We start from the raw sequence: 288,358 nt of genomic DNA on the forward strand, positions 1-288,358 counted from the left end.
GCACTACGATCTGTACATAACATACACGTATGAAATGAACAAGCAAAAAACCCCAAGACTTGACAAGATCTTGTCTGTATGACGAAGTTTTACAGAGACATGAACCCTCTAAGGATTGAAGAGAGTGCTTAGAAATGGAAAGTTACCCAACAACCAACAACTTCTTAAACATTAGGCAATCTGATGCATTCATGAAGAACCAGGTTCCACCATCCTTTCGTTCACTGATTGAGCAAGTATTGTAGGGCTTCTCACACAGCACTGCTGGCAGTATTGAGGAGTGAACTAAAGAGATGGCCTCGAGGAGCTTTTTATTCTGGTTGATGGGAGTGAAATGCTTAACATTCAACCATATCTCAATCTAAGAATAAATCACATGCTGGCAAAATATTCTCTAGATCTTCATGATAGATTGAGTTCAAGAACACCTATGGAAGGGCGACTGGAGGGCCCAGTTGGTTAAATGTCCAACTCTTGGTTTTGGCTCAAGTCATGATCTCAGGGTTGTGGGATCGAGCCCTGTGCCAGACTTCTGGCTCAGGGGGAGTCTGCTTGAGATTCTCTCTCCCTCTCCTTCTAACCCATCCCTCTCCCACTCACACATTCTCTGTCCTCAAAATAAATAGATAGATCTTTAAAAAAATATGAACACCTATGGAATAAATATATCATGATATATTATTTTTCTTGATTTAAAAAAGTATGAAACTTCATCATGCTACCTCAGAATTTACCATATATAAGTGATTGCTTTCTCTGTGATTAAATTTGTATACATCTCCTTAGAAAATTATGTTTTTATCTGTGTTTTACAAAGGACCCAAAGTTTAAGATCATTGAGTTAGTTAGTGGCAGAGCTGTTAATAGATTTTGACATTTTATTTGTTACCTTTTGATCTTATTAGTCCCTTTATCTTAAACTTAGAACCTTGTCAGTGATGTGTTCTGAATCAGAGAATAAGAACTGACTGTACATTTAGATTGCCTTTTGAATCCAAAATATAGATAATAATCAACACTTAAATTAGGGTCTGACAGGTTCTAATGATAAGTAACATAACTAATGAAGCACTTACCGTGCTTGGTATTTTCCATGGAATGTATCATTTAATATTCACAACAACAATTACTAACCCTGTCTCACAGCTGAGGACATGAAGGTTTAGAGAAATCCAATGGCCCATGGTCACAGTTGGTAGATCAGGATTCAAACTTGAGAGTGTTGTGTGCTAGAGCCCAGACTTCTAGCCCATTTCTTCAATAAATGTCATCAAAAGGAAGTGGTAAGGGGTGTCGGGGGAGAAGGGCAAAAGAGGGAGCCTGGTTTAATCCAGGACATCACAGATGCTAAGACAACGTCTTCCCTACCAGCAAAGTCCCCAGTAGGATGCCCCCTGAAGTGGGCCGCCTGCCCCCCCTTTCGCCCCTTGGATTCACTGATCTAACTCAAGGGGACCTAAAGAAGGAAATGTCAACTTCAGTCTCGCTATTGTAAGTTGGGATGGTGGGGTGAGGGTCTGCAGTGGGTTTTTCCAGAAGGAAACAGAAAGCAGTGGTTCTCTGTTTGAGCCATGAGCATTTCCTAAATGCACCCGTGAAAGAACAAAGCATGGTTTCCTCACACTTGTTCAGCAAGATGGAAGTTGGCCACATAAATGCTGGCTAAAAATACTGGTTGGGAACTGTATCTTCACTTTTCAGGGATTTTTAGTCATTCATTTGAGGAATACTTTCTGAACATCTGGTGTATAAATGGCTCTATGCTGGACAAAGCGGGGGACACGAAGTCATACTTTGCAGGAAAGTGGAAGTGAAAAGAGAAGGCTACAACAGTATGAATCTTAATCCAAATCTAAGTGGATTTAAAAATCTAAATAGGGGCTCCTGGATGGCTCAGTTGGTTAACCTTCAGACTCGTGATTTCTGCTCAGGTCATGATCTCGGGGTCGTGAGATGGAGCTCAGCAACTGGGCTTCGTGCTCAGCAGGAATCTGCTTGGAATTCTCTCACTCCTCTCCCTCTGTGCATTCCCCCTTCGCTCTCTCTTTCTCAAATAAATAAATCTTTTTTAAAAAATCTAAATAAAAAATGAAAGGGAATTTACAATGAAATTAGAATGTTAAGAGAAGAAACTCCACGATTTAAACATAAATCTAACATAGAATTATACACATTAAAATAAATATCCATCTTAGTTGTATTATGACTGTATTATTTATTTTCATATCTGGTTGTATAGACATCATCACTAAAGGTTGGTAAGGTTACATCATACAATATTTTGGTAAATTGGGGTGGTACAGGTAAGGTACTGAAACTCTCATGGTAGAACTTAGTAAATGTTTTGAGAATAATAGAGGAAAAATGAGATTTTCTTAAAGTGAAACTGGTTACTTACCATGTTTGATAGGGCATACAACATCCACTCTCCTTCAAAAGAGCTCTGGAGATATAACCAAAAAAAAGTCTTAATGTTCAAATCATGAGTTGCAAAAGCTTTCCTCATTGCAATATTTCATTTCTAATGTACCAGTTTTTATATATATGTTGATGTTTAAGGTGATGCCTTCCAGATGAGGTTTTTTTTCATGTGCTATCCTGATGGTTTAAGAAGACACTCTAGGGGCGCCTGGGTGGCTCAGTGGGTTAAGCCGCTGCCTTCGGCTCAGGTCATGATCTCGGGGTCCTGGGATCGATTCCCGCATTGGGCTCTCTGCTCAACAGGGAGCCTGCTTCCCTCTCTCTCTCTCTCTCTGCCTGCCTCTCTATCTACTTGTGATCTCTCTTTGTCAAATAAATAAATAAAAATCTTAAAAAAAAAAAGACACTCTACATTAGATTGATAATAAGGTGTGAAATTTGGGGCATGTCATTCTTGGGAGGGTATCTTTAGATGGCTCATCTCATTCTTTTTCGTGTTTCCATTGCAAAGGGTGACTGCTTTTTTCTAACTTCTTCCCCATACTCTGTGACTATTCCCTGTTTGGATTGTATCAGAGACTTTATATATATAGTGTGGATCTCTCTTTCTGATTTTTAAAAAAGTTGTATTATGGGGCTTATGTAAATATTTTCCTTTTCTTCCTCCCTGATCGTAAACTTGCCCTCACTCCTGGATTTGGAACATAACCAAGCTGAAAGATGAGATCATGTTTGCAGAGCAAAGTGAGGTCTCAGCAAGAATCTTCTAACTTGAGAGGCATCAGTATTTTATGAACTTGTGTACCAAAATTTTGGAGAATGAAATCAGGAGTTTGAAAGTTATTTTCACCATAGAGGCTAAACAAAGAAAATAGACTTTTCCTTCTTGCATTTTTTTGTGTGTGTGTTCAGAATGACTTATTGTCCCTTGAAAATAAAATCATTTCACTTGGAAAAATGGACTCAATAGTCATTTGCTCAGGCAAGTAATGCTAATGTCTTCCTTTTGTTTTATTTTTGGCATTATGTAAATTGGTTATAGAATGTTAACTCGTTTGTTTCTATTTTGTTGGCTAAATTTTAGACTATTATTTATTAATTGCCCAATGTGATTTTTTAATACGGGGAAATTTTTTCTTTTGTTTCTTTTTCATGCAATTGTACATGATTATTATTTATTAATAGTCTTATTTGCTTTTGCAATATGGAAAAATAATTTCCTATTTTTTCATGTAATTACATACATACTATATTGCTTAGGATGCAGAACATATGAGGATAACAAATTCTTTTTTTTTTTGTGCAGATGTTTACCACATGTGGAGCTTAGCATGAAGAAGAAGCATGAGTCAAGAATATCCCACCCCAAAGCCCTTTGAAACATTTTTGTGTGGTTCCATGAAATAGTGTATGTTTTAATAAATGCCATGATGGCCTTGTTGAGGTCCTTGTTTTCAGACAATCCAACTGAAACTATCTGCTGTGGGCCTCTCTGTTCTTTACCTACTCACTCAACCATCCTTCTTTGTCAGAAATGAGATCTTGGGGCACCTGGGGGGCTTAGCCACTAAGCGTCTGCCTTGGGCTCAGATCATGATCCCAGGGTCCTGGGATGGGGACCAGCATCAGGCTCCCTGCTCAGCAGGAAGCCTGCTTCTCCCTCTGCCTCTCCTCTGCTTGTGTTCCTTCTCTCTCTGTGTCTCTCTATATAGCAAATAAATAAATAAAAATCTTAAAAAAAAAAAAAAAGGAATCAGATCTTGATTTTCATTTGAAAATCTATCCCCAGGCCATGTGGTCCTAGTAAGATGACCATAGTGCCCCACCTACTCTGAACTAATAAGCATCTTTTCTAAGATTTATTTCTCTAAAATTTATAGCTGCTAGGAGAGAGAGGAGCGCCTCTTCTCTGTGCTGTCAAGCTGAAAGAATCACATAAGCCTTTAGATTATGGTCTTACCCCAGGCTTCATAGAGGAGGCTCTCTGCAGAGGGAGGCCAGCAAATGGAGGGAACCAGAGCTCTGGCAACATTTATCACCATCTGAAGCTAAATCAACCCTTAAACTTTCCACTTGCTGGAGCCAATGCATTCCCTGTTTCTTAAGCTAATTTGAGTTGCATTTCTATAACTTTTAACCAAAAGAGATTTGGATATTGCTGTCCATCCAGAGGTGAGAATGATCAACTCCGTACAAGCAAAAGTAACTCACCAACAGTTCTGACTAATAGGAAATCTTATCAAAATTTCCTTTGGATAAGTAGTAAGTTTCTGTTGGTTCGGAATACTAAATTTAGAAAGCTCAAATAACTAACATTTTCCTGTACCCTAGAGACAAGTGTTAAATAAACTAACTGATCCTAAGGATTATTCAAATATGTAATTCCAAGTTATGTCAGAGTGTCATTATAGATTCAACTTAATCACCTCCATTTTCAACATTAATAGGATTATCCTATAGGAATCGATGCCAAGAGCAATGATCCAAAGGCTCTGTGCTAATAATAGTTACAATGTATTGCACATTCTATCGGCCAGGAAGTGTGCAAAGCCTATCATTATTCTATATTGAATTCTCACAGGAATTCTAAAAGGTAGGTGTTATTATTTCTCTCTAACAGATAAGGCATCTTAGGTTCACCAGTATGCTCAAGTTCACCACTCAAGCTAGCAAATAGTAGAACCAAAATATAAGCCCACATCATTCTGGTTTCAAAGCCTGGGCTTTTAACCACTGTTCTCATTTTATGTTTCCAAAGTTCATAAGAATTCTCAAGTTTTTCAACATATTTTGGAGACATTCCTAGCTCCTAGCGGATATATCTATATCTATATGTAATTGTGTAATGTATAATATGTGTACTTTATAGCAGACATTTATATGTTGTCACAAAATTATAAATAAATATAGATGTATATACATACATGTATATTTTTTATATCTACTATGAACCAGGTATAAGAATTGATAACTCCCATGGGAGTCTTATTTCAAAATTGTACAGCTAAATCACGATTTGCCATCAGCAACTCAACATCTGAATTTTATTTATTTATTTATTTGTTTATTTACATAATATCTAAATTTTAGATTCTTTCTCTTATGAGAGAAAAAGGCCTAGGCTGGCATAGAAAAACACCACCCACCAACAACAACAACTAAGAATCAATCCAGCAGACTGCTAGCAGAACCTGTGGTCGCTGCTTTTTCTAAAAATGCACAAACCCTCAGTAATTCTGGAAGACTTGGAAGGCACCTCTGCTGATCTAATGAGATCCTAGGCATAGCAGGCAGGAAGGAAGTGGAGAGAGCCTGGCTGTGGTCCTCATCGACAACCTTCTTCTTTTATGAGCCAAGTCTCTCGTGTGGATGCGCGCTGCTGACCCCATCGTCTGCAGGTTTGGCAATAACTTGTTTTTGTGTCGACTCTTCGTATCGAGGAGCTATATTGGCATTGCATGTTTGTTTTAACTTCCCACACAGAGACTAAGTCCAAAAGGTAATTAATTGGGCCCTTACTTGAAAAAAAAAAAAGGCATTCTGTGTATTTAGTGGCCCCAAAAAGATGTGAAAAAATATTTTCAAAATCCAAATAGAACCATGTTTTCTAATGGAGGAGTGAAAAGAGGTAGGGATTTAGAGAGGGCTTGCTTGGCTGAGAGTTTCAGCTAACCACTTAGTACATATGTTTTTGATGTTCTTTTTTTTTAAGATTTTATTTATTTATTTGTCAGACAGAGACCACAAGTTGGCAGAGATGCAGGCAGAGAGAGAGGAGGAAGCAGGCTCCCTGCTGAACAGAGAGCCCGATGTGGGGCTCGATCCCGAGACCATGACCTGAGCTGAAGGCAGAGGCTTTAACCCACTGAGCCACCCAGGTGCCCAGTATATATGTTTTTGGACAGATAATTTGTACCACAGTTTTTCAGTAATTATATTTAGCCCAAGAGGATGTTGGGAAGACTAAATAAAATAACATGCTTGCTGGTACTTTGTAAGTTTTAAAGCACTAGTATTATTATTATAGACCCTCCTAATATTGATAGGAAAACTTCCCAGAAATCTCTTGCATATTAGGAAAACACATACTATTCATTCTAATATGGTTATTTCTATAAAATTTCAAAAACAGTTGAAAATCTCTGCTTAATATCATTTAAACAGAATACAGTGTACAATAGTGTTCGTAATGTTCAAATGTCTACCATGCTATTATTTAAACAAATAGCTGAGTAAAAGCAGATTCAAATCCTTGTCATTTTAATCATATAAAAGATCAAACAGGGGCTCCTGGGTGACTCAGTCATTAAGCATCTGCCTTCGGCTCAGGTCATGATCCCAGGGTCCTGGGATCGAGCCCTGAATCAGGCTCCCTGCTTGGGGGGAAGCCTGCTCTCCCTCTCCCACTCCCCCTGCTTGTGTTCCCTCCCTCACTGTGTCTCTCTCTGTCAAATAAATAAATAAAATCTTAAAAAAAGAGAGAGATCAAACAACTGCAAAAATGACTCACTTGTTTCATTTGGGGGCAGCGTCTCAGGTCAGAGAGCTTCTTACCATTTTGTAAGGACTAAATAGAAGGCCATTTGTTGGGCAGACAGGGGAGGAAAGGTCCTGAATTTTGGTCTAGAACTCTTTCTCTGACATTCTGGGACCTCATTCTGGTAGGTTATCAGTCACCAGTAGAGGAAATATTTGTTGATGAAATACACTGATGAAATGTATAACTGTTTAGATCAAATAATAAATTGTGTTTTTTATATCAGAATTTCCCAGTGTTCTGCAGAACATTAGTTGTATGGATATTACATTTTAAAAAGAACTCTGGGGTCAAAAAGTTTGGAAAATGTGGAGTTAAAAATAGTTAAAAATGGGAGGGTGCCTCCATGGCTTAGTCGGGTAAGCCTCTGACTTGATCTCAGCTCAGGTCTTGATCTCAGGATTGTGAGTTTAAGTCCTGTGGAGCTTACTTAAAAAAAAAAAAAAAAAAGTAAAAATGGGATTTTTTTTTTTTTTTACTCTAGAACTCCTGAGAGGCTTTATTAAGATCATATTAAGGTAACTGTGCCATCAGTAAATATTTGATGTAGTATTTAATGGTTATTATGCTGACATTAACGTTAATGCATTAATTAATATCCATGTTAATATATTAATATGTTTCTCCTAATCCCATTTGACCAAGAAAGCAGTCCTTGGCATACCAGTGTGAGAATGCAGCCCTATATCATAAAAGGCATGATATTTTTGTCAGCTGCTTTCCTTAAGAGAATAACTTTCTTTCATTTCTCCTGAGTTTGCTGTGAAGCCCATCTCTTTCACCATGAGAACCACTGAGGAACTATACAGAAGCTGTTTTAGTATTTATTATTTTGCGATACTGTAAAACTATATGATGATTCAGCTTTCCTGTAACCCCAACTATTTTCTTTTTTTTTTTTTAAAGATTTTGTTTATTTATTTGACAGACAGAGATCACAAGCAGGCAGAGAGGCAGGCAGAGAGAGAGAGAGGAGGAAGCAAGCTCCCTGCTAAGCAGAGAGCCCGATGCGGGACTCGATCCCAGGACTCTGGGATCATGACCTGAGCTGAAGGCAGAGGCTTTAACCCACTGAGCCACCCAGGTGCCCCCCAACTATTTTCTAAATAGAGAGGTTTAATACTGGACCACCTTGATGATTTTGCAAGGATGTCAACATAAAAGAGCGAGTCAAGAACACACATTGCAAGACAAAAATGGTCAAGGTGTGGAGTTTCTTATCCGGGATACTTCACTGTTTTGTTCTTATAAGAAAAAAGTTAAAAATAGAACTAGCCTACAATCCACCAATTCCATTACTGGGTATTTTCCCAAAGAACACAAAAATCCTAATTCAAAGGGGTACATACACCCCTATGTTTATATCAGCATTATTTATAATAACCAAGCTCTGGGGGCGCCTGGGTGGCTCAGTGGGTTAAGCCTCTGGCTTCAGCTCAGGTCATGATCTCAGGGTCCTGGGATCGAGCCCCATATCAGGCTCTCTGCTGAGCGGGGAGCCTGCTTCCCCCTCTCTCTTTGCCTGTCTCTCTGCCTACTTGTGATCTCTCTCTGTCAAATAAATAAATAAAATCTTAAAAAAAAAATAACCAAACTCTGGAAACAGCCCAAGTGTCCATCAATAGATTAATGGATAAAGAAGACGTGCTGTGGGGCACCTGAGTAGCTCAGATGGTTGGGCGTCTGCCTTGGACTCAGGTCGTGAACTTCAGGTCCTGGGATCAAGCCCCACATCAGGCTCCTAGCTCAGTGGGGAGTCTGCTTCTCCATCTCCTCCTGCTTGTGCTCTCTCTGTCTCTCTCTCTCAAATGAATAAATAAAATCTTAAAAAAAAAAGACATGCTGTATGCAATAGAATATTATTCGTCCATAAAACAGAATGAAATCTTGCCATTTGGAACAACACTGACGGAGCTAAAGACTGTAATGGTAAGTTAAATAAGTTAGAGAAAGACAAATATCATAGGATTGCACTCATGTATGGAATTTAAGAAACAAAGCACAAGCAAAGGGGAAAAGGAGAGAGAGACAAACCAAATAAGAGACTCAACTGTAGAGAACAAGGTGATGGTTACCAGACAGGAGGTGGGTGGGGGGAGGTGAGGACAGGAGGAGGGGGGATGGGTGAAATGGGTGAAAGGAGTACACTTGCTGTGATGAGCACCAGGTGATTAAACTATAAACTTTTTTAAAAAATCCTATTACAAGAAGTATCTTTGCACAAAATTCAAATCAACTGAGAAAGAGAGTCAGGGCAGTTTCTTGATATTTTAAGAATACTTATGTGTTACTTTCTCAGTGAAAACTCAGGTTGCTTATTTGTAGTCAAAGCCAGGACACATCAGAGGAAAGACACGAAAGCTTCTGTGTTGACTTTTCGTGGTGAGTCCCTGATAAAAATCCCCTTGGTTAGGAAATATAGTTAGTGTAATGTGTTGTCTGGTGACAGATGGGAGCTACACTCGTGGTGAGCACAGCATAACACAGACTTGTCAAATCACTGTGTTGTACACCTGACACTAATATAACCTTGCATGTCCACAACATTTGAATTCTGAAAAAAGACACTTTGCCTAAAACATTAGTATTAGAAGCATTTGATTTCGAACCTAAAAAGTGGAGCCACCAAGTCTTTACAAGAAACAACGTGATTAGGAGAGAGAAGTGTGGACTGTGTATTTTTAATGGTTTTTTTTTGTTTGTTCGTTTTTAGTATATAGTTTTATCTTTAGCAGAGCACTGCTTCTGAAATTCTTCTTCTATAATTACCTGTTACCTTACTCCAGAACAAATAAAGTTCATCCTGCAGGTATTTATTGAACACACCTTTACTTGCCAGACATTGGGTTGAACACTGATGATCAAGAAGCATATTTTATTTACATTAAGAAAAATTAAAACAGGTTATTCCATCTGAGGCACAAAATGAAAAAGTACATTTTTAAAAAAGATTTTATTTATTTGACAGACAGATCATAAGTAGGCGGAGAGGCAGGCAGAGAGAGAGAGAGAGAGAAGGAAGCAGGCTCCCTGCTGAGCAGAGAGCCTGATTCGAGGCTCGATCCTAGGACCCTGAGAACATGACCTGAGCCGCAGGCAGAGACTAACCCATTGAGCCACCCAGCGCCCTGAAAAAGTACATTTTAAAATATATATATAGGGGCGCCTGGGTGGCTGTGGGTTAAGCCGCTGCCTTCAGCTCAGGTCATGATCTCAGGGTCCTGGGATCGAGTCTGACATCGGGCTCTCTGCTCAGCAGGGAGACTGCTTCCCTCTCTCTCTCTCTCTCTGCCTGCCTCTCTGCCTACTTGTGAGCTCTCTTTGTCAAATAAATAAATAAAATATTAAAAAAAATAAAAATATATATATATTTATATTTTAAGGGACACCTGGGTGGCTCAGTAAGTTAAGCGTCTGCCTTGGGCTCAGGTCATGATCCCAAGGTCCTGGGATGGAGTCCCGCATCCGGTTCCTTGCTCAGTGGGGAGCCTGCTTCTCCCTCTGTCTGCCATTGCCCCTGCTTGTGCCCTCTCTCTCCAACAAATAAATAAGTAAGCAAATAAAATCTTAAAAAAATATTTTAAGATACCAGTTTAAACATTAGCTACTTGCGTCAAAATTTTAGTATGATTGCTTTTTTGGTAAACTAGTTTTTAAATTTCTTTTAAGATTTGCTCAGTCTAGGAATTGAACATATATCACAGAGAGGAAAATTGAATGACTAATAAATTAAATCATGTTTGACTTTACTAGGAGTCAAGGCAAAGCAAATCACTTTTTATTTTTTTTTTGTTTTGTTTTTTAAAGATTTTTTGTTTATTTGACAGAGAGAAATCACAAGAGAGGCAGGCAGAGAGAGAGGAAGGGAAGCAGGCTCTCCGCCGAGCAGAGAGCCCGATGCGGGACTCGATCCCAGGATCCTGAGATCATGACGCGAGCGGAAGGCAGCGGCCCAACCCATGAGTCACCCAGGCGCCCCAGAAATCACTTTTTAAATAAAAAAAAAATTAGAAATCAGACAGTATCAATTCTTGTTGAGAATGTGGATGAGTAGAATAGTTCATTCCAAAAGAGGGAATCTAAATTAATGTAATCCCTATGGAGTACATGTTGAAAATACCTATTAAATTTTCATTGTTACACCTTTCAACTCAACCATTCCACTTCTAGTTATACATCACAGGCTAGAGAAATTGTTGCACATGTGAACAGAGAGATAGGTATGAGAATCTCTCAGGGCACCTGGGTGTTGTAGTAGATTAAGTGTCCTAACTCTAGGTTTTGGCTCAGGTGGTGATCTCAGGGTTGTGAGATCGAACCCCATGTTGGGCTCTGTGCTCAGCATGGAGTCTGCTTGAGACTCTCCCTCCATTCCCCCCAACCCCACACTCTCTCTCTCTAAAATAAATAAATAAATCTTTTAAAAAATACTCTAGAATATTATCTAGCAGCTGAGAAAAATGAACTGTCCTCATACACAACACAGAAGGATTTAAAAATCAGAGCTTTGAATGAAAAGTAAGTTTAGATTATATGCTATTTAGGTAACGTAAGATAGACACATTCATATTATAAAGCATAGCTCTCTCTATATAAACATATGCATATATATTATATACAAACACACACATATGTATATGTAAGAGTATAACAAAACACTCTAGAAGGATACACAGTAAATGCATGAAAGTGGTTTCCTCTGAATCAGTCTGGACTGGATTTGAGGGGGAGATCTAGGAGACTTTAACTTCATCTGCAGTGTTTTATTTCTTAAATGGAAAGACAAAGAATTTGTTAAAATTAACAATGATCAGTTCTGGGTGTTGATACATGGGTGTTCATTAGAATCTTTGCATTTTTCTGTATTTTGAAAATCTCTTATAAATAAGAACTGTTCTTTTTTTTTTTTTTTTTAATCAGTCACCTACTTTGTGCCTAGGTTTGGTAACTTGTGCACATTTCAGCCCATACAACAGTCATAAATGGGTCTTGGAACAAAACATTCATAATCCCTGCATAGCTGCACAGCACATTCTCACCAAGCCAACCTAAAAATAACTGAAGAGTAAAAAGTATTATTGGATAGAAGGCCCCTCAGTTGACCTTCAGGACTTTCGGATTGTCCATCCAGTTAATCTTGTCACAATCACATAATTATGAGGTTGGTTTGAGCTTAATGGACCAGTATATACAAGGAAAACACGCTGTAACCAGAACAGTGCCACATCTAAGCCCTTGGGACGTGATGCTTTTCTAGTGTTTCTACATGAGGTTTTCCTAAAGATAACAAAGATTTTCCAAATATGCTTTTCAGGCATATCACCCTTCCCAACTAATATACCTCTTCCCCACATCAAGTTGTATACTCCCCCCGAATATGCTGATGCTACGAGGCCACCACGTAAATACCCACATGCTGTACCATACCTTAGTGGGCTACAGTAGTTTGTCAGAACAACACCTATAAAAGCTATAGAGCTGCAGAACGCTGTGGAAAAAAAAACAAAAAACCAAAAACCAAAACATTATATCCTACTCTGAAAGACAATCTTATAAGCTGAAATACCAGTTAGTTCAAAAATACAGGAAAGAAAAAGCAACCAGGCAAGGATACAAGTACACTCAAGTGTCGCTTGAAATTCCAACTGAGTTGAAGTCAGAGTTATTTAAGAAAAGTCAAATATCTGAAGAACCAGTTTGGGAGCCTCAGTCTATCTTTTTTTTTTTTTTTTTTTTTTAAAGATACATACCACTTTGCCCTCTGGAAAAAAATGTTGAAAGAGATTTCTATCCAATGGGCTGAAATCTGAGACTATCCCAGGTCAAATGCAAAGTTCTAGTTTCGCATTCCCAGGGAAGTTTTCTTCCCTCCAATCTTCATATTTTGAAAAATTTCAGGCCCTGAGAAAAGTTGAAAGAATACCCGGTGAAGTTTTGAAGACACTTGGCACAAGCAAAGACTGTAAAAATAATTCATATGAGGAAAGAAAAAATCTATAAAATTTAGTGACTTGCATATTGGTTTTACAAATGTGCATGAACGCCACAAATGTATATACTTTGCTTATGTGTTTAAATTTAGTAAAATTACATTCAAGGAAAAGCAAGAGAAAATTTGGTGAAGAAAAAGAGAAAAGAAGAGGAACAAAAAACCTTGCAGAATGCACAAAACCCTCTGAAGCTTTTGAGTTTTAAACAGGGCCTGAACAATTAGTTCGCTTCTTTTTTTCTTTTTCTTTTTTTTAGTTCACTTGATTTTTAAAACAGAGTTAAAGCTGTTTCAGCATTCCATAGAGAGAGCCGAAGGGGTACTAGTGGGACTGTGTAGTGTAGGGGACCAGAGGCAAAGAAGAAAGTATGTTGTCCTTTCTCTGAGGGAAAAGGTGAGTGGGAAGGAAGGAGACTTGAAGTTAATGAATGCTTCCTTCCTTTCTCTCACACTGGGGGAATAGCCAAAGACCCATTAAATTCTGCTTTTTCTCTGTTAGTTTAGCATTTCAAGATGGCTAGCATTTTCCAGCAAGGACGATAGTAGTATGATAATTTTTATCTCTGACTCTAAGATTTTTTTTTTTAATTTTATTTATTTGACAGAGAGAAATCACAACTAGGCAGAGAGGCAGGCAGAGAGAGAGGAGGAAGCAGGCTCCCCGAGGATCAGAGAGCCCGATGTAGGGCTCCATCCCAGGACCCTGGGATCATGACCTGAGCCGAAGGCAGAGGCTTTAACTCACTGAGCCACCCAGGTGCCCCTGACTCTAAGATTTTTATCTCTAGCTCTCTAAGAATGATATGCTAAGGCATTACCTATTGTTTCTACTTCTCATGGCAGTTGACTCTTTCTCTCCTTTTCAGCTGACTTTAGTCAGTATGCTTACTTGCTGCGGTCTGGGACTTTGGTTTATCTGCTCGGTGTTAACGTGTCTGACTGAGATCAGAAAGCCCCTTCCTCGTGCTAGAACCTCTGGCTTCCAGGTCAAGCTTCATTCATGTTTATATCATGTGTTTGCTTCCTGTCTGAACAAAATGATGCCAGTTCTTCTGGATTAAATGTTTTCTGCTGTCTCTCAACCCTGGTCTGCATCACCCCCCAAAGCCCTTGAGTCAGTCTCTTATTGAACCTTTAGAGATGCACTCTCTCAATGGTCATTGTAAAATCTCACTGTTCCTTCAGCTGTGGGTTTCTGTCTCTGGAATGAAGTCATTCATTATTTTGGTTATGTTTATTGGATACCTGTTAGATGCAAGACATGCCAGGAGCAGGGAATAGAGGGTTGATTAGATAGCCGTGGTTCCTGTCTCATGATGCCTGTAGTCTGATGTGATCTTACACAGGAAGCCTGCTCTCAAGATGGGCCAGATTATTCACTAATGTGAACTGTACACAGAAAGTACTGAGTAGGGTCACCTGGGTGGCTCATTCGGTTAAGCGTCTGCCTTCGGCTCAGGCCATGATCTTGGGATCTTGGGATCAAGTCCCACATCAGGCTCCCTGTTGAGGGGGGAGCCTTCTTCTCCCGCTCCCTCTGCCTGCTTGTACTCTCTCTCTGTCACATAAATAAATAAAACCATTAAAAAAAAAAAAAGAACACTGAGTAAGTATGTGTATGGTGTATGTGCGTGTGTGTGTATGTTAATGGGTGGGAAGCAAAATTAGAAGCGGGAGACTAGGGTGATCACAATTGTATCGTCAAAAAATGGTATAGTTTACAGATTATGATATTTTAATTGCAATAGAAATAGTGGGAAGTAATCATGTGAAGGAAGAGCAAATGTTTGATTTTTTCTACTGAGCGCATTGAGGGGAGATGTTGAAATGTCAACTGTATACTTGAGTCTGGAGTTCAGGAAAGAGGTCTAGACCAGAGATAAAATTTGGAAAATCAACACTGTGTAGATACACTCAAAGAGATGGTTCTAGATGATAATCTAGATGATAATCTAGAACAATCTCTCTTTGAGAGAGAGTCTCAACAGAAGAAAAGGAGATCAAAGACCATACCCTTGGACAAGCCAACATTTAGGTTCTGGGAGCAAGACAAGGAGGCAGCATAGAAGGACCAGCCAGTGGATTAAGAGAGAAACCACTAATGCTCCATGTCCCTGCCGCCAAACAAAATGTCTCTAGGAAGAGAAAGGGAGCTCCTGGGTCATAAGTTATCGAGTGGTTAAATAAGATGAAAAGTGAGAATTTGCCATTGGTCTGGCCACAGGGTGACCTTGACAAGGGTGATATGATTGGACCTAGTTGAGGAGGAAATGGTGGGTAAAGAAGCATGGGCAACAAATGTAGACACCCCTCTTGAGGAGTTTTATTATAAGAGGAGTAGAGAAATAGGGATGAGATGCATATGAGGGGTTGAGTAAGATTTTCTAAAATCAGAAAATTATAGTATGTTTGAAAGTTTAAGTTGATGAGAATGACATGAGAGAGAGAAATCTGAGGATTCGGGTGAGAGAGGAATTACTATAGGATTCCTTAAGGAGTTGAAGGAATGGAATCGAGGGAGAAGGATGAATTTATGCAATTACAGAAAGAAAGCAGGGCAGAAAAGAATAGACACAGATAAATTGGCAGATGTTGTGATTGGAAGGTGAGGATATTTTCTTCTGAGGGCTTCAATATTCATCAGTATTCTTAGTAAAATATGAAGAAAGGTCATCAATTGAGTTCAAGTAGAGGGGGAAGGTATGAAGATTTGAGGAAAGAGGAGGAGAAATAAAATAACCTCTTGGAGAATAAGAGAGTGAGCTAAGAAGGAAAATATAGTAGGATTGCTGAGCACCATTAAGAGCCCGTTGAGGACTGTGGTCTTAAATTTAAAGTGAGATCACTCATGGTTGTGGACGGTGAAAGAGTGGTAGGGATAATGGGTTACAGATCCTGGTGGGGATCATTAGAATTGTCAGAGCCATCATACTAGAGGTCATGAGTTGGAACAATAAAGATCAGGGGTCAGAGAGGACTACTTGAAACTGAGATTCAGGGCAGGGGCACACCTGGGTGGCTCAGTTGGTTAAATGTCTGCCTTCCGGTAGGGTCATGATCTCAGGTTCCTGGAATCCAGCCCCACATGGGGCTCCCTGCCCAGTGGGGAATCTGTTTCTCCCCCCACCTTTGCTGCTCCCCCTACTTGTGCTCTCTCTCTTAACTAAATAAATAAAACTTAGAAAAAAAAAAAAAAGAAAGAAAGAAAAAAAAGAGAAGAAACTGAGATTCAGGAGGTGGAGCAGTTACTTCTGATGAAAAGACCCGGACATTATCATGGTACTACAGTAGGGTGGAAGAGCAGGTCACTGGAAAGGGGAAAGTCAAAGAACTGAGGGCCCAAGAGTTTTCCAGAGGTAAAAATACAAGGGATTTTACTGTTAATTTGTCATAAATTTCAGACAGCAAACTGGAGGTTGAGAAAGGGAGAAAGACTGAATGAAGTTAGGGGATGTTGAGTGCCACATGATGCTAAGAATCCGGGTAAAAAGCAATGACCTAGAAGCCTTGGATTTCTTCCTTTTTTTTAAGATTTACTTATTTATTTTAGAGAGAGAGAGACCATGAGCGGGGTAAGGGGCTTGTGGTGGGGGGATAGGTGTAGAGGGAGAGGGAGAGAGAATCTCCAGCAGACTCCCCACTTGAGGGCAGAGCCATTATGGGGCTGAACGTGAGCCCCAATATGGGGCCTGATCCCATGACCCCAAGAACATGACCTGAGCCAAAACCAAGTGGTGTTTGCTCAATCAACTGAGCCACCCAGAGGCCCCAGAGGCCTTGGATTTCTTATGGACACTGATGGAAACAGGAAAGTAAGGCCCCTATAATCTTTTACAAGAGAGTGAAGAATTCATTCTTTTTTTTTTTTTTTTTTTTTTGAGAGAGAGAAAGCAGGGAGGAGGGTCAGAGAGAAAGGGAGAAGCCGACTCTCTGCTGAGCAGAGAGCCCCATGTGGGGCTTAATCCCAGAACCCTGAGATCATGACCGGAGCTTAACTGACTGAGCCACCTAGGTCCAGAAGAGTCCATTCTTATTCATTATCCATTCTTATTCTAGCTTCTTTCTTAGGACCAGTCTCTGGGGCACTCCTGCTTTATAGTCTTAGCATTCCTTTGTCATTGTTCAGAGTGTTTTTTCCATTGTCTGCATCCACTGAATCCTCAGCTTACTTCTTGCCTTGCTCTGATCATCTCAATTTTCCTAGCACTCACAGCCACATTTGATAGTTAACATGTGATATATTTTTTCTTAGTTATCTTTTTATTATAGTTCCTGTCACCTCTATATGCATCTTTTACCACTTAATTTGGCTTAGCAAATTTCAATGAATATTGGTTGGTTTTTGGAACATAAAAGAAACTAACGTCTTCCAGAAAGCAGCATAAATTGTAAGAGTAAGCTGGGGAAACTTTAAAGGAAATTTTAATTAAAAATTTTATAGCACATTTCTCAAATGTTAACAATGTAAGGACTCATTTTAAAGAAAAAATTCGCAGAGACCTCTGGGAATAAGTTCCCCACTTTGAAAAACACTGACTTAAGAAAACTAAAGTCATTATCGGTAAAACAAAAATGCAAAATAAAAACAAACTTCTTATTGAACTCATTACTGAAATCAAAAGAACGTGTCTGCAGGACCCAGTTGGGAACCTCTCCTGCTTAGATTACGTATTAAAAGAACAGTGAATGACCTAAAGAAATATTATAACAGGTAATTTTGTAATGAATACGTGGAAATCTCCATTTTCAAAATATGTTTGGAAATGAATTTTATAAGGCCAAACTTAAAACAAGGCCTTTGGCAGAGTAAGAGCTCAGTAATAACAACAGTAATTACAGAAGATCAATAACAATAGCAATAATAATTTTTAAATTGGAGTATTTGAAAAATTGGGGGTATTTTTTTTTTAAGATTTATTTATTTATTTGTTTGATAGAGAGAGATCACAAGTAGATAGAGAGGCAGGCAGAGAGAGAGAGAGAGAGAGGGAAGCAGGCTCCCTGCCGAGCAGAGAGCCCAATGCGGGACTCGATCCCAGGACCCTGAGATCATGACCTGAGCCGAAGGCAGCGGCTTAACCCACTGAGCCACCCAGGCGCCCGAAAAATTGGGGGTATTTTTAGTAGAGTTTCTTGTATTTGTTAAACTGAAGGCGATGAGATTTGTAATACTCACTGATAATAATACATGTCCTGGGTACTCCTTGTCTTTTTTTGGTGTCCCACATAAAATAACATGTCCTAGTTTGTCTTTTTTTTTTTTTTTTTTTTCTTCTCCAGACCAAAAGTTTTCTGCAGAGCGGCTATGGGGGTGGGAGCCAGGGTGAAGTCTGAGAGGGGGCAGCAGGCACTTTGCCACATCCCCTACAGAGCGAAGACCACAGCAATCAGGGGTTTTTGCTGTTACTTTGAAATGGTGTGAGGCTTCCTGCTTTGTCAGGAGCCCTACCGAGGGGGAAATTGAAGGTGCATTGTGGAATCTTCCAATGGAGGTTCCTGCACCGGCACAGGAAATGACAAGTTTGCAGGAACTCTGTGGTTACTGTAAGGGAATTTGCTTTGGATTTTTATTTCTAGATTCTCTGAGGCATCCCCCAGGCCTGAATCAGGTGTCTGTTTTGGGCTCTGCTCTGCATACAGATTTATCTGACAGTACTTTTTTCTCATTAATCTGAAATGGGCCAGCCGCAAATTTCATCAGCGAGAACCAAACTCTAACCTTGGGTATAGATATAGAAAATGTAGCTTTAGATTATGGCCTTAGATGATGTCGATACAGAAAACACCTTCGGGTATGAATTGGAATCTTTATAGGTGATTTTTAGAAACAAGGTAGTAAAGCTGTCTGTAGTAATAGGTCAACCAAGCAGAAAGTAGGAGCACACATTGTAGTTTGTAGACCAGTGTCCTGTCACAACACTTACAGAACATATGGTTCTTGTTCTGTCACACATTCTTAAGAATACTTACGCAATTGCCTCCAAGATGTTGGCTGTTTCAGACAACCTTTAGAATTAGGGTCCCTTCTCCCCTCTTTACTGCGTGAAAGCAATCTGTTTTTACGTCGTGGTAGTGGGTAATATTTCTCCTATGCTAACTTTTGTTTTTATCTTTTGAAACTTTTAAAGAATTGAGCCTAAAGAAATAAGACTCTCTATGCATGGAAGGGGGCTCTCTTTCACCTGCTGCAGCCCAAAGTGCACGTTCAGAGCAGACTCAGGGACCAGGGGACCTGGCTCTGCCACTTGCTGGTCATGTGACTTTGGACAAGTTACTTAAACTCTTTGTGCATGTCTTCTCATCTGTGAAATGAGGATACTAGAGCTATTATAAGGATTTAGTAAGTTAGAATTTGCCATGTGCAAAGCATATGCAAAGCATGAGGATCTTATAAAAAAGAAAAACCAAATGATTTTTTAACGATTTTCAGAAATTTGAGGTGTTTGCTTCTATAAGGAACATAAACAGGTTAGTACGAATTTGTTCAGTTGTCTGCTAATCAGCAGTATATGGAGATAAGTCACTAAATATATGAGTCCTCTTAAAATGAGTGGTTCTGCACCTGTAGGTGGGGTGGTTCCTTGTGAGAAACACAGCCTCAGTAAATTAGTGTGATTCTGGCTGTCACACTTTTTTTTTTTTTTTTTTGGCTGTCACACATTTTAATCCAAGTGTGATAAAGTGCATCTCTTTATTTCGGGCCTCTGCTTATAATTCTTTCTGAAAGTGTTCAGAACAAATGACCAGGATACCACATTGGATCAAAGCAATTTTGTATATTATGGTGACAAATACTATAACTTGGTTGCAGTCCTGATTTGTAACCAATGAAAGGAGTGGATTTATTCCCCCCAAATCAGTTAATATTGTCATTAATAAAAGGTAGGGGAATCTTTTTTTTAGAACTTTGCCGGGGAACCAAAAATGTAAGTTTATTTTAAAGTTTTGCTCAATGCTTTAGGTTTCTGGATTTATGAAAATAATATCACATTATTAGTGTAAAAACTTAAAGAGAAAATACCTAGACATTGTCAGTTTCGTAACTACCTATGTGATTTCTTGTGTTTTTCTACATCATCTATTTAAACTGCTGAACTAATTAAATAACCTTGAATTTTAAAGATGTTTTGCCAAAAAGCCCCAAAACCCAAAACAAACAAACCAAGAAACAGCACACACACACACACACACAGAGACCCTAACCAGCCCCAAATCCCTCAAACCTTTCATTTTGTCAATATGTAAAGCTTTTGGGGGCAGTATGCTTGGGAGTTGAAGACTTGGGCTCAGAACTAGATAGATGTAGGTTTGAATCCTGGACCTCGCACTTATTAGCTATGCTATCGTGACAAGTTATAAGGCCTCAGTATATAGGTAGGTTTGTACCTGGGCCTCGGTTTGTATATAGCCTTATAGATCTGTGATGAGTAAATATATTCATGTGTATAGAACGTTTTGGACTCTGCTTGGCACAGAGCAGTAGTTCAATAGATGTTGATGGTTACATTATTGAGAATCTGGCTCCATGGCGAACGGTCACTTCACTCTCTAAATACAAGACACTCCTAAAAATTAAATTACTTAGGACTTGGTTTTTCTCTCTCTTCTTCTACCATGCCATTTTCTTGAGAAATTAGAAAGCCTTGGGGTGCCTGGCTGACTCAGTCAGTAGAGTATGTGACTCTTGATCTCAAAGTTGTGTAGAGTTAGAGTAGAATTTACTTAAAAAATAAACAAGCAAACAGAAAACTTAAAAAAAAAAGAAATTAAAGGGATGCCTAGAAATTAAATTAGAAGGTGGCTCAGTGTGTTAAGCCTCTGCCTTTGGCTCAGCTCATGATCCCAGGGTCCTGGGATGAGACCTGCATCAGGCTCCCTGCTCAGCTGGGAGCCTGCTTCTCCCTCTGCTTGTGTTCTCTCTCCCTCTCTCTCTGACAAATAAGTGAATGAAATCTTAAAAAAAAAAAAAAAAGAAGGAAAGAAAGGAAGAAGGAAAGAATGAAAGAAATTAGAAAACTGTAACATGATTGATGCATTTAAATGTAGGATTAGATATTCACACCCAATTCAAGTGTTCATGTCTGCACTTGAAACAAAAACATGACAACGTAAAGCATGAATACTATGTAATTTGAGTCTGTGGGAAATCTAAGGCCTTAAATCTAGAGAGACTGTATCAAAGCTGAGGCTAACTTCACCAGGCTGTTTTTACCTTAAGGGTTTTATGACTATGTATATCTCCAAGGCCTGGTTCAACCCTCTCAAGCGGTAGGTGCTCAATAAATATTGGTAAGGAAGGAATGGTTTATGGAGGAGGTTTAAAGTAAGCCAGGTAATCAAAGATGATTTGACCTTTATGAAAGTATCTCCTGGATTCCCTATGTATAGGTACAGGAGAAAGAGGGTTGGGTATACTTCCTCTTCTTTCAAAGTGGAGAAATCGAGTAACTTTCCAAATAATAATATAAGCGATAGTACAAGAAACTTCTCTGTTCCATTGCAGTATATTAAAGGCCTGGGACCAGAGGACTTTAAAGCTGGGAGAGGTCTCCTGGGCCAAGATCCTCGTTCTGCAGAGGAGAAAACAGCCTTGGAGAGTTTTAAGTAATTTGTCCAAGTGGAAGTCCAGTCTCAGAAACCTCTCGAACATGTCTTGTCTTTTAATAGGAAAACGAGGTGTAAGCAAGAGTATCAAAGTGGGGTTCTGCTTACTGCAATCATCTCTCTTGCAGTACACAATTCACAGGCGCAGGTAGGGACGCAGAAGTTGCATCTTTGTTTCCGTCGTGCCCATGTTAGGATAGCAGGCAAAGCTGACCTAGCTCCTTTGTATTCATTTATTTAGCGAGCAGGGAGAAGAGCTGGGTAAGGCTCTCTCCCGCTGTTAGAGGTGGAGGCAAGACCTCACTGGCGCCCAGCCTCAGAGCGCATCTTGAGATAACAAGCAGGATTAGAGGTGGGAAAGACAAACAGGGACAGAATGAATGTGTGTGTGTGTGTGTGTGTGTGTGTGTGTGTGTGGTGGCGGGCATTGCTAAGCAGTGGGCAAGACGGTGTTATCAGTTTACTGGAAGATTTAGAATTTTTATTATCAAGACTGAAGTAAACCAAATAACCCAACGCCTCCAGAGACGTGGAAAGTTTGAAGGACGTAGTTTGAGGGAGCGGATCCCTGCCTCTGGCGTCCGCGTTCCCCTATCTCCACCCACCGCCCCCAGGACTGAGACACCCACTCGCCGCCCCACCTCGGGCGCGCAGCAGCCCGCGCGTTCCTGGTGCTCCTTCCCTCCCTCCCTCCTCAGCCCGAGGGGAAACGCTGGCTCCAGCAGCGCTCGGGACTCATCCATCAGCCTGGGAGGAAAAGGGGGAGGAGAGAGGAGGCGGGCGGCGGGAGGAGGAGTCTCCGGGCCGCGCGGAGCCCTCGGTGGGGCGGCGGCGGAGGAGTGCCCTTCCCCCCGCGCGCTGATTGCTGTGGCGTCCTGCCCGTCCCCGCCCGCGCGTGTGTGTGAGGCAGAGCGAGCGCGTAGGGTCGGCCCGATGGGGGTAATCGAGGGTTTCGGGGACGCAGAGCGGTGCTTTCCTCTCCCCAGTGAGTGAGGGAGGGACGTCGGCGGCTCTCGTGCCCGGTCGCTTTCCCTGGGCGATTCCCGGAGCGCCCTGCAGGAGGTGAAAGTCCCGGCGGGTCCGGATGGCGTAGTTGTGCCGCGGCGCAGCAGCTGCCGAAGCTCGCGGCCGCCGAGCGCTGGGCGGGGAAACTTTCTTCTGCTCTTTTCCAACTTGCGGCGGGTGGATCTCCGCCTGACACGCCGCCTCCGAGGTACGTGCGGGCCCGGCCCCGCGGCGCTGCAGCCCGCGCCAGGTCGCCCCTGGCCGCGCCACTAGCCCTGCGCCCGTTCCGGCAGCGGGCTCTGCAGGCTGCGCGGTGCTTGTCGGCGCTGCGCGAGGCTCCGTGCCTGTTCGCGGCCGGGGTCGCACCGGCCGCCCGGACCCCCGGGCTCGGGAGGGCGGTGTTGGTCCGGCAATGTTTACGCTCGGAAGAGCCGGGACCCGTGGCCCGCGGTGCGTGGGGAGCGGCCGTCCTGGATCGGGTGGGCAGCGCTCGCGGCGATGCGCTGTCCTGGGGGAAGACTCCTGTCCTCGCTCTTCCTCTCCGCGATTTCTTCCGACCCCTGCCGGGCGCGGACCACTTCCACTTGGGCGCGTGACAGCGTGGTGGGAGAGGTTTGTTGTGGGTTTGCACTCATTTGCGGTTGCGTAGGCTGCGCCTTGGGACTAGCGCACCGACGTGAGCGGCGCTCCCCGCAGCAGGCGCCCTCCCGGTGTGGTGCGGGCGGCGCGGAGAGCAGCGTTGTGGCGCGGAGAGCAGCGTTGTGGCGCGGAGAGCAGCGCTGCAGCCCGGAGCCCCGCACAGAACTCTCCCCCTGCTAACAGATTAGCCCATTACCCAGTTCATTTTTAAGGGTTCTCTTAGCATGTTCATTTGATTAGAACAAACTGGAAGTCTTTGGGCCGTTGCTAGAAGAATCTGCTTGCAGACTTGTTATTAGGGCATTTGCCCACTTTGCAGAAACACGTAGTGTAGTTACCCGGCATTGTCAAACGTGGATTACCGTGGTATAGTGGAGCCTAATGGATTTAGTGTGTTCTAAAAGAGCTGAGAGAAGAAAATCGCTCATTTCCTTAGCTGGGAAATGGGGATAATAATGGGTCTCATAAAGTCACTGTGAGGATTGAATGATTTAATATATGTAAAGTACTAGCGCCGAGCAAGTGTTAAGAACTGCTTGTCCTGAGCCCAGAGGTGATGGGAAACGAGCAAAGAGGGTAAAGGATGGTAGCAGTGACAGCCTGCGATGGGGGAACCATGGGTTTTCTGAACATCTCCCTTAGAAGAAAAGTGAGCGGTTTGGATGGAAAGAAGTCTCTATAAGGAACGAAGCACGGGTCAAGACTTTTTAATTATCCTGAAATGGTACTGTAAGGCGCAGTTACTCCCTGTGAAATCAGATATTTCTCTTGAATAATGATAACTGACGTTCATTGAGCCCAAACTGTGTGTCACTCTCCTGTATGCCTTGCGGACCACTTAAACCTCACACTCGCTCTGTGGTTAAAACACTATCAGCCCCATTTCTCAGATGAGACTGTAGAGGTTAGTTACTTGCTCCAGCTAACCCATTATTTTCTGTTCTGACTCCAGAGCTAGTTGAGTCACGGAGTGCAGCAAGTGCAGTCAGGTTTGTGTGCGGTGAGCCCAGGCGTCTTCCCACGTTGTTCAGCTTTCCATTTTAGTTGGACATATCCCTTGAAACAGTAGTAAGGTATCTGTGATTAATTTAGGTGATGTGCTTACTGGAGTGCCGCATTGCAGCTTGGAAACTGGATCCAAGTAATTAAAAACAGAACCCTGATTAGTATTAATATGAATCTTTATTCTTAATTTCTTTTATTCTCTACACATTGTCAGAGTTACTTGGCTTCCTTAGGAAACAGCTTGGGGTTGGCACAGAAGGCAGGGAAATAATTCTTACCCCCTTAAGGGCTATTAAAATGAAATGGATTTCATGCCATTGTGTCAGTTAAAGGATGTTGCTCTGTTTCTTGGTGTTCTCTGCTTTTGGCTTTAATTCTGCATTGTTTAGTGTTTCAAGCTTCAGCATATTTTCAGCCCTTCAGTTTGTCTTTGTCATTTGTCAACTTTAATTTTTCCTGTTTTGATGGAATCGGACCATTACATGGCAGCTTTGCTTAACAACTGTTGATCCAGCTCATGTTTTTAAATATAAAAATCTCCAACTTACTTTTGAATCCCAGCACTTCAAAGGCAACCCCTGGGGAATTCATTGTTATTTTGAGTATTAGCCAATAGGGGGAGTATAACACACCATTGATGTCTATTAGGCACTTAAACCAGTTTTTAGGGTGTTAAACATACATTTCAGAAATGGAAAATGTTGTGGCTTTATCTAGCAAAATCACCAAGTTGCTTTCTGAGTTTACAGTGGAAAGCTCGTTTAATTTCAACTGATTACAATAAGAATGACCTTGAGGACCAGGCATATATGTTGGACATATGTCAAGAACGCTGGTGGCTGGACAGACATTAAATACACTTGAATGTGGTTTTTGCCGTTTGTTTTCCTTAAGAAGTGTCTGTAAGATGATTTTGTGCACTTTGAATAATATTTCAAGTTATCTAGGAGAACTGGGAGTCCGAAGAGATCCATTGTGAATCTTTTAATGATCCTCATTTGTCTTTTGTAGAAAATTGGGTGTAGTCAATTTGTTCTCAGGGAGGTTGGTGCACTTAGAATCCTGTCATTATCATTCTTGATCAACATCTTCCACGTGCAATAACAGTCCTGAATAACAGCAATTCTAGGCATTCTTCAGAGGCTTATATTTTAGTAAACAGTAATAGTTCAGAAGTATCCTGTTTGTCTAGTAGAGCTGTGATGTGTCCGTAGACACTCATTCTTATAAATATAATATAAATATTTTTAAGAATTAACATGCTTGGAAAAACAGTAAAACTGTTTTATTTATTTATTTATTTGTTTTTAAAGACTTTATTTATTTGACAGAGAAAACGGGTGCACACGCACAAACCAGGGGAGAGGCAGGGAGAGGGAGAAGCAGGTTCCTGGCTGAGCAGGGAGCCTGATGTAGTAGGGCTGGATCCCAAGACCCTGGGATCATGACCTGAGCCAAAGGCAGACGCTTAACTGACTGAACCACTCAGGTGCCCCTAAAACTGAGTTTTGAAAAAGGTTTTCAGTCTTTGCCTGCAGTTTTGTAGGCCGGTTTCCTTTCTTGTTTCTAGTGTATCAGGTAGTTTTGGCTTTATTTCATTTAGCTAGCTAAGGTCATGTGGATCCTTTGAAAAAAAATAACTTTCAAAAAAGTAAAATAAAAAATAACTTTCAAATTTAGTCCCTTCTTTATAAATCTCAGCATTGCAATAGTTCCTTCAGGGTAGCATCTTAGTCTTCCATGCTCTGATGTACTGCGCTCTTCAGCAACATTTTTCAGCACCCTACCCTTAATAGGCTTTTGGTTCCTGGTCTTGGAGTATGGCAACTTAGCTGTCCTCTTTCAAGCCTCTTAAAGCTGGGGGCCAAGATGCCTTAAGGCTTCCTAAGGCTTCCTAAGGCTTTGTCTTGGAAAGCCTTTATAGATTGACAGAATGGATTTGCTTAAAAGAAGGTATTGTCCTATTCTTTTTAAGTCTCAAAAGAATTAATCTTTCCCTTTTGCATGCAAATCGAGTTGCTTCTTGTAAAAGTCAGGTGACTTTGCTGGAGGGCAGACTCTGGACCTAAGCGGCCTAGGAATTCAATTGTTGTCTTGAGTGTGGCACTGCGAAGGTGGTCACCACTGATTTCCTGGGATGATAAATCTGGAAAGTCCTGACTTTACATTTCAGACTAATGGAACAGTTAGAATTTGAGGATGACTGGTAAGTATTGATATTGCTGTAATATTTTTTTCTGGGTGAATTTACTGTCATCTTTTTTTTTTTTTTTTTTTTTTACTGTCATCTTTTTGAATTACCTCTGTTCTGGATAATCCATCTTGAAAATATTTTTTTTCTTTGATGGCTGTTGGACAAAAACTAATTATAATTGTCAGGTTCATTAATTAATGAGGACAGTTATCCCCCTTTTCTTCTTTAATTGCTCTTCACAGCTGAAAATGATTTTATCACTTTTGTACATTGGGGCATTTTCCTGGTGATTTTTTTTTTAAAGATTTTATTTATTTGACAGACAGAGATCACAAGTAGGCAGAGAGGCAGGCAGAGAGAGAGAGGAGGAAGCAGGCTCCCTGCCGAGCAGAGAGCCCAATGTGGGGCTGGATCCCAAGACCTTGGGATCATGACCTGAGCCGAAGGCAGAGGCTTAACCCACTGAGCCACCCAGGTGTCCCTTTCCTGGTGATTTTTAACTTCTGAAATTTTCAAACTTAATATTAAGTACCTTTTGAAATTTGCATAACTCAAGTAAATGCTTTTAAGGGTCTTTATCTTGTAAGTAATCTTGTATCACCTCTAGAAATATGGACAGTTTGGAATGTAAACGAGCAAATCCAGGTGTTAGGAAAAGCTAGCCTTCCACAAATAACAGCCTTTAACTGTTTCAGTAAGAGCTTTTGTGGCTTTTAAAGAAAATTACTGCACCAAGATCTGTGGCAGTAATTTCTCTGGTTCCACATCTTCAGAGTTAACACTTGGAATGACAGCATTGTCTCTTTGTAGCATTTCATAAAATATAAGCTATTGCTAATTTGGTTGGTTTCCAGTCAAGCTGAAATAAATCAACACAGCTTGGAAGGACTTTATAAAAAAAAATGATCTAGGTCCATTTCCTGGGCTCTGTCCATTTCTAGATTTGTTTTATATCTTTTGAAATAAAACATTTGTTTGTTAACCGACATTGAGCCTTATTTTCTCTTTGCAAAGCCCTTGCTTAAGATTTAGCACAGATTTCTGAATATTTTTCCTTCTTTTAGAGGGAGAGTAATGATTTTTATCTCTCAACCAAGATGTGTGCCAATATTTAGTTTTTGAAACAACATTTGTAAACATTCTTTTGAGGCCACTCTGATTTGGACCTTGTGCATTTTTTATTCTTTGGTTTTCTAGGCCAACCTTCAAGACTTCGTAAGAGGATAACTAAGGGCATACTTACGAGGCATGATATCTTTTAAAAATTGAGATTATTTCTGAAGGTCTGAAATAAGAGCCCTAGAGTCAGGTCCTTAGGCCATCTTGGTATCTCCTGCTTAAACGTATTCATAGGGGAAAAAAAGATTAATACTGATGTTGGTGCTGAAATCTTCAAGTCTGGCAAGAGGACTCTGATTTAGAGGGGAGTGTAGCAAAGTTCATTTTTAGGATTTAATGTTAAATTGTTGCCATAGTAATAATTTAGAATTAAATCTAAAATGTTATCTCTCTTTACTTTATGAAAAAGGATGGTAATACAGAAGCATATACTCTCCCTATCTCTTGGATGCTGGACTCCAAGGGAAAGAGGGTCAGAATGGGGTGCTGTTTGTAGAGAAAGAAGCGTTTGCTTGTTTGTCCTTCCAAGTACATAATTCATTTCCTTGGTACATGCTGAAGGTCACGATTTTGTGTGAAATTGCAGATGGAACATTTGTAAAAACACATTTAAGTTAATTAGTCCTTCAGAAAGTGATCTTTAGAAAACAGTTTTATAGATAACTAGTCCTTGGGCTTTCCTGTTGATTGGATTGCCCTGGGAGAAGGTCCACAGCTTTATAGGTCTGATGACTAACCACCACCGATGGGTAAGAACACCAAGGACTAGGTGGATGGCCTAGCAGAACTTTGGATTTGTTTTTTTAATTCTTATTTACTCTTTTATTAATGGGAAGTTGATGAATGCTTAATTCAGTTTATTATGTGAAAAGATTTCCTTTTGGGAGTATAATTCTGTTAGCTTTTTTAGTGATTTATGTGTTTTGACAGTGTGAAATTGGTCATTGGATGCAAAAATACACTGTTGCCTATTTGCAAACTTCATTTCATAATTAACTGTATGATGATTGCTGGAGGAGAATGTGGCTTTTTTTTTTTTTTAAATAATTGGAAGGTTATTTTAAGTGAAATCCTTAGATTCCAATCTCAAAGCCCTGTGTCTTCTGTGTGGTACTGCCTGTGTTGTTATGAGGATCTCTTTCTATTTTTCCTTTAGAACAAAACATACTCAAACACAAAACTCTCTTCTGAGTGTCCATAAAGAATAAATGTCTCATTTTGTTGTATTAGACTGTGCAATTGGCTGGCGAATTAACTTCAGCTTTGAGGGAAAGCACCGTTGACTCATTACATACATTTTGCATTATTACATTGTAAGGTGTTCCCTATGTGTGTGGGAGAAGTTTCTGATCTTCTAAATGGGCATCTTTACTACTGCTGGTCTCTTTCTGTCAAAGCCTTTTTGAGCAGACATTCCTTAGTTTTCTTATTCTTTTGTCTTTATAGAGATTGTTACCTGTTGTGTATTCATCAAATACCACATGAATCATGAAAAAATTACTTAGGATAAGAGCCAACTTTGTGAATATCCACCAGTCTTTTCTTTTGTATCTGTCATATTCATCCATTAAAATCGTTCCCCAACCATTGGATGCATCATGTTTTTGGAGCCAGGGCAAGGATGACCTACTTGATACTTTTCACTTTTTTTTTTCTCTTGGAGTTGTGCCTTTCTCAGTTTGTGGCGTCTTTATTTCATTATTAAGAGTTTTGCTTTCTAAGATATTCAAGATTTTAATTTCACTCAGTGTGGGCTAATAAAGTTTCATATAGAATCAGTCCTACTAAATTCTTCAAAATAGTTCCAGAAAGCATCCCATTTAGGTACCTTGTGGAGTGTAGGGCTTTTGGTAATGTTCAGATGGGAGATAACTGAACTCAGAGCAGCATTCTGTTAAGCTCAACCAGCTGGAATAGGGAGGGTAGCATCTAATTCATTAGGACAAAATGAACTTTTGTATAATAATGAGGGATTTAAGTGTTTTCTTTGGAATTGAGATACATTTTAAGTAGGTATATAGGTACAAGGTTTGCAAAAGAAAGTTTGCAAAGGCTGAGGTTCTGTAGTTGGCAACTCCTATAACCCCAAAGATCCTGGTCTCTGAAGCCAGGAAAAAGCAGTCTGTTTCCAATTATATATCACAAAAATAGGGAAATTAAGCCAAGGAAAATGATCATTTGGGGGTTGGGTTGCTTTTTTGTAGAGGGTAAAGGAGAAAGGACTGTAGATGCACATTAAAAAAGAAATCTGTTAGTCTTTCTGGTTGGCTCTCATTTCTCATGTGTTCTGTATCGGAAGTCACGAATAAATGTGGGATTAAAAACTTCTCCTTCAGCTCCTTTTTGTTTCTCAGAGTAGTCAGGCAGATTGTGCTGACACTGGCTGGTGTTTTTTGGGAGAGGCTTTTCCAGTCGGAATGGTATCAGGTCACGGACGCCGGCATCATACCAGGTAGTCAGTGCAGTGGGGTTTTTGCTAACACTTTTTACCAGGCTCCAATGCTGCTGAGCATTACTCTGCTGGTGAAGAAAGGCTAAGGATGTTGGGGTGAGACGCCTAATTGGAATTTGGGTGATGTGTGGGTGCAGATAGTGTCCTCAGTCCTTGTCAGAAGCACCTAGGCTTTCTGAATGTCTGTGGCTAGTTTCAGGATTAGTGGTCCTACAATACCCAGGTGTTAACTAAGAAATCTCCTTTGTGCTACCAGAAGATCACCCCCAGCAGGTCTTAGTTCCTGTTTCTCACATCTTACACCTCCACAGAGTATTGAATAAAACTTTCCTAATGGTACAGAATCTTTGGTAACAAGGCAGTCTGTTGGGGCTCGTAGTGTTTGGCTGTTGGCTCATTTCTTCTCACCTTCTGCTGAAGACCTCAGCCCGCTGCAGGCAGGCTCCCACACCCACCATACCAAGGCGTACCAAGGTGCTAGAAAAGGTGCAAGGTGCAAAATTCGTGCTTGCTTTCAGTCAGCATCTCCACTGACCTCTCTCAGGGACCTTTGCTGCTTAACTCTTTCCCCGAGTTTTATCATCTTAATTTACCTAGAGCTACTTCTTCTGGTTTTCCCCTTTCCTTCCCCATCTCTCTTCAGGTTTCTTTTCCAGTGCTTAATCCCTACGTGTTGGCATTCTCCAAGGTTCTCTCTTTTCCTTTTCCCTTCTCTTCTCAGTTTACATTTTGTCGTTCATATTTCCATGCCTCAATGGCCACGTCTCTGCCAGTACCTTCCAGTTTTATATTTCATACGCTTATTTCCAGCAGCTACCTGGTGGTTCTGTAGGTCTTTCTGTTTAAACCAAGTCCCAGACCCAACACGCTATTTCTCTGTGGTCCCCAGTCTCACTCTTTCATTTCCTCTGTCAGTAAATGGCACCAGTTACCAGGCGAGGAGCCTCAGGCACACTAAACTGCCTTCTGCTTACTTCTCTGAGCTGAGTAAGACCAGTCACAAGCCGCTTACCTTTTTAGCAGATCTCAGGGGACCTTTTCTTCTCCCTTCCCAGATCATCTCATCTGCACTATTGGGCAGGTCCTTCAGTTTGTTTTCCTGGCTTCGACATCTCTGTTTCCAACAATTCATCCTTTTCGGTTGGTACCTTTTAAAACACAAATCTGTGTTCTCATTTCTTATATTTTAAAAATCACTGCTGTTCCATCATCCTTGGCATAAGATGTCCACTTACTAACAACATAGCCTCAGCCTACTTTTTCAGGCCATTTCTCTTTCCACTTCTTCCTGAACCTCACTATGCTCATACCAGAGTCCTTATAGTTTCCAGAGCGTGCCATATGCTCTCATGCTCCGAAGCCTTTGAACTTGTCTCTCCTGTAGCGTCCCTTCCCTTCGCTGGTGGTCTCTTGCTTACTCATCCAGGCTTTCTCTCTCTGCTGTCAGTGTGGTGAAGCTACACATGGCTCCTCCTGGCAGGTGGGTTAGTTGTTTCTTCCTTAATTTCTCTCACAGGACTTCTGCTACCTCCCAAGAACTTTTTTTCTTTCTCTGCCAGATTGTGGACTTCGTAGAGCAGGATCGAGTCTCATCATCTCTGTACCTTGAAAGTGTGACATGGGCTTGGCATATAACAAATTGTGAGATTGAATTCTTCATCTCAGTTCCACTTCATCTAAAGGTTTGGGGAGAGATGAGGCTTACAGTGGATATAAACTGTAACTGTATAGAAAATGCAAAGGAAATAAACTCAGAATCATAGAGTTTAGGGTTAGAGTGGCTGTTAGAAATAATCCCAAGTCCCTCTGAAGATGAGAACAGCCGGGTACTTGGGTCACACAGCTGGGGAGTAGTTCTTCCTTTCTTATTTCTCTGCGATATATTCCACCCAATAGCCAGAATGGCTCTGACAAAGCTGAAGTCAGATCCTGTCATTCCTCTGCTTAAAATACTCTAATGTTCTATCTTTCTCAGTGTAAAAGACAGAATCCTTACAATAATCTGTAAAGCTGCACACAACCAGCCATGACTCCCTTGGCGATTACCTCTTTGACCTCACTGTTGTGCTTTCTGGCCTACTCTCTGTGCTCCAGCATCCTGGCCTGTTTGCTGTTCCCTGAGCGTGCCAGACATGCTATCTCAGGACCTTTGCATGTGCTGTTTCCTTTGCTTGGAATGTTTTTCTCTTAGATATCTACAGTTCACTTCCTGTAGGTCCTTACCCCAAACAAAGAAATAAACCAAACCAAGGACCCCCCAAAGTTCCTTTCCTTCTTCTCTGTTTTGTTTTCTTAGCATTTATCTCTATCTCATATACAATGACATATATTTATAATTTGTCTCCTCTGACTAGAAGGTAAGCTCCATGAAGGGGCAGGGCTTTTTATGTTTGTTTTTTTTTTTCCCTGTTGAATCCCTGTACTTGGAGCAGTGCTGGTATGGAGCAGGCACTTGATAAATACTTGTTAGATGAATAAATGAATTAGACGATCTCATGGATTTCTTACAGCCCCAGTTAAATGTATACTTAAGGCATTACAGAGGGAAAACTATCGGGTCTGTCTAGAAGGAGGAGAATCTGATGTTTAAAAAGCCTCGTTCAAGACCTGTCATACTGGAACATTGACCTCTTTTTAATTGACTGAAAACAGCGACCGTGGGCTCTCCCCAGCCTTACAAGTAGTTTGGGAAGATTCCCAGTTTACCTCTCACAGGCTTGGGCTTGCCGTGGTTTGTCTCTGCCTGTGATTTGCCCTTTAACCCATTGGGTTGCACAGATGAAAAGTAAACATAGCATTAAAGAAAAGAGCGGGGAAGAGGGTATAGGGCAGAGGAGCGGAGTTTCCCTGTGGCCCTGACATCTTCCTTTGGCTCTGGGCCCATCCACAGGGCCGCTCACCGTACCTTCCTGATTGCTTCAGGGCTGTGGTCTAAGGAACAGTCTGGAGACTGCCAGGCCAGATGACTCCTGAATTTTGCTTTGATGTTCTAACTTCTTTGAAAAGAAACACTAAGTTTAATCCAAAAAGACAATGGAGAAAGGGTTTTTTTTTTTTTTTTTTAAATTATGTCCTAATTCTGAAGAGAAGTTCTAACCCTTCTCAAGATGGGGTTACAGTTGAAATTACCACCATCTTCTGTCAGTGATGCTAGTGAGGAGTCAAGACGGGTGACATCTGTTTTATGAAACCAATGACTTAAATCCAAGGGACAGTGAGTTACAATTCTGAAGAAGCATCTGATTTTTGGAGATAGGGGTTATGTTGAATGAAGAGCATAATTTGTAATAGTATAACAGGGATGTTAGAATGATTTGCCGCCTGCTCTTTTTGTGATGACATCAGTGTGGTTCCCACAGAGTCCTCCTCATCAGAACAGGAAGTCCAGCTAAGGAAGTTGAAGGCTTAGGAGGAAGTTATTGGCCATGTACAAAACTAACAGCATAACTTAACCCTCAGATTCAAAACTATCAAACTGAAAATAAATTGTCTTGAACAGAGATGTTATCAATGATCTACTTAAAAATCATAGCCACCATTTCCTGAAACCTAAGAACATACTAGGTATTAAGTACTTTATGTGTTATTAATTTATTTAATTCTAGTAACAACCCCATTAGGGAAATAGAATCATTATTTCTACCTTATAGCTGAGACTTGGAGGTATTTAGTGAGCTCCCCACAGCTACACTGGTAGGAAGAGACAGGGCAGGGATTTGAACCCAGATCGGCCGGGGGGTGGTCCCCACACTTTCCGCTGTACTGTGCTGGATGGTAGTCTGCTCTGCAAACACACAAAGTGTGTATTCCCAGCAGGGCCTTTACACTCGTTCTCCCCTCTGTCTGGGATGCATTTCTTTCCTAGCTGTCTCTCACCCCTCTGCTCAAATGCCGCCTCATCTGTAAGGCGCTCTGATAGGGTTCTGGTAACCAGTTCCACTGTGTGTGCAGGGAGGGAGGAGCTCCTGTTTGTAGTGTGGAGAGAATCAGGCAGACCTGGGCTCAAACGCTGTACCAGGACTTACTAGCTGGTGACCCTTGGGAGGTTGAGCCTCTTGAAGCCTCACTTTTCTCACTATAGAGTGAAGGATCTTATTGGGCTGTTGACAGGATGAAATGAGAAATTGTGAAAAACACAGTAGGTGCTCAATAGGTGGTAGCTGAGATATTTTGTGGGGTTGGAAAAGGAGCGTGTTAGCTCTAATAGGAAGGGGAATGTGGAATAAAAACATGAACAACCGCAGAGTAATTACAAAGCAGCATGTGGACAAGTCTTGGCTGTGCTACTAACTAGCTGTGTAAGGGTGGGCCAATCACTAAGTCTTTCTAATTCCCGGTTTGCTAATCTGTAAAATTAGAGGGCTGGAGTGGATGTTAACTATTTCTAACGTTCTGGGTCAGCTCTGGGTAGAAGATAACATGGAACAAATTATATACAAAATGTTAAGGGCACTGTTCACAGGTGGGTGGGATTAATTGGAATGGTTTTTAGAATGAGGTGAAGGGAATGAGTTTGTGGAGTTTAAGGAATAGAATAAAAATGGCAGTTTTTTAAAAAAAAGATTATTTATTTATTTATTTGGGAGTTAGAGAGAAAGAGCACAGGAGAGGCAGAGGGAGGGAGAATAACAGGCTCCCCGCTGAGCAGGGAGCCCAATGTGGAGCTTGATCCCAGGACCCTGAGATCAAGACTTGAGCCGAAGGGAGACACTTAACCGACTGTGCCACCCAGGTGACCCCAGAATGCCAGTTTTGGGATTAATGTGGCATTAAGATGGACACATCTGACAAAATTCAGGTTTTGTGTGTGCCTTCACTGCTCAGAAGATAATGATTTAAATATTTTTGTTTATACAAGCTATGTATTAAAAATAGGTACTGTAGTATTAGTATTTTATTTACACTCATGTTGTCAAATTGAATGTTTTCCTTGGAGAATACTTTCCCATTTTGTGAAGTCATTTGTACTAGCCGTCACATGATCATGTATTTCAAATTTCCACAAGTGTATTTGAAGTCTCATTTTATAAGAGGGATTCAGGATTAGTTGTTAGTCTATATAATGACAGTTATACATAAGGTATAGAATAAAATATGTTCTTGTTTAATCTCTTCATATTGGAGGTGAAGAAGTTAAAGCCCGGAATGGAATGACTTGTCTGGACTTGTAAAACACGTTGATGCCAGAACTCCTGTCTTGCCTGTTCCTTTGAAGCTGCCTGAGGCATAAGTTCTTTCTTAGACATAGCTCTTATTTGTTGGTTTATCACTTATTATTGAGGAACATTTTGATAATTCACCATCCTTCCATACTTTTAACTGTTATGTACGCAGTCATGTTTTAGACTTGCTACCCACTATGGTACCGTCACTGGATGGCTGCTAAATGCCCAGTAGGTAGACTATTACTACTACCAGCTAGAGCGAGATCCTTCTCTGCAGAGTGAACAGATGCAGGGAAGCCATACCTGGAAGGAAATAATCACATAAACATTTACCTGCAGAGTTGACTTGCACTACATTCCAGGTGTCCGAGTTTTACTTCCTCTGAGGGAATCCTAGGAGGCTTCCTTAAAGAAGTAGTGCTCATACATGGAGTTGAGACCTGAAGATCTTGGTAAGCGGCCGTGTCAGGGAGACTATGGAAGGTCACTGAGTTCCAACACAGCTGAACACTCTTCTGGAAGCAAGGGCGTGGCCCTTCTTTGGGGCAGAATTGAGGCAGGTGCGGCTGGAGCATGTGGAGGATAAGGTCGGACTAAGGAGGCAACATCCAGCAGTCATGGGAAGGGTTCTGGTTTTTATCCTTGACAGCAGTGGGTGACCATTGAAGGGTTTTAATTCTTAATGTTTCACATGCCTGCGCTGCTGAGCCCTCTCTTTACCAAATAATAGCAGTGAGATAATTGAAATGTTATCTATTGAGGATTACCCCCATTTAAGAGACATAATATTATCTTGGAAGTCAGTGAGAGGAATTAAAAAATAAGAGCTAATTGCAGTTAGCAGAATAGAATAGTCTATTGCTGAAGTGTTTATTCTGAATTCATTCTGAATTCATATTATTTGCAGAATCCATGTGAATATAAATAATCATGAGACTAAAATATTTTAGTAAATTATTGTATATTGTACAAAATAGTCTAATGGGGGTCTGATAGATGTAGCTTCCCCCAAATTTTTTCAATGGCTTAGTGCTTGCTAGTGCCCAAAGGATGATGGCTTGTGTCCTGAGGATATTCAGATGTGCTGACTTTTGCTGGAATAATTGCAGCTTCATGATTTAATCAGCCCTTGTGGTGATAGCTGATTCCTCACTCCAGGCAACTTGGTTGGCGGCGGTGCCAGGCCGAGTTCCTCAGCCTTCGGCTAAACCCCTGAAGCTAATTTGGGCATCATAAGGTAGAGTCTAGGAAGGCCATGCAGCCAGATCCCTGTAACTTACACCAGAGTTGTTCAGACAGTAGCTTTACCACACTTTCAGAACAGCTTTGCAATACTATGACTATCTTTAGGGCTCCAATCTTGTATTGGGTTTGGAGTCATTGTTTTTTGGTAATGTAGGTTTTTGTTTTTTTTTAAATTCTAGACAATGAAGTCTAATCCCCAAATGAACTCAAATTTGATATAAACTGTATTATTTTGCTACTAGTAGTTTGCTTGGTATTTTGAAAGTCTAGGGGTATCTTATTTTATTATTATTATTTATTAAAGATTTTATTTCTTTATTTGACAGACAGAGATCACAGAGAGACAGGCAGAGAGAGAGGAGGAAGCAGCCCCCCCGCTGAGCAGAAAGCCTATGTGGGGCTTGATCCCAGGACCCCGGGATCCTGACCTGAGCCGAAGGCAGAGGCCTTAACGCACTGAGCCACCCAGGTGCCCCCTAAGTCTAGGGGTATTTTAACCAGCAAAAAAAACCTCAGTGACTATTTTTGATTTTTAAATGCACTGTGTGGGCCTGGTATTGTTTTAGGTACAATGCCCATATTCTAGCTCACATATTACAATCAGAATGTCATTAACATCTTACAGATAAGGGGATGGCAGAGGCTGTCCAACCTAACACGTCTGGTTAGGCCCAGTTTAGAATCCCCAGGTACCGTTCTCTATTAATTTTAGCTTAAAATTATAAGCAGCAGAACTCTTTGAATGCAGAAATATTAAATGTGAAAAGATGGTTCTTGGAATATTGCAAGGATGGGTGAAAAATCCTAGTTAGTGAACTTGAATAAAACGTGGTCTTTCACAACAATGTGGAATGTTTCCGTGCCCACCCTCTCCTTTCTGCCATATTTTGCTTGGGCAGTGAGATCTGTTGTGCTTGGGTTAGACAAGGGGGCTTTTAAGGACTAGACTGAAGGTCAGCCCCAAGGGAACTCAAGATGCTGGGGCCAGCCACAGATGTGCTGGTCACACTCTCAATCAAGAGTGAGGGTGGGCCAGGCCCTGGAGGTGCTGGGGAGAGTAAAGTCCAGCTTTTCGGCACGTCTTCTAACCTCTGTGCCTGCTGCCTCCCTTGCCATTGAGTCTTCTTCATGTGGAATTCTTTCCCATATGTAAGGTAGTTCAAAAGTAATTCTTTTTTTTTCCTGCCACCGACAGCCACAGAATGTTGGGATTTTAAAGGAATCTTAGGCCTCAGGATCATTCTCTTTGGTAGAGATAGTCAGCTGACAAATAGTGATAGTTTATCTGCTGTTACGTATATAATTTCATTTGATTCTTGGAGTGACCCTGTGATGTAAGTAGGGTTAGTTCCATCTTAAAAATGAAGAAATGGGGGGCACTTTGGTGGCTTAGTTGGTTGAACGACTGCCTTCGGCTCAGGTCATGATCCTGAAGTCCCAGGATCAAGTCCCACATCAGGCTCCCTGCTCGGTAGGGAGTCTGCTTCTCCTGCTGCCCTCTCTCCTCTCATGTTCTCTCTCTCTCTCATTCACTCTCTCAAATAAATAAATAAAATCTTAAAAAAAAAAAATGAAGAAATGGGGTTGAGGGGCCTGGGTGGCTTAGTTAAGTGTCTGACTCATGATCTCAGGGTCCTGGGATCCAGTCCCATGGTGGGGCTCCCTGTTCAGCAGGGAGCTTGCTTCTCTCCCTGCCCCTACCCCCTACTCATGTGTGCACTTGTGCACACGCTCTCTCAGATAAATAAATAAAATCTTAAAAAGAAAAAAACACAACTGGGCCTGCATTCTGATCTAAGCCTCTTTTCTTGTCTGATCTGGTATGAGCCTTTTTAAAATTTTTAAAAAATATTTAAAAGATTTTATTTATTTGACAGACAGAAGTCACAAATAGGCAGAGAGGCAGGCAGAGAGAGGCGGGGAGGCAGGCTCCTGGCTGAGCAGTGCCCGATGTGGGACTCGATCCCAGGACCCCGGGATCATGACCTGAGTCAAAGGCAGAGGCTATAACCCACTGAACCATCCAGGCACTTTGAGCCTTTTTTTTAAATTAAAGATTTTATTTGTAAATAATCTTCACACCCAATGCGGGTCTCCAGCTTACAACCCCAGGATCAAGAGTCACAAGCTCTATCAGCTGAGCCAGCCAGGTGCCCCTCTGTTGTAAGTGTCTTGATGGATCTTCCATGCACTGTGGGCTCCCTTCAGTCTGTTCTCCATAGGGTACTCAAGGAAATCTTAGTTTATTTTTAATTTTTATTTTTTCCAATTATATTGAGATTAATTGACACAAAGCATTGTGTAAGTTTAAGGTGTAAAATGTGAAGATGTATGTGTGTGTGTATATATACACACACACACACATATGTATATATGTGTATATATATATAAATAAATGATCACCACAATAAGTTTACTTAACGTCCATCACCACACTTAGTTAAAAATTTCTTTTCCTGTGATGAGAACTTTCAAGATTTACTCTATTAGCAACTTTCAAATATACCATACAGTATTGTTAACATGTGGTCATCATGTTGTATATTATATCCCCAGGACTTAATTTATCATATAACTGATGTTTGTATCTTTTGATCACCTTCTCCCACTTCCCCTACCCCTTACCTCTGGTAACCACCAGTCTGTTCTCTGTTTCTTTTCTTTTCTTAAGTTGACTCCACACCCAGCATGGAGCCCAGTGTGGGTCTTGAACTCACGACCCTGAGTTCAAGACCTGAGCTGAGATCAAGAGTCAGATGTTTAACTGACTGAGCCACCCGGGCACCCTTGTCCCATTTCTATGAGTTTGGCTTTTTAGATTCTACATACAAGTGAGCTCATATACCATCTGTCTTTCTCCGTTTGACTTATTTCACTTAACATAATGTCCATGAGGTCCATCCATGTTGTTACAAATGCAGGATTTCCTCTGTGTGTGTGTGGCTGAGTAGTATTCCATTGTGTATATATACTGTATTTCCTTTATCCATTTATCTTTTGATGGACACTTAGTTTATTTTCAGGTCTTGGCTGGAACATAGGGGTGCAGGTATCTCTTTAGCATAGTGATTTTATTTCCTTTGGCTATATACCCAGAAGTGGAGTTGCTAGAGCATATGGTAGTTGTATTTTTAATCTTTTGAGGAATCTCCCTACTGTTTTTCATAGGGCTTGTACCGGGGGAAAAAAAAATTTTTTTTTAAAGTATAGTCTATGTCCAACATGGGGCTTGAACTCATGATCCTAAGATCAAGAGTCGCAGCTCTGCCAAATGAGCCAGCCCAGTGCCCCTGTCCTGGGGAAATCTTAACCCAGTAGATCCCACCACCTCCCTGCTTAAACCCTTTCTTGAACTTTATTACTCTTCTTTTCCTTTCAGGTTTACAGCCTTGCTCCCTCCAGCATCAGGGAACTGTAATGGTTCTTCTACCTGTAATGTCATCCCTCACCCTTTTTGTTTATTTTTTTTAAAGATTTTATTTATTCATTTGACAGAGAGAGAGAGGAAGCAGGCCTCCCACCGAGCAGAGAGCCCGATGTGGGGCTTGATCCCAGGACCCTGAGATCATGACCTGAGCCGAAGGCAGAGGCTTAACCTACTGAGCTACCCAGGCGCCCCATCCCTCACCCTTTTAAACCTCTACTTATCCTTTCGGTTGTGGGTACTTTTCCTCTAGAGCTCTTCTTATAGCGTCTGATTACGAATTTGTGAGTATTTTTTTTTTTTAAAGATTTTTATTTATTTGACAGAGAGAGATACAAGTAGGCAGAGAGGCAGGCAGAGAGAGTGAGAGGGAAGCAGGCTCCCTGCCGAGCAGAGAACCCGGTGTGGGACTCGATCCCAGGACCCTGAGATCATGACCTGAGCCGAAGGCAGCGGCTTAAACCACTGAGCCACCCAGGTGCCCACGAATTTGTGAGTATTGGTCGATTGATCCCACCAGACTTTAAGGCCATGAGGACAAAGAACGTATCTCTTTGCTTGGCCATTATCTTCCCATTGCCTGGCATAGAGTAAACAATGACTAAAGACTTACTGAAGGGGGAAATGAAGCTCGGGAAATTAAATATCTTGCCTAATGTAACAAATGGTGTTACTTCTTTTAGAATACAAGGTCCATGAAGGCAGAGTTTTTGGCTCTTTTTTTCACTGCCATATCCTTAGCATCTTCAACAGTGCCTGGTTTATAGTAGTCAATATTTGTTGACCATTGAGTGTGAATACGATTCTAAAGATTTTTTAAAAATATTTTTATTTTTACTTTTATTTTTTTAGAGAGTTAACTCACTTTGGAGAGAGTGAGGCAGGGGAGGGAGAGAAAAACTTAAGCAAGCTCCCAACTGCACGTGGAGCTGAGCGTGGAGCCTGACACAAGGCTCAATCTCATGACTCTGAGATCACGACCTGAACTGAAACCAACAGTTAGATGCTTAACTGACTGCGCCACCGACGTGACTGGATGCCAAAGATTTCTTATCCAAGCCTAGGACTTTCCCCCTTGTGCCAGATCTGTCTGAAAATGGGGATTTGGAATTACCAGTTTCTCTTTATAGTAGAGAAATCTGAGAATTGTTATGATTCAGTAAGGTGGCTTTGCTTTTTCTGTGTACAGGTCTCGAAGGGCATCCAAATGTCATTAGACAAACAACAGTATCTCTTCTGCATCCTGTAAACCCCTTTTTACAGGCTGCCAAGCTAGATACTGATGTCATCCATCCTGCCTCATTTCTGAATCCCCTGAATAACATGTTGAATAACCATCAGAACTTTTCCTCTACCAGCTTTTATTTAACCGTTTGCAGACTTCACAGTATATTTCTCTCTCCAAAATTCACTTACACGACAGACCAGAAACTTTTTAATGATCTGTTAAAAAATAATGTCATGTTTAAGGTACCAGAAACTCAGGGGTTTATTTACCATTTGAGTTTAGGGAATGATAATGTTTTTTTTTTTATTCCACTCAATATATCTCTTTCTTGAAGATCTTCAAATTTTTTCAATATTTTCCTGAATAGTCTTGGTGTGAAGATATGACAGTGCACAGGTTTGTGCTTCATCTTGCCCTTTGCAGTTTTCAGAGAACTTGGAGTCACACAGCATTACCAAGGATTCTTTATTTGTTAAAGTTGCCACCTAGAGTCCTGAAGTCAAGTCACAGTTCGTGATCAGTAGCGATTTGTACAGAGGGTATAGGTCAACCTGGAAGTCCCCTCGTCCAGTGGCAGCCCCGGGAGGTTTCTCCTTCTCTTGGAAAAACTGTTCTGTTTTCAGAGATTGAGAATTGCGAGGGAGAAGATGGTTCCTTGTTTGTGGTGACAGACCTGGTTCTGGGAGGGAGAGCCTGTCACAGAAGACCTGGTTTCTAATCTCGGCATTGCCGTGTTACCCTGGGCAAGCGCGGGGCTGGGAGTTTGGGTACTTCTTGTCAATGAACTCAGGTTGATCTCTTCCAGCTTTAAAAGCTGTTACTTATCTCTAGCACGCCAGTTCCTTTCATTGAGCAATTGATCCCCTCCAAGTTCATTGTAAGTTCTGATCTTAAATAATCTCAGGTATATAGCCAGCTGTGTTAGACATGTAAGGGGAAGTTAGTAATTTCTCTTGCTGGTTTTTAGCCTATTGCCAGACATCATTTTACCACGTTTTTCCTCTAAGAGAAAGTTATGCTTTTTAAAAAAACATTCCGATCAACCCAGGGAATGCTGTTCCCAACCAGTTCCTTTTGAACACTGGTGTAACCCATGATGGATTTCATTTGGGGAGGGATTTTTCAGCTAATCCTGCTCTTACCTGTGCATATTATTGGATCACTAGGGAATGTGGGGCAGCACGCTCTGTGTCATGGCCTCAGAAATAGACACAGAGGAGCTCTGAAATTAGAAGAATTCAGATCACATTCGTGTGTGCGTGTGTGTGCGTGCATGTACATTTTATGTCTGTTAAGCTCTCAATTTTTTTCTGCTCATTTGTAGATACTAAAAGTATTGGTACCCTTTTTACGGAACACATTGCTTTGCAGTGTGGACGAACTGACTCGCACAGTGGACCCGAAATTGTTCTTTTAAGATCACGGAGTATCTTATTTATATTTCTAAAGGAAGCATTTAGTTTATAAGGTCCAGAGATACTCAATGGGTTTAGAAACTCTGGTTGGGGAGTCCCTGCTCTTTGCAAATTGAATGTGATGTAACCTGATAGAAAGAAAAGAGGAGTTTGTGTTTCCTCAGGTATATTTCAGATCTACAGCTTTCTGGGAGCCTCAATCATCTAGCATCCTTTGCCCTGGGGAGCTGATCCCTAGGTTCTATGTTGAGGTGCTGATGTGTGCAAGTCTTGGCCGGAATCGGAGTTCCGCAGAATGGGAATGACATACTCCCTTTTTTATTCTCCTCTGCCTTAGGATCCTGTCACCGCATTGAGAAGATTAGACAAAAACTCTGTGCAGTTTATTTTCTTTTTGAACAAGTGACATTACGGGGGGACTTTTTAGCTAAAAGAAGAAAAACTCCCTCTTTGTTAGAAGCAGGAGTGTGTAGTTTCAACTTGTCTTGGATTTCCTCGGAGATGTTTTAAAGATCCGGCATAAACTTGCTGTGGTTTGCCTTTGGGCATCAAACTGTTTAGCTTGGCTCTCTTGTATCTGTAATTGCTGCATTTTAATAATTGCCCAATATTCTTGTCAGCAATTTGCAGTCCATATTTTTAATAGAACTTTTTGCCTTTTTTTCCACAGGTTCATTCAGACCTGGTTTAAGCCCTTGGATTAATGCTCACAGTCCCACAGACCCTCTGCAGCTGCGGGCAGGGGGGGACATAAGCTCATTAAATATCCCCACAAGCCTCGTGCTGGTTATAGTTTATGTGCTCCATAAAAATCCTCTGGGAAGCCATCTTCTTCTGAGATCTCCTTACAGGGTTTTGCTTTATGAAAATTGCTCTTAGCATTTGCTGAAATAGCATATTCTGGAGAGAGTTTTCCTTATCTACCCATTCAGGAAATTTAATTTTTTGAAGGGAAAAAATAAGGTCAAATTCTCTTTGCTCTCATTGACTTTTTTTTTTTTTAAAGACTTCATTTATTTGTGAGAGAGAGAGAACAAGAAAACATGAATGGGAGAAAGGGCAGAGCAGGAGGGAAAGGGAGAGAGAGAGAATCTTTCAAGCAGCCTAATGCAGGGCTTAGTCTCAACCCTAAGATCATGACCTGAGCTGAAACAAGAGTCAGATGCTCAGCTGACAGCCCTGCTGTCATTGACTTCTTAAGTTCACAGAGGACACTTCCATCTCATTTGAGTTGATTTGAAATTACGGTGACAGCAGTGTTGGACCTAGAGGGATGATTGAAGTCAATTTCATCGTTTCCAAAATTATCTAATTAGACAGTTTTTGAGACAAGACCACTGTGCCATTAATGACTTGTGCCTCTACTTACCTGGCAATTTTGTTCTTTTCGTGATTCCACTCTTTAGCTCTGTTTTTTGTGTCTGTTGAAGTATTCATTTTTCAGTAAACAAAAGATTGAACTGAGTTTATAGTAGTTTAGGATTACATAAATAACCACACCCTAAGTTCTCCATTTTGTAGGTATAAATATACCTCAAAAGGAATGGACAAGTAACGTTTATTGATTGCTTATTATATGTTCTGCACTGTTCTAAGCTTTATACACACATAAACAAACACGTGCGTGCGGGATAATACAGTCCTCTCAGTGGCCCATAGAGTAGATTTGCATGTAGAATCGTCTGCCCAGCATAACCATTTGGTATGTGGCACAGTAGATCCATACCTAGACAGAATCTTAACTGCCATCATAATCCATTTTCTGTTCATGCTAGGCTTTTTTTTTTTTAATATATTTTATTTATTTGACAGAGAGAAATCACAACTAGGCAGAGAGGCAGGCAGAGAGTGAGGAGGAAGCAGGCTCCATGCGGAGCAGAGAGCCCGATGCGGGGCTTGATCCCAGGACCCTGGGATCATGACCTGAGCCGAAGGCAGAGGCTTTAACCCACTGAGCCACCCAGGCGCCCCTCATGCTAGGCTTTTAATCACTGTCATACATCAAGACTGACTAGCAGTACCTCCTGTGTATATGATAATTTAGTTTCAAGGCATATATAAAATATTATTTTGGATGTTAGAACTTTATTATTATTTCTGGGTCTTGCGAAACCCCAACATAGTAGAAAACTCAAATGGGAATCAGTGACAGGGCTCCTGTGCCTTCCCACGAGTCTCCCCCAATCATCCTCTTTCCCTTCTTACAGGCGATTAGTGTACTACCGAAAAGAACCCTTTTTAAAAAAAAATTTTTTTTTTTTTTTTAGAGTGGGAGGGGGTCAGGGCAGAGAGAAAGGGAAAGAGAGAATCTTTTTTTTTTTTAAATTCAATTTTTTAAAAATTTCAGCGTAACAGTATTCATTGTTTTTGTACCACACCCAGTGCTCCATGCAATACGTGCCCTCCCCAGTACCCATCACCTGGTTCCCCCAACCTCCCGCCCTCTGCCCCTTCAAAACCCTCAGGTTGTTTTTCAGTGTCCATAGTCTCTCATGGTTCACCTCCCCTTCCAATTTCCCTCAATTCCCTTCTCCGGGAGAGAGAGAATCTTAAGCAGTTTCTGTGCTCAGTGTGGAGCCCAGTGCAGGGCTCCATCCATAGCCCTGAGATCATGACCTGAGTTGAAATCTAGAGTTGGACATTGAACCATTGAGCCACCAAAGGCACCCTGTGAAAAGAGACATTTTAAGTATCTTTTCCTTAACACTTGATGCAGTGAACTAAGACCATTTAATTAGAATCTAATTTTGCCATTGTTTTTTATATTTCTGCACTGCATCTGCAAGTACCCCAGTTGGCTTTGTCTCTGAAGGTAGCAAGCTAGTTCTGTAGATAGTGTTTTTGGGTGAGGGTCCCAAGGCTGCAGTCCCCAGCTATTTGAGATGGTTCCTGGAAACTCCATGATCTTGTCTTGTTCAGCACACAGATTAGACGGGTCTTTGTGCTTTTAGCCAGTTGCTAGATAACTTCTATTCCTGGTAAGAAGGAATCATGCCTTTACACAGTGCCTGGAACATAGTAGGTGCTCAATAAATGTTTGTGAATTGAATAATTTCTGTGGGTTGTGCCAGGCTCAGGGATATAGGGCTGGAAAATATATTTGGTGTGTCGAGGACCACAGGAGGGATATTCAAGTTAAGCAAATGACGATAAAACTTGTCATTCAAGGCTCTGGATAGCATGAGGTTAGAAGGTACCTCTGCATCCTGTGGTCCAGTAACCAGAGTCTTGGATGGAATTGAGAGACAGGGAAGACCTGTCTCCTCTTACAATGTTGGCAAACAGTGGAAACGAGAGCTTTACTTTCGATGGTTCTTTATTTTCCACATTGATTCTAAACGTATTTTGGTTTGATTGTTGTGAGGGCTCTGTCATTATAATATGAGATTGAGTCTCTGGTCAGAGTTGTGTTTCCTTGTTGACTTGAGAAAGGTCACGTGTCAAGCGTCATTGATTACTTCGGTGCTGTAACATAACTGGTGATGATATTATAGGTGAACCTTGATTTTCTTCTGTATTCCTGAAAATTTTATGTAAAAGCAAAGATTTAAAGTGTCAAAACTAAGCATTTCTTTACGAAAGTCTTTTCTTTAAAAATCTTTATTAGGTGATTAGCACCCCCACATCAGCTTATTGGGGTGTTTGTAAAATAAATATCTCTTAAACTTTTAAGAAATTCTTTGTTTCACTTTGAGGTGTGTTTTTGAAAAGCAGTTTCTGCATTAAGTTTTCTTCTTGAAATATGTTTATTTTTACAGGCAATTTCAAAATTGGAGAGGAGGATTTTTAAGGCCACTTCCGATTTGCCAAGACTGTCTACAGTCTGAAGCCGAAGTGACTGAATGGGGCACACTTGTGGAGAAATAAAAATGCCTTCTCATTATGTGATGGCCGTGTTTGCCCTGATGAGTTGTTGCGTGGCCACTACAGGTGAGTTGGAGAATATAGCTTGTATGTTTGTTATATTCTTTCCGATACATTTTTCTTCAGAATCTTCAGTTTGGAAAAATTTAGGAAATGGGAGGTTTATATTAATCGTGAGTATTTTTGTCCTTCTGAGAAATAAAATATTTGACTACCGATTACATAGTATGTGTGTGCCTACGTTACATTTTACTAGATCGGTGCTACACATTCTAATGTCAGTGACACGGATGCCTAGCTAAATCTCAGTGCTGAGATGGGTAGACAGAAACATGCGGATGCGTCATCCCACTTAATTTTGTTCCATGCATAGATTACATTTATTTTCTTGTCCTAAGTAAGAATTTCACGAAAGCTTTTTTTGTTATCGTAAAATGTATAGATCTTCTAGTCAGAGGCAACACTCCTGGCATAGGATGCTTAGGAAGTAATATATATTTTTTTAATATATATATTTTTTAATTTATTTGACAGAGATCACAAGTAGGCAGAGAGGCAGGCAGAGAGCTGGGGAGGGGGAAAGCAGGCTCCCCGCTGAGCAGAGAGCATGATGTGGGCCTTGATCCCAGGACCCTGAGATCACGACCCGAGCTGAAGGCAGAGGTTTTAACCCACTGAGCCACCCAGGTGCCCAGGAAGTATTGATTTTGCCTATTTAGGTATTTTAATATGTCATTTTATTTATTTATTTTTTAAAGATTTATTTATTTATTTATTTGACAGAGAGATCACAAGTAGGCAGATAGGCAGGCAGAGAGAGAGGAGGAAGCAGGCTCCCCGCGGAGCAGAGAGCCCGACGCGGGGCTCGATCCCAGGACCCTGAGATCATGACCTGAGCCGAAGGCAGCGGCTTAATCCACTGAGCCACCCAGGCGCCCCTATTTATTTATTTTTTAAAAGGTTGTATTTATTTATTTTATATAGAGATTTAGCACTAGGAGGGGGAGTGGCAGGCAGAGGGAGAGGGAGAAGCATGCTCCCTGCTGAACATGGAGCCCGATGTGGGGCTCGAACCCAGGACTCCGGGATCATGTTCCAAGCCAAAGGCAGATGCTTAGCAGACTGAGCCACCCAGGCGCACCTGTAATTTTTTTAAAAAGTGCAGAACTGTGCTTCCTCGAGGCCATCAGAGTGTGAGATCGGAGATTAGAAGCGAAAGACCTGGTTGGAACATTATTGCTTAAGTAAGAGTATCAGATCCCCCACATCATCATCTTAGAGTTCCCAGACAGGGTTACTTAATGAATTTGGAAGCTTAATTTGGTCAATTTCGTGGTAATTTGCTTTGTGTCTGTTGTGTAATGAGCTACATGAAAGAATTTGTTGGACGAGTTCTGTAAACTGGCTGGTCCAAGAAGGAACACACATTGACTTGAAAAATGATTAGCCTCTTGGTTTTGGTTTTGGCTATTGAATTCACATACAGATGAGACGATAGTGATGATAATAATTGCCATTTGCTGCATGTGGACAACAACCAAGCACTGGGCTAAACAATTACAGAATCTAACAATGAATAAGGATACTCTTATTTCATGAGCTCCCTTAATCACAACTCAGAGGTAGGCTTATTTTTCCCATTTGACATGATGAGAGGAGATGATGTGCACAGTGTCATGTGGCAAGTGGAGGAGTCAGATTTTATGTCTGTGCTCTTCACCTGTGCGCTGTATGAAGAAGCCAGTAAGAAGTGGTACAGGCGGAGGCACCTGGGTGGCTTAGTTGGTTAAGCATCTGCCTTCAGCTCAGGTCATGCTCTAAAGGTCTTGGGATCGTGCCCCTCGGTGGGCTCCCTGCTCAGTGGGGAGTCTTCCTCTCCCTCTGCCTCTGTCTGTACCTCTCCCCCAGCTCATGCTCTCTCTCTCTCTCAAATAAATAAATAAAATATAAAAAAAGAAGTGGTGAAGCCTCCAGTAAACTCAGACCAGGAGTCATTTGTAGGCACTGGCTGAGTGCAAGTCAGTTTGCAGAACTTGGTTTATGAGGTTGGACAGCAGAATATCCCCTCTTCATTAGAAATATCTTGAGAGAAAGTTGGTAGTTTTTTTGTTTTGTTTTTTTAAATGACAGTGTGAATTTGAATTGCCCACTCTCTGTCAGCAGTTTCGTTTTATCTCAGGATTGAAGAGTTATTATTTGTCTCTTAGCCTCTGCATTAAAACTGATCTTAATTAAAATCTCATTGAAAAGGGACGTCCGGGTGGCTCAGTTAAGTGTCTGCCTTCGGCTTAGACCATGATCCCGGGATCCTGGGATCAAGTCCTACATTGGGCTCCTTGCTCAGCGGGGATCCTGCTTCTCCCTCTGCCTGCTGCTCCCCCTGCTTGCCCGCTCTCTCTCTCTGACAAATAAATAAAGTCTTAAAAAAAAAAAACAAACCTCATTGAAAAGTTGTAGCAAAAAAAAAAAGAAAAATGGCTTGATGGAAAATGTGCTGTTTTGATAACAAGAAGTATTACCATACTTGGGTTTAAGGCAGAATTTTCTGCTTTCATTGATGCCTAGGACTAAAAAAACATAACTGAAGAAGGTACTTCACGGCAAAGTGGTGAATTTGATGACTCTCTATAGCCTTGAGATATTAGATAGTGAGTCAGTTTTGGTTAAGACCTTCCTTCCTCTTTCAGCCATGGGTAAAATATTTTTTTGAGTTATATACATTGTCAAAATTTTGCTGAGAATTAAAGTAAAGTTGAGGATGGAGTAGAATTACCAATTTTGTAGCAGCAAACTGAGGAAACTGATTAATGGTAGAAGTAGAGATTCCTTTTCTTAATGCTAAATTTTTATTGAAACACAGTTCATGTAGAGAAACATACACATGAAAGTGTATAACTCAGTAATTTTCACAAACTAACACATCTGTGTGAATAGAATTACACTATGCCATTTTTTTTTTTTTAAAGTAGTTTCCATGGTCAGTGTAGATAGAGTCCAGTGTGGGGCTTGAACTTATGGCCCCAAGATCAAGACCTAAGATGAGATCCATAATCAGATACTTAACCAGCTGAGCCACCCAGGTGCCCAAGAGATGCTTTTTTGAACAACTTATTGGCTAACTAAGAAGGAAGAAAGGTTTTGTGTATACTGAGTCCAGTAGCTTTTTGTATAGGGCTCAGCATATTTTACAAAATGCTTTTTGGAGCATTCTGGTTTAGTTGAACTTCAGGAAAATAGTAGTAATAATAATAATAATAATAATAATAATGAATTTTTATAGAGTAATTAATTACTGTGTGCCAGGTCCTGTTGAAAGTACGTTATATGTATTACCTCACTTTATCCTTGAACTCTCCTAAGAAGTGTAGGTACTCTGTTTACCCGCAATTCATAGATGAGGAAACTGAATACAGACAGGTTAAGTAACTTCTTCACAGTCACATGGCTAAGTGGCAGATTTAACCATGAAGCTACTGAGTCTAGGCCGGATGATTGAGCCTTTAAGTCTCTACCCTATGAAGGGAGTATTGATCAGAAGGGTGTTTAAAATGAATGATAATGTATTTGCTGTGGGCTATCTGTGTCATCTTGAAACCACAAGTAAATCACTAATTTGCTGAGTCCCTCTAAGTGCAAAGCACAGTACTAGTCAGTCAGGGTTATACAGAGAAATATAAGACTCCTCCCTTCCTTTGAATCACTTGTGTGTTAATTAGGCATGTAAAATATAACCATATAACAAAATAATCAATTTATGGTGAATACCAAATAAAAGCCAAAAGACCTCAGAGATGCCAAAAGGGGAAACCCTGGTGGTTGGAGTAGCTAAGGAGGGCTTTGTGGATGGGCTTGATCTTGAGCTCTCTTCTGAAGGTCAGCCAGGCAGAGGCCATCTAGAAAGGCAAAGTCTGGTTGACCAGATGGCGGAACATGCCTAGTGCACAATATATGGCACTTAGGTGCTTGATATGTTTTTCAAAGGATGGATGACCTGGAGAATTGGTACAGGAACCTATCACGAGGTCTGTTTGGAAGGAAGGATGGGAGTAGGTTGCAGAGGGCCGTAAAGGTCAGAGTGAGACTTGTGGATTTCATTTTGAGGTTTCAATTTTTCTTCCATTCCCATGTAGCCAAAGGCATATACTGTTTAATCTTAGAATCCAATCTGTGGTCTCAAAAAGTGAGGCTGAGAATATAGCTTCTTTAGCTTCAAAGACAACACTGCTTGGCATATCGGCCAACAATTTATCAAGGGCTTGTTCTCTCCTAGCTAGCTTCTTTTGTTTTTATAAGACAGCCCTCTGAGGTGGGTGTTAGTAGTATCGGAATTTGCTTTTTACACACAAGGAAACAGACTCGGTTTAATAAATTGTATGAAGTCCCATAACTAATAAGAGCTGGACTTGAACTCAGGCAGTCTGGCTCTAGAGGCCAACCTTTCTGCCACTCTGCTGGAGCCTCTACGTAGGAGACCCTCAGTGTGGAATGGCTGAAGCCCTTCACCAGTAAGTCATTCTGGAACCAGATTCAACTCCTTCCGCCTTAGAAGAGACATGTATAAGTCATCAGACTGGAAGGACCTTAAGTAATGGGTCTCCTTTATTTGCATTCTTCCTTCACTGACATGACTGCGAAGCTCTGTTGTAAGGTTCTTCGTGGCAGAAGGGGTGAAGGCTACATAAAAGGCCTCCTTTATAGAAATGTAGCTGGGGAGGGCAAAGGACAGCACAGCATATACAGTTAACCAGAGTTAGGACAGTAGACCTGTTCTAGTCCCATGGATTTGGCTGGGTCTTTAGTGAAAGCCTTCCCTTCTGCACTTGTGGTTGAGGGTGAAGGAGGCAGGGGTCAGCAAGCCACAACCCAGGGTTAGAGGTTGCTTCAACAAAACCCCTACTTGTTCTCCCCTCTTCCCCCCCCCCCTGGGTTATTATATAATGTGTGGGTAGGGAGGGTGCTGCTCTTGGTAAGGACCATGATGCCTCCTGGTTAGAAATTATCTTAGCTTTTTGGCATCTGGTCTTAAATCCTGTAATCTCACAGGGCGCCTGGGTGGCTCAGTCAGTTGAGCGTCCGACTCTTGATTTTCGCTTAGATCATGATCTTGGGGTTGTGAGATGGAGCCCTGTGTAGGGCTCCCTGCTGGGTGTGGGGTTTGCTTGAGATCCTCTCTCTCCCTCTGCCCCTCCCTCTGCTTGTTTGCTCTCTCTCTTTCTGTCTTTCGAAATAATTAAGTCTTTAAAAAAAAAGTCCTGTAATCTATCTAAGAAAAGTGGGAAGTTAAAAATATAAATGCTCCTATGGGCTTAAAGCTCACTAAGTTTTCACTTTAAAAGTTGTTTGGCAACACATCTTTAAAAAATAATAACTTCTGCCTCCGAGGCTTGCCAGAGTTAGGTAAGGCTGTGTTTCCAGGATCCTTAATAACGGGAAAAAGAGGCACACGCAGAGAATTCAAGGAAATCGATTTGGTTGGAAGGGATGGACTTGCCTGCAGTCCGCTGTCCCCTCGTGCCAGGTCCAAGAGGTTCTTCTGAGGTGAACTCTGCAGCCTCAGTACTGGTGGGGTGTGGGTGGGGTGGTGCCATTCTGTGCCTCGCTAGCTTTATCTTTTCGGAGGCTTGCCCACAACCTGCACGCACATTTCTATTGAGTAAACACATTTCCTTTTATCTCTCCCAAGTGTACCTGGATTTCTAGGTATAGTCCCCAGGAAAATAGAGATGCTTTTACTTGGAGCTATTTTCCTGCTAAGAAAGCTCAGGACTCTTTGTGTCCAGGGGACAACAAGCAGAGCTACCAGCCAGTTAATACTTGGTTTGGCATGGGACAAGCTGGTAGTCTTGGCAGGAGGCAGGTATTGTTTTCGTCATTTTCAGAATGGGGGTAATGGGACTCAGAGAAAGTAATTTAGAAAGATAGGTCAAGTGTCTGTCAAATCAGAATCCAACACCCTTGTGCAGACAGACTGCACCGACAAGTCTCGGGGTCTTTCTGCTGTGGGGTTCCCTTAGTACCTCCTGAAACTGTGCTAGCCAGGTGTTCTGCTGGACACTTGACACCTGTCCATTCATCTAACCCTTACGGAAGGCTGGGGAGGTAGGTGATTGTCATTATCACGGTTCATAATTATTATTGCTTCCACCGCTCCTGCTACCGGTAATGTGCTAGAGGGAACTGAGCCCTAGAGAAGAAAAATGTAATCTATAATGAGAGACAAATCAATTTTGATCAAAGTTGAAGTGGTCATTTATATTCAGTCATACATACAGTACTGGCAGAGTGGTTCTGGCCCCTCCTGTAAGGCTGCCTGAAAGGAAAGGGGAATCTTTCTCTTGGACTTGTGACTAATGGCCTGAGGTCTGCAGAGGCGGTTCTTCCTTGGTTTTCTCCTCTCTGCCAAGCGAGTGATTGAAGGCCATGTTTCATAACGGCAGGAAGACGGGGACAGTGCCAGTGGTGACTGCCACTGGGAAACATAAAGGCGGGAGGAGGGATAGACTCGAAGATTCAGAGCAAATCCGACCAAGGCCTTCTCTTGCCAATCCTGGGTCTCAGGGTCCAGCTAGTTGACTTGATCTGTGCTTACTAAATTTTTAGGTTGTTACTGTAACCACTTTTGTATGTAACTGCTCTCTTGGATACAGAGGGACAAGATGTCAGTGATGTCAGCTGGGTAACCAGCTGTGCGGAGCAAGCATAAGCAAGATATTCACCAAGAGCATGAGTAAGATCGTACACAGATTCGTTGTCAGACAAGTGAACAGACTCCAGGTTCTCTCCTTTGCATCCTCGTCCTAGACTGTGTCATTGCCACACTGCTCTTTGGATCCCTGATTTATTTGGGTTATTTTAGGGCACCAGCGATGGTCTGTTTTATAAACACTGATCAACATTTCCACCAGCACAGAGCTATCTGTGTGTGCTTTCCCCACGGTGCCAACTTTCTATTTATCTTACAGAGTAAAGAACTGTATTCAAAGACCCAGAGCGGATAGAGTGGCCTGAATTTTATGCTCTGTTCTTTTTTGGGGAGACTATGCACACCCAGGCACGATGAGGTCCCTCCCTGCTCTGTGTTTTTGCTTAGAAACAGGAAGCGAGCCAACATGCATGTCTTCGCCTACACACACACAGTTGGGACATGTAGCAGTCGTCAAGAATAAACTGAGTTTGCTTCTCAGAGTCCCTTGCCCTGCATGGACCTTGGTGTGTGTGTGAGGGTTGGGGGTTAGGAAGGGAGGGTGTAGTGGGATATGATGTCTAATAAGGCTTTTTTTTCTTTCATTTGCAAAGGCAGTTTCCTAGCAGATAGCTGGGTAACCAGCTGTGCACAGCATAAGCAAGATGTTCACCAAGAACATGAGTAAGACTGTACATAGATGTGATGTCAGACAAGTGAATGGATGCCAGGTTTCTGTCTCCTCTGCAGCCTTATCCTAGACTGTATCTTGGCCACGCTGCTTTTTGGATCCCTGATTTATCTTGGTGATTTTAGGGCACCAGTGATGGTCTGTTTTATGAACGCTGATCGACGTTGGCCCCAGCACAGAGCTATCTGTGAGTGCCCATGCAGCTGTCTGACGGCTCCAAGCATATACTTTTCACGCATCGTAGGTATAGAGAATGAGGCTATCTCAGCTTGTTTGCTGGGAGAACTAATCCCTCATACTCTGGGGCGACCTTGAGTCACCGACGGAGCTGTGTGCTCTTGAGTGCTGGCTTTGGAAATTGTAGGAACAGGGATTGTTCCGGGAAGGGTTCCAGAGTGAGGCCTCCTATCGGGATAGCCCTGGACACAGGCATCGAAGCTTCGAAGTACTCACCCTCTTGGAAGATTGGCCTGGACTACGCTGCATCCATGTGAGCCCCTGGCTGACTTACTTTTTTTTTTTTTTAAACAACCATTCTCTGCCAGAGTGACCTAAAAAAGATTTATATTGAAGTGTAATATAGTCATATTTTTGTTCTCTGAGAGGACACTGTAAATCAGGCAGAATTCTAGAGGGCTTAAAAATGCACTTGCTCTCAGAATGTTCCTTCCAAAGATTAGGCAGCAGGTGCTCTGGGGATTGAGGTCTAGCTGTTCTCCTGCCCTATCTGCCAACTCATAGCAGTCTTTAAAAAAAAACAAAAAACCCAAAACCCAAAACCTAGAGTGGAATGTGGAAAATCTTAACTCCTTCAAAAGAAAATTGATTTTTTTTTTTTAAGTTATTCTCTCTTTTGGCAGTGAAGGGAACTACGTAGTGATCAGTTGTAGTTACGGCAAAAGGAAGACGTTCCAAGGTAACTGCTTCAAGTTCTCTGCATTGCTTCCCTTCGTCCTCATATGCCTGGATAATTTAGTCCTAGTCTCGACGATAGACCAGAGCCGTCCAAGTGTGAGCACCTCCCTTCCTTCCAACTCTTCTGCCTCATCGGGGAGGGGGCTTGGGTAGCACCAGCCTCCAGAGAGAGCACAACAGCGGCTTCCAGAGTTGCGCCGTTGTTTCCATCCGTGACGGCACTGAGATGCTGTAGCACTTTGCTCTGCTGGTGTTTCCCATGGGATGCGTGTGCGCTTGCCGGCACTGCTGTGGGGCTGCTCCTTGCTGCTGGCACACGGCCACTTCACTCCTACTGGCCCCTTTGTTGTGAGTTAGAGGAAAGCATCATTGATTGTTTCCCCTTGTCTTTTTTTTTAATTTTTAAAATTTATTTTTTTTTAAAGATTTTATTTATTTATTTGACAGAGATCACAAGTAGGCAGAGAGGCAGGCAGAGTGAGAGGAGGAAGCAGGCTCCCTGCTGAGCAGAGAGCCCAGCTCAGGGCTTGATCCCAGGACCCTGGGACTGTAACCTGAGCCGAAGGCAGAGGCTTTAACCCACTGAGCCATCCAGGTGCCCCTAAAATTTATTTTTTTTAAAGGTTTTATTTATTTGTCAGAGCGCACAAGCGGGAGATGCGGCAGGCAGAGAGAGAGGGAAAAGCAGGCTCCCTGTTGGGCAGGGAGCCCGATGTGAGGCTCCACTCAAGGACCCTGGGATCATGATCTGAGCCGAAGGCAGACACTTAACCGACTGAGCCACCCAGGCACCCCCTTTTTTTAAGATTTATTTGACAGAGCGCGCGCTTGAGCCCTCCCTCTACCTGTGCTCTGTTTCTCGCTTTCTCTCTTTCAAATAAATACATGAAAGCTTTTACAAAAAACTACTGAAACAGAATCTGTATGTTAACAAGGTCTTCAGATGATTTGTATGGACATTAAGATTTAGAAAGCACTTGCCTGATGTTTGTCTGTTTATAACTTACAACTCTAAAAGCAAGGTGTGTATGCCCCACTCTTAAGCAAAACCACTCTGAATATCCATATTATAAAACATTTAATTATTATTTTTTTAAGTTTTTATTTATTTATTTGACAGAGAGATATTGAACACAAGCAGGCAGAGCAGCAGGCAAAGGGAGAGGGAAAGCAGGCTCTCCACTGACCAAGGAGCCCGATGTGGGGCTCAATCCTAGGACCCTGGGATCATGACCTGAGCCCAAAGGCAGCTGCTTAACCAACTGAGCCACCCACTTGCCCCATAAAACATACTTTAAAATGATTTTCTTCAGAGGAAAGAACCTGCCTATCAACCTCAAGCATAATATGTTAATTTATAAGAATGAGTTTACACATAACACATTTATTTACTATATAAGGATAGGACAACTGTATTTCTCTGAAACATTGGTTTTATTATGAGAAGCATTATTGCAAAAAGTGGTAACATCCTCAAAATCCATTATGCTGAAAAAAAGACCATCTAGGGGATGAAAAGAATGAGTTTGGCAGTCAAGAGAGTAAGTAAATTGAGAAGAGAGTTCAGGCTTTTAAGAGCATGGTTTTTCAAGAACAGTTGTTCATAGAGGGGAGAGATTTTTTAGATGGTTTATTTTAAGGTACAGCTTTTACTGGTATGGAGAAGTGATTATCTTTACTAACAGATTATGGCCTAATGTTCCACTGATAGGAGATAGAAGTCTTTGTTCTTTCTTCCCCTAAAACATGTGAAAATCGCGAAATCATTCTTGATTTCATAAGCATCTCATTCCCATGGATCCGCCCTTCTAAAATCTCATCCTGGCCACCCTCATCTTGCTCAGTTATCCCAATAGCCATCAACCAGTATCCCCAAATGCATCTTTGCCCAGCAGTCTATTCTCAACACAGCAGCCACAGGGATCCTGTTAAAACATTCTTCAGATCATATCAGTTTGCTGCTCTAATCCTTCAATGCCTCTGACTCACTCTTTGAGTAAAAATTGTAAGGCTATATGCAGACTCACACAGGCCCCCAGTTAACTCTAAGTCTCCACTTTGGTAGCCACCCTACTACTACTTTTTTTTTTTTTTTTAAATATTTTATGTATTTATTTGACACAGAGAAAGAGAGTGAGAGAGAGAGAGAGAGAATGGACACAAGCAGAGGGAGCGGCAGGCAGAGGGAGAAGCAGGCTTCCCGCCAAGCAGGGCTTGGTCCCAGAGCCCTGGGATCATGACCGAGCCGAAGGCAGACTGAACCACCCAGGCTCCCATTTTAGTAGTTCTTGATACGTCACAGACTATACATTTTTTTAACAGGTCCACGTAATGTCAATGCTGCTGGTCTGCAGACCACATTTGAACGCGTAGATTGTCTGTTTTGTCAGTGCTCTAATTGTAACCTAGAACCTGCAAATACCTTCTAGAAAATTCTTACTGCTGTAAATGAGAGTTTGGTTTTAGCTTGATTTTGAATTTATTTAGCTATCTTGACTTTCAATAAACTCATTTGGGTCTGAGGGAGTCATGGGCTGGAGAGGAAAGTGGTTGGAGGGAATGAAGTCTGAGACCTTGGGCTCTGCAGATACAAGTGTGGTGCACCCATAGAAACCAGGTGCATCTTTATTAGCTGGGGCTATGCTTCAACACAATCATCACAGTTGCTAAAGAAGCAGTTTTTTTCCTGTCACGTACCTCTTTTGTCTTTTCCCATTTCTTGCCTTATGACTTAGTGGACCAAGGCAGGGGACTTGTGTTGATTCAGTGAGCCTGGGGACATTGGTACAGTCAACTAGGCCCAGGAGACTCTAGATAATGAAGGATGGTACCCGATGACTGGATAAAAGGGGGAGTTGAGGTTAAAAAGGGTGTTTAAAAAAGTTAGCTTTAGGGGTGCCTGGGTGGCTCAGTGGGTTAAAGCCTCTGCCTTCGGCTCAGGTCATGATCCCAGGGTCCTGGGATCGAGCCCCACATCGGGCTGTCTGCTCAGTAGGGAGCCTGCTTCCCCTTCTCTCTCTGTCTGCCTCTCTGTATGTGATCTTACCTGTGATCTCTGTATGTCAAATAAATAAACAAAATCTTTCAAAAAAAAGTTAGCTTTAAGTGGGGCACACCTCATTTCTGCTGCTGCTATTTTAGTTTTAAACTCTGGCTTCCTCACTGATTCCTCTTTAATTCCTATTACCAGACTCCAAGCTAGAACTTTAAAAAATTGACATTTTTCAGGAGTAAAAAAATTTCCCCCATTGTGATTGATACTTATGAAGCATTTTGATACCATATGTATTTACTACTTAATTTTAAAGATCTTACTGCCTTTATTTAATCTTTCATGAATTGGGTCACATCCCATTCAGCAGACAGAAAAGAGCTCCAAGGAGCTATACAGAATGACAGGCAGGAGAGAGTGGGACAAGGAAGTTTGTTTGTTTGTTTTTAAGATTTTATTTACTTATTTGACAGCACAAGCAGGGGAGCAGCAAGCAGAGGGAGAGGAAGAACCAGGGTCCCCACTGAGCAGAGAGCCCCTTATGAGACTTGATCCCAGGACCCTGAGATCATGACCTGAGCTGTAGGCAGATGCTTAACCAACTGAGCCACCCAGGCGCCCAAGTGGGAAAAGGGAAGTTTGTAGCAGTAAGAGGTGAATAGGTTGTAGCAAGGTCACTTCTTTAGGGGATGGCAGCGGTCTGTAAGGCATATGTAAGGCACGTAAAGGGAGAGCTGAAACTGTGATTCAGTCAGTATGGCGATGTGGGGTTTAGCCTAAATAACTCCATTCTGAGCCTGCCATCTTGTTTTTAACAATCCTCTCCTCCTCCCCCATGATCACACTCTCAGCCTGAGGAATAGGATCAAAATTGAAGGCACTAGAGCCACTCCCAGCTACCAGCCTGAATCTCTCACAGACTCTGTTGACCGTCTGTGTGGTAGTCATTCACAGGTCACACCTTCAGGTTCATGCTCCTTAAGTTGGTCATTTTTTCCAATTCTTTTCTAGCTTTCTGGTCATAGGGAAATAATTTGCTTGGTGGTTAGTGGCTATGAACGTGTGTTTAAAGTTTTTGAGACACTGTAACACCGTAGGGTGATTGTCAAGATTCTTAGAAACCAGGTAATCCCAGTGTCTGGAGTGTACCTTGGAGCCGTGGTCCCCTGGGCCCAAAACAATCAAAATCAGTCAAAGGAAGGCTCCGTTGAAGGAGTTATTTTCTTCAGCCAAGTGGCTTGTCCAGTGATTTTTTTTTTTTTTTAAGTAAACTGTACCCCCAGCGTGGGGTTCAACTCACAATCCCGAGACCAAGAGTCACATGCTCTACCAGCTGAGCCAGTGAGGTGCCCCTGTCCAGTGTTTCTTGTAGCTGAGTTTCACCTTCCCCAGCAGTGTTAATCCGGGTGCAGAACGTGGGGCTGGCCACAGCACAGACACCTCCTTGCTCAGCGAAACGGTAATCGATCAGTTACTTTCTTGTTGGCAAGAACTTCGGCCAGAGAGTCTGGGGATTTTTGTTGAGCAGCTATTACTTTAGCGGTGGATTCTGCAATATTTTTAAGAGTTAAGGAGCTGAGACTGTGTGTATTAAAAACTGGGATAAGACACAGAGAAGATTTAACCTCTGTGCCTGAAAAGCTGTCTTTTAAAACTAACTTTATTATGCAACTGGTTTGTAAAGTTTTCTGATTTGCTTTCTCAGACTTCATCTATGTCATGGTAGAGGAGGGCAAGGTTGTACAGGCCTGGAGCTTGCCATAAGCCCCAGGTGGTGGTCGTTCTGTTTTTGAAATTGGACCAGAAAAACCCAGAGGAATGCAACAACATTTTTACTTCGTGCCCCCTGCTAGCTTTTTTCTCGGCCTCCCAAAAATGTGTTTATCTTGCTGGCTCTGCATGTGGAGCAGTCTGGAATTCTGTGTGGCATTAGATAGTGAAAAAAATGGAAAGATTGCCCACATGATAGAGGTTATGGGAGTGCACTCTGTGATTGAGAGATGGGAACTTTGGGATGAGATTTATTTTAATATTTAGTGTTTAAAACTATTGCACATTTTTTTTCCTTAACTTGAACACAAGTCTTGGGTGGGGGTGGGTGGAGGTTTGGAGGTACGGACTAGAAGCAAGCAATACCAAATTTTCAAATATCAAATTAAGAATTTTCACTCATTAGAACAACAAAAAAAGTCTTCACAGTGAATGAATTGTCTGAACTTCAATATCCTGATAATTATATAATTTGAGAGGAGTGTCTGGCATATTGTAAGGGACCCTGAGGGCCTGACCCCAGCAGACCCCCCCTCCCCCCACCTTTGTCTCCCCAGGATTGTCTGCAAGGATGGCTTCACTTGTCACTGCTCAAGTCTCACAGTCTGGCCCTATCGAACGCCCAGCAAATCTGTGTCCTCTGTTTTGCCACATTTAATTAGCTCTGGAAATACACTATCAAAGGCTGTCTGGCAGTGGTTCATTAATGGTACGGGGTGAATTCAAAAGCACTAATTAATTGTTTTAGATTATTTGCAAAGCCCATGCTGAAAAACCTACTGCGTGTAGGAGAAAGTTGGCAGAGAGGCTGTTCAGAGATTAACCTGGACCTTACCCAGCTCAATTGCCTTTTGGAGTTGGGCCAAGAGGGGAGTTGTTTTTCTTTTTGGAGAAGTGCTTGTGGCCACATTGTTCCCTGAATTCCCAGTTTACTGCTCCAGGCTCTTGGCCGATGGAGCTTTTACAGACCTTGCTGAGCTAGGGAACTCAACATCTTCTAGAAGTTTTGTTTGTTTTCTGTTTTGTGAGAGAAACACAATTACTTAAAATTTATTAACTAAATAAATACTTCCCAAGAGCCCCTTCTTAGGGAGAGGGAAGGGAACTCTAGTTTGTTATGAAATAGTTCAGGTTTTAGTGTTACATGTTCAAAGGCACCAGGATCAGGCCTTAAGTAGTACCCCATCTGCGACCCCCTGCCCCCCCCAACAAATCAGATTCCTCATTTCCTCTGTTTGGCTGGCCCAGGGCAGCAAACTGCTACTGCATTTGGAAAATGGTGTTCAAAAATCTCAATTTGAAATCAGGTGCATGCAAGTTTAAGTTCAGGATATGCTGTACGTTTGAAGGGACAAAATAGGCTTGCATTTTGCTACATTGGACATAGCTTATAAAATAATAGTATGTAGAGTTAGCTCAGAGAACCGAATTGTAGAAAGGTAATGGAAGTCCCTGCCCCTTCAAGATGAGGGAGATTTGAGGCTTTCTGGGCGAGGTGCCAGTGCTGGTGGCTACAAGCTGTGCAGTCAGTTGAAGATGAAAGTAGAGAAGAGTATTTCAGACAGCTCAGAGCCAATTGAATATTATATAAAGGGGGTGTTTTCTAAGCAGTATATAGCACTGTTTGAAAACACCCCTCCAGAACTCTTTCAGTCCCTGGGCCTGGCCCTGCCTCCTACTGACAGACTCAGTGTTTTTTCCCCATCCTTCTGGGCTTGAGCAGCCTATGAGTCAGTAGTTACGTACAAATCCCAGGCCAAATCGTATTTTATTAACATGATTCAGGAGAAAAGAATTCTAATGAAAAATTTCAGAGGCCTGCGCTAGGCTGTTTCATGATATTGTCAGGTCTTCCTGAACTCAAGGAAGGCCCCCCCAAAATCTGTTATTTCTGTTTACTACTCAGCTTGGAATCTATCGGAAAAATCTTACATGAAAACCTCAGCAGAGTGTGTTTCTGGTTGAGGAATTTATTCCTGAGAGCACAGTGGCCTCTGTTTACTCTGTGTGAGGCTGGCTGTCCTGAGACTTTGGGCAACATGCCTCCTCCTCATCCAGCAAACCTAGAGGAACAACTTCCGACTTTTAACCCTTTTTGCAAATGGCTCCCAGGCATCTTAATGGAATTGATAGGAACGCAGATCTCAGAGCTGTGAGAGAACATGAAAGATGTTTTTAAAGTTGGCAACAAAGCCTTTGAACAAATAAATGACTATGGTTTGGTTTGTTTTTTTTTTTTTTTAAATTTTCCTGCCCCCCCCTTCTTTTTAGTCTTGTTGCATTTTTATTTTAGAAAGTAATATTGTGCCACAGTGTCAAGACTAGCTGGTATTTCCCAGATAAATTGTAACATATCATGAATAATGTTACAACTAATAGTTACATTGCTGTCTTAAAGTGTGATTTTCTGTAAAGAGATAAGACAAAATTCAAAGTTACCCTAAAATAACCGTGATTATTTATATTTGAGTGGGAGAGGAAGGGGTTATGATTGCCATTGATAGAATGAAAAATACACAGAATCTGTAGTGTCATGTATGTTTTGGCATACATGAACATGGTATACCCTTCTATTTTTGTAGGTTTTCTTTAATTTCTTTTAGCACTGCTTTTTGTAGTTTTCAGTAGTTTATTTTGAAGACTATAGTATGTCCAGATGTGAACGGTATTCATTATGCTTGACTGTTTCATTAGAAGTAGGTTTGAGAACCTCTGTTGGAGCTATAATTCTGTCTTCTTCAAACTACTTTTTATTAATAATGATGAAAACTAATTCTTCCTCTGGCCATTGGTGAGTGAGCTCAAGCACAGATAACTAGGGCTGCTGCTGAAGTGAGTTATTGACCTGGATGGCTTTGTTCTAAATTGTAGGAACTCAATAGTTAAGTGTGTACTTAAGAAATGTGACTTTTCTTTTTAAGATTTTATTTATTTATTTGAGATAGTGAGAATGAGCAGGAGGAGGGGCAGAGGGAGAGGAGAGGGAGAAGGAGACTCCCTGCCAAGCTCCATCCCAGAATGCTGAGATCGTGACCTGAGCCGAAGGTAGATGCTTAACTGACTGAGCTACTCAGGCGGCCCGAGAAATATGTTCTTTACTCAAGGCTCAAACTGGTGTTCCTGACCAGGGGATAGCCATAAAATCTCTTCACTGAGGTAAAATGAGCATCCTTATTCCTTTGGACTAAAGGTCAGAGTGAGGGGCAATATCAGAATCCAGAGGCTGAAAGTCTTGTGGCCTTTTGCTCTACCCTTGGGTTTTCCTTAGCATATTTTTGCTAGATCACAGTCACTCTGGTGAAGCTTTATTTGAGACTTGTAACTAAATGATTTTGTAGAGATTTTATGCTCCAAATGTGAGGAATGCCTGCGGCCTTTACCAAAGTGAATCTGTTGGACTGTTATACTTTAATTTAGTAAAAGATTCTCCATCACAGTGTTCGTTCTTGACAGAAATTTTATGGTAGTTGTGACCTTAGGTTGTGGATTCAGACACAGGTTCAGGCCCAGGTTTTGCTTTTTGCAGGCTGTAAAAGCCTCAGCGTCCTCACATACAAAAATAGAGATATCAGCAGTATACCACACTGTTGTGGTGATTATAAATGAGATAATGCGTGCAAATCAGAGGGCTGTGTTTATTTATTTGATTTTTTTTTTAAGATTTTTTTTTTTTTAATTTAGGTGAGAGACAGATAGTGGGAGAGAGAGTAGGAGCAGGGAGAGGGAAAAGCAGGCTCCTTGCTGAGCAGACAGCCCAATATGGGGCTTGATTCCAGGACCCTGGGATCATGACCAGAGCCAAAGGCGATGCTTAATCGACTGAGCCACCCAGGCACCCCGGATTGTGTTTATTTTAAAGGAAACTATTAAAAATAGTGTTCTTTGAAAATGTTAGCATGGTGAACATCTTACCCAGTCCTTTAAGTTGTAAGTCTTATTATTCAGGCATATAGTTGGTTCAAAAATCAGATCTGATCATGAAATACAATTTTGCAGATAAGACAGACTCTGTCAATTACTAGTTTATTTACCTTACGTTCTGCTTAAAGTAGTACAGTGGGAGCAGTGGAATGTTGCACAGTGTGTGACGAAGTTGGGAGGAGGTTGTGAATAAATTTCTTTTTTTCTTATTTTGGAGGTTTGAGTCCCAAGTGATGACTTTCAGAACTTCTGTTCCCTAATCTATGGAATACTGCTAATTACTCTTAGTCTGTTGATTATCAGAAGAATGAAATGCATGTAAAGCAGCCAGCAGTTTGTGGCACTAGTAGGTCTTTACAAAGCTAAGCCTTGTTTAGAGAACCTGTATATTTGGGAAAAGAAAGAGCTGGAACACACCTAGGATGGGCAGAATGAGTTCATTGTTCAACTGTATAATCCCAACAGAGATAAGGCAGGTCAGGGTATTTCTCTGGGAGCTGTCAGATTTGCTGTTGGCTGAGCTAAGGACTTAGGTGGCTTTGAAGTGAGCAACGTGTAACAGCCTAAGGATTGAGTCTGGAGTCAGGATGGAGAAGACCTTTCTTCTCTAGAGGAAGTGACTTGGCCTTTAGCTGAAGGTTGGAGGGTAGGCATGAATCCTTAAGAAAGGTAGTCGTGGCACTGAGGATTGGGGCTGGGGGGAAACAGGAGAACCCAGAAACAATGGGGTGAGACCACCTAATGGTAATTTTCCTCATCTGTGTAGTACCTGTGGGCTTAGTCCCACCCTAACCATCCCTCACCATCCTACTTAAAATTGTAATCCCTCTGAACTCCAGGTATGTCCATCCCTTCTTATTTTGCTGTTATTTTTTTCCCCTCGTAGCACTTTTCACTTTAAAACATGCTTATAATTTACTTATGTTTATTATTTATCTCCCCCCACTAAAATATAAGCTCCACAAAAGTTAAGTTAGTTTGCAGAAGCTCTGGTGTAGCTGTTCAGTATATATGAAACTTCTCAAGTGGAGGACTTTGCCCAGTGCCTTGGTCTCTGCTTAAATGTGACCTTTCAGGGAGAGGGCAGGGACCATTCACTGATCAATCCCTAGCACATAGTAGGTGCTTAATGTTTTTTGAACAAATAACATTTGTTCACTCATAAAGTACAATAAAGAGAAGCAACTTTGCTAAAGTAATCAATCTGAACCTTAATGTATTTTATTTTGGGTGAAGGGAGTGGTGTTGGGATGAGGACTAGCCTGTAGAGACCAGGTGAGGAGGTCACTGCCTTCAGATTCTTAGGTAAGACAATGTCTGAGTGACCTGTGGTGGTTGTTTTAGGACAGCTACTGGATCTGTCACTAGATAATGTCTCTGACAGCAAGAAGCTATTGCCTCTTGGTAAACATTCTATGAAGCTTAGGCATAAGACTCTTTAGTACTCTTTACCTTGGCTTAAGTAGTGGTGATACATTTCATGTAGGAGCTCTTTAAACCAGTGGCTCTCAAAGTGTGGTCATGGATCTGAGACATTCTCAAGAGTTGGTGAGGTCAGAACTGTTATTGTAGTAATTCAGAGTTGTCTTTTGCACTCGGTTGACATTATAGTGATGGCATAAAAGGAATATTGGAGAAAACAGCTGGTGCCTTATAGGGATCAAGGTAGTGCCTCACTGCCACACAGTTAAGAATGTTCTTGCCATGGGGCGCCTGAGTGGCTCAGTGGGTTAAAGCCTCTGCCTTCAGCTCGGGTCATGATCTCAGGGTCCTGGAATCGAGCCCCACATCGGGTTCTCTGCTCAGCAGGGAGCCTACTTCCTCCTCTCTCTTTCTCTCTCTGCCTGCCTCTCTGCCTATTTGTGATCTCTCTGTCAAATAAATAAATAAAATCTTAAAAAAAAAAAAGTTTCTTGCCAAGAAGTTAAAAACCCTCAAACATGTGTCCTTTTCACATCCTCTGTGATGAAATGGGAAGTAGGCGAGTAGCTCTTCGACATTCCAGAGCGCCATGGCCATTCTGAGGAAACACTTGCACAGTTGCTTGAATTGTGAGCTGAACTGGTCTGTTTTTCATGGGATACCATTTTACTTGAAAGGACGACTGACCAACGATGGTTATCTAGCCTTCGGTACTTGGCAGGCATTTTTCGAAAATGAACAAAGTCATCCTGTGATTTCAAAGAAAACAGTTTACAGTATTAGTTGCCAATGAAGGATTTTATTTTTCAAGGAAAAATAAAAGTTTTGGAAAACTTACATTCATCCCCATGACCATGGCAGTTTCTGAATAGTTAAATACTTTTTTGATGAGATCAATGGAAATATGAACAAATGTGATTTTTTTGATATCATATAAGAAATATGTCAATATCTGGCATATTTGCATAACTCAGTGAATCGTGATTTTCCAGATGGCCAATACATGATGTTACAGAATCATGTGAGGGTAATAAAAGATCTCACATCTTGATAGTGCAGGATAAAGTGGTTGATTTTTAAAAACTTTTTATTTTCAGATAATTTTGGACTTACAGAAGACTTATATAAATGATACAAAGAGTTCCCATACCCTTTACTCAGCTTCTCCTTGCAGTAATACATACCCATAGAACAGCTATTAAAACTAAGAAATTAATCTTGGTATAGTATTATTAATGAAATATAGAATTTATTAGGATTTCACCAGTTTTTCCCCTAATGCTCTTTTTCTATTCCAGGACCCAACTCAAAATCTCACATTGCATTTACTTGTCATGTCTCCTTGATTTCCTCTAGTCTGTGAAGCTTTCGGTCTTCCAGTGACTTTGAAACTATTGAAGAGTGGCCAGTTGTTTTGGAAAATGTTCCTTGGTTTGAGTTGATCTGATAGTCTCTCATGATTGAGGTTATGCATAGTTGGGAAGGGCACACACAGGTAATTTGCCCTTCTCAGGGTGTCAGATCGGGGTTACATTAAGTTGATATGTCTTATTACTGGTGATGTTGGCCTTTATCATTTGGCTAAAGTGGTACCTGCCAGAATTCTGTGCTGTAAGGTTATTAGTTTTACTTTGTAATTGCTTAGTATTTTGAGAGCAATGGATTTTAATGTAACAACATATGGAAAGTTTATTATGCAATTCAGATTGCACATCACAAATAACCTTTAAGGGATGAATACTCAATGAGTTTAGGTAAAATATCAAAGAAGAAATAGCTAGCCACTAATGTATGAAAAGACTGTTAAGATTTGCTTCTCCTTTCCAGTTATATGTCTGTGTGAGGCCACAGTTCTTCCTATCCTTCAACCAGAACAATGTATCACAATAAATTGAATGCAGAAGTAGATCTGAGAATGCAGCTGTCTTCTATTAAGCTAGATGTTTGTTGTGTTTTTTTTTAAGATTTTTATTTATTATTTATTTGACAGAGAGATTACAAATAGGCAGAGAGGCAGGCAGAGAGGCAGGCAGAGAGAGAGGAGGAAATAGGCTCCCTGCTGAGCAGAGAGCCCTATGCGGGACTCGATCCCAGGACCCTGAGATCATGACCAGAGCCAAAGGCAGAGGCTTAACCCACTGAGCCGCCCAGTCGCCCCTATTAAGCTAGATGTTAAAGAGTTTGCAAAAATGTAAAACAATGCCAGTATTCTCACCAAATTGATATATTTCAAAAATAGTTATTTTTCATAAGAGAATATTTGCATTAGCATGCTGTGGGTTTATTTTTGGTTTTAAATGAATTAAACATTTTAAAAAATTTCTCAGTTTTCATTTCTGTTGTGCTAAATGTTGATAGATAAAACTCATACCAACAAAATCTCTTTGGAGCCCTCAGTAATTTTAAAGCATAAAAGGACCTAAGAACAAAACCTTTCAGAATTGCTGCTTGCTAAGTAAATGAAGAGCTATTTTAGCACATGGAGGGGGCGAATCTTGTCTTGTGGCCCAAATGAAGTTTCAGTGAAGGATTTCATCTAGAAGTCTTGGCCCTGGGGAGGTCACTCAGTACCTCTGTATCTGTTTTTTTCACCTGGCACTTAAGAGAGATAAGCCTGAGTATCTTCAGATTTCTTTCAGCTCCCAAATTTTAGGATTTCCCATCACTGTTGTTCTCAAAGATGTCATCTTGGCAGCATGGGCATTGTGGTGGAGCATTTCACGTTATTTCTAGATAGTGGTATTTACAAAGTTAATGATGAAAAGGATCCTAACTAGAGGATAGGATATAGTAATATTTGTGAGGCAGGGATTTGAAAGTCCCGTTCAGACTTTTTAGGCCTGTAAAATGACTTCTTTCAGTGTCCCCTACAGAAAATTATCGTTTTAGATCTTGATTGGTTTTTACTATACTGAGTAAGGGGAAGATTTTTAATTATTGCTGAATATTTTGGGGGGGTCAGTTTATGTGTATCACAAGTTAAAAAGTGTGTGATTTCCTAGAATTTTTGTGCTACAATGTTCTGTGTATGTACATGTAAACTTTTATGTGGAGATTTATACGTAATTAGGTAAGTCATTTTCCTTTGTTATGGGTCCTTCATATGTCACTGAAGCAGGCTTAGGTTGTAATATCCATTATATACTTAAAATCTTAGTGAAGTTAGTTATTTTAGTACTTTTTAAAAAGATCTGATTAAGATTCCATAGACATCTTTAATATTTACAAATGTAGCCTTAAAAAAAAGGGGGCAGCTGGAATGTATTAAGAATTCCAAACTTTGGAACTAACATTTTCCTTTTCCAGTTTAAATGGAGGAGACTTGATGGCTTTGTTTTTTTTGTTGTTTTTTAATAACATGTAATGTGTTATCTGTTTCAGGGGTACAGGTCTGTGAATCATCAGTCTTAACACAGTTTACAGCACTCACCATAGCGCATACCCTCCCCAATGTCCATCACCCAGCCTCCCCATCCCTCCCCCCAACCCCAAGTTTTTAAAGATGAAGAAACGAAAGGGAGGGGGGAAGCCAGGAATATATTGTCCTATTAAGTATCAGTCTCAATCAGTTTTTAAACAGGATCCTGAATTCCTGTAATGTGGATTTTGTAATGGAAACTGCCACAGTTGAGGGCCAGCTCTGTCATAATCACCAATTTGGGCATCTCTGATATTTAGCAGAAATATAAATATCTAATGTAGTGTGTGTTTGTTATACTGTCATAGGAAAATTTTGTAATTGATTCTGAGCCAGATTCTTCCAGTGTTTAAGCTACTACTTGGAAATAAGATTTGGAAGCTGACCTAACTTTCTAAGTACTTCTACAGTTTAGTAAAATACAGCAAATTCAGAATGTAGTGTATCTAGAAAAGAAATTTATGATTATCTTACATCAGAAAAGCTTCATGCATCACATTTCAAAGTTTCCTTTAAACAGTTAACTATTTCAGAATCTTTATGTAACCCAGACTAAGAGGAAAATGCTCTCCAGCTCCCAACAAGACAGCTTGAGAGAGTATAGTGCTTCCAAGCACAGGCTTGAGAGCCCGCTGCCCGGTGTTAATCCCAGGTCTGCCAATAAATAGCTTTGTCACCTTTCTTTGCTTCAGCATCCTCATCTGTAAAGTGGAGCTAATAGAATAAGAGCCTCCATCTCACTATACTGTTTTCCAGATTTAATGAGATATGATGCTTCACGTGCTCAAAACCTGCCAGGCACTTGCTAAGCTCTGCTGAACCATAGCTATGAGTATTGGTGTGCTATTAAAATTATTGCTCGGTTAACATGTGGTATATTTTAGGTTGGTTATTTCTTCATGACATCTGAGTTTGTATCTCATTAGTAACATTATCCTCAAGTACTGTTTTAGTAGGATAGGTTACATCTGGGTCGATTTTACTTTCATAAGGCTTACTACTACAGCTCTAGATTTGTGGTATGTTGGTATTTTAAGGATCCTTAGAGATTACCTGGTTCAGTTTAGCCTGGTACATAAATCACCTGTCTAATATCCTGTTGACTGAGCCTCTAGCCTTTACTTGAATTTAAAATATCCCTGACCCTTGGGAAATTCTTCTTTGTGTTGTGCAATCCACCAGGCTGTAAACCTCCACTCCCAGCCCCCAGTTCTGGCCTGTAGAGCAGCGTGGAATTTGGTTAACAAATAACCCACCTGAATGAAGACAGGGAGGTAAAAGGATTCTTGATAATTAAGGGTTGTCTAAAAGCGACCAGAAGGAATGGTGTATCAATGGGACTTAAAGGACTTTGCTCCCTCTTCATAAAAGAAGTAGGACTTGATTTGTAGATGGAGCTGCTTTGAACTAGTTGGGTGCACGTTTGGCAGAGGAATTTGTTCCACGGTGGCCTGTGGTGGGCCAGTGAGCCGGAGGGGAAAGGCAGTGCCTGGCTCTCTGGACCTCACTCTGCAGAACACCCCTGTGCATTGTTGCATATGTCCTTTCCCGGTAGAGGAGCTTTGTGTTTCAAAGTTTCATCTGCCATATTTTTAAAATTGCCTAAATGGAAGCTCCATGAAAGTAAAGGCTGCTCACCTTGTTCACTGCTGTATCTCTAACAGCTATAAGAACTTGCAGATTTTAAGTGCTCAATATTCAAGTGATGGAATTAACAATTAAACACTCAAATGTGAATGTATTTTCATTTTAGTGCAGGGAAATGTCAATGCCACTTTCACTTTAACCAGCTCACGTTTGTGACCTTTTTTTTTTTTTTTAAAGATTTTATTTATTCATTTGAGAGAGAGAGCATGAGCCGGGGGAGAGGCAGAGGGAGAGGGAGAAGCAGACTCCCCACTGAGCTGGGAGCCCTAACATGGGGCTCAGTCCCGGGACCTGGGGATCATGACCCGAGCTGAGGCAGATGCTTAACCATCTGAGCCACCCAGGTGCCCCTAATTGTGACATTTAATTTAATTGTGACAATTTTAAAATTGGACAAGTGTTTTGACACCTGCCCCCTCCCCATATTTTGTGTCTGTGAAATGACAGGAGAACACCAACCAATCACAGGCTTCATGAGTTTAATAAGGTTATCCCTTCCGTTCCTATTTGCAGCACCCAGTATTCCTTTGAAATACCAGACAAAACTCGGCAGTGGCCAGCAGTACACTTGAGACCTTCAGAATTCCAAGTTCAGGTTCTCTGAGCGTTCAGTGCTGGAGGGGCACTTGTCCAAAACTTTTACCTCCCCATAGCTGGGAATCTTAAATGTACCAATGAAAAAAGTTTTTTCCCCTATAAGGGGAAGAAATAAAATCACTCCCCCAAACCCAGCAGGTCTGGCTGTGAGGTCGTTCCTTCTGTCCATTATTCAGGCTTGTTTTTTACAGTAGAGCCAAAGAGATGAAAATCTAACCTGAGTTACAAGAAACAATAGACTGTGATGGCTATAAAGGGAGATACATACTCCTTTACCTCCCATATCCGATACAAATCCTTCACAGGAAAACACCAAAAATAACAGGTCCATAAAATATAGCAGTCAGAATTTTAAAGATTTTATTTATTTATTTGACAGAGAGAGATCACAAGTAGGCAGAGAGGCAGGCAGAGAGAGTGAGAGGGAAGCAGGCTCCCTGCCGAGCAGAGAGCCCGATGCGGGACTCGATCCCAGGACCCTGAGATCGTGACCTGAGCCGAAGGCAGCCAGGTGCCCACAGTCAGAATTTTAAAATCCATTCATCCAAGATGGCAGAAAGCAGGACCTGGAGCTAGGAGGGTAAAGGGCACAGGGAGAAAAAAAGTATTCACATCAGTCCAGGCATGGGGGCTGGCAAATGCTAGGAAAGACCTGCAGAGAAACCTGTGGTCCATTCATACTGGTGTCAGGAAGATTCTGCTTTATGCGCACCAGAGACAGAAATCCCAGTTCCTCAGAGAGAAGGGAATAGGCAGGGGGTCCCTCACAGAGCAGGTCCTGCTTTCCCTGGTGGAGGAGGGGACAAGGAAAAGAACTCCTACAGGTTCCTTCCAGTCCCACCCATCCCCTCTGGATGGCAGGTGACTCAGTGGCCTGGTGGGAGGCGGATGTGGCAGAGGGAATTTCTCTGCAGAGGCTGAGCTACTCAGGACAGACTGCAGGTAGACCGTCTTGCGGAAGAGTCAGTTGCTTAAGAAAACCGTCCCGGAGAAGAGGTGCCCCTGGAAAGGGTATACTGTGCCAGGGGTCTTTGCTTCATTGGCAGTGGTGATGAATGCAGGAAAGGAGGGAGGCCCCCACCGGTAATATATCAGGACTGCATTGCTGTGAGAAAAGCCATGGACAAACCAAATCCAAAGTAGTAAGGTCAATTGTTTTCTGTGTTTGACAGTCACTGGTGCATTTCAGTTCCTTTACCGGACCAACGATACTCACAGCAGTCCAGTGAGGAGGGAGGGGACATACCCAGAAAACTAACCAGCTGACCCACAAGGTAGATGGGAAGGAGACTCACACACATGCCCTGGATGAGGGAAAGAGCTTGCAGAGAAAGGTTGAAGAGCATGTCAGCAGTTATCTTGCTGACACTAGGGAATGGGTGAGGCTTCCTCCCCGGTGCCTCAAATTCCACATCAGCTGTCTTGAAATGGTATTTACAACTTTGCTAGGCACAGAGGGAACACCCAAAGAGCACTGAAAACTGAGGTAAGGAAGAATTCCAGCTACGGCCAAACATCTCCAGGTTGTGATGTTACTGACTGTAGTACAGGAAAAAACACTTGATAAAACAAGAGGAGACTTCTACTGATGATATGTAGCTCACTTTCTCTCTCTCTCTCTTTTTTTAAAAGATTTTATTTATTTAATAGAGAGACAGACAGTGAGAGAGGGAACACAAGGGGGGAAAGTGGGAGAGGACGAAGCAGACTTCCTGCTGAGCAGGGAGCCCAGTGCGGGGCTTGATCCCAGGACCCTGGACTCATGACCTGAGCCGAAGGCAGATACTTAACAACTGAGCCACCCAAGTGCCCCCATAACTCCCTCTCTTGCTTCCTTTCCATACTCTGGGCTCTCCTGGGTGTGGGACATTGCCTGCCCTTCTTCCAGGCTTCTCCTCTCTATTGTGCTGAATCTGAGCATCGAGTTTTGAGATGGTACAAATTCCCCACGTGGAGTCTTTGATTCCCCTGGTAAAGTCCTAGAGAGAGGTTTTGACACTCGCAGCCATTTCTTCACCACCCAAACCACCAACTACATGGAGGACAGAGAAGCATCTTGAAATTTTTCATCATGAAGGACCTGGCCGTTCTGGCCGTTCTCGCCACTCCAGACAGGTGGGTAACTGTCTCCAGCCTGCCTTGCCCCTCGCCTACCACCAGCTGGCTCTGCTCCTCTTGGCTGTTCCACACTCAGCTGCCAACTCCCGATGGGGCATTCCCAGGGCCCAGGCCACTGCATCCACCCTGGGCATGCCCAGGCCACGCTGGGCCACTCTCACTTTCACTTGGTGCCTGAGCTGAAGGAGAACCTGTCAGGATGGGAAATGAGATCTCAGGAAAAAAATATTTATAATAATCTTACGATTATTTGCAACTTTCAGATACATTCAGATAAGTGAAGATTTTCTAGAAAGGAAGGAAAAGTTTCCAATTTTATCAAAGGCAGAGGCATACCATGCTGTCAGAATTGGGTGTTTAAATCAGCTCTGCTGGATAGCAGCTTCACACTATAACCCCAGTGATGTTATATGAGCTTAATTCTACTTCGAGTGCTAATGAAACAAGTTGGCTAGAAATAGGAATTGTAAAAAGCCATCAAAACATTACGATGTAGGAGAAAAATGTAGCGAAAATTTAACATAGAAAGTCCAAATAGTTCCCTTTTCTGAAGGCTTTTAAAATTTGTTCTTAGGTAATGTGCAAAGACTATTTTAGGTTGTAGAAGATACATGTAAAATTAAAATGACATTAGCTGAGAACGTTGCACAGTTAATTAAGGAAATCTGAGCTTCATTTTTTCTTTGGTGTTTGTATCTCTCTTTAAGGTGCCAGTAGCTGCATTTTCTATAGAAAGAGGACATGTGTTTAGGTCAGAACTCATTGACATACTCCTTGAGTTATCTTGGGTCAGCATTTTCTCTGGGAAGGAACACCTTTTGATTTTGGAACCAGAATGCTCCTTCCTGCCTTCTAGTCCAGGTACCACCCTCCCTGCACACTCTTCCTCTCTCCACCCTCCCCCCAACTCCACCCAGGGCTGGTCTTGGCTTAATCACTTGACTCAGTAAGTCCAAAACTTCTTGACTTTGAGTGAGTTACTTAACATCATTCCATCTCAGTGTTTTCAGCTGCAGAGTGAGGGCAATAGTATATCTACTATATACTAAAAAATTTGAGGCATAAATATGTACATACAGGTAAAATGCTTAGAAGAGAGACTGGCACGTAGTAAATGCTCCATAGATGATATTAATATTATTGCCAAATGTGGATATTTTGAGGGTAATGGAGTGGAAAAGAGCTTTTAAAAAAAACTGGAGATTTCCCCATATAAATTCCAAGGAATATTGATCATTGTCTCCATGAGGACGTCAGTATTTATAAAATACTGTGCCATTTAAGCCACTTGCCATGCTTCCATTTGCACTTCCCTGTGGGAGGTGTGGAGTTGATTTCTGAGGTGCTCCATTGATCGTGAACTAGGAATGCTCTAAAGAAAAGAAGATATAAGTACTAACTAGCTAGAAAATGAAATAACTTTGAATTTTCCAAATCTGTGCCTTTACTTGGAATTTTAATTTTGTTGAATTTCTCTGTAATGGAATAAAAACCTGTTCCATTCTTAGATTCACAGTGTTCATAGGCAAAATGGAAAAAAATAGATAAAAATTGTAATTTTGAGGGGAATGTTTTTGTTTGTTTTTTGTTTTGTTTTAGATTTATTTATTTGAGAGAGGGAGAGAGCATATGCAGCAAGGAGGATCAGAGAGAGTCTTAACGGATGTGGGGCTTGAGCTCATGACCATGAGATCACAACCCTGAGATCACAACCTGAGCCCAAACCAAGAGTGTAACTCTTAGTTGACTGTGCTACCCAGGTGCCCCAGGGGGAAAGTTTCTTTTTTTTTTTTTTAATAATTATTTACATCAATCAAATTCCATAGATGTCTTAATTATCATTTTGTGTTTCAGAGATTGGAGGAGATTTTGAACATGCTTTCTTCTCCCCCCTGTATATTGGCCATTATATTTAACAGTATTTGGGGTTTTTTTAAAAAGAGGTAATTAATTACGAAGCATTTTGATGTTGAGCAGGCAAAGGAAACACATTACTTTGTGTAAACAGAGGTTAATATAGAGTCTTTGAAGTCTAAATTATTGAGGTATTTGCCTAAGGACAAACTTCTTAACTATTTAGGTTTCTTCTGGCCTGCAATAAACTACAGTGGTAGGAATAACACAGAAACATCTTATGTGTGAAACATTTGGGTCTTGTTTGAAAAGCATGAGGGATCTAAGTTTTCAGGTTTACCTTTGACTTACACTGATAAATTAGAAAATTTTGTTCCTGTTTTCCTCTCCTTTTTGTGCTCTGATTGACTCATGGTTGGTAAAGACAGAAGCATATGTTTTTGAGAGAGATAAGCCTTCATTTTGTTTACATTTTAAAGATCACCATCTCTGGAACTGGTACTGGGACCAAAGAATGTTTATGACTTCTATGTTAACATGGGGATGGGTTTGAAAGATGTTAAGTGAGGTTTATGTTCAGTTCTATTCTATGGCTTCCTTGGGCCCCGGCCAAGATAACTTGGTTTTGTAAGAGCCAAGAGAACCTGCCTTGTAATCTTTTTTTTATAGCTGTTTTTATGTTTTTATCTGAAAGCATCTACCTTGAGGACAGAAGCTCTACTTTGCAGAGTGAAAAACAACTGTTTCTAATCTTAGCACGTGGACAACAAGGAGAGGGACCAGGGGTATACGTGTTTCCAGATACGGTTGTGTTTCACACCTGCCCTAGTTGTATTACTGGTTAAGTGGATCTTGTGGCCTTTGGGCAGGATTGCCTTGGGAAGATGGAAATACAAGAGGGATAGTTTCTAATTTAGAAAGACCTCTGGGACTCCAGTCCAGAAGTGTGTTTTTTTTTTTTTTTTTTTTTTCCACTTGTGCGTGTCAAGTGGAGTGTGGTGTTCCTGCTGTGGAGGTGGGGAGAACCATGTCATACCTTCACAGAGAAGGGAAAAAGCACCCGATGGCATACATGATTTCAGAAGCATCACAGGCCCAACTCCATGTTCACTTTTCCAAGGTCCTTCCTGTTGCACTGAACCCTGGCCCTGCCCCCTCCCACCCTCGGGGGGGACTGTGGAACCCCCAGGGAGGAAGTTGCCACTCCTATGCCCTTTACTTTCTCTGTGCCCTCTGGCAGAGTTCTGTCATGTGGGTCCAGGCCCCACCTCAAACCACATTCCTCCTCAGTGCCCAGACTCCTGTGTGAAGTCCTGGCCGGTGTGATTGCAGCTCCTGTTGACCCACTGTTCACAGAGGCATAGGAACGCGTAGCCCAGACTGTAGAACCCAAAGAAAGCTCTGGGTGACCTCTGCTATTTAGCAGCTGCTCCTAGCACCAGTCACTGTGGCAACTGGGCTCTGTTTATGAAAATGAACAAGGACCTCAAGGCCGGGACATTCACACCATGGACAGAGCTCCCCCTGGAAATACATTGCCTGCCAGATTGCCAGGGCTAAGCCAAAACAAAGACATACCAAACAAAAGTAGCTGGGGAAGTGTTCTGCCCTTGGGGGACATGCACTATGGCCTAATTGCCTGGTATCCTCCTTTACCAAACAGAACTGTGCTAGGATGAGCTTATCTTGGTTATGCCAGAGAAAGAAGGAGGCAAAGACCCTGGTACTTGAATGGGTAATTTTTTGAATCTACCCTTGCGTTGCATAGGGCTGGCCTCTAGCTGTGGGTTTGGAAGGACGTTAAGTACCAAGGATCTGACTTTTTGAAAATCTTATTTTAGGTCCTGCTTTTTTGTAAACTGTAAATCTATTTTTGGGTCTGCACCTTTAGAATACACCCTTGTCTGGAATAACTGAGTTTGGAGTTTGTCCTCTTTGAGTCCTTGCTTTCACAGTGATGGTCCAAGTACTCCCCATGGGAAATGGTGCGCCATAGAGATCTTTGAGCACACTGTGAAACCCAGAGCTTCCTTTGAGGGGACTGCTATGTTCTGGGTGCTACTAGCATTCTTAGGTTTTATGATTCCATGGCTGGACCCTTCCAGCATATGTGTCTTTTAGCCTCATTTAGATGCTCACTGGGATATTTCACTGGGGTGTAGATAGATGAAACTATAGCCTACATTGAAACTTCCAAGAGTTTAGAGCTGGAAGGACTCTTAAAAATTATCAGACCACACTGCCCTCTTTTATAGGTGTGTAAGCCAAGGATAAATTTGCTTGGCTAGTTTGGCAGAACTGGGGCAAGTCCACAGGTCTTCCGAAGCCATTCCAGAGCTCCCTTCCCTGAACTGTGCCTTGTCACTGTAAAATATCCATTTGCTGAGCTTAGCCGGCTCAGTCTGTAGAGCATGTGACTGATCTCAGGGTCATGAGTTCAAGCCCCACGTTGGGTATAGAGCTTAATTAAAAAAAAAAAAAAGGACTTAAAATAGTCATTTGGTGCATTGAGAAGGACTTGAGGTCTGCCGCCTGGTTTTGATCTGATAGATGTCAAGGAACTAGGTTAAAAGGGGAGTGGGTCCTGGGGTGGGGTGCTGCTGCTTATGAGTACAGTGAGAAGAATGTGGACTTAAATCAGAGTCCCTTCCTAGAGGGATTCAGGCCTGTGGCTCTATCCCAGCAGCCCTTTACTCCCTAACTTCCTCTCTAAATCCTGGGGTTTGAACAGCTGCTGCCTCTCATGAAGGTGACCCATCCCAAGAGACCCTTCACTGCAGGGAAGGAAGTAAAGCTAAGTGTACTTGGTCCTCCTTCAACACTCAGGTCTTTGCGGTTACTGGGGTGGCTGCCACTGTTTGCTCATGATAATTCCTTAGGAACTCTCCTATTGATAAACCAAGCCAAATCAGTAGTGGTCTTCCTTTATCTGAGGATTTTAAGTTAAATTATAACCACAGGTATCCTGTTGGTTTCCATTTGTTTGGGTACTGAACATTTGTACTCTGGGCTCTGACTGTGATGTTTCTGCCCTGTCTTGCTGGAGATCCCTGTGTGAAATGTGAGTTTGCCATGTGGCAGGCTCTTTTTCCTCTGGCCAGTTAATGAAGCTAAAATATTGTTGGGGTTAATTGGTCATATCTGAGGGTTCATCATGGGCATGACTATAAGTATAAGCAAGTCCATGCTCTCCTCTGTGTAATTGTAATCAAGGGAAGAAGCCCACTCTTGGGTTTATTTTGTAACTATCATGACATTCAAGCTCTCTTGACAAGGGATAGGGAAGAAGACGGAGTATGTTCTGTGCTGGCTTTGTCACGGGCTTTGGAGGGCAGACCTCAGGGTGATCTGAAAAACCAGTACCCTGAACTAGGTGAAGCCATTAACCAGAGTGATGTCTGGACAGTCGAGAGCTGAGCAGGTTTCTCTAGTATCTATTTACAGCTAGCCAGGGAGGTCAGTAACAACTTCGCTGGGAGCCAGTGTCTGCACTGGCTGTAACTCACTTGTATTCTGGACCCGGGTCAGAGAAACTGAATAGATTTATTCATTCAAGGAGCAGTGAGTAACAGCAGCCTTAGCTGAAAAACCAGCTCTTTTCAGCTTTTTGATGATGTGCTCTATTATTGTTTTTAGCAGGTTGGCTAAAAAGTGAACCTGTTTGAGTCAAGGCTTTATTCCTCTCTGTCCAGCACTCACATGCTTGCTTCTAGTTTGCTGCAGTCAGTTAGTAGACATTTATCAAGTGCCTACTATGTGCCAGGAACTGTGTTATCACAAACCAGTGACTTATTCTTAGTTAATGAATGACCTTATGCAGCAGGCATACAAAGGAGCCTTAAGACGGGGTGGATAATTGGGATCTTTTGTGTCTCTTCCTGCTCATTCTTCCACGCCTTCACATCAGGGAAAGGAAGTGGAAGTCAACTTAAATTAGTTTATTTTGGTAAGAGCAGTTTTAGAAAAGGTTTGGAGGAGGAGATTGAAACTATTGAGACTTAGGAGGTTTGGGGACTACTGCTGGAGTTTTCCTATTCCTTCTAGCCCAGGGACTTTGTCCCAGTTACCACTGATAATAAACCCTTTTTATGTTTAACTGTCTTGTCAGTAAGTCAGTGACACATGCTGAGAATAGAAGCCAGTACCATTCCATGTTGTAAACGCCAGTCTATACACGCCCCACTGGTTCTGTTGTTGTGATTGTTGCTATGATGCTTAGCATCCAGTGCTAGCCCTTTGCCTGGCATTTTACATCACACCTACAGGGTCCCTACCCCTATCTGCTTACCTTCCCTGGAAGCCCGGGACTTTTTCCGCATCGCACCACAGAAAGTGGTGGAGGGGAAGGGACAGGAGCCTTCCCTCCCTAAAACATGGTCCTTGCTTGAGGCAGTGAAGGGAACTGTATAAGTTCCCTTATACAGGGAACTTATACATATATGATTAAAGGGAAACCTTTAATCAGGTAATTTTTTTTCTGTTAAACTCTACTTTTTAAAATATTTAGGGTTAAGTGTAACTCTGTTCATTGTTTTCTGCTCTTTTGAAATACATAACTTGCAATGGTTGACCATGTGCTAGACTCAAAGAGATGTAGCCTCTAATCTATGCTCTGTAAGTGCTTCCTGACCCATGAGGAAAGAGAAAACATCAGGTGACATCATTAGAAGGTTTTTTAGTTAATGCAGGACAGGAGAAAATGGAAATTGGACTAATTTCATTCAGTTCTTAGGTTGTTCTGTCTTTTCCATAGGGTTATCTTAACTGAAGACAGGTTTCCTGGTGGTTATAAGAAGAGCTCAGTAGGTATCAAGGTTTTGTTCCTGATCCAAGGAAGAGTGATGCGATGCTGCCTTGGGAGAGAGCCAGAGAGAGAGAGCCTCTTTCCCCAGACTCCCAGCATGTCTCTCTGCATTCACGGGCTGAACTGATACAGCGCCATCTGTCCTTGAACCAGTCACTGGCAATGAGTCATGGAGTTGCCCTGACTGACTTAGACTGATCAGCTGGAGAATCAATCACATTGCTTACCATAGGGGTCTCCTGCCAAAATTCATGTGAGCAGACTTCCAGTAGAAGAAGTGCACATCTAGTAGTACCGTCTAGGAATTAAGTGGTCCAAGGCAAAGTAATGGAGCGGTGGTCCTGGCCCTTGTTTGTGTTTCCTCAGTTCTCAGACAGCTTTCTGTGGTACCCTCTAGCGTGCTACCCTGTATACCTGCCTCTCTTCCCATTTCTAGGATATAGTTTCTTAAGGCTAAGGTACTGTCTTACTCGATATTTGTGGCCACTATAGCTGGCACATATGGGATTTGAACAAATTGAACGAAAGGAGATGTTTCCAATTTTTTTGCGTTTTAACTTTTATCAAACATTCCTTGAAGTAAGTGGACCGTTGATATCTTATTCATTAAATATTTTGTAACAACTGTGAGATAAAATTCACCAATTTAAAGTGACTGGTTACAACTCACTAGTTTTTAGTATGTTCATTCAGAGTTGTGCAACCACTGCCACAGTCAATTTTAGAACATTTTCATCATTCCCCAAAGAACTTCCATACCCACTAGCTGTCACTCCCTACTATCCCCTTCTTCTAGCCCCTGACGGCCACTAATCTACTTTCTGTTTCTATGGATTTGCTTATTCTGGACATCCTATGTCAATGCAGTTCTACAGTATGTGACTTTTTGTGTCTGGCTTCTTTTACTTAGCATAATGTTTTTTTTGTTTGTTTTTTTTTTTTTTACTGGCGGAGAAGTGAATTAGCATAATGTTTTTAGAGGTCGTCCATATTGTAGCCTACTGTAGTACTTCCCTCTTTCTTATGGCTAAATGGCATTACAGTGTACGTGTAGACCACATTTTATTCATCCATCATCAGTTGATGAACATGTGTGTTGTTTCTAGTTTGAGGCTATTACGAATAATGCTGCTAAGACCATTCGTGTACAGGTGTTTATGTGGGCATATGTTTTTATTTGTCTTGGGTATATGTGTAGCTTGGTGTGCAGTAGCTGGCTCAAATGGGAGCTCCGTGTCTATCCTTTTGAGGAACTGCCGAGCTCTTTTCCTCAGTGGTTACATTTTACATTCCCAGCCTAGTTTTTCCACATTCTTGCCAGCCCTTGTTATTATTTGTCTTTTTGATAATAGCCATCCTGGTGGGTCTCAAGGGGTAGCTCCTTATATGTTCATCAGTTTAAAAAAACAAAACAAAACATTTGATTGGTTGTGTCAGAAGCTCTCTGTTAGTAACCTTGACCCTTTCTACCTCTCTGGTTTCATCCCTTTCATGTCTTTCCTCTTAATTTATATTCCATACCACTAAATTGTTTTGTAGTCTCTACACTCCCGTGCTGTTTCTTACTTCTAGACCTTTGCTTGTGTTCTTCCCTCTGCCTGGAATATGAATAGAAATGCTAATGCTAATAATAATAATGATAGGACTGGTTAACTCTTAACATAGCCAGCTAGTCATAGAGCAGGCAGTTGGTTCCAGAGTCTGTGTTCCTAAACAAAAAAAAAATATATATTTTTTTAAATCAGCTTTATTGAAGGGTGCCTGGGTGGCTCAGTCAGTTGACTCTTGGTTTCTGCTCAGGTCATGATCTCGAGGGATGTGAGGTCAAGCCCCTCATGGGGCTCTGCACTCAGTGCAGTTTGATATCTTATTCATTAAATAATAATGAATTTTCCTCTCCCTTCTTTTCCTCTCCCTCTGCCTCCCCTCTACCCCTCACCCCTGCTCACACAGGTGCATGCACGTGAATGCTCTCTTTCTCTCTCTCTCCCATAAGTAAATAACAATTTTTAAATAAAACCAATTACCTTTATTGAAGTAAAATTTACAGGACTAAAATGCATATATTTTAATGGTACAGTTTGATGGATTTAATGTATACACTTTTTTAAAAGATTTTATTTATTTATTTGACAGACAGAGATCACAAGTGGGCAGAGAGGCAGGCAGAGAGAGAGGAGGAAGCAGGCTCCCTGTTGAGCAGAGAGCCTGATGTGGGGCTCAATCCCAGGACTCTGGGATCATGACCCAAGCTGAAGGCAGAGGCTTTAACCCACTGAGCCACCCAGGTGCCCCTATAATGTATATACTTCTTTAACCATGGCTGCAATCAAGTTATAGAAGATGCAGATTTTTGTGTATCACTCCCCCCCCCCCTCGGTTCTCCTGTCCCTTTGTAGTCAATATCCCTGTCCCAGGCACTTACTGACCTGCTTTCTGTCACTATAGGTTACTTTGGCCTGTTCCAGAGTTTGATGTATTCTCAAGTCTGGCTCCTTTTGCTCAGCAAAATGTTTTTGAGAGTTAAAAAAGTTGTTCTGCATATCAGTAGTTTCTTTCTTTTCAATGCTGAGTATATCTATTGTATGGCTACACCCCACTTTGTGTGTTCATTCACGTGTTGATGGGCATTTGCTTGTTCTCTTTATTAGGAAAAAAATGGTATGAACATTTGCAAACATGTCTTTTTATGAACATATCTTCCAATTTTTCTTGGGTAAATACCTAGGAGGGCAGTTGCTCCATTGTATGGTAAGTATATGCTTAACTTATAGAAACTGCCACCTAGTTCTCCAAAGTAGATGTATCTACACTGATTTTATATATATATATATATATATATATATATATTTTTTTTTTTTTTTTTTTTTTTTAAAGTAAGCTCTGTGCCCACCATGGGGCTTGAACTCATGACCCCAAGATCAGGAGTTGCATGTTCTACCAAGTGAGCCAGCCAGGTGCCCCCTGTATTGATTTTAGTACATATTTTTTCTTTCCTCTCCTTTTTGCTTGGGTAGCTTCAACAAATTTTTTTTTTTAAGATTTTTATTTTTAAATAACCTCTGTACCCAGTGTGGTGCTTGAACTCACAGTCCTGAGATCAAGAGTCGCATGCTTTTCTGACTGAGCCAGCCAGGCACCCCTTAACTAATTCTGAAGAATTACCTCAGACATCACCTGCTTGGAAGGCTTTTTTGACACTTTCATCTTTTCCTCTTTTGAGGTAGATTGAGGAGGTTCCTCCTGCATGTCCCCATAGCACCTTGGTTATTGAAATTGTTACCTTGCCCATATTTTCATCAGACTGAGCTCCTTGAAGATGGAGAAAGTGTTATTATTTCTGTATCCCTCATGGTTTGGATGATAAACCTAATAAAATATAGCTAGATGCTCAGTAAATGTTTGTGAATGGGTGACAGACTGGAACATTATTCAGCTTACAGGGAAGTTTATGGTCCTGTAAGGGAGGTAAAACAGGAAAGTAAATAATGATAATGTAAAGTAGAAATTAATGAAGGTGAAGAACAAAGTCTGTGGGAATTCAGAGAGAGAGATGGCTTTTAATGGGGATGGTTTGAGAGGTTAACAAGGGAGGTGGACATTTCAGCTGAGCCCCAAAAGATAGATGTAGATGTATAGAGATACTATTGGTTTTAAGAGGATTTAACTTGAACTTCTGTCCCAGAAGGTTGAGCAGGTTGGAGGTTGAAGGCTGTGTTTGGGCCAGTTACACTAAGATGCCCCATTTTGTAAGCTTTGCTATTCCCAAGAGGTACTAGTATCTAGTACCAGCAGGTGTTAGGGGATACTGAAATGTTTTCTGTTTGGCAGTAGAAGAATATGAATATGTTTCTCTATGTGTCTTTCTGTTATCTCTCTAAATTCTAAGTCTTCTAGACTAGAGGAAAAAAAGCTTCTCTTACCTCTTTTCTTCTCACCCCGTGATGTGGTAACAGTCACAAAAGTCACATCATTGCCATTGCCCTGCCTTGGAGGTTGTCTCATCTCCCTGGTCCCAGACATCTGGGACCCAGACACTTTTCAGCCTGTTTATGTACTTTTCTTCTTTATCATATGTTCGTAGAATATTATAGCTGGAAACTTGCAAAATAATCAGATATCGGGATCTCGTTTTACAGATGAGAATTGACCTGGAGACCCATTCCATTGCCTGGTTAATGATAGTAATGTTTAAAGCTGCCCTTCATTGAGCATGTTGGTATGTGTCATATGATAATCCATGTGACAGCCTGGCAGGGTGTAGGTATATCTCCGTTTTACAAATGAGAAAACTGAGGCAAAGTCTCAGATAGCACAATGCAGAATGAGGAGTCAAAGCCAGAAGTTTTCACTGCTGCCTGCTACCGAGCCCAGGCAAGACCCTGGGGCTGCTGTGTCACTGGCCACAGAGGAGAAGGAAGTAGGGCCAAAGAAAGCCCTCAAATAGAGGAGAGGCTGTCGTCACACAGGTGGAGTAGAACAGGGTTCTCTGCTGCCTACCGAGACCCTGGAGTGCTGGTCTTTTTGAACCACATATGACGCTGCCCCAAATAAGACATCCAGAGCAGAAAACTACTCAGCCAGTTTCAGTTGATTCAGTTAGCTTGATTAAAAATTATTTGTATGACAGAGTATGTATTTTTAGTTTTTAATTATACAAATAAAACTGTGCTCATTATACAAGTAATAAAAAACTTAAAATACATGTGCATGGGGCGAAGTTGAATCAGAGAGACCAAGAGCAGAGTCCCAGTGCCCGTTCAGCTCCCTGACCCCACTCTAGCACTGCCCCCACCATAGGTAGGAACTATTTACCATTAGAATTATGTGTTCAGTCCTCTTTCTCTGTGCACTTGTGAACATCTACACATAGTTTTAGGGAGTTAATAAGTTGTATCATTCTTTATGTACTTTTCTATAATTTTTTTTAAAAAGCTTAAAATATGTCATTGAGATGTTTCAGTACAAATAGCACTATTTTAACTGCAGTGTATATCTTTCAGGGTATGGGTTTACCCCCATGAACATTTAGGCTATTCCTAGTATTTCTCTATTGTAAATACTATGGCAGTTAACACCTATGTCTGTAACATGGTAATACCTTTACAGTTACGTTGTAAAGTTATGGTGTAATTACAGTTATGGTGTAAGACCTTAACAGAGGTGTTGGCCGCTTCACGTGCTACCTAAACCTGGCTGAGAATATTTTGCAGAGGGCTCAGAATATTCTTACTGGCCTTTATCATTGAATGGTCACACCCTCTGAAATGTATTAATTGAGCATTACAATTTCTTTATAAGCAAAAGGTTAGTAACGACTTAATATGTGCTAGGTACTTTCTTATCTATTACCTCACTGAAATCTTTCAACAATCCCATGAAAAATGTGCTGCTACTTACCATTTACCTGAAACTAAGACTTGGAGAGATTGTGACTTGCATTAAGAGGCACGGCTTCTAAGGAGCCCATTCAGAGTTTGAACCCTTGTCCTCTGGTTACCAGTGCAGTGTCTCTTTCTCCATTGTTCTGAAGCCGGTCCTTTCTCTTCTTCAAGTCTTTAAAGAGAAAAATTATAGGAAGTAAAATGTCCTTGAAATAGTGCATCATAGCGTGAGTAGAGAGAGGAAGAGCGGGCATCCTCTAGATTGGGGGTGGTATGGGGGTACAGCCTCTGTCTCTGGCATCAAGCTTGGAGGTATGATTCATGACTTAAGGAGGCTGCGAGAGCAGCTACACTGAGAGACCTCGGTGCCCTGACAGCAACGTCCTGCTATTGTGGGCTGTGGATTTAGTATCATGCTAAAAAAAATAAATCACCACCAGGAAAGGCTGTACGTTTAGATGCAGCTGCCTCTGAGGGCCCTCCCCCAACAGGAGAATGGCCCTCAGCGGACACATTTTCTCTGCTCCCTTTGAGTCTTCATTTCCGTATGGTCAGAGGTTATTTTCGACCTGGGGAATGCCTTAGCTCTTTGGGAACGGGACAGTGCAGTGGGGCGATGGTCGGAACGGAAGCATTGTTTTGAGCTCTTCCAGCAAGAACCCTGTGCTTGTAGGTCTCCTGAAGTAGGTGTGAGCAGCCTTTCCTCCCAGAGGAGAAATTTGAGCGGTTTGGAAAGGGGAATCCGTTCTGCTCTTCTGGCAGAATGACCTGTGTCCACGGATCGTAGAGGGATCCTGTGCATGCTGTAAAGTAATCAAAAATTTAAAAAGAAGTCTTCAGATATATTGGAGGAGGAAAGTTAAGAAAACCTGAAAAAAAAATACGACAAAATACAAATCCCTTAGAGAGTAAATAATGTTCTTACAGTGAACGTGTCAGCATTTTTAACAGCTGTGTGCTCAAGTGTGTCGTGACTCGAATGTGTACAGAAGGCACAAGCACAAACGTAGTCAATGTTTACATTCAACTTTCCACCTCCACAATACACACACGGACGGTCCCGCTTGTGTAGGTGTAATTACACCTCTGAAAACTCCCTTGGTCCCTTTTTCCTCCTCCTCTCCTCAGACACACGTTTTGTTTTACTTCCCTAAAGATACATGATACATATGAGAGAACATACTACTCAGTTGCCTCACACCTCTCTGAGTAGTGTATAACGCGTGACGTGGTGAAACACCGGGGACGCAGGTCCACTGGGAATCCTAAACACTGGTTTCCAGCCGCAACCGTGCTGGAATGAAAATCAAAAACAATGAGGCATGTGCAGAGTCAGCTTTTCTCTGTGTCTTGGCTCAGCAGTTTTCCCGCTGTCCTAAACTTTACGTTAAAAAAAGCCGGGGAAAAAGAGGAAATGATCCAGTGTTTTAGAGCTTTGATGTAAAGTAGCAGTTTAGGGTTGTGGGGACACTTACTAAAAAACCAAAGCTTAGTTAATAGTGAGAAGTCTCACTGTTCGTTGCTCCACTGTGAGGACTTGTATGTGTGTGCGCCCAACACAGTCCACAGCTCACCACCCACGTGAGAACAGACACCGCCGTGGATTTCTGTGGCAGCGTGGTACCAGCTGCATTTGGTTTTCATGAAGCCTGGGTTTTATTTTTACTTTGGCTGCCCACTTGCTGTGGAACCTTGGAAATGCCCTTTTTTTTTCATTAATCTCCCAAAGAATTCCATCGAACAAGTATTTACTGAGTGCTTACTATGTACGAGGTCTTGTCTCAGGGCTGCGGAGGATGAATAAGATAACACTTGACGCTAATACGCTTAGATGCAGGGGGAGTCCTATAGTTTGGTACTGTGGTGTGCCCATCAGAGAAGAGCCAGCATGCTGCAGGGATCCAGAGGAAGGGGTGAGGTTACGTCTAGCTGAGAGAGGCTTCGTGGAGGCAGCGAAGAGCATTAAGGTGAGCACCGAAGTCTAGCTGGGCCTCAAGCATGGTGGGGACCTGGAGTGGAGACCAGTGCAAGAGCTGGGGATGCAGGAGGCCTTTCTGCATGACCAGACCCCAGAAGGGAGTGGTGCTGTGTTGTGGTAGCTGCTGACTGCCAAGCCAAACTGTCCCTTAACCTTCTTCAGTTTCCTCATCTGCAAAAGAGGCAGATGCGGTTTCCTTCATTTCCTTCAAAAAAGGCAGATGAGGTTTCCTTCTGTTTCCGTGTGCAGAAAAAAAGAGAATATTATGTTTGCCCCATCAGCATGCAAATCACACCTGGTCCAGTGGGTCTTATACTTGGTGCTTGAAAACTATTACGTTTTTAGCCCTTTATGAAAAGTAAACATCCAAAAGCAGCCCCACTTTCCTTCTTGTTTTTTTTTGTTTGTTTGTTTGTTTTAGCACTGTTATCACTAGGATGCTATTTACTACAGGCAGGGCTTGGTAAATGGGAAGAAAACCCTAAGTGATGTGTCCGGCCTTTTCCATGAATGGTGCAGGAATCCAGGTTGACATTCTGTAGTTTACTTTGAAAACTTTGTAAGTGAAGTATTATTTCAGACATCTGTAGATGCATCTGTAAAAAGGAGAAAAGCCAAGACAGAGGGAAATGTGAACATCAAGTACGTTCACATTTTCTCCCTGTTATCAATAGCGTTTTTTGGAAAGTACTGATTAAATATGAAGGCTGTTTCCAGTTTTTGGTTTACTTGCCTTGCAGCGTACCAAGTCAAGGCTGAGCTGGGGGCCACCTTCCAGAAAGCAAAGACTTCCTTTCTGACTGGAAATAGTCTGTATTTTGTTTGACCTTCAGAATACTCGTGGCCTTGCTGAAATACGTGGGCCAACGTTTGTCCTGGCAAGGCCAGCGCAGTTTAATATTGGTGTCTGCAGAGATTACCTTATAGGCCATTCAAAGCAGCGGGAGAAAGGTGACTATAGTAACTCAGACATTTGCATCCTTTCTGGCTTAAAAACCAAGGAGGTGATTTAAAACAAGCAACATTTGAAAACAAACACCGACAATAAAGAACAAAACTCTTCTTGCAGTTCCTAGTTGTCTAAATTTTTGAGAAATTTGCCAAGGTCAGAGTGTTCTTTTGCAAGTGACCTTGTCAGGAAGAGGGATTGCATCTCACGTATTGCACTGTGCTGATATCTACAACCCTCTCCTAACGATTGTCAAATATGGACCTTGGAAAGCATGATTTCCAGGCCTTTCGAACAGTATGTTCTTTATGATGCTTTGTTTGTAAAAATACTATCACGTGGCTAGGGATTTGCATTAACACCCTAATGTCAACTGGAGTTAGACCTCATGGTAGGTTTTTTTTCCCCCCATCAATTTAGAAGCAGAGTCCAAAGCCCAAGGTGGAGTTAAAAGTTACTGTTCTTACTTTAAAGCAAATACATAACTAGAATTCTTGTTGTATACTGGGTTCTTGAGTTCTTAGCGAGTCCAGTAATTTTCACTTAGGGCCACAGTTTGATTTTGTCAAATGCATAGTTGACAAGATGATAAATGATAAGGTACTTAGCGATTAGATGGGTTCATATGTGGTGATATGAAGATGTTTTCTTTAATAAGAATATCGGTTATATGGGAGTAATTGAAAATAATCATATCTTGTTGTCGACGTTCTGTATTAATTTAGGGAAAAAGGGTGAAATACGGATGTTTTATTCTGCTTACGCAGAGGGATATAAAAAATGCATGTAATTACATTTCTTAACGCTTCATTTTGCTTTTGATGTGCTCCCACCAGGTAAAGCTGTACTTGAATGTTAATGCTTATAGCAGGAGTCTAAAGTTTCACTTGAGGCCAGTAGGTGGGAACCACAGTCTCTAGTGATTTTCAAAATAAAACCCCATAAAGACCCCACAGCTGGAACCGGTGGTATGCGGGCTTTAAAAAGTGAGCGTTTTGGAATCCAGGACGAATCTGACACTGTCAAATCGCTGTTAGGATGATTCCAACATCAGCACCGTGCACCAGCTCATTTGGTTGGCTGTTAGTTGTGTGAATATTTGCCGTTCAGGCAATTACAAAAGAGGAATATCTAATAAAAAAAGAATAGGTATAGAAAAATATGTTACAGAGTTTCTATTCAGTCCATAGTTATACGTATTTGCTTACTGTAGTTGAGAAAGCAGGAGTGGTGAGTGAAGCTCAGGGGTTAGTATGAAAAGTCATGGAGAAAAAGTGAGTAGAAAAAAAGAAAAATAGATGTTTTGATAATCTTTGTCAAATGTTTTTCCAAAGACCAGCCTCAGATTTAAAGTATTATGCAGATGTAGGCTTTGGCCTCCAGTTGTTTTCTGATAGGAATTCAGCCTCCAGTTGAACTTTCAAATTGGTTCTTTTCTTTTCTTTTTTTCTTTTTAATTACTAAGTGACCAATCTGTTGTAGTTTGTTGATCTATTTTTCTCCTCTTACTCTCCTGCTGCTGCTTTCTGCGTGAGCTGCTGTTTGTTCTGGAATGCTGGGCATGCACATGTAGGGTTAGGGTTGCCTGCCTCTGCCTTAACCAGAAATGGAGGAAATCTGACCCAGTTTGTCAGTTTACAAGTTTCATTGGACTCGAAGGGGTTCTGATGGACAGTTATTTCCTCCATGTTCCTATTTCCCAAACCCCCTTCCCTTTACATAATTAATACTGGTATTTCCACTGTGGAGGAAGCTTCTCCACTCTGTTGTTTTTCTTAATCTTCTTTTGGGGAGGGTGTTTTAGGATGGGTCTTGCCACAGGCAGTTTGTTTCTTTCCCTGTCATCTGATTTGTTAATAAAGACATTGAAGTCCAGACTTTTTGTTAGGCAGCTCTAATTAATCAATCTCTTCTATTGGTATCTTGCTCTTAAGCTTGTAGAATTCTTTGCTATCCGTTGTGTTAATTTGCTTTGGAAACAAAGGCAGGATTAGCGCTAGTTTACAGGTGGCCCAGGTCAAGCAGCTTGTTACTGACAGAGCTGAGACTAGAACTTGAGGCTTCTATCCCCAAGATAAGCCTTCTTTCCTCTATGTTCTTAAGGTCTGTTATTGTATATTGTGAGCTGCTTTATTGTGAGAGAGGGTAGGACAGTGAGAAGAACGGATGTTCTTTTCTACTGATTTTTCCTGTATTTATTGGTGATATTTTTATGTTTTATAGGCCTTCCTGATTGAATTAAAAAAAACCAACAAACTTTCAAATACATGATCTCATTTCTTTTATAACAACCCTGGGGATTAGTCAGGATAAGTATTATCCCTGTTTTAAAGATGAGAAAACTGAGGCTCCGGAAAGTGATATGTTTTAGTGCTGTTGGAGCCATGACCTGGACAGGGTTGGACTAAGACTATAAAGTGAATGAGAATTCCACGTGGGCTTTTCCTTTCTGTAACATTCACGGAGCCCTGTTAAGTGTAATTTGCTGTGTTGGGTGTCATGGATTCAAAAATAACCTGTTTTTAAATTGGTATAGTAGAAGGTTCTGAGAGTTGGGTAGGGGGTGGTGCTTGGGGTTAACTTTGTTTAAGGGAATAATTTTTATAGTATGGACAAGGTGGTCAATTTGGAAGACTCTGTGTTACAGAACTGCAGCCAGATGTGTGTTTACTTTTGTGATCCCTGTTTTATTTGTTGGTTTATTCATTCCTATGCATTAGGATAGAAAAATAAATACAGTTCTGTTTTGGCTCCCTGAAAGTTTTTATATTTTCTGGAATTTCCTCACTTATTGTCTTTAATATTCCAGAGTTTTATTATGACTCATTTGAGCCACGCAGTAATAGAACAAGTAGGTGTAGGCCCGTGTGAAGAGGCTTATTAAGTAATTTGGGGGAAATATATTTTTGAAGACTGTAAATATTCATTTTTTTCTTGGTCTTGAGATTTGTTTCATGGGTGTCAGCGCTGCATGTTCTTGTATGTTTTGGATGGGGTGGGTGAAAAGTTAGGAGTTAAAAGAGCACGTTTAATTTTTCTCTTTGGCTCAAATATGTAGTTTTACCATAAACTACTGAAAGTTTCCTGTTCTTGTTTAATAAAAAAGTGCACTTCCATTCATTGTTTTCATGTAACTTCCTATGCTTTTTACAGTAGAAAAGGTCAAAATTTAGGATAAATTATGAATTATCTCTGGGGCAAAGAAACACTATTTCATTTTAGAAAAGAGCTTTAAAATGTGAACCTCTCTGAATCTGAAACTGAGATAGTTCTCAGTACTGCCTTTTTTTTAAGCCATAATCGTGGTTTGCAAAGAGGACAGTCTGACCCGTGTTTCTAACTAACATCAGAAGGCTGGGAAGATTCTGTGTCATGACTTGGTTTTTGAAAGCTGCCGATAATGTCAATAGAGGGGCTTTTGAGTGGCTTTGTGTGTCTTCCGTGTACCGTGGCAGCATGCAGCCTGTCCTCCACTGTCTGGTACATCATGGATCACTTGTATTGACTGGAAACAGGGACCCATGGTCACAGAGTCTGACCACAGCAACAGTGTCCTCCCGCACTGGTGATGGGAGAGAGAAGACGGGAAGGAATGGTGATTACAAGTTCCATTGAAGAACTGTAGTGTAGACGAATGTGCAGATGATGCTAAAATTGTAATTAACCTGGGTGTGCAGGTTATTACCTGTTCATCCTGAACAATAAAGAAGAATACACACACACACACACACACACACACACACACACACACACACGCTCAGGAGACCTAGTCATGTATTTGCTTTCTCTCCCTCTTGAAAAGATAATATTTCTAAAATGCTTGAAATCCCAGAGTCATAGAAGAGTAAGGCCTTTAGCACAGTTCCGGTGTGTGTGAACTAAATTCCCAGCAGTTTACCCTGAGTAGTGCATACACTTCACTTTCTTTGATGGCATGCCATTCAGATTAGGTCAGTGTGGACAGTGTCCCTAATATTGTTGCTAATATTGTCACTAATGTTGTTATACAATGTCACTTTTATAGCAAGTTTGTGTGTCCGTTGCACATGAAGAAAACCAAAACCATTTGGTGAGTTCCAGGGAAGAAAGCTGTCAGAAGTCCATAGAGGTTACTCTGTAGGTGGGATGGCCCTTATCCAAGCTGTTTACTTAGAATTGAGTATGAAAGATGACATGTGATAGGCTTGGAGCAGAGAGACAGACCTGCAGCCAGGGTAGAAAAACTGAGTATAAAAAGGATAGGCAGAAGTATAAAACACAAATATGGGACCATTTGGTGTAGAGACAGAAACTGAAATAGCATACTGAAATTTATTTAATAAATTGTAATTAGTATTCATAATGATGACCCCCAAGTCCTCAAAAAAATTTTTTTTTTAGTGATACTCAGGATGCTCAGAATATTTAAGGTGGTCAGGAAAGAACTATGTATGTAGTGCATTTTAGGTAGATTTCCCATAAAAATGACTTAAGTCTCTTTCTTGAAAGGAGTAAATCCTTGCTTATTTGGAAGATTTGCTTATGTGGGATATCTCATTACCGGTCAGTGCTGAACAAATGAAGCATTTGTTATATGGTGGTATGGTGGCTCTTTGGCCCAGATGAAGTAAGGGGGAGGGGAGTAGGGAATATGATATTAAATACTGGGAGAAGGAATTAATTATTAATTTAAATAATGGATTAAACTTTGGTACATTTTTCTGTGCAAATGTTGAAACAAAGTTCTTTTTGTTTTAGGAATTGGCATGCACAGGATTTCATTTTCAGATTGACCATTTGAAAGTATTAGAGCTTGTCTCCATGTGAGAGAAGGTGAACTCCCTGTGGCAGAGTGGTTTCCGAAGGTTCACTTGTGAGGAAAAGAGAGGAGCTAGTTGATTCAGAGTGGAAAAACACCGAAGAAAAGACCCCGCCCCCCCGCCAATAACACACAGATTTCCGAAAAACAGAAATTGCTTTGATTGAATGTGACAGACTTAAAAAAAAAAAAAAAAAATTAAGCTTTGAAACATCCTGTGACACATCTGTTTTGAAAGGTTTCTTTGTCACATACAGATGTATGTTTGACAGTACTTTACTGTGTGTGGCATTTGTCATGAGCATGCTTAGTACATGTGGTTTCTGAACGGGTATCACATTTATCTCAGCTTTAAATTTTGGGGGGAGTTTATTAAACAGCAGTATAATAATTTTTTTAAAAAGATTTTATTTATTTATTTGACAGAGATCACAAGCAGGCAGAGAGGCAGGCAGAGGGAGAAGGGGAAGCAGGCTCCCTGCTGAGCAGACAGCCTAAGGCGAATGCGGGGCTCCATCCTAGGACCCTGGGATCATGACCTGAGTTGAAGGCAGAGGCTTTAATCCACTGAGCCACCCAGGCACCCCAGTATAATAATTTCTTATATTTGTCTTTAGGTTAAACACAGTTTGATTGAATCAAACCCCTCCCTTCTAGCCTTGTGTTAAACTGGTAACTCTGTTCTAATTTTCTTTTCAGAAGTTGCTTGTGGACTTCTGAATAGCATAGGAAAATCTAAAACTTTCTTTTTTAAGATTTTTTTTTCTTTCTTTTTTTTTTTTTTTTTTTAAGATTTTATTTATTTATTTGATAGAGAGAAATCACAAGAGAGGCAGGCAGAGAGAGAGGAAGGGAAGCAGGCTCTCCGCTGAGCAGAGAGCCCGATGCGGGACTCGATCCCAGGACCCTGAGATCATGACCTGAGCCGAAGGCAGCGGCTTAACCCACTGAGCCACCCAGGCGCCCCTTTTTTTTCTTTTTTAAGTAATCTCCACACCCAACGTGGGACTCAAACCCACAACCCCGAGATCAAGAGTCACATCCTCAGCTGACTGAGCCAGCCAGGCGCCCACAAAATCTGAAGCTTTGGGTTAATTGAATGGGGTGTTTTTTAAAAAGAAAGATCAGAAAATCCTCCAGATGCCTTTAGCAAACTAATGCCACTTTGTTTTTTGCCTTTGTACATACATTGGTGTAAATTATTGGTTTAAAAAGTAAAAACAAACAAAAACAAACAAAAACAAACCAAAAAACCCCCTTCCAATTCTAGAAAAGAAGTTTTTGTGCATGTATGTCAGAGAGAATTACCTGGACCCCTGAATAAAATTCACTATGGAGTGTATTCCCTCTGTTTTTAATGAGGCCGTGTAAGAAAATTTATACATCTATGCTTTTTGTAAAATAACTTTTGAAATCACTGATCCTTGCATTATCACAGGCCTCTGAAATTCAGACTTAGGAAAAATGTTTTCTTATCCAAAGAGCTGACTCATTGTCTTTTTTATGAGTTTTTTTTTTTTTTAATTTTAATGAGATCTTTTAAGCATCACAGCTTCTCTTTTACCTTGGCTACTAGGAAGTTCAGAACTAGGTGAGGCGCTCAAATGAACTAGTTTCCTTTAAGTTCTTTGAGATTTCTTTTTGTCATTGTCAGCTTTTAACTGATTGGCAGCTTACATGGGTTTCTAAGCCCATTTAAAATTTTTTATTATAAGTCCCTCATTTTCTTTTCTAGAAGGAGTTAAGTATATCAGTGATAAAGGAATACATAGTATGACATTTGGGTTGGATAAGGAATTTTCTTTTTCTTTTAATTTTTTTTTTTTTTTTTTTTTTGAGTATGGTCGACATGTAGTGAAGCAGGAATTTTGTAGGAGTAGAGCCACTAAAACTGGGTACCATGGTCAGACCTATCTTGGTACATTAATTTTGCATTTCTAGGACCAGAAGTCATGGCAGGACTTGTCTGAAAAAAACTAGGAAGGATTGGGCTAGAAGGCCTTCTCACCAACTAGTTTATACAGGCACACCTCGGAGATATTGTGGGTTGGGTTCCAGACCACTGCAATAAAACCAGTATCACAATAAAGCGAGTCAAATGAATTTTTTGGTTTCCCAGTACATATAAAAATTATGTTTACACTTTATTATAGTCTGTTAAGTGTGCAATGGGATTATGTGTAAAAAAAAACCCAATGTACATACCTTAATTTAAAAATATTGCTTAAAAATGCTAGCCATCACCTGAGCTTCCCATGAATTGCAATCACTGATCACAAATTGCTGTGACAAATATAATGAAAAAGTTTGAAATGTTGCAAGAATTACCAGAATGTGATGCAGAGACACGAAGGGAGCAAATCGTATCATGAAAATGCTGCTGATAGACTTGCTCAACACAGGCTTGCCACAAACCTGGAATTGATTAAACAAAACAAAACAAAACAAAAGCAACAGTATCTGTAAAGCACCCATAACACAAAGTGCAGTATAATGAAATATGCCCATAGTGGTCCCTCGCACCCTGTGGGTGATGGTGAGGACACTGATCTCCATGGAGCCCAGTTTCTTGTAAGCTCTAATATTCTGCGATTCCTAATGCAAAAGGAGGTTGAGATAGGTTAAAAAGTATTTTTCTTTTCAGGACACAGGCCATAGCTGGAGAGATGGTAATAATAATTAGACTCAGATGATAATAAAAATGAGTTAATCCAGGTGTCGGGATGGCCCAGTCATCAAGCATCTGCTCAGGTCATGATCCCAGGGTCCTGAGATCGAGCTCCACAGCAGGCTCCCTGCTTGGCAGGAAGCCTGCTTCTCCCTCTCCCACTCCCCCTGCTTGTGTTCCATCTCTCCCTGTCTTTCTCTCTGTCAAATGAATAAATAAAATCTTAAAAAAAAAAAAAAGAGTTAATCCTAAGAACTGTCTATGGGGCAGATACTATGATTATTCCCAGTGTGTAGGGGAAGAACCAAAGACATCGAGTGGTTAAGTAACTCCCCCGGTTACAAGGCTCTAAAGTGTGGCAGGGCTGAGACACAAACCCGAGGCGTTGGCTTCCATGGTCCGTAGAGAACCAGGGTTTTGGTTGTTTGAGGAATTCATCACCCAGCCGGTATTTGGGAGCACCTGCCATGTGCCAGGCACTGTGCTAGGCTCTGGAAGAGAACGAGGATAAGCACAAGAGACGTGCGTGATTCTTGCCCTCATACGGTTTCGAGCTAAGCAGAAGACACATAAACACATATGCTGAAATTAATAAATGGCACGCAAACGAATGCCCAAATAGATTTATAACTAAAAGCTGTTATTGGCTATAAATGAAAAGGATAATAGGTATAACATGTTTATGGAGTCCCTTGATTTAATCAGGTAGGAAGATGTGGCTCCGGGCCAGGGCTCTTTACCCAGGCACCATGCTCCTATTCCCTGGTCTACACCTACTAGTCTTTTCAGTGGTGCCACTTGATTGACCCGTAACTGCTGCAGACTCTGGAAATACCAGCTCCACGGTTTCTCCTAAACCTTTTAGCTTCACTGTGAAAGGAGTGACAGCACACCAGTCGTTCACAGATTTCTCTACAAACCGTCAGCTCTGTTTCCCTCTTAACAGAAATATTTGAGCAGTGAGCTACCTAGCTTGAAGAGGAAGGAATATGGTTTATTACTGTAATTGAGTTGATGCTTGATAATTTGGCCTTCATGTAAAATATGTCCTTCATTCCTTTTAACAACCAACTGCTGAGTGCTCAGATTATATATAAAATCCTTTAAGTAAATATATTTTATTTAGTTTGTGGCCCAGTTTGTACACATGGCTGTAATTAGTAATATTTTACATGGCCAAAACAAAAGTTGGTAGATTTTTATTTTTAATCTCTTATCTCCTATATGTAATCAGGACCAGTGGTTACAGGCTTTGATTCAACTCTCAGCATTTGTGGTTTCCTCCTTCTGTCCTTCCTGACCATACTCTCCTCCCCCTTACAGCTGCTTGTCTTGCACTTACCCAGTTCCCGAACCCCAGTCTTAACTGGGGGCTCACCAGTCCCAGAGAATGCTCACAGTAGCATGGTGTACCTCTGTGGTTTTTTGCCCATATTTACCTCTCTTTCCTCCCATATTTTTCTTTCTCATCAGATAATCAGTTTGCTAGAGGGAAAAAAGAGAAAATCAGGTTAGCGACTTTCAGGTTTAAGTTGAGGTCTGATTGACGAATAGGTTTGGTTTGGTGATGTCCTCCCTCAGGATTAATGAGGGGCAACTTTCCAGTGCTGCGAGTCTCACTTTACCAGAAAATATTGCATTGGTAGGAATCAAATTACAATTTTTATTGGTTACATGCCTAAATTGTGTTTAATATTTTGAATTCAGATCAATGAAGTGTATTTCTTTTAATAAAGAAGTAGACTTTTGTTTTAATGATTTTATTTATCTCAGACTCACACAAGAGAAAACATTCTGTTTTCTTCCATCGTTCCAGTCTTCTAATTTGTTCTTGGCCTCAGTGCTGAGCCATTTGTTATAGCAATAACATCCATAATTTGTATCCATTCATTTGGATCTCCCTGTAATTGAATACTGAACGGGAGCCAGTGTCCCCTTTATTCCTGGCTTCCTTTAGATCTTATCAGAATAGGAACATCTTTTCATCTTCTAGATTAAAAATAAACAAGAAGAAAGTCAGCCAAAATGATACCAGATTACTCTCTGGATTTTGGAAATTCCCTGGAGGCAGAAACATGGACTCTTCTCACCTTTGGGAATTGTACTTACAGAATTTGCGCAGAGAACAGGAATTTTTTTTTTTTTTTAAGATTTTATTTCTGTATTTGACAGACAGATCACAAGTAGGCAGAGAGACAGGCAGAGAGAGAGAAGGGAGGATGCAGGCTCTCTGCTGAGCAGAGAGCTGGATGTGGGGCTTGATCCCAGGACCCTGGGATCACGACCTAAGCTGAAGGCAGAGGCTTTAACCCACTGAGCCACCCAGGTGCCCCGAGAACAGGAATTTTTTAGTCTGATGTTGCACATACTTTTATTCTAAATCTTTCCACTGCAATTCCTAGAAGTATTTTTGGGGGAGTAGTGGCTAGGGAGTAGTATAAGAACATCTTATCTTAGATATTTTATTAATCATTTAAAAACTCAAAAAGAAAACATTTTTTCAATGGAGAAAATTTTTTCATTCATTTATTTCTCTTACCCTCAAGGGACTTTATGTCTCTAATAGTACTTGAAATTTGTAAAGCATTGGCATATATGGTGTCTCCTTGATCTGTGAGCCTCTCATGAAGTAAGAGAGAAGAAGATTATGCGAAGCTTAAGGACAAGGTTAAGCAGCTAGTAAGTGGCGGATCTGGATGTAAAATGGCGGTTCTCCTATTTCCTGGTCCAGTGCTCCTCCTGTTACCACTGTGTGTCTAATACAGGAACTCTTCTCTTGCTGTGCCTAGTGGTAACTTCTGGAACATACTTCCTCTGCTACCTGTTCTCTTCAGATTATAAAAAACAGGAGAAAACCCATTTCCTCAGAGAGCCGTATGAGTCCTCTCTGAGCCTCTTGGTTGTGTAGTGGTATCTTGCTTAGATGGAAGAGTGAGTGCCCTTTATAACCTGGCACTTCCCAACACTTTGAGAATTTAAATTCTTAAGGATGCCCTGCCCATTGTTTCTTTTTGAACTTTTTAAAAACACAGGAAATTCTTCAGTATGGTTGTACCATGATTTGAGCACAACAGTGTACAAATATGCATTGGCTTTTGGCCCAACAAGTTGGCACTTGACATCTTGGAAGGTGGTTGGTTTGTCAAGAGGAGGGTCTGGATTTAGGTATTCACTTAGAGGATGAAACTATGGTAAGAGATGTGTAAGGATTTGTGCTGTAGAAAAATCTGGCTGTCCCCCCCCCCTCCATAAATATGCAGGTTTTAGAATAACAGAAACTCTTCTGCTTGTCTCTTTCCTACCTAGGATAAGCTTTAGCCTTAAGCCAAGTTTTATTGTTGAAAAATCTAGGTGGGACTTTGGTAGAAGGGCCCCCTTTGGATTTTAATGGTGGTACATTCCACAATTCCATCCCCAAGGGGCTGTAGCTCCAAAGTGCTGTAATTTGAGATGGTATAAACACCAGCATATGTTGTGTGTGCTGCAGGCATTTTTGAGCTCTGGCCTTCCAGGTGTTTGTTTCCTGGAGCTTTGCTTTTGAATCATAGCCTGGCTGCTTGTCTCATTCCCTTGCAGGAAGCTCACTTAGAGCCAGGCTGTACTATTGGCTGAGAAGTCATCATGGGTGCGCTTTCCTACCGATTCTTGCATCCAGTGGGGGTAGAAGGAATTTCCAGCTTAGGGGCAGAATAGATCCTGCAGTGCCCAGGCGTACAGTCTGTGGGAGTTTGTCCCTCTTCACAGCTGACAGCATTGCAGAATTCCCTGTGGGACAATAACAGAAACCCTTATTAGCCAATGGTGTTGTTGGAATAAAATCTCCCCACTGCAGTGTCTTGGTCCCAGGCTATAATGTTACCCCTTGATTCCCTCTGCATCTTTACCACTTTTATTGCTGCTGAACACATACTCCTCGTGAGTACCCTGGGTGATATGGGGAATCTGTGTGCTGGAAATTATGTGCAATAGGTACCAGATGTTTGTGTCAACGTGGTGTGCCTTCATATTTAAAATGCTTAAGGATCACATTTATTAAATGTGAAAATTAGTTTTTGTTCCTTTCCCTAAACAATCACTCCCCCACCCCCAATATTTTACCTCACTTGCGTGAGGTGTGATATTAATTTCTTTGGGGACAGATTAAATTTAAAATGTGTGCAGCAAAGGCATCTGTTCCCAGATGCTTCGTCTGCATTCTGTCAGGCCTTAGGGCTGGCCCGCAGCCAGTGTGGATGTGGGGGTTCTGTAACTGAGATCGGAATGCTGTGTTGGAGCTAAAGGACATAATGAAAGGGTGAGTCCATTTGCATTTTTTTCTTTAAGTGGAACTGGGAATTTAGACATTGATGTGATAGCCAGATCTTAGGAACATTTCCCTTGTGTGCAGATAAGCAAACATGAGTGAAAAAGAGGAAGACAACATTTGGTAAAATGAGAAATGAACTTGTGCTTTCTCATTGAGTTTATGATGCCTTTGAAGTCGACCAAAAGATTGCAAGTGTGGACCAAGCAGTTATTTTATCAAATATGAGTAAATGTGTTTGTTTGACCAGTAAGTCTGGGTTTGTTCATGAAGCCCAGAGGTGAAGGCCAGGAAAATGCAGGGCGGAAGCAGGCGGTGACTTATACCTGGGAGACCAGGTTCGAATCCCACCCTGCCCCCTACTGGTGGTGACCTGTGGCAAGTTACTTAGCCTCTAGCAGTAACGGTTTCCACCACTCTAAAATGGGGTTTTTAACACTGTCTTTACAGCAATGTTACGAGGATTAGAAACAACATGTGCACAGTGTATGGCCCAGAGAAGGGTTATGATAACCGTACTCGTGAAGAATTAAACCCTGGCTTCTCCCAGGAGGCGGAGGCCTAGGCTGTCACCGGATGCCTCACAGTGTTGCCCCAGGTGGCCCAGCTGCTGAACAGAGGGCCCTGCTTTGTGAAGGAGGCTACTTGGTCTGGGCCACCTAGAGAGTTTCTCACCACAGGGTTGACTTGAATCTGTGCTGTCTTCAGGTCCATGTTTTTAGTCAACAGAAGTAATGTCTTGTGGGCAAATAGGGGTCATGGGTCGGTCCTGGTGGCTGAGGAAGGTCTACAGAGAAGGAAAATCAGAGTCTGACTGCAGGATAGGAGAGAAGACACGTGAACGAAACACAACACCCGGCAGGATTTGGGGGAGTTGCTTGTGCGGCCAGCAGAGAAGGATAAACTCAGCTCATGCTTTCAGACCAAGGGAACGTTAGACTTCTTTGGGAATTACCCCCAAACAATACTGGATGGGGCATATACTAGATGCTTAGAATAAACAGAAATACCCAGATAGGGAGGCAGCCTTGCAGAATGTCTCTGGAGGTGAACTGTGAGTGTGTTACTATCAAGAAACACTGTGTCAGGATAGCCACTCCGCTCTGGGTCTGCACCATTTTACTGACAGTGGAAATAATATCTGGTCTCTCCACATTAGAGTTTCTGTGAGGCTTCAGATAAAGTATCTGTAAAATGCCCCCCCCCCCTTTTTAAATGCCTCTTAATTGTAAAGAATGGTGCAAGGTGATCAGGAGTGCATATTTATGGCATTGTTGCCTTCCTGTCGGTGTTTGTGCCCAGCTGATCCTTCCTGTGGTCATGTAGCTTTTGCTATGCTGATCAGCATCATCACAGAGCATGACGCTCCCTCGCCTCCTGACTGTGGGGAAGGGATTGCTCAGGGAGGGAAGGGCTGCGGGTTTCCAGTGGTGGCCACAAGAGAGAACTCCCAGCTTTCTGAGGCTGTAAGGGAGAGCCTACACCCGCAGCCCCAGCGCTCACAGTTCGCCACAGAAGTGAGCAGATGAGTCAGACCCGGTTTTGGAACATGTTTTCCTGGTTTCCAAGCCTTTGCGGCGAGGAGGCGCTGCCTCTGGGCTCCGTGGTGGCCGCTGGCTTAGACTCGTGTGGTAGGCCTAGCCTGGGGGCGGCTCCCAGGCTTCCCAGTGGAAGCTCTGCTCCCTGGATGTGGCTCTGGGCTTGTGTGAGGTGAGCAGCCTGCAGTAGAAGGCACTCGAGGCGTGTGGCGAGTGCCTGGAGGCCGGTGCAGCGAGGCAGGCTGTGGCTTCAGGAGGGGTCAGCAAGTCCTGGGGCTGACCCAGAGGTGACAGGAGGCTGGGGGCTTGCTGATGGCCAGGGAAGTGTTGTGCCACCTGGAGAGAAGGGCCTTAACCAGCAGAGTGTTTGGGAGGTGAGGACGAAAACAAGTTTGTGGTTCCTGCCTGCTGTGACATTTGGGGGTGGGGAAGCCCCAGCTGGAGCTTGATTTTTTTTTTTTCCCATTTTATTTATTTTTTCAGCATAACAGTATTCATTGTTTTTGTGGAGCTTGATTTTTAGCAACCAGTAATGCCACCTCCCTCATCTCATGATGGATCCCCCCACCTGCCTTTGATACAAGATTGAAGTTTTGGCTACTGGTGAAGAGTGAAGGGGACAACTCTGAGATAGAATCTCCTATTTGTATGAAATCCTTTGCCTGTTGGAGCATTTCATGGTTCTTTCCCTTTCCTCTCACTCCCCCTTCCCTCATTAATATTTGAGTGTATACTGGGTGCTCGACATTATGCCCTACCCAGGATGTCTGTATTCCAGCCAACGGGAAGGAGGAAAGGGCAGAAGAACACAGTTCCTTCCCTTCATAAGAAACCTCCTAGAAATTGCATGTACCCCTCTGGTTATTGCTTACTAACCAGAATTTGGTCACATGGTCATACCCAGCTGCAGACATTAGCTAGGACTTCCAGTGCAGTGTTGAAAAGGAGTGGTGAGAGGGGGCATCCTTGCCTTAGTCCTGATGTTAATGAGAAAGCTTCTAGTTTCTCTCGGTTAATAAGTATGATGTTAGCTCTAGGGTTTTTGTTTTTGTTTTTTTTCCCTTTCCTTTCCTTTCCTCTTCTTTCTTTCTTTTTTTCTTTCTTTCCTTCTTTCTTTTTTGTTCTCTTTCTTTCTTTCTTTCTTTTTTTAAAGATTTTATTTATTTATCTGACAGACAGAGATCACAAGTAGGCAGAGAGGCAGGCAGAGAGAGAGGAGGAAACAGGCTGCTTGCGGAGCAGAGAGCCTGATGTGGGGCTCGATCCCAGAACCCTGGGATTATGACCTGAGCTGAAGGCAGAGGTTTTAACCAACTGAGCCACCCAGGCGCCCCTTTCTTTCTTTCCTTTAATGTTCTTTATCCAGTTGAGGAAGTTTCTGTTGAAGTTTGCTCAGAGTTTTTATCATGAATGACTTAGATTTTGTCAAATGCTTTTTCTGCATCTGTTGATATGATTATGTGACTTTTTTCTTCTGGTTTTTCTTCTTCAGCCAGTTGGTGAGATGGATTACATCAGTTGATTTTCAGGTGTATGTATCTGGATAAATCCTACTTGGTTGTGCTGTTTAGTTCTTTTTTACATTGTTGGATTCAGTTTGCAAGTATTTTGTTGATGATTTTTGCATCTATGTTTATGTTATGTTGGTCTATAGTTTTCTTGCAATGTCTTTGTCTGGTTTTGGTATTAGGGTAATGCTGACCAAATACAATGAGTTAAGAAGTATTCCTTCTGCTTCTGTCTTCTGAGAGAGATTGTAGAGAATTCATATAATTTCTTCCATAAATGTCTAGTGTTTTCTAATGAAAATTTCACCATACAGAGATGTGAGCCCCAGAAGTAGGTGTGAGTCTCAGTGCTTGGGTGACTGGGCAACCTTAAAGCACTTACTTAAGTGCCTTGAATTTATTTTCCTTTTCTTTAAAATAGGGGTAATACCACTTCCTCGTAATGGTGTTCAAGGTCATATAGACCTAGTACTGCCTAGCCTGTAGTGAGCACTTAGTAAATAGGAGTGACTTACTTAATTTTTTTACTACACCAGACTGACATTGTGTGTTGAAGGCACCATTTTTTATATACCCTTGGAGGATAAGGGTGAATAATTCCTAATTTCTTGTTTTTCTTTCTTGCTTGCTTTTTTGGCTTTAAGGATAGCTTAATCGTATTTTATAGCTTTTTTGTTGTTGTTGTGGCAATAAATTCATTAAAGGAGCCTCAAAAACTAACTACTACTTTGGTGTGTCTGGTGGTCGGAGATACTCTATGTGGAGTGTGTTTAAACATTGACCCCAGTGGGTCTCGGTAAAGTGCAGTTATCCAGTCACTTGATCAGAGCATGTCCTGTGTATTGCTTTCTTTTTTCTTTGACCTTGGGCTGACATATAACACAGGGCTGGAACTGTAGCCCATTAAGTGGGATTTGCCCTGCCCTGGGCTCTGGCAGGCCAGAAACCATGGATTCTAAGTGAGGATTGCTAGTCCTTAGTACTGGGGGTATCCCCTCTCTGATTCCCTCCCCACTTTGGGAAAGACCTTATCCCCTGATTTGTTGTCAGTGAGTTTTTGCTTTAACCCCAGTGTGGAGATGAGGACTGTGGTGATTTTTTTTTTTTTTTTTAAAGATTTTATTTACTCATTTGACAGACAGAGAGTACAAGTAGGCAGAGAAGCACGCAGAGAGAGGAGGAAGCAGGCTCCCTGCCGAGCAGAGAGCCCGATGTGGGGCTCGATCGCAGGACCCTGGGATCTTGACCTGAGCCTAAGGCAGAGGCTTTAACCCACTGAGCCACCCAGGCGCCCAGGACTGTGGTGATTTTAAGAAAGATCCTGATGGGCGATGGTGGCACTGCAAGGAGGAGGGAGAGTCAAGCAGATTGCAGATATGTTTTTGCACATGCATACAAAATGGAGCTGAAAAGGTTTTTTTGTTTTTTTTTTAAATTTTTATTTTGTGTGTGTGTGTGTGTATGATCTCTATACCCAGCATGGGGCTCAAACTCACGACCTCAGAGGTGCCTGGGTGGTTCAGTCAGTTAATTGTCTGCCTTTGGCTCAGGTCATGATCCCAGGATCCTGGGATCTAGCTGGAGTCAGGCTCCCTGCTCACCAGAGAGTCCTGCTTCTCCTTCTCTCTTCTCCCACTCCCCTCCCTTGTGCTCTCCCTTGTGTTTGGTCTCTCTCTTTCTCTCTCTCTCTCTCTCAAATAAATAAATAAAAATCTTAAAAAAGAGAAAAAACCAAACTCATGACCCCAAGATCAAGAATCAGATGCTGGGGTGCCTGGGTGGCTCAGTGGGTTAAGCCGCTGCCTTCGGCTCAGGTCATGATCTCAGGGTCCTGGGATCGAGTCCCGCATCGGCCTCTCTGCTCAGCAGGGAGCCTGCTTCCCTCTCTCTCTCTCTCTCTGCCTGCCTCTCTATCTACTTGTGATCTCTCTCTGTCAAATAAATAAAATCTAAAAAAAAAAAAAAGAGTCAGATGCTGTACTGACTGAGCCAGCCAGGTGCTCCTTTTTAAGTTTTTGTTTCAATTTCAGTTAATTAACATGCAATGTAGTATTCGTTTCAGGTGTAAGTATAGTGACTCAGCACTTCCAAGCATCACCACAAGTGACCTCCTTAATCCCCATCACCTAATTCACCCATCCCCCCACCTTGAAAAGCATTCTTATTTGGGCTTAATTTGTGATAAAGGCACATTCATGGCACGAAGCTGTGAAACCAGTTCCCCAGAGTTGAGTGTGTTCCCAAAGTTGAGTAGGAGTAGGAGACTCTGGAGCTCTGGGGTGCCAAGTACACCTGCAGCCCACTGTGGTTGGGGAGGCCTGAAGGGGAAACAACAGTAGGGGGAGCACCTGCTCATACTGTTCGCCCTACAGCAAGACTTCCGAGAATCAGAGGTCCAGTACGTCCTGCCTTTTGCCACTGTGACATCTTCCTTCACCACCTCTGTTTCTCAGAAAGCAGCTGGGCACAGTACAGCAGCACAGAGAGCAGCAGTGATTATTTGAGAAGGTACATACTTCATGTCAGACCAGATAACTTTTATCAGCCTCGATAATTTCCGTGAGTTCTGAAATAGACTTGGCACACCAGGCAGGGTGTCTGCTTATGGTCTAGCAGTGGGGGTGCAGGATTGCCTGGTTCTGAACGGCATTTGCATTTTACACTGGGGCTGTGATCCTGGAGAGCACTTTTAATATGTAGAAGTCAGGAAGAACTAATTGGAGTGTGTCCAGGTCTTTCATTGGGTTCTGCTTGGGAGGCTGTGGTTTAGTGGATGCTGTTTGTTCAAGTCCCAGTCTCCGCAGGTATCAAATGGAGACAACACCAAACTTGTAGAGGACTATCGTGGTTCCTCCTTCTTCTTGGATGTCCCTCTCTATCAGTCATCCAGCCAGTGTGCAGTGAGGCCCACGTGGGATTGTACCTCAGTCATTCCCCTCTTAGTCCCCTACTGCTAAATCCAAGTCCCCAGAATGGTGCCCTAATCACCAATCAGGGAGGGAGCAATTTATTTTAAAGCTCAGTGATTCATGTCCCAATTATTTTTTGAGCATCTTGTACCTGCCAGGTGCTATGATGGGTGCTAAGGATACAAAGATGAGTAGCCCACCGTCTGGGAGGTCACACCAGACTAGCAGAGACAGATGTAGACAGATGGTCCTTACAGTGTAGAAGTTGCTGAGATGGGCAGAGAAGTTCTGTGAGGACGGAGGAAGAGTACTTCTCTCATCCTGGGTTGTTTGTTGTGGGGCAAAGTTGGAGTGGAACAGGAATTTGGGGGAAGGAAACAAGCTTGAATAAAGATGTGCAGTTAAGACACATCGTGGTATCTTTGGAGAAGGCATTGCGGTTGATGGAGTGGGGTGGGGGGAGGCTGGAGAGAGAGGAAGGGAGTTGTGAGGAAAGGCCTTATGTGCTTGGTTAGGGAGCTTGGGCTTTATTTTCAGGCCAGCAGTCCGTAAGGGACAGACATGCCGGCAGAGATGGGAGGGACAGGCATTCGTATGGGGAGCGACCATCCCACTGAGCATGCTGGGTGAGTTGGTCGGTCTTGCATGAAAGGTGGCTTGGAGAGCTGGATGCTTGAGTATCCCTTTAGGAAGATGGGTAGTCGCCTAGAGACAGAGGCAATGAGGACCCTAGGAGGGAGGGATGGGCAGGAATGGGTGTTAGGATTTAGGTTCTGATTATTGGAGAAAGGGAGAATGAGGAAGCAGGAGCCAAGTGTGACCAGGGTTCTACTTTTTCTATTTGAGGCTCTACTCATATGCTTCTCCCTTTCTTGGAAGGATTTTTTTCCTGCTTTCTGGCCCAAACTTTGCTATACAACGCAGGCCCCAGCTGCCCCCGTTCATTACATCTTGTTTTCTGTTGTTCTTAAGGTGGTTTTGCTCTCTCTAAGAAGGCAGGGCATGCTTAGAGGTTAGGGACTATATCTTATACTTTTTGGGTGAAATTTTGGTTGTTAAATATTATTTATTCATACTACCATTGGGCTTTAGGCAACTTATTCCATTTCTTTCTTTCTTTTTTTTCCTAAGAGAGGAAGGAAGAATTGAACACAGATGTCAAATGGGAGGTTTCCTCCATCCAGAGGAATACATTCGTGACTTGTGTGTCTAAAAGGGAATTTACATAATCAAGTACACATCAGAATCATCTAAAAGGAATTTAGAGATTGGTGGTTTTAGACTAGGCTAAGCTTTTTTGCCATTGAGTTCGGAAACAACTTACCTGGAGAGGTTCTTCTGGTGGACTGGCCATGGCTGGATCGTCTAGGATAATTAATTTAACTGTGGCACAATTCATTGCTGTTTCTGAGGGATTTGGTTTGTGATTCCCTCTGCAGGTCCAGAGCCCAGTGCCCAGTGTGAGTTGTCGCCTGTCAATGCCTCGCATCCGGTCCAGGCCTTCATGGAGAGCTTCACTGTCTTGTCAGGGTGTGCGAGCAGAGGTACAACAGGGCTGCCCCAGGAAGTGCACGTCCTGAACCTCCGTGCTGCTGACCCTGGGCTCGGCCAGCCCCAGGGAGAGGTAGGTGCAGGTCCTGGCTTTCTACTCCCTGCCCCTCTAAGCTTGTAAAGACACTAATCAGGACAAAGAGTCCTCCCCACTCCCCACCCCCCCCACCCCAGGTTTAACAAGTATGCTTACATATGAATATTAGTCTGAGGAGGACACAATGTACACTCAAGAGAGGGATTTCAAATAACAGATTGCTCTCCGGACTGGGCAACTCTAGGAATCCTTTCTAAATAAAGAGATTTTTCAGCTTCATAACTTTCCTGGCTTCCCATATTGGAAAGAATGTTCTTATGGATTTCATCTTTGAAACATGGCTGTGAAAAAACAAAATAAGGTGCTGTTTTTCTGTTATTGTAAAATACCTTTCTCATCCTCTTCTGTGACCTGTCTTCTTTCTTTGCTTTGTCTTATGAACTGGTTGCTCCTGCAGGATGAATCAATGGAAATGGGAGCATTCGAGTAAAGATGGCAGTATTTTGTCCTTGCATGAAAAGCCCTGGGGGTTGTCCTTAAGCTATCTAGGCAGCTTCTTGAAGATAGCCGTGGTAGTGGTGGTCTAGGTGTCTAGGTGGTGGTGATGGTGATGAACCAAGCTCCTAGTGCCTTGGTATTTCACCTGTCCTCAGCCCTGTTTGAAGCACTCATACACTTACCCGATGAAGTCCTGTTGTTATCCTCATTTTACAGGTGACAGCAGAAATAACTCACTTGCACAGGGTCATCACCATAAGAGAAAAATGGCCTCCTCTTTCCTGTGGCTCAGAAATGACCTAGATTCTGGGTAATAGTCATCATACTTCTTTTAAGATCACACACAGTTGTCATTCTTTCTGTTTTTAAGCTTCTGTGTGTCAGAAATGTTATCATTCAGGTGTTCTCTCTCCAGGGAGAGAGAAGCCACAATAAATCCTGATCACAGCGAAGCGTAGGAAAACTAATGCAGAGTGGAACTTATCTTCGAGTTTTCTTGTGGTCAGGGAAGTTAATTTCCAGAACTGTTTGTTTATGTGCCTGAACCACTCAGCCTTTTGGGGAGAGTAGGAATAGGAGAGGTGAGGTGTCCAGAAGGAAAAGCAAACTGATTTTAATCTCATGAAAGTGTGCCGAGTTGGTTCATTTCAAAGACAAATCATCTAACCTTTTCAGCTCCGCTGGAAATTACTGTTAATACTTTTGGTTGCTTGCCACGGTGGCTGCAACACCTCTTCCAAGGCAGATTTTCTCTATCCTGGTCATGTGTCTTTAATTCTTAACGTATGGGGGAGACTGTGATGGGCGGGAAAGGAGGAGGAGGAAATGCAGTTCCTCTGAAGCATTGCTGACTCCAGCAATTCTTTAGCAGCGATAATTACTCATTTTATATGTGCTCTCTCAGAGGAACCAAGAAGGAAGAGGAAAGTTCGAGCTATTACAGAAGCAGCAACAGCAGAGATTCTGGATGTTAAATTGTGCGTTACTGTTGTTGCCTGTGAAAATAGATTCAAATACGACTGTTGAAGCAAAAGAAAGATACCCCTAGGAATGACCGCAGAGTTCTCCCACACTTGCATGTCGGTGTCAGATTAAAGCGTTCGCAGCAGTACAGAGGACACATCAAACTAGCTGGCATCCAGGGACATAGTATGTCCAGCGAGGGAGTAAAGAGGTAGGGTCTAGAGGGGACAGTCTCCAAGACTTGCTTAAAAACCTAAACGTTCTTCTCCTTTCTTCAGTATTTATATAGTATAGGTATGATTTGGCGTTAGTGATTTGCGGTTAGTGATTTGAAGATATTTTGGGTACTGAGCACCTAAGGGCAGTTGCGTTGTTTCTTTCTTTGGGGACTTTCTAAGAATTAGATGGTTGTACTTCAACCCTGTTTGAAAACAAGATGTTGGGATATGTGGTCTTTGGAAATTCCATGTGGCTCTGAGCTGCTCTCACATAGTAAACCTTGGACTATTTTATGTATAGAGAGTGAGCGTAGAGGACAATACGAGCAGTTGGGCCATGAGAGAATGAAAAGAGAAGCAAAGAGAGATTGTTTCTGGATGGTAAAATGGGGTTGGAGAAATATTAAATCTTTCTCACCTTCTTCTTGTAAGACTGTGCAGTTGTGCAGTTTTTAAAATCTCTTGAACTATATGACCCAGCAATTCTACTTCTCTGAGTATATACCCAAGAGAAAGGATAACGTATGTCTGCATGAAAATTTGTCTGCGGATGCTCATGGCAGTGTTATTCATAGTGGTTAAAAAGTGGAAACAACCTATCTGTTGATGAGTGGGTAAATAAAATGTGGTCTGTCCACACAATGAATGTTACTGGGCAATAAGAAGGAATGAAATACTGACACGTGCTGCTGGTGAAGGAACCATGATGCTAAGTGAAAGAAGACAGACACAAAAGACCACATATTATGTGAATCCATTTGTGTGAAATGTCCAGAATAGACAGATTTATAGAGATAGAAAGTGAGTTAGTGGTTGCTGAGGGCTGAAGGGCAAAAGGGAGAAGTGCGCGTTGACTGTTAATGAGTACAGGGTTTCTTCGGGTCTAAAATTAAATTGTGGTGATGGTTCCCCCATTGCATATGAATATACTAAACACCATTGATAAATGTGAATATACTAAAAACCACTGGATGGCGTTTTAAATGGGTGGGTGGTTTTATGGTATGTGAATTTTATCTCAGAAAAGCTGGTTAAAAAACAGTAATTCAACCTGTTAGTATTCTAATTAGCCAATAAAGTTTACCTTGACTGTATTCACCTTTTTTTTTTTACCTTTTTTTTTTTTAAACCAGGATTGCTTCCTCTTGCAACCTAAAGTCACCTTACTTTCTCTATTGTTTTCAGTGGATAACTTTGTATTTATAGCTATGCTATTACATGGTTTGTGCTAAAAATCACAGCTGATCTATTTTGGGGTGATAGTGGGAGGACCAGAGGTACCCTTTCTATATGTCTCCACTGAATATCAAAGGCAAATATTTTTCAAAGTGAAATAAGGTCATTGCTCATACATTAGCAAAGGGAATGCCATATTGGTTCCCAGGTATAATTGACTTGGACTCCGATGACCAAGATAGTTGTTTTCCACCATGTCCTCCTCAAATGGGAGGGAATTACTAAATCCATCCTTTTCCCCCCAGCTTGTTACTGGTGCAGGATCTGCAGTAAGATCTATTGTGAATCAACATTCACAATATTTCTCTAACATTTTACTAAATTCCTACCTCCCAAGAGTCTTCAGGTTTTCCTGCTGAGGAGAAGCTGCTGCTTTTCCTGTGTGGGGGAGGTGACAGATCCTACACCTGGAAGTAATAACCACAGCAGGTTGACAAGATTGGGGGAAACAGTTGCGCTTAAGTTAGATAAACAATTTTATAGGCCAGCAGAGGATTTGTATCAGAAACTCGCTTGTTACAGTGATGTATATACAAAGTCTTCTGTAGCAAAGCACTGTTTTGCCATTGGCCTCCCTGCTGGGTTCCCCTCAGGACAGCCCAGAGACCTATAATTGTATTTTTCATCTGAGACCACACCTCTCATTTGTAATCATTGGTTTTGGAAACAACAGGCCTGGAAGTGAACAGGAAACTTGAAAAAGACTCTCTGGCGACAGAAGGGCAGAAGACCGTAAACAGCCGGAGAGATCAGTTCTGTCTTTAAGAATAAACGGGCATTGGTGTCATCATTTTCATCCTATAAAAACCAGCTCCTCTTGCTCTTTGACTTCAAAGTAAAATCCGCCCCTCCCCCCAGAGTTTGGGCCCTCAGGGTGTTTCCTGATTCCTGAGGGTGGGTAATAAGGCGACAGAGGCTTATTTACAATAACATACTTTCATTAGTTGCTGGAGTGGCAATAATTTTGTTTCCTATCTAATTTTTATTGCGACCTGCTTTTATGTGGTGATGTGTCTTTTCTATTTCTGACTTATCTAATTGCCTGTTTACCATGAAAAGCTGCTGAGGGTAAGCCCCTAGTTAGCATTACCTACGTGTATAAAGGACACGGTGTTTAAATTTATGTATTTGTCCTGACAGTACAGCAGCAACTGTTAATGGGTGTGCCGGTAACTGGCTGTATGGAGGAAAGATCTGGAAGGCTCCATTGTCCTGGGAAAGGGCCCGGGTTTAATAACTTTATCCCCCAGAAAGTTCAGAACCCTTCCTACTTCCGTGTATTTGCATATTCTCTGCCTCATTCCGCTGCAAGGGCTCGGGATGGGCTCACAATAGACATGTCAACAGTATAAGCAGAAATGCAAAATGAGGACAAAGAAGAAAGAAAAGTGTAGTTGTGAGCCGTCCAGGTTAATGTGGTCGGTACGACCGACTATGAAATGTGGATCCAGGCTTCTTGGCAGGCAGGGCCAAGTGGGATGTGTGGTTAATCACACATGTGGCTCCAAGTCACTTTTGCTTTGTACCTTCGCGAGGACTATGGCCTAAAGTTGTTCCTTTCCTGCTTCTTTTGAGGGCAGGAAAGACCACAGTTGGGAGAAAGAGAAGGAAGTAAACACATTTATCTGAAATACTGTTCTGCTTGCCTCTTTGCAGTTCCCTTGCCCACCACGTTACAGGAACGGCCACAGTGGCGGTGGTGTGACGTGCCTCCTGGGGGCCTGGCCACCTCGTGGGGACTTGTGTCCTCCCTGCCAGCCCTCCCTGTCCCCAAGCAAAGCAGCGTGGCTCAGGGAGGCAGTGGACGCTGGGTCTTTTGGACTCGACAGTCCAAGCTGTCCCTGCCCTTCCAGTCCACTTCCTTTCGACCATTAGCTCTCGCCTTGTTCCGGGCTGTGAAACCTGCTAACCAGTCTTGCTTGAGTCCACCTGTTCAGTGAGCCAGCTAGTCTCCCGCTGAGGGCTTGGGTTTCCTGCATAGGCTTGTGACAGCTCATTCCAGGGCTCCCAGTCCGTTTTCATTCCCTCCCTTGTAGCTTTGGGGGCACTGCTTTAAGGTTGGCCTCTTGCTGTCTTTTTTCCTTTCTCGTTTAGAAAGATGAGCACATCAAGTGTTAGTAATTATAAAAAGCCAGGAGCCAAGGATCCCCTGTTCTCTCCGTGGTTGTTAACGGCCACACTAAATGCCACCTCCCATCTGTCTTTCATAGTTGATTATTTCCTCCCCTCCTCCCCCATAAGGCTTTGAGCTGCCTTCACACAAGTAACCCACCTGTTCTCTGCTTGCAGTCCGTGACTCGTTGTAACCAAACTTGCTTGGGCCGTATGAGAAGGGAGAACAAACACATTAAAGGACTCTTCCTCCTTTGAATGAAACACAGACGCGTTAGTATGTGGGCTTTGACATCTGAATTGATGGCTTTTTTGCTCACTTGGAGGTATCTAGAAGTTCAGGGATTAAACATTTTGGAGATCGCTACTACCAGTCTACTTAACTGCTTGTTCACAATCTTCCCTCTGTTTCTACAATATTAGTAGGTAGACAGCTTCTCTCTTCCCCCTTAGTTATTAAAATATAGACAGAACAGTGCAGGGGTAGGGGGAATGGGCTGTTGTCTTAACTTTACTCCTCACTTCTAAAAGAACTGATAGAGAATTTCAAGACTGGCTTCTTGGAGGAGGAGACTACCTGTGTGAGAGCAGAAGTACCCAGTGAACACTGAACAGTAGCACACCAGCCGCATTCCTTCTCTGTCTGGGGCATTTTTCCCACTGCAGTTATTCATGAATGACTTTCTAATCCTAGACCTGTGTATGTGCAGGAAAAAATCCAAATAAACTCAAGGCTATTAGTGTTTCAGAGATCTTACATGTAGTGTATGCTTAGCAAGTGTCAGAGTAAACTGCTCTCACACACACACGCACACACACACACACACACTGTATATTGGTGAAGTTTAGTTCCTAAACAGATACCTTCCATGCATAAACGCTGCCTGGTGTTTGTTTAAATGGAGGTTGCTTTGGAAAGCATTCCAGCCTTTTCGGCGAGATTGCCTCTGAACGGACCATTTTGTTGCAGACCTACAGTAGATATATCCAAAAGTTAAACTGATAGCAAGGGACACATTTCTCAATTCATCTGAGTGTTGCTATGGAAGTTATTTCATTAACTTGAAAGACAACTGAATCTGACTGTCACGTAGGATTGGAGGTCCTAAATAAGTAGGCCAGTCACATCATTTTCAGGGAGCCGCCCCTTCACTCAGAGGAAGCTACTCAGTGCCTATTAAATGCTGACACCCTGCTGGGCAGAATGTGGGTGCTAGGCCAGGACTGGATAGAGGAGCACTGTTGGGGACAGCAAGGCTACCAGATACGGTTGCTGGCTCAGCGGAGGACCATGCTGGCCAGTTTAGAACTAACCACACTAGTCGAGGGTGGTTTTTGACATGTTGGGGCAAGATGTTGAATCGGAAAACTACAGCTAACTCTCAAGTAAGAACTCTCCAAAAACCCAGTTAGGGACTTCTAGAAAAAGTGAAAGCAGAAACGAGAGCAATAATAGTAAACATCAGGGCTTAGCAGACAAATGAGGACACAAACTAAGCAAAGAAGTTACAACATTGCTACCAAGATCCTGGCTGGCCACATCACTTAAACCCTGTCATTTATCACAGTAATGTCCACATGCTATAAAATTGCCCTTAGAAAGCACAGCTCCTGGCCCCACCAGAGGGATGGAGCCTGGTTGGACTTTGCCATTTTGGCAGGAGGCAATGCCGGGTTGTATTCTCGACTGGTTGGGAGAGGACAGACTGAAAAAGCCTCTCGCTGTTGCCTCCTCCCCAGTCTGGAGAAGAGACTGCCTTGACCCCCTCTGAAATTTGTTCAGCAGCAGCCTTTTCTAGCCAGTGTGGTGTTTGTGCTTTTGGAGGTTAGGGCTACAGCCCCGAACCATCCTGTAGTTGCCATGGAAACTCATCGACGTCTAAAAAATTGTAATTTTCCAAAAATGTTGTTAGAAAATGCTTTTTCAGGGCCATCCTCCACATTTGAAAATGTGACTTTTTGCTTGAGGGGCATTTTGGAGAGCATTTTAAAAAGCAGTAGACCAAAGTAAGCAGGTCTACAAATCTGAGACCCAGATGTGCTGATTGGGCAAACGTCCAGCTTGTGTGCGCAGAGTATCCAAATCTCCAACTTGTACTCTCTTGTTTTCATTGCTTATCTGCTCTGTTGACATTTTGTTTGAGAATAAAAAGAAATTTACGGCTAATATCTCTGATTTAATACTCACATTCTGCAGAAATGTTTCATATCGCTTTCAGTTGTTTCCCCAGTGCGTTCTCTGAGTATTTCTGTGAAAATTAGCGTGTTTCATTATTTTACTTTTCTTTCTTCCACGGTGAAGAGGCCATGCATGAACTTGGCCCTGCTGATCATAGCTCCACACACCATTATATTTCTCTCACCCTTGTCTCTCCAATTTCTTGAATGAGTGAACATGTGTGTGTCCTGCCTCTCCCCTCTTTCCTTCCTGCAGCCTGACTTCTGTTCTCCTGAGCTTCTCTCTGAGGATGCCCTTCTGACCAGCTACTGGGTTGCTAAGACTGGGGGCAATCTGGTTTTAACCACCTGACAGAGGAGACCAGGGCCGGGGAGTGCCGTGGCGACTATTCACTGTCAAACAAGAAGGTGGTGCCAGTGCCGGACTGGAGCCCAGGGGTCCTCTCCTTTGGCAAAGCTCTTTCTCCCATAGCGCCTTCCCCTACTTTTTTCCTCCTCAGCTCTTTTTTCTGTCCTCCCTTTTCTGGCATCTCCTTCTGGGCTTCAGGATGATACCTTAGCCTGGTTCTCCTTCTACCTTTGTATCTGTTTTTCCGTTTCTTTCCCTGCTTTTTGTTCCTTCTCAGGGTTTCTTGCCTGGAGTGTAGTCTTTGGCCTTCGTTTTCCTGTCTCTTGTCTCTGAGGCAGCTTGTCTGTTTTCAGGGTTTGTGTTGTCTCCTCCATGCAAAAGACTCCCAGTGCTCTCTCCAGGCTTCAGCAGTGGAGCTCCTGTCAGGGTTCCAGAGAACCCTGCCTCTCAGGTCTTCCATCAAGCTTGCAGGTGCCTGAGACGCGCTGTGGAGGAGTAGCTATACTCGTAGGGTTCTGCGTGGCCGTAATCTCAGTCACTTGCCCAGCATGTGCCTCGGGGTGAGTTACTTCATTCTCTCAGCCTCCTTCCTCATCTGTGGAATGGAGATGATAGTGGCAGTTCTTTGGAGAGTTTACTGAGGAGTGAGAGATGTCCATATGGCACAGAGGGCTGCCATATGTGCCTGGCACACGGTAAACAATCAAATAGTAGCCCTTTTTATACCTTTGCAACTGAAGTTAAACCCGTCTTCTCCTTCCAGCAGGGAAGTTGGTTATCTGCCCAGCTTCCCTGCCCATCAGTGTCACTGCTACCATCTGTCTTGGGACTTTTGAACCATCTTGGATTTACTCATCCCTTTCAAATTCTGTAGTGGTCAGTCACCGAGTTTTATTGACATTTCCTCTGAAATGTCTCTTGAATTTCTGTGTTCTTCTCTACTTAACCCTGCAGCTTTTGAAACCAGTTTCCTGGGACTGATTGTTTTCAGTCTAACTTTTGGACCACTTCTTAGAACAATTTTCTCTGCATATTACCTCATAATTCATTCATCGATAGACACATTTGGTGAGTTATGCATTGAGAGCCTACTGTGTGCTAGGTAGACGTCCTGCTGCATTCTAACTCATGTTTATGTCTTCAGCACTTACTGAGGATTAAGGGCCAATAAATTTAATGCAGTGTGACAATTACTATGACCATAATGTGTTCCAAAATTAAAAAAATTTTGCAGGAGCCCAACAGAGGGAGTGGTAATTCTATCTGCAGGTGAGGGGAGGATTCCCAGAAGAGAGCATTTAATAAAGGGCTAGAAAGTCAAGTACAAGTTTTTGAGTAGAGGAGGAGAAAGGCCTCAGTATACACAGAGGGAAAAGCAGAAACCACATGTAGAACAAAGTTCCTCTATGTACACGGTGTCACCGGGATACAGTTCAAGGAGTACAAAACTGTGGCCTTTGGGCCAAATTCTGCCTGCTGCCTGTTTTGTATGTACAAAATTTATATACCATAAAGTTTACTTTTAGCACTCCAGAAAGAAACTTTGTACCCACCAGCAGTCACTCCCCATTGCTTGTGGTCCTACCCCCGGCCCTAGACAACCACCAGTCAGCTTTATTTCTTGATAGATTTGCCTGTTTGGGGCATTTTCTGTAGATGGAATCATATAGTAAATGTGACTTTTATGAATGGCTTCTTTCATTTAACAATGCATTTGAGATTCACCCATGTTGTAGCATGTCTTAGTTTTTTCATTCCTTTTTATTCCTGAAGAGTATTCCATTGGATGGCCATACCATATTTTGCTTATTCATTCACCACTCTGATGCCTGTTTTTGTAAATAGTGTTTTGTGGGTTTGTTTTTTTTTTTTTTTTGTAAATAAAGTTTATTGGAATATAGCCATGTCCATTCATTTATATATTGTCTGTGGCTTCTTAATTACTGTAATGGCAGAGTTGAGTGGTGTGACAAAGCCTGAAAGGTTTATGATCTAGCCATTTGCAGAGAAAGCTTGTCAATCACTGGGTTAGAGGATGGGGACAGTGATGGGAACAGTGGGAGCTGGGGTGGGCTGGGGTTTGAAAGTGGAAGATGAGGGGCACCTGGGAGGCTTAGTCGGTTAAGTGTCTGCCTTCAGCTCAGGTCATGATCCCAGGGTTCTGGGATCGAGCCCCATGTCATGCACCCTGCTCAGGGTAGAGTCTGCTTCTCCTTCTACCCCTCTCCTCTGCTTGTGCTCTCTCTCTCTCTCTCTCTCTCTCTCACGCAAATAAAAATCTTTAAAAAAAGTAAAAGATGAGTGGAAAGGCTGCATGAGTGAGGGTTTGGACTAACCCTGTATCTCTCCAACTTTGTGTGGTATGTGAATCCTCTGCTTCAGAATCCCTTAGAGATGCTTAAGAGCACATTCCCGAATCTCACTCATGACCTTTGCTGGTGAGGTGCATCCATTTTTTCCTAATTCCACCTGAACTTCTCTCTCAACTCAGTCTGTGCTGAACCCCTCCATGATCCTTTACCCTCCTCCCTCTCCCTTTCTTCTAAAGATTGCTCTGAATCCCCTCCACCCACCCCCCCTCCCCCGCCACAAGTCTGTACCTCCTCAGAGTATGGGATTATGTATTTTCTTGTATTATTTGGGGCTGAATCGTGTGTGTTAATGTTGCACACCCAGCTGGTGTGTGGACTCCTTAGGGGCAGGAACCAAGTCTTGGACCTATTTTGCATTGTGTGTATTGGGTTCTTGAATGAGACTAAGGATGTTATTTGAAGTATCACTGTAAGTCTTCTTAAGCTACTCCCTTTTTCTTTTTAAAAGTTTATTGATTTATTTTAGAGAGAGATTGAGTGAAAGAGAGGGCAGAGGGAGAGGGAGAGAGAATCTCCAGCAGACTACCTGCTGGGCAAGTAGCTGGGTAAGTAGCTGGATCTCACGACCCCGAGATATGACCTGAGCAGAGATCAAGAGTCGGATGCTTAACTGACTGAGCTGCCCACGTGCCCCACGCTACTCCTCTTTTCCACAGTGTGCCTTTATTGGATTTGCATTATGTCCATGGACTTGGTGTTTTGTCCTCAGGTCCCTCTTAACCACTATAGCTAAGCGGGTGTCCTTCTTTTTGTATTACAGCGTTGATTTCTTTTTCCTGATTGAGCTTCATTCTGCAGTTTACTCTCAAGTATCCAGGGCTCAGTGTCAGTCTTGGCCCAGTCCGTTTCTGAGTTTTGGTTACATTTTTCTTTACTCAGAGATTTTAGTCATCCGCTGGTAAACTAGTTAGTCCTTGCCCTCAGCTGGGTAAAAAGCTATAAATGGTTTTTGACTTCACGCTGCTCCCTCGGGTAGGTCATACGATCTGAGCCAGGTTTGCAGTTAGACCCTTACGAATGATCTGTCCACATGATGTAGGAGGATGATTCCCAGCCAGGTCTTAACATTGCTGGAATTAATTAACCTTGATTCCACCAGTGGAGAGAGGGCATTTTACTCTACCCTGTACTGTTAAATACCTAATAACGTGATCTTTTTTATCCTGTTTTTTTGCTCAGTGAGCACTTAAAATATCCCCGCCTGTATAGTAATTTGTTCCCTGTTTAATGTGGCTTTTTCCTTTGTTTACTCTGGACTCAAGTCTTTGTAGCTTGTTTTCTAAGTCAGCTCAAAAGCTGCTGGTCATTGGATTTGGCAGCCTTTTCAAGCTTTACCCACCAGAACCCTACAGGAAGTTGTGTGTCGGCCAGAAGAGTCTGTTTATTTAGAGCATGGTGTCCAGCAGAAGCAATCCATTTATGAGGGTCTGTTCTTAAAGACGCAGGAATCCGAATCTGTGTTTGGAAGACCTGCTTCTTCAACTTCCACTGCAAATGTGTGTGTGCTCTGTCCTTTCCTTTCCAGACTGCCAGGGCACCTTAGCTAAACTGGTAGTTAATTAAAATAGTCCTTTCTCTGAGCAACTTGGTCTTACCTGAAAGGCTAAAGTATCAATGCCCAGAAACTAGATAGCTCTTTTAACCTCTGAAGAATGGGATTGAAAAAGATTATTTTTAATGAATTGGCTTTTATAAGTTTATCGATCACCATTCTTAAATATCCTGATGGGATTTTGCTCTGAGTGCCCTTCTGATTTAGAGTGCTAAAGCTCTGTTGAAATGGCTATGCTTTTGACTCCTGGGAATGGTTCCTTGCTCACAGTCATCTGGTATTGTCTGAATTCTAGTCCAAGACATCCTGCAATACTGTTTTTTTTTTTTTAATGGCATTTTTCACCTAAACTGAAGAGTCCTTTGGCTGAATCTAGAATTTTTACATCCTTTGGGGGAAGAGAGGCACATTGCAGGTATGATTTGGCTTCTTCTGAAGATGGAAAGACTAGATTAGATGTTACTGGGTCTAACAATGAGCCAAAGAGAGTCAGCCATAGGATCTGGGATCGCCGCAATAGCCTAATTCTTGCCCGAAGCCCAAATTCCACGTTGTGCACATGAAAGTTTAATTTCTCTTTGTTGATACATGTGTACACTCATCTGATTCTGAATCTGCTACAGCAAGTTGGTGATGTGGCTGTAGGTTTTATGTGCCTAGCACTGGGCACATAGGTAGGTACTCAATATCTGTGTGCTGATTTAAGTGGAAGCCACATTCATAATCTTAAGAGGTGAGTATACTTGGCAAGTGTGGCCTCACTCCTGCTGATGTGAGTACAGGTGCCAGGTGCCTTGGGAGAGAGGAAAAAAGAGCTATGGCCACTGCCAAGAAGACTGCAAAATGGGAGGTGGACAGAAAATGGGAGATCATATTTCTTAGTTGTAGCCGTGCTGTGGGGGGGGGGGGGGGGGGTGATCTTTCAGTGCTCTGAAGTTGGGTCATTCTGTAAGGCGGATGTTGAATTGAGATTTCTACCTCCAAAAAGCTGCTTAGAGAGCATTGGTTTGCTTGAAGTCGTCGGTAAATTTAACACTTAAGAAGTTTAAAAACAATACTCATTCCTCTCCGACTCCTCTCAAGCTCCAGGGGAAAGACATGCAGGTAGTGCTTTCCTTGGGTATCAGTAGTTTCTGAAGCTACAGAAAAAAGCTCAAGTCTAAGGGAGCTAAAGGTCTGTTTGGACATGCACCTGCATGCTTTGGTATGAGATTTATGGGCATTTAGGGTGTCTCCTTGGCTTGCCACTTTGAATCTCAAATGTGAGGGCCTTTCAAAATCAAAGGCGATTGAAGAATTTAATTTTTTTTTAAGATTTTATTTATTTATTTGACAGAGAGAACCACAAGTAGGCAGAGAGACAGGCAGAGAGAGAGGGAGAAGCAGGCCCCCTGCTGAACAGAGATCCTGATTTGGGGCTTGATCCCAGGACCTTGAGATCACAACTGGAGCCAGAGGCAGAGGCTTAACCACTGAGCCACCCAGGCACCCCAAGAATTTAATTTCTAATGATTAGTCAGGCTTGGGCACTTTGCCTCTGTCATCTGGCCCTGGAGGACTTAAGGGGGCCATTTGCTCTCCCTGATATTCTGAAACACCCCCCCACCCCAATTTTTATCTTTTGCCATTAGCCAGAGGGCTCTGCCTGTTCCCCACCATTAGTTCTTTCTGTGGAGCCCAGCACCCCTTAGAAACTTGAATGCTGGCCCTTTATTGCTTTTTGTATGTTAGTGCATGTGTTGCTGTTTTGTTTCCTGCTTTCATAGCGGTTGAAGATTCCACTCTTTTTCTCCCCTTATCATTGCTGTTAAGATAGTGAGAATGTAAATGAAATGGTTATACCGCCATTGTGAACAAGTCTTTCCCTGAAAAGATTTTTTGTTCGTTTTCAGTGCTGTAAATATCTAATTCCCAGTGTTTTAGTTGGAAGCTGTTCAAATTTCCCAAATCATAAAATCTTTCAGAGCCTCCTCCAAGTTACTTTTTCTTGATTCCATTCTCCTCCTTTTTTTATTAAAAAAACGAAAAAAGGAAAAAAAACCCAGCTTATTTTCAAATAGGGAAATGACCTCTGTTTATTAGAGACCAAAGTAATCTGGACCCCTGACTTGCTCTGAGTTTTTTGGTTGTGTTTTGGAGCTGTGTACAGGGGTAATACTCAGTCCTGTTTTTGCTGTGTGTTTTTATATACATTTCCTAAACACTTTCCCTGGCGCGGTCCTATGACTGTATATGTCCTACATGTGTTTCCTATTTTTTATGACTCATACTTACGGTACTCATAAAGATTTATCCTTTATCTTGGCTCTGAGTAATGAGTCCACTTGCACATTTCCAGCAGAGATGTGGGTTGGGACTTTGTATTTAATCTTGCAGGGGAGGCCTCTTGAAGGCCTGGTGCAGGAAGCATGACCTATTCATCTGAAGGTACTGCTCACTTCTCCTCCTCGAGGGAGCAGTCAGCTCAGTTTTTGTGGATTTATTAATTTGTATTTTCCCAGTTTTCCTTTCTCTTTGCCTCTTTTAGCCATTCTGCTGCTTATAGTGAGACCACCAGAAGACGACTAATGGAACAAAGGCTCTGCTCCTTTTCCTTGCTGGTAACTGTGTTAAAGGGTTTGGTGGAGGAAGAAATGGAAATGAAATGAAGCTGAAATAAGATCTGTATTACATGTGGTAATAGACACCCAGGGGGTCTTCTTGGGTTCAAATAAACATTCAGACCCAAGAGACTGTCACAGGGCACAGGTGGCTTTAGCCTACTTCAAAGGATACAGGGTAGGGACCATAGCTTGTAGCAGGCAGCATGGCGTTCCTCTTTTTTGGATGCCTTGTGGCTGCCTACACATCAGCTTGTGTAGCCACCCAGAGCTCTCCACTTGATCACTCAAACGCCGAGAGACCTACATGGGTATGTGTGTGTGTGTGTTTGTGTGTGTGTGTGTGTGTGTGTGTGTGTGTATGTCTTGCCCTGGTTTAGAAATGTTATACCTCCCAGGAGCTAGTAGGCAGCTATGCTCATAGGAATAATTTCCGTGGTGCCCATGAAGGACGTGCTCAACTTGTAAGAGTTACTTGCTCTCAGGGAAGTCCCCAGATCTCTCTTCCTAGCCCGTATTATTATTTTTTTTTTAAAGATTTATTTATTTGACAGACAGAGATTACAAGTAGGCAGAGAGAGAGAGAGGAGGAAGCAGGCTCCCAGCCAAGCAGAGAGCCCGATGCGGGGCTCGATCCCAGGACCCTGGGATCATGACCTGAGCTGAAGGCAGAGGCTTTAACCCGCTGAGCCACCCAGGCGCCCCCCTAGCCCGTATTTTTAATCTTTCCAATCCTAGTACAATTTCCCAGTTAAGGATAATTTTTCACTATAAGGAACTTGCCTTTTATTGTACTTGACAAATTATTTTAGATTACGGGGGTTACAGAGTTAAGAGAGTTAACAGAAAACCCAAATTCTCACGGAAAGGAGGGATACATTTTGCTAATTCTTTTTTTTTTAAAGATTTTATTATTATTTTTTTTTTTTATTTATTTGACAGAGAGAGAGATCACAAGTAGGCAGAGAGGCAGGCAGAGAGAGAGGAGGAAGCAGGCTCCCTGCGGAGCAGAGAGCCCGACGCAGGGCTCGATCCCAGGACCGTGAGATCATGACCTGAGCCGAAGGCAGCGGCTTAATCCACTGAGCCACCCAGGCGCCCCCATTTTGCTAATTCTTTATCCGCACCTGTGATAGGCTAAATAATGCCTCTCAGAGATGTGCCCACATCCTGTTCCTCAAGATGTTCCTCTGTGAATGGTTTATAGAGCAAGTCTTTGCAAATGTGGCTGATTGAAGGATTTGGAGGTGAGAAGATTGTCCTGGATTATCCAGGTAGCCTCTCAATGCAATCACATGTGTCCCTGTAGGACAGATTGGACTTAGACAGAAGGGGAGACGGCCACATGACTGTGGAGGCCAAGAAGGGAGCGATGGGACCACAAGCCAAGAAATAACAGCTGTGAGAGGCTGGAAGAGGCCAGGAGAGAATGGTGTCCTTGAGCCTCTGGAGGAAGCACAGCTCTGCCGACACCTTCATTTGGGCTCAGAGATCTGATTTGGCTCAGACTGGTCTTGGATGTCTGGCCTCCAGGACTGTGAGAGAATATGTTTCTGTTGTTTTAAGCCATCAAGCTTTTAGTAGTTTGTTACAGCAACCACAAATTGCCGATACTCTCCCTGTGTCTCATTAGCTTGGAAGATTATCTTGAGTTGGATGTAGTTCTCCTGACCCCGTGTTGTTCACTGCTTGTGAACAGACACTGTAAAAGACACTGTCACTCAGTTGCCAAGGCCAAAAACATTGGCGTTATCCATGACCTCCTACGTTTTCTCAGATGTCACATCCAGTCTTGTTTGTTCTACTATAAAAACAGATTCTGAATCTGCCTCTGCTTGACACCACCACCCCCAACACCAGTCCCCACCACCACCTCCAGGAGACTGTAGAGCCACCATCACAGCTTTGTTTGAGACTCAGTGAACTCCCCAGACCCTTCAGAGGGCAGGGTCCGCTGGAGCTAGAGTGCCTGTGTTGGAGGCTTCACTACGCTATTTATGAGCTCTGTGGCTCTGGGCAGGTTTTTAAATAACAGTATCTGCTTCACAGATACCATGACAATAAAGTAGTTAAAATGTGAAAAGTGCTTTGAACAGTGCTCAGGCTTTAAGAAGCACTCAGTGAGTGTTAGCTGCTGTCATTATTAACTAATAAGATCTATTCTCCGCACAGCAGCCTCAGTCAGCTTTTTAAAACTAAAGTCTGCTAACAAAACTCGTTAGTAACTCCCTGTGTCCCATGACACTTAGAATACAGTCCCCAGCCCCGACTACAGTGGTCACACCCTCTCCCACCTCATACCAGTCTCAGTGGGTGCACTTGTTGGCCCCAGAGGCTCACAGCACACTCCAGCCTCCTGTCTTCTGCCTGCAGCACGTCTCCCTCCCTTCATCCAGTCCCTGCCCGGCTGTTACCTCTGCAGAGAGGCCTTCACTGACCACCTCATTTAAAATAGCCATTCTCACCCCTGCTGTCTCCAAATTTGATTTTACTCTATTAAAATAACTCCTATCACTGTTAAAATAGCACCTGATATTTATGTTTAGACGTGTTTATTGTCTGTCCCTTCCACCAGAATATCCATGAGATGTCTTACTTTGTGCACTGAGATCACCAGGAATTAGAACATGCCCAGCATATAGTAAGAACATATAAATATATGTGAAATAAATGCTTGAATGAACAAGTGCATATGGTGATTTTAACAAGTTTAGTTTTATTCAATAAACTGTTAGCCATTTTTTGGGGGGGAATTTTATTTTCGAAATAGTTATATTTTCTGGAAAGTCTGGTTATTCATATTAGTATGTTTGGCTCAGTCATAAAGTAATGTTTCCTAATTCAGGTTTCAAAGTGTGGAAACAGAATACTGAATTGTTCTAGATCAGGATCTTTTTCATTCAAACCCCAAATCTGTAGAACCATAGGAGTCTCAATTTCTTCATTTGTCAATGAAAAAGGTTGGGCAGAATGAGATCTAATACTCCTTTCACTTCAGTGTTTTGGGTTTCTTTTCTTCTCTTCTTTTTTTCTTTTTTTTTAAGTCTGCATTGAGAGTTAAGGTTACATTTTTAAATATAGTTAGTCCACTCCTCCAGACTGAAAGTACAGACTTTAGTACAAAATACCAATTGAAATGTAGAATAAAAGTGTTTCTGGAATTGTTAAACTAGAAAATATCTTTAAAGAAACCCTCACCATCCAGTAGAAACCTCCTAATAACTGAAATGTAAACTAAGGGTATCTGATACCTTCTTATGTATGTGGGGTTTTTTTGTTTTGTTTTGTTTTTTTCTTTTTTTGAAAGAGAACCTGGATTAAGTAGGATGTACAGATCTGGGACAAATCTGGCCTCAAAATACTTGGGAAGATGCTTTTGAGTTTCACTGCTTAGATCTTATTGCCTCATGTAATAGAAATTTCGTGATTTTCTAAACAGTTCTACTGTTTTATCCGGACAGAGTACACACAAAGAATCTCCCCCCTCTCTTTTATTTAATGAAGTACAGAAGACTAGAGAAACCAATCATTTTAGTTTGCCTGAGCGAAGGCCCGTCCTCACGTAATTAGACCCAGGCAGCTGGACAGTTACCCGCAGCAGCCTTGATAGACGCCGTGCAAAGCATCGTGGGAGCGAGGAAGGCAGGAGCTCATGGAGCTCGTGCTTGGATGTGCAGCACAGGGCAGAGAACAACACCTGTAACAGAAAGGACAAAGACATAGAAACATATTATTGCCCTAAACACGCATGATAAAAACGTAACCAAATAGACTTAATCAAGTACAGCTGGGCCGAGATAAACACATAAGTGCTAACGAATCAGGCATGTTGGAAGGATGTGGGGCTGGGGGAGGCGTGTTGCTGGAGTAATTGGAGTCAGGTGTGTTAGCCTGGCAACGTTTTTTGGAGGTGAGAATTTGGAGAGGTTTGAAATAGGGATGTGGTTTGGCTAAGGTCTAGAGGGAGAATTTTCCATGACTAGGGGAGGAGGCTGGTAAATAAAATAGAGCCGAGCTGAGGAGTCTGAAATACGTTGAGGACAGCAAGTACCTTGGCAGCTGTGAAAGCTTGTGGCTGATAGCCTTGCCTGTTGATGTTAATGGTGGGAGAATGGGCTCAACCGTGTACGCTGGTCTTCAAAGCTAGATGAATGGATATAATCTTTAACACTGGAAGAGGCAATTTAGATTGACCTCTAAAGATAAAATGTTTGTCTCAAACCTCCCAGCCACAGATTGGAGAAAACCTCTAGCTTTACCTCATAATCTGGTGACTTCAGCTGCCCGGGAAGGACTTCATGGCTTTACCACTTTCCCGGTGCCTTTTTCTCTGGAGGCATATTCCCGATGGAAAGTCAGGTGACTGAGTTTCTGTTATGCAATTTGGGGACTCACCTGCGAGTAGATGAAGTGTTGGGGTTAGTTAGGTGTGGAATGAATGTGGTATTCTCAGGACCATTCTTGTTTGGATTCTGATGTCCCCAGAATTGCAGTAAAATTTAGGATGTTAAGAGCTAGGCCCGCCCAGGTTAGCCTTGTGCGAAGAAATCTGTGGTGATGGTTGAATTTGTGCTGCCCGAGTTCTGTCTTTTGCGCCTGGTCTTTAATGAGACCCAAATCCCCAATGTTGAGGGAAAGGCTGGGAAAAGGCAGAAGAACTTTGAGTTCTTCATCAGGAAGCCAGGTGGCCGAGGATCAGGTATGCAGATGTCCTAGGTTTGTCATCCTGCTTCGTGGTCCAAAGACCTGTAAGCAGGAGGTATCGGTACCACTCAAATCAGGGCCAAAACCGAACACTGGCAAGCTGCTTCATAGAGAATTATGAAAACTGGCATTTTGCTCAGCTTTCTCAACACCCCTGCAAAGGACTTCTGAGTTCTAGTTTACAGGCATAGAAATTGAGGCTGAGAGAGATTTCTCTTCCCTCGGTTGGGAGCTAGGAAGTAGTTGGCTAGCCCAAGCTTGAGTCTGCATCACATACTTCCTGGAGATGGGGTCAGTGTGCAGTGAGTGGGCCCTGGGCGAGGTGGGTTTTCCCAAGCTTTAGCCATTTATTCAATCAGTAAATCAGTATTTATTAAACACCTGCTATTGTCAGGCACAGTGCCAGGCATCGGCAGACTCGACATCCCCAGTCTTGAGAATTTGCCAAAGGTAGCAAAGATAGAGTGGATAGTGAGTTCTCCCCCTGCTCTTCCTCCCACTTAGATGATCTCAGCCTCTCTGCTCTCTTTAACCATGAGCTTAAGTACTGCTTCCGGTGTTGTTTGTTGACTCAGTGCTATTGGGAGTGAGTCTTTGAACTACAGTGAAAGAGCCATCTGGTGAGTATTACATATAAATAGTTGGGTTGTCCTCTATAGGTTAAGAGCTTAGAGAGAGGGGCAGGTTAGGGTGTCCTGTTACTAACAATAGTTCTGTTCTTTACAAACAACTCTCTCTACTGGATTATCTCTGCCAAAATATTACCAAAGAGCTTGGAAACAGGTTAGTGTTTTGCCCTTTAGGGATAAAAAGACCATGGAGTTGAATTTGGAAAGCAATCTTGGAAAATGTTTCAATAAAACAATATATCATTCACATGCCCAAAAATTCAGCACTGTGGGGCTCCTGCTGGCAGAATCAGGTGAACTTTGAAATATATTATGACTTGATCTTGAATTCTTGCATGTTTCAAGGAGGCTGAAAGTTCTTTTTGTTTTATTGGCAATGACCTTTTATCAGAAATGCCTTGCAGATACGCTTTCGGTAGAAGCCAACAGGATTTAACTTTCTGTATCTACAGCTGCCTTCTTTTCCCTTCAATTTTATATAAAAGCATAAATGGAGGGATTTCTCAGCATCATGTTGTGGAGTCTACCCCATATGTTGTTGTTGTTGTTGTTTTAAAGAGATGAGCTTTTTTTTTTTTTTAAGATTTTGTTTATTTATTTGACAGACAGAGATCACAAGTAGGCAGAGAGGCAGGCACAGAGAGAGGGGGAAGCAGGCTCCTCGCTGAGCAGAGAGCCCGATGTGGGGCTCGATCCCAGGAAGCTCTAACCCACTGAGCCACCCAGGCGCCCCTACCCCATGTGTTGATTCTTATGTCCTTTGTCTTTGATACATCGATACATTGATTCATTCTAAAAATGTCTGAGTGTTTACCATGTGCAGGCATTGTCCTAGGACTAGAGATACAGTGGTAAATAAGGCAGAGTTTCAGCTTTCTCAGTGCTTATGTGGTTTTGAACACAGAGTACTCATTCAAGTGATAAGAAGGGTTGTTGTTAGGGTGGTTGGGAAAGGCTTCTTTGAGGAGGTATACTTGAACAGAGACTTTAATGATGGAAATGAGCCATGCACAGATCCAAGGGAAGAATGGGCCAGATAAAGGGCCTGATGAGGTCAAAGCCCTAAGCTTGGAAGAAGCCTGTTAGAGGTAAGTAAGGAGGCTGGGTAGCTGGACTAGAGTGAGCAAGGAGGAAAAGCAGTAGGGGATGGCGTTGGTTCAGGGTCAGATCATGTGATGCTTTGCAGAGGGCGAAGTTGTTTCATATGTTTCTGTGTTCTTTTATCCAATGGTAAAAAGTGCTGGCCCTGAATTCTGAAGACTAGGGAAGGCCTTCTTTCCCAAAAGCAGAGAATCAGTTCTGTAAGGAGAGATACAGTTCTATTAGCAGGATAAGTAGAAGCTAGATAGCTGGAATGGTTATTTGGGTACTAGTCCCAGTGATGCCAGAATCAGCTGTGCAACTTGGGCATGCCAGTCTCTCTCTGGGCTTCAATTTCCTCATTTACAACAAGTATTTGGAGTAGAATATCTCTAAAATCTCTTCTGTCACTAAAAATCAGTGGTTGTATTACACAAATTTCATTTTGTGTCTTACCCTTTTGCTTCTTGCAGAATTTTATCACCCCTGCTCGCAGTAACCAAGTATACTGATTCTAAGTTCACTGCTCTCCCTTTTCTTTTGCTTCTGGAATAGCCAGTAAAATATTTGGGGAAAAAAGTGGCAGGAAGAAGTAAAAAAAACTGGAGGAAAAATGAGAGAACTTCGTAATTTTGCACCTTGGATCCAGAGCTGGCCAGTGTGCCTAACAGTGACCATTTGGGACATTACCCATTGGCCTGAAAGAATTCCCAGTCACCAAACGAGTCAATTATAGTGACTGAGACTTGTTCTCAGCCTAGTGATTTATGATTTAATCAAGAGCAGCCATTGTCTTTATTAAGGAGGATTAGCCCAGAAAAATAGTGTTTTTAGAACTTGACAGTATAATAATGTTGTTTCCATGACTCTTTTGTTTTAAAATCGTATTTTTATTTATTGGAAGTTCTGTATTTCAATAGAAAATAGAAAAATCTGCCAGTCTCCCTGAAATGCAGTATAAATCATGAAGAAGCTCTCTCATTGAAAAGTATGTCTAGAAGAAATTAACAAAACCAGATAAATTAACTCTTGTTAATTTATATTAATTAACATAATCTTGTTTTATGACTATTGTCTTGTCAACACTACCTATTTTAGAAGACCACTATAACTCTTGACTTAACCTTAGGTTTAGCTTTGAGTACTTCATGATTTGTTTTGCTTCTGCCAAGTATAAAGGACTGCAGGGCATATACTGACCCAAAGTTATAGTAAAAATTTAAAAAGAAGAAAAAATGAAGGAAAGAAATTCCCTAAAGCATGTTCACACTGGTCTGAAAAGTTCAATAAATTCATTTTGGAATATTTTCAGTTCTTGAAAGAAGAAAAATCTTCTGTTCTTTTGTGTTCACTTTGTCAGATTAAACTAAATTTGTCAGTCTTATAATTGAGTACACAAATCATTTAGTGTGACCTGGCATTTCTGAATAGATGACTCAGTCACATCAGGCCATTTTTTTCTTGTCAGCTGCATCCATTCCTAGGGATCTGTCTTAAAGTTGCTCAAATATCTATAGGCTTTGGTCTAGCTTCTCCATTTATGGGGAAACTGAATCCCAAAGTAAGAGAGCAGAACTTTCTTTTCCCCACAAATGAATGAATATCATAATGAAAGGAATACAAGATCAGGAAGCATTGGTGTTTGTAGTTTATAGTGAAAGTTACTTTTTTCTATTTCGTAGGCAAGGATAATTAATTACTTCTCCCTGATGGCAAGCAACAAATCTTTTTTTTTTTTTTTTTTTTAATCAGACCATCATATTTTCATTCCAAAGCTACTTACCAAGAGCTTACTTGGAGCTTACTTGCTTGCTTTTTCAAAAAGAAGATTGTAGAGATCATGACCCAAGATCATTTCAGGTGTGTATTGGAAACTTATTGTTAGTTCTTGCCAAGACTTAGGTGGGCATCCCAAGAAGACATTCCTAGGGTGGAGAATGTCAGAGTTGTTTTTCTTTAGGGATAGTAAAAGAGAGAAAGAGAAGACTGTCAGACTTATTTCATGTACTGGAGAGAACTAAGGGTTGGAGATAAAGATTTTTGCATATAGCCAGGACCAGAATTACCAGGCCCAGTGAGCTCATCCTTCTAAAAGTTCTCAAGGCAAATAACTTACAGTAGTTACCTGATTCATTGATTATGGTTAAAGTAGACCCCAAACTCAACAAGTGTTTATTGAGGGCCTCTGAGCTGGGAACAAACCCACGGAACAAATTCTTTAGATCTGGGATGCTTGGTTTGAGGACTAAAGTTTAATTTCCTTACTTTGTGAGATACTTCTTGGGAATTCAGTAACAATACCATATATATAAAAGTTGGAATGCGATCCAAAATTGGGATTTTGTTTTAAGCTCTATTATGATATATATTCTTTTGGGCAAATAAGTGAGATAATCGGGGTGGATTTAATAAATCAGTGCATTAATGTGATTTAAGAGATACTTGATATGCCAGAAATTGATGTACCCATTATTTATCAGGAGACAAGCCATGGTCACATCTCCATGACATGTATTACATGCTGTTCTTTCAGTTGCCACTGATTGGTTAAGCTTGGCTTTCATGGCCCGTTGAGATCTGGCCCCAGTCTACCTTTCTAATTTTATTTCTCTGTATTTTATACATTTCCTCAGCTCCATCTGAATTAAATGTTCCCCACACCTCTCCATATTCCCTCCCCTGCTTTGACATTTCTCTTAGGGCTCTCCCTGCCCTTGTCACCTTAGTTCTGCCCAGCCAGAAGTGCTCCCCTGCGCCTCCCACAGACGTTTACATCTGTCTGTTATCTTTGTGCACCTGTTAAACTGAAGTTCTTGAGGACAAATTCCGTACTAGTTTGCATTTGAAGTCTTTTCATTACCTAGTGGCAGTTCCCAAATAAATATTTATGTGTTCTGTTTTCACAGTTCTTGCAGTGTTGATATACTATCTGGATTACTGTTTAATTATTTTTCTTTAAATCTAAAAAAAAAACCACAAAAAAACACAACAACAACAACAAAAAACTGGCTTCACCCTAACATCTTCAATGTGAAATTATGTTTTCAATACCCATGAAAATGAGCATGTAAGCTATAGGTAAAAATTTTCTTATTTCTTAACATTTCTTAGGTATTCCCATACTTTGGGAAAGATGGATCTACCCAAGTGCCATACACATACTGGCCATTTAGTATCTGCCAAATGAATCAATGAGTGCACAAAGCATAGGAAATAAGAACATTTTGATAAAATGAGGAGAAGCTAGAAAAGACTGAGCAAGCTTTTAACTGGAGTTGTTCATTCCTGCCTGTGAAGCAATTAGTGTTAGATAATACTAATTACTTCCTTATGTACTGCAAACTGCTGGGCCAGTGGGGCCTGTGGAACAATCTGTTCTGTGGGTAGCTGACTCCCTACTGACTGAGCATCATGCCGAAGCCCCGGAAACCTCCACAGTAGATTTGGGAAGTAGCACCACGCATTGGGTTCATCTAGAAAAGAGGAATGTGGGAAGTGTGTGTGACACATCGTATTGTTCTAATCAAGTTCTAAATGTTCTGTTCGGGATAATTTGAGTTAGAGTTCTTGCTACCATTTTTTAATTTTTAATGCATTGTGTACTCTCAATACAATTGAGGTTCTGAGGATTTTTTCTATAAGCTCTGTTCATGGGAATTGTATATTTTTCTTATCTTTTGAGGATGTTGTAAGGCTACTCACATGTACCACTTAGAGCTCCTTTAAGTAAAATAAAAATGTTCCATGTATTCAAGTTATAATGAACCTAGTTAATAATTAACCGTCATTTTGTTACTAAAACTTAAAGGTTTTTGCAGATCCATGAAGAAATTTGTTTCTACATTGTTGTACTTTATAGTTGGTGCTTCTATATAGTATAGAAATAATATTTTATAATTCCTTATTTTCTATTTAAACTATGGCATAGAGAGAGACCCTAGAACGGGTTGTTTTGTCATGTAGTGTTAAATGAGGTTTAGAATACTTTTTTCTTAAATTTATCAGAATTAGTCCATGTAAGGTCAGTATGGCATAAAGTCTATTGAAGGTTTTTATCAGAAAAATCATCTCTCTCCCTCTCTTGTTAAATCCAGGGTTGGATCCACAGCTGTTCGAGCATGGACAGGGTAACTTGATATAAGGGTACACATTTTTACCCTGGTCTGCTCTTAGAGCACATTTGAGATAGTTGTTTTGGAAAATGGGCTATGAATTTTATCTCTAGACCTTCGCACCAGAGCAGTTAGGTCAGCCCAGCAAATCCCTGGCCCTCAGTGTGCATCCTTCATAACAGAACTTTGATGCTGTGACTTGATGCCTTGAAATCAGCACAACAAAATGGTGCTCGAGGAGCCGTGTTTACTTTGATCATTTTTCAACTTCTGTGCCCCAGCCTTTTCACGGAGTACAAATTGCTTTACCAGAGTTACGGGGCTGAAGCCCATGGACTGTTTTTGTAGTCTGGTTGCTGTGGTGATTCTTAGCCTTCCATGAAACTCCACCTCCAGGGAAACAGAAACCTTTGCAGCTGTTTCAACCTTTTCGGTATCGTATGTGGTAGAGGTCTTCACCGAGCTGGTAGCAGGCCGGAGAGTGGGTGATAAACAGATAAATGGAAACAGGGCATCTCACTCAGGACGTGTTGTATTATTTCCAAACAAACAACTCCCTTATCCTTCTCACAAATCATAGGGGACTTTGAAGTACCTCCAAGTCTGGCTGAAGCCAGAGTTTAGTGAGCCATGGAGATGTGTTGGTCATGATAATGATATGAGTAAGAACTTGGGGATAATGGCTGATGACATTTATAGTGTTGCCAGGTGGGGAAAAAAGAATGGTGGAGAAGGGGAAACTTAATGGGACTTGTGTGTGCCTAGAAAGGAGAAGTTGGTTTAGGAAGAGGGGTTCGGGCTCAGTCCAGGGCTGCCAGCAATTTGGTGTTTGTGGGACTGTGTGGAAGGCTATTTTGATCTTAAGTCTCCATGGAGCACAGTATAGACAAGACCTTCCTTCCATTGGAACCAAGGGAATTGTATAGGGAAACCAATAGATTGTATTTATTCATTTGAGAGAGAAAGACAGAACACAGGCAGGGGCAGAGGCAGAGGGAGAAGCAGACAGCCCGCTAAGCTGGGAGACCGACATGGGGCTCAATCCCAGGACTCTGAGATCGTGACCTGAGCCAAAGGCAGACGCTCAACCATCTGAGCCACCCAGGAGCCCCAATAGTTAACATTTAAAAGAGCACTCGCTGTGTGCCAGTTACTGTTTGAAGTGCTTTCCACATGACATGTTTAATCCTTTGACATCTGATGGATAGGCATAAGTATTATCCCCATGTTATAGTTAATGAAACTGATGCCCAGGGAGTCTTAACATGTTCAAGGCCCCAAGGCTGGTAAGTGGAGAACGGAGATTCTAAATGACTCTGAGTCACTGCTATTAACTACTAGGTCAAACTGCCTGTAATTTAGGAAGGAAAGCAGAGTGACCCAAAGGATTGGGTTTCAGGGGACGCTGGCCAATTTGGAAGAAAACGTAGATCTTGGAAGAGATTAAATTATGCTTTAAAATGTGTTTATTGATTTGTTCACTCATTCATTCATTTATTCATCATTAAATACCTAGGTAGGACCTACTAAGAGCCATTTATTAGCCTAGACTCTGAGGTAATGAAAAGACAAGTACCAACCCCTCCTCTTAGATAGTTTTTATGTACAAGCTTGATTTAATACAAGGCAGCAGGTGCTAGGTACTGTAAGAGAAAGGTCAATTGGACATGGGTCAGAAGCATTCACTGGGAAGAGCTTCCTTCTTCATTCTGGGGACACTGATGACAAGAAGACTTCTTAAAGGACATGGTAGTTTTTTCTGTGAGGTGGACAAAATTGATCCTGTGTGAAAATACAAAACTGTAATTAAATTCCATATGTTACTACATACCTCCTCATCTTTCTAAACAGAATGGAGAGGTCTTATTTGCTGAGTTTGCATGTATCTTATCCTTGAGGATTTCCAGACCACAGTCCAGTAGTATGCCTACTTTATAAACAGCTCTGGTGGGAGAAGGTTGCAGAGCAGCAAATGGAGAGCACTTCAGAAGAAGGAAAAGGGTTTGAGAAAACTGAGGGAATCCATCTTTATAGGAGAAACTTCCTGTGATGCCTCAGGTGATGACCGCACATGCAGTTCCTGAAATCGGTTGACGGCCTTTGTGTAGCTAATACCTAAATTTTTAATATGGACAGGCATATTAGGAATGCTTTATATGTTTTAACTTATTTCTTTCTCATAATAGTTGTAAAAGGTAGGTACTATGATTCTGGTTTTTAGATAAACCAATTCACACAGGTAAGGAATGGAGCTGGGGTTCAACACGGGGAATTGGCTGCAAGTGTCCATGCTCTTGTGATGTTATGCTGATTAGTCATAGTTCGTTTTATGGGTCCCATTTTAAGCCATAAAGTAATTAATCAAAAAGCAATCTCTTAGATCTTGTGACAACTCTTAGGTAGCTTGAGGCTGATAGATTCCCCCCTCTCCGTGAACTTTCTGGTCATGCAGTGTCCTGAAGGGACAATATCTATTTTACACATCATCCATATTTTATTTCTCAGTGATGACTGGGAATGGAAAATTAATAGAAAAAAATGTATATTATATAGTTTTGCTACTTGTTAACCCTGGTTAAAAGTTTGCTTAAGGGTGTGGTGTCTGTTGATGACTTTATCGGGTTTCTCTATTCTAAAAACAAGGATATTTTAAAACATTGTCCCTGTGGAGTGGTCTGAAAAATTTGAGTTTTCATCATCTTTCTTTGAGAGAACAATAAAACTTGCCTCACATTCAGAGTTAACGATTAATTATATTTATAATAAATACAAATTACCTAACTTCAACAATTCTTAGTGATTGCTCTGATCTCTTTGAACGTTAAGGGAGATTTAATTTAATTTTTTTTTAAAAGAATAATGGCTTTTTCAAAGCTAGGTCTAATTTTAGAGTCTGGACTCATAAGCAAGAGATAGCAGGCTGCCACAGACTCACATAGACCAAGACACAGACAGATGTGACCCGAACCTACGCATAGTAGTATTCTGAACTCTATGAGATACTGAAGAACTGTCCTCACTTTCCTGACAGATTTGCTCTATCCTCCCTGTCATTTTCTTTTGAAATAATTACTGTTGAGAAACACTCTTGAGAACTTGACTTTATTGTTTATTGAATAAAAGGATTTTTAAAAAACAAATTTAGCAAACTTCTTTAGGGAAGCAGGGAAATAGGATGTGGATAAAGTGATTCCAAAAGTCTTAGGGAAAGTATTCACTAATGAAATCACAGAATCCCTAGATCCTTGGGTCAGAAGGGGTCTTAGTGCTTATCCAGTCCAGCTTACACTTGGTTTGTGGATTCTATTTCTAAAATATATCTGACAAGGGGTCACGCAGCCAGTCCAAGTAGTTCAGAAAATTGGAAAGGAGTGGGAGAAACCAGAAAATTTATCATGTTGACAGGTTTTGCCTGTTTCTTCCACAGAGGATTGGGTTCAATTTGTCCTGCCTACTTGTTGTGTCTCCTGACCCTTGACATCATTTTCTCTCCCCACACGGCCTGGACATATCTCATTGTTAGTGTTCTGTACTATAATCATCTCTTCATGTGTCTGTCTTTCCTCTGGACTGGAAGCAAATTAGTGAAAGACAGGTTGTGTCTTCCTCATCTTTCTTTTCTTAGTATTAATGATAATAACTGTCATGGTGCCTGACACATCATGAGTACCTAACAAATGCTGTTTGACTAAATGAAAAAAATGTCTAGAAATCACATTACTGTCTGAAGCTAACTTAGTGTGTGGCTCAGCTTCTGACTGTCCTCAATGAATGAAGTCCTGAGGATCTATGAGACCTTTCAGCCCTTCTAAGGTAAATTGACTTCCTAGTATTTTCTATCACATAAAGGTCTTTGCAGGTGGGATTTGAAACTCAAGAGTTGGTTTGGTCCAACCCACGTGGGAGTTCAAATCACATTTTTTGGGTGTGTGGTCGAAAACATAAACAAATTACCATTTTGGCCATTTTAAAGTATACAGTTGAGTAGCATTTGCACATTCACAGTGTACTACAAGCATCACCACTGTCTCATTCCAGAGCATTTGCTTCACCCCCAAAACAAATGCCCTATCAATTAGCAGTCACTTTTATTCTCCTCTACCTCTAGGTCACAGCGATGGCTAATCTGCTTTCTGTCTCTGGATTTGCCTGCTCCGGGCCTCATATAGAAATGTAATCATACAACATACGCTCTTTTGTGTATGGCTTTTTTACTTGACGTTATACTTTCAGGGTTCATCCATGTTATAGCATGTATAATAATAAAGTATTATTATTACTATTATTTTAGATTTTCTTTATTTATTCTTGGGGGGGGGTGGAGAGCATGAGCAGGGTGAAAGGCAGAGGGAGAAGCAGACTCTCCGCTGAGCAGGGCTCGATCCTGGGATTCTGGGGCCATGACCTGAGCAGAAGACAGATGCTTAGCCGACTGAGCCAAGCAGATGCCCCAGTACTTTATTCTTTTTATGCTAAATAATATTTCATTGTATGGCTGTGTCACATTTGCTTATTTCAAATCACATTTTTGTGGCTATGTAATAGTCCATTGTGTGTGTCTATGTGTCTGTGTGGTGTGTGTGTCTGTGGGTGTGTATCACATCTTCTTTAACCATAAAAGAGGTTGAGTTTTTGTCATTTCAGCAACATGGAGGGATCTAGAGGGTATTATGCTAAGTGAAATAAGTCAAATAGCACAGGATTTCCACTCATGTATGGCACCTAAAAGCAAAACAAATGAATAAACAAACAAAAAGCAGAATCAGACCTATACATACAGAGAACAAACTGATGGTTGCCATGAGGTGGGGGGTGGGAAGATAGGCAAAATAGGTGAGGGGAGTGGGAGATACAGGTTTTCATTTATGGGATAAATAAATCATGGAGATAAAAGGTACAGTACAGGGAATATGGTCAGTGGTATTATAATAGAGTTGTCTGGTGACAGATGGGAACTATACTTGTAGTGACCATAGCATAATTATAGTGTTGTTAAATCACTGTGTTGTACACTTGAACCTAATGTAACATTGTATGTCAGGTATAATAAAAAAAATTTTATCACATTTTTATAGAGCTATTTGTCATTATGATGAGTCAGATTTTTCTCGTTTCTACCCGAACATCATGAATGGCAAAGAATCTTAATTATTTCCACAAGATTTCTGGTAATTTGGGGTATTTAAATTTATAATCCAATCCTGAATATTTTGTCATGCACCCCCCATACACACACACTTCTACTTTTCCCATTTTGGCTCTTCTTACTGCTTATTAGAGGATGAGTCAGAGACCGAATGGTAGACTGATGGTTTTGCTGAAAATGAGAAGTAGAACTTAAGCTGTTGACTTACGAGGCGTTTGGGACTCGACTGAATTATGAAACAGAGCTTAAGCTGTTTGATCTCGCTATCTATTAGGATCTTCTAGACTTTGGTCAGAATGGAAAATTTCTTTAGAGATGTATTACGAAGAGTAGCTTGTACCTTCTCCATTTACATGAGAAACTAAGCCATTGTAATACTTTTCAGACTCTCTTTAAATACAGGTGCTCTAGCTCTGCCTTACATGTTTAATACCCGAGTAAAGTTCAGAGACTAGAACCTTTTTTCCCTGCATTTTAAGCATAAGAAACGAGATTATAAAAAAAAGTTAAGACTCCATTAGTGTCACCAAATGTTAGGGCAGAACCTTGTATTTGCCAGTGTCAAATAGAGGACAAAATTTCAATTATTCACTTGGAAATGAATTGATGTTATCCCCTTTTCTCTGTTCTCTATATTCACTAATTCCCAGTAATACAAATTGATTTATCAGGGCTTAAATTTGCTGACTACACATAATTTTTTTTTTTTTTTTAAGATTTTGTGTATTTATTTATTTATTTGACAGAGAGAGAGAGATTACAAGTAGGCAGAGAGGCAGACAGAGAGAGGAGGATGCAGGCTCCCCACTAAGCAGAGAGCCAGATGCGGGGCTCGATCCCAGGACCCTGAGATCATGACCTGAGCTGAAGGCAGAGGTTTAACCCACTGAGCCACCCAGGCGCCCCTACACATATGGTTTTGACAGGATTACAGTATCTTCATTATTGGGAGGTAGATGACTGGATAGTATTAACTTGAAAACCAAATGGTTTGTGTTAGAATTTGCTCTTGTTTCATTCTAAGATAAAATCTTTCCTAGTTTCTGCTGTGACACTCAGTGTTGATTTACCTGTAAGTTAATGTCAACAAGACCAAATAAGGAATGTTGTTCAGACTTCTGTATCTTTGGTCCTTCCCTGTTTTCTTTTAGTTTTTATTTTCCTTTTTCTTTTAGGTTGTTAATAGTGCTTAGAGCACTTTTAAAGATATAGAGTGACTTTAATAAATTTGTTACCAGGTATCCTGCTCTTTATTTTATGTTAGTCCCGTTCCAGTTGGAACAAATATACTGACTACTTTTTAATGCTATCTCAAGAAAATAGGAAATTTAAACCTTTCGGTATTGGCTTTAGGAAGATATTCCATCTTAGACACTTAAAAACTACAAGTGCCAAATTCTGTGTGCGTATTTTGGCAACTTCCTGTTTACTTTCTGTGATCACTGGTCTTATCCTGAAAACTTATTGCAGGGCTCAAGGCAAATTGATTCTGTGGAGGAAAATAGGCAAAAGTACTAGGCTGTTACGTAAATATTGCAAACTGCATTTGCCCTATTGTCAGTTAGGCTGTTCTGACACAGTTCATTGCCTGAATTAAAAGCATTTAAAATTGCATGCCTCCGAAAGATAGTGGAACATTCCATCAAAGAAAATATTGTTTTTTCAGGAAAAGTACTCCAAAAACACAGAATGATAACATGTTCTCCTGCTTTGGCTATTTCTCCCTTTCTCAAGATAAGCCATGTAACATTGAAATTAAAATTCCTTTAAAAACATTTCCACTTAAAATCATAACCTGGCTGGATGAGACCAGAATACCCTTAGGGGGCCAGTGCTGTGAACTTCTGGAGTTATTTTTGTTAGAGCTTTCAAAGGAAACCAGACTTCACAGAATTCCCAAGGTGGTTCTATCCGGACCAGAATTTAGTTTCCTTCGAGAGTCGTTTGGTCTAGTCCACATATCAGCTGGGAGCCCCTGGAGTTCAAGGGATGATTGAGTTGCACCTTTGCTAATCCAGCGACTTGTAGAAATACAGAGGGTCTATTTTTGCAGATTGCCAGAGCTGTAAAGTTCTCAGGCCCTCTCCGCTTCCCGGTTTTGTAATTCTACATGTGCTGTGTTTGAGATACAGCTGATCCACTTGGACGTGAAATGCAACCATCGCCATTTTGACTTCTGCAGTGCATTTGTTCACGAGAACAGTGAGCCTTACTAAAGCTTTTATAGAGGAGATAGAGAATTTACATCAAAGCAACTCAAACAACTGCAGCTGGCAGTGGCGACATCACAGTTCATAAAAGGGCTCGTTGCCCCATCCCTGTGGAGTTGTCCCCGCCTCCCAGCTTGTGGAGCCTCCCATCATCTTGCTCACAGCTCAGTCCCCTGCCTTTCTTCCTTATCTTTTCTTTTCCAGAAGCTGGAAAGTTCCTGCCTCTTACTCCTGTAGAGTAGGTCGCTGTCCTCTTCTTTGACTCAAGGCGAACACCTAAGGTTAAGGTAGAGTGGGAAGGCGGGGAGTGGGGGTAGACAATGGGAGACATTAATTCTACTCCCAACATTGTTACTCTCTGGCCATTTGATTCGGAAAAATTATTTACTTCTAAGCATCAGTTTCTTTATCTTTAAAATGGGAATAGTTAGATAACTAAGCAGAACAACTTCTGATGAGAGCTGCAGATCTTAACCCAACGGAAGGATGCATGGACCTGCCTGTTGTCTTCCCCTGAAATACAGTGATGATGGCTGTCACTCCTATTCCCACTACTAGTCCTGTGAACAACAGAAACACAAATGGGGCATTTGTGAAGCCCGTGCCTTACTAGTTGCTCCTCCTCTGATTTCTCTTTTCGTGCTGGAAAGGTGACACTGTAGGCCCAGTCACAATTCCTCCCCAGCTTCGGCTTAACATACTGGGCCGGGGGAATCTAGGTGCCATCCTTTTGTAAAGCTTAAAGCGTCTTAAATCACTGCCTGAACACCAGTGCACTTTGTGTTTTTGCTGTTACAAATTTGCTAGCTTTAAGATGGTGCGTAAGCAGCAATCTTTATTGAGATCTGTGACTACAGTTGGCTGGTGGGAATGATTCATTCAGTACTCAAAGCATGTGAGAATTGGGTTCTTGCTGTGCCTGTTTTTAAAATCGGCTCCCGTTGGTCCCCTCAGTGATCCTCTTTATCATGCTGTTCTGTTCACCCCAGTATCGACAGGCCAGCTATTCTGACATCCTAGTATTACAGACATATATGCCAAAATACAGGTTTATTAAACAGGTAGGTAGCAAAACCAGTTTGAAGCCCATCATAAAAAGTAGAAGTTGAGAGGAAATAAATTTACACAGTCCAGAAGCACCTGGGTGGCTCAGTCGGCTAAGTGTCCGACTCTTTTGATTTCTGCTCAAGTCACGATCACAGGGTGGTGAGATGGAGCCCCGAGTCAGGCTCCGTGCTGGGTGTGGAGCCTGCTGAAGATTCTCTCTCTCCTTCTGTCCCCACCCACGTGCTCGCGTGCACTGTCTCTCAAAAAATATATGTAAGTAAAATCCCCTGTCTCCAGTTGAAAAAACTTTTTTACGTAGTCCTTAGTTATATGGTGCTTTGGTTATATAGTAGTGTTAAAAACAATAATTAAGCATTTGGAGTAGGTCTGTTTATTAAGTGTAACAGGGAATATTAAAAAAAAAGCAAACTTTTTTCACATTAATGATTGTGTGAATATTGAATTCCCTCTGTTTGTCTAGGATTTTAAGTTCTAACTGTTCTAGCACACTTTGTTACCTAAATGAGAAGTATTAATTTTTTAAATTTATTTTATTTTATTTTTCTTTAAATTTTATTTGTTTATTTGATAGAGAGAGACACACAGTAAGAGAGGGAACACAAGCTGGGGGGGGGGGTGAGAGAGGGAGAAGCAGGCCTCCCATGGAGCAGGGAGCCCAATGTGGGGCTCGATTCCAGGACTCTGGGATCATGACCTGAGCTGAAGGCAGATGCTTAACGACTGAGCCACCTAGGTGCCCCTACTTTTTTTTTTATTAAAAAAAGTTTTTTAAAGCATTTTATTCATTCACGTGAGAGAGAGAGAGAGACGGAAAGAGGAGAAGGTAGGTAAGGGCAAGGGTAAGGGCAGAGGAAGAGGGAGAAGCAGACTCCCCTGCTGAGCTGGGAGCCGGACATGGGGCTTGATCCTAGGATCTGGAGATCATGACCTGAGCCAAAGGCAGACTCTTAACCATATGGCCCACCCAGGCACCCCATTGAGAAGTATTTAAAGTTCTGTGCTTTAAGATATAATAGGATGTTCGGTCAAAATTTTTTATCTTTGTTATTTTTCCCTGAGAAGGAAAACCTGCTCCAAAGGCTTTTTCACATTTCATCTATTTGTATATTCATAACTGTTAAAAATAACAAAACAATTTCTTTTTTTTTTTTTTTAAAGAATTTATTTATTTGACAGACAGTGAGAGAAGGAGAGAGAGCACAAGCAGGGGAAGTAGCAGAGGGAGAGGGGGAAGCAGGCTCCCTGCTCAGCAAGGAGCCCAATGTGGGACTTGATCCCAGGACCCTGAGATCATGACCTGAGCCGAAGGCAGAGGCTCAACCCACTGAGCCACCGAGGTGCCCCAATAAAATAATTTCTGTGTGTTTGTGTTTGTGTGTGCATGTATTTGCTTACTGTGGTCCCTAAACACACAGATGATGATCAGCGCCCCAAAGCCTGGGCGTGGCATCGGAGTCCTCTCCCACGTACATTGCCAGTCATTTTGGTAGCATGAGTTGGAAGTAGCTTTTCTTAACTGTTTTAAAGTTCAAGTGAAACTTCATAGTGAAAGTTAGTGTTCTCTTACCTAAATGCAGCCCCACCCCCTTTTGGCTAGAGAAACATGACAGTACGACTCTGTTCCCACTTTTTGAATAATTTCATGAATAACTTTTATTGATTCTTCCTTTCATGTATTCTTTCAGAAAAGGTATTGACGGCTTGCTAATTGTTCAGCTCTGCACTAAGCTCAAGGATGCCGAAATGACTATGACTCAGTTTCTGCCCTTGAAGAATGCCTTGAGAATTTCACAGTAGAAGGGGTGGTGTGTGTGTCTGTGTGTGTGTGTGTAAATGACAAGTATCTAAACAGTATTGTAATGCGGTGCAGAGGTGGAAACATGAGCATGGTCTGTGGGAGTGCTGTTGAGTTCCAGCCCCACCTGCAGATAGGGAAAGATTTCACTGATTTTGAGCTGGACATACATGTCTGTCCAGGGGCTGGCAGGAGGGTGCCGCGGGCCAGAATCCAGAAAGGCCCTGGTGTATTGGTGACCGCCAGTTCTATATTCAGATGGTAGATACTTAATACTAATGACTGATGGAACTGTGGCTCTCAGTGTTAGACTTGCCATCACCCGGTGGCCTGCTGAGGGCTCCCCCGGAGCATCTACCCCAGAGCATGCCCACATCCAGGGTCTCCCCTTTCCCTGTCTCTCTTCCCAGTAGAGACTGAGCTGTGGGATACTCTGGGAGGGAAGGGCCAGGGTCTCTGGAATCCCCTTGCAACTCTCCCAGGACCCCTTTAGAGGGCCATGACCTGAAGTTTCAGAAATATTCTTCTGTTTATATGAGCTCCTGCCCCTCAACCCCCAACCCAAATTTAGTTCCGAGTATTTTTCCAGGGCATTCAAAATAGAGAGCAGAGAGGGCAGGCTTATTTCTGCATCAAATTTCAGACTTTCATTTTAGGTCTCCCTCCCACCCCCCGCTCCCCGTTTTGTGGTCATAATAGATTATTTTCAGAAGCTCCCAGGGAATCCTGAATCCTGTTGTTTGGGGGAGGAGGAATGGTGGCTCTATCCCACTCATCATATTAAATGGTTTCAAGACAAAACCACTGGAGAGAAGAGCTCGATATCACTTGGTGAAAGTAGAGTGTGAAATCTCTGACCCCAGTGCTGCTGAGACCAGGGAGGATGGTCAGTTGACTACCCGGGTGAGGGTGGAGTTACTTCGGGGGTGGAGATTCCTTGAGTTCAGTACCAACTGACTGATGTTTTTCTAGAACTTCAGAGAAATACAAAAATAATGTAATAAGGAAAATTTTTAAAAGCTCCAAATCCACTCCTCTAAGAATATTTTAAGGGAGTCTTTTTATAACAATTCCCAAATGGCAAAAGACAAGTGATGGCAAATAAAATGTCAGCTGGAGGGGCTCCTTAGACTGGATCATCCTTTCAAATGCCGTGGCAGCAACTAACTACTGTTTCCCGTTCACAGCAATTGGTTACACGTTTCAGACACATCTGAGGTCAGATTTGAGCTCCTAAAAGTCATATTGCCCAAGGAAAGGTGAAATTTGAGTTCAGCTAGGGTCCCCCAGTGTCCTGAAATGGATGTATGTTTCATTGTCCATCTGTGTAAATTATGGTGTTACGAGATCCAGATTCAGGATGTTTTCAGTTACTACCAACCCTGTTGCTAAGTGGACGTCCCCTTACCTCTGAATTGGGGATAGATGATGGCTATCTCTAGACCAGGGTGTGCTTTTATGGGTCCTGGTAATAGACACACTGCTAGAGTTCTTATCTATTTTCTTATAAAGTGATTATTGGATCATCCATTTTAGAGCATTTGGTCTGGGTTCAGAGAACAGGAGTCTCTCTGGTAGTGTTTTGGATGACTTCATTGTTTCATGGGTCCATAGGGACTGTTATGAGAGTCAGAAATGTTGAAATGGAACCTCACTGACACGTTAGCAAAGTCAGACAGCTGTTCAACTCTTATATCAGTTGTTTTGCTTGCTTTGCTTATGTTTGTTTTAACAAACCCCGGGAGTAGGGGGGTCTAACTAAGAGGAAATTTTTTAAATCACTCCGGTAGAAATATCTTGCATCACTACTATGAACCTTTAGAAATTCCAAACAATTTTCAAATGGCATCTTTCCATAAAGAGGTTTTTTTTTCTTTCTTGTAAGCACATAATTCATTTTCATAAAGTGATTTACAGAGTTTGAGACAATATGTAGTTTTTGCTTATCAAAGATAATTTTTGGAAAACAAAGAGGTCTTCACCTTAACGGGGTCCAGAGAAAATTGTCCTTGTTAATTTCTGCTGATAACATGGGCAAGGACATGCTTCCTAAATGGGAGATAGGAAGTTTGTCTTGCCACTCTGAGGCTTTATGCTCCTTGGAGTTGGCCTTGACTTTGGATTTACTTTGAATTTCTTTATAAAATAGAAGAAATACATTAATTACATCTGGTAATTTGTTGAAGTACACGGATAATCTCAGAAGATTTAGTATAAATAGATGTCATAGGACAGATGAGCTTTCCATTAGCTCAGAACCGATGAGCTTTTCCTAATTTAGGGGAGAGATCAGCAGTATATGAGGGACAATGTCTATATAGGGGATGTGACAGATTAGATATACTTGCATTTTCTCACACCATTAGGAAGACTGAAAGGTGGCACTGTTTGAGACAAACAGGGTTAGAGCAGAACTCTTAGACTGGGCTTTATGGACCACTTTGTGGTTTTGAAGTATGGTTTTAAGAGGTCACTGAAACCTCAGAAACTGCATGGACAAGTGTTTTATTTCTGAGTTGCCGTCTAATAAGTTCTTTTCTCTGAGAGGGTGACCTGTTAAAACCAGAGGTAGGATCTCTAGTTTAATTATGCAGAGTCATTTTGTTTCTGTTTCTGCCATTAGAATGTTCTTCTTCCTCCACAGTGGACTCCTCAACCTGGGTTAATGGGTACTTAACCTAGAATGCATGGGTCCTACAGTGAACGTATTTTTCTTCTGACATTGCCTACAAAATGTAGTGTGCATATGGGTTTTTGTGTGTGTAGTGAGAAGGTTCATCTGTTGTATTACGTTCTCAAATGCTTTTTACTGCCAAAGATGAACTCTACTAATTTAGAGAGTAGTCATTGTTTCCTCATTTGGGGTGCATTCCCTTTAGTTTCATCAGCCTTCCCAGGCGCATGGTCCCTAGTTTAGTTTGTTATTGCTTATGAACAGGTTAGAGACTCTTAACTTCTATGTAAATTTTCTATAGGCTTGAGCTGTCTGGATTGCCAAACTGGAAGTCATCGGATACCATGTGTATCATTTCTCCATGGGCTGTTTCTTTTCTGCAGCCTGCCTCAACTCTGGTTTTCAGACCATGATCGTGGGGTAATAATCTGCCCGTGAAAACCTTCAGCAGTTATGTTCTTCTTTGTAAGTATAGTCTGTCCTGAGCTACTGTTGGTTCTAAAGAGGTCTCTCCTTTCCTTTCCTCTCCCTTCCTTTCAGCCTGGGAGAAATTAGGCACCTTAGCCAGGAATTCTTGCAGAGATATTCCAAGTATGTTCTCCCCACCATTGGGGAAGCTTTTATACCTTCATTCTTTGTTCAAAGTTTTTGGTTATCCTCTGTCTTCCCTTCAGCAAGATTTCCCTTCCAGTGGAGGAAGGTTGCTGAAGGGATTGAGTGAGTGGATGCTTAGGGGACTGTCTGTTCCTGCCAAATGATCTTTTAAAAGAAGTATTGAGTATTTTTCTTTTAATTTCCCAATCATAGTGTGAATTCTTCTTTGCCAGATGGTTTTTGGGGCTTTGCCTGGGCCCTCTGTGCCAGAGTCGGGGATTCATCTTGGCCAGACGCTGCCACATATTGAAGAGGGAACCATTTCCAGGAAAGCTCAGAGCCATGGCTCCTAGAAATCTTTCCTTGATTGTGTGAGCCAGGCCTCGACACTTTTGACCATCTGGAAAATTTTGGACCCCAGCACCAATATCTGTCTCATACACATTTTTCTTTTCATTTCCTAAGGTTTTTTTTTTTTTTTAATTCTTGTTCATTTTAGAGATATATTTATTGCTATTTTATCTACACACTTCAAGAGTGGTATGCCTGAGGGCTGCAAAGAAAATCATCGGAAAAAGAATTGACGTACCCTTTGGTGGACGCGCATGGCTATTCTCTGTGCCATGATGGCACTCGATAAACAGTTTCGGAATGAATAACCTTTTACTGACACGTGCTGTTCGTGATAGAGTGTTTCTTAACACTTTTCAGGTACTACTCTTGAACAAGTAATTACTTTATCTCTCCTTTCTTCGCCCTGTGTGCGTCTCTCTGTAGTGCCGCATTCACTTTGACTCTGGTTCTGCAGCCTCTCATGTTTACAGTGGCCATCAGCCTGTTTATTTCTAGATGCAGACAACTGTGCAGAGTGCTGCGAAGTAGTGTACAACCAAGAAATATGTTACTGTGCTGTAGCTGTACTTGACATCACCGTTCACTAGTACCCTACTTTAAGTGCTTTGCATATGCCAGATGGTAAAAATGATCCTTGCTGTGTTGGAGATACAGCTCATGATAGTATTGCTCATGTTTTTAAAATTTTTCTGTGAATTAACTAAGTCCCTTTGAACCCATTAATATATTCAGCCTTTTTAGCCTTTTAGATAACAAAAATTTATGAATCTGTGATAAATCAGTCCTTTAAACAATGGTCTACTACTCTGTTTGAGCACAGTATTAAAGTTAAGACGTATCTTTGCCTACTGAGTATTTGCATTCTGTTTCGGAGATTAAGATATGCACACTCGACAGTTAATGGATAGTCTTGGTATTACATAGCATACTGCAAATTATTAATAGAATAAGGTACTTTTGTGGCATTGGAAATTAGAAAATTAAATATCTCTTTAGCACTCACTGGGTGCGTACCCTGTGCTGAGGCATGGGTACTGCAGGTAAAGTGTGTTGCCTTTATCAGTGACCTGAGAGGCTACTATGATAGGTGACATCAGTGTCCTAGGCAGTCCCTACAATAAAAGGCAGAGATACATTGAGATCAAGATCAAAGTGGGCCAGCAGCCAGTGGAAGCTGCTAAAATGGTCCAGCCTTCAGCGCTCTATCCCAATGGCTGTATAGACCTAGGTCATAGATCTAGGCCATTTAATCCTCATAAGGATTAAGCCTGCGATGTTCAGTTATTCCCAGTATATTCCTCAGTGTCTGTCTTGCCAACTAAAGTCATTTTTTATGCTTTCCCTCTCATCACTTTCTGGTGCTCTTGGGTGAGTTCAGCTTTTTAAAATATGTGCTTCTTGGGTCTTGCCTCACCCCTCTGCCCAGAAAGCCAGTATGAGACATGCTTCTATGAAAGCATCTGTTCAGTATTTCTTTATGCACCCTTTTGCTTTTCTATGTTCACATTGACCTACCTTGGCTGGTGTGCTCCAGGAAGATGTTGTTGGACCCACTGTTTGCAGCTGTCCTCGTAGGTGCTTTCTGATGATGTTAATGATGACAGTGGTAACCTACAATAGTCCTTGATCTGCTATCAAAACTGGTCACAGTTTTCTTATCCAGGCTCGTGGTTTTCTTCCCTGTTCTTTTTTTTTTTTTTTTTTTTTTCCTGGACCAGGTTTATATACAGTCAGTTTTTATTCTGTGTGTTCTCTGTGCTTCATTTTTTGGAAAACCCCTTCAAGCTAATAGCCGGGATGATGAAAGCACTGGCAGCTCCCCTTGGCAGTCCCTCTCCCTGAGCTTTCGGCACTTTTCTTTGGCAGAAGTCCCTTAAACTTTCAGAGGTTCAAGCTCACCTGAAAGAGAAGAAAGTCCTTTCTCTGGCTATCCAGAGGGATGATCCGCCCCTGGGGATTCTGTACTCTTACTTTTCAGCTTTATCATTTGCCTTGAAGGAGAAGACAGTTCTGAGGGAAGATCACTTTTGTTCTGCCTTTGCTAACTTTGGGGGCGGCAGGGAGGTGTTCTGTTTGTTTGTGTTCTGCTATTATTGGGAGCTGAATCATGTTTTGGTTGAGATTTGTATGGGTTGAATTACATGAGGTAGCCATTTTTGTAGTTAAAAAAAAAGGCGAGATATTGGCAGTATCATCGAGTTCAACCTATCCATAGACTCTGAACTAACTTATAGCGTCTCTTAACAGTGAGCTGTGAAAAGGGATTCAAATGCCACCTCAAGTGATTTTAATGGAAAGCCAATGTTAAGATTTATCTTTCTGTTGCTTCTTAGGTCACTCTGCACCTAAATCCCATCTCCTCAGTCCACATTCACCACAAGCCTGTTGTGTTCCTGCTCAACTCCCCACAGCCGCTGGTCTGGCATCTGAAGACAGAGAGGCTTGCAGTTGGGGTTTCCAGACTTTTCTTGGTAAGTGTTCGAAGCCCTCCCAAAGTGTCCTTAGCACAACGACCCTAAAACATGGCAGGTCTTTTTAAAATTAAGGCTTATTTCATTGAGATAACACCCGAGTCCGCAGTGTGTTAAATTGTAGGGTGCTCCTAGCGGGGTTTGGATGGTGGAGAGAAGCAGCCACAGCGACAAACCCTGCACATGTGTGTCCGACTGGGGATGGAAGGTCAACTCCAGTCTGCACGTTAGAGCAGGACCTGCAGTTGTACTCTGTGTGGCCTGGGCTTTGGTCTCAGCTCTGAGACTCCTCTGGTGTCATCAAGAGCAATGTAAACATTGTAAATAGCCACTAGGTGTGTGGTCTCTGACCACGAAATAAATACACACAGGCCATTCTATTTGTATATAACACAGGCCCCCTTTCTGATACGAGGATCTGTTTGTTGAGAAAGTGACACAGCGAGTTCCAAGATGAAAACATTTGTATTTTATAAAAAAGCTGGAACCCAGCTCTTGTGGAAAGATCCAAATATTACCTACTATTTGTAAATCATGTCCTTTTGAGTTTGCCAGAACATTCAAGTTTGCTAGTTGTGGAGAAATTGATGGGTTGTTTGGATGGAATTGTTGGGGTATGATATCATGTCTGATGATGAGCAACACTGCCCTTTGCAGTGATAACTCATGTTGTCTGTTGCTGGAGCTCCGTGCTCATGTCCTTAACTGCAGAGCCTTAGGCTTTTAAACTTACTCTTTGCCCCAAAGCATCCAGAACAACAAGAGGCCTCCGTTAATAGTCTTTGTCTTGCCGAGTGAGCAGACTTGGCCTAATGAGTGACTCTTAATCCAGATCTGCATTTTCTTGTCACTTGTATTTGAAGAATACTTTTTAAAAACTCAAAGGTACTTATTGAATAAAGTAGGAGTCTGTAATCAATACAGCTAAGAAGTAGATAAATTAGTAAAAAAGGGATGAGGGACAGCTCTTCTTCACAGTCATGTGCCAATCAATAATATAGAAGGAATGGTGGAGTTAGAAATTCCTGGTTTTGCGATCATTATAGTAAAAGTTTACTGGGCAAGAATCATCAGGAGAAGTTAGATGTAGGGGTGCCTGGGTGGCTCGGTTGGTTAAGCAGCTCTTAATTTCAGCTCGGGTCATGATCTCAGGTCATGAGATCAAGGCCCACATCAGGCCCTGTGCTCAGCAGGGGCTCTGCTTGGGATTCACTCTTCTCCCTCCCCATGCTGGTGTGCTCTCTTTCTCTCTCTTTAGAATAGATAAGTAAATCTTTAAGGGGGGTGAAAAAGAAGCTAAATATAGCAAAGGTGGAGGGAGTTTGAGAAATAGTATATTTACGTAGTCTCAAATTACTTATTAATAACAAAAGAAAAAAAAGTGACTGTATACCCAACAATACCTCGACCGAGTAACCCAAGTCAGCATCACCAGTATGGTGCAGGTGGACACGTGTACCTTTAAATATGACCCCTGAGAAAGGACGCAGCATCATTTATGTTGTATTCTAGCCAAACATGCACATAACCTGAATCTAGTCATGAGGCACTGGACAAAACCAAATGAAGTGATATTCTTTCAAACCCAGACAGGACTTACTCTGTAAGCTCTTACCCCAACCTGCCTCTTGCATACCCATAGTCATTGTCAGTCTCCTGTAATTAAAGGCATTTGTGATAGTGTAATGGCTCTGACCATGAAGTCTTATGTACATTTAGCCCTTAGAGTTGTGAGCTGTATTGTCCAATACTGTAGGCACTAGCTATGGGTGGCTCTTTAAATTGAAATTAACTAAAATTACAAATATATTGGGGCCTCTGGCTGGCTCAGTCAGTTAAGCATCTGACTCTTAGTTTCGGCTCAGGTCATGATCTGAGGGTCCTGCATCGGGTTCTGCATTCAGCATGGGGTCTGCTTAAGATTCTTTTCTCTCTCTCTCTGCCTCTCTTCCCCCCATGCTTGTGCTCATTCTCTCTCTCTTTCTCTCAAATAAATAAATATTTTAAAAAATTAAATTAAATTAAAATATCGTTCCTCAGGCATACCAGCCCCACTGCAGGTATTCAGCAGCTCTATGAGGCTACCACACTGGGCAGTTTATGGGAGAGGTTATAGACAAAGGTTTTGCCCACCCTCCTCTGAATGCAAATAATAACTCAAGGCAAATTATTTTTTTCTGTGAGCCTGATTTTCCTCACTTGTAATATGGGAAAATCAACAGTCCCTGCATCACGGTGTTGTTATCTTGATTAGGTGAGATTACATGTAACATGTACAGTGCCTGACCCCATTACCTGCTGTTGTTGTGACTGTTTATTATTAATCATCGTAAAGAACACTTGGGAAGGATGTTGAATGTATATTTCTAATTATAAATATCTGGCTTCGCTTGTCCAAGATTGAAAGGCGTTCCTATCTCTCTGGGCTGCAGGTCCAGATGTAAAGTGGGGTCCAGATATATCAAAGTTGTTCTGGTCCCTTTTAGGATTCGTCATGAACCTACCACTCCATGGGTTTTAATGGAAAGTATCTATGTCCTTGTTATTGTTTATTTGCTTTAGTTTTGTTTAAGATCTGTAAGAACTGTTTCTGGGCCGTCCGTTTAAAATGCACTATCAATGAAAACAGGAGATGGCTTTAATTAACAATGGAACATCATCCCTACGTGGAGTTAACCCCGTGGAAGGAGATAGCACATCAAGTGATGCGCCTAAAATTACCAGGAAAGGGGAGGCAGCATTGGGAGAAGGCAGGGATTTAAATTCGGGACACTTGAGCTCTGCTTTGTTGTCCAGCAGGCTTTCTTTAGGGAGAATGGTTTTCTCCCATCTGTACGTTCCTTCAGGGTAGAACATCTTTTGTTCCTTTGGGTTCTCAGGTCAGTGGAGGAGTGATGCAAGCTCTCTAACAAGCTAGGTAGCTGTCCCTAAGAGAGAGTATGTGAAGTGAAGGAAGGAAGGCAAGCTCTTCCCTTGCTCTGTGTAGCTGGAAAGGAATTTCAGGGTCTGCTCCTCCATTGGACAGCTGTTGTAGCAGACGGCTCTGCTGCTGGACAAAAAACCAGTGGTGAATTCTGTTTATCCACTTACAGTCGTTAAGAGTTAAAGTTTGGAGATTAGATAATCACATTATTTTACAAACACTTCAGAAGGCCCATGGAATTTTCAGAAACTGGGGCTTCGCCATTTCCATCATTGTCTTCTCCCAGGTTACCCAGCGAGCTCAGAGTTGCAGAGGAAAGAGGTAGTCTTTTTAGAGGGTGGGGGTGGTGATGCAGAGGAAGAGGGGGAGAGAGAATCTCTAGCAGACTTCCCACTGAGCCCAGAGCCCAAAGTCCAAGACCGGGCTCAGTCTTACAACCCCGAGATCACGACCTGACCAAAATTAAGAGTTGGCTACTGAGCCACCCAGGCGCCCTAAGAGGCAGTCAGTCTCTTGATTCTCAGTCTGATGTGTATGTCTGCATTACTGTCTTAGAGCTGTCTTTACTTTGCAGGTAGAGTTACAATACTAAACAGTTTTGGGTTGTTTTTTTTCTCTTAACTAAGGTGGTGAGAAAAGTTGAAACGGTGGTATCTACCCTCTGTTCAGGATGACCTTTATTTATTTTTTTTAAAAAGATTTTATTTATTCATTTGACAGACAGAGATCACAAGTAGGCAGAGAGGCAGGTGGGGAGGGTGGGGGTGGGGAACTCCCTGCTGAGCAGAGAGCCCAACGCAGGGCGCCATCCCAGGACCCTGAAATCCTGACCTGAGAGGAAGGCGGAGGCTTTAACCCACTGAGCCACCCAGGCACCCCTAGGATGACCTTTCTTTTCTTTTTTTTTTTTTTTTCACTTTTTAAAAATTTCTTTTCAGCATAACAGTATTCATTGTTTTTGCACCACGCCCAGTGCTCCATGCAATACGTGCCCTCCCTATTACCCACCACCTGGTTCCCCAACCTCCCACCCCCTGCCCCTTCAAAACCCTCAGGTTGTTTTTCAGAGTCCATAGTCTCTCATGGTTCCCTAGGATGACCTTTAAATTGAACTTGACATGTCTGCATGACAGTTGCCCCGACTTAGAATGGGGACCTTTCATAGTTCGTTAGCAGGGACTTGTGTTGCTCTCATGTCTCAGCCACCCGTGAGAGTGGCTAAAAACATTATACTTTAATACTGTCTAATAAAGGTACCTGATTTTTTTCTGTTAGATTGTTCTAGGCCTTCTTACGATTTCACAGTGCGGGCAAGAAGGAGCATGTCAGGCTGGGAGACAGTGGGATTGAGTTTCTTCTGAGAGTACAGTTCCTTTATCTGGTTGTTCTGGTTCCATGGGAAACAGGAGTGGGATAAAGAGTGATTGTTTCATTGTCAAGTAGCGAGTCTGTGAGTATGAGTTTCTCTCTGACACGTGCGTGCGCACACACATATGTGCATGTGCACGTGTGTGATGCAGCTGTCAGAGCTGTGTAGATTTTCTTCTGCAGGGTGTTTGGATAGAGAGTATTGCATAGGTTCAGGTTGTTCCTCCATGCAATTGGAAATAAGAATAATCCTACTCTCTCAGTCTGCAAAAAACTTTATTTATGCAATTATTTCCACACTGAAGGAAAAGCATAGCGCAACTGGGCAATAAAAGTCTGAGCTCTCAGTCAACCTGAGTTTGTTAAAAAAAAAAAAAAAAGATTGGGACAATACTAGATTGTCTTGAAAAATATGCTACCATGTGCCACTCCAAAACTGCTAGAACTTGTACAGGAGTTCAGTTAAGTGTCAGGATATAAAATCAGTGCACAGAAATCAGTTGCATTTCTCTACACCAACAACAAGACAGAAGAAAGGGAAATTAAGGAGTCAATCCCATTTACAATTGCACCCAAAACTATAAGATACCTAAGAATAAACCTAACCAGGGGCGCCTGGGTGGCTCAGTGGGTTAAGCCGCTGCTTTCGGCTCAGGTCATGATCTCAGGGGCCTGGGATCGAGTCCCGCATCGGGCTCTCTGCTCAACGGAGAGCCTGCTTCCCTTCCTCTCTCTCGGCCTGCCTCTCTTGTGATTTCTCTCTGTCAAATAAATAAATAAAATCTTAAAAAAAAAAAAAGAATAAACCTAACGAAAGAGGCTAAGAATCTATATGCAGAAAACTGTAAAGTACTCATGAAAGAAATTGAGGAAGACACAAAGAAATGGAAAAGTGTTCCATGCTCCTGGATTGGAAGAATAAATATTGTGAAAATGTCTATGCTACCTAAAGCAATCTACACATTTAATGCAATCCCTATCAAAATACCATCCTTTTTTTTTTTTTCAAAGAAATGGAACAAATAATCCTAAAATTTATATGGAACCAGAAAAGACCTCGAATAGCCAAAGGAATATTGAAAAGGAAAGCCAAAGTTGGTGGCATCACAATTCTGGACTTCAAGCTCTATTACAAAGCTGTCATCATCAAGACAGCATGGTACTGGCACAAAAACAGACACATAGATCAATGGAACAGAATAGAGAGCCCAGAAATAGACCCTCAACTCTATGGTCAACTAATCTTCGACAAAGCAGGAAAGAATGTCCAATGGAAAAAGGACAGCCTCTTCAATAAATGGTGCTGGGAAAATTGGACAGCCACATGCAGAAAAATGAAATTGGACCACTTCCTTACACCACACGTGAAAATAGACTCAAAATGGATGAAGGACCTCAATGTGAGAAAGGAATCCATCCAAATCCTTGAGGAGAATGCAGCAGCAACGTCTTCGACCTCAGTCGCAGCAACATCTTCCTAGGAACATCGGCAAAGGCAAGGGAAGCAAGGGCAAAAATGAACTATTGGGATTTCATCAAGATCAAAAGTTTTTGCACAGCAAAGGAAACAGTTAACAAAACCAAAAGACAACTGACAGAATGGGAGAAGATATTCGCAAGCGACATATCAGATAAAGGGCTAGTGTCCAAAATCTATAGGGAACTTAGCAAACTCAACACCCAAAGAACAAACAATCCAATCAAGAAATGGGCAGAGGACATGAACAGACATTTCTGCAAAGAAGACATCCAGATGGCCAACAGACACATGAAAAAGTGCTCCACATCACTCGGCATCAGGGAAATACAAATCAAAACCACAATGAGATATCACCTCACACCAGTCAGAATGGCTAAAATTAACAAGTCAGGAAATGACAGATGCTGGCGAGGATGCGGAGAAAGCTGAACCCTCCTCCACTGTTGGTGGGAATGCAAGCTGGTGCAACCACTCTGGAAAACAGCATGGAAGTTCCTCAAAATGTTGAAAATATGGGGCGCCTGGGTGGCTCAGGGGGTTAAGCCTCTGTCTTCAGCTCAGGTCATGATCTCAGGGTCCTGAGATTGAGCCCCACATCAGGCTCTCTGCTCGGCGGAGAGCCTTTTTCCTCCTCTCTCTCTGCCTGCCTCTCTGCCTACTTGTGATCTCTGTCTGTCAAATAAATAAATAAAATCTTTAAAAAAAAAATGTTGAAAATAGAACTGCCTTATGGCCCAGCAATTGCACTACTGGGTATTTACCCTAAAGATACAAACGTAGTGATCCAAAGGGGCACGTGCACCTGAATGTTTATAGCAGCAATGTCTACAATAGCCAAACTATGGAAAGAACCTAGATGTCCATCAACAGATGAATGGATAAAGAAGATGTGGTATATATACACAATGAAATACTATGCAGCCATCAAAAGAAATGAAATCTTTCCATTTGCAGCGACAGGGATAGAACTAGAGGGTATCATGCTTAGTGAAATAAGTCAATCGGAGAAAGGCAACTACCATATGATCTCCCTGATATGAGGCCGTGGAGATGCAACATGGGGGGTTAGGGGGATAGGAGAAGAATAAATGAAACAAGATGGGATTGGGAGGGAGACAAACCATAAGTGACTCTTAATCTCACAAAACAAACTGAGGGTTGCTGGGGAGAGGGGGAGTTGGGAGAGGGGGAGGGGGGTTATGGACATTGGGGAGGGTATGTGCTATGGAGAGTGCTGTGAATGTGTAAACCTGGTGATTCACAGACCGGTACCCCTGGGGATAAAAATACATTATATGTTTATAAAAAAAAGAAGAAATAAATAAAAAATTAAAAAAATATGCTACCATCTGAATAGACATTCAAAAAACACAAACGGCCAATAAGCACATGAAAAGATACTCAGTATCATTAGTCATTAGGAAAATGCAGACTTAAAACCACAACAAGATGCCACTTCACACTCATCAGGATGGCTCTAATAAAAAAAGCAGATAATAACAAGTGTCGTTGAGGATGTAGGGAAATTGGAGCGCTCATAAATGGCTGGCCTTAGAAGGCAGTTGGGCAAACCATATGTCTACAGAAAAACTTGCCCACCAGTATTCATAGCAACATTATTCTTAACAACCCAAAAGTGGAAACATCCCAAATATCCATCAACTGATGGTGGGTTAAAAAAAAATGTATATGCACGCAATGAAATATTATTTGGCCATTAAAAGGAATGCTGTGTTGATACATACCACAATATGGATGAACCTTGAAAACATAAGTGAAAGAAGCCAGACATAAAAGGCTGCATGTTGTGTGATTCCATTTGTTTCCAGAATAGGTAAATCCATAGAGACGGAAAGTATATCAGTGATTACCAGGGCTGGTGGGACAGGAGAATGAGGAATGACTACTAATGGTATGGAGTTTCTTTGGGGAATGATAAAAATGTTCTGGAATTAGATAGGGATGATTAGAGTACAATTGTGAATGTACTAAAAACAGTGACTTGTAGAGATTAAAAGGATGGGTATTTTAATATGTGAATTATATCTCAGTTAAGTTGTTAGGGGAAAAAAAAATCTCTCCAGCAGTCTTTAAAAATTAAGGTATAAGGACACCTGGGTGGCTCAGTCATTAAGCCTCTGCCTTCAGCTCAGATCATGAACCCAGGGTCCTGGGATCAAGCCTGGCGTCAGGCTCCCTGCTCCCCAGGGAGCCTGCTTCTCCCTCTCTCGCTCTCCCCCTGCTTGTGCTCACTCTCTCTGTCTAATAAATAAAGGAAATTTTTTTTTATGATTTTTAAAAAAAATTTTAATAAACATATAATGTATTTTTAGCCCCGGGGGTACAGGTCTGTGAATCACCACGTTTACACACTTCACAGCACTCACCACAGCACACAGCAACCCCCCCATGTCCATAACCCCACCACCCTCTCCCTCCCCACCCCCCCAGCAACCCTCAGTTTGTTCTGCAAGATTAAGAGTCTCTCGTGGTTTGAATAAAGAAAATCTTAAAAAAAAAAAACAAAAAACAACCAAGGTGTAAAACCAATGCACTGGATTTAAAAATGTATCTTTTTACTTTATTCCGTGTACCTGATTTTTGTTTTGTTTTGTTTTAATCTTGTTTTATTGTATTCCAAACCTGAGTGCGCCCTCCTGCAGGGTCTACAGACCCAGAGCCCTGGGACAAGCAGAAATGCTCAAGAGGAGACCTAAAGTGTCTAATCGAGAGGCCTCAGCCAGCCTTTCAATGTTAGCCTTAGCTGTTTTACATGCTTCTAAGGAGGAAAGGCATCTAAGAGGAGGAAAGTCAAAAAATAAGCAGCAACTTCTTCTAGTTTCTCTAGTCCTTCAGGTCACTGTGCTGCAACTTCTATTTTGCAGTCATTTACATTAAAAAGAAAGAAATGGGGGCACCTGGGTGGCTCGGTTGTTAAGCATCTGCCTTGGGCTCAGGTCATGATGCCAGGGTCCTGGGATGGAGCCCCGTACCCCATTAAATTTGAAATTCTGTTAACAACAATTACTTCTTTTTCATATGCCCATGTGATATGTGGGACATACTTATACTCAAAAATTATTCACTATTTATCTGCAACTCAAATTTAACTAGCTGTTCTGTATTTTATCAGGCAACTCTACTCAGAGGTAACTCGGATTTTTGTTTCCGCTGAACACCCTGGCCTGGGTAATAGGAGGCCTGAGTACTAAGAGGTTCTGCCCCAACTCATTCTGTATCATTGGACAAAATCACTTCAGTCCTTGGGCCTCAGTTTCCTCATCCCTATAGTGAGGAGGTGGTACTAGCCAGCCTCTAAAGAGACTTTCTGATTCTTTGATAATATGGCTGCTAGGTATTACATCCCAGTTTAATTGGAGACAGAAAATGGTAATCTGAACATTGCCTCTTCAGCAAATCCAAGTAAATATCAGGGCAGAGCAGTTGAGAAAAAAAAAAAAAAATGAAAGAAACCAAATGCTATGCTATTGGCTTTGGAATAAAAATAAATCAAGATTTAATCCTAATGAAAAAATGTAAATGAATACCAGGAACATGCTTAATATTTAAAATCTAGTTTTGGGTTCCAGAGATGGGGGGAGGGGTGGGTGAAGAGCCTGAGGTTGCCAAAATCTGGTTTATTCCTTTTACTTCAACTTGGAGGAAAAAAGGTCTAACTATTTTGGGCCTCTGCCACCAAACCACAGGCGGTTCTCGATCTGCACTGCAGTTTGGATGACTGACAAGCCTCAGTGAAAAACAAGTGCTATTTGTTTTCCTGTGCCCAGTATTTAACTGGAAATCAGAAGGTGAAATTTCCAATCAGTTGTTAAATAGCCCCAGATGTGCGCTCAGCTCCGCTCGAGGAAGGGACACGCACAGCCTATGCCACGGCACATGTCCACACGTTCCTTTTCATGACTCCAAGTGATGTGTAACGGAGGGTTGTAGTATCCAAAAATGCCCTTTGAATAACTCAGGCATTCACGTTCAGTTGTGGAGGAGGGAACTTTGAAAAAAAAATTCCCATATCCTTCACTACGTTACATTTAAAAATCTGGAAATGATTTTTTTTTCCCTCTCAAAATTCCTCCTTTCCCTTATTTGGCAGCTCTCCCCACATGGGGAAAACATGGATTAGCATACCTGGGATGACGGTTTATGCATCTACTTGTTCATTCATCCCACACCCGGTTTTTAGTGCCTGCGGGCTGTTGGGAAGTGAGGCTAGGTATGGAGAATTCCAGAGAGAAGTGGAGTGGACTGCCTGCCCTCGAGGAGCTGCCCGGAAATGAAGAGATGGGGAATTGCTGTTCAGTGTCGGGGGTGCCATTGTTGGCTCCTGAAGGTGGGAGAAGCTGAGACACCCCTCTGTGAGGTGGGCCGAGGAGCAGTGTGGGTCGGGGTTGCAGACGCGAGCACAGCTCCTTGCTCGACCCCGAGTGTCCCTCCTGTATGCTAGGAGTACACAGACCAGGGCTCCATGTATACCCTTTTGGAATTTCCAGTGAGGCTTTCCCCAGATAGATTCTCTCTCAGAGGCAGATTAAATAACTAAACATTTCAGGATTTGTTCTTCTTTTTAAAAAATGTCTCTTGTGGAATGACTCACTGTGCCCTGTGGGATATATCTAGTGGTTGTGTACCATACATTTCTGTTCCAGAGGCTGCTTATCTGTTGGTGTTGTGGCTTGTCCGTAAGAGCCCTAATTGTACAGGGCTTGATCCTCTCGTGAACTGGGGTCAGTCAACTACCATATTTCCTAGGAACGAGTTTCTGGCCCATTTGTGGTAAGAGAGCTCTTCCTAAATGTCACTGTGGCAGTTAGAGCGTTGGCAGGAGTCCAATTTCAGCTGGCAATCCTGGTACAGAAAGAGTTTCTTGGAAGACTTCCTAGGATTTATCTTCACTTGCCGGGTTGAGGCTTGTGAACTTTGCCAGTGAGTGGCCCCTTGGCCTTATGGGGTTTGCCTGGGTGTATTCTTCCTGATCAAGACATCCTGTCCTGGAGGGTTCACGTAAGCGTCGACTTTTCCTGGCTCGGCTGGACTTGCCCTGTCATGTCTGTGTGTAGGCCTGAGCCACATCTCTGTGAAGGCTTTGCTTTCACTCAACAAATTGAGGTTAAATAAACTCGATTTTACTGGGGGCGGGGGGGAGGCTGGTTTCTTCGCGGAGAGTTCTGTTCCTTGCTTTAAGGCTTTACTGTCCAAGGCTAATCTGGCAATCTGATGGGGCTGCCCCTCCCAGGTTCTGGGCAGTTGTATCAAATGTGACCTTGCTGGTGCCCTCAGTTAATGTCATGGGCAGCCTCCAGGGACTGTTCGGTAGAAGAAGTGAGTGTTTTGTTAAGGGAGGTTGCAGAATATTTTTTCATGTCATAGGAGGGAGAGAAACTTGTCTCTTGGGAGACTGTGGTGAGGCTGGCTTGAAAGCTCATGGCAATGCCTTGGTCCTCTCATAAGTTGTAGACAGTGAGGCCCTTGGTAAGCATTCCCCACAGGTGGATTGCATTCCCATCTCTGGTGGGGACTATGTAATGGCCCAACTCCTTCCTGGGCACGGAATCATCGGGTTTATTTGAGGCAGCCCAGTTCTGGCCCTCTAGATCTCCATCATGCAACCCCTGGCTTGGAAACTGATTTCTGCTGGGGAAGAAAGGGCCCCTTTGGCCTTTCTTATTTCTTTGTCCAAGGTAGAATGTGTATCCTGAGAACAGTTTTTGCTCTCGGTTTTTGCCATCGGTCCTCAGATGGCCTCTAAATGCCCCTGAGCCAAGGAGTCCTCTTCACTCTGCCCCTGCCTTGCCCCGTTTGGGTGGTGAATGACACGGCGGTGAGCTGAGACTCAGAGTAGACTTAGAGGTCAGAGGCTTATCCATTTGCCACCTTGGCCGAAAGCCCACAAAAGCCCATTTGATCTCCAGCCCTTCCGTGTTCATCACAGAGAGTCTGTTCTGGAGATGCTATAGTTTCTGGCTGATAGAGGCTGCTGGGCCATGTTCAGAGCTACTGTTTGGAGACACTACCGCTCTACTTGAAAACAGGGTTCATATATCCTCTCCTGGCAGTTTGGACAAGAAGGCAAGGGTCCAGTCACAGTGAGGAATGAATTGTGGCCTGTCAGCCAGATGACCCTTGTGGCCTGTCTTGAGGCTGTGTATACATGTATGTGTACATTTGACAAACACTTAGAGCTAGGCCCTCTTCCAAGCGGTTTACGTATATTACCTTATTTAACTTTTGTAACAAGCCAGTGAAGTGGGTCCTGTTATCTTCCACATTTTAACATGAGGGAATCCATTTCCACAAACACTAGGTAAGTGATCAGTAAGGATCTTCTTGGTTATTATCTCCAGGTGTACTATTGCTAGGGGGCTAAGGTGGGACTCTGTCCACCCAGCTCTGCTGAGTCCTTGAGTTCCGTAGCTGACTGCTCCATGATAGTGGACTAAAACAGCTCTCTAGTGGGAAAGGAAGTCTGTGGTTCTATTGTCAGCTCTGCTTTCTACCAGCGGTGTGGCTCACACAGATCCTATAGCTTCTCTGAGTGTTAATTTCCTTGTCTATAAAATGGAACTTAGGTTATCGATCTTGATCAAGAGGAATTCTGTAAAGGGAATTCTAAGAACCTATTTGGAGCCATGCACTTGTAAATTTCCGTTTGTGTCCATTTGAACCCGGGTTGGCAGATTGAATGTAAGTTAAAAGAAAAAAAGGAAAATCTTTCCGGGTGAGGGATTTCTCAGAAGTACATTTGGAGGGCAAAAACAGGTCAAGGATCGAGGCAAGTAATAGTAATGATGCCAACGTTTTATTTTTTCCTGAAAAATACCCCTTACTTTTTCTTTTCCCCTCCCTCCTTTTCCTTCCTTCTTCCTTCTGTTCTCTCTCTCTCTCTCTCTTTTTTTTCTCTTTAAGGGAGGGAGAGAGCATGCATGCAGATGCATGCACACGTGAGTGCCAGGCTGGGGGTGCAGAGGGAGAAGGGAGTCTTATGCGGAGTCAGCGTTGAGCCCAATGTGGGGCTTGATCTCATGCCCTGAGATCATGACCTGAGCTGAAACCAAGATTTGGACACTCAGCTGACTAAGCCACCCAGGCTCCCCTGAAAAATACCCTTTAGATGGCACATGCACTTTAAGTTTTGGGTCATGCTCATCCTAAAATCCTGCTAACATTGGCGGATGAGAAAGTAAATTTAGGAGTCTGGAGAGCTCAGTTTCTAAGACGGTCGAGGGTCCCTGCGTGGCCTGGGATTCTGTTTTGGAAAGCTGTACATTATAAAGCAGCTCATGCTTCATTAATTTGGTAACTTGTGTGGACTGAATCTGTATTTCAGGTGGAGTGACATATTTTGCTTCTCTTTGTATGTTCACATATACTATCATTTCTGTAACATCGCCATGGGAGATTCGAGTATTGTTTTTGTAGTGGCCCACATTCAAGTTTGTGCATGTTTATACTCACATGGCAGCATCTCAGAGCTTTCTTCTTGGACATGTGCAAACATGTTGGGTGTTAAGAACAGAGGGCACTTTCAGTCCTTTAGTTCTTTCTAGTTCAGCAAAAATAAAAATTAAAAGCAGAGGGTGACTGTCATGAATGTTCTGAGAAAAAGCGTTGAGTATGTTTTATGTCGTTTTAGTAGAAGAAAGTAATCTGGTCGTAGATACAAAATAAAAAACACCCAAGAATTTTTAAATGGTTGCATGGACTTGTGTTTCTTGAATGCATGGTTGGCAGATACCATAATCACATGGCTCATGAATACGTAGCATTACAAATTATGACTGTAGGTTCTGGGCATGGAAGTTATTATTTCTTTAAAACAAACTTAAAAAAAAAAACATTGAGTCATGATATATGGTTAATAGAAAACAGGTTTCAGATCACATTTCACATCACGTGACTTTGGAGGAAATGGGCAAGCGCAGCCCTCCCAGGAATTGGGAGAGCGTGTGATTTTTTTCCTCTTTCAGAGTGCAGGGTTTAGTCCTCATTTGGGAGGTAAATATTTCAGTACTGTTCCAGTACTTTATGTGAGTTTGTTTTTACTGGACTTTGTGCACAAAATATACCAAAGCATAATCTCAATGCCTTTCTGTGTGGACACTGTTATGAGTCCTAGGGCCCATCTCTAGAGATCCTATTGACATATAAACCTAAATTCTAGAGAAATGCCTGTTCTACTTAATGTCTTTTTTTCCTCTAGAATGGAACTAGTAAATACTTGACACAGCAGGTGTTTTGGAAATATGGATGTGTTTTTCTTTGCCTAATTTGTTGTTCCTGTTTTGCTCTATTTTTCCTAAGCAGACAACTCCAAGAAGAGATTTGTCTGCACAGGGGTCAGGGAAAGGGAATAGGAATGGTAAAAGTTGGGGGTAGGGCCAGACAGAAGTGCAAGAGGAGATGATCTTGATTGTCTACGCACTGCCCCTTGACCAATGCCAAAGTCATATAAATATGTGAAGCTGGGTATGCAAGCAGAACAGAGCAGCCGCAAAGAGCTAGCTAGACAGCCTCAGTAGCAGGCATTCACGCAACTGATAACTCAAGCTCCAAATGGACCACAGCTGAGCCATGGGGTGTGTGTTTGTACGGTTCCTGGAACACATTTTCCTTTGAGATGTCAGCCGGCATTTCTTTATCTTTGGGGAGCTGTGGCTCCTCTGATTTCACAAGGCCCATTTCTTTCTTTTTAGATGTGCAGAAAGGTGACTCCATCCATGACTTGGCTCTACGCTCTTCCGCTGGGCTTTTTTCCTCTCCCTTTCTTTTTTCTACCAGTGCAGAGGAGAGGATTCTTGCTCAATCTGTATGCAATCCTATTCATGCTTGACAAAGATTATTTGGAATTTAAATAATATGTGTATCTGGTGCCTAGAGCAGTGATTCTCGAGTATGCCTTGGAATCACGGGGTGGTGGGAGGAAGGTTATGATGCAATTTCCTGGACCCTACATTCCTCCCCATCCCGGAAACTGCAGGATGATTAAAGTGATCTAAGGAGCACACTTTGTGAAGTATTGGGCTTGAAGAAGCTTCTTGACATTAGTTTACGTTCTGAGAGCAGATCAAGAAGCAGATGGATAGATGGATATTATCAGTGCTTCCTTATGGTCCTATTGGGAGTTCTAGAGCAGTGCTGTTCAGTAGAAATAAAATGTGAACCACAGAGGCAATTTAAAATCTTCTATTAGTGTGTTTAAAAAGATAAAACAAATGGGGCACCTGGGTGACTCAGTTGGTTTAGCATCTGCCTTTGGCTCAGGTCATGATCTCAGGGTGCTGGGATCAAGTTTCGCTTCTGGCTCTCTGCTCAATGGGGAGTTGTCTTCTATCTCTGCCTCTCCCCTCTCTGGTGCTTGCACAGGCTCATGCTGTCTCTCTCTCTCTCGCTTGCTCGCTCTCTCTCAAATAAATAAATCTTTTAAAAAGGTAAAAGAAATAAGTGAAATTAATTGTAATGACATATGTAATTTATTTATTTATTTTTTAAAAAATATTTTATTTATTTATTTGACAAACAGAGATCACAAGTAGTCAAAGAGAGAGAAGGAAGCAGGCTTCCCGCCAAGCAGAGAGCCCAATGCAGGGCCTGATCCCAGGACCATGGGATCATGACCCGAGCTGAAGGCAGAGGCTCCAAACCACTGAGCCACCCAGGCACCCCTGGCATATGTAATTTAGCCCAGCATAATCAAATAATATCATTTAACATGTAATCAATAAAAAAACTGTTGAGATTTCTTTTGCTTTTTTCTTGTGCCGTACGACACAGTACAGATGCTGGTGCCCTTACAACACAGGTCAGTTTCCCTAGCCATATTTCAAGTGAGCAGTGGTGGCATGTGGCTAGTGGCCACTGTCTGGGTGGCTGTGGAACAAGTACAGCCTGCTCCAAGCCACTGGCAGACACGTGACTTGTCATGGCACTCCTTGTTTCTCCACTGCTTCTCTATATGAATGACTTCAGAGTCCTTCTCAGTGACAGAACTTCAGAACTACCAGTTAATCAGACCTCAAGCTTCATTGATTCATTAAACAAATACTTTTTTTAGATTCTATTTTTTTATTTTTATTTATTTATTTTTTTCAGCGTAACAGTATTTATTGTTTTTGCACGACATCCAGTGATCCATGCAATACGTGCCCTCCCTATTACCCACTAGATTCTATTTATTTATTTGACAAAGACACAGCGAGAAAGGGAACACAAGCAGGGGGAGTGGCTGAGGGAGAAGCAGGCTTCCGGAGGAGCAGGGAGCCCCCGATGTGGGGCTTGATCCCAGAACCCTGGGATCACGACCCTAGCTGAAGGCAGACACTTAACGACTAAGCCTCCCAGGTGCCCCAAACAAGTACTTCTTGAGTATCTTTTCTATGCACAACCCTGTGGTAGGTGCTTGGGATAGCCCCACGAACAAAGCAGACGAAGATGCCAGGCTCTGAGGGAGCCTCTGTGCTGGTGGGTGGGGTGGTCAATAAGCATAATAAATTAGTAAAGTATTTGATAGTTTGGAAGTGACTGTTTGGCAATCTAATAGCAATAAGAACATGGGAAGCAGGTTTGGGCGGGGGGCATTGGGATTGCTAGAGTGGAGCTGCTGGCCGGTTGGAGTATAATTTTAAATAGGCCCCATGAGAAGGTAACAGGGAGTGGCCTTGAAGAGAGTGAGGTGAAACTTGAGGTGAGACTTCTTTATCAGGATCGTTGGCCTGGGAGCATTCTTTTTTTTAAATATTTATTTATTTATTTATTTTCAGCGTAACAGTATTCATTGTTTTTGCACCACACCCAGTGCTCCATGCAATACGTGCCCTCCCTGATACCCACCACCTTGTTCCCCCAACCCCCACCCCCACCCTCAGCCCCTTCAAGACCCTCAGGTTGTTTTTCAGAGTCCATAGTCTCTCATGGGCCTGGGAACATTCTTTGTTAGGTGAGGGCAGGGAGCCGGGAAGAAGGGGACAGGATGAGGTGAGTCCTTATGGGATAGCACCATCCTCAGCAAAGTTTCCATCTCCCCCCTCACTGAAGACCAGACCAACTTGGGGGAGGCCCAGAGGAATACTGTGAGGCAACCCCCAGGCCTCTGAGTCAGCCGCTGGGCTGAGTTAAGTGCTAAAACAGAGAACCCCTGTTCCAGGAAAATGGTGACTGCACCCATCAGCCCAGATTTGTTCACTTTGCTTGGGATTGGGAGATAAATCTTGAGGCTTCCGTGGATCTGCTTAGGACTTTAAGAGTTAAAGCTTAAACGCAGGTGTGGAAACAAAAGGGCCGGTTGCCTCTTTTGCTTTTTTCTTGCTCTTTTTGGACAAGGTTGTTGAATCTGATCCAGAAAAAATAATAAACTTGGCTCTCGTTGCCTAGCTGTAAGTTCTTGTCATAAAACTCCCAGCACTGGCAGATAGAGTAATGTTCTGCTCTTTAAAAAAAAATCTGGTAGCATAACCAGAATCGAAAATACAAACGTCATGCAGGTTTAAGGAGGAACGAGCATTCAGGAGGGGAAGGTAGCTCCGTGTGCCTCTCGGCAGCCCAGGGGTTGTTGGGCCGTAAAGTGCTTCCCGTTTGCCCCTTCGCAGACACTCACTTGCTAAGGATCAGGATTCTTGTAGCTCAGCGCTCCGTTCGTTCCCACAGGAAGACATTTGTCATGTCAGGGAATGTCAGAGGATTGGGTTTTAATTAGCAAGCAGGAAGAAAGTTCACTGAATTGGGGGGTGGGGGAGGGAAAGGTGTGGAACTACTGAATGATTTAATAATTGGTTTTTAGTTGGAGTTATTGGGTGAAAAAGCCAATCATGGGGTTTAGAGGTTGGCTAAGAGATCATTTTCCAGGCAATGAAGGAAGTAAGGAGTTCAGATTACAGGAATGAAGAAATTATGGCATATCCTTTCCTGGAAATAACAGGACTGAGTTCCATTCAAGAAGCAGTTCCCAAGTCCCTGCTTTGTGCCAAGCTCTATGCCAGGCCCGGGAGATTTAGAATGAACAGGGCGCTCTTGTGGCCCTCCTGGTGTTGTTCTTTTTCAGTTTTGGTGATAAACAGTCATGGTTCTTGTGAGAGAGGGGCTCAACGAGAGGTGTGACAAGGCACCTGTACCCCACTCCACTCTGAGGAAAGGAGGGGAGTCTGGGAGGCTTGGGAGGAGTGGTCCAGGTGGGGAGCAGGGCGTAGAAAGACTCAGGAGCCTGAAGCAGCAGGATGTGTCTGCCACTGAGTGATCCTATATGGTGAGGAGATGGGGGAGCGATGGGGAGTGGAGCAGGCAGAGACCCTCTCTGGTCATGTGCCAGCTAAGATGCTTAATACTATCTCGCATCATCATGTGTGGACTTTTTAGAAAGATCTCTCAGGTGCCAGGGTGGAAGAAGGAGATAGGATTGGCAGCTTGGAGGATGGGAGGTGACTGTGATGCCTGAGGTATAGATTGCTTGAGATATTAGAGCCAAAAATGGGGTGGTAGCTTGGCGAGTACCTACAGCTAAGGTGGAGAATGGGGGATGCAATAAATAGTGTTGGAAAGTTTCTGCTGTTTTATACAAATATAAAATCCTTGCTCTTAACACTTTTTTTTTAAAACAATTCCATCGGGCTCTCTGCTTAGCAGGGAGCCTGCTTCCCCCTCTCTCTCTCTGCCTGCTGTCTGCCTGCTTGTGATCTCTCTCTGTCAAATAAATAAATAAAATCTTAAACAAACAAAAAACAATTCCATATTCACTCATGTCGGTATTTTCTTTGCAGTTGTGATTGTAGCCCCTCTTTTTCTTAGAAAAAAATATTTTTGGTTATTGTTATTCTCTTTACACCTATGTCCTTCCACAGAATAACCCAGGCCAGACTCTAATGAGGGTACCATGCCATGAAGATGAAGCAGGGGCGAGGATGCTGACCGGCTGAGGGACAACAGTGACAGACCGTGTCCCCGGGCAGGTTCTAGCATGATGCCCTTAGAGATGAGATGAGGACAGTTCTGGGGGATTCCTCTGTAGATGCTGGACGACCTGCGACCCCAGCGCGTGCTATTCAGCATGCGGGGGTCAGCACGGGGTGTACCTGAAAGGCCACAGACCTTGGCCTGGTCTTAATCCACCGCTCAGGGATTCAGATGAAAGTTTAGAAGGTACAAATACGAAATACAGTGATGTTGACAGCCAACAGAATGAGGATTTTTATGTGTTCTCCACAGACTTCGAATATGGGTCTAAGGAATAAATTTAAGACTCTGTATTTATAGGAAAGAGTTACTGGTACAAGGGAGGGATGCAGAAAGCCTCGACCCAATAAAGACCTGGGGAGTTAGGGCCCACCCTCTCCTCCGTCACCTCCCTGGCATGAGCTGCTACCCTTTCTCCCCAGGATTATTGCAGAAGTCTACCCCTGGCCTCGTGCTCTTGTCTCTCTTCAGTCTAGACTGGTCATAGCAGCCAGAGTAATTCTTTTTTTTTTTTTTTTTTCTTTTCTTTTTCATTTTATTTATTTTTTCAGCGTAACAGTATTCATTCTTTTTGCACAACACCCAGTGCTCCATGCAAAACGTGCCCTCCCCATTACCCACCACCTGTTCCCCCAACCTCCCACCCCTGACCCTTCAAAACCCTCAGGTTGTTTTTCAGAGTCCATAGTCTCTTATGGTTCGCCTCCCCTCCCCAATGTCCATAGCCCGCTCCCCCTCTCCCAATCCCACCTCCCCCCAGCAACCCCCAGTTTGTTTTGTGAGATTAAGAGTCATTTATGGTTCTGTTAAAACATTTGTTAGTTGTTTTCATGAACCTCTAGTGGTGGCCCATCTCACCCAGACTAAACACCATAAGTCCTTACCAGAAGGGTAAGGTTGGGCTAGGGTAAGGTCAGATGGGACCTCCTGGTCTCTCTGACCTCTCTGACCTTTTCACCTACCTGTGCCCTCCCGCAACGCCCATCCCAGTGCTCTGGCCACATGAGCCTCCCCACTCGCCCTCGCCCCACCTTTGCCGTTTCTGCTGTCCCAGCCACGGACGTTTTCCTTCTTACACCCACGCGCAGGGCTTGCTGTCTCTCTCTTTCAGGGATTTAACTGCTCAATGACTTCCTCAGTTGGACTTTCCCCACGACAACATTTAAACCTTCTCCTCTCCTCTTTGCACAGCACTCCGTAGGATATTGCATATTTGACTGACTTACTGTGCTCCTCTGACTTCCTTACTAGACTGTAAGCTCCACAAGGATGGGGAGTTTTGTCTGTCACCTTCTGTACTATTATCCCAGCATCTCCAGTGGTACCTGGCATGGGGGGAGCAGGTGCTCAATAAATATTTGTCACAAGTATGTTTAAAGTATAAATTAAGGAATATGAGATACCAGCAGGGTTCAGCTGATGGAAAAGCTTAATGTGATTTGGCGCCTCGTTAAGGGTCCACATATATGTAGAAAGAGATGTATGTTAAGGAATTAGCTCGTATGATTATGGAGGCTGGCAAGTCCCCCAGATCCTTAGAGTCTGCCTCAATTTGAATCCGAAGGCCAGCAGGCTACTGTAGAAGCAGGAAGAGCTCTGTCCCAGTCTGAAGGAGATGAGCTTGTCAGGCAGGAGATTTTCTCTTACTCAGAGGGAAGGGCCAGGCCTTCAACTGATTGGAAGCCCTCACTTGATAGGAGGGGTAGGCTGTTTTACTCAGTCTACTGATGTAAATGTTAATATCATGCACAGACACCCTCACGAAAATACTCAGAATCATATCTGACCAACACTCTGGGCACCCTGTCAGGCTGACACAGAATTAACCATCACAGTGCCTTTGTCGGACCACACCCCAAACCCCAAGTCTTGTCCCAGGCACTGTGTTTCCGAGACTATGCTGGTAAAGCTCTGAGAACCACAATATCTGCAGAGTTGTTGAAGGGACTGGAAATAGTGCCCTGAAGAACCAAAGTCGTGATCGGGGTCAAGGGACATCTTCCAACGTTTGAAGGCTTGTCTCGGGGAGAGAAGAAGAAGGAGTTCTTGGTCTGGAAGGCAGAGCTCCGACACGTGGGCCAAAGGCAAAGCTTCCAGAGAGAACAGAAATCTGCCTTGGGAGCTGGTGAGGTCTTCTTTCTGGCAGGATTGTTGCAGAGGCCAGCTGTGACCAGGAGTCAGAAGTCTCCTGCTCTGGTCTTGCTCCAGTGCTGACTCTCTGACCTTGGGTAGGTCCACAGCTTCTCAGAGCTTTCTTCTTCTCTGCTGTAGAAATCATAGTGGCCTCGCTCACAGGTCGTCCAAGGATCACATGGAAATAACATTACCTTCTAAAACTCAGTGGGGCTTGGGGGAGGCCTTTGTCGGCGTCCAGCTTTGTCTGAGCCAGGAGAGCGGGTGGTCAGGAGTGCTGACTAACCCCTTGCCATAGCAGAAAATTTCCACTGACCTGCAGTCAGGGACACTTCACTGCCTCTGGCAGCTTTGCTTTCTTCTCCTTGGAATGTGCCTGAGGAGTGGCAGTTCACTCCTTCTCCAAATTCCTCTGCCGTGAGTGTGTGAGCCGAGTTGCTGCTGGCCCCGGGAGAACACAGACCTGAGCTCAGTTGACGGTGCTTGGGGGCATCAGCCAGGAGTTGACCCTTCTTGAAGAAGCATTGGCCATGCCATCAGATTGCTTTTCTGTGACTTGAGCATACGTTTTGAAGTTGCTCCCTATTTCTTCTCTTATTGACACAGTAGAGCCCACGTTCCACTCTGAAGGAATGCATTCTCTGTAAAATGCTTAATACTCAAGTGCTTTAGTTTATAGCTATCCCGTGATGAGCACAAAAGAGAGGAGCCTCCAAGGTGCCTGCCTAAACATTCAGAACTGTGCTGGCAGAGGGACAAAAGCCTTTGCACTGTTGTGGGTTTTTCTCAGTGACAGGCTTGATAAAAATGACTTTTTATCACAAGTCCTTTAGCCTCCATTAGCACAAGGCTTTTCGGTGAAAAGAAGGTTTTGCTACAGTGCTTAAGTCATTAAAAACCAGATAAACTCTGGAGTTCAGTGTTGGTGAGTAGCTACGCCTTGGAGGATTTAGACGAGGGTTGGCAGGTAAACGGTTCGGAAACTTTTTCTTAGGCATTGTCAAAACAAGCGCAAAGCTAAACTGTCTCCACTGGTTTTGCTTGTATATAACTGGCATCAGGACATTTAGCAAATGTCATTATCACACCTCGGAGCACTTCGTGGAGCCTGATGGTAGGTGTGCAGGAGGGGGTAACTACATATGTTAGAGGTCGTCATTTAATGTCCAGCTTAGTAATGATTAGTTCTCAGCTTCCTGGGCCAGTACGAACGGGGAAGCTTCTCTTATTCTTTATTAAGTACTGGACAGCCCAGCTTCTGGCATAGAGAGGACTGTCGATTTGGGGATCCAGTCTGGGGATCCAGTAGATGTTTGAATGTTACTAATGTGCAGTCAGTTCATAGCGTAGACCAGCATTTCTCAGTCACGGTACTATTGACATTTTGGCTAATTCTTTTTTTTTTTTCTTTTCTTTTAAAGATTTTATTTATTCATTAGAGAGAGAGAGAGAGCGAGAGAGCACACAAGCAGGGGGAGAGGCAGGCAGAGGGAGAAGCAGACTCCTCGCTGGCCTGGAAGCCCAAGGCAGGGCTTGATCCCAGGACCTGGAGATCATGAAGGCAGATGCTTAATCATCTGAGCCACCCAGGCGCCCCCATTTAGGCTAGTTCTTGCTTGTGGGGGCTGCAATTGTAGAATGGGGGGCAGGGATGCTGAGGAGCACCCTGGCCTCTGTTCACTAGACAGCCCCTCCTCCCAGTTGCGACAATAAAAAAATATTTCCAGACATTGCCAGAAGTCCCCAGGGGGACAGAAATCACTCCAGTTAAGAACTACTGGTATAGAGGAAGCTGCAAGGTACCCACACTGCCCCTGACCTATAATAATGCTTTTCAAACTATGGATCACTCGGTACTAAGTAAGGCAGGGCTTCTCCACCATGGCTGAGCTTGGGAATAGGGGCCCTTCAGATATGCTGATGTCTGAGTCTCATCCCTAAGATTCTAATTGGTCTGGGGGGGTGGCCTGGACCTCAGGATATTCAGAAGCTCTTAAATGCTTCTACTTCTCAGCCAAGAGTGAGACCACAGCATCAGTAGGTCATGGAATCAATCTGGTGAAGAACTTCTTTGCTGGCATTTAAAAAAAATACAGTAGTGCCCGCTCACCTGCCGTTTTACTTTCCATGGTTTCTTTGATTGGTGGTCAGCTGCGGTCTAGAAGCAGACAAATTGTCAGGAGGTCACTGGTAGCCTAACACTGCGTCACAATGCCTGTGTCAGCCTCACTTCATCTCCTCATGTAGGATTTTTTTTTTAAGATTTATTTATTTATTTTAGTGAGAGAGAGAGAGCAAGCGAGCTCACATGCAGGGGGAGGGGCAGAGGGAGAGAGAGAACTATCTCAAGCAGCCTCCCGATGAGCGTGGAGCCCAACATGGGGCTCGATCTCATGACCCTAAGGTCATGACCTGAGCTGAAATCAAGAGTCAGACACTTTACCAGCTGAGCCACCAAGAAGTCCCTCCTCACGTAAGCATTTTATAATCTGACATCATCACAAGAAGAAGGGCAAATATAGTACAATAAGATGTTTTGAAGAAGACCACATTCACATAACTTTTATTTACAACATATTGTTTTAATTCCTCTGTTTTAGTACTGATTATTATTAATATCTTACTATGTGTCAGTTATAAATTAAACTTTATTATAGGTATGTATGTGTAGGAAAAAACATGGCGTACATAGGGTTCAGTACTGTCTATGGTTTCAGGAATCCACTGGGGGGTCTTGGAAGGTGTGCCCCACAGATAAGGGGAGACTACTGTACATACATATAATTGAATAGAAACTGTTAAGGCCAGCACAATAGTTAGGATAAGTACCATTTTGTATGTACATTCAGCTTGAAAACAGTGCTGTAAGCGATAGAACCATAAGCAAAATTCCTGCTCTCACCTGCCTTTGGTCAGTTATTTATAATCCCTTCAGAAACTGTTGTGCTTTTTGTTAGTGGTAAATTGTTAATGTGAAATTTAACACATTTATAGTTGCGTGACTTGGGAATTTGGGAATTTGTGAACATTTTTGCTGACAATTTGAGGCTTCACCCTGACATTCATAAAATCATTTATTTTTGCAAATGCTAGCCAGTGAAGATGACATGCATATTTTCATCAACTAAATTTGATTACAGTGCAGCAACGAGATGATAATTTTCCTCCTTTGTATGTGTTAATTATATATACCATGATGTGCTAGGTCAGCGATTGTCTAAATACATCGAGCAAGAATGTGGTACTTGCATAAATCATTCTGAAAGTTGTACTGGGGTCAGTCCAGCAGCCTCTTGACTTCGTTATCTGGGGGTATTTGGGGGTCTTCAAAATAAACGGTGGCATACGTGCATCTCACTTCTAGGAAGCAGTGTAATGTGGTAGAAGACTGGCAGTCTCCAGTCGCTCTTTTTTTATCTCTGTGTTCAGGAGAACGTAAACCGAAGGGGGATTCTTGCTGTGTCTCCGTGGTGGTTGACTTTTGGTGGATGCTGTGGTCATGGATGACCTGAAAGTCAAGTTTACTTGCTAGCAGGACTTTGGATTGCTTGTCCTGATCTTGAAGGCCACTACAAACCCATCACAGTACTCATCAAGGCTTTCCACTTGACTTGAAAACCGTTACTTGAAATTACTTCAATGCAGATATCAGAAAAAAACAGCAATGATCATTCACAATGCACTCTGCGGTCTCTCATCGCGGAGTTCTTTGAAAATTCTTAGGGACATCCTGCGTCATTGGTAGCTTTGTTGTTTCCTGGGAGAAGTAGCCTTGGGACTGTTTTCTTGAATCAGCTGCTGAAAAAAGATGATCAGCCTGTGTAACAAAGAGAAAGAAGATGGATTGACAAATACCCATGGGTTGACAAGTGCTCTCTTTAATTATGATTCAGCTCCCCGTGACTGCTCCACAGTAAATATGTATGTTCCTCTATTCTATTCTATTCTGTTTCCTCTAGGTGTCTCAGGGTTCCACGGTCCAGTTTTCATCAGGAAACTTCTCCTTGTCAGCAGAAACAGAAGAAAGGAGCTTCCCCCATGGAAACGAACATCTGTTAAATTGGGCTCGAAAGGAGTATGGAGCAGTCACTTCTTTCACTGAACTCAAGATAGCAAGAAACATTTATGTTAAAGTGGGAGAAGGTAAATTTTATGTGGTTTCAATTAATGACTGATTTATGACACTCAGTTGTTTTCTTTTCAGAGACCAGGTGGTTAGGGCAAGGAATCCTAGAATTACAGAATGTTGGCCCTGGCAGGGACCCGGGAGATCACTGGGCCTGCTCCCCTCACACTCCCTCCTTCTCTTTTTTTCCTTCTGAGGAAACAGGCCTGGTAACAGCCAAGTAGGAAATGGGGAATAACATGGTTGAGAGAGGAGGAGGTTGTGGTGTAGGGTTTAGAAGACAGCCATGCACAGAAGTCAGAGTAACTGAAGGGTGAGAATCTGAGGTGAGGGAAAGGAGGTGATCGCCAGTGGAAAGGAGGAGTTACCGGAAGGAGTCAACAGTTAGGGCATCCCCTTGCCTGTTAACCTGCAAACATTGGAAGCCAATATTAGTTCATGATCTCGAAACATTGGTTAGATTTTGGACAATAGCAGAGGAAACGTGTTTTAATATATTTTTAAAACTTATGCCAGTTACAAGGACAAATTACTGGAGAAAGGAACTGTGTGGCCTTGATAAGAGAGGGTCCATTTTAATTTCCTTGCCTTGCAGAGGGATATAAATATCTGGTCAGTCAGCTTGAAGGCCCATTTTTAAAAATAACTTCTTTCATCATTATTTTTAGTTGAGCATATTTGGAGCCCCCCTGAGTTCCTAGAAATAACAACTCTCGTGAATGAGTTCGTGTAGTCAGGTGATGATGTGAAAACCGCGTGTCTCATCTTCAGCGTCCATCTGCTTTCTGTTGAGTTCTACAGCACGTGTCACCGCTTTCACAGGCTACATGACAGCACAGCACCGGTTATGGAGTGCTTGTTCACGGCCCGTTCTTATACTTGGGTTGTGTGACAGGTGCAGGAAAGGACACGGATGTTGGAGTGTGTGCTGTGTGCACAGGCCACAGCGCGGCCGCAACAGGTGCCTTTCCCATGGACCCCACTTAACCTCGCCAGTAATCCTAGGAGGAAACCATTATTTCTGCCATTTTACAGGGGGGTTAGTGGTGGGTGAAGCTAGCTTGCTCAAATCCACATTATTAGCCAGGGGCGAAGCCAGAATTCAAACCCAGGTTTCCTGACTCCTGAGTCAAATGCTTGTTTCCTGATGCCATATATTAAGTCTTAGCCAAAGTAAGCACATCCAAAAAATGCAAGTAGGCACCCAGATCGGAAGATTTGTTTTGCAGAGAGAAGAGTTTTAGATGTGTGTTGGGTTCAAAAAGTTGAAGTTTGTTACTGGACTCTGAGGGTGGTCAGGTAGCTTATAGAAGTCAAGTCCCATTGGAATAAAATGAAGAACCTCTTTTTTTTTTTTTTTAATTTTTATTTCTTTGACAGAGAGAAATCACAACTAGGCAGAGAGGCAGGCAGAGAGAGAGGAGGAAGCAGGCTCCCTGCCAAGCAGAGAGCCCGATGCGGGGCTCGATCCCAGGACCCTGGGACCATGACCTGAGCTGAAGGCAGAGGCTTTAACCCACTCAGCCACCCAGGCGCCCCGAAGAACCTCTTTTAACAAAGGTTCTAAGCCACACACCCCACAGTGTGTGTACCCCACAGTGGTCTGCATTGCTGAAGCAGAACTCTAGTAGCATCAAAGAATGCTGATTACCCAGAATTTGTTAGAATAAGAAAAGGTATTACAGTAACATTTAGAATGTTGACCTGTTCTCTTGACAGTGCATGAACTTTTATGCATAGCTGTTGCCTGCCTTGAGAGTGAGGGATTAAGTGATGTCCCCAGGGCCACACACTGAGTCAGGAAAGAACTTAAAGGATGTAGTGTCCAGTCCAGTAAAAACTGGTGACTCCTTAATAACCCCTTTGGAGCCCCTAAAACTTGATTCCAGCCACCAGCTGGGTATGAGTCCCTGGTAGACAGCATGGAGAAGAGCAGTTGGGGGAAATGAGGGTCCTTGGTTGGGTTGGTGGACCACAAGGTGATGTTGTCTGTTACCATGGATCAGGCTCCCCTGAGCGGGACTTCTGAGCCAGCTCCCCAGAACCTGACTTGCCTCTATCTAGCTTGAATCCAGGGATCGCAGCCCAAGAGCCTCCTCTTGCTGTATCCTCAGTGGCTCTCAGATATGGTTCCACCCCAGTAGCATCTTCATCACCTGGGAACTTGTTAGAAATGCCGATTCTTGGGCCTGCCTAAGACCAACCAGATTGAAAACTCTGGGGGGTGGGGTCTAGCCATCTGAGTTTTAACAAGCATGCCTGGTGATTCAGATACGTGCTAACATTGGAGAACTGTGACTGTAACCTGCGTACCTAGAGTGGAAGAATTGAGGAGCTTCAGTTCTTATCCCAGCTGTGAAACTTCAAGCAACCCTCTGATTTCCCACTTAAGCCTCACTTTCCATAGGAGTAAAATGAGGAGTTTGCATTACCACCACCCCCCACCCCCCAACCCCACCCCCCATTCTCAGAGTATATCATTCTGGGTTGCAAAGTTATTTGTCAGTCCTTTCCTAAAATACAAATAAGCACGTGACTCCCCCCCGCCTCCCAAAACTTGCCAGGTTTCTACCCGGGGATTCCCCTTTGTGGTTTCCTTTCTACTTGGCAGTTGGTCTAAGTTTTGGTGCCAGGCGTGCAGAAGGTCGTTCAGGGGGAAAAGAACTCATTACACACATGTACACACAACAGAAAGTGATCAGCTTATTCAGCTTAGCGACAATGGTCTCTGGGACTTGAGCCCTTAATAACACAACTTTTTTTTTTAATTAATTTTTTTATAAACATATAATGTATTTTTATCCCCAGGGGTACCGGTCTGTGAATCACCAGGTTTACACACTTCACAGCACTCACCATAGCACATACCCTCCCCAATGTCCATAATCCCCTCCCCCTCTCCCAACCCCCCTCCCCGCAGCAACCCTCAGTTTGTTTTGTGAGGTTAAGAGTCACTTATGGTTTGTCTCCCTTCTGATCCCATCTTGTTTCATTTATTCTTCTCCTACCCCCCAAATCCCCCATGTTGCATCTCCACTTCCTCATATCAGGGAGATCATATAATAGTTGTCTTTCTCCGATTGACTTATTTCACTAAGCATGATACCCTCTAGTTTCATCCACGTCGTCGCAAATGTCAAGATTTCATTTCTTTTGATGACTGCATAGTACTCCATTGTATATATACCACATCTTCTTTATCCATTCATCTGTTGATGGACATTTAGGTTCTTCCCATAGTTTGGCTATTGTAGACATTGCTGCTATAAACATTTGGGTGCACGAATAACACAACTTTTAAACAAACTTTTCTTAGTGGCTTCAGAGGGTCACAATGTGCATGAGTTTTTAGTTATTTGTCTCCAATCTCACATCATTGTTTGTCCATTCAGGAAACCTATGCCATGTGCTTGCTCTATGCCAGGTGCAATCCGGGCACACCTGTGGACTGGATGGAGCAATAGGCCAGAGTCCCAGGAGGGTCCCAGTCTCTTGAGTTCCAGACTAGCTTGTCCCTGACCCATACACATCCCCTCTGAGTCTTGATTCCATTTCAGTCTTGCCACCCCAGTATCATTTTCCGTCCTGTGATCTGGGGAAGGCATCCGCAGGCCTGCAGCGGCACAGTGTGCGTTCCTCATCTGTTCATCTGGTAAAACCCTCAGCAGATGCGGCCGGGACTGGCAAGGGGAGACTGCTCCAGCCGCTGGAGTCCGTGGAGCCCTGGCCTCTTCTCTCTGAGGGGGTCTGTAGGGAGGAATGCAGGGTGAAGAGCCTGCCTGCTGGGGCCTCGTGAGCTCCTCTGGTCCCATCTGGTCCAGGCCTGGTGCCAAGGGCGCCACGGTTCCTGGAGCCAGGATGCCGCCATGTGTGCTGTGCACCTCGGCCCAAGGGAGGCAATGCAGGCTTGGTGGGGGTTGGGAGCGGGGCAGCATCAGCCCAATCTGGGGACCTCCTGGGCCGATCCCTTTCTCTGGAGTGAAACTTGCATGAGAATTTGAACCCCAGCATCCCGTCCCTTAAATGAAAGAGGCAGAAGTTTGTTTCATTAAAGTGCCAGGGCTCTGATTAATTACCCCTTCTGAAAAAAAAGTTTGCTACACCTAGAACTTCCCTGACACTGGTCCCAGCTGTCATCCTGCCAGCAGTTTCAAGTTCTGTTTAAACATTTAAACCGCTGGCTGGAAATCCCATCAAGCACAGTGCTGTGTGAACGGCGTGTGCCGTTGTGGGACTATCTTCAGACTCTGGGTACTTGTGTCGCCTTCCCCGGTGGAGGTGATGAGCAGCCCCTAGCACAATGGGATGTTGTTTGTGAAAGCACTTTGTAAACTGTAAAGTGTTACCAAAACATTCGTCACCAGTGTGCTGTAAGATTGTGAGAAAGACTAAGTCTGTCCTCACTGTTTCCCCCAAACTCCTTCCTTCAGTCTTCAGATCTGTAGTGTTGTGATGAGAAAATATGAGGGAATGACTAATTCTCCATAGTGGGCCAGAGAATTAATTAGGTGGTTGGTTCTCCTAATAGCAAATATCCAAGGTGGGGAGCGTATCTGGGGAATAGGATAAATGGATTGATTTCAGTTGTGAGTATGCGGGCTGTGAAATATCTATTGGGTTTTTAGGTGCTTGGTAGGCAGAAGACAGCACAGGTCTGCAGCTCAATAAAGGAGTCATGATCTAGGTGCACGTTGAAGCCCTGGGAGTGATGGAGATCATCTGGGAAGAATACGAGACAAAACGGGGATTGAGGAAGGAACGGAGTTCTCAGCCTTGGTTTTGTAGCAGAATCAGCTCTGGAACTTTTCCAGAAAGAAAGCTTCGTAGGCGGTCCCCACCCCCACCCCAGATCTTCTGAATCAGGATCTCTGGGATGGGGTACCAAATAGGTGTGCACCAAAACTGAGGATTGCTGGTGTTTAAAGAATGGGCAGAAGAGGAGGGGGCAGAGAAAGGGACAAGAGCTAGGTCAGAGGAAGTGGATGAGGACAAAGCAGTCTTGCAGAGAACAGGAAAGGAGAAGATTTGGACCCAGAGAGACCACTGGAGTTGGTCAGTAGGAGGTCACTGGCGACTGTATGGGAGGCATTTCAGGGCCGTGGCTTAGGAGTTCTAAGGCACTCCTTGGGCTTCTGGTTCCCTGTGTCCTGCACCTGCTCAGTGTCACTGTCATCTCCCCTCTGAGTCTGGTTACAACATAGCTCCGTGATTTGACGGTTGTCCTGTGCTTCTTTACTTTCAGATCAAGTGTTCCCTCCCACATGCAACATAGGAAAGAACTTTCTCTCACTCAATTACCTTGCTGAGTACCTTCAGCCCAAAGCAGCAGAGGGTTGTGTGATAGCCAGCCAGCCCCAGGATAAGGAAGTACACATCATTGAGTTAATTACCCCCAACTCTAACCCCTACAGGTAAGTAGAGAGAGAGAGAGAGAGAGAGTGTGTGTGTGTGTGTGTGTGTGTGTGTTGAACTGAGAAAAGATGAAAGGGGCATCTGGGTGGCGCAGTCAGTTAAGTATCTAATTCTTGGTTTTGGCTCAGGCATGGTCTCCCAGTCATGAAACTGAGCCCCACGTAGGGCTGCACGCTCAGCCCAGAGTGTGCTTGAGAGTCTGTCCCTCTCCCTTTGCCCCTCCCCCTGCTTGCCCTCTCTCTTCCTCTCACTCTCTCTTGCGCTCTCAGATGAATAACTAAATAAATAAAATCTTTAAAAAGAGAGAGATGAAAATAATGAAAATAAAGGTCTTTTCTTACTTGAGGCAGAGGGATGTAGAGTCCTACCTGTGTATGAGGTTTGATGCTTTGGGTGAAATAACAGAAGTTTTGAAAAAGGGAGTGAAGGCACCAGTGGTGTATTTTATTTTCTGCATCTGCCTCTAGATCCCCTGTATTCTAGATGAGTTTCTGATGCCTCCTGTGAACTTCCCGGACACTAATTATAGGACAAAACTCACTCTTGCTCCATCATTATCTCCTTGACGGAGGTTATCCCTGATACGAAAAATTAGAAAATATGCCTTATTAATATATTATCATTTTAATAACATTCTGTTTTTAATGAAATTCTGTTCCTTGCACATTTGCACTCCTACTTTAGAGGGGGGTGTATGTGTGTGTGTCTGTGTGTGGAGGTGTGGCCCTTCATGGTGACACACCGGAGAGCCATTAGATAGGACCTGCCTCTACTTCGTGTTTTCTCCTTCTTCCACCCTCAGCTTCCTGCCCCAGGACGAAAAATTTAACTCTCCTTATCAGGAGTGATTAGGGAATTAAAAAAGAGAATAAAAGAGGAAAAGTGGCTTTCTCCCACTTCAGCTTGCATTCCTGTGGACTAGTGACTTAAAATGTAAATTTATATTATAGAGGGATTTCAAAGTTAAAATTCTAATCAAATTTTTGCTTCCAAAAGTGAATAAACTACACATCAGTTTTGGGAAGATTCCATTCTATCCCACATGAAGAATTTTGTGGAAAATTTAAAAGAGAATGGGAATAGAAGCAATCTGGCAAATATGCTTAGATATTAAGCCTCAGGCTTCATTTGAGTATATCATTCATCATATGCTTTACAAATGTGTAAAACCAAATGGAAAGAAAGACTGTCCTCTAAATTCAGAATGACAGAAATGTTATTGTTTGGTTACAAAAATTTCTTTTTTATATGGAATTCTTAGAAGTTTGGGTTGTGTTCATCAATTTTCCAGTAATCACTTGGTTGACCATCTGTTTTCTTTATATTAATAACTGTATATCCAGAAGTTTGGGAAAGTGAATGCAGATATGATTCTGTAGCAGTTGTTAATGGCTTAAGCAAACCTTCTATTCAGATTCAGATTCTCTAGCCCTTTGCTTCTTATTTTATCTGAAGTGTCCTAGTTTGTTTTTTTGCTACCAGGCCTCCCTCCTCTCTGACACCTTCCTTACCAAACTGGCACTTAAATTTCTGGTTTTGAAGGATTTTGAGCTTGTAGGAAATTGGAAAGGTTACACATTGAAGGTGTTGAAGGTTGGAAAGCAACAACTTGCTTTAAAAGTAATCTCCTCTGGTTGCCCAAGTCCATTTCAAACCGTAGATGCGTTAAGTAACCATCTTTTTTTTCCCCACTCAAGAAGGAGAAAAATTTTAGTGTCTAATTATCAGCAGGCATATTTGTCTATTGTTATGTAAAACCATTTTGTTTTGTGTGCACTAACAATCTGTTTTGCACATGTCATTTGCCTGGGCTCAACTCCAGCTTTTTAATCAACTGGCCAGACACTGGAAACACGAAGACTTGGAAGAGAGGAGATAGTTGCAGCTTTCTGGCATCTGGGTCCTAAATTTGCCTTTGTTTTCCATTCACAGTGCTTTCCAGGTGGATATAATAATTGACATAAGACCTTCTCGAAAGGACCTGGAGGTGGTCAGAAATCTCATCCTGATCTTGAAGTGCAGAAAGTCTGTCAACTGGGTGATCAAGTCTTTCGATGTTAAGGGAAACCTGAAAGTTGTTGTAAGTTGGTTGAGCATTTCTTTGTTTTGATGTATGGCAGTGATTTAAGCTGTGCTTATGTGTGTTACTTTTGTGAAGTTTCTGCTTCTCTGAGCTTTCTGTTATTTTTCACTTTGTAAAATAGGATGCTCCTTGGTTTCTCCTAACAAGGGCAGACAGTGTGGGGATTAAAAGCGTGGCCTCTGGGGTCAAGATCGAGATTGGAGTCCAGACTGCCATTTACAAACTGTGACCTTGGGCAAGTCCCTTAACCTCTCTGGACCCTGTTGCCTCATTTGTGAAATTCCTGAAGTGTATAAGCGTAGCTTCTAGTCAGAGCAAGTGTAAAATAAGGAGCACAATGGGGCCTTTCATGTTGACAGTCATCCTGTAAGGGCCTCAGTGTCATGGTACTGAATATCAGCTCTTACTTTGGGGTTAGGTATTTAGGGAAGGTGTGGAAAATTGGGCTGACCCCAGCTCATACTGTTGACTTGTCTTTTTGAGATAAACACATGCTGTTGGCATTTCTTTTTGCTTGCTTCTAACTTCTGAGAGAGAAACACTGATAAAAGAATCACGCTAATGGAGAGGTTAGTGAAATGACACAGGAAAAGTAACCCCAGCCTATTTCCTAAGCATTATTTTCATGAAGGAAATACACTTAAGTTTATTTGGTTGGCATGATAGGCAGATACCAGCTAGTTTGCTGAAAAGTTGAATGTTGAAATTTTAGTGAAATAAAAAGTTTTTAAAAGATTTATTTATTTGAGAGAGAGAGAGGGCGGGGGTGGGGGAGTAGGGGGAGAGGTTGGAAGGAGGAGAGAGAATCTCAAGCAGACTCCGAGACGAGTCTGGAACCTTACATGGGGCTTGATCTCATGACCCCAAGATCATGTCCTGAGCTGAAACCAGGAGTCGTATACTTAACTAACTGCTTCACCCAGGCACCCCAAAATAAATCTTTTTCAGATATGTTAAAGGCGTTAACTGTTTGACAGAATACTGCACAAATCACATTGCAGGTTAAAGAAAAACCTCCCCCTCCTCATTTTTAAGAATATAATTACCTTATCTTCTCTTTTGTAGATTTAAATTTTTGTGCATTGTATTTTTAAAGTATTGTGTCCGATTCCTTTTCCAGCACCTGCATTGTATCAGTTAGAGAGGATTTTATGTTTTCAGTATTTGGTGGGGAGGGATGCCTTTGGTCTTGGTGTTATTTATTCATGGCACCTTTAGTGTGATCCAGCAGTGAGCAAAGCCAGTGCTCCCCTAGGTACCATGGTGCATGAACACTCACCAGAGGCAGCAGGCAAAGCCACGAGCATACACATCTTAATTTTAAAGTAATTGTTTCTGGTTCCTGTGGGTTTTTTGTTATTGTCATTGTTTTTGTTTTGTTTTGTTTTGTTTTTTTTCCTTAACTTTGAGAGGATCCAAACTAAATCATCATGTATAAGGGTGATCCATTAATTTGGTGTCGAGAACAAAGCCCAGCCGTGATTTTCTGAAGTCAGAGCTGTTCTGATTACTTTCCCTGGCATGGCATGAGGGGTGTTGGTGACCTGGGGTGTCTACAGCATTTGCTCCCTGGCACACCGACCAAATGTTTTTAATTTTTAGAATAACAAAAACAGGAAAGGGAATCATGCTTTGAAAGGCGAAAACATACGGTACATTTTAATTCCCTGCTGGAGTCGTGTCAGTGTTCTTTCGGCCCTGACCCTTCAGTGGCTCTTTCTGTACCTGAGTATGTGTTCCTGGAGTTCACTGTGAGTGTCCTCACTTTTCGTATGAATAAGAAAGGCTGGAGTTGAGATTGCTCATCCCAGTGCAAGATCTGTTTATATTCCCCTCTTTGGCTGTACTCCTGTTCCAGGCCAATTTTGGACAATGCATGACAACATTACTAAACAATTAGGTAATGTTGCATGATGTTCTTTTTTATTCTCCCAGTCAGTTTCATGCTTTGTGATTTCCTAACTCTCAGTCTCAGATGTGACTTCTGCCTGTGCTGTGAGGAAAAGGTACCTGCTACAAAAAAAGCATACATTCATGCTTAGAAAGGGGGAAGGGTTTATCGTGGCCTTGTCCGTAGTTATTTTCTTCAGAGACAACCTGGTAGATTGGAAAGAACCATGGTTTTGGTGCCTGATGGGGCTGGAATCAAATCCCATTTCTGATTGTCATTCCTCCTAGTTAATAGTGGGGCACCCAACTAAATTCAGCGTCTGTAGCCTCACCTGTGAAACGGGTGTGATGATAGTACTCACGTGGGAGTTCTTGTGAGATATGGCCCAGTGTTTTCATTCATTCGTTCATTCATTTAGTCCTTCAACAAACATTTGTCAGGTGCCTCCTGGGTATTTCATTTAAGCACTGGCCACACTGTGTGCACGTGGTGGGTTCTCAGCCATACATGCTACTTCTGTGCTTCTCAGGTTCCCCTTCTCTAATAAGGGAATAGTAATGCCTATCTCTTTATATTTTAGAGGAGAATTAAATAACATATGTAAAGCTTCTAACACAGTGCCTGCCACAGACAAGGGGGCCATCTTCCTTCCACAAGCAACTTTTCAAAAGTTTGTCTAGAGGAGCAATTAACGGCTCTAAACAAACTGAAGAACAAAACATCGATTAAAAGAGTCGTGAGGAACTTGATAGGGTAAATGTAAAGAGTCCCCCGCAAGCACGAGTGCCATGTTTGTGCTCATAGTGGGTGGGGCATGGGGCAGAATGCACCCTCCAAAGGACAGACGGTCCAGAGATGGCACAGGCAGGACCGTGGACAAGAATGGGAATACTAGAAGCACCCACATTACCATGCGCAGCTCTGGCTCTTTCTTCATGTCCCTTATGGACTATACGTAGTCACATTGTGGAAGAACCTTCAAAACATAAAAGAATAGACTGAGGAAACTTACTAGAAATTTTTTGTTGTATTATTTCAGATGGCCTTAGCACTTCAAGGTTGACGTTGGCCAGCTTATTCTTAGAAAAGACACGTTTTAGTCCCAGTGGGAATATGCATTACATCTCTGACCACCTCTCCCTGTCCACCATCAGTTCTGATGCAAGTGGGTGTTTGGCCGTGGAAGGGAAGTGGGGAGGGAGGTGCTTGGACTTGACCTAGCTCATCATCCCTCACAAAGATGTGGCTGAAACATGGTGGTGGGATTTGGAGACACCCCCCGCCCCCGACCCCGAACACTCCCACTTGGAGTAGCTACACTGAAGCCTTGGAAAAAAGCCTGGGGACTCCCAGAAATACAGGGTGAGGATTTCGCTCATTGCTGGGAAGGAACCAGCTTGCCAAGCCTTGCTGTTTTACAAATGTGTAGATAGATTTCTAGCCTTGTAAGTCCCGAGGCGTAATCCATATGAGTTGTACTGACAGCTCCTAGATTTAATGTGGAAAGGTGTAAACAAATCATTCCATATTGGTACCAAGAAAAAGACAGGTGGCAGTTGTGATGATAGTCTTCTGGAAATACAGTGTTTTCTCAGCTGTCCAACAACATGAGAGACTAGGGCAGATGAGGCCAACCGGTACTGGGGAGGCCAGTGTTGCCACTCCAGCCAATCAAAATGACATGCTGCTTTCAAAGGCTAGAGACTGCGCCTAGGAAACTAAGTGGGAAGAACTAATTGGATCCTTCGTTACCTCAGTTTAGTTTCGTTTTGGTTTTTTTTTTTTTTTTTTAACCTTTCCTTCCCCCAAGGCATTTTCTCTGCATCACACCAAGAGCTAGAATATTCCAAACCTGTGAAACTGAGTTTTTCACACATGGCTGCGAAGCGTGGTTAAAGCTCTGTCTGGTTCCTTTGCATGCATGATTGTGACTAGCCAGTCTGGCAGTTTCGGATAAGCCCTTTGGGTAACAGGAAAATATAGTGGGGGAGATCATTTGAGCTTTGAACTGAAAATATGTGTCCTCAGCCAATATCCCACAACGAAAGAGGCCAAGAGACCTTAAAGCCTGTGAGTCTTCTATGGTTTTACAGTGGGAAAGGATTAATATTTAGTCATGTTAGGGGCAAACAGAATGGGAAACAAATGGGGAATTTAGGAAAAAATGCTGCATGTATGCAAGAGAAAATAATTGGGCATGGAAATTAAAGTGATCTTTATATGGCATGAAAATGGTCTAATCTGCAGGCTGGAAGGGCTTTCCAGCCTTGTTGGAGCAGTTGTTGAAAATATGGTGCCTTCTCCTTGGCGTCTCCCCTGCAGCATTCAGCTCCCTCACTATCTGACAAGATCACTGCCCTAGGAGCCAGGTGGTGTGGAAATTTACTGTCTATGTCTCGGTTACTCAGTCCTTTCTTGGAAGGATTTGTGTCATTCACTCTTAATTTTGTAACTAACTACCAAGTGAAAGTCACCTTGTATGGCTGGATAAAAATATTGGTTCTCAGAGGGATAAAAATACTGGTTCTCATATTAACTAATTAATATTTAAAATAAAATCTAAGCATAGTCACATAATAAAATTGACAAATGAATAGAATGACAGGATCACTAAATTGAGTATAAATTATAACTGAAATACCAGCACTGGTTCACCATAAGGAATTTAATAGTCTACAAAGATGAAATGGTCTCCATAGTGAAGTAACTAGATTGTGCCTTCTGTCATTTAAATCTAGGGTATAGGAGATAGAAGCATGGACATATTTTTGGCGGTATAACATGCACATCTGTATGCTTTATGCATCATTTTAAATAAAGATAAGGGAAAGTTTGGTATGTATGTACATACAATTTAAACATTAACTGTAGGAACATACTAGGTGTGTACCATATGTAGCTACTTGGTGATCATTGGGTTATTTTTATCACCAGATAAGCCACCCAGATGGCATGATCAAACAGCATGAATAGATTTCCCTTAATCTGCTATTAAAGATTTTCATGTCAGTGTCCTTAGCCCAAGGAAAATAGGGATCAAAAGAATAAGTAGTTCCTTAATCTACAGTGTAGAATTTGTGTGTTTCAGATATTTAATTCTTACTTAAAGCACTATTTAGTTTTAGACTCATGAGTGAAATTTTGCTGTTATCTTCAGGCTCCTAACAGTATTGGCTTTGGGAAAGAGAGTGAAAGATCCATGATAATGACCAAATCCGTAAGAGATGACATTCCTTCAACCCAAGAGAATCTGGTCAAGTGGGCTTTGGACAACGGCTATAGTCCAGTAACATCGTATACAGTGGCTCCTGTGGCTAACAGATTCCATCTTCAGCTTGAAAACAATGGTAAGTGTGATTTTTTTTCCCCTGAAATAAAAATATTCACCAAATGAGGCTTTTCCAATGAGGAACTCTTATTTCAGCTTATATGGTGCTGTTGTTCTGTTGTAAATTTTGATGATTCATTTGACTATAAAGCTTAAGGTTATCTAGAATTGTGACAGATTATTTTGAGGAAATGATCTTTGGTACAGATCTTTTGGTAACAGAGTTGATTGCAAGTTGGAGACCTTCATTATAGATCACATAATTCACTATGATTACATTAAGAACAAATTAGCCTGGCTTCTTCTCTCAGAAGTGCCTGCTAATCACTACAGCTGACATACAGCTGTTCCTACTACAGGGGTGAAGTCCTAGGGCAGGCTGTATCTTGGAGGACAGTAGTCACCAGGCACTTTCTCGCTTTCACCAGAGGGCACACAGGAGATGTTGCTCCCATTGGGTGGAGCAGAAAGTGGAATATGAGCAGGTTCGTGAGGTTTTTCCAGAGCCTTATAGCTAGTGAGACTCAAATCCCAAGTTTTCTGATCCCCAGACCTGTTCCTTACCCCAGTGGTACCACTACCAAGCAAGCGTGAGTATGGGCCATTTATTCACTGTTTGAGGGGGAAGTTGCTTACCTCTGAGTCTCAGGTTCCTCCTCAATAATATGGGCGAAAAAAATAGGCCCTACCTCAAAGAGTTGTGAAGGTTTCTGTCAATGTACAAATTAAAAACCCTCCAAAGCTCTGATTTCTTTTGGATCCATATGGCTGTGACATCTCTTTGCAGAAGATAGTATTGAAGGAGAGTTAATGTCCTCTGTCTTCACTTCCTGCTCCCACTGAGGTGGGCTGACCTCAGGCATTGGCTTTTCCCAATAGTGGGAAAAATTTTCTTCCCTAAGTTGCTGAAAATAAGACAGAACACTGAGGATTCATTATGTCGAAATATGCCTCTCTCTTTGAAGGAATGTGTGCCGAAGCTGCTTTTTCTTTTCAGGACTAGGTTCTAACAGGCCAGGGTGTCCAGATATCTGTTAGAATTTAGCAGGCAGAAAGGAGGTAGCAAATAATCTTAAATTGCCAATATTGTTTCAAGAAATTAAAGAATTCCCAGATTCAAGGGAGGTATTTCTTTGGCACTTGAAGAATATTATTGTCCCAATAACTTATTCAAATTATAGATTTTTATAGCTCATAGAGCCTTAGAAGCTGTCTAGTCCCGTGGTTCTCAACCTTGGGTATACATTGGACCTATACAGAGAGCTTTAAACATGTTAATGATTAGGTGCTGCTCCAGAGAGTCTGATTTTTATTTGACCTGGGGTACAGCCTGGGTATAAGGAAATTTTCTCAGTTCCCAAATGATTTTAATGTGTAGCCAAAGTAGAGAACTCTTGGTCTAATACAACCTCAATTTTAAAAATTAGGAAATAAGGAAATAAGCCATTGGCCCAGTGCCACTCAGAAAGAACACCAGGACTAGAATTCAGGCTTCCAGATCCCCATCTCCTTCACACATTGCTTGTTAAGAGTAATTTTCCACACGCCCATTCTGTGCTAGTTCCTCTTGTTCTTCCTGCTAATGATGATGACTGGGGCCTGGCATCAGATACTGATGATGTTTTGCCTTCTTCTGTCACCCTCAGAGGAAATGAGAGATGAAGAGGTACATACCATCCCTCCTGAGCTACGGATCCTGCTGGACCCCGGCACCCTGCCTGCCCTGGAGAACCCGCCCATCCGAGGAGGGGGAGGCCGCAGTGGAGGTTTCCCCTTTCCTTTCCCTGATCTCTCCAGGAGAAGCCAGAGGGAAGGGGGAGAAGATGGGATCCCCCGGCCAAAGGACCCTCTCCTCCCCAGCATACAACTGTTTCCTGATCCCAAAGAGCCCGAGGAGGTGCAGGGGAACATGGAGGTTGCCCTGTCAGTCAAATGTGACAAAGAGAAGATGATCGTAGCTGTAGAAAAAGATTCTTTTCAGGTCAGTGCAGTTCCTTAGAGAAGAGAAAGCCACCTCCTTTCCCGTCTTGCCCCAGTGTGTGTTAGTTATTTCCTTCTCCCTCTTTCACTTTTGTACTCTGGGGACTTGATACTGTTTGCTCAGTTGGATGGACTCACTTCCCCTTGGCTGTGATTCTCACTCGGGTCCTGTTGTTCTCAGTTGAGGGGGGTTCCAGATCCTCGCGTGTCAATATTTTGGTTTTGAATTTCCAAGGCCAACAAACACAATCCTTGGTAGGTTGGGAGGAAGCAAGCGGGGAGGGGAAATGCAGGCCTCCAGCCACCAACACTGTAGGGGGAGACCGGGCAAAACGTGCTCCCTTTGTGCGGGAGATCTGCCTGTGGGCCCCCCCTTTACGTCTTTGGTGGTGGTTGTTTCAGGCCAATAGCTACTCAGGGATGGAGCTCACCCTGTTGGATCCTACCTGCAAGGCCACGATGAACGGCACCCACTTCATTCTGGAGTCTCCACTGAATGGCTGTGGTACTCGGCACCGGCGATCAGCCCCAGATGGCGTGGTTTACTATAACTCTGTGAGTGTTCTCCAAAACAACGCTTGGCCCTTTGCCAGAGCCTTGCTGAGTGTTACCTTAAAAATAGCCTTCGAGTTTCTATGACCATGAGCAGGGGCATAGACCCCAGGCCTAAACAAAGTCAAGCGCCAGTTCTCAACAAAATGGGATGTACTTTGACCCTCAGTTGTCTACACAACTGAGCTAACCAGCTCTGTGGTCTCTGTGGCCTCGTTTGAGTCTTGTTCAGAGGTGGGAGGGCTTCTCCCTTCTTCATGAACAAAAGAACCCGGGGAAATCCGAAAAGGGTCCTCAAGAAATGATTATTTAGTCTCTCTCTCCCTCTGAAAAAGATCCTAACCTGAAGCAAATCTCCTACTTTTGACATTATGCAGAGGGAGATTACATAGATTCCTCCAATGGTAGTCCACTGCATAGCTAACCTATACTTTCCAGAAATCATTCTTGTCAGCTCATTCATCTGAATCTCTTTTCTTCCAATTAAGTCTGTCCTTGCAGAAATACGCACTAGGCTGTGACTATTAAAAGAATTTGAAACATGAAATTTCAAAAGCACTCCATAATGTTAGTTTTGCAGTTCAGGTTATACAACTTCTGACAGTAAAAATAAGGCTTATAAATCCCCGAGTTCAGTTTTGGCACTGGACAGGGAGGGTGCGACTGTCATTCATGTCCGTGCCACTGCCCTGCAGTAGATACACTTGACCCATCCAGAAGAAAGACTGGAGATCAGGTGTTTTGTCAGGGTGGCTTACATGGGCACTCACTCTCCTATGGACCCAAGTTTATTATTCTTCAGACTCAGAGTGTTTGAGCTGGAAAGAACCTTAAGATGATCTCATTCAACTTCCTCATTTCACAGGTGAGGAAATTAAACTGCCAGGAGTTAAGAGACTTGCTTAGATTTGAGGAACTAGTTAAGGGCAGAGCCAGGACTGAATCCTACTCCCTGACCTCTCCTCCACTAATCTTTCCCCTACACCAGGCTGGCTGGCCCAGCTCATCTCCCTTTGTTACTGGAATAATTTATTAGCCTTTGACCTCTATGATGAACACCCTCTTGCCAATTCCAACACTAATTTTCTTACATTATCCAGTTTTTCCAGATATAATGAATGGTATATATTACTGATATTCTTGATTTTGGAATTTTATATTTATGGCTAAATTAACACCAGTAAGAGGCTATGGTAATCTGTTAAGTTTAAAAAAAAAAAGGTAACTTTTGGCTCAGAAGAGAAAGGTATATCTTAAGGCTTTAAAATCCTTTTCTTCTTATGGGTATGATGATGATACCTAGGGTAAGCAATGTCCTAGGTCCTTGGCTTCAGTTCCATCAATACTTCTTCTGTGGAACTGGTAAAAAATGGAGAGGTGGTTTTCCTACATTCTGTTCCCTTCAGTGATTATTGTAGCTGTTCCAATTATAACTGTAGCAATTTTCTGACTTAGTATATATTTTTGTTTTGCGCCATATTCAGCAGTCTAAGCCCATGAAACAAAACCAAACAAAAAAATGTGACTATTCTATAAATGTAAAGAAATTGGGATTTTATTTATGGAGTCATGGTCCTCAGGTGAATTTTTCATGTTGTCTAGAACTAACCTAGGAATAGTCATTTCAGCTAACATTAAGATAGATTGTCATAGATAAAAACATGATTCTTTCCTGCATCCGTACACCACACACAAATGTACGGGGGAGGAAATGAGGAAAAGATAGACGAGTACAGAGAAAAGTTGAGGAGACTAGCTCAATAGTAAACATTAGGTACTTTGTTTCTAACTCAAACTTTATACAAATCTTGATGGATACAAATAAGAAAAGCTCTTTAAATTAGTCCGTCTTAGTATTTGTTAGTATTTTTGATGTAAAGAAAAGCCCTCTAAGAGGAAGCCCCCTTCCCTCCAGTGTAGACTGGCCTACTGACAGCCCCATTCAGCCCTGTTTCAGTAACTGGCGTTTTCCTACTGTTTGAAACAAGTTATTTTTTCACGAGGAAAAATACATATTTTAGTTCAAGTCTTAATTTGAACATATGTTGGGTTTATCTTTATTTTTAATCTCTTTGAAGGTAAAAATCCTCAGAAAACATGGAGTTCTGGGGGTTTTTTTAAGTTCAGATTTTCAGTTGGCATCTGAATTATACATGGGTGTTTCTGTGAGGTAGAACCAAATCATGTGTTTTGGTGTTTTAACAACAAGGTCTGTGCTTTCTTTGCCTTTTAGATTGTGATACAGGTTCCATCGCCCGGAGATAGTAGTGGCTGGCCAGATGGTTATGAAGACTTGGAGTCAGGGGATAATGGATTTCCGGGAGATATGGATGAAGGAGATACCTCCCTCAGCCGACCTGAAGTTGTCGTGGTACGTGTTGGTTTGCAGCAGGTAGTTTGTGAGAATGTTGTCTTTCTGGTTAGCTTTAGTTAGGGACTACTGAGTGGGGGACAAGGGGAAATGGATGTTAAAGACCAAAGCTTACTAAGTTCCAGTGTCTTCAACCTTCATTTCACTGTGATTTATCTCTGTTTTGTTTGTTTGTTTGCTTTCCCCAGTTTAATTGCAGCCTGCGGCAGGTGGGGAATCCCAGTAGCTTCCAGGACCCACCCAACAGAAACATCACTTTCAACATGGAGCTATACAACACTGACCTTTTTCTCGTGCCCTCTCAGGGGGTCTTCTCTGTGGCAGAGAACGGACACATTTATGTTGAGGTATGAGACCTGGACATTAGCCTTGGGCTTTTAGGTTGGAGCGGAATTGTCATAGCTCCTGGAGTAGAGCCAAGGCGCCTGTTGGAGAAGTCCTCCCCGTGTTCTTCCCCGCAGCCCTCAACCAGCTCTGGGTGAGGGCTGGGCTCAGAAAATGCATCCAGGTTAATTTCTGAACAAAGTGAGACATTGCAGGACTTGGTACACGAGGAGAGTGTTTTACAGATGAATGCTTTTTTAAAATCGGTGGTGTGAATTCTGCTGATAAAGGCCTGTTCTTGCTTGTCCTTAGCATTTTTGGAACAGGGATTCAATAGTTGCCGTGTTACGGCTATCCAGGAATATTTCACACCAAAGGCAGATGCTTAACTGACTGAGCCAGGCTCCCCGAGACAAGACTATTGGTATCCCCATCTTAGGGGGGTGGAAACTGAGGCACAAACTCATTTAAGATCACAGTTAGTAACCTGTGGAGTCCAGAGTACGGTCCATACTCAGGTTGTCCAGCTCGAGAGTCCACAGTATTACCCACTAGATGCTACCATCATTTAACCTCCAACTGCCATTTAAAGAGGAGAAAATGTGACCTCTTAGCAGTGCAAATATCCAGGTTCAGATCAGATTCTAGAAAAAGATAAATATCTTTCTGGCCCCAGGACATCTGTCGGTCGTCTAGTTTTGGGGTTAAAATGCAAGCTGGTGTTCTGCTTCACTGTAGGAGGAGTGAGAAGCTTACAGGGTCGAAATGGGATACTTCCATACGTTGCAAGTGACTTCAGAGCACATATTTCTATTTCAGAAAGATAAATAACTCTCACATTTGTTCAGCTTCTGGGGTAGAGCCCACTGGCTCTCGACATTTTCCTGGATCTCTCTTCTTTTTTGATTCCCTGTTTTGAGAGGTTTTCTCTTTCTTTGGGTATACCTTCTTTCTCCACTGGGGAAAATATACTGCTTTCTACATGCTGTTCCTAATTAGAGATCTCTTCTTATCCAAGATCATTATTTTCTTCTTGCATTTCTGGCTGCACAATCCACATGTGTGTATTTGGGCAGTGACTGACTCTGCATTGTGCCCTGGATTTTAGGGGCCCTGCTTAACTGGGGTTTGTTCTTTTCCAAACATGAACCTGGCTCTGCTAATTCATGGCTTTGCTGCTGTGTGCTCATCACTGACTAATCTTCCTCCTGTATCCTGCCCTGGTGGGTGTTTTGGTTTTTCTCCCCAGTCCACCTAGTGCTTCTTACTTGAAATTCTTTTTTTTTTTTTTTTCACTTATTTTCACGTTTATATCTTTTCACATATCATCTGTATTTTTCATAGTTAAATTTAGGCAAAGACATTGTCAAATGGTGACAAAGAAATGGACTGAATCTTTTTGCTGCCATTTTAAATACCAGATGTATTGAGAATTTGAGGAGGGTGGTATATGTTTCAAACAGCTTTATTTTAAAGTTGTTTAAAACCACCTAAAAGAGAGACTCTGTAAATATTTTGCAAAATAAGGTAGCAACCCACACCTAATCTTTGTTTCTGTCTGGAGTCTAATGCTGGTAGGAAAATTTTTTAATTTAAGGAAAGTACAACTCACCGAATCATTGGCTTGGTCTAAAGAACTCTTTCTAAGTTTCTTGTGCCAGCCATCCTAGCACACCCCCAGAATCATGTTCCTTCTAGACCATATCCTTTCCTTTAATCCAAGACATCATCGATTTCGCCACCTGGTCTTTGGTCATCTCTGGGTGATGGTTGGTCACACAATGGCAGCTTTTCTATTAGTTCATGTGTCTTGGGGAATTAAAAAGAACTGTTGGTAACCCCCTAAATTCAAATCTAGAATAGTACTACTAGTTAGAGCTGTCATGTATTGACTAGCTGGGAACTGTGTTGTTTGTGTAATTGTGACTTTACAGATCCTAGATCTAGATCTACCGTTCTCATAGGTATTGGTGCCCTTCTTCTGTATGGGAGGAAACTGAGGCTCAGAATTCACAGGGCATGAGCCACACGATTTCCTGGGGCCCTTCTCCCTCTGAGACCTGTAGTTCTTCTAGTACTCATTTTCAGACCATTTTATTTTTTACAAGATTTATCTATTTATCGGAGTGGGGGAGGGGTAGAGGAAGAGGGAAGGGAATCCAAGCGAGCTCCACACTCAGTGCAGAATCCAGTGCGGGGTTCGATCTCACGACCCTGAGATCACGACCTGAGCTGAAACGAAGAGGTAGCCTCTTAACTGACTGTGCCCCCTCCTCCGCACCCCGACCAGGCCATTTTACAGTAAAAGACTTGCTGATAGTATTTTTTCCTCTAAACAACTTTTTGGGAGACCCTAGAGTTCCTACCAGAACATACGTTCTTTGAAATTCAAGAAAAGTCTGCATGTTTGCTTTGTGGGTTATGAGTTCTTGTTAAAGGGCACTTTTTAGTAATACGATATATGTAATTTGCAATCGTTTCCAGATAAAATATCTTATTTTTCAGAAATATTGGCAAAATAATGATGTGTGAATATTTACAGACTCCTAAACACTACTTCCTAGAAAGATTTCTCACCAGGTGTTCTCCCAAGGCCACATCGTGGGTTTAGTTGACTCGATGCTGTGGCTGCAGTGAAATAGTAAAGGGCTAGAGGTCAGAAGACCTGGGTTTAAGGCTTGGTTTATCCAGTGCTTCCAAGGTAGAATTTTGAACACGTCGTCTATCCTGTTTGTTCATTTTTTTCCTCTATTTATCAAAAGGAGATGAAACCCTTTATCTCACCAGATTGTTCAGATGAATTGAGCTTTAAGGCACCACAAAGTGATGTGATAACAATCATCTTCGTTGCTGAGTGTCTTGTAGTTAACCACGGAGGCATCTTTCAAAATTGTGCTGTGTCCTCAGAGCGCCATGCAATGTCAGGGTTTCCCCTGGGTTCTGAGAATGGAAAGTGTGTTTATATCTCCACGCCTTTTGAAAGGATTCTGGGGCTATTGGCTTATGGTTAAGGACTAACTTTATTTCTTAAGTGTTTAAGTTTATTTTGATCCTAAGTTTAGTCAAGGAATGAGGCATGTGGGGAAAGGCAGTTCACGCAGCGATCCATGTGTCACCAAATGGAGAATCCACTCTGGCCTGGGGATTTTAGCTGAGTTCAGGATAGTTGAGGTTTGAATTCTGTTTATACTTGGCCAAACACCACTTCCTGTTTCTAAAGAAAAGAACCTTAACAAGGTTTGGACATAGCCCATACAAATGTTTTATAAGAGGGAAGTATAATGAGTTGGAGACATTTCCAGATTAGATTTCCCTTAAAATACCCTTGGGCTTCAAGAGTGAAGGGAGAGAGTACTTGGCAAGGCCTGGTTTGGACCTGTGCGCAGCTAGGACGCTTTGCCAGGCTTGTGATCGCCACCAGATTGCAACGGTCCCTGACACCAAACCCCAGAGGCCGCTCTGCCTGCTTGCTATGAAGCAGGACTTGAGAGCAATCTGTAGCTTTGCTGCAGTGTTGTAGGCTCATTCTGGCTCGTGGCAGTTCAGAAGTTCAGTCCTCTCTGCCTGGGTTAAATAGATTCTGCCTCTGTACTTTATTTTGTGAGGAGTTCTGAAAAATAGCTTGTTTTACAGGTGGTACACTATCGAGACATGACCCATATTATGACATTCGGGGCTTCGCCTGTTGGTGTTTTATTTTGGAAAATCCACTTTAGGTGCACGCCATGCTTTTGTTTTTATCTCCCAGAGGACTTAACGGAAGGTTGAAGAGACTGAAGTCATCTTGGGTTGAACTCTTCCAGACTGGCATTTGAACTAAGTAATTCACTGTTGTCATCCATACCAAGTCTAGATGGGAGACATCTTTTTTCAATGAGTATATGTTACTTTTGTACTTAGAAAGGAGACGAGATGAGTATGTCATGAAAATCAAGCCGTGTCCCTCATCAGAAGCACCGTGTAGCCTAAAGTGGAAGTAACAGGCCTGCTCGGTTCTGATTGGTCTTTCTGTTCTTTTGTAGGTGTCTGTCACTAAGGCTGACCAAGAATTGGGATTTGCCATCCAGACATGCTTTATCTCTCCATATTCAAACCCTGATAGGATGTCCGATTACACCATCATTGAAAACATTTGTCCTAAAGACGAATCTGTGAAATTTTACAATCCCAAGAGGGTGCACTTTCCAGTTCCGCAAGCTGAGGTGGACAAGAAGCGGTTCAGCTTTGTGTTTAAGTCCATTTTCAACACCTCACTGCTCTTTCTACAATGTGAGCTCACGTTGTGCACCAAGAAGGAAAAGGACCCCCAGAAGTTACCTAAGGTTAGTGGGCCTTCATCCATCTTTATGTTATTTTGACATTTTTAGGTGAGGCAGTGACCTGCTGGAGAAGTTTAATCACGAGTTATTGCAGGTTGAGGTTTTTGGTTTGGGAACTGCCCAACTGAAGTAATAAAATCTGTGTTAGCAGGGAACCGGGAGTTTTATGGAGTCTTAGAGAATAAATCCCGACAGTATGACTTTTTTTTTCCGTGCATGCTACTTAGTAGTATCTTACAAATGATAAATCAAGACTGTTTTCCATTGAGGGAGAGGTCTGGCTTTATCTTTGCAGTTCGGATAGTGTGCATTGCCAGAAGCACAGAGAGCCGAAAGGACAAGTTCAGTGTGAGGATTAATTTTCCCAGGTCCCGCTGAGACCCGTATTGCAGTTGTTTTTTGACCTTCTCTGTGTGAATGATAAGGTTGACTTGTCTCAGGAGGACTTCTAACGGAAACTAACAAACATTTTAATTTTTCTCAGCTTCGTATTGGCTCATCGTGTTTGCCCCCTGTCTCTCCCCATATTAAACATTCTGTTGCCACAACAGAAATCAGAACACTTTGACCTCACCAGAGTGACTGTGTAGGGGGGAGTCTGCGAGGTTAATGACGATACCTCATTAGTTTGGCCTGGTGCAAGAAAGGTGTCTTCTGCCATAGTTTTGTGTCTGTGATCTGCCATGATTATTTATAATTCCATACGTACATTTCTTTTGTAATTATCTCTCACAGTATCAGCTGACTCTGCCATGATTTTTTATGATACCATACGTGCATTTCTTTTGTAATTATCTCACACAGTGTCAGCTGACATAAGACTTTTGTAGTCACATATCCATCAGTGTCTGAAACTGATGATTGAGTGGTATCAATAAATGTATGTATGGAATTCTCTCTTAATATGTAGGTTGTATGATAGAGGGACAGAGGGAGGAGGAATAATTACATTACTGGGGCTAGATTACCACTAATCTGAATGCTTTACACTGTTATATTCCCCTGGGCATCCATTTCTCTGACAACACCAAAGAAAAATTTATACTGGGTATGAAAATGTTGCAAATCTGGTCATAATCATTTGGGAGCATGAATGTGTAAGACGATTCGGACCATGTTCTTTAGGTTGCTTTTGGCAATATGGATGCCTTCGCCTTCCAGTGGCCATCGGTGGACTGTGGCAGAGGGTCACTGACTGCTTGGCTGGGAGACACAGCTTCTCCCTGCAGCTGGAGGGTGACTTTAAGGAGCGAGGGATTTTAGGAGGGGAGGCCTGGCGGGTTAGTCTAGGGGTCTTCATGGGTGGCTTTGTTGTTACCTCTCTCTGAGCCTGGCCTGGCACCACCCGTAGCATGTTAGCTTGTAAAAATTAACCCTAGTGTTTCCTTCCATAACATTCTGCAGAGAGCTCCAAGTCTCAGTGGATGACATGGGATGAGACCCTAAAGTCCGGACTTAGACCCAAGGCATGAAAAACTAGAAAGAGCATGGGGACTGAGAAGGATGGCTTGCTGCTTACTAACAGAACTTGAAGCAAGTCCCCTGACCTCTGAGAGTCTGCATGGCCTCACTTGTAAGAGTGAAGTAAGAGTGCCTGACTCCTCTCGAGAGCAGAGGAGCGTCGGAGGTAGTAGGTGTGACAACAGTCCACTGTTGATAAAGCAGTGGCTTCCGATAAGCTATTACCACTGTCTTCGTGTTTACTGCTTGTGGTTAATATCTCCACAGTTCTAGTGACTTCTCAGATGATAGAGCCAAAGAGTCTTTCTAGGAGGAGTTCTCAAAGATCGTTGAGTCCGGTCCTGCCCTTAGCTGAGGAAATGAAGGCCGGAGTTGGGTATCTTGTCCAGGGTCGAGCATTGAGTTGGACGTATACTCGTTAGCCCTTACTTAAGTGAAGAACTAATGGCACAGTAAGAAGGCTTTTCCTAAAATGCACATCTTGAGGCGCCTGGGTGGCTCAGTGGGTTAAAGCCTCTGCCTTTCGCTCAGGTCATGATCCCAGGGTCCTGAGATCGAGCCCCTCATCAGGCTCTCTGCTTGGCAGGGAGCCTGCTTCCTCCTCTCTCTCTCTCCTACTTGTGATCTCTATCTGTCAAATAAATAAATAAAATCTTTATTAAAAAAAATACAAATCTTTGCAATAATGAGGCCTTTCTGTTGTTTCCCTGTGCAAGAGGCTTGTGTGTTAAAACCTTTCCCTGGGTTTTGAGGGAGAGGGAGGGGTTGTCTTCCTACAGTATGTTGCTCAGAGCAGCAGTGACAATAAAGTCAAAACACTGTGCTCTTTCGTGATTGGAAATTCATTGGCTTTGGGGGATGGCTTGCTCTAGGCTCTTTAAAGGATAGATCTGTTTCTTCACAACAAAAGCAGGTAGATGTCTTGAGTTTCATCTATTGATGAGTGTAGACAAGGAACTAAAGTTATTTGAAAGAAAAAGGGACTGGAGTGTGATCACTTTTTAAAAACAGGTAAACAAGGCTTGGGCATGCTAATTCTAATTTGGGGGCCTGAAAATAACTGGAAGTAGCTGATCTCATGGTCCCCACGCCTGGGTACGGGTCCCCAGGGCTCCAGTTTGGAACACTGTAGCCGACGACCCTGGAAAGCTTCATTTTCAATGAGCCCATACTGGGATTTAAAAAATCAAACAAACTGGACACCATGATTATCTTTTTGGACAAGACACGTAGAATCTGTCACTTTCATAATGCAGCACGTGACGTTTCCCACAAGCGCATGTCACAAACAGGAACCATTTTTGTGAAGCCGGCTTGGTGAAGGGCCAGCACTCATCATATCGTTTCTTTACTTTTCAGACTAAATAACACTAAAACCTCTAGTTGTTTTGTGGGAAGATGGGGAAGAGAGGTAGTGTTTATAAGCCATCCAGTGATATTTGAGTCTTCCGAGTGCAGCTGAGACTGTATCTGCTGGGTCTGCCCCTCGTCTCCCAGATTATTTATGGTTCTTTGGAAACCCCCCAGATCTCCTGTTTTTCTGTGGTAAACAGCTGGGAGCTGTCTGATAAGGGGCACAGGACAACTGTGCAGGCTGGGCTGGTGCAGGGCTCCTCAGAGTGACCGCTGACCCTCTTTGCTCTGCTTCTCTGCAGTGTGTGCCCCCGGACGAAGCCTGCACCTCACTGGACGCCTCAATGATCTGGGCCATGATGCAGAATAAGAAGACATTCACCAAGCCCCTCGCTGTGATCCACCAGCAAGTAGAGGCTAAAGGTGCGTTTTGGGAGGCTCAGTCAGAGAGGAGGGACCTGAGGGCTGCTCATTGTAAGAAGCTCTGGTATTAAAACAGTTAAAATGAAGCAGCTCCAGCACAGTAAATCAAAATACAGTTGTATTCGAAAGAGACATTCAAGGCTGGCTCCTACGTGGCTTAATTGGTTAAGCATCTGACTTCAGCTCAGGTCATGATCTCAGGGTCACAGGATCAAGTCCTGAGTTGGGCTGCCTGCTCAGCGGGGAGCCTGCTTCTCCCTCTCCCTCTGCCCCTCCCCTTGCTCATGTGCTCTCTCTAAAATAAATAAATAAATAAATAAATAAAACCCTTAAGGGCCAGTTAGTAACTTTAGAAAAGGATTTTTGCCAAAGGAGCCTTTTATTTAGTTGGGTCTGCTCTGCCATATGGCTAAGTTATTAGTGATAGGTTTGCCGGTGATTTCCTCTTTAAATATTAGATCAGAGTCAAAGTTGTCCCTATCCCAATGTCATTCTCCCTTGCCATTCAGATATTTTCCTCAAGTATGCAAGAAAAGCTCTGAGTTCCTCCTCGCATACCAGGATTGAACAGCCCACAGCCCATCTTTCATGATCTCCTGGCAGTGTTTGTGCTGAGTACAAGCAGTCCCAGGGCATCCCGATCGCAGATGCCTTTGGTGCGGGAGGGTGTTGTGTATGTGAATACCATTCATCTTAGGTCAGAGCAGAAGGAAGGTGGAGAGCCGCTGTCCAAATGCATTTTTGTAATTCAGGTTTCCGAATTGTACACAGTCACATTTGTTGCTTGAAGCGAAAGGTGTCTCTTCCTACACACACACACACACACACACACGCGCGCGCGCGCACGCGCGCGTGCGCTAGCATTCGGCAGTCTGCACCTTCTTATAGGAGGAAAGGAAGGATGCGTCCTCAGAGGTCTGGCTTCAGGTGGCCAGGCCAGGCAAAGCCAGACCTGGTGTAGGCCACATCAGCAGAACCAATAGAGAAACAGAGTCGGGCTCCATGAGGGTGTTAGGAATGGACCTGAGGCCCTCTGGACTGTGGAGAGCACCTGATGGGGACGGACATCCTGGCTGAAGGGCACCGATGGGCAAGAACACAGCAGGCAATTGGCACCATCTCATGGGGGTGGGGGCCAATGCACATCTGGGCCGTCTGGGCAGCTACGTTTGTCACTGTCTGAAAACAACCTGTGACTATCTTAGAAACATTGCCAAAGGGTGCCAAATGAAGAGAAGTCTGGGAGAGTAAAAGTGGGTTCCTAGCCTCTGGGGTTAGACATTTCAGGGCTTGTTCTCCAGGCCTCCTTCCACCACCCTGAGGGGCGAGGAGGAGCATGGCCCTGGAGCCTTGTTAAAAGCCAGCCAGCATCCTGTCTCTGGTTGGTGAGCATTGGCTGGGAGACCTGCTGGGTGTTGCTGAAAGCAGGTCTAGGCTTGGAGGCAGTCCTGGGATGGCCTTTCTGATCTAAGCACTGTTGCATTTGGCAAGGCAAGGTAGCAGGGACTAAGAGAAGAGGCACACCGTACCTAATAGAATAGAGGCACATGGATGCTGTCTACTTTATTCTTTGGTGGCGCAACCTTTATGCAAATAGTAGAGCCATTCTTCCTGACACATCTGGTGGTGGCATCTGCCCTCTTCCCAGGGGCATGCTCACTTCGGGAAGGCAAGAGAGGATCGTGGGGAGGGTGGGACTTAGAGTCAGGAGCCTGGGGCACAACTCTCAACTTTCCCTGCTAACTGGCTATGGGACTTTGGAGATCTCTCCTTATGTCCTTGACTTTGATTTTCTTTATCTGGAAAAGGAAGGGTTTAGACCAGATGGCTTCTTGAGACCCTTTCAGCTGTAACACAGCTATGCTGTTTGAAGAAGCAAAATAGTTTTTAATTCATTTCCCAGCCATCCTGAAGGTGGTGAGAAATGTGCACATTAGATGTTCATTAGTTCCTCAGCAACACTTTTTGTTGTTGCTGTTTGTTTTGCTTTGACTGATTGGTTTTCAGCCATTGGAAACAGTGTACCAGCCACAGTCTTTCTTTAAATGGATTGCCCAGGGGCACTGGCTCAGCTGGTTCAAGCCCTGCATTGGGCTCCATGGAGCATGCTTTAAAGGAAGGAAGGAAGGAAGGGAAGGAGGAAGGGAGGGAGAAAAGAAAAGGAAGAAGGAAACAAAGAAATTGTTTTTAAATTTATTGCCCATAGAATTCCCTGTTTATTGGGTCCAGGGGAAGGAAATAAGTGAATTAATTGGATTGCACAGTATATCACATTTGGGCAACAGCTGGCTGCACTTTGTACTAATAACAACCACTACCTTGTATTCCCATCGGTTACTCTTACCTGTTTCAGAGATGTAGTTCTGTGGGTAATTGATGGCAGCAGCTTGCTTTTTTTCTATGCCCGACAATAATTGGGCATTAATATTGCAGTAGTATAACTTCTAGTAATTCATGCAGGCTTCTTTTAAGTTTAGTGGTATTTTTCTAAGTAATTCCTCTTGTAAATTAGGTAATTACTTTTATTTAAGCTTAGTGTAATTATCCTGAAAGTTCAGTGGTTTTTGTTTTTTTACATTGAAGTTCAGGAGGAAATTTTACCAAATATCAAAGCAGTTTCACAAGATTTGCTAATGGAGAGTAGATTTTAGCAGAGAAGCTCCATGTGAAGAAAGTTCATTGCTTAGGTTTGTTAAACAAATGAAGGTTGGCGAATGGTCCAGCTTCCCAGGGGCTGTGTGCAAATGTGCTTTCTAAATGCACTGAGTGGGGTCAGTTTTCTGGCAGTTTTCACCTCTGTGAGTGACTCTTCCTACCTTCTATGTTTATTTTCTTTTGACTCTGAAATCATTTCTCCAGGATGCAGGCTGTTGGAGTCTGTGCTTTCCCTCTGCCTCTCCGTGAATTGGAATAGTCAGTTGAAATGGGAATGTGACCATTTGCCTAATAACGTTAGTTGATTTGAATAGTAACAGGGTCATGAATGTTCTTCCTGCCAGCTTTGTGTTACTTTTGTAAGCCACAGACTCCATAGTATCTCCAGAAGTATCTCTTACCAGCATGAATTTTGGGGGTAAAAATTGCCCAAGCAGTGGGATGTTTCACTGTCCTTTGAACCACACTGGTACTCTTTGAAGGCTGTGCCAAAGTTCAGGTCTTCATGATCATTTAGTCCAGCTTATTTTTTTAACACTTGGGTTTTCTGGAGCAACAGCAGCTGAAGTCTCTGGGTATCAGCTTCACAGCCAAGCAGAGAGCTGCTCTGTAGCTCCCAAAGCCAATGGTGTGGGCACATTTTAGGTGGTGTTTCTTCCTTCTGTGGACAGAGAGAATAGGCTGTCAAGACTAACTAATTCTGGGTCCCTCCTCTGGGCCACCATTTTTAATGGAACTTGCCTGTGCTTCTGCAGCACACATCCACCATCTCAGTCCTTTGGGAACCAGCACTGGGTTAACATTCTTTTGCTGCTAAAACTTCCAACATGGTGGTGCCGGTGGTGATGATAGTCATAGAGATGACAACCGTGATTATCTAACATTTATTGAGCATTTACTTAGTACAGAGCCCTGTGCTAAATCCTAGGGAACCAGCACTGGGTTAACATTCTTTTGCTGCTAAAACTTCCAACATGGTGGTGCCGGTGGTGATGATAGTCATAGAGATGACAACCGTGATTATCTAACATTTATTGAGCATTTACTTAGTACAGAGCCCTGTGCTAAATCCTTTGTGTGGATACTCGTATTTAATCCTCATAGTCCTTCTTCAAGCCAAGTATAAAGCAAGATTAAGTAACTTGACCAAGGTCACACCACATATAAATAAATGGTGGATCTGGGGTTCAAATCCAGGCACTCTGATTCTAGTTTGTGCCTTCCTAAACCCTTTGCCTTGTGCTAGGTGGTGGTTGATTCTAGTTTTTAATAAACTACAAGCAACATAGGCATCTCTCCACACCCTCTTCCCACCGCCTCCTCCTGTTCATGCTGTACATATTGCATTGGCATTCAAGTTCACACTCAAATACTCTAATTGATTATGAACTGAAAAGAATATGAAGACTTTTAGGAAACATGTCTTTTCTCCAAAGGGTAAGATGTTGGGGAAAATGTAAGCTGTTTAATGGAGCATTAAAATTTAGAAGTTCTGTGACTTTGAATTGTAACTCACAAAAAAGCCCAGAAAACATGCATACTTTATGCATATTATGGTTTATGGCAAAACAATTAAAATAGTTGAGGTAGTGCCATCCTACCATATTTTCTGAAATAGTTTTGAAGTATAGGCATGTTCGTGCTGTTTGCTTTGGATGCTGTGAGCAGTTTTGTGGCCTTTGAGAACACTAGGGCTTACACAATAAAAATGGCTATACCACGTCAGTGATAGTTTTTTGAGAATGGTGAAAGGGAAAAGTGATAATTTTTCTGAAATTCAGGGCACATATAAAAAATGAGTGAAAAAGGACAATAAACATCATCCCCAAATATGCCATGATTTACGTATGGTATGTCATTCTTAGCAAGTTAAATGTTCAAAATACTGAATTTCCACTACATAACTTTTTAAAAATAAGTGTGCTCAGGACAGCACCTGGCATATCATGGGCACTCAGTAAATATTAATTTCCTTTCCTTCCTCTTAACCTCTCAGCCAAACTAGTTTTTTTGGGGGGAGTGGGGGTGGAAGAGGAATGAAAGGGAAAGTTGTGAACGTCGATTGGAAGTTAATCCAAGAGAGGCATTACTTTCTGGAACACATTTGATTTTTCCAGAACAAAAATACTCTAATGCACCCAGCCAGGTTTTGTCCTCAGGCTGAGGTAGAGATGAGGAGAAGCTGAGTAAAAAGATGGTAGAAATGCTTAATGGACAGACTAAGTCATTCAGTCTTTACCCAAGGGAGAGGGATACCGTAGGGACTTTCTACTTTGGAATATATATATATCAAATATATATACAAAAATAGAATAGAATTGTAGAATGAATCCCATGAATCCTCCTCCTGGTTTCAGCAACTACCCATTTATGGCCAAACTTGTTTTCTCACTTTCTGTCCCTGGATTGTTTTGAAGGAAATCCAGACATGTCATCTCATCCATAAATATTCCAGCATGGCACCTCTGAAAGTTAAGAAACACTGAAAGATTGGGGCTCCTCGCTGGGTCATTTGGGGGAGCATGTAACTCTTGATCTCAGGGTTGTGGGTTCAAGTTCCATGTTGGGTATGGAGATTACTTAGAAGGGGAAAAAAAAATCTTACAAAAGAAAAAAAAGCTCTTGGGTAAGGAACCAATGATCAGATCATTTAGGAAGACTACCCTGAAAGCAGCATGAAGATTGGTTTTGGGGAGATGTACGCAGTATTGGGATACACATGACAATTATGGTTATTCCAAAAAATGTTTATTGGTACCTACCATATGTTAGGCATATAGTAAACACAGTACCCTGTCTGTAAGCCCTTCACAGTGTCATACAGAGGTTTACAACCTTAACTCTGTTGATGCTTTTGAACTGGATAACTATTGTAGAGGGCTGTCCTGTGCATTGTAGGACTTTGAATAGCATCCTTGGCTTCTACCCACTAGGTGCCTGTAGCAAACTCCTCCACTATCCATTGTGATAACCCAAAATGTCTCCAGACATTTCCAAATGTCCTGGTGGGGTGCCAGGAGGCAAAAATCACCCTAGGTAAGAACCACCAATCAAGTAAAAGGGTATAGAGGAGTGACCAGGCAATTAGAATGAATGCCATAAACATTGAAAGAACCCAGAGCAGGGGTTTGTTTACAGTGAAGTTAGTAAAAACTGTATGTTAAAAGAGATCTACACAGAGGCCTCCTAAGTCTCTAGCCTCTTGATCTCCCTCTCTCTCCCTCTTTGCCAAACACCAATAGATGGATGTGGGTACCGAGTAAACACCTTGTTTCCCTGTGGGCCCGCTCGATCTACCATGTTTAGGAGAACTGAATTGAAAGCTGGAGGCTAAAAGCTGTGGTCCATTACTCATGCATAACCCCAGAAATATCCCGTTTATGAAAACCATGCCCAGCCATCTGAGGAGGGAAATTGGTTCTAGAGGCAGACCGAATTTTGCTCCAGAGTATATGAAGATATTTAATTTAGAATGTTGATTATAGTTTGTTCTTTCTGCAAATAAATCTCCATTGTTAACATTCTCTTTGCAGCAATAGCAAGGGTTCCTTTCTTACAACTGTACCCTTAAACCAAAAGTAAATATTGCTGTGTTCCCCTGTTTTCCTTTCAGCATGCCAACTTACAGGGTTCCGGCAGAGATCAGACTCCCTAGTCATACACAGGGGTTATTGGGGATTTTTGGAACAAAAAAAAAGATAAAATCCTATAACCTCAGTGCTGCAGCTTGTACTTGTTATTGTTTATGGAGAAACTTCACCCAGGGGAAATAAGCAACAACTGTTTCTATTTAGCTCTGAGAGAAGGCCCCTCTTTGGGGTGGGGGAGAGGGATTAGATCATAGCCTAAGTCCATTAAGAATTTTAAAACAATGCCATCCATCACACAGGCCTTGCTCTAAAACCCACATTCTCACATGTGAGGTCTCCTTAGGGGAGAGTCATTATTTAAAACCACTTAGGGATTCTGAGCGACAGAGTTCAGCCATGGGCGATTGACTGGATGGAACTCTTCCCAGAAGTGTGTATATTTCTCATATGATGAAGACTAGAGAGACCTTTAAATGCCTTTGGACTTAGTTCAGTGAATCCAACCACTGCTTCTTGGAAAGTAGAGTTTTGTGGTGAGATACCCCTACTTCATAGGATTCTTGGGAGGTTAAAATGAGAAAATCTAAGAGAAGACTTTGTCAGTTGTAAAACACTACACACATATGTAAATGGAAGGCATCACCTTCATTATTTTATCTCTGCCAGTAGGCTGATGGGACGAGACTCCTAGGAGACAGTCTCTTGTGTTATTTTGTAGTTGGCGATTGTTCTGCATCCTGAATTATATTTTCTTTAAAAAAAAAAAATCCTTAAAAGCTTTCAGTTTTTTTAATTTTAGTAATTCTCTTTAAAACCTGAACATATCCTCACCCTGGCACCACCACATTGCACAACTCTGGGGGGCACCATTCCATTGTGATGGCATTGCTTCCCCTAGAGCTGGACCCACTCCCCCCAGGCTGCAGGAATGTAGGCAGCCCAGCTGAGGTGGTTAATCCCGAGAATTTACAATCCTACGTAGCTTCTTTATTTTTGTAAACATGACCTCAAACGCTGCTGGTTTGATCAGTTTTTCACAATGTCTTTTGCTCCACTGTGGATTCCGACACAAGGTTTGTGTTCCCTCTCACTGAATGAAAATGAAGGTGGAAAGGTACGTGCCCAACACTCACCACTTGCCGCTCTAAAGGGCAGGATCGGAGTCTATCCCAGGACGCAGCACCCTTTTTCTGGGAAGGGCCAGCTGTGGAGTGTTTCGGGTCTGTCTCTCACACAGGCCGTGCCCTGATGACCCCTGCTGCTCCTACAGCATTGCGGGCATGGACAGTATACAAATAATGCACATAGTTATGTTCAAAGAAAACTTGACTTGTGGAATAGGTCTGACTTTCACATACCTTTCATATGTCATAAAATATTATTCTTTAGGGGTTTTTTTCAGTCACTTAGAAATACAGAATGTACTCTTAATTCATAAGGCATGCAAAAATAAGTACTGGACGATGATACACCGTCCTCTGGTCTGTGCTATTCTCACCGTGAGTCACAAGAAGCTTCTTAATCAGTGCTCCCCTGCTAAGGACAGAGCAACACTCCCCAGTCATGTAGCCTATGAAGCAGAATCTGGAATTTGGGCTCAGCCCCTGCGCTGATGCTTTCCAGCTGTGACCTTGGGCAAGTCACATGATAGCAGAGTCTCAGGATGCTCGTTTGTAAAATAGTGATAAGAATTCTTTTTCTGCCTCTCTCACAGGCTAGTGTGAACCTCAAATGAGATTTGAACACGAAAGCATTATAGAAATGTCAGAGTATACAAGCACTGTTGTATGTAGCCTTATGTAGCCAACTCCCTCTGTTGTCTCCATTGTCAAGAAGTACGTCAACATTCTAGTCATCCTTCACGGAACAGTTCTGGCAGGCCTTTTCCTTGCTAGGCTGAGCCCTGGGATGTCCAGATGAGTAAGAACTATACCCTGCCCTCAGGGCAGAGAAGAATCTAGAGAATTACGATGTGATGGAATTTTGTGTAGGACAGCTGAGGGGTGGAGTAAGCCACATGGGTAGAGACCGGCCCTGCTGGGTGGAGGTTGTGGCACTGAGAGGGTCAGAGAAGGCCTCCCAGTGAAAAGGCCAATAAGCAGGTCTGGGGGAGGAGGGTATTTCAGGGGATGGCTTGCAAAGTGTGACGACCTAAAGCAGCATGGAGAATTTGGGGAGCTTAAATAAGTCTGAGGAGCCCAGTGTGGGTGAAGGGCCCTTAGGGAAGGAGGCTAGCGATATGCTGGTAGAGAAGGAAAGCCGAACTTTTGTGTACCAGGCTGGAGTTTAGATTTTTTTTCCCTATGAGTACAGGAAGTCATGGAGCAGTTTAATCAGGACAATAACATAATCAACTCTGGTCTCTGGAAAATTCACTCTGAGGGAAAATATGGAGGAGGAAATATTTAGGGCAGGAGCAGGGGCAGTGGGTGGAAACAAGGAGACCAGTTAGGGAAGCTCTATAATAATGTAGATGTTTAATGAAAAGAGGCTGAGGGGCGCCTGAGTAGCTCAGTTGTACCCAGCTCTTGGTTTTTGCTCAGGTGGTGATCTCGAGATCGCCCGTCAGGCTCCACTCGGCAGGGAGTCTGCTTGTCCCTCTCCCACCCCCTCGGCCCCTCCCCCAGTGCATGTGTGCACTCTCTCCCTCACTCAAATAAATAAGTTCTTATTTTTTTAAAGAAGTTAAACTATAGGATAATGGCATTCAGGAAAGAAGAATAAGGATACTTTTACAAAACTTATGTACACTTTTTCAAAGATTTTATTTATTTATTTATTCGAGTGAGCGAGGGCCAGGGGAGCAGAGAGAGAAACCAAGCAGGCTCTGCTGAGCTGAATGTGGAGCCTGATGTGGGGCTCAATCTTACAACCCCGAGATGACCTGAGCCAAACAAGAGTGGGATGCTTAACCCACTGAGCCACGCAGGCGCCCCCACAAAACTTGTGTACATTAGAAGATTTTTGGAAGTGGAAAAATATCATGAATATACTGGAGAAATATGGTATTTAAAGGTATTGAATCCTCTTGTGAATGAATACAAAGGTGTATACACAAACACACACATGCTGTCAGACTCAAATTCCTTAAGTTTGCCTTCAACTTTTCTTCAAATTGGAGAGGCTGTGCAATTGATTGTTAACAAAATGCTCTGTTTAACATTTCTGAGTAGCCGTGTTACAGTTTTGACATCTAAAGACATTGAGTATTAACAAATAGGAACATGTCAGTCCCTGCTGAGATTGTGATGAACTTTTGCTTAAAACTTGGTTTCTCTATGCAATACATCAAGTTTTTCTGTGTGTGTGTGTGTGTGTTTTTTCCAGAAACAGGTCCAAGCATTAAGGAACCAAGCCCAATTTCTCCACGTAAGTCTTTATCCATCTATTTCGAAAGGAAGCCTCCTGGGCTTTTTATAAAAATGAATTGGGTATGGAGCATTTGGCAAACTTGGAGTTTTGATAAGAAGACCTCTGCTCTCAATCCCTGTCTCCCTCTTTTTTGTAATCTCATACTTTTTCCTTTCCACTGTCCTTCCTTCATCCTCTTTTTTTTTTTTCTGCCTGTCACTTTTAAATATGAATTTGTTGACCCACTGGCATGTGTGGCCTTAATGGGAAGGTAGTAACTTACTTAGCTTTGGGGAGAGCTCATTATTTGCATACTTATCAGTTATGATCTAAAAGCATTAACTCACGTCTCTGGGAGTGTTTTGTTTTCCATGTCATTGACAGTAGTTACTTGCTAAAGGAACATAGTTGCTGTGTCTTTGAGACAGTCTCTAGTCCAAGGGGGTGTGTAGGGAAAGGTGAGGAGGGGAGACTTGTAAGAAATAAAGAAAAGAGACCAACTACTACAAAATGGTGCATTGGGATTTATCTGGGCCAACTTTGTCACTCTGTGCAGAAGGAAATTCTGACCAAAAAATATTTAGGTGACTTGCCCATGGTTATAATGGCAGTCAGGCAGGACTAGAACCTGGGCTTTCTGGCTTTGCACCTAGAGCTCTTCTGGATGATGTTGCCTTGTGAGGAGAATTCCTCCCTACAGCTCTCTAGATTAGTTTCCATGGCTGACCTCATCACATACACATAACAGTCTGGCGAGTTTCTTTATGCAAAGCACTACACTGTTTTAATTAAGTGCCTTAGTTCAGCAGTATCACCGAAGAGTATCATGAACCTACAAAGAGACACATGAGAAGTGACCCACCCTGATTTTCATAAATGACATCTCCATTTTTAGAATTTTAGAGGAGTTTTACTAAAAACTTGGAATCATGCCCCAGTTTTGCATCTGTAAGCATATAAAAAGGCATACCTACAGACTAAATTAAATTGAGTGGATGGTTCGGTTCATCTTAACCTCCAGAATTCTTCCCAGTTCATATTCCTTCCTCAGGTCCCCAAACCTTTTACAAACTCCTTTTGTTCACTCCCTGCCTTTAGCAGGTGAAGTAGTGCTAGGTCCATTTCCAGAAGTTAACACCAAAGGGCATACGGCTAGAAAAGTAGCCACCAGGACTTGGAAATTCCAAAATTCCAGAATCTTCGATAGCATGGCATACTTTTCCTGAGCACTTACAAGTTGTGGGGCTGCTCAGAGCAGGGGTGGGTGTGTGTGTCACATTTGTCTATACAACTAGGTCTTCCACACTGAAGTAAGATGAAAGGCAAAGAGATTTAATTTACATAGAGATCAGCCAGAGTCGCTTCTGACTCAAGAGGAACATAGAAATGGGTTTGAGATAGTGGGGAGATCCTATACCTTAAATTTATATTTAAAAAATAGACACTTTAGAAATTTTATTCTGCGAAAAACCCCATCTCTTGGAAGCTGATTTTAACTTCTTATAAATGATTCACAGAACGTAGTTCTCTTAAAGGAAAGGAAATATTCTATTTCTGTGGCCTGGAATTAATTTCAAATATAAACATCTTTGCCAAGTGGAGGAACAATTGGTTCTATTTATATGTTTTGCTGCCCATAAAACTGACATCATTCCACATCGAGAAGTATTTCTGTCCCCCTCATAGAAAGATCATGGTTGGGAAAGTGTTAAAAAGTAGGTGGTTTTAAATGATGTAATACAGAATTGTTAAGATGGGGAGGGTTTGATCTGAGGGGACCAGTGGAATATTAGAATCTATAGGAATAGTTGATCCTTACCTTACATTTCCTCCTTGTCCACCCCCATCTTCCTATTATCTCTCATACCTGTAAATGTCCATGAAAATGTATTTGTAGAGTATTTGAAATGTGTTCTCTCTTGTGTTTTCCTTGTCTCATTGTTGGAAGTGTTTGATGAATAAGAAGCATTGTGCCACAGTTTGATAATGGGAGCTCACTTCAGTTTCCGGAGCATCTTCAGATTGAGGATGTAACCTGCAAACTGAAGCTATCTTGGAAATCTGATCATTTCGAAAGAAAAAAAAATGTGCAAGTTTCAGATACATTGCATTTGGTTGGGATTCTCATTTTGGCCTCATTTTCTTAGTCTGTGCCTAGCCTCCCTGACAGTGCTTGTAAAACAAATACAAAGTTGCAACATTTGGTACAGACTCACTGAAAGCATGTATTGGCTTCCCTTCCTTGTAGCCATTTTCCATGGTTTGGACACCCTCACCGTGATGGGCATTGCGTTTGCGGCGTTTGTGATCGGAGCGCTCCTGACGGGGGCCTTGTGGTACATTTATTCTCACACAGGTGAGTGTGACTGTCGAGTATTAGTCGGCGTGCGTCCCCTGTGTCTGCCACACAGCAGACGTTTCAGTGTTTCATTGCATGGGTGGGTGGATGGAATAATAACAAACGAGAGAAAGGTCATTCCCACAGTTTGCACTTGGACATAATTTGGCATCAATTGGGTTTTGCAAAAATATAATTTGCTTTAAGCACTGTTAGAAAAGGAATGTTTAAACTATGCTAATTGCCGTTGAGATGTTGGTGAAGGTTAGCTACTAATAAAGCTATTTTGTGGTTAGGGTTTAATTAAAGAAAATTGATGTAGACAAACTGGAAATATAAACCCTTCCCTCAAAGCTCAAGACTTCAGTACAGACATATGAATGGGCAGGAAGTGAGAAAGGAAGCTAAGATTTTATTACCGTATTTGCCAAGAGGCTGAGCACTATCCATCAGAGTCCCTGGTCTCCATGACTTCAACTAGAATTTCTTGACCCTTTTAAAACCCATGCCATATCCTCTTTGATAAGCATAAAATTCTCATGTCTTTCTTCTATGAAGTTACTTAAATTTTAAAAACAAATTTTCATGAATTGCAAAAAAAATTAAAATGGTGAAACAAAGCATTTGTTTTCAAGCTGTGTTCCTCTTTCCCCAAAATTCTGATGTTTCCCCCCACACCCCCACCCCTTCCCTTGCCCTTTATCCTCAATCCCAAGGTTGGAAACCTGGCCTGAACAGAGAACCTATTCTAACCCCAGTACAGAAGGCAGGCGTTAGCAAGGGGAGTCTAGTGCAGTGGGGAAAAAACAAATAGACTGCCCTTATGTTGCTTCTTTCTTAGTTTCCTTGCAGATGGATATAGCAAAGAAAGACATGCATTTGGGGGTATGTCTAATGAGCTAGTTGGGCTTCTATGTCCTTGGATCCTTGCCATTTACACTGTGAACCCAGGTAAATTGTGCTTGATTGATTAGTCAGAGGCCATGGCCTTTCTGTTTAGAATTTCATTAATTTTGGGGCACTGGATGGCTCAGTAGTTAAGTGTCTTGCCTTTGGCTCCGGTAATGATCCCAGGATCCTGGGATCTGGGCATCAGGCTCCCTGCTCTGCGGGAAGCTTGCTTCTCCCTCTCCCCTCCAACCCCACTTGTTTTCCTTCTCTCGCTGTGTCTCTCTCTGTCAAATAAATAAAATCTTAAAAAAAAAAGAATTTCATTAATTTTCCACTGAACCAACGAACGCCCTCATCTTTGGCCTTACCTTGGACCATTCAACCAGACAAGCTGAAAAGAAGACTGCTTTAAATGAAGGAGAAGCACAGAAGGGCATTTTGAGAAGTCATATCTTAATCCTTACCAGAATTTTCACTTCAAATACCGCATCCTCCCGATGAGTCATTTTAGATTATGACAGGAGGAAGAATCCTTGGTGCTTAGCTTGGGGAAATAACACAATCCACAGCAAAAGTTGAGGAGAGTGTAATAGTAGGGCTTCGAGTCCTCAGATTCTTGTTCCTAGTCGGTGACATTTGAGGGAGGTCCGTTTCATGTGAGAGAAAAATAAGACTCTTAATCTTGAATGTAATGATTCTGAGGATATACAAATGTCTGTGAATCGGTTTAGCATATTCTTCCTTGGGAATGGCTCATACAAGCACCAGAAGAGAAAGCGTTCTGCAGAGTAGCATTTAGAGTAAATAATTTGTCACGGGAATACGGACATTTTCAGATCTCAAACTAGCTGTTTCTCACAATCTTTCCCAATCTCCTGCATTGCTGGGATGTTCTAGGACTGTTGGCCGCTTCTGCTATACCTTGGGAATGAACTTGAAATTACGCCAAAAAGACTCTATAGCCCTGAGGATTTTATATGGGCTTAACATGTGCCCACTGAGCCCTGACTCACCTTGGCCATCAAGCTACACCCTCAAACCCTGAGAGTTCATCTCAGGCCAGGAGGCCAGGTCCAGCTACCCCATGGCCCTCGCTCTTGGCACACACCCCACTGAACTCACGCTGATAATCCCCAACTCCTGTTCAGAGCCAAGCTCACAAACCTGATAAAAAGCAAAGCGTGGTTTTACGCCCTTTATTGCTTTGCTCATTAAATTCCCAAGTTTATTGTTCGTGCTCCCTCCCCCGCACAAACCAGAGACTGAAGGGGAGGAGTTTTTACATTTCGTTAATATAGAAATAGGCTTGGAAATAGATGAAAGAAAAACAAAACCCAAAACCCTTCCTGTTATGGTTTCCAGCAATATAAATTACACTGATTTGGAAGTTAAAAGGTGTATAGACACTGTCGTTTGGGCTCTAACCCTGCTAGCATCACACGATAGCTTCAGAATGAATTTTTACTAATAGCCATAGCCTCTGGTTCATTTTAAAGACTTCTCCTACAGGAAACCAACATCACGTAAGTGTGAAAAAGGCTCACTTCAGAACCCAGTGGCACTATCCTGTCCAGAACTCCTCTGTTTCATACCTGGATCAGTGAAGCAGCAAGTTTAGATGAAGAGAAATCGTAATGCCGTAGCCAGTGGAGAGAAATGTGTATACAAACACAGACTCAGTGCATTCAATTTCCACAGTAATCTAAGCTGTGGAACTCAGACCTTATATGGCATAATTTGGGGGTTTAGGCAGCATCTGCCTTAAGACACAACCCTTAATTTAGACAGATTCTCTTTGATTACGCTTTCTGTTTCATCTGAACACAGAGCACAAAACCAAGTCACGTGTTTGAATTGGGGATATATACTTATGTACCTGGAATGTGTGTGAGTCTAAGAAAGCGGAGTCCTTGCTTCTTCATATCGTAGCTTTGGGCATCGTGAGGGATGCATCCTTAAGGCTATATTAACCCTGTTTGGAAAACTCCATTTCTGAAGCTTACGTTCTCAAGGAGCCGTTGGAATGGAAATGGTGCTAGAAAGGCGCCATAGAATCTCCTGAGAGCCCTGCTGGTTCAAGAGTCCCAAACCTGTGGTCCGTGAAGGGTTTTTTGAGGTCGGGGCAAAAGTATTTTCATAAAACTTTCTAATCTTATCACAGTAGTACCTGCATATACTTTAAAGGCTAAAATAGTTCTGTAAGAACTGCTGTTCATGCTATGAAGAACATGAGCCCCCTCCTGCCTCACTCCCTTTTCTTGCTCCTCAGAGCACCATTTTTGACTCTTAGCTGATAATTTTGGACATTAATCCATATATCAAAATAATAGTATAATATCACTACTTCTTAATTTACCAGTTATAGGCCTTTTCTGTCCACCTCCTACAATGGAGAATTTAGTTCTTTTTCATCCCTCTGCCCCAGTTATACATTCATGCCCCTGATTGCTCCCCTTCTCCCCACCATTCTCCTGACAGAATTATGCTGAAATTGGGGGTTGATCAGTATTTACTGTTTACATTACTATGACTACCTAAATGCTAAGCACAGTTTAGCTATGTAATATTATTGTTCCTTCTGCATTTTTTTTTTTTTTGAGAGAACATGCGAGTGGGGGCACGGGGGGCTGTGTGCAGAGAGAGAGAGGGAATCCCAATGTGAGGCTCAGTCTCACAACCCTGAGACCACAACCTGAGGCAAAACCAAGAGTTGGACGCTTAATCTGTCTGAGACATCCAGACACCCCAGTCCTGCCTGACCTTTAATTTTTCCTAGAATTAATGATTATCTCCCCCCACCCCCAACACATTAGCTTAGTTTTCTATGTACTTCTCACTAATTCATCTGTTGACTCTCAGCCCATGGACTCAACCTCTTAACACATTCAGGTAACAGAGCTTCTACTGATTCCTTTCCTTCACTAAATCTTTCCTAGAGCCTTCCTTCTTACCTGTTCCTATCTGAACTAGTCATCCTCTCTGTTTGGACATTGCTGTTCTAGATTCTTTCACCACCGTTCTGGGGGTTCCCTGCACTTTGGAGTTTTGAATGGCCTGTGTCATCTATCCCATGTCTTCCTCCTCCTTTGTGGAAGAGGTACATAAGAAGTAAACGTTTGTCATACCTTGCATATCTGAAAATATCCTCAGTTTATATGAACACATGGTAGGTAGTTTGACAGAGTATAGGATTTTAGGTCATAAATAATTTTCCTTCAGAACTTTAGAAGCACTTCTCATTGACCTTTACCTCTGAAGATTGCTTTTCGGAAACTCAAAGCCATTCAGATACCTGGCCTGTTTTTTTGTTACTGTGGTTTGGTTTGGTTTGGTTTGTTTTTTTCTGGAAGAAATTTTACAACAGTCCTTGATTTAGGTGTATTTTCATATCTTAGTCCTTTAGTGCAGAAACATAAGTCCTTGAGCATTAAGATTTTTAGAATTATTTGTTTTCTCCTATTTTCTGTGTTCTCCCACATTCTAGAAATCTATTTGGAATTGAACCTCCTGGGGCACCTAGGTAGCTCAGTCAGTTAAACATCGTACTAACTGATTTTGGCTCAAGTCATGATATCAGGGTCATGCAAACAAGCCCCTCATCAGGCTTTGCACTCAGCAGGAGTCTGCCTGAGATTATCTCCCTCTCCCTCTGCCCGCCCCACCCCCTTTTTCTCTCTCTCAAAAAAAAAAAAAAAATCTTTTGAATGATCCCCTAATTTTCCTTTTTCTGTTTTCTACTTTTTTCCTTAATTTCTAAGAGATCTCTTCACCTTTATCTTTCAGTTTCCTACTGAATTTTTAAATACTGTATTCAAATTTTTAAATTCCAAAACATTTTTCCTATGAATTAAAAGCATATACCCTATTTTTATCTCATGGGTATAATATCTTATCTCTCTGAGAATACTAACATAGGTTTATTTAAGAATGAGTAAATTCTGAGCTTGTCGATGGGATATATTGATTGTGAACTTCCCTTAGGGTGATCTGGCTAGGCCTTTTATCAAAGAACTCCTGATAACACATCTTTAGATCCTTCCTCTTGAGCTCCTCAGGTTTTCCTCCTGGAGGGTATAGATCTGGCTCTCCGTGTTCTGGGGGTCACAGCATTCAATGTCCCTGACATTCATTTAATCCTCTTTCAGCTGGGTTCTCTGCTCTCCGCTGTCCTGGTGTTGATCAGACTCTCAGTTTTATCTTCTGGAGAGTAAACTTCCTGTGTTCCTCCCCGCTGAGGAAGGGTAGGGTCCCACCAGACAGAGTAAAGAAGGGGATTTAGAGAAATCTCACTGCTACTTAGACGGAGTCAGCCAACCCCAGTGCTTGCAGCACCTTGTTTACTCCCTCTTTTGGGGTATCTGATGCCACCATTTCTTGAGTTTTTGAGGGTTCTGGCTTTTAACTTGGTGGTTTCTCAGCTTTTCTTACTGTTGGCTTAGGTTCTGACTCTCTTAAATCTGCTAGGTCACTCACTCATTTCTTTACCAGCTTCCAGTATTTTACAGCTTTGGTCTCCATTTCCGGTTTTATTTCTTTGTTTGTTTGTTTTCCTTCTTCTTTCTTGCAGGTTTATGCCTTTTAAGGAGAGTGAACTAGACCACTTGTAGTTTAGAGAAGTTTCCGGTAGCTATATCAGTTTCTAAAGTTGTGCCTCCCCATTCGCCAAACTGAAACACTTTCCTTTTGCAAACATATCCATGCAGGAGGATGGGTTAGGTGTTGTCATCATTTATCTTTATACTTTATTTAACTTGCCTTACGGCCCCTGAACAAAATGTACTCAAAGTCTGATGATAACAAGAGGAAGAGGGAAAAGCAGGGGGCGTTAGGGGAGGCCACCCGCCACGTGTGTCTGTACAACTCTTGCACCTGAAGCTCTAGTTTCACTGCTAGTCTTGTTACCTGAGCCAGGTACATTAACCATGTTTCCTTTTAGTAAACATAGACCTGATCCCTATTCCGCAGGGTTACTGGCAGTAAGAACAAGTAACCAAGAATGCATTTGAAAAGTCTTCTGAGCTCCCAAGTGTTACAAAAATGTAAGATACTGAAGGGTTCTCAGATGTGTAGGCAGAGGAAAAAAACAACAACAACAAAAAACTAAGAGTGGAAGGAATGCTGCATTTCACAGAGCAAAATAAAATGCTGAGGTCTCAAATGAGGTGTGCCTTTCCTAATCCCTCAGGCTTCTATTCAGCAATCTTCAGATGAACATACTGTGTGTTCTTAAAAAGCAGAAGTCAACACATCCTTAGGTTTATCTGAGTCAGGTAAGAGCTTTTGATTAGGAGCATCTGCCCGGGCTTCCTATGTTTCTAGAAGTCTGAAGTTTCTTCAAGCTCCCACGTTTAGTCCAGGCGAAGAGAGAAGCGGCAAGATAGGTGTGACTGAAGTAGGGGGCAAGAGACTAAGTCCCGCTATCAGAAAGATACCAGTGGGAACTCTGGTGTGACTGTAAAGACTTCAGGATCCATTCACAGCCACATGCGCACACTAGTTAAAGTAAGATAGCTACAGGGGTCCCTGGCTGGCTTAGTCGGTAGAGCAGGTGACTCTTGATCTTGGGGTCCTACGTTGGAGCCCTCCGTTGGGTATAAAGATTGCTTAAAAATGAACATCTTTAAGAAAAATAAAAAATAAAGATAGCCACGAAAAACCAAAATGCAGGTGCACATAGGTTGGCCATACTGCAGGAATATAGAAAGAAAGAGATAGGATATTTTTAAAGCTTTTAAACTCCTGCCTTGGGGGGCACCTGGGTGGATCATTTGGTTATGTGTCCGCCTTCAGCTCAGGTCATGATCCCAGGACCCCGGGATCAAGTCCCCTATTGGGCTCCCTTCTCGGCAGGGAGCCTGCTTCTCCCTTTCCCTCTGCTTGTGCTGTCTCTCTGTCAAAAATGAATAAATAAAATCTGAAAAATTCATTCATTCATTCATTCATTCATTCATTCATTCATTCATTCCTGGCTTGGAATATTTCCCCCTTTGATGATAACAACATCAAATTTACCCCTCCTGTTGAGTTTGCCTGCAGAGGGAAAGTCTTAGCTTGGAGAGTAGGGAGGGACAATTTTTGAAAGTGATAGTGATTGACAATTTCTATAAACTAATGGTAGTCTAGGTCATTCTCCGCACAGGAGTAAGCTTATAAAATAATTACAGTTAGGATATCAAGAGATTGAAACATTGGTTGGCTCATAATTGCAAGCAGCACACAGGCCTAGTGGACAGTATCTTTTTCTTTCTAGCATCAAGTAATATTAAATCTAAATCACCCCTGGCATATGGTTTTCAATCCAGTGCTTAAGTATCTTCCAAGAAGGAGATTCCATAAATTCCCCTTATAACTAACCAATCCCCATAATCAGCAAGTTTTCTCTGTGACCTAAATCCTCATTGCTACCATTTAAACTCATTTCCTCACGATCTGCCCTCAAGAGAGAAAGAACAGCTGTCTGCTCTTCTTCATAATAATCCTCTTTGGGTGATATTTGCAAACATTCTCCTTTGGGCTAAATGTTTGAGATTCCTCTCACCTTCCTTTAAAATTCTTCTCTTGTTCCTTACCCATAGAGCCTCTCCCTGTTACTCACATCTTTCTGTGATAAAGTTTCTTCCCCATGACCTGCCCGGCTGTGCTGAAAGACGCAGAGATAAGAATCCAGTTGTAAAGTAGACTGCCAAAGAGGTGGCAAGGAATCAGATCTGGACAACTCCATGCCAAGCTAAAGAAATAAAACAGATTATCCCTTATGAAATATATTTTTCTATTTCTGAAAGCATCTCTGCCAATAGCTCAGCTCAGCCACAAGCAAATATATGAGCCAGGTCAAATTAGTTCTAACCACCCTCCTCCAAATGCCTCCTCCTGTACTGTCCTTCCTCCCCACATCTCTCTTCCTCAGTGGGGTGTGAAATTTTAGGAGCAAAATGTGAAGACTGAACACGTTTCTTCTGATGGCCAACTCTGATATTTATGAGCAGAAAGGATCCTTCTTGGACTCCTTACATTTGCTAACTGGGGCTGCCCTGCTTAGTCCTGCGGTCCTCGCTGCCCATCTTCTCCAGAAGAAGGGCAGTTGTGTTTGTCACCCAAGGGATGTGTTAGAGAAAGTCAGTGCTCCAAGAAATGAGAGGTCATCGTTATAGCAGAAAACCAACGGGCCCAGCTTAGAAAACCCAGGGGAACTCCACTGGCTTTTTAAGCAGAAGTGGCTACACATTGAATTTTGTTTCTCATGGTGACTTTTTCTGTAGCACCACCTCCATCTGACAACAAAGAACTTTGTCTTAATTTCTCAGAAGGTAGAAGTTTTTTAATAACTTGGTTATATTGAGAAATCTCATGTCTTACATGTGAAAACAGCCACCATGGTAGAAGAAGGTATTTTCCATATTTCTGGGCAGATTCTCAGATAAAGATTCTCCTTGCCTTGGCACATAATTGGCTCAAAGTCAGTAGACTGGTTTTTTTGGTTGTTGTTCTAATTTTTTTTCCCCTGAAGTATAGTTGACACACAGTGTTATTTTAGTTCCAGGTGTCCAACATGGTGATTCTACAAGTCTGTACATTCTGCAACATTCACCACCAAGTATAGCTACCATCTGTCAGCATATAATGCTGTTTTGAAGTCAGTAGATTATTAGGTTAAGTTGACTTGTCGGCCATGGTGAAATGCATCCTACAATCTTGACTCTAGGGGGCTTCTTTGTTTTGAGCTTTCATTTTGGACAGTGTTTTACATTAGCACAAGAGTTTCCAAAACTGGGAGTTGAAAGACCTTTTTAATGGGCACTGATTAAAATAAACTGGCCTGGCAACAAATTGTATTTGGCAAATAGACATCAGAAAGCAAATATTCAGACTTCCTGGGCAGGGAGCAGGACTGGCACTTTTCCTGACTCGGAATAATCCAGTTCTGGATGAGACACTTGTTTGTTGTGGATAGATCAGGCCAGGCCATCCTGCTTTAGCTGCTATCAGGCTGTGCAAATGAAGTCCAGGTGAGCCAGAAAGTGAAGGTGAAGTGTTGATTCCTCCTTCTTTTCTGGTGTATCCTCTGTTTAAATGGGGAAAAGATGTTTTTAAAATGTGCTTCACGCACAGCCACATTTGTCCTTCTAATTGATAACATAAGGATCCAGCTGGGTGTGGATCAACATGTGGGTTTAAGGGAGCTGAATTTTTAAAATATATCACGAATTGTTCAGGTCTCTGGAGGCTTTTGGTTTTTTTGTTTTGGGGTTTTTGTTTTCTTTTGGTTTTTGACATCAGAATAGCTAAAAGATTTGATTTCCCTTTAGAAATAAGCCCCCGCTCTGGGGAAAGCGAATTTCTGGCAGAAAAGTCACTGTCAATAAGGCAAACTTCACCATCTTTAATTACATACATCCATGCAGGGTAGAGGGCAATGCTGGAGAGGGTCCAAAATACAGATTGCCAAAAGAAAGAAAGAAAGAAACCAAGAAGAGTGAAAATATAGTTTCCCTGCCTCTGAGGCATATTGGACCCCCTATCCCATCTCTATCCCACCAATCCCAGAAGAAAAGATAATCAGAGGAAATCCAGCACAGGCCAAATAATGCAGTGAGCATAAAAATGCCTGGAGGTTGATGCAGACGTCTGTTGTCGTTGTGTGGTTTGTGAAATGGGTGGCAGAAAAACCTATAACCAGACACAAGGGCACGAGCCTGGTCTTCATTTCCCAGAGCTGCTTTTTTGGCAGTCTTTTGAGGGGTCCCAGCAAGGGAATGGAAGTAAGGGGCTAAGATCCCGTCCTTGAATGGTAGCGCCTTTGCTCTGTGAGTTTTTTAATGAAGCAGCCAGAGAGTTCCTTATCTCTTTGGCTGATAGCTGTGTGTTTCAGCATGGCAGGAAAGAGGAGGCTCATTCATAAACAGACCTGGCCCTCTGGGGCTTCCCACACTGGAGGAGGAGGGGAGGGAGACCGCTGACCAGAAGTTTATTAAGTTTATGCTGTGGCTTTGGAAAACATGCAGTGTTTTTCATTGGAGCATTGATCACTTTTCCCTACGCAGAGCCATTTTCTGAGGGCTGCCCTGAGACCATTTTCGCTGAAGGAAAGACTTCGCTCTAGGGCCTTTTGCAGGGCTAAATGCAAACCATGTGTGTGACCCGGGGGTTCCTCCTCCTCCAAAGCAGTGCACATTTGGCACAAGGAACGTGCTTCGTTAAAATGCAGTGGGATGTCAGGAAAAGTGGGATGCTTCATGTATTAGGAGACATTCTCGCTGCACCCCAGTGAACTGGAGGATGGAGGATGGAGGATGTGGTTCCCTGGCATCCACACTCCTCATGTGCTCACCTCCTTCCCCGAAAGGTTTTTCTGGGAGCAGTTTGCCCTAAATGCCATTTCTTGGGTGGGCTGTGTGCTTGGGACACACAGCTCTCTCTGCTACAGCTCTGGCAAAACCAAGGCTCCCCACCCGCAGTCTGAACAAGTAGATTCAGAAAAAAAGCCCCCAAAGTGGCAGGTCTCTCTTGCTAGCGTAAGGGACTCACCCTGCAAACTTCTCTGTGAGAAAAGACAGGCTGGTTCCTGAGTACAGGGTCTGGGCTGTGGGTGCAGATGGTGGTACTTTCTTCAAAGGCCCGAGGCACTGAAATCCTGAGGACTCGGTATCCTCTGTCAGGGTCTGAGTCACTAACACTGCCTGTCAGTCCGCTTGAAAACCGTTCTCTCTTGGCCACGCAAGAGGCCGTAAGAACAACAAGCAAACACCAGCGCACCCAGCAACTTTCTGTGTAAGGCCTGGTCGGTTTGCTTCCGCCCGCTGCTGGCAGACGGGGAAATGTACTTGTCAGTGACTTGGTCCTTGTCCCTTTTCTTCCTTCACCGCAGGAGAGACCGCAGGAAGGCAGCAAGTCCCCACCTCCCCGCCGGCCTCGGAAAACAGCAGCGCGGCCCACAGCATCGGCAGCACGCAGAGCACGCCCTGCTCCAGCAGCAGCGCCGCCTAGCCGGGCCCTCACTGCGCATGCGGGCCGGGAAGACCGCGTGGCCGTGCCCTTGTAAAGAGAGAGTGAATTTCCATCTAGAGACCACCTGTTGTGTTCATCCCCACCCCCCTCCCCCAGGGCAAATACACATGTGACCCCGGGACTTCCGTAAGACACTAGAACTCACGAGGTGGTGGTCTTCTCCACCAGCCCCGCGCAGGCCTGGGGGTTTTCAATGTGAAACACATGCCAGTTTTCAAAAATGCTGCTTTGTCCAGGTAAGACTCTCCACAAACTGGGGCCCTGAGATTGACCCTGACGCAAGGAGTCGGTAAGAGGATAATAAGCAGATGGTAGTACCCGTGAGGAGATACGGCCAAAGATTCTTGTGTAACTGAACCAAGATGTAGGACAAAAGGAGTTCTTCAGGATTTTCTAAGTGTGTTCCTCCACGTCTAATCTGCACCTTCTGGATGCACACTTCTCACTTTGCTGTCACACCCTCTGGGGGCTGATGTCGTCGGCTTGACGGGTGCTGCCCTCAGGGACTGCATCCGGACGCACAGCACAGCAACATTCCTTTCTGGTGCCCTGGGCCAAACCCGTCGCTGATAACCTCATCAGCTTCCCCCTTCTCCCGCACTCACACACCGATTGCGAAAATGTCTTAATGCAAATTTGGGGTTTCTTTATAAGCATCTAGAAATTGGATATGGCCAAAATTCTGGGACTGCAGATTTGGGCCCATTGATGACCTTGTGTTCTAAAAAACTAACCTATAGGTGGGGGCAATTTTAGTTTTAAAGTAGAAGAGGAATTTGCACAGTAATGTATATGCAAGTACAGGATAGACTGTGTCATCTGGCACGTTCATCTTCTCAGTTAAAAAAGAAAATTCATTCCCCTTTTTAAAATGTCCTATGCCTCCAAGTTGGAACTTACTCTTAAATTATTTGGGAGAATTAGTGTTTCCTCTCAAAACATGCCGGCCTTTTTAATAGACCCTTTTGTAAAATGCGAAGCTCTTGTTCGTGCGTATGCACGGCAGATCCTGTTGGATTCCAGTTGGTTATCTGAACAGGGTCACCAGTTCTGCCAAGAAAGTGCTGAGATCTGGAAAAGGGCACTCATTTAGACTGCTTTAGTTCTCTTGCCTTAAATATTTTCCGAACTCAAAAAGGATTTGAGGTGGATTTCATTAAAATGGAATAATATGATGCCACTTTGCAGCTAAAATAAGCTCAACTGATACCTCTGTGTTAAAAAAAAAAAAAAAAAATGCCAGAGGGAAACTTCATGCCAATTCACTTACTACTGAGGATAGCTTCATTGCAAGTAAATACTAATTTTTTTCCAGAATTCTCCCCAAAATGACTCTGAAAACTACAAACAAGAAAGGCTAGATTCTACCCCAAAATACTCATAAACAAATCTTACCACGCTTAAAATAAGGAAGTTGTACCTCTTTCTCTGAATGGAACCCTAAGTAGGAAATGTTGATATCACCCAGTACCTGAAGGCGATGTCTATAAGGCAATAAGTAGGTGGAGATACTGAGAGTCATTGATATGATATGATAGATCCGACTAGTCACTGAGAGGACAGACTTGTCACCCAGTCATAGAGTAATACTCTGATTTGAGCAGTGTAGATACTCAATCTGGATAATATGAACCAAAACAGATTACTTGAGGGCAACAATTTCCAGGCTGTCTACGTTAACTTCTTGAAAATTTTGCAGATTTCCACATACAAATGAAGATATGAGATTAGAGAATTTATTTCCTTCAGTTAACTTTTTAACACAAGGGTATCAGAATGGAGGACTTAGATGATGCTACCTGTGTTTGAAAATAATGCGCTTTGCCTAACCTTCAGCAGAATGTATTGTTTTAGCATATTCTATGTATAAAAAAAGTTTAAAGATGTCTTCAAAGAAGACTAGAGTCTTTAAATCACTTATAGCTATATTTTACTACAAAAATTTGTGTATAAAGATATATTTAAGTGTTTTCGATAAATTTAAATTACTCCATATGAAATGTTTAATTTCAGTTACTGTGAATTCTTTTGATCAGTTCTTTGCTGTTTAAAAAACCCTTTCCATCCTACAAAAAAGAAAATTAGCCATTAAGAGATATTAAAAGATCCAAATCTTCAGATGGACAGGGTTAAAACCTTTTGTGATTATATTTAAATGTATATTTTTGAGAGAGATGCTACATCGCCAATGATTTTATAAATAATTTAAAATTAATTTACGAATTTATAGATGCAAACCAAAAGATTTTAAAAGACAAAGAAAAAAAATCACCTTTTATTTGTTGAGGTCTTACTGTCAGAAGTATTATTTAGATCAAGAAATCCGTGTTGATAAACCTGATCCCGTATTAATTGGAGAATGAATGTCATTAAGTATCTCAGAAATGTCTCTAAAAAAACGTTTCTAAAGAAAGTGTTACCTCCCTAGCTTCTTATTACAACATTTCAGTCGCTTCGTACTTCACAGTCTCAATACAAAATACAAGCTATACTTTATAACGAGTTCTGCAAGTTTCTTTAAAACTGTTGTTATATTCCAGTTAAATGCTTCTGTCTACAAAGTCTTTCGTTACTTCTGCAGGCTACACCCTAATTCACAGAGACCATTTGGCTTTGTTTGTTGTTCAAGCTAAAGCTATTATTGAAATGCTCTAAACGAAGGCCGAGGGTCTGTGTAATGCCCTCTCGCTTTTCACCATGTGTTTACCAGCAGTTACTCTGTATTTTAAGAGTTAGAGACATCTTCACTCTGAGCTGTTTCTATAGCATTTTCTACACAAACAAATGAAGATGGTCTTTTCCTTGTCTGTAATAAGATTGTAAACCCATTTTCTGTGTGTGTTCTGTAGTTGGCATGATTGTGGGTGTGGGGGGAGGGGGTGCGCACACGCGTGCCAGCCTTTTCGTACTGTAACTACCTCATGGTGTGAGTGACGCTTCTGCTGCCGGGTGTGTTAACAGAGCACATTTTGTTGGGTGACGAGTGTGTGTGTGACCTTTTTCCTGTTTGTTTTATCTGGGGGTTGTTCATGAAACTGACAGATGTTTTTCTAAAAAGGACTATTATCAGTTTCCAAATACAGTACTTCTCTCTTCTGGTTTTTCCTGAGTGAGCCTGATTTTGTTGCTGTTTTTCATCTATCGGGGTAAAAAGAGTACCCTTAAAATCCCTGTGGCCAGTTTGAACACCCCTGTTGTATTCTTTTCTCTGTTCAATGTGTTGGCAATTTTATGAACATGCTTAGATGTATAGTTTTGATAACCACAGTTTTAAGTCCTTTATCTGTGCATAATAAAAAAGATATATACCAATTTATTAATGCCTGTCTTGTTTGGTTATCATTAAATTCTACCATCGGGATGGTGTAACTTTTTCCTTGTGACTTACTCCTAAATTGATCCTCTGTTGCAAATGCGTTTATGAGGAGCGGGGAGTGAAGAGGCAAAGAGAAAAGCCTAACTCAGTAGAACAGAGAGAATGAATGGATAGACCAGAAGAAACGTACAGCAGGAGCTGTCACTAATCTCGGAAAAATGTGGTAGGAGACCCAGAAGTGGGTGTCAGCCCCTGCCTCTATTCCTGGCCTTTCTGTCAACCTCCTGGAACCGAGGAATGGGAAATAATAGTATTTTGGATCTCCACATACCCCAGGGATGGTTCCAGCATTCTCCATGGGCCTGGATGACCACCACCTTTTAACTGCCTGAGCCAGAAATCTGGAAATCTAACTGGACACCACCAAATTACTAAGTCCAAGTTTATTCAACCTCTTACTTCTACTCCTGCTGCTATTATCCAGACTCCAAGGCCCATTATCTCTCTCTTTTTTTTTTTTTTTTTAAGATTTTATTTACTTACTTGACAGAGAGAGAGAGAGATCACAAGTAGGCAGGGAGAGAGGAGGAAGCAGGCTCCCTGCGGAGCAGAGAGCCTGATGGGGGCTGGATCCCAGGATGCTGGAATCATGACCTGATCGGAAGGCAGAGGCTTTAACCCACTGAGCCACCCAGGCGCCCCGGCCCATTATCTCTTAAACTAAAGGACTACAACCGCCTAACTAATATGCTGACTTCCAGATTTGGCCCCTGCTAATTCTTTCTTCACTATACAACCAAGAGAATTGGATAAAGGCTCAAATCATGTCACTTTCTAACTGGAAGCCTTTAAGTAGTCCCCCCACTTGCTTTCAGAATAAAGTTCAACCTCCTAGATAGAGCTTAAGGAGAATAATCTGCCTACCTTCCCAGCTACTACTTTCATCTCTCTGGAACTCAAATTCCCTGTGGCAGATCCCCCACGTGACACCACTAACCGGACCACCCAGGCACCCCTGGATCCATAGTGTTCTTAGAGTCACATCTTCTAAAAATTTTTCTTGCACACACAATTAATACACATATATAAAATGAATGCAAATAATACATGTAGCACTGGAAAAGCCCCCATAAACCTCACACTTAAGGTAATAATACTGAATTATTTTATGTATTCCCAGGCATTTCCTTATATTACCATGTACATGTCACTATAATGCGTAAGATCATATCATAGCATTTGTGAATTGCTTCTTTCACATGGCATATCCTCCTGTCAGATTTCGTGGGTATTGATCGTCACTTTTTGTTTTAACTAGATTTTCCTTAAATTGCCAAGTAAATAAAATAAAGTTAATGCTCTTTCCCTGGCACCTCCCGGGAAGAAGTGATGTTTACAGCCTTTTTTCTCATTCAAACATATGAAACGTGTTCACAGACGGATTTTTGTTTTGTTTACTAATAATGGGATGCCAGTATGCATATTCTGAAACTTGCCTTTTTCACTGGACATGGTCTTCCCTCTAGGTTAATATAGAACAAATTCATGCTTTTAATGGCTATATAATAATTCATACAATTAGTCAATTCATTAGTGATAGACATTTAGAAGTATTCTTTTTAGGGTTTTTGCCAAGATACCCTGCTGCAGTTAATATCCTTGTATATATATCCTTGTATTCTAGTGTACTAAAAGCAAAGTGACATTGTCACAGAGAAACTGACAAATTTATCATCATAGATTTTAACATATTACTTATAGAAGGTGGTAAGTCACAAAGATTTGGATATGGAAGATTTGAACAAGGCAATTAAATTAAGCTTAATCTAATGCCTATATACAAAATTTGAGAATTTTGTACATACAGAATGTTCATAAAATTTGACTACTGTTAGACCATAGTCAAAGTCTCAGAGCATATCACAGAACTTAATTATACTAGTCAAGTTTTCTGGTTTTGTTTTAAGATTTTATTTGTTTATTTGACAGAGCACAAGCAGGGGGAGCAGCAGGCAGAGGAAGAGGGAGAAGCAGGCTCCCCGTTGAGCAGGGAACTCAATCCCAGGACCCTGGGACCTGAACCAAAGGCAGGCACTTAACCAATTGAGCCACCCAGGCGACACACTGGTCAAGTTCTTTAGCCACAATCCAAGTAGTTTAGAAATCAATAAGAAAAGGATAATTTTAAAATACTCAATACCTTTGAAAATTTTTTAACTTCATGACGCAAAGATGTAATCTTAATAGAAATTAGGAAATAAGTAGATTTGAAAAATAATGAAAGTACTACTCAAACATGCAGCTAAAGCAGTAATTTATGAGAAATTTGTACCTGTGAAATGCTTATGCTGGGGGAAAAAAAAGAAACATTGAAAATGAAAGTATATCCAGTTGACTCTTGATTTCAGCTCAAGTCATGATCTCGGGGTCCTGGGATCAAGCCCTACACCTCCATCTGCACTCAGCAGGGAGTCTCCTCCCTCTCCCTTGCTCCTTCCTCACTCTCTACAGTAAATAAATAAATCTTAAAAAAAGAAAAAAGGAAAAGAAAATCCATGGTTTAGAATCTACTCACAACAAAATGCAAAATTAAAAAATTAAAAAACCACTGCCAAACTAACATGGTTTTACAGATTAAGTTCATCCACATAGTCAAAGAATCAGTAATACCAGATCATGGTAATTCTTTTATTTGGGGGATAACAGGTCAAAGGGAGTGAGTTTTGGGTTTTGTTTTTTTGTTGTTGTTTTTTTAAATATCCATACCTATTACCACATTACTTTCTCTAACAGTTGTAGCAAATCACACTGCTACGGTCTCCCCATCAGCACTGGGCATGTTGAAACAGAACAGTTTGAGGTAGAACCAATATTAATACAATAAATTTTTCATGGTTCAGCACAGCTGAGCCATGGGTGATGTTGCTACTCTAGTGGGTTTGGAGGGTAGAGCATCCAGCCAAAGAGGATTGTTCTTAAGATCTCAGAATCTTGCTAGGGTCTGTACTTGCTTGGGACCTGTCACCCACTCCTTCGTTCCTGTTTCTCCCTTTTGGAATGGGAGTTATTGGGAAGGAAAAATAAATTTCCCTCTACCTTAGCTGCGACTCCGTAATAAAAGACATACATACCAGAGGAGAACTAACACATTTATTAACATGTGTACCTTATGTATACATGGGAGATACCCAGCGAAAAGAGGAGGTGGCTTTAGAATTCAGGATTAAATATCTTCTTAAAAGGGAAAGGGGAGGGGTGATAATAAGCCTCTTAGGGAAGAATAAATGGCTTTTATGGAAGATGAATGGGCCCTTATAAGACTAGATGGGAGGTATGATAGTTTGTGACAAAGTTGGGTGTGGTGTCAATTTCTGGGCTCTCTCTCCCATGATGAGTAGTCTTCCCTGATGGATGAAATTCCCAGAGAGAGTATTTATGATAATTGAATTCCTTTTGGAAGGTCTGCCTTTAGCCAGAAAAGGAGGAATTCAGAAAAAGTCCCTTCCTGCATGTGCTGTTTTTCAAGTACCTATAGCTCAAAATAATCAGTGTACCAAACTGGCATATTTTAGGGTGGCATGTCCTGAACTCTGACAGTCATATTCTGGATGGCGTATTCTGCTGCCCTTTAGAATGTCTACCCTGTGCCTGTCCCCACCATTGTACTATGGAAGCACAGAACTTGTCTGGTTTCACAGGTCCACAGGTTCACAGCTGCAGAGGAATTTTGCCTCAGGGTGAGGCAAACCATCTCATTCATAAATGGTTTAGGTGATAATTAGATGAGACTTTGGACTTCAGAGTTGATGCTGAAATGAGAACTTTGGGGGCTGTTGAGAGGGAATGGACATATTTGGCACGTAAGAAGGACATGGATTTGGGGGGCCAGGAGTGGAACACTATGGACTGGATCTTTGTCTCCTTCCATATGTTCATATGTTGAAAACCTAATTTCCAGTGTGATGCTATTTGGAGATGGGCCTTTGTGGGGTAACTATGTCCTGAGAATAGAACTCTTATAATGCCATTACTGCCCTTATAAAAAGAGGTAGGAGAGAGCTTGCTTCCTCTCCCCTTCATGTGAGGATGTAATGAGAAGACAAACATCTGCAAGCCAGGAAGTGGGCTCTCACCAGATACCAGATCTGCCAGCACCTTGATGGTGGACCTCCAGCCTCCAGAACTATGACAGAAATGTTGTTGTGTAAGCCACCCAGTCTGTGGTATGTGATATTGCAGCCCAAGCTGACTAAAACAGAAATGGATTTCTGTTACTCCTCTTCTTCCTTCCCTCCCCAAAAGGCTTATGGAAAAATTAATATTAACTAATCAAACACCATTTATAAAGTGTTGATTTATTCCAACACTTGATTTTGTGAATGTTATAATAATTCTGTGAAGTGAAGAAATATTACCAGATAGAATTTTCAAGACAAATGCAGACGTCTTTTTGTTTGTTTCAAAGCAAGCCAAACCTATACAGCATTGTTCTTCCCTAACACAATGTTTTTAAAAATGAGCAAGTGGCTGGTTTAAATTTTATGGACATTGTTGATGATCTAAAGTTTGAGTTTTGGCATATTGGCTGCATTTGAGTCTAAATTTCTATCTCAGCTTTTTCAGAGGAGCTGAACACTGCCCTTTATGTAGATTTAATTTCACACTTAAAATCAAGGTCATATGATATCACCTCCCTTTCCATAAAATGTCATAGCTTAAGTTGACTTTTAATGACCTCCAATTACTGCCTCTGAGATTTCGTTTAAAAAAAAAACTTTCATGGTAGATCCACATGACTGAAATGAACTCAATCTTAAAAAGAAATGAGGGTCGGGAGTGTGCACACACACACACACACACACACACATTACACACATCCTTACATCTCGGCCATTTTCTTCATTTTTTTTAACATGTTCTCAGGTCACCTGGGTGGCTCAGTCCTTAAGTGTCTGCCTTTGGCTCAGGTTACGATCCCAAGGGTCCTAGGATTGAGCCCTGTATTGGGCTCCCTGCTCAGTGGGAAGCCTGCTTCTCCCTTTTCCATTCCCCTTGCTTGTGTTCCCTATCTTGCTGTGTCTCTCTCTGTCAAATTAATAAATTTTTTAAAATCTTAAAAAAAAAGATTCTCTCTCTCTCTGCCTTCCTCTCCAATCCCCCCTTGTATGCCAATACTCTCTCTCTCTCTCTCTCTCTCAAAAAAAAAGAAAAAAACATGCTCTCAGTACTTTCTAACCCCAGAACGTGATCCTTTTATAGACTCAGCATACCCTCTGCACAAGAAGGGTGGGCAAGGACAGCAAGAATTTCTCAGCTTTAAACCCAATTTGGTTCCTTCCACTTGACCGATCAAAGATCTGGAGCTGAAAGTCTTCATAAGTGATTTGGGTGGAGGCCCTCGCGCTGGTCTGTTACTCATCCCAGTTCATAAACTGCCTATGACATAGTTCCTGCAGAGAACACAGTGCACTCGACAAGAGTGTTGAAATAATGCTGAATTTCAAAAGGACAAAAACACATGGATTCTGTTTGGTGAAGGGGATCCTGTTTAGAAAGAGAGAACACTGCATTATCGGTATTGAGACCCAACCCAGATAATAACAATCTACAACCGAAGTAGTTTCTTCATCAGAAACACAAACTTCTAGGGTCACTACTCTTGATTCAAGATAAGTACAAGCATCTGCAGAGGAGTCTTTCCATGGGCCAGCATAGTTATCAAATCTTAAGTGGAGAGGAGAGATGAAAACAAAAAGCTTTGTAGCCTACCAATTAGCTTTCAAAGTAGAAGCATCTGCTGGTGCGTTCAACATGGACCCCAGGGAAACTCATCGTTCTTTGCCGTTCCACTACAGCTCCAAGAGAAGGTAAATCAGCTACTATGAGCAAATGGCAAAAAACGACAAGTCTTAACCTAGCCAGACAGTCCCCATTTTGTCCGTTTGAATTTTCCCTTCCAGCACATTCTCGGAGTGCCAATGTGTGTGAGAGAAACTCTATAGTTACTGCGAGGAAACAGTCAGGAAGTGGACGTTACGGTTAGGAGAAGTATGTCATGGAAACAGGATTTGGTTTCAAGTCATTTCATGCCCGTGGGTCTAGAGCTGAGTTGCAGTGGAGAAATACGGAAGCAACTCTGGAGAGAGAGCTCTGCCTCCTCTGCAGGGCAGAGACCTCCTTCTGCCCCCTGCCCAGTGCCCCCTTCCTATCCATTCACAGTGGCTTCTCACCGTGTTAACATCTCACGTCGTAAGGTCCTTCATGGCTCTGCCAGTACACACCCTGCTCCATAGAGCCTTTGGAACAGCCCCATCTGTGAGTTATTTCAACCCCTTTCTGAGCTCTGCTAGCACCACCGTGCAACCCCGTTGCTCAAGGGACGAACTTATTATTTTCCCACTCCTCACAGGGGATGTATTGCCAAGTGCTCTTGACTTCACTTCCAAGACATACTCGGCTGGCCTTCGCCTGCACCTCAGTCGAGTCTAACCCATCCTGACCTCTCACATAGACCACTCCTTACCCCCCACCCCACCCCCCACTCACTCACAGACCTCTGTGTCCCTCTTGTCCCACTACAGTTTGTTCCCCATGTGGCTGCCGCCCCATTCTCTTCACAATATGCTAGATCTGGTCAAAGCCTCACTGAAAGCTCTTCAACTTCCCAACACACTTGGTAAAGAAATTTGGAATTTATTCTAAGGCCTTTGTCAGTTCTTAGCTCCATCGGTAGGTTTTCTTGTTTATTCACTTTTGTCTTTAACTTTTTTATTTTTTAAGTTTTGAGTAAAAAGACAGCTCAGATGACTTGAAAATTTAAGTCATATAAAAAAGTACGTGTTAGTGAGTCTGGCTCCTACTCCTGTGTCTACCCAGCCCATTTTCCCCATAGGTAATCATTTTTTACAAGTTTGTGGTGTTTCTTAAAATGCAAGCGAATGAGAATTTCTGTACCTGTTCTACATTTGCTTTTCTCACTTAATGTAGTTTGTTTCCATATCAGAATATTAGACAGTTCCTCGTTGCTTTTCTTTCTTTCTTTCTTTTTTTTTTCCCCCATATAGGATTCTTCTGTGGGAATATACCATCATCTATTTCACCTGCCCCTTTTAGCGAGCACTTGGCTTGTTTCTGTCTCTGGCTTTATAAACAAGCTGCAGTGGGTTGCCTCATGTGTAGGTTCTTTGGTTAGTGTGCAAGAATATCTCAAGGATAAAGTCCCAGAGAAAGGGATTCCTGGGCGCCTGGGTGGCTCAGTGGGTTAAGCCGCTGCCTTCGGCTCAGGTCATGATCTCGGGGTCCTGGGATCAAGTCCCACATAGGGCTCTCTGCTCAGAAGGGAGCCTGCTTCCCTCTCTCTCTCTCTCTGCCTGCCTCTCTATCTACTTGTGATCTGTCTCTGTCAAATAAATGTTTAAAAAAAAAAAAGAGTTGTTTAAATTTAAAAAAAAGAAAAAGAGATTCCTAGGCCACAGAGTGAATGCATTTCTATTTCTAATAAATATCACCAAAATGTATCCTATGAAGTTGTATCTTTTTTTTTTCTCTTTCTTTCTTGGATGTTACAACTTAGTTCTTTTTAATTTTTAACTTTTTTTCATTTCATCTTTTTAATTCAGTATAATTAACTTCCAGTGTTATATTAGTTTCAGGTGTACAATATAGTGATTCAGCAATTTTGCACTTTTCTCAGCGCTCATCACCATAAGTGTATTGTTAATTCCCTTCACCTTTTTACCCATCCCCCCCAACCTCTCTCCTCTGCTAACCATTAGTTTGTTCTCTATAGTTAAGAGTCTATTTTTTGGTTTGTCCCTTTTCCCTTTGTTCATTTATTCCATCTCTTAAATTCCACAGATGAGTGCAAATCACGTAGTATTTATCTTTCTCCGACTGACTTATTTCATTAACATTATACTCTCTAGCTCCATCCATGTCATTGCAAGTGGCAACATTTCATTATTTTTTATGGCTTAGTAATATTCCTGCGTGTGTGCATAAACCACATCTTCTTTTATCCATACATCAATTGATAGCTAGTTTGGCAGCTTCCATATTTGGGCTAGTGTGAATGACGCTGTAATAAACATAGGGGTACATGCATCTTTTTGAATGAGTGTTTTCATATTCTTTGGGTAAAAATATCCAGTAGTGGAATTATTGTATCATATGGTAGTTCTACTTTTAATTTTTTGAGGAACCTCCATACTGTTTTCCACTGTGGCTGCACCAATCTGTATTTTACCAACAGTGCAGGAGGGTTCTTTTTCTCCACATCCCCACCAATACTTGATTCTTGTGTTTTTGATTTTAGCCATTCTGACAGGTGTGAGGCGAGAAATGCAAATCAAAACCACAATGAGCAACATATCACCTCACCCATCAGAACGAAGGTACACCATATGACACCCCTGTCAACAACGTCTCTTTCCCACAGCTGCACCAGCCGAGGGCATCACCCAAGTCTGGTATTTTAGCCAGTCTCGTGGATAAAGATGGCATCTCAATGTAATTTTAATTTGTAATTTTCTTATCAGTCAAGTTGTGAGTCTTTATACAGATACATTCCTTTGTGAATTGTATTCCTTTGTGAACTATCTGTTCATCCCTTTGCCTGATTTTCTATTGGGTTGTTGTCCTTCACTTCTCAGTGTCTAAAAATCCTTTACATATTAGGAAGATTAGCCTTTTATCTGTGATTATATCAGCATTCAAAGCCCTAAGGAGCCGAACCCTCCTCTTCTCTGTCCTCAGCTAGTATCATTCTCCTGCCCAACTGTTATGCTCTGGCCACCATGTTCTGTGAGAAGGATTTTGCTGTCCTTCTGCCTGGAATGCTGTCCCCAGATCATCACACAGCTGGCTACCCCTTCTTATTCAGTTCTAAGCTCAGGTGTCACATGGAAAAAGGCTTTCCCCAGACCACTCAGCCCACAGAGGACACACAGTTTCTCTCCATCACATCATTCAGCTTTAATTCTTTGTGTAGCACTCATTCCCCACTAATATTTTTCATTTTCAGTGTATCTATTGTTTCAGTGTATTTATTGTCAGTATCTCCCTATCTAGAATGGAAGCTCCAGGAGAAACAGGGACTGTCTTGTTCATCACCAGATCCCTGTCATTTAAAACAGTGCCTGGCCCATAGTAAGCCTGTCATGCAGAGCAGGTAATTAATGAATATTTCCCTCCTTTTCTTAGGCATTTCACATGGGTTACACCAAGTGTTATCTGTCATATTCTGTTGAAAGAAGATAGAAAATAACATTTTACATCTCATTCCGTTCTTCTGCTTTTGCTCTGAGCTGGTTGGCACTATGTCCACTTTGATCAGTAAAGAAGCTGAGGCTGAAATGCATCCCTAGGGAAGTTGTCCAAGAGCATGTGGTTTATATGGGACAATCCAAATGAGGCCAGCTAATTTCAAAGCTCATTCTCTTCTTTTGGGAATTCTCTTGTTTTGCGGTGTGTAAAATGTATTTATTTGTCCCTTCTGCCCCCCCCAACCGCCCCCACTAAACTAAATGACCCCAGGGTGTTATATATTTTTATATTTTTCCTGGGAAAGAATAAAGAAACTCAAAAGATACAAATAAGCTAATGTAAGAACTCGATATATCCCTGGTATAACTCGCTAAGTCACAGAATATCAGTATAAAATAAAATAATGACTGATGGTACATGCCCAGTGACTGGAACAGAAGTAGATATTTGATAAATATAGCCTTCTTTTTTTCTAGGAGAGATGCTTGAAGCCAAGTCCTTTTTTTTTTTTTTGCCAAGTCCTATTTTAAAATCATTTAGTGAACTAGTTATTTAAAGGATTCCTGTGGTGAATCCTTTTCCAAAGCAAAGGGTCCTTTTGTGAAATGCATAAACTCCTTCTAATCTTTTTGTAAATATAGATTTTTATATATTTGGTTGGCTTAATGTGTTCTGTGAGGAATTTGTTTGGTAAGTCTAAGTGTGGGTGTGGATGTGGATGTGTGTTTGGGAAATGGGTAAGGAAAAAGGGGTTTGGTTGTGCCATGTCATAAACTTTGTTGGTCTGGGAAGAAGCCATGAGGTTTTAGAACTGTATTTTGAATGAGTTGATAAGACAATAACAAATAAAAGATGGGAAATCCCTAGACTGCAAAAAAGAGGCAAATAATGTACTCATTTCTTCTGCTACCTGTTGCCCCCTGGATTTGTTTGTTTAAGATTCTATTTATTTCTTTATTTGGGGGGATGAGGAAAGAGAGAGAAACAAACAGACTCTTTTCTGAATGGGGCTCGATCCCAGGATCCCGGGATCATAACCTGAGCCGAAGGCAGATGCCCTAACAGACTGAGCCGTCTAGGCACCCCCAGCAGATATTTACTGAATGTTCAGTATGTATCAGGTACTAATCTAAATGCTGGGGACACATCAGTGAACAGTAAACCTGACTTTAGAGAACTTGCGTTTTAGAGGGGAAAGCAATCCGATAAACACGTGTTATGCAGAAGACTAGAGCAGAGTTAGCGTGGTGGGAATAGGGTAGGTTGGTAAGAAATGCCTCTTTGATATGAGGAGGGGGTATGCACACAGAGCACATTTGAGCAGAGCTCCAAAGAAAGTGTCTGTATTGGGGGGGGGGGTGGTATTTACTCTGTATGAGGAAACAAGGAATGCCAAGGCTAAGGTGGGAGCAGGATTGTTGGGGTGCTGAAGGCCTGGCAAGGATGCCATGTGGCTGCCCTCTGTGGGTAACAGAAGAAGTTAGAGGCTGGAAAGTGCCAGAGCAGGTAGCCTTACAGTCTTGGCAAGGACTCTGGTTTTCTTTGGGACGAGATAGGAAATCACTGCAAAGGGCTGAATTGCAGGATATGATCTTATGTTTTACAAGGATCACTCTCACTGTAGAGAAGAAACTGAGATGAGAAGACCAATGAAGTGGTTCTTAGAAAAGTACTGATGAAAACTGTGGTGATTCAGGCCAGGAAAGGAGCAGCAAAGTTGGTAGGAAAGGGTCAGATTTTACATGCATTTCAAAAGAAAATCTGACAATAAATGCTCAGTGCTTGGATGTGGAATATGAGAGAAAATGCAAAATCAAGGATGACACCAGTTTTCTGACCTAAATGATCAAAGAATGGATATGCCCTTCCCTGTTAGGAATGGAAACTGCCTTGGTAGGAATGGGGCTGCTGAGATTGGGTGAGTATTCCTAGATTCTGGCAAAATGTAACAGACGGTTGTTAAAACCAATAACTAGGGTCAAGTCACAATGTACCCCCAGCTGGGGAAGTGCTGGGCCTACTAAGGAGAGAAAGGAGCTGCCAGACCTGGTCAGTGTATATGGATAGAAGCTGGGAGAGTGTGGATGGGACTAGATCCTGGGAGTACTAGATCAAGGGGAGAATGATAGAACCTAAGATTGGATAGGAGTAAATGTATTAGCTATCTATTGGTACACAGTAGTACTACCAGAGACTGAGTGCCTTAAAACAATATACATTTATTTTTCTCACTGTTTCTCTAGGTCAGGGGTTCCAGCACAGCTTCACTGGGTCCTCTGCAAAGCTGTAATCAAGGAATCAGCCAGGAGTGGGGTCTTATCTGAAAGCTCAGCTGGGGAAGGATCCACTCCCAAGTTCACATGGTTGTTGGTAGGATTTAGGTCCTTGCAGACTGTTGTAATGAAGGCCTCAGTGTCTTGCTGGCTTCTGCCGAGGCTATCCTCAGTTCTTTGCCATGTAGCCCTCTCCTTAGGGCAATTTAAAACACAGCATCTTCCTTCTTCAAAACCAACAAGGGAGACAGTCTTCTAGCAAGATGGATGTTACAATCTTATGTAGTATAATCACATATATCTCAGCACGTGTCTGGACCACACTCAAGGGGGAAAGGTCACACAGGAGTGTGAATACCAGGAGGGATGATCGTGGGGTCGCTTTGAGCCTCTTGCCGCAGAGAGTTCATTGGTATGGGACCATTCTCCTATGATATGGGATTTAACACCCTGGTAAGGCCTCTGAGCAGTAGTGCTAACATGCTGTTCAGAGAAAGCAATGTTCCAAATAAAGCAAAGTAGAAATGTAAAAACTGCTATGGTAGATGGTGGAAGAGGGACCAGAAGGCTCAGAACAGCTGGCATGTTGGAGTGGTTACACTATCTGAGCCTGGGAAACGCCATGACTCTGTTCTTCAGGAGGGCCCAGAGGACACTGTGTTCAACCCAAGTGATAAATGACACACTAGAGAGAAGCTGCTAGATATCTGTCTCAGAGGCTATGGCACTAATCAGGGCATAAGGGAACTGGCCTGGACACAGGAAGACATGGTGGAGGTGGTGAGAAAAACATAGATTCTGGAATGCCAAGATTTGATAGGCTGAATGTAGAGTGTGAGAGAGGAGTCAAGGATGATGCTAAGGCTTGGGGTCTGAGCAGCAGAAGATGGCAGGTGCATTGACTGGGATAGAAAGAACTGTAAGGACAGGATCTTTGTAGGTGCCCCAAACCAAAATTCAACTGAATGTCTTATTAGCTTGATTCAATGATTCATGGGTCTGGTAGCATCCAATCTAGCAGATAGAATGGAGCTCCAGGAGCTGCACAAAATGAGACTTATAGGCAGAAGGGAGCAGGAACAATGTTAGCTAGGCAAAAAAACAGGTCGGTTGCTGCAAGGTTACTCTCCTTGCAGGGATGGCAGCAGTCTATAAGGCAAATTATCTAACTAGTGCTGATCAGGCAATTCCTGATTGACTGGCATAAGATTCCATTTCTGGGAGAGCTGAAACTGTAATTAAGTCTTGGTCTGGAGATGTGGGGCTTGTGCTAAGTAAGCAACTCCATTTTGGTCCTGTTGTCTTATTTTTAACATGGGGGAAATCAAGAGTTCTGTTAAGAGTGAGATGTCCATTCGGATAGAGATGTGAGTATATGAGTTTGTTCGGTATATGAGTTTGGAGTACAGGAGAGTTAGGAGTACAGAGATATAAACAGGTGTTATTAGCTTATGGGTAAATGGGCCATCCATGGGATTGGATGATATCACCTAGATGTTAGGTGTAGAGAGAGAAGAGGTCAGAGCCCCCAGTGTATTCCAACATTTAGGAGATGAGAGAGATGAGAAAGGCAGGCTCTGTCACAGAAATGAGAGTGAGAGAGAGAGAGAGAGAGAGACTGATCTACAAGGAACAAGCAAGGAGGGACCAGGCCATAAGGACAGCTCTGTGGTAGTATCATCTGATGTCATAAGCTTCAGAGCTAGGAGTTTTAAAGAAGGTGGGAGAATGTTCTTTGGTAGAGGCTTTATGGTATGTCTAAGAGCAGGGGCAACTGAGTGCTCAGGGTGCAGCCAAGTTTCAGATATAACAAGGCCTGAAGGGAAGGATTCCATAAAATGTTGGGCATGTAGGGATTTTATGGATGATGGATAGTGAGATTCCTTCTCTCCCATGCCCCTCCATCCCCCTTTGCAAGCCACCAAAGAGATTCCAGTAATTTCCAGATCATTGCTCTCCTGCACTTACCCATATCTTCCCAAGAGAATGCCTTAGTCAGACTTATTCCTGGACTTTGGTAAAAACAAATTCTGAAGACAGGAGAGACACAGACCAAGAGGTAGGGGGATGGAAAGGTTTTAAAAAGGGATTAAGTCCTATTAAACAGCTAGGAGTGGAAGAGGTCATGGGAATGTGTTGGGGGTAGGGAGGGGAATGGGTTTGTTGGGAAAGAAGGGGAATGGGGATTTGGTAAAGGAAAGGTCTAGATTGATTTAGATGACTTATATTCTTATGCTACTGGAGGGAACTGGGATAGAGAAAAAAGAGAAGTCCTGCAGGGATTATGAACTGGACTACTTTGAATATCAAGACATGAGGAACAAATGAAAGTCCTTCTCAATAATTTCTTTGTTGAACTGCACTCCTTGAATGCAATAGTGGTTTATGACTGGTCATGTGGGTATTGACTAGGGTTAGGGTTTGGACCCTACCACCTGATTCAGGTCAAGGTTCTGGTCCCCTAGAAGAGGTAAAAACCAGATAGGCAATCCTTACAGAATACTACCACAAAAGGCTTATCCAAGCCTATTCATTCATTCATTCATTCATTCATTCACTCATCTATCCATACATTCAATCAATCTGTCAGTGCCTAAAATGTCAGCTCCCAGACACAAGGACTGTCTCATTTTTTTCTTACATCTCCAATACCCCGATGAGTGTTGATTCATTCATCCCACAAATAAGTGTTATCTGCCTGGCTTTTGCCAGACTCTACCAAACACTGCTTTCTGCCGGTCTATCAGGAAGGCATCTTCCTGTGTTGCCCTTGGGATCATACAGTGTATTGGAGGCACAAATGAACAAATACATTTATAATTACAAGGTGTAGTTTTGATAAATGCTATAAAGGAAATGCACATGTTGGCTAAACAGTAACATTGAATTAGACATCATTTATGCTCAAGCCTAAAGAATGAGACACGGCTGCTCATGGTGGCGACAGAAGGAATATTTACTTTTTAAGCAAAGACAACATAATGTATGAAGGACATTAAGGACCAAAAGATCTTAATAGTTTTTGAGGAACTAGAAAAAGCCCATAGAGTTGTTTACTGATGAAAATAAGAACTTAACCAGGTTCTACTGACACTTTACCCCAAAATGCTCCTTTAGAGTAGATATTCATGAATGTTCCATAACAAAAAGTAATGCTGGCAATGTTTTCTTTTAACAATGAGAAAATATTTACTGTTTATAGTAATTAGTTTATTATTTGGGTTTGGTTTATGGTATTTATCAACATGCTGGAACTAATCTTTTTTCTTGGATATTATCATACTTATTGAACTTTTCACTAATGGTTTCTGCCTTTGGGATCATCCATAGAAGGGCTTCCCTAACTCAGAATTACATGATTACCTATATTCTCTTCCAGGACTTTTATGATTTCATGTTTTACATTTAAGTCTTTAATTCTTCTGGATATCTTCAGATCTATGGGTCTTTTGTTTTCATTGCCCCTCAATAAAGTAGAAGGCTTTTCTTTATACAGGTCCCTCATTTCTAATTATATTACTGGACATTTAAATTTTTTTTTTTTTTTTTTATTTGACAGAGAGATCACAAGTAGGCAGAGAGGCAGGCAAAGAGCGAGGGGGAAGCAGGCTCCCTGCTGAGCTGGACTCTATCCCAGGACCCTGAGCCAAAGGCAGAGGCTTAACCCTCTGAGCCACCCAGGTGCCCCTAAATTTTGTTGTTTTATTGCTACTATGAATGAACTCTTTTTTCCGTTGCATTTTATAGCTGGTTATTATGAGTGTTTGGGAAGATATATAGATGTATCACATATATTTTGCATACATAATACTATTACAGGCTTTTTAATAAGAATATTGTGGCTAGTTGCTTGACTGAGATCTCAGTTCTGTGGTCTTCCAGCTGATTCTGGTTTTTCAAAAGTTAAAATTTGCAAATAACATTTCTTTTAATCTGGAAAGCCTAAACAGGGTTTCCCATTGTTTTAGTTGCATTTCTTTAACAACTATTGGGAATGAACATCTTTTCAGGTGTTTATCAGACCTTTGTTTTCCTTTAGTGAACTGCCAGTTCACATCCCTTGCTAGTTTTTTTTTTAATCTGGTATTTGTAATGTTTTTATTAATCTGATAAAATTATTTGGAATTCATTTCCACATTAAAAATAATTTCTGCCTGGAGAAGAAGAGTCACCTAATATCCTAATGTAAATGTTAGCACAGAAATGGTCTAGAAAGGTGGAGAATCACTGCTGGAAGCTACCTGCCTGCAAACTGACTTGTTGTCTTGGTCCTTAAAATCCAGTGGGAGGTGGGTAGGTGACCAGTAAAATACGTGCCCCGACTAGGGGTTGTGCTATTCCAATTCAGCAGCCAGAACTGTGGTTGGCCCCAGCCCTCCCCCACTGGGCCCCTCCCTCCCTGCACACCAGGTGGTCTCCCCACCCCCCGCCCTGCCTGGTTTGAAGGGATTATTCAGGATCAATATCCGGAATAGTTGTATTTTTTCCTAACTGAAGTTAAGTTTATAAGCTTTTTTTTTATTTAACCACCAAACACCAGAAAGAAAAATCTGGAAGAGAGCCAGTTTGACTTGGAGCCAGTACACTTTCTCATAGCCAAGGAGCTCGCCCTCCATCCTCCTTGTTTTTTCCCCTTGGTTACTGACATTTCCTTTCAAAAGCTGATTCTCCAACTTTTCAAATTCTTCATGCATGTAGTTCAGTCCCCAGATGATTTCCAGAGATCCTGCCCTCCCATTCCAGCCCCCAGGGCGCAGCCTGGGCCCCTGACACCTGAGCTGTGACCGGGGCCCCGAGCCACATGACCTGGGCTCCAGCTCTCAGGCTCTTGGGGGAGCTTTAATTACCACCTCAGCAGATGCAGAACCAGGCCCAGGTCAGTGAGGGAGGGGGCAACCAGAGCGTCTGATGACTCCGAAGGCCCGCCAGCCAAGAGACGAGAGACAGGGGGTGGTGGAAGGTAGGAGGGTGAAGAAGGGAGTTTGGTTCATACTGGAATAAATCCATGCACAGTTCATCACTTATCCAGCATGTATTGAGCACCAACTGTGTACTGGGCACTCTCCCAGGTGCTGGCGAACAAGACTAAACTGCCCCTGGTGAAGTTGACTGCCCCATGGGAAAGACAGGCATGAAATAAATAATTCTACCTCACAGATTCAATAATTACAAGTGTGAAAATTCTGTTTAGGCAAGTGGAACTATTTCATGGCCCAGCTTTTAATCCATTGAAAGGATTCAGTGGAACAGCCACAAGCCAGCCCCTGGGGACGTTTGGTGGCTATTCCTTTCTTATGCCGCCCACGTTTAGGGATGGGCTGTCCTGAGAAAACAGGGAGCCCTGACAGGGGAAGAGAGATCTAAGGGGGAGGGGTATGGAGCTGCTGGACGTCAGAGGAGCTGCTTTTCCTCCGTCCTTGGGAAACTCTGTGGAAGTGCAGCCCAGCGGCTCTCATGACCTCTCACAGCACTTTGGGGATGGTCTGCAACAGCCCAGGCCATTCCAGTTGGCCTTGGAAGTCAGCTCTGAGTCAGCTGTCAGTGACCCACAGGGTTAGGGCTCCTCCCCTCGCCTCCCCACTCCTTCATGCTCAGAACTCATGTTCCAGATGGACTCAGCTGGCAAGTGTTTGAGACATGTCTCAGCATCTTGTGATGTGTTCCTGAACCTCTGGCCCCATGTGGGGTGAGTCACTGGCTCTGACTCGCTCCCTGCCGCTGTTGGCCCCTTCTTCCTGGGTCCATAAACCCAGCCAAACCCATCAGCTGAGAGCAGACCACCAGGTCCCCATGGGCAGGTCTGCAGGGGACAGCTCTGCAGTGAGGCACAGCTGGTTGGCCCTGCCCTCCAGAGATTCTTTTTCTCCCCTTTTTCCTCTGGACTGATTCTTTCTCCCGGTTCATTTGTTGAGGGATGATGGTAAAAGCCCCCTCCCCTGGGTCTTTCTCCTTCCCAGCTCTCTTCACCTAAATTCCATGATACCTGGGCTTGGGGACTGAACACAGCTGGAAATTCTGCCAAAGCAGAAATATTGCTGTTCTATCTGAAAAAGGTGGATTTCTTCTCTGTCAGCCTGGGGTAGGCATTGAGTTGGTGAGATCTGGAAATGGGAGGAAGGGGAGCTATTGTTCTGTGGTTAAGAGACTGTCTGGATTCAGATCCTGGCACTCTCACTTCCCAGCTGAATGGCCTGGGACAACTTTTCTGCACCTCAGTTTCTCATTTATAATAGAATATAAATAAGCACCCAACTCCTCAGACTATTGTGAAGATAGTAAGTGCAGATTTTTAAGAAATTCCTGAAATAAAAGTGTTAGTAGTAAGGCTGTTGTTACCACAGGCTCTCAGCGAGGTTCCTTTTGGTAAGCTTTTTACAATGTTAGGTTGGTAATAATAATTTTTATGTGTGGTCTCCCCTTTTCTGCCTTTTTTGGATCAGTACCCCCAAATAGCTAGTCTCACATCCACCCTCCCCATTTCTGCCAACCCAGACCAGTTAGCATTGGGTTATACTTCTCCTTTGCTCTAACGCCTCTAGGATCATGGTGTGGGTGAGGGCTTGGATAGACTCCAAATCTTTTCTCCCCAAGTGTCAGGGCTTGCTCCACTATGACTGACCCCCCAGGAAGACCATTTGAATAATCCATCCGTTGACCCATTTGTTTACTCATTTATTCCACACACGCGATTGAGCATCTCCTGTGTGTCAGGTACTGTGACAAGTGCTAGTTCTAAAAAGATGAACAAGATACTCAGTTCCTATGTTCATGGGGATCAAAGTCACAGGCAATTAGAATCCTGGTGTTGAAGTTAGATTGTGAAGGTAGATGTAGGGTGCTTTGGGTACACCAGGGGGGTACCTGAGCCAATGTTGGGTGTGGGCCTTGATTCTCCGCTGGATTCCACAAGATTAGGAGGATTTGGCCAGATGAGAGAAGGGTCCTCAGGGCCAGGAAAACAACCTGTGTGAAGGCCTAGAAAGGAAAGAAAATGCTCCTCAGAGCTTGGCGTGGGTTTAGTGGCCTCTGCCAGGAAGGGGCAGAGAACAGAGTCCGGTAAGGGTACGTCAGGAAAGCACGGGGGTTACTCTCTGGCTTTTTCACTGATGATCTGGATCTGTCCTATTTTACCCTATGGTTTCCCATGTCTTAACATTCTGTCTCAAATGGGTCTCAGAAAAAATGGAGTTAATTTTAATAATTTTCACATGACCTATAGGAAGCTGGGTTTATGATTTCCGTGGTGTTATGAATATGTTTTCACACTTCTGGTTCAACACGATAGATTGAATACACGTGTTCATCCCAGATGCCTTGTAAAAATATCACCGGAATGAGAGCAGAGGAGAAAAAAATAGATATAAACAGAAAAGAGGAGACAAGAGCAAATGAGAAATGCCAAGAAATTCTTAGAATATGAACATCAGATGAAAGTACAGGACGGCTGGGGGCGTCTTGGCCTGGGTTGTCTGTGAAACAGACCCTGAGACGGGGGATGGATGTGATTCAGGAAGTTTCTGGGAGCCACACCTGAAGAAGAGCAGAAGAAGCACGGCCGGGCAGAGAGGCAGTCACAGCGGTCTCAGCTGACCTCACAGGAAACGCTTCAGAGGGATCCCAAATGGAGGCCAGGGCCTCAGGCCTTTGTATACCTCCACGGACCAGTTCTTGGATGTGGCTGACCCTGGAAGGGAGCTACACCTCTGGGTGAGGCGAGTCCCTTCAGCCAGAGCCGATCCCTCTGGAAGGAACTCAGCTGTAAGCCTACATCAGCCCATCAGCCCAGTGGCAGGGAAATGAGAACATCAATCAAAAATGGAGCATCTGGGCGGTGTGTCTCAATACTCATTACAAAGGGATTCAAAGGAGGATCAAGCCCATTCACACCACAGAACCCTGGAGAGGCTCACAACTGGCAAAGCAGGAGCCTCTGAGGGTTGAGGGGAGGCATGGGGCTGAAAACAGAGACATCGTCTCAAAGTGTGTATGAGGAGGTTCCCAGCTCTTCCCAGGCTTGGGACAGGATGAAGGTTTAGTCTGGCGGATTAACCAGAGATCTCCCAGTCCTTGAGACACTACACATGGCAAGGGGTAGAGGAGGCCCCTGAAAATGCAAAAGATGGGGACAATCGTCTGAAAACAGGGGGAATTCCATATTCAGAATGGTGAGACTTCCAGCCCCCACCCCTGACCCCCAGCTCAGCTCCCAGAACTCCCACACTTGGGCTTATGGAGACCCAGCAGGAGTCTAGACAGGAAATCCACCTCTAGGGAGATTGGCCAGTCCCAGAGGAAAAAACCTACCATACTGAGATTTGAGGGTCCTCAACTAAAAAGGCCAGCCAGTCGCCTTATCTCTTGCATGCAGATTACCAGGCAGTATACCTCACCTGTGGTCACAGAGCTTTTAATCAATCAGTTTTTTAATGCCTCACTCTCGAATATGGTCAGAGAGTCAATGATGATACTCATATACTTGGGGAAAAACAAAAATTTGATGTTTGAAAGTTATGAAAGCAGATAGATGGCAAAAAGAACCTGGAGGAAACAGAGAAGGTACAGGAAGCAAAAGGAAATGCAAATCAAAACAAAACAAAACAACAGGGGCGCCTAGGTGGCTCAGTTGGTTAAGCTGCTGCCTTCAGCTCAGATGCTCAGGTCATGATCCCAGGGTCCTAGGCTAGAGCCCCACATAGGGCTCTCTGCTCAGCAGGGAGCCTGCTTCCCCCACCTGCTGTGCTGCCTACTTGTGATCTCTCTCTCTCTCTCTGACAAATAAGTAAATAAATAAAATCTTAAAAAAAAAAAAAACATGCTTCAGTGTCCTTGAAGAGGTAACAGATGATGCGGCAGTATTGAAATGAGAAACAGATGCTTTAAAAAGGAATAATTAAACAATACAAAAAATGATCTCTTGTTTATAAAATGCAATCAGTGATAAAAGAAGGCAGAGTGGGATGGGTCTCTGCTCCACAACATTATTCTGGGTGCAGCAGACAAGGACTCTGCCATCTTTGGTATGTAGCTTCTAACGTCAGCCTGGAGAAGAGGAAGAGGAACTTTTCAGAGGGTTTTATGGATCAGTATATGTGCTGCCGAAGCGAGCACGGGTTTTATGGATCAGGTCTGTAAGGGGTGGGCGTCATTTCTGCTCACATCCCCTCAGCTAAAACTGATAAAAAATCATCTAGCTTTGTGTTTGGGAAGACGAAGGATCCATTTGGAGGGACATATTGTAGTGTCCGCCACGGGAAGTGCTGAAAAGAAAGTCAAGGAAGCCTCACAGAAGGCCTGGAAATTAACTAGCACAGACTGAAACAGGAGTATCCAGGAGGGGATGTCTGAAGGAACAAAAGGAACTGAAAGACGTTTCACTGAAAACGGAGGTTGAATTCAGAGGGTTGTACCATGCTTTGTGACTGTAAGAAGAAATTACGGCAGTGAAAAATAAGCAATGAATACAAGGGAGGAGAGTATTCTCTATAGAAAGAACAAACAGTAAAAGACAGAAATGTAATCACGTGACTTTTCAGAGAGGAAAACAAAATAGTGATTTAACCAAAACTTTAAAAATATCTATTTTGGGGCACCTAAAGGCTCAGTCGGTTAAGCGTCTGCCTTCAGCTCGGGTCATGATCCCAGGGTCCTGGGATCGAGCCCTGAATTGGGCTTTCCCTCTCCCTCTGCCCCGTCCCCTCGCCACACTTGTGCTCTCTCTCAAGTAAATATAATCTTTTTAAAATTTAATTTAATTTAAAAATTAAATTAAATCAAATTTTTAATAATAATAATAATAAATAATAAATAAATTTAATAAATTTAAAAATTTTAATTTAATTTAAAAATATACCTATTTGGGGGCACCTGGGTGGCTCAGTGGGTTAAGCCTCTGCCTTCAGCTCAGGTCATGATCTCAGGGTCCTGGGATCAAGCCCCGCATCGGGCTCTCTGCTCAGCGGGGAGCCTGCTTCCCACTCTCTCTCCCTGCCTCTCTGCCTACTTGTGATCTCTCTCTCTCTCTGTCAAATAATTAAAATATTAAAAAAAATAAAAATATGTCTATTTTGGAAGGATGAAATAGGTTTAAGAATAATGAAGAGCAGTAGTGCTAAATCCTCACCTTCTGTATCAAAAGGCAATAGATCACATGTGAAACTATAAACCTGGGAGGTAGCAATATAACCCTACTGGTTAGAAATATGGAAATAAATACCATATGGAATAGCAGATAGCACTTAAGAGGAAGATAAAGGAGATGGGAAGGAGTAGGCAGGGGACTTCTACAGCTGTTGTTTATCAACCTTGTAATACAATTTGACTTTTAAAATCTTGTACACATGTTACTTCAAAATAAAGACACAAAAAGTCCATGGATAGGACCAGCTTCAAGCATGACTAGATTCAGGAGCTTACACAAAGTTATCAGGACTCAGGTTCTCAGCTTCGCTTTGCCTGTGTTGGCTGTTTTTAGTTAGGCCCTCTTCATGGAGCACAGGACCTCTTGGCCCTTCTGTTTTCCTTTCCTTTGATTCCTTCCTTCCTTCCTCCCTCCCTCCTTCTTTCTTTCCTCCTTTGTAATTTAAAGTTTTTAACTGTAGTTAAAAAACACATGAAACTTGCCATCTGTATCATTTTAGCTATACAATGTAGTAGTGTGTATTCAAATAGTGTGTACCCACCTTGTTGTGCAACAGATCCCCAGAACTTCGTCATCTTGCAAAATGGGAACTCTATATTCACTAAACACCAACTCTTTATTGCCTGGCCCCCACCTCACCCCATGATCCTGGCAACCACCCTTCTACTTTCTGCTCTTTTCTTATAGCTATTAGTGCCAGTAGGAAGAAACCTCACTTTCCTGATAATTCTGACAAAATCCCAGGATAAGTTTCACTGAATGGACAAGGGCTTGGCCAGCATCGCCAAAACAGATGGCCCTGGGGGTCAGGTGTGAGTGGCTCACCAAGCAGTGCTGACAGTGGAAGGGACCGGGGCTCCTGGCAAACAGAACCCATGGAGTCTCTGGCGAGACTGGCCAGGCTGTGGGACATCAGGTCCCGTCCCCCACCCCCACGGTTTAAACCCCACTTGACTTAGAGACTTACCTGTACCTCTATGACCCTCCGAGCAGGCACAATTATCTCAACTCTCCTGGGACTCTTTCAAACCTCTTTAGCATAAACTGTTTCTAAAAAAGATTTATTGTTTGGTTAAGTTGAAAACTGTAATTATTAGTAAGGTTGACCTTCTTTGAAAATGTGCATTAGTTACGTGTCTTTTTTATTATGAATTGTCTGTTCGTTCTCTTTGCCCATCTCATATTATTATTAATGCATTTTATCAGCCTTCTCAATTTTTAAAAAAGATTTATTTATTTATTTATTTGCCAGAGAGAGAGAGAGAGAGAGCACAAGCAGGGGAAGCAGCAGGCAGAGGGAGAGGGAGAAGCAGGCTCCCTGCGGAGCAGGAACCCAATGTGCCGTTCCATTTCAGGACCCTGGAATTATGACCTGAGCCAAAGGCTGATTGATGCTTAACCAACTGAGCCACCCAGGCACCCCTCAGCTTTCTCAATTCTGATAAATGTGCAAAAACAAATATAAAATTTTTTTTTTCATAGAACCTTGTACAGGACTTTAGAGAGTACCAAGTAGTGTGATTCTCAGTTGACAAAAAAGACAACTAAAGCGTCAGCAGGTGAAGTGCCCAGAAAGCTCTAGAATCCTGCCGCTGGTGGATGAAGGAACAGAAAATCCGGTGTGATTCTCCGCCTGTTGGATCGTGCTTCCTCTTCAATTACGCCTCTATTTGGTTCCCCCAAAGTCACATTTCCTGCCCAGTTGTCACGTTCGGGGATTACAGAGAGCCTCTTTTATCTTCCCACAGTTTGCAGCATTTTTAAAAGACTGAGGATAAATAGCTGAGAAGATTTTAAGCTAATTTGAGGTCCCATGCGATTTCATGCTAGAAGCCTGGCATGCCCCCAGCAGCACCTTGCAAATCTCCAGGGCAGCAAGCACCGTAGTGGGCTGAATTCTGCCATTTAAATAATACAAGTTACGGTGAAAAAGGTGATGAGTCTCGAAGCCCTGTCAGGAAGGAGAATGAGATTCTGCAGAGAGCAAGCCATTGATGTCTTGGAGCGGGAGAGAGGGAACGCTGCCCTGTCATGTTGGCCCCAGTGCCTCCCTGCTTTGCAGTCCTGGGTTCTCATGTAGCTCTGACCACACAAGAGACTGAAAATACCCGGATGGCCATGAAGCCTCCCCACCCCCCACCCCACGCCCCGACCCTCCCCCCACACCGCACCTCCCGCTGTTCTCACTTGGCCTTAGTGATGTGGTCATTGTGTGGGTCACAGCAGATACCATTTGCAGAAGAGTCACTGCGGGTTTAGAGTTTCAAAATGTAAACTGAACTCTAAGGAACAGGAGGCCCAGGGCAGGGTTTTCTGCCGCTGAGGAAATCTCTTTGTCCAGAGTAAACTGAAGCAATTGTGTTTTGTTGACTCTAAGTTTCAAGACTAATCAAGTATCTACTACAGTTTGGAAGGCAAACTGCTTGACTCTGTATTCTTATCTGTTAACTTTGTGTTTCTTTTTTCCCTGACAGTGTGCACCACTCCAGCGATAATAGGTCAGGCAGTTGCCTCCATTAGGCTGCTGCTGGGAGGAGAGTAGAAGAATGTTTTCAGTGTGGAAACAGAGAGACTTAGATCTATTGAGAGATGGGACTGGAGCTTTAGATAGTCGAATCTTCGGAAAAAGCAAAAGGGCCAGCAAAAGGGCCGGGTTCGAACTAACAATACTGGGGAGGGCACTTGGTATGTGTCAAGCGTTGTGGGGAATCTTTGTAAGTATCATCTCATGTGGCCTTCTTAACAAGCCACCAGGCAGGAACCATTATCCTCACTTCACAGATGAGGAGACCGAGGTTCAGAGTAGTGAAATTATTTGCCCAGACGCATATAGCTAGACTTCTTGAGTCCGGAACAAACAATCTGACTCCCAGACCCTGGGCTCTTAGCCTATCTTAGCATTCTCCAAGAATGCTCTAGAGTTTGTAAACCCTACTCTTGAAATAGTGATCGGTGGACAGTAGGTGCCTCCCCAAATGTTTGCTGGTAGAATAGATAAATACTCTGTGTGGCGTCAGCCAGGGTCAGGGTCAGTGTCCTTTGTAAGCCATGGAGGCCTGAAAGCTGCATGTAGATGGCCTTTCAGACTCCTCAGAACTTTCTGTTCACATTCAGAACTTCTTGGATCATTGTCACATTAATGCAGCCTCCATGTTTCAGCAGGATAAGAGTAATATTTTAAAAGTGGTGGTTATTGTGACCAGTCCTTTTTAAGAGAGAAAAGAAGGTAATGACTGAATGTCTGATGGTGGGGAGTGGATTAAATAAGTAACAGAAATGCCATGATGGAAACCACATGGCATAAAAACACGTTATCAATATATTGTCCAGGGAAAAAAAGCAGGTTACAAAATAATCGGTAGAGTATTAACCCAATAATGTACATATATTTATGCACAGAAAAAAGTCTGAAAGAAAACACATTGAGGTGTTAATAGTAGTTATTTCTGTGTGCCAAGAGTATGGGTGGTTTTAATTTTATTCTTTGTGAAGTTTTAAATTTTTTTTCAAATTCTCTACAACTGTCCACTTTATAATTAGGAAAAACAATAATGTGATCCTTAACAAGCAGTTATCAAATTTCAATTCTTGCTTTATTTATTTATTTATTTATTTTTAGAAGATTTTATATTTAAGCAATCTCTCCACCCAACATGGGGCTCGAACTCACAACCCCGAGATCAAGTGTCACGTGGGCCATCGAAGGGCAGGCCAGAAGCCCTGATTCTTGTTTTAAAATTAAGATATGAGGGGCTCCTGGCTGGTTCATGTGACTCTTGTGATTCTATGTCTATATATAATATCATATGTGATATCACTGATGATATATATATATATTTATATATATTACTTCCTACGTCAAAGAGTTGTTATGATGATTGAGTTCTTTTTTTTTTTTTAAGATTTTATTTATTTATTTGACAGACAGAGATCACAAGTAGGCAGAGAGACAGGCCGGGGGAGGGGTGCAGGGGAAGCAGGCTCCCCACCGAGCAGAGAGCCTGATGTGGGGCTCCATCTCAGGACCCTAGGATAAGACCTGAACTGAAGGCAGAGACTAACCCACTGAGCCACCCAGGCACCACTAAGTGAGTTTTTCTATTTAAAGCACTTAGAACGGTGTTGTATGTGTTTCTTACTATCATTGTCATCATGACAATTATCATTAAGAATTCTCTCACATTCTCTTATCCAATCCTTAAAAACGCAGAGGTGAACCTAGGTCAAGCATTTTAGTGCCTGCATATTTGGGACTCCAGTCCAAACATGTGTCTAGGATATACCAACAGCTCCCTAAGAAGAGCCTCAGCTGGGCCTCCCAGAGCTCACTATCACTATCTCTGAAGTAAACAGAAGTAACTCAAGATTGATTTTGTCCTTAGCTATTAACCAAATTAGTTAAAGTGTGAAGTTAAAACCAGTAAGAAAAATTAAACTATAGGGGAAAGAGAATTCTTTCTATCTTACCCCTCAAATCACTTTCTGCTCTGACCCTTGACCTCCCTGTGTCCTCCAAACATAAACCACCTTGTAAAACTTCAAATTTGTATCTTCTCTCTCACTCCTCCTCCCTCACCCACCTCACCCCTCTCCCCTCAGCCAGCACTACACTCTCAGCTCCAGGCCTGGCTTTAACCACTGAGTCCACAGAGATGAGGCTGGATTCCACACCGTCCTGCTCCAGCCCTGACCTCTTGGGCCCCTGAGGTCCTGGGAAAGGGATCCTGAACCGGACCCTGCTCAGGAGAGTGAGAAGTGGTGGTGAGATGCTCCCACAGGACCTGCTCCCAGGCTGGCCTTATCCCGGTGTGGGGGCTGGGATTTCCTGCCCGGAAACACGATGCCTGGACACAATGGGGGTTATCAGTCACCATCGGGGGATCAGGACCACAGTGGGAGCCCTCTACTTAGCTCTTGGTTTTCCAGGCCTTTCCTCTGTGAATCTTTACTTCCGTGGAAGCTCTTGTTTTAGTCTTTTCCAAGATGGAAACCCTTCCCCCAGCTTCCTACTCCTCTGTCATCATGGGTCAGCTACCTTTCCCTTCCCATCCTTTCCAACTTTGGGTCTAAGTTAACTTAAACTGATAATTAACAGAGCCTAGGTAAAGAAAGTGTTTCCACTATTTCTGATCTTTATTTTTCCTTGTTTAAATTATGGGTGAAATTGATGTATTAGTTTAATGGGCTTCCATGATGATGATAATAATTCTATCAACTGAGCCAGTTAATAAATTATACCTGCATTGAGGTTTAAGTTCTTAATCTAAGAGTTTATTTGGCTTACTTAATAGCCCTAAATAGAAAGTCTTTCTATTTTGCTAGAAACCAAAATTATTTAAAAAAATAAAGTAATAAAAGAAAACATTTTAAAAGAGGTGTAATTTATCCTGTGGCCAGTCTTTTTTTTTTTTTTTTTAAGATTTTATTTATTTATCTGACAGAGAGAGATCACAAGTAGATAGAGAGGCAGGCAGAGAGAGAGAGAGAAGCAGGCTCCCTGCTGAGCAGAGAGCCCGATGCAGGACTTGATCCCAGGACCCCGAGATCATGACCTGAGCCAAAGGCAGCAGCTTAACCCACTGAGCCACCCAGGCACCCTATCCTGTGGCCAGTCTTAATAATTAATACAAACAGCAGAATTGTTTTCAAAAAATTTATGTTGCAAAATACTAGCAATCATTTACTAATACCTATGTATCAAGTGGCTTACTCATGTGAGCTCATTCAGTCCTCAGGACGACCTATTTTATGAACGACAAAACTGATCCTCAGAGAGGTTGAATAACTCACTGAGCTCACTCCAGATGTAATTTCAGAGCTGGGTTTTGAACTCCCCCTGTGTGACTGCGAAGTTTGTGCTTTTGACTCCACACTACACTGCAGCCTCCCAAAGAAGCTGCCACTGCTCACATCTAGCAGCAATCTCTAATATGATTGTAGATCTTGGGCGTGGCTTTAGGTCTGAAAACTTGTCTCCCATCCGTACCAAGCCTGACATCAACTTCTCAAAGCTCACCACCCTTGCCCACAGGACTTTCATGGCTCTCACTTCAGAAAAGAGGATGGCGTTTGTTCCCGCAAACGCTCCTATAACTGAAACGAAAAACTGAACTAGACCACAAAGAAAGTATCAACAAGTTAAACAATGGTATGATTTTCCTGATGTGTATCTCTACATCTGGGATCATATATGTGATATGATAGCGGAGCCTTTCCAAACGATTCTTGGGTTGTTCTGACTTTTCTGGAATAAAAACACCATGTTCATCTATCTACCTGTTGGGGAACTGGGTTTTGACTTCTCCTACTTCCCGAGAAGGATGTGGGAAAAGAAAAATCAAAGAAAAGGAAAAGAAAGGAGGAGAAGGAGATGGAGGAAGAAAAGTGCACCTACTCAGACATGGGAATAAAACCAACCGAGAAGATGCTGTCCCGTCGCTCCAGTGGGGTGATCCCTGAGCAGGCTTCACTCTGCTCTCCCCTGAAGAAGGGTGAGCTGCTGTGGGGTGGGAGCACCCTCCTCACAAGGGAGGAGTCCCCACATGAGGGAACCCCCTCCCCAGGGGGAGGCCTGCTCTGACTCAGGAGGGAGTGGGCCAGACTTGTACCTCCCTGCTTATCCTTGGATTCTGCAGGGACCCATCTCACAATGACTCAGATTAGCTCTCACTGCCCTCAAAGTCTGAGCAATTGTCAGTGCCTGCTGTGGGTTAACACCCCAACAGTCAATTTAAATGGTTTAATTAATTTTTGTGACCTCCAGCCAGCCTGCCTGAAGGGCGGACCCCTGAGGTCATGGTGACACATGTGCCTGCAGCTCCCCGGACCTCTGCCGTCTCTGTGTCTCTGCAGGACCTCGGGTCACATTAAGGGCCACGGGTGGTGCTTCAAGGAGCGGTACCCCCAGAACACGGTCCCTGGGAGAACCCGATAGGGAAGGTCCCCAGCACTTTTCAAGAAAGGAGCAGGTCTGCAGTCAGAGGAACCCCGTGCTGCACCCCTTGGGTGAGGTGATCTCATGCAAGCGAGTGCCTCTGTGGTCTCCACCCAAAAAAAAAAAAAAAAAAAAAAAAAAACAACTGTGGGTCCCTTTGGAGTACTATGAAAGCCATGTGTCCTGGGTGAGCTCAGAGGTTTTTCAGGGGGATCCAAATGTGTCTACCACGAGATTTCCTAGAGACTTCGGAGTTTTGGCGAGGGAGCCTTCTTCCCATGCCTCACATAATCTGCTCAGGGTTTGTGGAGTTCATAGCCTAGGAGCTCGGGGGTGACTGTTATCCTGCAAGTCCTTGGAGGTCACGTGACCCGGACAAGGAAAAGTCCAGTGCCGGACTCCAGTTCTGCTTCATCCAAAGAAACGGCTTCGATTCAACCATGATGAGGAAATTTGGCTTACTCAGTGGGGACGGTTGCGTCAGCCAGATGCAGAGAAGCTGGATACCCAATGATGTCAACTCACTCGGGTCTCAGGCTCAAGGGTGGCCCAGGAGTGAGGTACAGGAAGGGCTGCTCCCATGGTTACTGAGAGCACGGCCGCCCCAGCTTTCGTCCTCCCTTCTGCCAACTCCCGTCTTCCCTTTGGAGGTGGCCCAACCCCACCTTCCCCTGTCCAGGGTGAGGGCCGGGGCATCCCCCCTGGGTCAGCTGGCTCAGCCCAGTCCATCATCTCAAAATTCAACACATGCATCATTCAATACCAGGCCAAGGACTTGCGTCTGAGAGAAAAGAGCCCTCTGCCTCCTTCCATGGCCTTCTGGCTAAAAATTCTCACTCACACTAGACAGCGGATAAAGTGTGCCATCCTTGACAATGAGGTCCTGAGCCCTTTGATTCCTTGTCCTCAGTTCTTACGTCAGTAAAGTCCCAGATGTGATTAAAAGTAAAATGGGAAAAAAGTGGCTTGGAAGACATAGGAGATTTGTTCCTGCTTCTCTACTTAAAGGATAACTTTAAGGACAGGGTCTGATCTCTAAGAATTCTTTGGTTTAAATAATGTGTGCTTTGGGGCGCCTGGGTTGCTCAGTGGGTTAAGCCTCTGCCTTTGGCTTGGGTCATGATCTCAGGGTCCTGGGATTGAGCCCTGCATCAGGTTCTCTGCTCGGCAGGGAGCCTATTTCCCCCCCTCCACTTGCCTACTTGTGATCTCTCTCTGTCAGATAAATAAATAAAATCTTAAAAAAAAAAATACTGTGTGCTTTGGAAAGTCATAATCTTTTCAAAGATTAGTTTTCATTGCCTTGAGGAAAGTGCTATAGTTTCATTTGGCAAATGGGGGCATTGGGAAATAGAGGTAAAATTATTTCACAGCTTCAAATAGGAAACAAAGACTGGACTTGAAGTTCTTCATAGTTATAGTTCTATCCTATTCCTTGAGGAGGAGGCCAAGGGATTAGAGGGGTCTTCAGTTGTAAAAACGTGTGTCCCGGACAATCAGTGCTAGATTTGTGGCAACATACAACAAAAGCTTCACGAATGAATCTGGACCTAACAGCTGCACTTCTTGGAAGCTCTTCTGGGAAACTGATGAGAGCTGTGAGCAAAGATACCATTAATGATGTTCATCACAGGGCTGCCTCTCATACCAAAAAATTAGACATAGCCCGAGTGTCCAATGATAGGGAATCCATACCTGCGAGTCATCCGTTATGTACGATCGACAGTGACACTGTTGGAAGTGTATTGTCAGACAAACAAGGTATTGTTAAAGGAATCAGGCAGTATGTAGAGTATGACCCCAGTATTAATTTTTAAAAGATGTATATGTCTTTAGACATTACAGGGATATTATTAGAGGGATATTATTCCTGGGTAGTTTAAATTTTTTTCCTTTATGCTCTCTAAATTCTCTGCATTAAATATGCATTGGTTTTTTTACTAATAGGACACGGTACATGGCACAAAACCAGTACCCCAGAAGATAGCTAAGATTCTAAGTCCTGGGTGAGAAAGAGCATGACCACTTACTTACCAGACTCAACAATTTCAGCAAGGACCGCAATAAGTCATTTAATTTGTCTTCATGCTTAACACTTCTTCACCTGCCCACCACCCAGCTTGGGGCAGGGGGCACAAACTCCTGCTGGGATGCATCTCTTAGAGTTTAGTAATTTTATGAACACCTTATGTTAGGTACTACTTATAGGTTCCATACATTACCTCCCATGACATATGTAACAGGAGGTAGTAAGAATGACAATAACAGTAGCTGAAACTGGTTTCTACTTATTTATTTATTTTTAACGATTTTATTTACTTATTTGTCAGACAGGATGAGAGAGAGAAAGCACAAGAAGGGGAAGGAGCAGAGGGAGAAGCAGGCTCCCCACTGAGCAGGAAGCCCAAAGTGGGACTTGATCCCACTCAGATCATGACCTGAGCTGAAGGCAGACGCTTAGCCAACTGAGCCACCCAGGCGTCCCCACGGGTTAAGCATTTTACCATGTTAAGCATTTTACATATATTAACTCACTTTTATTTCTCCTTGACTCCTCTTTCTCTCATGTGTCCCAAAAGATCTGTCAGCAATGGATCCTGTCACTTCCTCCTTCGCAATCTGTATAAATGCTAATCGTTCCTTGCCATGTCCTCCACTGCCCTTTGAAGACACCTGACTCTTTTGAGCCTGAATCACTGGGCCTCCCGGTTGGTTTTCCTGCTGCTGCCTCCCTGCAGTCTTTTCCAACAGAGCAGTGTGTTAAAATGTAAATCAGATAATTTACTAATCTGCTCAAAATCTTCTGATGGCTCCCTTTCCTGCTCAGAAAAAAAGCCAAATTCCTTGTAACAATCTATAGGCTTGACATGATCTTCCCCACTCTTCCTCTGTACGCCCCTAAATAAAACATCTTACCCTCTGACTTCCTCTTTTATCCTACTTCTGTGTCACTTAGCTTTGCTCAGAACTGGCTTTCTTTCCTTTTTTCAAAAGTTTATGTACTTTGGGACACCTGGGTGTCTCAGATGGTTAAGCGTCTGCCTTTGTCTCAGGTCATGATCTCTGGGGCCCTGGGATAGAGCCCTGCATCGGGTTCCCTGCCTGCTTGCCCTCTCCCTCTCCTACTGATCTCCCTGTTATGCTCTCTTGCTCTCTCTGTCCAATAAATGAAAAAAAAAAAGTTTATACACTTTTAATAAAAATTGTATACATTTAAGGCATAAAATGTGATTTGATACACATACTCATAGTGAAATGATTACTGCAGGCAGGCTAATGAACATATTCTCACTTAATTATCTTTTTTTGTGTGATAAGTGTCCTTCATATCTACTCTCCTGTGTCTTCCCAGAGTTCAGTATGGTTTTACTAAGTATAGTCAACATACTTGTGTACTTACTACACCTCTAGACCTGTTCACCCTACCCGATTGCAACTTTGTGCCCTTTGCACCTTATCTCCCTACTCCACCCTCCTCAAGTCATCCAGCCCTGGCAACCACCATTCTACACCCTGCTTCTGAGTTTGATGTTTTTTGTTTTTGTTTTTTTGGATTCTACATATAAGTGAGACCACACAGCATTTGTCTTTCTCTGTCTGGCTTATTTCACTTAGGATAGTGTTCTCCAGGTTCATTAGTGTTGTTGCAAATGGCAACATTTCCACCTTTCCTGGAGCTGAATAATATTCTATCTGCATGCACGTGTGTGTGTATATCACATCTACTCATCCGTCTGTGGACTTAGGTTGTTTCCAAATCTTGTAGCTGTTGTGAATAATGCCACAGTAAATAAGGGAGTACAGATATCTCTTTAGGATTCTGATTCATTTCCTTTGGCTCTATACCCAGAAGAGGAGTGACTGAATCACATGAAAGTTCTACTTTTAATTTTTTGAGGAATCTCTATATGGTTTTCCATAATGGTAGTTATCAGTTCACTTTCCCACCAACGGTATAGAAGGGTTCCCTTCTCTCCACCCCTTTAGCAACACTTGGCTGTCTCTGGTCCTTTTTTTTTTTTTTTTTTTTATTTGACAGACAGAGATCACAAGTAGGCAGAGAGACAGGCAGAGAGAGAGGAGGAAGCAGGCTCCCCACCAAGCAGAGAGCCCGATGTGGGACTCGATCCCAGGACTCTGGGATCATGACCTGAGCCGAAGGCAGAGGCTTAAACCACTGAGCCACCCAGGCACCCCTGTCTCTGGTCCTTTTGACAACAGTCATCCTAACAAGTGTAAGGTGATACCTCATTGTGTTTTGATTTGCTTCTTCCCGATGATGAGTGACTTGAGCACTGTTGACCATTTGTATGTCTTCTTTAGAAAAATATATATTCAGGTTCTTCCCCCCCCCCTTTTTTTTACTGGGGTTTTTTTTTTTTTGCTATGGAGTTGAGTTCCTTGTATACTTTGGCTATTAACCTCTTATCAGATGTATGGTATGCAAATATCTTTTCCTGTTCTGTAGGTTGTCGATTCTTACCTTTGATGGTTTCCTTTAACGTGCAGAAGACTCCAGCTGGATAGAGTCCCACTTGTCTATTTTTCCTTTTGCTTTTAGGATCAAATAAAAAAAAAAATCATTGCCCAGACCAATCTCAAGAAGCTTGTCACCCATGTTTTCTTCTAATAGTTTTATTAGACCTTACATTTAAGTCTTTAATCCATTTTGAGTTGATTTTTGTGTGGAATGAGATAAGGGTCCTATTTCACTCCTCTGCCAGTTTCTCCAGCATCACTTACTGAAGAGCCTGTCCTTTCCTGATTGTGTATTCTTGACACCTGTGTCAAAGATCAATTGACCATAATGTGTGGATTTATTTCTGGGGTCTTTATTCCACTCTGTTGGTTTTTATGTCAATGTCAAGCTATTTTGACTACTATAGTTTTGCAGTATATTTTGGTATCAGGTAGTGTGGTTCCTCCAATTTTGTTCTTTTTCCTCCAGACGGTTTTGTTCATTCATGGTCTTTTGTGCTTCCATGTGAATTTTAGGATTGTTTTTCTATTTCTGTGAAAAAGGCAATTGAAATTTTGATGAAGATACAATGAATCTGTAGATAGTTTGGGGTTATATGGGCATTTTGGTAGTATTAATTCTTCCAATCCATATGTTATATCTTTTTTTAAAGATTTTATTTATTTATTTGACAGAGAGATACACAGTGAGAGAGGGAATACAAGCAGGGGGAATGGAAGGAGAAGCAGGCTTCCTGCTGAACAGGGTGCCCAATGTGGGGCTCGATCCCAGGATTCCAGGATTGTGACCTGAGCTGAAGGCAGATGCTTAATGACTAAGCCACCCAGGTGCCCCCCCCCCCCCCCATATAGTATATCTTCTCATTTATTGTGTCTTCTTCAATTTGTTTCATCAATGTTTTTGTTTTCAGTGTACAGATCTTTTATCTTTTTTTTTCTTTTTTTTTTTTTTGGAGAGAGAGAGAGAGCATGTGCATGTGTGAAGGGGAGGGACAGAAGAAGAAGAAGAGAGAGAATCTTAAGCATGCTCCATACCCAGCATGATCTCATGACACTAAAATCATGACCTGACCCAAAATCAAGAGTCAGATGCTTAACCAATTGAGCCACCCAGCTGCCCCAGATCTTTCACCATGTTGATTAAATTTATTTCTATTTTTTTGAAGCTATTGTAAATGGGATTGTTTCTTTAAAGTATCTTTCTGATTTTTCATTGTTAATATGTAAAAATGCAATTGATTTTTGTATATTGATTTTGTATCCTGCAATTGTACTAAATCCATTACTAGTTTTTAACAGATTTTTGGTGGAGTCTTTAGGGTTTTCTATATTGTGTCATCTGCACACAGATACTTTTAGCTCTTCCTCTCTAATTTGGATACCTTTTATTTCTCTTTCTTGCGCAATTGCCATGATTCAGACTTCTGATACTATGTTGAGTAAGGGTGGTAAGAGTGGGCATCCTTATCTTTTCCTTATCTTGAAGGAAAAGCTTTCAGCTTTTTACTATTGAGTGTGCTGTTAGCTGTGGGTTTGTCATATTTGACTTTTATTATGTTGAGGTACATTCCTTCTGTGCCTAATTTGTTGAGTCTTTATCATGAAAAGGTATTGAATTTTGTCAAATGCTTTTCCTGCACCTATTAAGATGATCATGTGATTTTTTATCCTTCATTCTGTTAATGTGGTGTATCACATTTATTAATTTGCATATTTTGAGCCATCTTTCCATACCAGGGATAAATCCCACTTGATCATGGTGTCTGATCCCTTTAATGTGCTATTGAATTCTATTTGCTAGGATTTTGCATCTAGTTCATCAAGGATATTGGCTTATAATTTTCTTTACCGTAGTATCCTTGTCTGGCTTTAGTATCATGGTATGCTAGTCTCCCAGTGAGTTTGGAAGTGTTTCTTCCTATTCAAAATTTTGGAAGGGTTTGGTATTAATTTTTCTTTAAAAGTTTGGTAGAATTCACTAGTGAAGACATCAGGTCCTAGGCTTTTATTTTGGGGGAGGTTTTGATTACTAAGTCAATCTCCTTACTGTTATTGGTCTGTTCAGACTTTGTTTTTTCATAACCTCATGGCAGGTTGTATGTTTCTAGGAACTTATCCCTTCTAGGTTGTCTAATTTGTTGGTGTGTAAATGTTCATGGTAATCTCTTATAATCCTTCAGCTTTCTGTGGTCAGTTGCAATGTTTCCTGTGTCATCTCTAATTTTATTCAACTGAATCTTTTTTGTCTTAATTACCCTACCTAAATATTTGTCTCTTTTATTTTTTCAAAAAACCAATTCTTAATTTCATTTCTATTGTTTTTCTAGTCTCTGTTTCATTTATTTCTGCTCTGATCTTTATTATTTTTATGCTATTTTAGGTTTAATTTGTTCTTCTTTGTCTAGTTCCTTGATGTGTGAAGTTAGGTCTTTTCTTTTTGTTCTTAATGTAGGCATTAATAGTTATAAACTTCCCTCTTAGTACTGCTGTATCTCATAAATTTTGGTATGTTGTGTTTCCACTTTCATTTGTCTTGAGATATATTTTATAAATTTCCCTTTTGATTTTTTCTTTGATCCATCCAATTAAACCACATATTCAGACATACGTGGTTTAATTTCCACATAGTTATGAATCTTCCAATTTTCCTCTTGTTCTTGATTTCTAGCTTCATACCATTGTAGTCAGAAAAGATATTTGGTATGATTTCAATTTTCTTCACTTTCCTAAGGCTTGTTCTGTGGCCTAACATAAGATCTTTTTTGAGGAATGTTTCATGTGTGCTTGAAAAGAATGTGTTGGATGATTTTCTGTCTGAATGATCTACCCATTGTTGGAAATGGGGTATTGTAGTCCCTTACTTTTGATTATTGCATTGCTATCTATTTCTCCCTTCAGTCTGTTAATATTTGCTTTATATATTTAGGTGCTCAAATATTGAGAGTATGTGTGTATTCATATGTATGTATGTGTGTGTATGTTTACATAATATATACATATATATTATATAAATAAAATATTTATATATATATATATAACAATATATAAAAAATATATATGGTTATAGGCTCTTGATCAACTGACCCCTTTATCATTATATAATGACCTTTCTTTCTTTTGGTAGTTTTTGACTTGGAGTCTATTTTTCTGACACAACTATAACCCCCCCTGCTCTCTTTTGTTTACCTTTTGCATGGAATGTCTTTTATCACCTTTTTACTTTTGGTCTATGTGTATTCTTAAAGCTTAAATGAGTATCTTATAAGCAGCCTGTTGTTGTTCATAGTATTCCCTTATCCTTTTTGTTTCTCAAAGATTGGTAGATATATCTCCCCTTTCATTCCCGACTGGAGCTGCAATTTTGTTTTAATGCAAAGATAATGTGCGATGATGGAGCCTTGAGACATTTTTATTCAAGAAAACCAAGTATCTGTGGAAATTAGTAAGGTTTCTAAGGAACTAATTTAAACTATGGAACAAGTAAGATCGCCTACCTTAATGAAGGTTTTTTCCAGCCGTGCTGGCCTCAGTTCCTAAGAACTGTCTTACAGACTGGGAAAGTCAGAGAGAGCATCTCTGTTATCAGGACTCTCATAGCACTACCAGAGAAGGCATGAATCAGCACATAGAGCAGCTGGGGATTATCTGATAACATATGGAAACATTTTATGGGTAGAAATAATTTGAGAGGGAGTTTGAAGTTGTCCTGAAATTAACCATTCTTATTCATTTCCGTGAAAAAATCAGAAAGGGCAGAATTTACTAACTCCTTATTGCTTTCTTGAATTGTTTTCAGAAAAGCAGTTTAGAAGAAGGAAGGAAAAAATCAAGGACTTCTCAATTCACACAAACCACATAGCACAAGCAAAGCTGTTAATTATTAAATATCTAGCTAGGGATTGATAAGCCCTTATTTCAGAATGAGCTAGAAGATTTAGGAGAATGGCAATATGGGCCTAAGTATTGTTACTGATTAGGGGATATCCCAGTGCGTTCAAAATATAACCAGGTGAAGTTGAATGTGTTACCTATTTTTTTTTTTTTAAAGATTTTATTTATTTATTTGACAGACAGAGATCACAAGTAGGCAGAGAGGCAGGCAGAGAGAGAGGAGGAAGCAGGCTCCCTACTGAGCAGAGAGCCCGATGCGGGGCCTCGATCCCAGGACCCTGGGCTCATGACCTGAGCTGAAGGCAGAGGCTTTAACCCACTGAGCCACCCAGGCGCCCCTACCTATTTTTCTTATAACTGAACAAGTTAAGATAATCTATTCCTACTAAATATGGTAAAACTGGTTCTAAATCAGACATCACTCTGAGCTTTACCATAATACTAAAACTCAAGTGTTCGTTCCATGGGGGCAGAGATTTTGATTGTTTTATTTCATAGCTGTGTCCCATAGTGCTTTGTACCATGTAGGCACCCAATGGATAGTTGTTGAATAAATGAATGATTGGTAATAGCTGCCTGTCATGAAGATTCCACTGCTTTTTGTTTTAATTTTTAAAAAGATTTTATTTATCTTTTTAAAAATTAAAACAATTTTTAATTTGTTAATCCAGTGATTAACAAATGATCCAGTGACTCCAGGATCATGACTTGAGCCAAAGGCAGTGACTTAACTTACTGAGCCCCCAGGTGCCCCACTAAGGTTCCACTGAAAACAATAATAATAACAGAAACCTCCTTTTTGTTGGAGAGCTATCCTAGTTCAAAGGCAAAATAACCTCTCCTAGCAACTTCCAAAATGCAGCTACAAACGGGCCCCCCCACCCCGAAGGATTCGTCCCCTGAGTGATGAAGCACCCTAATTCAAGGTTCCAAAAACTCAGCCTGTCGGAAATATCAGAGTCTTAAAACAATCATGTTTAAAAACATTGTTGTTTTAAGGATTTTCTTTGATTTAAATGTTGTTTCTCTTGGAAAGGGCTTGTTATTTTTCTAAGCAAGTTAGGTCATTAAACTGGGCATACTGGGAAAAAGGAAAATTAAAGAAGACATTTAAAAACAGAAACTATGGTTACTTTATTATATATGTCTTGACAAGAGTTTCTGGTGCCTTAGAGTTAATTTTACCAATAAATGCTCTTTATTAAAAATAGACTGAAAATATAATTTGAAATAAAGAATTTTAATAAGATGTTTAATCATACCTTACTAATGGCTAGTAGGAGGAGTGCTTGTTCTAATGAATGTAACGTACCTGAAATATATACGACAATCATTAAAAGTAGGATGTTTATTACTTTTGTTGTGGGTGTAGCCTATCCTTATTTCACATTTTATTTTGTTCATCAGGGATTTTCTGAAAAAATTTTTTTAAGATTTTATTTGTCAGAGAGAGGGGACACAAGAAGGAGGTAGTAACAGGCAGAGGGAGAGGCAGTCTCCCCGCTGGGCAAGAAGCTGGATGTGGGACTCCATCCTAAGATCCTGGGATTATGACCTGAGCCAAAGGCAGATGGTTAACTGACTGAGCCACCCAGGCGCCCCCTTCATGGATTTTCTAAAGGTAGTTTGATTCTTTAAAACATTGCATTAAAATATCATTTCTCTTGATTACTAAGCTTTTGGGTTTCCCTAAATTTTGTGTTTGAGGCAGGTGCCTGGTCCTTGTGGGTGACTCTGTGATCCAGGTATGATTTAATCAGATTTTCCAGTGTGCCCCATGCCTGATCCCCTTATGTGGAAAACTGTTCTGCCCTTGACCTTGTGGAGAAGCAGCATCATTAGAGTCATTTTGTGTTGAAGACCACAGTTCTTCCTAATCACTCTTTTTTTTTTTTAATATGTGATTTGAACTCTTCAACCATATTTTTAAAATTTTAATTCCAGTTAACATGCAGTGTTATGTTTCGGTTTACAATATAGTGATTCAGCACTTTCATACATCACCTGGCATTCATCAGGACAAGTGCCCTCCTTAATCCCCATCACCTATTTCCCCCCATCCCTCACCTACCTCCCCTCTCTGGTGACCATCAATTTGTTCTCTGTAATGAATTTTTTTTATTTATCTCTAGTTCTTTCTTTTACTTTGTTTCCCTTTGCTTGTTTTGTTTCTCAGATTTCACATATGAGTGGAAACATATGGTATTTGTCTTTCTCTGGATGACTTACTTGGCTTAGTGTTGTACTCTCTAGTTCCATCCATGTTGTTGCAAATGGCGAGATTTCATTCTTTTCTGTGGCTGAATAATGTTCCATTGTATATAGAGGCAGCACGTCTTCTATATCCATTCATCAATCAATGGACACTCGGGCTACTTCCATATCGTGGCTATTATAAATAATGCTGCTATAAACATAAGGATGCACATATCCCTTTGAATTAGCGTTCTTATATTCTTTGGGTAAATACCCAGTAGTGTGATTGCTGGATCTTAAGGTAGTTCTATTTTTAGCTTTTTGAGGAACCTCCATACTGTTTCCCACAGTGGCTGCCCCAGTTTGCATTCCTACCGAAGTGGAAGAAGGTTTTCTCCTCTTCTCCATGTCCTTGCAAACACCTGTTGTTTTTTGTGTTGTTGAATTTAGCCATGTTGACAGGTGTCAGGTAATATGTTATTGTAGGTTTGTTTTGTTTTGTTTTTTAAGATTTATTTATTTGAGAGAGAGAACCAGCAGGAGGGACAGAGGAGGAAGGAGAGAGAATCTCAAGCAGACTACACACTGAGTGCAGAGCCCAATGCGGGGCTCCAATCTCAAAACCCTTCAATCATGTCCTGAGTCCAAACCAAGTCAGATGCTCAATTGACTGCACCATCGAGGCACCCCTCATTGTGGTTTTGATTTGTATTTCCCTGATGATAATTGATGATGAGTATCTTTTCATGTGTCTGTTGGCCATCTGTATGTCTTCTCTGGAGAAATGTCTGTTCATGTCTTCTGCCCATTTTTTAATTGGATTATTTGTTTTTGGGGTGTTGAGTTTTGTAAGTTCTTTATGTATTTATGTATTATGTTTTATAAGTTCTTTATGTATTTTATGTATTTATGTATTATGTATCTTTATGTATTTATGTATGTATTATGTATTTATGTACATAATATATGTATTATGTATGTTTATGTATGTATTCTTTATGTATACTGTTTATCAGATATGTCATTTGCAAATATCTTCTCCCATTACATAGGTTGCCTTTTAGTTTTATTGTTTCCTTTGCTGTGCAGAAGCTTTTTATTTTGTCCTAACAGTTTATTTTTGCTTTTATTTCCTGTGCCTCAGGATACATATCTAGAAAGAAGTTGCTATTATGGCCAATGTCAAAGAAGTTACTACCAGCATTCTCTTCTAGGATTTTTACGGTTTTAGGTCTCACACTTAGGCCTTGAAATCATTTTGAATTTATTTTTGTGTATGGTTTATGAAAGTGGTCCAGTTTCATTTGTTTGCATGTTGCTGTCCATCACTAATCATTCTTGATGGACTGTTTTGGTCATCTCACCCAAAGACATCTAATCAATGGACAGTCCAGTAACCACTTATAGGGCAAGGCTTGAAATGATGATCAATCAGATTCCTTTTTTTTTAAAGATTATTTATTTACTTATTTATTTGACAGAGAGAGAGAGATCATAAGGAGGCAGAGAGGCAGGCAGAGAGATAGGAGGAAGCAGGAGCGGAGAGAATTGATGCCAGACTTGATCCTGGGACCCCGAGATCATGACCTGAGCTGATGGCAGAGGCTTAAACCACTGAGCCACCTAGGTACACCCAGATTCCTTTTTGATGGAAAAGATCCAATAATCTTAAAATATAGAAATTCAATAAAAGTATTTAGAAGTGAAATGAAATGATTTTTGGAATTTGCTTTAAATCGCTTTTTTAAAAAGAGAAGTTAGCAAAATTTTAATAATTGAAAGGTAGATGATGGGTTTTTGGAGTTTCATTATTCTCTCTCTATTCTTTTTTTTTTTTTTTTTAAGATTTTATTTGAGAGAAAGAGAGTCAGAGAACGTGAGTAAATAGAGTGGCAGAGAGAAAGGGAGAAGCAGACTCCCCGCTTAGCAGGAAGCCCTATGTGAGACTTGATCCCAGGACCCTGAAATCATGACCTGAGCTGAAGGCAGACATTCTACTGACTGAGCCACCCTAATGCCCCTTCTCTCTCTATTCTTATCTATTTAAATTGAAGCTATTATAAAACGAAGCCAATGAACATTGAGAGTAAAAGCCAAATATCTGTATCAAGAGTTGCTATTAGGTAGGATCCTGGGTGGCCACGATAAGCCATTGGCATTCCAAAGCTAGGAGGGATTTAAAAGAATGAGTAAGCCAGAGCCCCTGGGTGGCTCAGTTGGTTGAACATCCTAATCTTGATTTTGGCTTTGAGGATTGGGTCCCCACTCCCAGCCCTTGCACCTAGCCCCTCCATGATCCCCAACACTGAGCCCCCACACTGAACCCCCGTGCTGAGTCCCCACATGTAGCTTGGAGTCTACTTGTGCCTCCCCCGCACTGCTCATGTGCGCATGCTCTCTCTCTCTCTCAAATGAATGAATAAATAAAATCTTAAAAAAAAAAAAAGAATGAGTAAGCAGAGGAAGTTGGTCAGCTTATAGAAGAAAATGGTGCCATAATTCAGAAAGGCAGCTGCCTGAGGAGGATGACCTCTGTTCCTTGTAGATTGCTTGTTCTTGGTTCCTTTTCCCATAGGGCTCAGCCATGCTATAGCTTCTGCCCTTGAATCCCTATTCTATTGCTGATTCTGTGATGTCTTGTGTTTCTTTTTAAAACTTGATTCCTCTTTTCTTGAGCTACCTCCAGTTATTTAATTAAAACAATTATTTATATTTGTTATAGTCAGAATCTGCCCAAGTAGAGTTACCCTACCAATCTTGGAGTCAAATGGAATTCAGGATCTCCTGGAGGGTTAGGAGAGACCCTTGTGGGAAACAGGTTGTCAGGTGATCAAAGCTAATTTGATCTGCCTTCTAGGTAACAAATGCACTGGGAGAGAATTAAAAGTAGTTTCCCTAAGAGGTCTTGACAGTGAACAGGCAGAACTAATAGACAGTTTGCCATGATAGTTTCCTGGGGAATATGTTGCTCTAAGAAGTAAATATGGTCATTGACCAGTCAAGTTGACCTACAGGCTCTGTGTGCGAGGCCAATGTTCTTGCCTGAGGGGGTCTTCCATTTTGAGTGCTATAAAAGCAAGGTAATCTCCCATTTGGATAAAGATGAAAGACTTGGAGGACTACCCTTTTGCCCTTCAATTTACCACAAAGAATAAAGGGTTTCTAGGCAGGATGAAAGAAGTAATTTAGGGAAGAAGTCAGGAAAAGGATTTCAAAAGGAAGTGTCAAGAAGCTAGTTACTGGGGGAAGTTAGAGCAAAGGTAAAATAAGCAGAATCTGATGCCTGTGGTAGGGCAAGTCTCTGAGCAACAAGTTGAGATTATCTGAATGCATCAAGACCACCAAAGGCCGACCGACCAAGGCAACCTCATTGTGGGAGATCTTGCTAGAGCTAGAAGATATAAATGTAATTCAGGGAAATCTGGATTGGAAAAGAATATATACTTTTGCTTCAGAACTGAGAAGAGGAGGAATAACCCACTTTGCTCCTTTTGGGAAAGTGAGGTGGTGCCATATACTTCCTGGGTTAAGGAAGGTCATGTTCTCATAGAACAAGGAACAGACATGACAAAAGTGAACATAAGTATCTGTAAGTTTAAAGAAGGAAGTAATAATCACGCCCCACCACACAGAAAGAATCACTGTAAACAACTTAGTTTCATAGCTTTTTTCTATGCATTTTCGAGATAAGATATATTGATTTTAAGTGCCATTTCATTCAGGAATATTCACAAATCACTTAATTTAAGAAGAAGCATTTAATGATATATAATGTCTATCCCTGGATGATTTATTGTCTGTCTTCATCCCCCCCCCCCCCAAAAAAATTCCAACAAGTTAGGTCATTTAACATGAAGCCTAAAGATGAATAAAAATAATTTCTCAAGTTCTTTAGCAATGAAAAGGTTCATTATGTCATTCTATGCAATACTGCTTTTGTGGAAAGGGAGAGAAAAGACCTTTTGTTTAGTAATTCTCTTGGCAAAGGGTCTTCACTATGTAATAAGCTTAGCCATTGTTAGAAAAATCTGGACAAGAACAGCACCAGTTATTGTTATAAGTGATCGTCAAATAAGGCAAGAGATTCCATATGAACTGTAGGTTAAAGGATATGGCTCAAGAAGTATGTTTCTTGGTACTGAAAGAGGAATGGAACCAGTATTCAGCTAAGTTAACACTTAAGGACTGTGTCACTTTGGATGCAAGTGATAGAAATGCAACGCAAGTGATATTTCAAATGCAAGTGATAGAAAATTCTAACTCATTTGTATTAAATATTAAGTACATGTAGCATTACAGTGCAGGCCCAGATTTGGTTAATTGAGTGAACCAGTAATGTCAGCAAAGACCCAGATTCTTCTCATCTTCTGGCTTTGCCATCCTAGGGATACTGGCGTGATGGTGAGGTCAGCTCTTCTCACAGCTGTAGGTTCACAGCAGCCATTCCTAAACATGGCAGTAACCAGGGAAGAGGAGCCTATGTTTTCTGAGGTGACTCTATTGAAGAGAGGGGAAATTTTCCCATAAGTCTCCACCTACAGACTTCCCTTATGTCTTGTTTGGAGGAAGGTTATGTCACATGTCCATATCTAAACCAATCATAGACCGGAAGTAGCCCAATCATGGTCCACACCCTGGGTTTGGATATGAAACTAGCTGTCTTTGAAGTCCATGACTATGTAAAGAGATGGAGATGAGCCAAATTGGGGTAGTACTGGAAAAGAGGAAGGGAGATGTCGGTAGTAACCAACAATGTCTCTCACAAGGGTTAAGCGATCTCTGAGCTACACAAGGTCCCAGACGACGCAGACAATCTACCAAATTTCTGAATATGGCTCCTAACAGTGTAAGGGAAGTCCTGTTCCTTTGTGCATGTGTGTTATTAATTTTGATTCTTTAATCACTTAGAGCATGTCTTCAAATAATATCCAAGAGAAGACCATTGGCTGATTATTTCCTGGGCCCCTGACTATCTGAGCACGTCTTTCTATTGCCTTCATTTATCAGTGACAACATGGCTAGATGTAAAATTATAGACCACAATCCTTTCCCATCAAGTTTATAGATATGGTTGCATCATTTTTCTGGCAGTCAGCCCTGCAAAGAAGTCAGAGATTGGACTAATTTATTCTCCTTTGTAAGTAAATTATTATTTTTTAACCTGAGTGCCAAAGGATTCTTTTCTCTATCTTCTCAATTTAAATATATACTCAAGATCCATCAAGATGTAGGTCATTTTTCTTTAATTTTGCCTAGAGTATGAGTCCCATCAGTCTGCACACACAAATGTTTTTCATCACAAGAAAGCAGTTTTTAATTATGTTTGATTTGTCTCAGTTTCTCTTGTTCCTATCGTGCTTCTTAGTGGAATCGTGTTTCTGTCCTCTGTCTACCACCTTCTCTCCACCATTATTTCTTCCTTCTGCTGTATATCATAGAAGAATATCTCAAGTATGATCTTCAGAACATTCACTTACTTTTCCAAAGGACTAGTGCTGCTCTTTACCCATTCCAACATATTTTCATACTATATTTCTTGATATGACACTATAGTTTTGATATTGTTAATATTCTTCATTATCTCATCTATCTCTCCCTGCTGTTCATCGCACTCTGTTGTCTTTTCATCCCATCCTTTTCTCTGGGACTATGTACACCTCTTTCCTAGAAGCCATGTCTTCTTACATCTTTCTGAAGATATTACACAGTTTTCTAAAAATGTTTGCTGGTTGCCTTGCAGGAGGTCATTTTCAGAGGAATGTTTCTCATCTGGTCTTCTGTGTAATTGTTTTTCTTGTTTCCAATGACAGTTTTTCTTTTTCTGATTACTCATTTTTGAATGAAAGGCAAAAAGAAAAAAACAGTTTCAGATTCACCCACAGACAGGGTGTGTAGATTTTATTTGGTCCTATTGATTGGACACTTGGGTAATGATGGAATTTTCTCAGATTTATAGCTTGACATGAATAGTGTCTGCCCAATTCTGATTACTTAGCTAGCATTCCTATAGTATGGCTCTGCTGCACTGAGTTCCTTTCTCCAGGTCTGGTCCTATGATATCCTCCTCACTATGTATTGCTACTGGGACAATTCTTGCCATATTCAGTGACAGCAGTTTATTTCCGGGGCTATTCCTTCAAGAATGCAATGCACCAAGCACCCCCACTCCTTGTCTCACATACTTCTTGAATTAGTCTCTGAATAAATGTTGAAAGGGATAGAAAATATATTTATATCATCTCAAAACCTAACAACAAAATGGTAAAGGGCTAACTACCAGGTTTCTTGTGGTGTAGACTCCAGGTCTCTGAGTAGGGGAATAGAGCAGCCAGGATCTAAAGCCATTCTTTTCGAGATCCCCTATTTCTTGACAAAAGGCAAGACTACTCGCCAGATGTTTTTACCTTCTCATTTAGAAAATTAAAGTAAAAATTTCTTCTAGATTTTAGCAGGTGGTTTTATGTTGGTCTTCGCTTTTGGTGGTAAAGGGGATTTTTATATTTATGTCTTTCCAGGTACTTTAGAAAAAACGTAGGCAAGTTTCTACCAGGGTAGTTAGTCTAGTGTTGTTTAAAATCAGAAGAAAAAAACAAATGTTTTAGGTGACCCCAACTGCATGTGAGTCAATAATGTACTTGGCTGCTAAAAAAGGGGGGGGGTAGCAGCTATCTTAATATATAAACCAAGGTTCGCAGTATTCTCACTGCATTCTGCCAGATGTAACTGGAAGTTGGGGTCCATTTATGGCCCCTATTGTTAATAAAACTGTAAAATATTCTTGATAAAGAAGAGCAAGTTCCAAGATAGGATAACTAGGATGCTAGAAGTCTGTGTGTCGTGTTGTTGGAGTGGAGGTAGTTAACTTTTAAAAAGAGATGATGTTGGTAGGGAATGGGGATGACCTGATAACTGGAATAAAATATTCAAATGGTGGTCATGGGAAAAGGGATTATATTTATTCGAGTTTGCTTCAAAGAGCAGAATAAGGATCACTTGGAGAAAGTTACCAAAGGTTCATTTGGTTCAACATACAGTTAACTGGTGATGGAGTGAGTACCTCATAAAGAAGACTATAAACTGCTTGGTTCTTTCTGGAAGATTCTGGTCAAGAAGATCCTGGCTGATCACCTATCCAGGAAACTGTGGGAGAAATTCTGATATTGGGTGGGAAGTTGAGTAATCCTGTGACCCCTATTTTAATGATCTTGGTTTTGGAGTTTCATCTATGAGGTTTCTGCCTTTTAGGTTGGATGAGTGACTTGGATTCTCCTGCAGGGAAATCACAGAACTTGGTTTTTCTAAAGACTGGGCTCCATCCAGACCAACAAGGCCCCAGGAGAGATGAGTTCCACTTTCTCCTGGGCATGACCATTCCCTGTCACACAGCAGTGAAGACTACTTCAGAAGCAGACCATGACCAAGCTTCTGTCAGGGAAAGTGGAGAATGGGACCAAACAGGTGGTTTATATGTCATCTCGTGTGGTCCTCACCATGGCCCCAGGAGGCTGCTTCCCAGACAAAGAACTTGAGACCAAAAGGGACCAGACAACTTGCCAAGAATAAGAAGACATTCATTCATGGAGCCAGAGGAGTCGCCAGAATTTCCATGTAAGAGGGGTTCAGAGGCGGCCGTTGAGTTGGAACGAAAGCCTGGAACGTTATCATGGAGCTGCATTTGCCTCATTTGCATTTTCTAACAAAGCATTTAATCACATTTTACACTGTTGACATATATAGTCCTATTTTTATTTTGTCTTGGAGTGACTGCTGAGGGCAGTTAAAGATGGCGCTAGAGCCCCACCATCACTCCCCAAGGCGTTCCTCCGCATCACGCGTGGTGGGTTGAGATTTGGGCCCTGGTCGGACTCCAGAGCTCATGCTGACCTCATGGTAAGCAGAAAAACTTCTTGAAATGTTACTGGGGATTTGTTTTGTTGTTTTTGTACTTCTTTTAAACTAATATAACTAAATAAGGAAGGAGAAAGCAGACTCCAGACACCCCCGGTTCAGAAAGCTGGCCCAGAGGCTGGCCCGTCTTCACTCCAGCCCTGTGCTGGCTCAGACCTCTGCTGGCCCCTTGCTCCAACTTGCAGGTGCTGCCGCTTGCTACAAGGACAGGAGGATCCCCCACCTGCTGCTTCCCACAGGGACGTTGCAGTCAGTCTGGGTCAAGGCTGGAACTCCTTTTTTCCTTTCCTCTTACAAACAAAAATGCCTCCCGTGTTTGTCCTATTGGGCTTGCGGTCCCCGATGTGTCAGGAGTTGGTTCCCGTAAAGCAGCCCAACCAAGGGGCTCTTCCACTGCATTTCATAGTGGCAGGCTTCACGTCATTTTCCATTGGTTTTGGACAGTGATGCATTGTCCTTTGGGGATGTTCTCAAGTTCAGTCTCCTTCAGAGCCAGGAGAGAAAAGCCCAACAGCAAAACAAGTGGAAAGTAAGAGAATACTGGCCACGTGGCCTTGGGTCTCTCCTGAAATGCCTGCCCGTTTCTGTATTTAGTTTCTGGAAGGCTGTCAATGGTCTTCTTAATGCTGGTCTAACGTTTTTCCCTCATTATCAATCCTCCTGCCCTGTTTTTGAACATTTTAACACTGCAGACTACTTCTTTCCTGCTTGAGGGCTGCTTCTCCCTTGATTTCAGTAACCCTGGACTCTGGAGTTTGGTTTTCCTACTCACTCCTCTTCTTTCCTTAGCTGAGCATTCTGCTGCTGGATCCCCTTGCCTTGCCATTCACTTTCAACCTGGCATTCCTGTGCTCGCTTCGGCAGCACATATACTAAAATTGCAACCTGGCATTCTTTGGGGGAACCTCTGTGGTGAGCCAATCTTCAATTACAAGTTATTTCAAAAATTAAAATGGCTCGGTCACAAAAGAAGTCAATTTCTTCCTCTTGTATTAGTACACAGTGACTTTTCCTTTTGGCAGGTGGATTTCCTCCACCTGGGGACCCAGAATCCTCATTTTGTGTCTTCACTATCCCCCTAGACCTCTAGGGCCTCACTGTTACCTATAACCTGCCAGCCAAAAAAGGAAGAAGAGAATGGAGAAGGCAACATCTGATTTAAGACTTTGGCCTGGAAGTGGGACACCTAGGGGCCTCTGTTGGTTGAGTGTCTACCTTCAGCTCAGGTTATGATCTCAGGGCCCTGGGATTGAGCCCCATGGCCAGCCCACTTATGGGGCTCCATGCTCAGCAGGGAGTCTGCTTTTTCCTTCTTCCTTTGCCCTTCCCCCTGCTCGTGTGTGCTCACACACTCTCTCTCTCTCAAATAAATAAATAAAATTTTAAAAAAAAGACTTTGGCTTAGAAGTGACAGACATCACTTCTGCTCATTCTCCACTGAAAATAACTAGTCATGCATTCCCTTCTAGATGCAAGGAGGGCAGGAAAACTTTGTTCATGGCTAGGAACTTCTTCCACAGCTGAAAGTCTGTTCTCTAATAGGGAAGATGGACTTTGATAGGGAAGATGGACTTTGGTACACAGCTGGCCCTCTCTGCCACAGCCCTCGAGTTCTCTCACCAGACTCTCACCTCGGTGACCATTCTTGTCATTTCCTTCTTTACCTCAGCATTCATGACTCCTAAATCTCCATTTCCCCATCTTTTCCCATCCGAAGCTGGATCTGTTTCTGTCCCTCCCCAGTTCTGTCAGTGGATCACCATTCTTCTGGCATCATCCATAATCCTTGTCTTTCCTCTGGGCTCCCGGCCACTACCTCCCTAAGTCCTTGCTCATTTGTCCCTTTTCCTGACTTCAGCTCCCCTCCACCACCACTTTTCTGATCTATTTAGAATGCATTTGACAGGCTAATCTTTCTAGAACACTTTTATTATGTCACTACCAAGAAATTCTCTTTAAGAACCTATGATTCCTCGTCGCCACTTTAGAAATGTGAAACAATTTTAAATAGTAACAGCCTATAAATAACACAGCTTGTTAGGCAAAACAGTTATTTTTTAAATCTGAGGGGCAAGTCGAGTTCAGTGTGATGAGGTATAACAAACAAGGAAGCAAGAAATCCTAATTCTAGTTTACCCTCCCCCTCTAACCAAATCTCTGAGCCTCAGCATTTTGTAAAACCAAGTAGGTAGCCTTTTTTCTGTTTGAAATCCATGAACAGATGATCTCCTTTGGTTCTTTCTAACATAAAGATCAACGATTCTAAAAATGCAACCTCCCCTGCCTATTTTTTAAGACCCTCCATAATGTAACCCTACTCTCTTACTCCAGCTTTGTCACTCACACCTTCCTAAGTGCTTTCTCTATTCCGTCAACTTGTTTTCTCTGTGTGTCTCAGATACGCTGAGTGTAGTCTAGAACAGCGTGAGAGCCGCACCACTTCCCCCATCTGGAGAATCTCTTCCCATACTTTCTTCCCTATCTAAGCTCCACCTGTTCTATAGGCACTGTCAAGAGCCAACCTGGGCCCTCTTGGAGGATTTGAGGCATTTAGAAGAACACTGCCACCCCAGTTAGAAGCCTTACCATTTAGGAGCTCTGAGACATCAGTAACACATGTAAATTTTGCTTTGTAAAATTATATATAATTTATATATTATATTTATATTTATTTATATATAAATAATATATATATAATATATATTTGTATATATATTTATATATATATATTTATATATATATTTATATATATTATTTATTTATATATATATTTATTTATATATATATTTATATATAATATATATATAAAATATATATTTATATATTATATTATATATATTATATATAATTTAGCCCTGTGATTGCTTTGTGAATTAGTTTTGTTTCTCCAGGTAATTGGCTGGCTGGTTGGATTAATTGATGATTGAGTGATGGATTTCATCAGTCAATAAGGCTTGGCATAAGGTTGAACCATGTGAAGTTGCTGATATTTGACTGCTTTTGACCTACAAAGAAGTGGCAATTTCCTATATAAACCTAATAAAGTATTCTAAAAATGTCTATTATTCTTTCCACTCAACATAGTCCAGTTCTCCAACACAGAGGTAGCCAACATCTAGGAGTATGAGACAAATCCTTGTGGAGGTGATTGCTTTATTTTCTTTTGTTGGTCATTTTCTATGCTGTGATTTGTGGGAAAGAGTGACCCCCGGAGGAGGAGGGGCACCTTGTCTCTCTCTCTCTGAGGTGACCCTATGCTTCATCTGCCCCAGACCAAAGGCCTGAGGGATTTGAAAGGACAGATTTTAGACCCAGGTCTTGGCAACTGTGCCTCCCTACCCTAACTTTCCACAAAGGAATTAGAGTCACTGAGTGAAGACCTTAGGAATCCACGTCCTTCCCTTGTTTCCTTTTTGTCCCTAAAATTCAGTCCTTGTCAGAAATTAATAATGCAGTCACTCTGTAGCACATGCAGGGTTTTGGCGGGAGAGAGAGCATGAGTTTTGGTTTAAAAATCCTATCTTGGGATGCCCGGGTGGCTCAGTTAGTTAAGCATCTGCCTTTGGCTCAAGTCATGATCTCAGGGTCCTGGGATCGAGTCCCACGTCTGGCTTCCTGCTCAGTAGGGAGCCTGCTGCTCCCCATGCTTGTGTTCACTCGCTCACTCTTTCACTCTCTGACAAATAATAAATAAAATATTTAAAAAAATAAAATGAAGTCCTATCTCTACCACTTATTAGAGATACAAACTTGGACAAAGTTACTTAATTTCTTGAATCCTCAATTGTGTCATTTGGAAAAGGGTGATAACAATGGTTAACTAACAGAGACAAACCTTTTCTATTAAGAACCCCTTCAGATGAAGGGACACCTCAGGTCGTGATCCCAGGGTTCTGGGATGGAGTCCTGCAACGGGCTCCCTGGTCAGTGGAGAGCCTGCTTCTCCCTCTGCCTCTGCCTGCTGCTCCCGCTGCTTATGCTCTCTCTCTGACAAATAAATAAATAAAATTTTAGGAAAAAAAGAAAAAGAACCCTTTCAGATGTTTCATCTAAAATACTGCAATAACTCAAGGCTCATGCCTCATTCAAGACCTGGGTTCTTACCTTTCCTCTTATCCACATACTTATGCTTCCCACCTTGAATTCCTTCCCACCTTGAATTCCTCCTGAGCTCCTCCTATACAAAAATACTAAAATGGGGCGCCTGGGTGGCTCAGTGGGTTAAAGCCTCTGCCTTCGGCTCAGGTCTTGATCCCAGGGTCCTGGGATTGAGCCCCACATCGGGCTCTCTGCTCAGCGTGGAGCCTGCTTCCTCCTCTCTCTCTCTCTCTGCCTGCCTCTCTGCCTACTTGTGATCTTTGTCTGTCAGATAAATAAATCTTAAAAAAAATACTAAAATGGGATTTCAGTACAACTTTGGATTTTTTTTATTATATGGTTTTTTTTATGACATGGAGCAAATCCAGTTCTAGAATCACACTAGGAAAAGCCACTTACCAGCCCGGAGTCAGCAGCAAGGGCGTGACTTGTGGGTATACATGACAGTTATTCAGTGAAAACTTTTAAGTTTTTGTTATCTCACAAATGAAGCATGGCAGCTGTGGCTATTCTTCCTGTGCTAGAAATAGGGAAGCCGAAGACAGAGGTGTGCCTTGTCTAAGCTCCCACGGGTCAAGCTTGGGGGTCTCCAGAATCCCAGTTTGGGATGCTGACTCTTCTCTCCATGGTGCCTGGCCTTGAAACTCCCTGGGCATCGTGGCCTCCCCCTAACTCCCTCAGGCCATCCCTTGCCCTGGCGGAGGAACACCGCCAAGTCGTGCTTTTGTAGAGGAGGAGAGGCTATGATCTATCTGTTCAGGCACTCCTCCATTCATCCTGACTTTTTTGCTATTTGACAGAGTCAGAAAGTAGGGCAAGTCCAAAGTGTCACTGGCTTCTTGAGCCTCTGGGATTCCCTTGTCGGCTCCGGAATAGAGGGATCCCAGAAAGTCTGAAGGTTTTCTGCCATTTGCCTGCAACTGGGTTGATGCCATGGGTCTCTTCCAGGTCCCCCAGATGCTTAGCGTGCATCCAACTTATACTGAAAAGGATCCAGCGGGTTCCCAGTCTGGTCCACACCCATAATTCCCGGAGCTGAGTGACTCAGGGTTTTAGAAGATACCTCTGTGCTAACTCACACCTCCTCCCTACCCCCCGCCATGAGGAAAGGGTGTTGTACACTAACGGTTGTGTCACCTGTGGGCTGGGAACACATTCTAGGCCTGTCCACCCCAGCTTTCACTTAAATCCTGGGGTTCACTATGCAGAGTATAGTGACATGGCCACAATCCATGAAGACTCCTTAGTGGGTCCTGATGACCTTGACCACCTTCTCTCCTTAGCCAGTTTCAAATGTATTAACTAAAGGAGAGAAGAAGTGTAGATGGTCTATATGGAATTTGGGGTAAAGAAGGGTATCTACACAGCCTGGAGGCCGACCAGCAGGAGACTGTGGACTTGGCTCTCGGTCACACACTGAGGGTGCGTGCACACAGCTACCCTCCGTCAAGGGTCTTCCTGGTGTCAGTCCCTTGTGCTTGGAGACTGTTGAGCTCTGGACCTTTAAGCTGAGTAGCTGAGTTCGGTTCCAGTCCACCAAGGACACAGCCCCCGAATGTGGAACAGCCTCCCCTGGGAAGTGATTTAACACCAAGGAAGCTTCTGAAGCCCTGAGTCCAAAGTCCCCTCAACACCTCAGCCACAGGCCCCTCAGAAGACGAGTTTCTAGCTTCAGCTGAGTGCAGAGGACGGACCCCGAGTCCAGGAGGGTGACCCAAATGTGAGGCGGACCCTCCATGCAGAGACACACTGACATTAGCAGACATTCCCTGCTGGACCTTCTCGAGTGAATGAGCAAATGCTGAGTGTGGGCAGAACCCTGGCCATTTGATGATTTCCAAAGTTACCATTATCTACATATTTATATATGCGTTTATATAGAATTTATATATACATTTTGCATGTAGTGAGGTAGATACTTCAGGGCACAAGGTTTGGAAACAAGACACAGCTTTTATTTTATTTTATTATTTATTTATTTAAAGATTTTACCTATTTATTCAACAGAGAGACACACAGTGAGGGGGCAATACAAGCAGGGAGAGAGGCAGAGGAAGAAGTAGGCTTCCCGCTGAGCAGGGACCCTGGGATCATGACCTGAGCCAAAGGCAGACGTTTAACCACTGGGTCACCAAGGGGCCCCAAGACACAGCTTTTAAGCAGCTTCTCATCTTTCATGTATATGTGCTGACCTTTGGCTCACAATATGTTTATCTATTTTTATGATATCAGTAAACTACAAGTTAATGTAAATGTCCACTTACAGGAGAATGATTAGGTAAATTGTTATGCAATGGGATAATCCCCAGCCGTTAAACATCAGACTAATGACATAGAGAAGTACTTACGATATCTTGCTAAGTAAAAAAAAAAAAAAAAAGACTAAAATACTGCATGAACTGAATTTTGAACCCCTGCCCACACAAAACCAACAAAAAGCAATGTATAATATATGTACACTTTGGTATACTGAAAAATACTAACAATATATACCAAGATTTATGCAGTTATCTTTCCTTTCATGTTTTTCTACAGTGGTTATATATTAATCTTACAATTAAAAAATGTTATTGCTTTTTAAGAAGGACGCTTAGAGATCGTTTATTTTGGAAGCTTCGGGGAAAGACTCTGGTCCTTCTACCGACATACACACACTGTGAAGTCAAGTGCAGATGATGTGAGTCGAGTCCAGGGGACGCGGGCCAAGGGCTGCCGGTCACGGCTGCACCCTTCCCCTGCATATCCCTGAGCTGATCAGTCCCCAGCTCCACCAGTAAAGTCAAACCACACGCTTTGTTCATAAGGGCAGCATCACTCCCATTATTAACCTGCGCTGCGGAGCCCACAGGCCTGGAGGGGCTCCTTCTCTGCTTTGCTGCCCCTCTGTGCCTGGAGTCTGCCCACACTCAGGGATGACTAGGCAGTCCTTCCTCCTTTTTTCTTTTTAATTTAAATTTTAATATTTTTTTTTTTTTTTTTAGAGAGAGAGATTGAGAGCAGGCACAAGCCGGGGAGGGGCAGAGGGAGAGGGAGATAGGGAATCTCAAGCATGCTCCATTGGTCAGCCCACAGCCTGACGTGGGGCCTAATCCCACAGTCTTGAGTTCGTGACCCTAAGATCACAGCCCAGAGATCACGAACCTGAGCTCAATCAAGAGTTGGATGCCTAACCGACCGAGCCACCCAGGCACCCCTCCTTTCAGGCCGTCCTATTCATCGGTAGCTGAAAGCGGAGCGTTGGTAGAACACGTGCATAGCAAGATGGGAAATAAAACAACGGCATTCGTTTTTTCCAGTGTCTCCACCGCTCAGTAAGAAGAAAGTACACAGGCCTATACAAGCTATGAGATACAAACTGCATAACGTTAATGATTCTACATGAGTTAAATGCTCTATATTTGCATGTAAAACGGGTATTGCACAATATAGAGATGAAGGGTACAATTCATGCTAATAATCTAAAATGTTCATTGTTCTTTATTTGCAATGCTCTATAGCAAATAAAAAACCCCATGGCAAACAGAGACCGTGGATGAAATGAACAAGATTTATGTTTTAGTACTTTCTTTTCCTTTTTCTTTTTATTAACATATAATGTATTATTTGTTTCAGGGGTGTTTTTTTTACTTTCAAAAGCACTTTTTTCCTGCTTTTTACCTAAGGGATGCCACGTCTTCATTTTGCACTGGGGCCCATGAATTATGTAACTGGCCCTGGCAGGCAATCTATGTCCATGCTGCAGGTTTAAAAAATGTGTCTGTGTCACCATCGTTGGACTACAGGGGAATATTGGGAGCCCCCCTCACCTCCTCCCACCCGAGAAAGAAATGCCTGGACCAGGGGACAGCAAAGACGCAGTGGGCCGCATTGTCAGAGGGAGACTTAGGGGGGCAAACAGCCACCCACTTTGCTCATCTTTCCTTTCCTCAAGAACTGAAAAGTCTAGAGGGCTGAGATGAAAGTGCTGTTTGACCACAGCCAGGTTTTCACTAAGACTCCAGATCTGCCTGTAGTCTGCAAAAAACCTGGCGCCTCCTAGCTCATGTGAAGACAAGGTGGGGGCCTGTGGCCAAAGACCACATCAGGGATATAATTTTCCTCTCTGTGTATGTGTATTATGCGTGTCTACGAATCTTCGTAGTGGAGGCTCAAAGATTTGAAGTTCTTGATTGCGACCCTCAAACCAGCCCCTCAAGCTCTCAGAGTCCATCTCCCTCGGGAGTCTGTGTGCTGGGGCTGCAGGGAGTGCAGGGAGGATGGAGGAAAGGGTGAGCAGCTCTGGGAGGCAGCGCTGGGAGGACGGACCTGCCAGGGAGAGCACCCCTCCCCACGCCCTCCAGGCAGCAGGGCCTGTGGGGACGTGAGGAGCTCTACTGCTAACGAGTGAGGACAGGGGAATCAATCACCACAGCCAGCTGGGTGACAGCACCACAGGCCTCCTGTCAACAGGCTGGCCGCTCTCCTACCTGGGCCAGGCAGCAGGGAGTCTGGAGGGCCCTAAGCCGGGCAGATGTGTGCCCAGGCAGGCCCTTCCCAAGGCTGCAACGGCTCCTGGGGGTTTGAGCACACTTTGGGTTTGTTTCAGCTGATTTGCCCAAGTCCAAAGAATCAACCAGAGTCAGCAAACCCTTACAAAAGACTGAGCTCCTCCAAGAGAAAGGAGCTTGTTAGAAATGCAGCATCTTGGCTTCATTCCAACAAGACCTTGTAGGTTTATCTTTCTATGGCTCCATTTTGGGGGGGACAATGGGCAATCAAGGAATGTTAGGAACATTCATTCATTCATTCTGTGTTTATTGTCTACCTATTCTGTAAAAGAAGAGGCTGTTCCAGGAGATGAGACAGACTGAGGAAAGAAAACCCAGGGCACCTGTGAGTTGTGGAAAAGTTGAACCAGCGTTTAAGAAAATGAACAGTACAAATAATTAGAAAGGATAAGGAGTTCTGGAGTTTGCACTCTATTTTAATTTCTTGAGCAAATGAGAACCATGAAAAGTTTTTGGTTGCCGTCGTTGCTTTTGAGGTGTGATGTACATGTGGCAAAATTCATCCTTTTCTGCATTCTGGTGTTTGTAAATGCATATGGTCATGTATTAAAACCGTGAGCAAGCTCCAGAACATTCCTATCATGCCACAGAATTTTCTTGTCTCTTTGCAGGAAACCATTCCTCCACACTAGCCCCTTATCACCACCGACCTGTTGACTGTCTTTCTAGTTTTATTTTCCAGAGTGTCCTGCCCATGGAATCATATAGCAAGCAGCTTCTTGAGTTTAACTTTCCTCACTTAGCACACCACATCCGAGATTCACCCAGGTCTTTGTAGGTCAATAGTCCGTTCCCACTATTCTATGGTGTGGACGTGTCACAGTGGATTCATCCATTCATCAGTAAGGACTTTTGGGTTATTTCTGGGTTTGGGTGATGGTGAATAGACTCCCTAATGACAGTCATGCACGGGTTTTTGTGCGAATGTAAATTTTCAAATCCCTTGAGCAAATATCTAAGCGTGTAAGAGAAGGATTGCTTTGTCTGACTGGTGTTTATAAGTGTGTATTTGACTTTATTTAAAGGAAAACCTTTTAAAGATTTTATTTATTTATTTGACAGACAGAGATCACAAGTAGGCAGACAGGCAGGCAGGGTACGGGAGAAGCAGGCTCCCCGTCGATGCGGGGCTCGATCCCATGACCTGGGACCATGACCCGAGCCGAAGGCAGAGGCATCCATGGGCACAGGGGCTTTAACCCACTGAGCCACCCAGGCGCCCCAAAAGAAAACCTTTCATACACCTTCCAAAGCAACTGTGCTATTTTGCATCCTCCCCAGTGGAGTATGGAAATTCCAGTTATTTCGCATCCTCACCAGCACTTGGTATTGTACTTTTATTCTTAACTCTTCTAACACGTGTGTAATAGGTGTACAGTCGGTCACGGTTTTAAACCACAGTTCCGCAATGACTAATGCCGTTGAGCATCTTTTCTGGGGTTCAGCCGCCGTTCGTGTATGTGTTCGGGGGGCAGATCTATTCAAGTCCGTTCGAGGGACAAGATCATAGTTTTGCATGAGGCAAGTCATCCTGGCAGCAGGGCACAGCCTTGCCACTGGCCGTGCTGAAGCAGGACCTCGACTTCGTTCCAACATGATCTCCAGGTGTCTCGTTCTCGTGTTAAACTCTGAGGGGCACCTGGGTGGCTCAGTGGATTAAGCCGCTGCCTTCAGCTCAGGTCATGATCTCAGGGTCGTGGGATCAAGCCCCGCATCGGGCTCTCTGCTCCGCAGGGAGCCTGCTTCCTCCTCTCTCTCTGCCTGCCTCTCTGCCTACTTGTGATCTCTCTCTCTGTCAAATAAATTAAAAAAAAAAACAACACTTTATAAACTCTGAGAAGAGCTACTATACAGGAATAATTGGAGGAGAGGGATAAAACGTCGGGCTGAATTGTTGCAATACGAAGAAGTCAGGGAGGCTGAGCAGTCAGAAAGCCAAGGAAGTAAGAATCTAGCGCATCTCCTGCTGAGCTGCTCTGGAAACCTGGCTCATAGTTCGAGTTCCTGGTTTCCACGGCTGGTGAAGGCCCATGTGGTAGCGAGGAGGGCCTTCAGAGGAAACCATTCCCGGGAAGGGCGGACACACCCGTTCAGGCCTCCAGTCACGGCCGGCGGGACCAGAGTGTAGAGAGACCTGTTGGTAAGGCTGAGGAGGATGGGATTCTGTTTAATCAATTATGTCAGCCAATGCTGACAGGACCTCTTTGATCAGGCTCTGCCCTCAGATGAAAGTCCATGGTCTAGATGAGGAGACAGACAGACACAACTGCCACTCAGCGTGGATGAATGGCATAGCAGAGATAGCTACACAGCTCTGTGTAGTCTCACCCTCGGCACAACCCTATGAGGCGGGCACTGTTAGGGGCCTCGTTTTATGGGAAAGCATCCATGGGCACAGGGGGATTCAGGAACTCACCCTAGGTCTCACAGCTCGTGCCCACTTTGGTCTGGCTCCAAAGCTTGTGTTCTTAACTAACCATGCACTAATGAGCCAGGGGCTGTCCAAGAGGACCCCAGATGCAGAAACCAGTCTTCCTGGCCCCAGCAGCTCCCAGTCCTTTCCCTGGGCCCAACTTTGCCCGGAGGAACTGAAGATGTTGAACAGATGTCTCAACCAAGGCTTCTAGCTGCCTGTGAAAGGTTCAGTGCAGACTGGAGGCCCTGGGCTTTCCTGTTTGCGGGTGAGCTGCCCCCTTGGTCAAGACGCCATGGTCATCCTCTGTTCCGGCCCCTGAATTTCACTGGTGGTAGAGCTGGACAGTATCAGAAGCTTGGCTCTCCTTCGATCCCACATAACTGAGCATTTCTTCTCTTATCTAAGGAGATAAAGCCAAAGACAGGATTTTGATGATTTTGCACCCTCCCCTGACAGCATAGGGCCCTGTGCCTTGTAAAGGTTTCCCAAAAGCAACTCTGCTGTAGTTTTTAGAAGTAAGCCTGGAGATGTCAGATGGACACGACCCTTGGGATGTCTTTGTAAAGGGCTCATACCCCCTTGACCCATCAGTTGAACTTTGTAAGCTCCTTGAGGGCAAGGACGTATATCCCTTGCTGTTCCTCTCTTGGTGCCTTCCCACTGTGCTGGCCTAAGACAGATGTGCTGACAACCTTAGGATGTTGGAGCTAGGAGGGGCTGTGGTTCATAGGAGTGAGGGACAAACACTATGGAACCAGGCCATTGGGCTGAATCTTGTTCTTGCCACTTATTAGTAGTGTGACCTTAGGCAAGAAACTTAACCTCTCTGGAATTTAGTTTTTCTTGTGTAAGATGGAGATGGCAGTCCCTCCTCCTAGAGTTGTTGTGAGTTTTAAGTGACTTATTACAAGTAAAGTACTTAGAAGAGTAGCCCACAGTAAGTGCAAATAATAAACATAGTGGAAGACGGCAGTCTTTGGAATTAGACCTGGTTTGAGATTTCAGCTCTGTCCCTTATTAGCTATAACCTCCAGCAAAGTACTGAGTCTGAATTTTAGCTTCAAGCTCTGAAAAATGGGGATAAGGCCTTCATCAGTGGATGAGGAGAGGATTAAAAGCAGCCCAGTGCTGGCCCTGTGATGTCCCAGAGTAAGACTGCCATCCTCACTTGGTTTCTTGATTCATTGTCTGCCTCATCTGAGGGTTATCTCGTCAACCTTGTGAGGTGACCTTGGCCCCATCCAGGCTAGAATCATGAAGCAACTGGAGTTGGTGGCAACAGGGCACTTGGGCTATCCAGAGAGAACCTAACACTTCTATGGCAAAGCAGGGAAGACCAGTTCAGTGGGAGGCCTGGAAAAAGATGAGCAAAATAACCCTGCCTCAGAAAGTAAATGCAGAAAATGTGGGAACCTCATGGCTCCAAGGGAGCAGAAAGAAGGTTGGATGGATGCGGGGTCTCCCCCTTGCCGTAGGTACCCAGTACCTCTGTGCATCTTGGCCCTTGGCAATCTGCTGGGAGCCTCATCCTGTCACACGACATCAAATCAATGCCTGTTTGTGTATTTCGGCTCCGTACAGACAAGTCTGTGCCCTTTGCAAAGCTTATGGACAAAATGAGAGTAGTTCTAGGAAAGTGGGGTCAGAAATAAGGACGAGGAGATAAGAAAAAACATCTGCCAAAGATCAGTGGAGAAATCTTGACTCTTGGTGTAAATATCACCCAGGGTGGCCAAGGACACAGTCTTCTGGGTTTCTGTGCAGTTGGCCATGGGTGGAAGGTCTGATGAAGCTTTTATCACCTTCGTCTTCTGATGCACCACCATCGTGGCCATAGCAAGGGGGGGGGCCCTTCACCCTCCCAGGTACAGTCTTTGGAAGCCCCTGAAGGGGGAGCGCATGGAGCTCGGGGGATGGGAGCTGACTCCAGGGGGTGGGTTGGGCGGGATCCTAGAGGGCCTTGACTGCAGAGCCAAGGATCCTGGCTTGTGCACTGAGGTCAACAGTTAGCCGGTGAGGGGTTTTAAACAGGGAAGCTGAATGATTTGATGGGTGTTTTAGAAACTCTTTCACAGCTGTGTGGAGGATGAGCTCCTGGAGAAGATAAAACATCGGCTTATTTTTTTCTTAAAGATGCTATATATTTTTAAGCAAAGCCTAAATCATCAAATTTGCTTTTCTCTGTGTATTTTTCATTTGTATATGTGCTGCCGAAGCGAGCACTGTGTATTTTTCATTTGATCTCTTTAAAAGGTTATGGGAAACTTTTATTATCTTCAGCCTTTGCTGAGGCCTTAATTTGTCCTCTCCCCACCTTGTGAAACAGAGAGAAATAAAACAACCTTCCCCAACTTGTGTGGTGGATTTTAGCACAACCAGGAAGGGTTTCACAGAGCCCGGATTCTCAGAATTGTGCCCTAAGGAGATCCTGTGGCCATCCACCCACACAACCAGGTTCACACTTACCTCCTAAAAAGTCACTGTGGGCTTAGAGCACACCCAAGATTTGGAAACTTGGCTCAAAGTTCAAGTCCCACTTTAGACATTTGCAGATCACTGCCTCAGTTTCCTTCTGTGTCACTGGGCTCACACTGTTAATGTTTCTCAGGGAGTTTCCTTTAGTTCCTTCACTATATTATTAAAGTAAACACAGTACCAAAGTTGGCCTTCAGCCCAGTGGGGCTCCTCAGGAAATGTGAGTGGTAAACAAATGTTGAACAGAGAAGTCAAGGCTGAGTGCCTTCTCTTCTAATACTGGCAATAGCTCTTTCCTCATATCATGAAAATTGACCTCAGCCCCATGAGTCTGACAGTCCCCCCACTGCCCTCTGTCTCCAGGATGCCCGACAGGAGAGATCTATATGCAGAAGATGTCGTGAAGCTGCATGTGTCGTGTACCGTGGATTTCACAGAAATGCCTCTGTGGCTTGAAGTGGAACATGGTGTACTGTGTATCACTTAAACTAATGGATCTCAGACTCTATCTGTGCTATTCCCGAAGGTCATAAAAATGCATCGCTGCCCTGGATACAAAAGGCTTCCAAATTGGGCAATGACAAACAGGTACAGTCCTGTCCAGAAGATACTATCCTGTGTAGTCCTTTGCTTCCAGCCCATACCTCATACATCCACCCTTGTGTCCTCAGGGGCAAAAACAAAACAAAACAAAACAAAACAAAACAAAAAAAAACAGGTGAAAACCCTTAGGTCACATAAGTAAACAAAGTCTGAGGTTTTTAAACAGGATGTTGTTGGACTCAAATTGGACTTCGGGCTAAAGGGAATGTGAACAGTGCCTTTAACTACAGCCTGAGGCTTCCAAAGAAAAATACAGCAGGCTTGAAAGGACTCAAGCTTCAGGCAGGTTAGGACGTTTCCAAAAAAAAAGAAAAAAAATAGAAATCTGTCCTTTTTGAGCAAGAACTGGTAAGATATTCCCAGTTCACTTGATAAAAGCATGTTTAAACCTATCTCAGAGGTAGTATTAAAAATATCCTCACCAGAAAGCAGAGATGGGAATGGGGAAAGGTGGAGGTCACTTGATTTTCCCTCAGAGAACTAAGTGTGGTCCCAACAGGATACAGTAACCCCTGGATCCGAATAAAGCCCCGAGCAACACAGCTGGCTCCAGATTTCACCGGGACGCCATCTGGGCCCTGTTCTTAATGCTCAACATCCTCATTTTCTCTAAATGAAACACTAACCTGGAACAAGACAGAGCTTACAAGAGGACTCATGTTGAGGTCAGGGAGGGGATGGTGAACAGAGACCACAGGTGGCAAAAATCCGGGTGGGAGAAACACCCTCATGTGCGCCTTTCAGAAGTGGGAGGTGTCCCATCCATACTATACTATAAGCCTCTCCTCTATCTTGAAATTTTAAAAACCTCAGAGGCTTTCAGATGTATCAGATGTATTTCTATCGATTTCTATCATCAAGTAATCATTTCATAGCTTCATTTTAATTTTTCTATTTTACCTCAAGCCCCCTTCCCTGGGCCAGATGGGGGCCCCCAAAACACAATCACCATCAGTTATTATCCCAGGGAATTCAAGAAAAGCTTAGAAGGATATCCCTTAGGATCACTTTCTGTAATCAACATTTTACAGCAAGCCTGAATACTTCTTCCTTTTGCCACAAGAAAAAAATTATTCACTGGAGAAATCCTGTTGCTGATGAAACAGAAAAGAGTGCACAGAGTCAAATGTCCCCCATAAATCTTGTGGCTGGAGAAATGAGAACAGCTTCCCTAAAAAGGGATGAAGCCAAAGGGAATTGTGTGACCATGCTGAGTATTTATAAGATTCAAGTTTAGGGTGCACACAATGTCCAGGAGAAAGCCAGCTTGTTAACTTTGTTTTTAAATGTATTTGAAAAAGTCAAATAAAGCAAAACGAAAAATTTATAAAGGGCTAGAAGAGTGGTTTTTTTTTTTAAAGAATGAATATCTTTGCCTGAATTTCCAAGTTAATAGTTAGAATTCATGATTAAATTGTGAAACTGACATTTGAAAAGTTACATATTAGTTTAAACCAGGCTTGATTGGTACAGTCTTTACCAACTTTCCCACTACATTATAACTATCTGTTGTCCACTCCCCCACCATTTATCATTATATTATAGGCATTTTTTCCATGTATAGTTATACTTTAATTTATACATTAATATTCCCAACCACTAAACGCACAATACATTTATTCTCTTTTTGGTCGCTTCTAATTTCTCACTATCGCAAATATTGCTACAACGAACATTTTAGGGACTTCAGCTTATATTTCTAGAAGTAGAAATAATGGATTAAATAGTATGTGTATCTATATGTATCTGGATATAGTTTGCAAGATTGTTCTCAAGAACATTATACATAGCTATCCAGTCATTGGCAATGAATGAGAAACTTGTTCTCACCAGCTTTGGGTATTAAGATGCAAAATTTGCTCATTAAACAGCAAAATAATCTACCGGTAAGTTTTAAAATTTTTAGGAAGGCAAACATAGCCATCTTTGTCTCTGCTTTCTTAAACTGCTTTTTGCTTAGAAAGTTGTTGCCTTTCCCCCTTCAAAAGCATTGGATTTGCAAATATGGGAGGGCAGGATACTCCACCTGGCTTAAGCCACATCCCAGAAAAACTACATCAAAACATCTGGAAGTGGGTCCTGGGCCCCCCATGATTCCTATGTGCATCCAAGCCTACCATTGGGATAGAAGGTGGGGATCAAAGTCCGCTTTGAAAGGGCCAAAGAAGAATAGGGGTATCGGGGACATAGAGCAACAGTTTCCTTTCATGAAGTTTGATCGAAGGCAAAGAGATAATGAAAGTAGCTTGAAGAAGCAGCAATATCAAAGAAGGAATAGGTGAGGAATAGGTGAGCTGCATAGGTTTGAAGGCAGAGGGAAGGATTCCCTGGAAAAGGAGAGAATGGTGTGAAAAGCTGAGAGAAAGATGAAGAAAGCAGGAAGGAGGGGAAAGCATTGACCCAGAGAAGGGGTCAGCATGGTTAAAGGGAAATCATTCTTGCTGAAAGAGATGTGAAGGAGAGAGTATGGGACAAAATGCTGGGACATTTGAGGTGTGGGAGTTTGCATCAACTGGCCCTGAACTTTGCAGAGGTGTTAGAAACTCTAAAGAGAGGAGTCCGGGCAGTGGAACCACTGTGGACAAACACTGTGGAGAAGGGGAAAGGAGGAAATAATATACCTCCTACCGGTGGCAATTTGGTTAACTCGTCAACAACGCTCCTGATGAAAGTCCCTATTGAGAAGGGACAACAAACCAATGACTAAAATTAGGGTTGAGATTATTAGTTGTCATCCATTCACATTATCCTTGCAAGTTTATGGCCCTGAGTATACATTATACCAGCCAAGTTTCAATTAGAAAAGCCAACTCTGCATGATAAATAATGGGGGT

At 42.4% G+C, this 288,358-nt stretch overlaps 1 protein-coding gene and 1 pseudogene across 2 annotated transcripts; one reads left to right on the forward strand and one right to left on the reverse strand.

Moving 5' to 3' along the window:
• Window positions 1-22,442: 22,442 nt before the first annotated feature.
• Window positions 22,443-224,300, forward strand: TGFBR3 (transforming growth factor beta receptor 3). 2 transcript variants are annotated; one of them, XM_046015830.1, is made up of 17 exons: window positions 22,444-22,764; window positions 46,201-46,372; window positions 106,612-106,796; window positions 147,538-147,675; window positions 172,493-172,676; window positions 177,902-178,070; window positions 180,004-180,151; window positions 185,203-185,392; window positions 187,020-187,354; window positions 187,756-187,908; window positions 190,139-190,276; window positions 190,465-190,623; window positions 194,623-194,922; window positions 198,036-198,156; window positions 207,729-207,770; window positions 210,001-210,108; window positions 220,847-224,300. In XM_046015830.1, exons 2-17 carry the CDS (start codon window positions 46,285-46,287, stop codon window positions 220,963-220,965), a joined length of 2,577 nt encoding a protein of 858 aa, XP_045871786.1. In that variant the 5' UTR covers window positions 22,444-22,764; window positions 46,201-46,284; the 3' UTR covers window positions 220,966-224,300. The 2 variants fall into 2 exon arrangements, with proteins under 2 accessions (XP_045871792.1, XP_045871786.1); XM_046015836.1 differs by lacking the exon at window positions 207,729-207,770 and having other exon boundaries at window positions 22,443-22,764.
• Window positions 65,212-99,931, reverse strand: LOC123946947 (annotated as a pseudogene).
• Window positions 224,301-288,358: the final 64,058 nt, after the last annotated feature.

The sequence above is a fragment of the Meles meles genome, chromosome 1, assembly GCF_922984935.1.
Source record: "Meles meles chromosome 1, mMelMel3.1 paternal haplotype, whole genome shotgun sequence".
In the NCBI taxonomy this organism is placed as follows: domain Eukaryota; kingdom Metazoa; phylum Chordata; class Mammalia; order Carnivora; family Mustelidae; genus Meles; species Meles meles.

Coding starts and splice junctions, on each gene's coding strand:
- TGFBR3 (XM_046015830.1), top strand. CDS start 46,285: ATGGGGCACACTTGTGGAGAAATAAAAATGCCTTCTCATTATGTGATG. Junction 180,152..185,202: donor AGGGAAACCTGAAAGTTGTT/GTAAGTTGGTTG, acceptor TGTTATCTTCAG/GCTCCTAACAGTATTGGCTT. Junction 190,277..190,464: donor GCCGACCTGAAGTTGTCGTG/GTACGTGTTGGT, acceptor TGCTTTCCCCAG/TTTAATTGCAGCCTGCGGCA.